Here is a 264,653-nt window from a genome sequence, read left to right as displayed (position 1 = left end):
GACTCGGGGACCGGAAACTGCACCAAACAACAGACACAACAGCACCAGGGAGAGGAACCAGCAGGGACTGGGGGATGTAGGGAGACGGGCACAATGGCACACATGCACAACTAAGCACAGCACAACTGCAGACAAACCATGTCCAAGAGTAACAACACCAACCAGGAGCACAAGTCACACAACCCGGCAATGTCACACCACTGAACAAGCACAGAATTAAAGACAACACCGCCTGAAAGGGAGAAGGGTGAGCTAAATCAGAGCTGAAGGGACATCTCACACACAATGCAGCACACACACATAGGAAGCAGAGCACCCCAACATCGAACACAATGTGGTACAAACACCAACTTGTGCACAACCAAACACAGGACACAAGTGCACCCGCCTGTGGCCAGTAAACGGCCATATGCATCTGGCAAAGCACGAAACAGGGACATGGTAATGTACAAGTACAAACACACAGACCTGATGGGGTAGCACTGCACGTATGGCAGGGATCTTGAGAGTCTGTGACACACACATTGGCATACAAATCAAGACACAACACAGTTGGAGACAAGTGAAAGTGCGGAAACTTTATCAACAAGTGTGAGTCAGTACGGCCAAGAGAAGTGCCACAACATGCAGACAAATGCAGCAGCATGTCTGAATGAGGAACGTGGGAGAGCACCCATGCCCATCCTCAGGGAGTCCCTCACCAACACAAGTCAGTGCCAACCTGCGTTGGTTGTCCGCGCCTGGAACATGAGTCCTGGCCAATGCAGCCATGTCCACTGTCGTCTTGGGACATGTGACCATATCCCCAACATGCAACCATGTGTCGGGACATGTGCAATGGCTCACATCCAGTTGTGGCTGCAGGTACCTTGTCACTCGTCCATGAACGCGAGTGCAGCTGCATAGGCTAACATCTCAAATGAGTGATCGTCGTCCACCACATCTCACATGTCGTCGACATAATCCATCAGCTGACCCGGACAGATGTGCTGACTCCAACCACTGGACCCAATGTGCACCAAAGCCCAATCGGGTAGTGGCTCAATCTGCTCATTGCACACGACGACTCGTGCAATCTCCCGAGTCCAGTTTCCAGCCTGCATGCCAAACATCCATGCATGCCATAAGCCGTCATCCTGGTGACACTGCTGGTTGTGGGCCAACAGGGGGCGCACACACACCTCGAAATCCAGGTCAGCTACCATTACGTTGGAGAGGCAGACATCCATGGACCATCGAATATGCACGAACGACAATGCAACACAGGCTGCACGCAGGTGACGTGCGCAAGGCGGAAGCTCAGCTGGTAACTGATCTGCAGCACTGCCAATTGCAGTGCCCCCAGTACATGCAGCAGATGTGCACGGTACAGCTCCACGTGACTTGAAGCGGCACTGGCTTGCCCTGAGACAGTCCTGTGGATGAAATGGCACAGCTCAGTGCAATGAGCAGTGTCTGTGTGCAACGGGGGGAGGATGTGGTCCGTCGGCTGCGCTGCCGCCTCTGGTGTAGGAAACCAGGGTTCGAGCCTCGAGGTCGCGTCCACATCCTGTGATTCTGGGCAAATTACTTAATCTCCCCGTGCCTGAATGTGTAATGTAAATACGGTGCTATGTAAAGCGCTCCAATACCTTCGGGTCGAGTTCGCGCTATATAAATATGCAACAAAATAAATAAATAAATAAATAATAATAAAAAAAAAACGGGTGCAGGCCTTGGGTGCATTGGGAGTACATGTGAAGGACATTTCACGCACGCCAACTACGACCAAGGACTACTGTGTGTGGGATGTGTACACATTGGTCTCACGTCGGGCAGTGCGTAGTGTGGGATTGCAAGCAAATGCTATCGTATCTGTTAGGGGGTGCTGGGCACATGCAAGTTCCAGCTCGGAGCTGCAAATGTGCTACCGCCTGATAGTACAGACAAAGGACCTTTCATCCCTACAGTAACTTCACCAGGTGCATGCACACAGGAGACGTACAGAGGCCGGTCGTGGGTGTGGTGGGACGTTTGCGACCCTGGGAATCATGGATGATATGCCCAGCACGATGCACATGAGCAGACTCACTGTGTCACGCTGCCACACAGCTGCTCCTCCCCGCCACGGGCACCCACACTTGTGTGCGCTGCACGGTTGCATCACATGCACTCCTACGGGACACCATTCTAATGCCTGTCTGCGCATGTCATGCACCATGCCAACAACACTGCGACGCTGGCCTTCGAAGGTGTGCGCCCACTCGGGTGTAGGCCAATGGTCCGGAGAGGGCGGACACAAGTGTTCAGCCCATGGCTGGCTGGGATCGCGCTGCGAATGAGGCCAGGCAACACACTCATGCATCCGCAAGACTGATACACATAACACCTGGCATGCATGTGCCAAGACCCCGAGTGTTCTTGCGCTCCTACATGTCCTCGTACCTGCGGGCCCATCCTCCTGGTACATGCCACATTGAAACATTGTGTACTGTGGCCCTGGTGGTGAGAACACCCCAAAGCAAAGACACACTTACAGCACTTCCTGCACTGGGCCAGGTCCGGACCATGCCCTGCCCCCCCTGCCGAACCAGCACACGCAGCCTGTGCATGCAGGGGGAAAGGTACGAGGCTACATGTCCAGGGTCACTGCCAATGCTGAGGTGACATGGCAACATCCTCAGAGGACAGACTATGATGATTCAGGGCCCGTGCCCATCATGCTGACACAATGAACACATGGATACACTTGCTCAGATGGTGTGAGTGGCTACGGACACGTGCGCACAGCCACATTTATTATCAGGCACACTTACCAAGTGACACCTGTGTTGGATGTGTGTGGGATGTGTGCACACCAGCCGGCAAGGGCTGCCTGGTGCAGTCAGAAATCAACAACAGTGTACATCGTAAAGGACACAACCATTCATCCATAAAGGCCCATGATTTGTGCTGCACAGAGTTAGTAGACCCGGATGCACAGCTTCCTGCATGGGCCTGCTGCCACGGGCCGCTGACTTGCGGTGCACTGGGGCATGGTCACGGGTGCAGAGCATGTTCACGGGATGACAAGGGGCCTTGTTGCGGAGTGTCTCGATGGACAGTGGAAGGTGTACCCCCAGGGCAGGAAGCAGAGGGCAGGCCCACGCTGATACAGTCACTATGGTGGAGATGAATGGAACAGACACATGTCGGACACCAAGTCCGGTCCAGCCAGAAAAAGATGCAGAAAACCACCAGGCCATGGGTTCTGATGCCACCAAGGTCCAACCAGATGGTTCCCATGACTCATTGAGCACAGAGTTAGTGGCACCAGTGCTGTAAGGGGATGCCGCCTGCGATGAGGCATGTCCAATGGTGTGGATTCCTCCACATCTTACCCAAGACACAGTTCCACATGTGTGACCTACTGGACCGCAGTGTAGGCCTGAGGCAGCGGTTAGCACGGGCCATTCAGCGAGTGTCGGCAGCATAGGTTGGATGGCCTCACCGGCCTGCGTAGTTCAGGTTCAGTGGCACCACGGGACGTGGACTTGCGATGAACAGGGTTGATGGCACCAGGTCAGTTGTTGGTAATGTTCGGCCACCTCTGTGACTGTGAGCCGGCTTTCGTCTGGACTGAGCCGCATCTTCCTCTTACTCCTCTCCGTGCGACCACTGGTGTGCACTCTGCCATTCATGATTGGCGACTAGGTGCTGGATGTGGGACCTACTGGTCCACAGGGTAGTCCTGGTCCCTCATCCACGTGTCGCCGGCTGGCGTTGAACAGGGTTAGTGGAACCACATGTCGCCGGCTGGGGTTGAACAGGGTTAGTGGCACCACATGTCGCCGGCTGGCATTGAACTGGGTTAGTGGCACCACGTGTCGCAAGATGCCCATATGGAACTATGCCTCAATGATCGGGGGGTCTGGTGCTGTGGCCGCTGCCCCAGCTTTGGGGTCACTGCCATTCAGGACTCAGGACACTGTTTCACATATGGGACCTACCGGGCCGAAGAGGACGCCGGTGTAGTATGTGAATGAGGAAGGAGTAATGTGGCCCAGCGTTGGGGGGCCAGTGATGGTCTACGGAGGCTACAGAGGTCCCAGAACTGGTGATTGGAGCTTGCACCGGCACGTGGTGGGCCCTCCTTGACACACGCCGGCGTCGGCAGGTGATCAGTGTGGCCTGGCTGTGCAGGGGCATGCCTGATGGGTTCAGGGTCCAGTGGGCCGGCATATGGCAGGCGCACACGATCGCAGGGAACTCCACTTACGAGGACGGCGTCGGACTCGTGGTGTGGTGAGAGGAGCTGCCCTGGCAGAGACGTTGTGCTTTCTGGAAGAGGACCACGCCCAGGGCTACGTGCTTTTTATTCACACCCCTACGCTGGCCTGGCGCACGCCGGGCCATCCCACTCTGCTCACGCTTACGGGGGGACGTAACAGGCAACATTTCCAGGAACTCCCCCACTGGCCGTTGTGACATGGTTGCGTCCACTGTCCACTATACTCCATACACCAGAGGTGTGTGTCGCCATGGATATGGGTGTGTTCTGCATACTGAGGTCTGTCCAGCACATCTCCGCCACTCTTGGCATTGTGTACTTTCCCAATCATGGTTCTCCTGCCTCCTTCACACATGCCTGGTTGCCACCTCTCCCTAAATTCGGCTAGTGCAGGGGTACTCACAAACTTTCTCTCAGGGGCCAAATTTACAGTGTGGTTTGTGGCCAAGGGCCGCACTGGTGGGGGCGGGGTCAGTGGCGGAGGGGGCGGGGCTAGCGCAAAAAAACTGTGTCCATGAGGTTGAACACAGGCCCCTGCAGTGGACGCCTGCGTCCACTGAGCCACCAAACCTGGCATACGCACATCTCTCTCTCTCTCTCTCTCTCTCTCTCTCTCTCTCTCTCTCTCTCTCTCTCTCTCTCTTTCTCTCTGTCTCTGTCTGTCTCTCCCTCTCCCTGCCTGTCTCCCTCTCTCCCTCCGTCGCCCTCTCCCTCACTCCGTCTCCCTCCTTCCGTCTCCCTCTCCCTCCCTGCTCCCTCCGTCTCCCTCTCCCTCCCCGTCTCCCTCCCTCTCCCTCCCTCTGTCTCCCTCCCTCTGTCTCCCTCTCCCTCCCTCCGTCCCCCTCTCTCCCTCCATCCCTCTCCATCTCTCCCTCCCTATGTCTCCCTCTGTCTCCCTCCCTTTCTCCCACCCTCCCTGTCTCCCCGCCTCCCTCCCTCTCCCTCCATCTCCCTTTCTCCCTCAATCCGTCTCCCCCCTCCCTCCATCTCTCTTCCTCCCTCCAACTCTCCCTCCCTCCCTCTTCCTCCCTCCCTCCCTCTTCCTCCCTCCCTCCGTCTCCCTCCCTTTGTCTCCCGTCTCCCTCCCTCTCCCACCCTCCGTCTCCCCATCTCCCTCCCACCCTCCGTCTCCCCATCTCCCTCCCTCTCCCTCCCTCTCCCTCCCTTCCTCCGTCTCCCTCCCCCTCCCTCCCCCTCCCTCTCTTCCTCCCTCCGTCTCCTTCTCCCTGTCTCCCTCTCCCTCCCTCCCTCCGTCCCCCTCTCTCCCTCCATCCCTCTCCCTCTCTCCCTCCCTATGTCTCCCTCTGTCTCCCTCCCTTTCTCCCAACCTCCCTGTCTCCCCGCCTCCCTCCCTCTCCCTCCATCCATCCATCTCCCTGTCTCCCTCAATCCGTCTCCCCCTCCCTCCATCTTACTTCCTCCGTCTCCCTCCCTCCCTCCGTCTTCCTCCCTCCATCTCCCCCTCCATCTCCCTCCCTCCCTCTGTCTCCCCTCTCCCTCCGTCTCCCTCCCTCCATCTCTCTCTCCGTCTCCCTCCCTCCGTCTCCCTCCCTCTGTCTCCCTCCCTCCCTCTCCCCCTCCCTCTGTCTCCCTCCCTCTCCCTCCCCCTCTCCCTCTCTCCGTCTGTCTCTCTCTCTCCATCTGCCTCTCTCCGTGCCTGTTCCTGTCTCTGCCTCTACCTGCCTCTGACTCTGCCTGCCTCCTGCCTTTATCTGTCAGTCTGTCCCTGTCTATCTATATCTCTCTCTGTCTCTGGGCCTCGGGCTGTGTCTACACGTCCCCGACACCAGCCCACAAACAGCCCCCCCACTCCCCCCTCTGTAATGTAAAAGCCAGCTCTCAGACCCTGCTGCCCTCCGTCACCACACCTGGCTCTCACTCCCTGCTGCCCCGTCAGCCTCTGCCATTTCACCCGGCTCTCACTCCTCGCTGGCTCACTCCCTGCTGCCCCCCCCCTCACCTCACTGGGCACTCTCACCCTGCTGTCCTCTGTCACCTCACCCTGCATGTGTGGCAGCCCGGGCTGGGACAGCTTCCCGGGCTCACCAGAGAACTTCACGGGTCTTTAAAAGACCATTTACTTGCTAATGAGGCTTTGTTGTATTTCACCTCTTCTTAGCGCCCCTGCAACATCAAAGCCTCGTTAACAAGCAAAAGGTCTTTTAAAGACCTGTGAAGTGCTCGGGTGCAGGGAAGCTCTCTCATCCCGGGCAGCCAAACACGACGGGGGCCTGTCTCCACTCTTATCCTGGAATCTCCTGGCCCCCATAGAGCAGTCTCTCTCGGAGTCCGGCGGAGTTTGCTGACACACTTTGGAAAAAAATAAAAAACCAAGGTACGATGTCTGCATGGTCCGCGGGCCGCCAAGGAAGGCCTGCAGGGCCGCTGGCGGCCCGCGGGCCGTACTCTGGATACCCCTGGGCTAGTGTGTGGCTGAGGTGCCATGCTATTGATGGCTCATGTTCACGACTTGCCCTGGTTACCATTGAGAGTTGGTCTGTCGTGTCTGGTGGGTGGGCATGTTGTTCGGCATGTTGTTTTTGATTTTGTGACGTGTGCACTGCCTGAGTTGCATGGTTGTGGAGTTGAGGTGAGTGGGGTGTTCATTTGGAACTTGACAAGGGGCTGTGCATTTTCCTTGGTGCCATCCTGGGAACGCTGGTTGCTGATGGACTGTTGGAAGATGGAGGAATCATGCACACTGGCTGGGTATTTGGAGGCGAGATTGGTGGGGGTTCCACTGTGTTCGGTTGTTGCCTGCACATTGATGTGAGACGTGTGCTTTCTGTTGCGGTGATTTTGTGCTGTGTCGGCAGGGGGCACAGGTATGACATGTGTGCTGTGGATTGCCCCCAACACGTGCCTGCATCCAGCTATGGCGTATGGTCCTTGCTTGGTGTCCAGCGGATCCTGCGCATTGTGTTGGACGTATAGGGACTGGGGTACCAGGCTGATGGTGATGTCCAGGACAGGTGTGAGGGACTTGGATGTGGCTGGCTGTGTGACTCCTCTGGTGGGTGTTGGTTGGGGGGATACCAGGGGCCAACAGGTGCAGCACAGCCAGCAGCTTTGTGTGGGGTGGGATGTTGATTGTCCGCTGTGTTAGTGCCGTCGGCCTGTTGGGCGTTGCTGGTCAGGATGCGTACGATGGTTGTCCTTTTGAGCCTGTAGTGGGCAATGACATTGTCAGGTGTTGGGTCTGTGTGACTGGTGGGTTTCCTGGGGGTCCGCTGTCTTTGTCTGTGGTGGTCCATGGGAAGGGTGCTTCGGGTGGGGGTTGGGGTCCTGGGGTGGTGGCGGTGGGTGTTGTGAGCCTCTTGGGTGTCCGGGCCGCATGACCAGTGGTCCATGGAATCTGTTGCCCTTCCGATGTGGCTGTGGGCTGTGCTCCCTTTTGTGGTGCAGGATGTATTCCGACTTTGCACCAGGTCAGAGCAGGTGTTATTTTCCTGCTGCTAACGCGTCTTATCGCCTGTTTTGTGTTCTTCTCGCAGTTCTGGTTGGTCGTTGTGAATGTTGTGGAGTGGTGATGTCGCGGCTTTTGGCACGGGATCTCCTACTCTGCTAGCTTCTATGCCTGTCTAACGGATATCATGAATTGGATGAGCCTAAGTTTCTTGAAGATCAACACAGAAAAAACTGAAGTGATAGAGTTTGGCAATGGTCATTGTGGAACAATTCCTGGTGACCGTCAGAGGCGGGTGAATGTTCTCGCCTCGTCAGGAAGGTCAGGAATCTTGGAGTCATCTTCGATGACAAGCTCAATCTGTCTGCACAGGTCAATAGTCTAACATCTGCCAGTTTATTTCTGTTAAAGACCCTTCGTAAGATCTTTCCTTTTATCCCTCCCAAACTACAGACGACGGTAATGGTTTCCCTCTTTTTGTCCAAATTGGACTACTGTAACGCGCTGTTCTTGGGTATCGATAATACCCAGACAAAAAAACTGCAATTGTTACAGAATGCTGCAGCACGATTACTTTTGGACCTGCCCAAGGGCTATTCTACGTCACATGGCATAAGGGCATTACACTGGCTCCCTATACAGCAGCGAATACAATTTAAAGTGCTTTGCCTGGTGCACAAGGTACGTTATGGAGGGGGCCCAAATGACAGCCAAGAGATGTTTAGGCTTTACACCCCCTCACGAAACTTCCAATCTGCCAGTCTTGGTCTGATCTGTACCCCCAAGTTTCGAAAAGCCGGGGGGGGGGGGGGAGTCCTTGTCCAGTTGTGCAGCAAAACTATGGTACAAACTGCCAGTGGCTTTGAGACTACAATCCAGTCTATTACGTTTCAGGAAAGCCCTGAAAACTCGGCTGTTTACACCTGAGTAGACCCAGCTTCAAGCTCTTTGCTTACACACACCAGCGCCAAGACGCCTCGGCATTCGAGCGCTTAATAAGCATCATATCATCATCATCATCATCATCAACTCTGCATCTCATTAGCGAAAGTTGCCGGGGTCATCTGTGGCGATGTTTTTTGCGGCTGCTATCGCGGGTAAACCGGTGCTGTGGGCTGTTAACACCAGCTTGTGACTGGAGCGATGAATTTATCGCCACTTTGGCTGCGATAATGTGCCATTAACTCGGCGATAGATCCTTGTGAATATCCCCCAAGTGTTTGGTTTGATGTAATAGGCTATTGTCTAGAAGAATCTGCACCTCGTACAGGGTTCACATGACAACTGTTTCTTTTGCCTCTTACTTCACTACTGGCACTGTTGCCAGGGTGTGGGCTGGGGCAGGAATGGTTTAAAAACCTATTAATGTCAAAACTTCCACATGTTGAAGAACTGTACTTTTTTGAATCTTGAAGAGACTTTATCAATTATATTTGTTGTATGGTTTAGATGGAAAACATTTTTGGGCTGGGCTCGTGCAGGGTTCTAGGAGCCAAGACCTTTGACTCAGCTGTGGCTCGGCTCTCCTTGTTAGCGTGTTGGATCGCCCACCTCTATCGAACAGTAGGCAGCCACTGACACAAACTTAAAGCCCAGTTGCTACTGGACTTTGGGGCAGAGTAAACTGGACTAATGTCCGTCTACCGCAGGGGCATTGACGAGGCACTAGGTCACCTCTTTACACCAATCCGAGGGTCTCCTGGAAGCACCTTTATGAGATTTTCTGCTTAAGTGGGAGGTTGGTTTGTTTGGCGCGAAGAAACTGTGCATCCTTAAAGGCCTGAGCAGCTGTTTTTGAGGCTCGAACCAGATGTGAGACCGGCGGGAGGCTCCAGCGTCTTGTGATTCTGGGCAAATCACGTAATCTCACTGTGCCTAAATATAAATAAATGAATGTGTCCCTCTGTAATGCAACTGGTGCTCATGTAAAGAGGCTCTGATACCTTCGGGTCGAGTTTGCGCTATATAAAAATACAAAAAACACAACTTTCTCCCCAATCTCTGTCTTCGATTGAGAGAGGTAGACACATCAGTACTGAGGCTGTACCGTACCCCTCTGTCTGGCTGCTCCTGCCATTAATATAGAACATTTTACATAGTAATAAAGAACTGACGGTCATTCAAATTATTAAGTGTTTTCTAATGTGTCATATGGTTTCTGAGCCCCTAACTCCACGACGTCACATCCTGCAGTAAGTTCTGACTGCCCGGCCAGCTTCCCTGAAACAATCAAATGCGAAAAGAGAGAGAGTACGTCATCTTTCTGTATGAAAGAAACATTATGGGTTCCATAGAATACTTATGGTAAACAAGAGTAACTCTGATATTTACTGCCCTGCGCCCCGCCCCCCAAAAAGCCTGACACAATACAACATACAAAATGGGAACTTTAAGAATGGAAGGCAGCGAAGAATGTCTGTTGTCCCTCATGGGCCTCCGTCTGTCCACAGAAACAGAACAGATTCCTGTCGCGTGAAAAAAGTAATAAGGAAGGATTTCTGAGAAAACGTGCAAGCAAACTCATTGTGCTGTGCCAGAATGAACCTTCCAGTAAGTACAGTGCAAATAAATGATCAGATGGGACTGTGCATGCTTATCTCTCACTTACTGCCCCCTCCAGGTAGGAGGCACAGCCTGCTTGCAGTGGCAGCAGGTCGAAACCGGTCCTGGGTTGCTTGTGTTCCCGTTTAGGAAAGGCCTGGCTTGGCAGTACCGGGCTGGAGTGTTCGGACTGGAGCAGGGTTCAAGACTAATTTGCATATAGCTGGGTCCAAACTGAGGTGGCCTGGTGTGCAAAATAACAATGGAGTGGGATGCAGCCCTGTGTAATTACCAGTGGCTGAGATTAATTCAAGTATTCCATCCATAATTTTTTGTATATTTCAGAGTCCGGATTCTTGCTTGAGAATACTTGCAAGGTTTGGATTTAGGGACTAAGGGCCAGATGTATCAAGCTAAATTGTGATCGCAAACCCAGAAAATCACAGAATTTCAGCGTTTGCGATTGCAAAAACGCAGTGTGCAATGTAGGAAAGAATAATCCCATTCGCAAAATAAGAAATTGCTACAATAGAGTCCATTTAATTTGCAATTTCTTATTTTGCAAATATGAATTTACCAAGTCCCTAATTGCGACTCGCTATTTGCAAAATCGCAAATATGGATTTGCAAAGAAATGTATGAAAAATCGCAAATAGCGATTTCATTCAAAATTGCTATTTGCGACTCGCAAATTACCACCAACTCAAAGCAGGTGGTAACCAGGTGCACAGCATTTAAACAGGCCCAGAATGCCTCACTATCTTTCACAATGGCAGCCCTGTATGTCATAACGAGGAGGACGCGGATACAAGCAGCATCACATAGAAGGAGGAGGCGACAGGAACGCATATGCAGAGGGCGCATTACCCTGTTCCAGCAGACAGAAGAAGAAATACATGATAAGTACAGGCTTGACTCAGCTACTATCCTAGACCTGATACATGACCTGCATCCAATCCTGGAGCATCAGACCCACAGGACGTACGCCATTCCAACACATGTGCAGGTCCTGTGTTCACTGCACCTACTTGCATCAGGGAGTTACCAGGGGGTGATAGCTGTAGCCAGAGGGGTCTCCCAAATTTGCCTGTCACGCTTTTTAAATTCTTTCCTGGATGCCATGCTTCAAAGAATGCACCATTACATCCTGTTTCCTACTACGCAACAGGAACTGCAGAAGACTAAAATGGATTTCTACCAGATGGCACAATTCCCACATGCCATTGGGTGCATTGATGGGACACATGTCGCAATCTGTCCCCCCTCAGCTACTGAGTATGTGTATCGAAACAGGAAATCATTTCATTCCATCAACGCCCAGGTCCTTTGCAATGCCTCACACATCATTACTGATATCGTTGCCAAATTTCCAGGAAGTACGCATGACTCTTACATCTTCAGGCATAGTGGAATCTATACATGTCTCACTGGGGGAGAATTTGGAGAAGGATACCTGCTAGGTAAATGCATGTCACACACTCTGTTGGACACCTTGAATGTGTTGAAAGTGGCCTGTGATTAATGTTTTTTTTCCTTTCTCATGTAGGTGACAGTGCATATGCAATGCGTTCATTTATACTCACCCCATATATCAAACTAACTACCCTAAATGAGAGGAGATACAATGCTGCCCATAAGTTGACGCACAACGTGGTGGATAGGTCATTTGGACTGCGGAAGAGTAGATTCCACTGCCTTCACAAAAGTGGAGGTGCACGGCAGTACCGCCCAGAGATATGCTGTAAAATCATTGCTACCTGTGCCATGCTACACAAACTGGCTACAAAAAAGGGAATCCCAGTGGACCTCACAGATTCTGACTCAGAGGATGAGGAAGACCCACGGCCACCTCGAAGAGCAGCAGATGGTGTAGGTACTGCAGATTGGAGACACAGACGCGATGAGTTCACATGCAACTATTTCTAAGTGAGTAATGAGACAAAGCTAACAATGACTTTTGCATAACTGTGTTTTATTGACCTTGACATCAGGCAATATGTGTGCACGCAGCCTCACAATCCTGACCACTGTGTGCCTCGAGTTGCACCTCATGGCATATTCACACTCCATGCACATTCACAACCCTTTTACTGTTCTCTCATGGGTTTCCTCGCCCATTTGCAAGTCTCTGTCACATCATCAACTATTTTGTGCGCCCACGCGCAACACTGCTACGGTCAGTGTTCACACTGCCCTCTCTTGATGAGGGTTCTGCTGTTGTCCCTTGCCTTGTACTCCGCCGTCTGGGCTCGGTGACAGGTGGAGTGATGCTGCTGCGGCTAGAGACCTCCTCACTGTCCCCAGCACCCAGTGCTCCGGTTGCAGCTATGTTTAATGTCTGGAGCTGGTCGACAGCACTCGTGACCTGCACCAACCCCCTTGAAACATCTTGGCTGCAGTGGGCCATTTCCACTTCCATGGCAAAGGTGCGTCTGCTTAGGACAGCTGTAGCATTGAAGAGGCGGTTGACCGCCTTTGTGTACCCATCCATGCGGCTGAATAGGCGTTGCTTTTCACGTCGCCTTGAGCCATGTTCCCTCTGCATGGTGTTGCATAGCTGTTGTAGTGCTACAGTCATGTCCTTCATGCTCTCTGTATTTGCCCTCTGACCCTCTGCAACTGTGGTGTTCAGATCACAAATGCCCTCCTTGAGATCCTCCATGTTCTGATTCAGGGACACCAGCTGCCGTTGCATTAATTTCATGCTTCTTAATTGCAGCCGCTGCACCTTGCCCATGGTGCCCTCAAGACCCTAAAAGACAGTGGATTCCTCCCCCTGCTCAGCAACACGTTGTGGCCTTGCCCTGCGTCTGAGGCTACTGGTGTTACTACGCTGCACAGGAGACTGCTGTATTGGACGCTGTGCTGGCTCTTCGGGCATGGGCTGTGGATGTTCCTGGGTCTCTTCCACTCCTCCCTCCATCTCCTGTAGTGGTGCCACGGTGTACCTGCTTGGTCTTGGTGCAGGTGTTGTTTCTGTGCCTGTGTGAGACTGTTCCTCCCCTGCAAGTTGTTCATGCTCAGGTGCCTCATCTATCTGGCCAGCTTATGCCTGTGGTGCAGGTTCGCCTGTGAATGCAAGAGTACCATTTTCTGTGTGTCCTTAGTTCAATTTATTTTAATTAAATGTACATGATTTGGTATTCAATCTAAATGTGCTTAGCTTGCTTATTGACTGGTGTGAGTACCCTGCGGATATGTTTCCCTGTGTCACTGCTTTGCTATATAATGTTTGAGACTGCATCTCCCATGATGCATTGCTGGTTGTTAACAAAATGTGGACTGGAGTGGCTCTCTAACTGGCTCATTGGGTTATGTGGGGTTGTGGAGTTGGGAGGGTGATGGCTCAGGACAAATTTTGCATGCATCTTACCTTGCCTGGTGTTGTCTGTGGCTGAGCTGTCCACATCTCCTATGCCAATTATGCTCTCAGGCTGGTGGGTGGACTCCACCATGTCCTCCAGGGGTGTTGTCTCTGGCTCTGTGGATGGTCCTCCACCTGATTTTTGCATCCTGCAGCCTTTTTGCAACATTCTCATTCGCCCTGGAGCGCAAGACGTACCAGCGCTTCATTAGATCATCAATGGAGCACTGTGTGACTCCAGTTGCATTCACTTTGGCTTGTATGTCCAGCCAGATCTTCCTCTTCTCAGATTCTGGGACATGCAGAGACATTTTACTGAAGAGTTGCTCATGGCTCTTCACCATTTCCTCTGTGAGGACCTCCAACTCCTTTACACTAAACTTGTGTTTTCTTTTCTTTGCTGTAGGCTCCTTTCCCTTCTCCTGTGTGTCCATTCTGTCAGTTTGTGCCTGTCTAAGCACTCCTGTTCAGCTCCTGAAGGTGTGCTCCTGCTCTCAGCCTCTCCCACAGCCTCAGGCACTCTGAAACAGCATGGGTGGAGTTATTTCTTGCTTGTGATGTCATCAGACTGCACCTGAATAGCAAATTTGCATATTTGTGATTTTTTTAATTTGCGAACTCGCAAATACCGAATCTGTAATTATGATTCGGTATTTGGATTTGCGAAATGTAAGGAATCGCAAAATAATAGCAATTTCTTTCTTACAATGAGATTTGAGGTTCTCAACTAGCAATTCAGTAAAAATCGCTATTTGGGATTCGCAAATTTGGATTTGCATATATCTGGCTCATAGTTCAGCACCTCTGCTTCACTGGTGCTGGAACAATATAATGCTAATATCAATGTTAGATAACTGAAGTTATAAGGATTGTGAAAAATCCTAGCTTCACACAAAGTGTGGTAAATGTATTCAGCAGGAGAGTGGTAAGGGTGTACTATGTAGCTAGTGGTGTATTTTGGAGCACAGTGTGCAAATGTATTAGCAAAGCATCAAGCACTCAAGCACTGTCATTTACAGACAATCAATCATGGGTTTGTTAAGTGCGACTACTCACCCGTAAGGGTCTCAAGGCGCTGGGATGGAGGGGAGGTGCAGGATCCTGTCCATCAAGGAGGAGGTCTATAGAAGATTTGATTCCGGTGTAGAGTGTGTTGCCGTAGTCAAGTCTGCTGGTGACGGGGGCGTGAGTGATTGTCTTTCTGTGTTCGAGGGGTATCCATTTGACGGTCTTGTGTAGGGTGTGGAAGCAGGAGGATGCGACGGAGTTAATCTGGAGGTCCATTTTGAGTTTGGAGTCCAGAATGATTCCGAGGTTGCGTACGTGGTCTGTGGGGGTGGGCGGGCCTCCGAGGGCGGGGGTACACCAGGTGTCGTTCCAGGCGTCGAGGTGTGGGCCCATGATGAGTACTTCTGTTTTGTCAGTGTTGAGTTGTAGAGAGCTTCTCTTCATCCATTTGGTGACTGCTTCCATGCCTTCTTGAAAGTTGTGTTTGGCTGCGTTGGGTTCGTTGGATAGGGAGAGGATGAGTTGGGTGTTGTCTGCGGATGAAACAATGTTGAGTTCGTGGGTTCTGACGATGGGGGTGAGTGGAGTCATGTAGACGTTGAACAGCGTGGGGCTGAGGGAGGATCCTTGGGGGACTCCACAGGTGGTCGGTGTTGGGTCTGAGAGGAAGGGAGGGAGTCTGACCCGCTGTGTTCTATCGGAGAGGAATGAGTGGATCCAGTCGAGGGCCTTGTCCCGGATCCCTGTGTCGTGAAGTATGTGTGTTAGGGTGCGGTGAGAGACTGTGTCGAAGGCCGCTGACAGGTCGAGGAGGATGAGGGCTACTGTCTCTCCTCTGTCTAGGAGGGAGTGGATGTCGTCTGTTGCGGCGAGGAGGGCAGTTTCTGTGCTGTGTTTTTTTCTGAAGCCGGATTGGGAGGAGTCGAGGATATTGTGCTCTTCGAAGAAGGTGGCGAATTAGCTGTTGATGGCTTTCTCAATGACTTGCTGTGAACAGGAGCAGGGAGATGGGTTTGTAGTTCTTGAGGTCGGTGGGGTCCCCTGAGGGTTTCTTCAAAAGGGGGTTAATCTTGGCGTGCTTCCAGTCATAGGGGAAGGAGCCGTTCGCGAGGGAGCGGTTGATGGTGTGGCAAAGCATGGGTGCGATGGTGTCGGCGGCTCTGTTGAAGATGTGGTGGGGGCAGGGGTCCACGGCGGCCCGGAGTGGATTGACTTAATTGTCTTCAGTGTGTCTTCGGTGGTGTGGGCTGTGCAGCTGTCAATCGTTGGCTTCAGGGTGTCAGGGGTGGTTGGTGAGGGTTCTGTGTGTTGGCTGTCCTCATCAAAATTGTCATAAATGTTCTTGATTTTGTGGTGGAAGAAGGTGCTGAGTTTGTCGCAGAGGTCTTGTGAGTGAGGGATGTCTGTAGACTCTTTGATGAGTTGGGCGAACTCCTTGATGATGCTGAAGAGTGCTTTGCTGTTGTGCGCGTGCGTGGAGATTCTGTCTTTGATCTCTTTCTTTCTCGTATTTTTGATGAGTTGGTGTGGGCGTTGGTGGCGGCTCTGAAGTTGTTGTGGGCTTCTGTAGATTTGGAGTTCCTCCAGGCCATTTCAAGGCGGCGGCATGTGTGTCTGGACTCTCAGAGTTTGGTGGTAAACCAGCTGGCTTTCCTGGCATCTGTGTTGTTGTTCTTCTTGAGGGGGGCTATGTTGTTGGCACTGTCGGAGATCCATCTGTGCAGGGTTCGGGCTGCGGTGTTGGGGTCGTCGTTGTCTGCGTTGGTTGGGGTGGAGTTACCGAGTGAGGAGGTGAGCTGGTCATCGGTGATTTTGGTCCAATTTCTTCGTGGGAGCAGGTGCTGGATTCTGTGGATGGTGGGTGTTCTGAAGGTGAAGTGGATACAGCGATGGTCTGTCCACGGGAGTTCAGTGGTGTGGCTGAAAGTGATGTGTGAAGATGGGGTTGAGGGTGTGTCCTGTTGAGTGCATGGGTTCAGTCACGATCTGGCAGAGTCCTATGTTGTGGAGGTTGTCCAGGAGGGATGTGGTGTTGGGGTCGTGTTGGTTGTCAAGTTGGAAGTTGAGGTCTCCCAGCAAGGTGTAGTTGGTGGACTCGATGGCCTGCGGGTTGATGTTGTCGTGATGGAGTTTGTGAATGGTCTGCAGGGTCCGGGGGGGTTGGTAGATGAGGGTTCCCCGGAGGGTGGTGGTAGGACAGACAGCACATTTTCCATTTAAATGGGCACCACATTTGCACAGACATACAGTTTTACTGATAAAACTAAAAATGATATAGCACAAAAATGATAATGTGTGGAAATCAAGCTTAAGGGAAAATTTATCATTGGCACAACACCAAATAATTTGTTTTGAACCTATTAAAATCTTTGTTTCCATCATACTTCAGAATTTAAAAAGTACTTCATTTTTGCTTTTCTAATGTCTGCTATATATTGTGTACAGTTCAATTACAGGTCTTTACATTTTGTTGTGTTACAAAAAAAGGCATCCAACGTCTCCTTTTACATTCATGTAGCCCACCAAGATTGTCACACAGTTCACTTTAAAAACTCCTCTCACTTTGCAAGCAGAGAAAGAAAAGTAAACATCAACCCCATGTTAAAAGAATAGGCAGCAATTTGTCAAAAGACGTATCCTGACATTTTACCTCTGTCTTTGAAGGACAAGAAATGTGGCAAGATAAATACAAAATCTAAAAGCATCTATTTTATAGCTCTTTCTCAACCCACCAGAAATTGGCTGGTGACCCACCAGTGGATCATGACCCACAGTTTGGAAAATATTGGCATAGAGGTTAGATTGGGAAAGCACAAAAGCCAAAACGAATGCCGCCAACATACAGGTGTATGAATATGGCAGAAATGTTTTCAGTAAGACATGCAAAGATATATAGGTAACTAATACCCCCTGTCTATTTTTGATTTTTCCCTTGTGCAAGGAAGGCAACGGTAAGTACTCTCTGCCGACCAATCCTCAAATGTTACTAAAGAAATGACTCCATGTTGGTAGAAAATACACACACCGCTCCTGCTACACCAATAAAATCTAATATGGTTAGGCAGCTCACACACAAAAAAGAGACAAAACAGCTCATACTGAGGAAACCACCAACACATGCTGCAGGCGAGGACTGACTCCTAAGATTCATAATGCCACATTGCGTGGGTGAGGGGTCAGCCTCCTGGTCTTTGTATGACCAATAACCAGAAGTACAGTTACATTTGTGGTTTGAAGTATTTAAAGATGAGGGCTAAAAAATAACAGCTTTAGGGGATTTTGAATATTTTTGTACCAGCCGGGACAGTGGTGCCAGTTGAAAACCGGTCAGGTGGGAACCCTAGCTGTGCGTGGCTGGCAAGCGGGAAAATAGAATGACTACTATTGTAGAGATTGTGGTAATATAATAGTTTGGCTATTTTAATTGCAATGGGTAATGCTAGGTATGTGCTTAACTATGCTGCTTCTGATTCATGTGACAAAGTTGAAGCTTCCCGACAACGCTGTGTTCAAATCACATGAACACTGGGACACCTATTATTTCACCCATTCTATCTGTCCCAGACCAAATCTGCCCAGCATTAAGGATCAGGATACTTTCAAACTCATCGAAGTGGGTAAGGTAGTAAAGGCAATTAAAAGAAGCGCCTTAAGAAAAATACCATGCCTCGATGGAGTACCAGCAGACATTTTTAAATCTAACCCAGACTTGTGGGCACCACTTTTAACCATATTTTTTTTAATTTAATTTTTTTGAAAAGTTTTATAAAGCGCGAACAAGACCCATACGGGTATCAGAGCGCTGTACAGAAATGGCAAAAACAAGGGTAACAAACTCAATGGGACAGTAAGTGAGGTTACAAGAGAGTGGGAAACAGAGACAGTTAAGAGTTGGGGGTATCAAAGGTGTCCTAGAGCATGAGAACAGTTTAACATACCAGCATACAATAAAGCGCACCCGTGTGTTACAATAAGAATCAGAATATTAACAAAACAAGAGCATGAGAGCAAGTTGATGCTGTTAAAGTTTGTTCAAGAGTAGCCGTTTGACAAGTTTCTTGAAAGATATTGTGGAAGGATTGGATCTGATCTCTCGAGGCAGGGAGTTCCAGATTCTTGGAGCAAGACCGGAGAAAGTACGATTGTAAGATCTTTTCTTTTTGAATCTTGGTGGTTTCAAGAGTAGGGTGGACGTACTTCTAAGGTTCCGGCCAGAGCCTGAAAGTTCAAGCTTATTTGCCAGGTAGATCAGAGTGTTGTAATGTATGGCTTTATGGGTCAGGCAAGCTATCTTGAATCGGATTCTGGCTTCAATAGATAGCCAATTTAGTTGCAAAAGGTCAGGGGAGATGTGGTCATGCTTTCTGGAGCCCGTGATGAGTCTAGCCAATGCGTTCAGGGTAGCTCTGAGTGGGGCCAAGCTAGCTCTGGGAAGTCCAGCAAGGGTCACCAGACCATATTCCAACCCAGAGATAGCTAAGGATTGAACCGCCGGCCTGATGTCTTCTGGGGGGGGAGGAAAGGAAAGGTTTGATTTTCTTAAGGGTTTTAAGTTGAAAGTTGGCTCCCCTAATAGCTGCACTGATGTGCGCTTGCATGTTTAAGTGTTTATACAAGGTGATGCCTAGACATTTGGCAGGATCTACAACATTAGGGGTGCAGTTCAGAGCAGTGAGTTGTTTAAGCCAATCCAGGTTAGGAGCCGAGTGATGTGGGGGGGGGGGGGGGGGGTCAAAAGAAATTCGGTTTTGAGAGTATTTAACAGCAGATGGTTCTGACCTAACCATTGTTGGACTTGTGGAAGTGCAGCATTTAACGTTTTATGTCCTCTTGAGAGGAGATCTTCAGGTACAGTTCTGTGTCATCCGCATACATGTGATACTGAATGTTAGCAAGGTTCAGAATGACGTAAAGTGGTTCCATAAAAGGCTTGAAGAGAATGGGCGTTCCTTGAGGCACTCCTATCGTGACAGGGCTACTGGAAGCAAGGGACTGGTTAATTTTGATCCTTTGTGTGTGGGTATGCAGGAAAGAGGCGAACCAATTTAGAACCATGCCCAAGACACCCATCCATTGTTGAAGAAGATGAATCAGGTTCTCATGTTTGACAGTATCAAAGGCTGAAGACAGGTCCATAAGGATCAGGAGGCAAGGGACATTTTGGTCAAGGGATCTCAAGGCGTCATCTACAATGTGGGTTCGTGCCGTTTCAGTACTGTGGCCTGTTCTGAAACCTGACTGATGGGGGTCAAGAAGTTGATATTTCTCAATGTGGTTGCATTGCTGCGAGTGGACGCATTTTTCGAGCAGCTTAGCTAGTGTCATATTGCAGGTGATAGGTTTGAAGTTTTTAGTATCTGACAGGTCCACGTTGGGTTTCTTAGGGATGGGAGTAACTTGCCCAACCTTGAGGCAGTTAGGTATCTTTCCCTGTAAGAGTGATTCATGAATGATCCTGGACCAAAGAGAGAGAATGGCTGAATTGAGCTCTTTAAAAAGCTTGACAGGCAAAGGATCACTAAAATGGTTGCAGGGTTTAAGGGACACCATGTTGTGTAGAAGCTCCTTGACATCAGGGAAGAGAAAGGAATTCCAAGAGGAGTTATTCTTGAGAGAACATCCTAAGGGCAAGGACATTGTTGAGGATTCTACCAGCTCAACTGGAAATGCGGATAGGTTTGGAGGCCTCAGAGCTGGAGTGACAGGACGTAGCTCCAGCTCGATTTTCCTTGTTTTTTCAGAGAAGTGAACAGTGAAATCATCACCGCTAGGAAGCAAGGAAACCGGAGAAGTGATAGGGTTGGAAAAATGGCTAGCTTGTTCCTTGATGATTTCAAAGAGTTTCTTAGGTCTATTTTTAGCTCCATCCAGCTGAGTCCTGAAGTGGTCTATTTTAGCCATGCGGATGTGTTTGTTGTAAGTACTTCTCACTTTCCTAAGTTGAGTGAGACTAGTGGTGGAGGGCGTGTTTCTCCAGAGCCTCTCTGAGAGTCTAAGATTGCGCCGCTCTTCATTTAGGGCACCATTAAACCAGGGTTTGGATTGTTTGATGGGAATCCTTTTGAGATGCTTCGGTGCAAATTTATCAAGAATGTTAGACACCTTGTTAATGTAGTGATCGGAGAGATCATCCAGGTTGGTCATGTTGTGAGGGCGCTGTAATCTATTTTTGGTGATTGAGGTTAGAGAATTGATGTTGAGGTCTCTCATATTGCGCATCAGTTGTTTAGCTTTGAGGGGTTGTCCCTGTCTAGCCAAGTCCTTTTCCAAGATGAGGAAGGGAATTTGATGATGATCCGACCAGTCACTGGGTAAGATGTCACCTAATTGTATACTATTGTCTTTAGCAATTGTCAGGTCGAGAGAAGCGCCCTTATTGTGTGTAGGGCCTTTGCAGAGCTGTGAGAGGTTAAGGTCAGAGAGGAAAGACTTAAAGGAGTAGACTATAGGATCATTTGCATCTTTCCAGTGAGGGTTAAAGTCTCAGAGGAAGATGTGGCAGAGTTGATTCGTGCTTGAGCTAATGACCTCCATGATTTGCTCTATGAAGACCAGATTGTCACCCGGTGGATGAAATTAAATGGAAATTTATAGAGCGCAAACATTCACCCAAGGGTATCATGGTGCTTGCTCAGCACAAGACATACTGGACCAATACAAAGCAGCCTCAAAGATTGAAAAGCCACATCTTTAATGCCTTCCTGAATGGCAACAGGTGAGTTTCTTCCTTAAGCCACACCAGAAGAGAATTCCAAAGTTTGGTCGTGCCTACCAGAAAGCTACTGCCACCCCAAGCGCACTTTTTAAACCTTGGAACTACCAGGTTGTGAGAGCGTGCTGAGCGAAGCTGGCGGGCAGGAACATAAGGCAACAGATTCTGTTTGAAGAATGCTGGCCCTTTATCATGTGTGGCTTTGAACGCAATGCAGAGAACCTTAAACTCAATCTGACTTTCCAGTGGCAACCAGGGAAGCAATTTAAGTGCTGTGGAGGCCGATTTATGTTTCTGGATATTCAACAATAAGCGCGCTGCAGCATTTTGCACTATCTGCAACTTATTGAGGCATTTTATGCAAAGGTTCATGAAGAGACCATTACAGTAATCGGCTCTAGATAATACAAGTGCCGAAACCACTAATTTCCTCAACTCAACTGGGATGAATGGAAGAATCTTTCTCAGTATTTTTAAGGTGTAGAAGGAGGCAGATGTCATCTGATTGACGTGGCCCCTGAAGGAGAGCATCGAGTCAAACGTGACCCCCAAGTATTTGACCTTATTTTTTGGATTGGGAAGCGACCTTAATTCTGTGGGCCACAGAACAGGGGTCCAAAAGTTGGTGTGGTTGTCAAAAAGTAAGACTTCAGTCTTACTAGCGTTCAACTTCAAACAATTCGAAGACATCCATTCCCCCACCTGACGGAGACAGGTTTGGAACTGTGCCATTGTATCGTCTGGAGAACCTGACACTGAGACCACAATCTGAGTGTCATCTGCATACGAGATAGCATAGAAACCCAAAGATCTTATTAGCCTAGCCAGTGGCGCCACATAGATATTAAAAAGGGTAGGACTCAATGACGAGCCAATGTGTCAATACTTTCTGCAGCTACTCCAATGCACTAAAGAAGAGTATTCTGAAGAATTGGAAAGTGCTTAAAATCGAAGGGAATGTTTTGCCTCCTCCTCTATTTGCTTTCAAGAGGAGTTCTAACATAAAAGATCAAATAGTGCATACATGCCCCAGAGTAATAAAAAACCTTGCCAAAACCACGTTATGGGGCTTACCTCCGGTCATTGGCCATTTTCCCTGCGGGACATGCTCAGCATGCCCTCAAACTTTACATACAACAGAGATAGATATTGGTACATCTAAACCTTGGGTCTTGAGCAAACATACCAATTGTAACAGCGAAAGGGTGATCTATCTGATAAAATGCCCCTGTGACAAAAACTATGTGGGCATGACATCTCGTAAAATAAATTTGAGGATCTCAGAACACAAGAGCACCATACGGTGTAAGAAAAGTGCGACTAAACTCACTAATCACTTCATAACAGCAGGCCACAAAGAAAATGACTTACAGTGGGTAATTTTAGAGCAACCTTACATTCCCCCACACATAACAGATATCCAACGGTTTCTGCTACGCAGAGAACAAAGATGGGTACACCGGTTACATTCTGACACAGTGGGGCTGAATGATGATATTCCTTGGCTGTTGCTATAAGAAAATGATGTTACAACCCCTGTTTCGATTGTTTCTCGAATAGAAAGAACTTTGCACCACCGACCTTATTGCACTTTACATTCATTATTTCTATCATTGGAATAGCGCATACAAGGTCGTATTTTGTTCCAATATAGATATGTTTAATTATTCTTTATCTAAACACGAAGGCTCTCATTGATGAGTTGGCTACTGGCCATATACCGAACATGTGCACAGTAACCAGGTGGGTTTACATCAGTATCTATCTGCCTTCTTGTGTATATTACACTTTACAACGAAACAGGTACAGTCCGAGAATATTTTAACACTCGTAGCTATTCCATTCTCTACTTTATTCAGATAATTGCTAGCATAGTGACAGGGGACGTCTAATTTTCTAGTCTTTCCTCTCTCCTCGAGAGATCGTTGTCACTTTCTGTGCAAGCAATTAGAGCTGTATACGGGTGCTGGTTAGTGGCTGGTTGCTACACATGCGCATGAGAACGTTGCGCTCCTGCAAGTGTGTCGTTCCCTTTACACATGCGCATTGAACTCCAAAACGGGACAGGCATTGACCTAGCCCCCTCCAATTATCTACACACCTGCAACCACTCGGACTTTTGCTGAGTATAAAAAGAGCGTCGACACCTCCGGTCTTTACTCAAAGACCGCCCCGGGGTACCGACGGAGAGGTAGGTGTCACATTGTTTGTCGTGCTTTTTCTTGTCTCTCCCATTTTTCTCCAAGCGGGCTTTACAAGTAGGAAGGGGATGTCTCCTTCACTGCCACTATCTTCACGCATAGTTTTCCTGATGTTTGGGAATTGACTTTGACTTTAACCAATGGGTACCTATAAATGAGATACTCCCATTCTGACAGGGAGTCTACCTTTTTACACGCTGACTTTTTCCTCTTTTCTTACATTCACTAACAGTTAGCGTTTGGTTTTTAAACTAAGTAAAATCGTATCTTCAGCCTATTACTGAGCTAAGCCAATGCTCAGACCATGACCATTTTGCCGTTCGTTTGTTCACAGTACATTGGCGAGTTCTCCTTTGTTTTTAGCTATGCTTAATGAGGAGGCAGTATTCAGGCATGACAACCAGCGACCTGTATTTTCTCTTTCATCTTTTAATCAGAGCGGGGCCCCTTTCCCTGAGTCAGGACCAGGTTGAGGTGAGGGCAACACCCAATTTATATGGGTAAGTGCATTTTTGATTTATTAATTAAATGCTTAATAGCATCACCATATGCTTTTTTGTGTCATTGATGAGTAATGACCTATTGCTGAGTTCTTCTGTACATCAGGTTGTTTGTATCTCTCAAACCAATTCTTTTGTCCCTAGGTACCCGGTTTTGATATCGCTTGAATTGACCGGTGCGGTAGGATTATTTTATTCACAAAAACGTTTTTTCAATTTCTTTGTCACATTTTTTCATTAAACCACAGCAGTATCAAAGGTCCTGAAGAAAGCCCCGATACTTTTTTGATCAGAAATGGGCAGAAACATGTCGACCACATTGCTATGGACATTAGCATAATGACAACTTATTTGTGCTAGATTGCCATATTGCTTTTTAAATATGACAGGGCTACTCTACCGAATAAAGAACATTTGAGTGCTTCTAGCCATTTTTATTCACACTCTTATTATTTAGTACTGCTGACCTTAGGATCCCCTTCACTAATCTAAGGGTACAACGTCGTCTTTTGACGAAATCTCTCTGAGATCTGACAATAACCCTCTTTGGTTCCATTTTCTCTGTACGCTACCAGATCGCTATTCCAAGGTCTGGTTCGTCATATTGAGATATTGAGACCAAATGATGAAAAATTCACCACCTTAAGTGATTGATGGGTCCTGTCTTAGAAGGGTACTCTCCTAAAGAGACGTCGGATTAGAGATAGGGATACTTTCGCCTGACAGTTATTTTTGACTCAGCTTGAGACCCGGGTTGTTATAGTGTTTATTATATTGAGCCCTGTGGTACTCCACATGGCAGCGTGAAGTATGGCGACTTGAAATCAGCAAGAGCCACAAATTGCTCCCGACCAGACAGAAATGATTTTAGTAAAGCGAGCACTTTCCCTTTGATACCAACCCCCTCCAATACTTGCAAAAGCTTCTGATAGTTTGCCGTATCAAATGCTGCAGAGAGGTCAAGCAGCACAAGTGCTGCATTGCCTCCTGCATCAAAGGTCTGCCGAATCATTTCAGATGCTGAAATCAGCACCAGTTCAGTACTGTGTTGCTTCCTAAAGCCAAACTGGGAAGTATCTAGACAGGTATGCTTTTCCAGGTAATCAGAAATAACGATATTCATGGCTTTCTCCACCATTTTTGCAGGCAGGGGGAGTCTGGAAATTGGTCGGTAATTATTAGGATCTGCTCCATCCAGATTCACTTTTTTTAGAAGGGGAGAACAGATGCCAATTTCCAGTTCACCGGAAATATCCCAGAAAGAAACATTTGATTAAAAATAGGGGTCAGGTGAAAAGCAAAAACCTCTGGCAAAAGATGAAATGTTTTGGGGAGACAGGGATCTAGGGGGGAACCAGATTTGGTAGACAGCAAAAGATTAATGACCTCATCCATTGTTAACAAAGGAAAGGAAAGAAGTTCATAAGGGTCACTACTGTCGGCGGATATGAGGGAGGTTTCCCTTACCACGGAGGCAGCGCCAGGAGTCCCTAATGACAGTGACGTCCCTGCAGTACCACTTTGTAAGAACCAGCTGTAAACCGCATTTACCTTGTCTTGAAGAAACAACGCCAGGGAGTGACAGAAAGTGTGGTTTAATTGTGAGACGGTTACCTCAGGGCATTTGACTAGCTTTTTTACTGTAGAGAAAAGTTCCTTCGATGAGTCTTTAGCGTTTATTATGGCTATTGTGAAATAGGAGGCTTTCTCCTTGAGTACTAGCTAAGCTTGTTTATAAACCATCCTATTGCTAGTGTTGTCTGAAGATCTCCACTTCCTCTCCAAACAACAGCACTTTTGTCTCTGTAGTCTGAGTTATTCAGAAAACCAAGGTTCCGTGTGCCTTGACCTATGGCATATAGAGGACTTGACCGGAAGCACCTGATCTATAGAGCTCCTTAACTAATCCTCAAAAATGGCAGCTGCCACAGAGGGATTCTCTGCAAAAGCAGGAGGATTCTGGGACAGGGAGCTTTTAAGATCCTCAGTTGCAAGCCTATTCCAAGGTCGGACCCTTTTAAGCTGTTTATAATCCAATTTCCCTGCCTGAGGGTTTTGGATGAGTAGTGAAAACATTACTGCTTTATGGTCTGACCACACAAGCAGAAGTGAGGGGAGGCAATGCAAGGATTTATTGTTTGTAAACAAACCATCCAGTAAATGTCCCCCTGAGTGGGTGCTACCTGTTACCTGCTGAATGAGGCCTAAGCTGTTTGTGATGTCAAGAAAATTAACAGCATCTCTATCTAAGGGATCTTCAAAATGAAGATTGAAATCACCCAAAAGTGTAAAGTCTGATGACTGAGATATGATGTCCAAGGAGGTACCTATGGTGTTCATAAACTCGGCCCGTGGTCCAAGTGGCCGATAAAGTAAGATGCCATTAAGAGCGTGATGGTTATTTATTAGAATCTTGAACATTAGGGATTCCACGATAGGGCCATTATTTTGATGTGAGGAAGTGGGTTTCTGTTGCAGTAAAGCCCCCCCCCCCTTTTTGTTTTGTTGCCAGACTACTGATTCTCTTTGACTTGATGTGCTCTGTGGCCCTGCCAATCAGGACCCCAGTGCCTGTGTTCTTTCCCCAAAACAAAACCCAATTGGCAACTCTGGCCACAGGAAGGTCCCTGGTAAATGGGTACCCCATGTACCCAGGGCACTGTGACCAGAGAAGGCTCCTAAGGGCTGCAGCACCAATTGTGCCACCCTTAGGGGCCCTGTACCTTTTCACAAACACACTGCCTTGCAGGCTGCGAGTCTTAGTGCAGATCAAAAGTGAAGAGTTGACATGGCACACATCTCTGTGTGCCACGCCTACTAACCACTGCCCTGGCCTAGGTCAGTCACCCCTCTAGCTGGGTGCACTATGCCAGTGGTGAGGACACAGAGGCATGAGCCCTGTGCCCCTACAGTGTCTGAGTCCATTCTTGGATATTGTAAGTGCAGTGTACCATTAAAGAGTATATGGTGCTGGGAGGTTGTCATTAAGAACTCCACAGTACCATCATGGATACACTGAAGTCTGGGAAGTTTGGTATCCAACTTCTCAGCACATTGTACCCACACTGATGCCAGTGTGGGTTTCAATGTAAAACGCATGACAGAGGGCATTTTAGAAATGCCCCCTGAACTCGACCCACAACCAGTGTCCCGACTGAGTGGCTGCTTAGGCTGCCACCCCCAGACATGTTGCTGGACCCCTGGGTCGAGAGCCATCCACTCTCGAGGGCCTGCAACAATGCACATCAAGGGACGAGGTGCTAGGTCCCCTCTCCCAGGATGGGCAGGGGAAGCCTCAAAGGCCTGCCGTCTTTGTGAGCTTCTCCAGACCACTTCCTGTACTCAGCAACTGGTCCCCACTGGTTCTACCCCCCCCCCACTTTGGGCGGGAGAACCGGCGGGAAAAACAAGTGAGGAAGAGAGTGTAGTATCTTGGTTATTATGTTTTACATGTCATTCACTGATCCACCAGTGGAACACTCTTGAGATGATGTAACATAGAATGTTTGGGTATGAAGTACACAGTTGGAGAAGGGCTGATCGCCTTGCTGGCTGCTCCTGGTGGGGCTGAATACTACTGTATTATTCATCTTGTAACCATCTTGAATAAATCCTCTTGAAACATCACAATCAGCCTGGAGTGATCACTACATTTTATTGGCGACGAGTTGAACCTAAGAACCTGCTTCTGCTACCTCTGAGGACATTTGGAGTACCTACTCTCAAGTTGAGGCAACTCCTGTATCTACACTTGTGTTCAAACTGGAAATTAGAATATGCTGCTGCAAAGGAGATAGATGGCCACTAGATGGTAGTATTAGAATTGAATTGAAGATATCAACCCACAATATTGGGCAAACCAAAAATGCACTCGAGTCACTTTGAGTCATCAGGGAAAAAAAAAAAACATTGTATATGACGTGAAAACATCGTCGCTCAGACAAACCTTTAGAACAGTGTTCAGAGAGTTCCTGGAAAGTTCGTCACAACCACACTATCACTCATTGGTAGACAAAGCATGAGAAATCCATGTGCCGGTGTGGAATAGTCTTGAAATTCCCTCGTAGCTGTACGCGACGCTTCATAATCCGCACACGCGTTTGTGTTGCAAATGCGCAAAACGTTTTGAAAAACTAGGCTCCTACTAACTAAAGATGGAGGCACGCACGGTGACGCCGCGCCGGATGGCTCCCGGCATCACCGTGCAGTGAAGTATACTGGCAGCAGTGTTGACTCGAAGAAGGCATCACGTCACAGAGTCTCCAAAGAGAGGAGGAGAAGACGAGGAGAAAACTTGCGTGAGGCCACATTCAAAAGGTATGGCACGCGCTGGTGAGAGCCTGTAGAAAAATGACGGTTATTTTTTAATATGTATGGCGCAGATAGCGTGATCATCAACTGTGCCCCATGTAGAGAATAAAAGTAGACTCACAACTTAGGAGCATAAGGATGACCGAGGGGTCCATGTGTGACAGGGTGAAAAGAGTCCCAAAAGGTGCTTTTTTAATAGCTGCTGGAGACACAGTAGATCGAAGTGGCAAAACAGCAACACCTCACTTCATGCCTCGCATGAAGGCACAGCACAGGAAGCGTAGAGTTAGTGGGGAGTAAACGCTCGAGTTTGAATGGGCAGCTCATGTAATAGCACTTCCCCAAACGAACAAGAACAACTGGCAGACTGCTGTGGGCGACCGATGGAAGGTCACTGGTGGGGTCAGGATGCCGGTTGGGGTACCTTGACTAGAGTTGCAGGAGGTTCTGTATTTTAAGTTGCTTGAAGTCCTTGTAGAGGTGACAGAAGCAGGTTCTTTAGAAGATCGTCGCCAAATTGTAGTGATCAAGTCCACACGAGATCATGTAGTTCAGAGAGAGTTTATTCAGGATAATTACAAGATCATAACTAGACCCCACCAGGAGCAGCCAGCATGCTGCTCAGCCCAGCGAACTGTGGCTATTTGACTCCCAACATTCTGTGAGGTGACATCACATGAAGATTCCACAGAGAGGGCAAGCATACCATGGGAGTCAAGATACAACACACTGTTATCTTTGCATTTACATATTTGTCTTTACTTAACGTTAATGGTGTTTAGATGGGGAGTCACCTTTATTTTTCCTCATCTCGCTTGTTTCTTTCTTTCTTTTCAGTTTTTTTTCTGAAGACTTCTTCTCGTGTCTCTTGTGGACTCTGGGCTTTTCTCTGCTTTTCTGGTGTGTTTTCTTTCTCTCCATTTGTCGCAGCCTGTAGCCCTGTGTTCTGTTTGTTTTCCATTTTCAGACTTCATTCATTTCTGTTCTTGCCAGTGGGTGTGCTTGGAGCTGTCTTTTGTGCTTTCTGTTATCCTTCTCTCTTATGTTGTTGTTCTTTTTCTTCCTCGCTGTTGTGTAGGAAGGGAGGATGGTTTATATGTTTGGTTTCCTTTCTTCTCTGTCTCTTGATTTATCTCGCTGCTGAGAGGTGTGCCCACCTCTGCCAACTCCACCCCTAAGGTCTTGAGGATGGGGGGACCCAGCCAACCAGGGACAGGCTCCTGCCCACCTCCCACTGGAGAGTGGCAGAATAGGGGGTGTACCCACCCCAGGGAAGGGACCCATTGGTCCCTGCCCTTTACCTACCTGTAACGCCACTAAATTTAGTATTTAGGGGCACCCTGAACTTTCCTTCCTCAGATCCAGCAACCAGAAGAAGAAGGACGAGAAGCCGTGCAGAGCTAATCAAGAGGACGACGCCCACTGACTTGGCCCCAGCCCTGGCCCCAGCCCTACAGGCCTGTCTCCCCTCAAACCTGCTCCTGCAAAACCCCGGTGTGTCCAGCAGACAGCAACCTCAAAAACCCCGGAGGACCTGCCTGCCTTCACTTTTCCACGCTGTTTCTCCCGTGAACACCGGACGTGTTTGAACTGCAGCTTTTGTTGCCAGCCAGGAACTGCGAATCCAGCCCACTCTGCACCCACCGAACCCGGCTCGAGTGGAAAAATACCACGAGGAGGTCCCCCCCGGCGATCCTGACCCGAGATCCGGCGACCCCTGACCTGGCCCCAGCCCTGGCCCCAGCCCTACAAGCCTGTCTCCCCTCGAACCTGCTCCTGCAAAACCCCGGCATGTCCAGCGGACAGCAACCTCAAAAACCCCAGGGGACCTGCCTGCCTTCACTTTCCAAGCTGTTTCTCCCGTGAACACCGGACGTGTTTGAACTGCAGCTTTTGGTGCCAGCCAGGAACTGCGAATCCAGCCCACTATGCACCCACCGAACCCGGCTCGAGTGGAAAAATACCACGAGGAGGTCCCCCCGGCGATCCTGACCCGAGATCCGGCGACCCCTGACCTGCCTCAAGCCTCCAGACTCAATCCAGAGGACCCCCCCCTACCGCAACCAGAGCGGGTACGAGAATCCGACGTCCCAAGGCACCCCTGCACCCGACACCCCACGGCCTTGTGTGCCCAACCTAGCAGTGCCTAACCAACCCTCAACATCCCAACTTACCTCTTGAAGTGGTGGTCACTTCTGGAAGATCCTCGTCCCCGAGCCTGCAGTGTTTCTTCGTCCCAGAGAATCGCCATTGAAATCAACAGGGCACCCGACCTCAAAACAGCACCCTGCACCCGCCCTAGTGCCGCTGAGGGTGCCCCTTTGCTGCTAACTTGGTCCCCAACTTGCACTGAGCTTAACCCTAGGAGCTTTGCTCCCACAACCCCGTGGCCTGCTTGCCAGCAGCCACCAACCGGAGCTCCCCATCCTCCATAGATTAACATTGGGCCTCAACACTCTGCACCCGGCCGCCCTAGTGCCACTGGGGGTGCAACAACAGTGCATCACTGACCCTGGGAGACCCCTGAGTCTAACCCCAGAACCCTAACTCCAAAGACCGATTACCTACCTGGAAACCGATAACCTCTTTTTCCTCATAGAATAACATTGACACTTTTTCTCCCAAAAAAGTGTCGACTTTTGAAAATTACAAATATTCCTTAAAAATCAGCCGAATAACCAAAACGCATTTTCAGGAAATGTCCCAGTGTTGAATCTAGGTATCCAGCACTGAGGAAGAAAAAGTATCGTTAACATACCTGCTAAGTGAATTTCCTCCCATAGGATAACATTGGTGATTCTATGTGAAAAAGTTTCTAAGTGTCAACTTTTGAAATGCAATAATATTCTTTAAAAATCGTACCTCTAACTAAAACGTACTTACTCACTCACTGTTTGCAGGAAATGTCCCAGGGCTGAATCCAGGATCCAGACCTGTGTTACTAAATGTAATTTGAAAAGTAATTAACTGCATTTTACTTAAAAATCCCATTCATTCGAATGTACTATACCTGCAATGTGTTGCAAACTGCTCACTAAGGGCCATATGTAGGAAGCCCAATACCGGTCGGTAACGGCCGATTTTCGGTAAATATCCCGTTACCGACTGGTATTCAGGCTTTTGGTATGTAGGGGGCACATTTCAGGATTCGGTAAATACCGAATCCTGAAATGATATGTAGGGGGAGTGTGTAGTTGTTGTGGGGATTCGTTATTTACCACCAACTAAAAGTTGGTGGTAAATGACGATTAGCTGGAAAAAAGCATTTCTTTGCACTTTGAAGTGTGCAATGTGGCAGACATACATGCCCTTAGGGCATGTATGTGTGCCACATGTGCACACATGCAGGAATCAGGGGTGCAACAGGGTGTCACTGTGACACCCTGCCACCCTTGATTGTGCTCCCCCCATTACCGAATCAATATTTACCGATTCGGTAATGGTAACTGGCTTCCCATTGATTCCTATGGGCCTCCTGGCCCATAGGAATCAATGGGAAGCCAGTTACCATTACCGAATCGGTAAATACCGATTCTAAATTACCGACCCATTCCGAATCGGTAAATATTACCGATGGATTACCTACATATCATTTACCACTTCATAAATACCGAGTCGGTAAAATTTGGTATTTATGAAGTGGTAAATGTTAGGTTACCTACATATGGCCCTTAAACTGTAACCAAAATCAGTACAAGTCATACTGCAATTTTGAACTGTGTTCATACAAGTAATTTACTACTGTACAGTATTTATATGCTTACCTATACCAGGCTTACTTGGTTCTAGAAATAAAACAACAGTATATTTGTTATACAAAACAATGGGCCTAGAGTTCAGTTCTTGAGTGTGTGAATTCATTTGCTGACTGAGTGTGTACATCAAATGCTTAACACTGTCCTCTGATACTGCCTTACTGCTCGACCAAGCAACCACTTTAGAGAGTAAGGTTCTATCTAACTTCAACCTCTGCCACACCTCTGGAGACCCTTGGACTCTATACACACTGTACCTCACTTTGGTGCAGTATATATAGAGCCAGTTTCTTACATTTGAGGGTTGAAAGATCCTTTCCACATGTTCCTATATATAACAGCTAGCCCCCTGCCATCCATTTGACGTGCAGGTTGGAGGTGATCACTTCATGATGAGAGGTGGTTATGTAGAGTAGATTTTCTTTGTTCACCGATCTGTGCTTAAGACTAGGTTCCCTGTCAGGGTCCGAGATGATGGAGGGGATGTTGAGAGTAGGCTAAGAGGAGGAGACAGTCCTCGAGTCAGTGTAAGTCAAGAGAATAGGAGGGAGAGAATGTCCTCCTCAGATAGCTGAGGGCAGGAGTCTATGGGGCCTTAGAGTGATGGTTAGGTAAAGGCCTAGAGCTCCACCTAAGAGCGGAGTGGACAGAGGAAAGGTCATTAGGAGCATAGATCATATACTGAGTGTTGTATTTCTCTCTCCTCTGGGCGGTGAGAGTACTCCAGAGCTTCTCCATCTTCAGGGAGAAGTGTAGTAATCTCTGCACGATCTCTTTAACAGCCAAGAGATCCTGCTTGAGGTCAGCAATCTTCTCACCCAGGCACCCAGGCAGGGCCTGTTGATGTTCTTTTCCGCAGAACCAGAATGAGATGCTTGGACTGACCCAGCAGCGAGAGGGGTAAAAGAGGGTTGAGTAGGACCCTTACTCAACAGGGGGAGATAAAGTCATGCTTGAGACTGGAAACGGAGCCCGGAGTGGGAATGGAGGCAGGCAGAATGGATATAGGCAGGGCAGTAGGTGTAGCATGTAAGGCGTGAGAGGGTGAGTGCAGGTTGCAGGTCAGCAGACTGGAGACAACAACTGGATCCCGATCCTTAGAAAAGGAAGAACCTGAGTCTAAAAGTAGAGGACCATTGCTATTCAGGTTCTTAATGTTGGAGTGGTGCCCACCAACCTGGTTGTAGGAGTGTGCAATGGGTGGTTAAGGGGATGCAAGATAAGAGGGAGGGCATAGAAAAGGAGGGGCCATGCTGGGGTCAGCAGCTGCGGGGGCGTTACTCAGTCGGATAAACCAAAACTCACAAGAGGCAAAGTAGGGTTGTCCAGGATAAGGGAGTGGTTAGTAAAAACATTCTCTGTGTTGGTGAATGGGTCACTGCGGTGAGTGGTTACAGATTGGGACAGAGTATAGGGGGAGGAAGAGGCATCTGTCACCGCGGGAGCAGATATAGTGAGTAGACAGCTCTGATGGAGGATGGTCGGGTTAGAGTTAGTTAGAGTGTTCTTAATCCTTGTAAAGACATAATCAAAGTGCTTGAGGTTCAGGTCCGAGGCTTGAATAAGGACGCTCCCATTATTGTATAATGAGACGGTCAGCTCAGCCTTAAGGGAAGGTAGCGTGATTAAACGGAACCCGTGAGGAGTTTTCTTCAGCTGTTTGGAGCGAAGTTCAGAAATTAGGGACTTTCTCCACTGCGCTCTTCTGTTTGTGTAAAAGATGAGGTCTGTCACTACACTACCTTTACTGGAATATACGTGTCCGAAATACGTTTTTCAGGCCATCGCTTGAGGAGATTGTGTTTGAAGGTCTTCTTCACATTTTTCGACAAGTTGGGGGGGTAGATAATCTTATAGGAGTTCAATCCTGTTTGAGCTAATAAGTCAGGGGAGTGATAAGTGTGTTGGGCCAAGATGAGTGTAGCGAGCAAAAGGAGAGTTTAAGGAAGTAGACAAGTTCAGAGTAGAGCTATAAGAGAGAGGGGGGACAGGTAGTCCAATATAGGGGGGGGGGCCCTTGTAAGTAGAACAGGAGAGGTGTCCGCTCACAGGTGCGCACTTAAAGCGCAACAGAGGGGGTGTGACAGTAGGCGGAGGAGAGGTATATTGGGTTAGAGGAGCACAATAAGAGATAGGGGAAGAAAGGTAAGAGAGGTAGTTCCCATATAGGCACGTTAGGGAGTAGCAGAGGACCAGTAGTCAGATGAGGGGCAATCCTTTCAAGGGAGCAGTGGACATGTACCTAGTGCTTCAGTGAGGCAGCCAAAGAGTTCCTTCAGATACTTGGCACAGAGGTGAGTGAATTGGAGAGGACCATAGAGATGTCTGTGGGCTTCCTGCTCTTATTTAGCAGTCAAAATGTGAGTATTGGTGCATTGATCAGAACGGAGCGGCGAGCCCAGACACAAAACCCAACTGTGCCTGCGAAGGCGAGAGCTGAGGAGGACGGATCCCTGGATTAAAAGTTAAATAGAAGTGAAGCAAGGCTCAAGGGTTCATCGACATTTTCATGGTCATTTTCCTGGCCATTTTAAGTAGGCCCAAAAGTACAGAAATCAAGGGCCGAGGTAACCCACCTCGGTCGTTTAGGTAGAACAAGGTTCATGGGATCCACATGGCCATTTTGAGTAGGGCCAAAATTGATATTGTTCACAGATAAAAATGCGGCCATTTTCCGTCGGAGTCAGAGACATAGACCAGTAAAGCATGATTAAGGATACCTCAAACGAGGCCATTTTGAATAGGGCCCCGAAGTACAAAGTTCAGGGTTGGAGTCCTGGAGGCCATTTTAGGTAGTGGGCAGAGAGAAGGCAAAAACACGAAATGGTGGGCATATTGGGAGCTGCGGTAGAATAAACAAGTGAAGCCCCCTTCAGAGGCTCAATGCAACAGCCACAGCAGTCTTCGAGAAATAGACACAACTCGGCGTGAGCTGCCATTGCTGTAGATTAGGGCAATGTAGTCAAATGTACCTGGTCCCGGGCCGATGTATGGGCAGGGGTGTCGCTCCTCCGTACCTGTAAGACAGGCAGCTATTGAGGTGAAATGTGGAGAACGTCGCTCCTCTGCAGCCGGAGTGGAGGCATCAGGGCCACATCTCTACGAGAACAGCACACAGAGCAAGCCATCAGCCATGCGATCTCAGCCGCAGCTCGAACGAAGGTCGCAGCCCCTTGTCCTCACACTCACTACACGAGGCTGTTGCACATGCAGAAGCCGTCGAAGGCAGCGAAAAGGTTTGCACCGGGGCCACCGACGCTCGAACCAGGAGGGAGAACCCGGGCCCACTCGGGGATAAATCAGATTTGTCGTTTCACTTATACGTGTTAGAGTTAATGAAGATCTTTCTGGATTTGCAAGACATCTTCTCAGTGATGGGATCTAGAATGGTGAGGATCCAACATACCACAGACATATTGTAAGGAATCAAATGGGCACCCATTCTTGGCAGGTCAGCTGGCTAGCAGTTGATCTGTTGGACTGAGCATCACTAATAGGCTATATTCCTTAGTTTCTCATACTGCGGGGATTGACAACACGAGGACAAACAGCTTGAGCTGTCATCATCACTCCGGACACATGTGAGAAATTCTCTTTGAATGTGGTTGTCCAGCTGAATGTTTGCACCCCTCACAGGACCACCTGATGCAACCTTCTTGATAGGCAGCGTGGCCAGTTTCCTGGAGGAGGTTTGGGTGGTGGGGGAGGAGGCATCCTGTTGTTGGACTTGAGGAGGTGATTTATATGATCCTTTGCTTCAGAATATCGGGGGCAGCTCAAAATGTTCAATCATCCTTGTGGCTCCTGCTTGACCTCGCCAAGTTCTTAGGACTTCTCCATTTGCTTCAGGGAAACGACATCCACCTGCCTAGAGGCGAGATCTCCTGTCCTTGGAAAGAGGGGGGCGGTGCACCCCATCCCAACAATCGATCAATCTGACTGCATGGACCCTGAGGAGCTAGTCTTTGCAATTTGCAATCTTTGGCCTCTCAGTAGTCAACCTGGACATCTTTGCAGATGCTAGGAAAGCCTCCACCAGAGCTCAGTATAAGAACAATTGCTTAAGAGTTTGCCATTGATGCTGGCACAGCATCAATAGCAAACTCTCAGAACAACAACCTGCTCACTTACTTGTGCCTAATGGTATGTCTTTTTCGTGCAGTCTGAATGAAAAAGTGGTACAGGTGGACACCTGCATTGCTTACATGCTGGCCTTTAGGAATTGTGAGAAGAAGCCAGAGATTGTTCTTTTCTATGAGCAATGGGACTATGAATTGACATCTTACAGCCCCATTGTACTATTTCAGCTGATCAGGCATTCCACGTACTCTTTATATCTATGAAGGATAAAGCAACCCTTTGAGCTGTCGGACGCATGCCACCGGAAGCTTCTTTTATGGAATTCTTCTTTCTAGGTAGCCATTAGATGAACCAGGTGCAGAAGTGAGCTGAAGGCCCTTTAAGCTTCAGAATCATTCACAGTATTCAACCGGATAAATTGGTCCTGAAGATCTAGCCACCTTGGTCCAAAGGTTCTGCTGGAATTCTATTTGAGTGAAATCATTCTTTTGACAGTACTTCCACTTCCACGTGACTCCTCAACTGACGGGACACTTCACATGATGAGCACTTGTATTTTTACCTTGGTAGAACTAGAGACCTCAATTATGTTGCTCAAATTTGGGTGACTTTTGGAGGCAATGATTCTGTTGAAGTGATTTCGGAGACCACCATTGCCAGACAGATCATAGAACGTTACACTCTGCATGGAGCCCATCCACCTTCCAGTAAACAGGCACACTCGACTAGGGCAAAGGCAAAATTGGTGGAATGCTTTGTACCTATTTGAAAAGCATGTCCGAAGGCTGTTGTGGGCCTCACATACTTGCATTCTCTGACATTGCACAATTGAGGCTTCTCCTGTGTCAGTGACAGATTTAGCCAGGAAGTTCTGAACAACTTTTGCCTGATCAAGGTTTTCTGATGCTACCTTGATTCCTACCATTCTCACTGTCAAAGGCTGTACAATCTATTCAAAAACTGAAAAAGGGTGTGAAGAATAAAAAATATTTTACCTTTATAGCACCTCTGTTACTCCTAGTCCAGACTATGGGCCTCATTTGCAAAACAATTATGCAGCCTGGCCCAGCAAGCCATTTTGCTGTGCCATGCTGTGTCATTTTAAAAGTACAAGAATGCAGCATATTAGCAACAATGCAACGCATCTGTGTGCTTTACCCTTACTGTTGCACAACTGACTGCCATGCGCCAGCGCATGCACCCTTGTGTCATGTTGCAAGGGGGCCTGCATTGCAGGGATGATTGATTTTGTGCAGGAAGGGACACCGTCCTGCCCAAAAATAATCATTGATGGCATTTTCCTTTTTCTATGCGTGCTACAGAATGGAGCACACATAGAAAGAGGAAAAAACAAGAAATAAAAGTATTTCTCCTCGTTGCACCACTCTCACACCTCCCCTAGGAAGGCGTTGCATTCCCAGCTTCACAAAACTTTGTAAAACTGGGAACGTGTCAGGTTCCATGGATGTTTTGTGGGAACAACCACAACAACACCCATTGAACGCTCTTTTCATGCAGAGTAATGCGTTGAAGGGGCCAATATTTACAATGCCACGCAGGGTGACTTTATATGGCCTTGCAAATATGGGCAGCCACACTGCACCGCTGGTTCATCAAAAAAAGTGACGCACTGGCTGTGCAATGGCCTTGTAAATGAGGCCCTATTTTTTTTTTTAATCAATACCCTTCTGCAGACCCTTTACCCATCAGAAAAAAAGACATCCTGATTGCCTCCTTTTTCAGTCTGGCATAAAAAGGAGTATTAGCTGAAATGAATAGATAATCATTAAGGCTGCCAGTTTTATATTTTTACTGATTAGTCTCACCAACACTACTCAGCACCAGCAGCAAATGCACTGTCTGTTGCAAGGCATATTGTCAGCTTGCAGTGGGCTTACTCGCTACCTACTAGTTACCAATGGTTGGCTCGATTGTCAATCTCATTTGCTTGCTTCTTATTCGTTAGCTTGGTGGGCTTTCATTCCTCTTCATGCATTTGTCCTGAAAGTGCATGCGTTTTCCAGCTTTCTTGCTTGTGTGCTTCGTCATTCCGCCACATCTGTGTTGCTCTTTCTCTGTCCATGTGCTTTTCCCCACCCCCTTCGTGATGTGCTTGCCTCAGTGCTTCTCCCCACCAAGTTGCTCTCTCACCAATGTTTTTCTAGTTAAGCTCTGTCCATTTTCTTCCCCTCATAGCTCCACACGCCTCTCTGTTTGCTTCTCTCCCCGCACCCTCATTTTGCTTCCCCCACCCATGCCTCCGTGTTGATCAAACCACCCCCATTTTGCTCCCCCCACTCTCTTGTCGCTCTCCCTCTACCCCCGTGATTCCAACTCCTCTCCTCGTTGCTTCTCCCCACCTGCATTCCTTCCCCCAAACACTCTTACTTTTTCTCTTTTTGTTTATCGTTCAAAACTCGAAAGGTAAACAAAAAGACAAAAAAAAATGCATTTTGTAGACAGGCATGCATGGTGCACGTGCCTACAAAATGTATCTTTCTAATTTTTATCCGTGCTGCACAGCATTCGGGATGCTGCACAGCCTGGCTGAAACCATTGACAGAGCAAATAGATCCCAAAGGCGAAACCTATTGGCTTTGCCAGTGCCTGCTTTTAATGATAAATACAGACATAATAGCATTTCTTTTCCTGTTTGCATTCATCTATAAATAGAGGTAAAATGGGAAAGTTGGTCTTGTTTTGAATTATTCAGTGTTGTCTGGCATGACTACCAGGCTTGTAGTTGGACAGATTGACAAGTAGGGGATTTACAGAAAAAGGTTTCCTAATCAAGTTTAAATAGCTACATATATGCACATTTGTAAGCTTTTCTACAATGCTAATATGGCCTGCTTATAGTGATAAAACCTGTTAAACATTCTAGAGGAAGGGGACATTTCTTGGTTAAATAAATGTGGAAATATACTTGTTTCAGCTTAATCTTTACGTTAAACAGCAACACTATAAATAAATACAGACAAAATGAGCACAAAAGAAATATGGATAAATACAGGTGGAAAAGATTTTTAAAAAAGTTCCATAAAACCAGGAGCCCTGGAATAATACATAAAATAACAATATATAGATATAGTTAAGGGGGCTTCAGCTTAGCCCTCTTCAGACATTGCTCTTGGTAGTTCAGTTTACACTGTGGTTCAGCATACACAGCATAGCATGCATAGACTAAGCACTAGGTCAGTCCCTTAAGCAACTGGCTTTCATGTCGGTTTTATCCACATCTGTGGTCACTCCACAAGCAGGTGTTTGGAGAGTCATGCTAAAGCTGGGATGGAATTTTGACTGTTTAAGTGTGAAAATGTATTGGGAAATGGTCAGCACCCGAGAAGCATACAATGTATAGGGAAAGGGTCAGCACCTGAGAGGCATAATAATATGTCATTTTATTAAACAAACACATGTAAATATATATGTTTAAGCAGTATATCTTTCTACATGTTCTTTTTTAGATAGGGTGACATTTCTGCTGATGCTTTTGTCTCAAATAACCTCCAACATTGAAACAGTTGTTCTGCTTTACAGTCAGGAACGCATTTCTTTTACTTGTCCAAATCCTACTCCTACTTACTATTCACACATATGTACTTCTACCTACTCCTATTTATTTCCATTCTTATGTTTTCTCCTTCTTACTCTTACTCCTACACTTAAGGGTTTATTTCGTCCGTAAAACGTACCGACCGACACGGAATGGTAACGGAGCCCGACCGACACGGACCAGCGCCGTACGACCCACGCAGTACGATGCAACGTATGTGAATTACAACCCACTCGCACGGAACACGAGCCGAACGACAGAACCGTAGGAAAATCAGTGATTCTCCCGTAAAATGACCGGGAATCGTACCGACCGACACGCACCAGGAATTGACACGACCGAAACGTACCCACGATGCACGAGCCGCGCAGTACGATGCAAAACATGTGAATTGAGACCGACTCGCACGGAGCACGATCATGAAAACTGAGATGCACAGCAAATAGTGACTAGCAAATGACAGACCCCCCTGCGTGCAACGCGTACAACAACGTCGAAAACAGCAGAATGTCAGTGTGACAGACTCGGGTTACCCCACGCGAGCCACTGGCAGCATCCGACACGGTCAAACCAACGTCTCCCTCATGCACAACAAAAGCAAAGGAAAAGTCACAAAAAACCCAAAAAACAAATGACAAAGCCAATAAATAAAAAAAATTTAAAAAAGGAACAAAGACACACCCACAACTCCACCTATATAAGGACAAGAAATCCTACCATGATCCTTTGCAAATGACAGGCATAGGACAGCAGACACCACCACCACATTGCAGAGACACACCACAACTCAAACAACTCACAACAACTACACCATTTGCACCACTTAAAAACTAAATCACATATTCACTCACAAACTCACACCCACCACACTCACATACACACCCACCATCAATCCCCACAACCACCCAGCACCATGCCCCCCAAGAAGAATCCAAAGTTCACAGATAGTGAATTGGAAGTCATGATTGACGAAATACTCAGGGTAGAGCCACAGTTGTTTGGCACATTGGTCCAACAGACCCCCATGTCACAGAAAACCAAGATGTTGGAGAGGATTGTCGACAAGGTCAACGCACAAGCACCTTGTTTGCGCACAAAGGACGATATACAGAACATGTATTATGATATGCGCAGGAGGGTCAATAAGCTCATCGACAGGGAACACACCCTGAGCAGGTAGACTGGCGGTGGCCCTCCTGCCAAACCAACGCACTTCAGGTCCTGGGAGGAGAAGGTGCGGGCCATCCTACCACCGGAGAGCATACATGGATTAACAGGAATACCAGAGCCTGGTGAGTACACAACCAATTCACTCAAAATTGTGTGGCAACACACATATAGCACTGTCAAGGGGACTGTGAAACAAATTACCGCCAGTAAAGCCATAGCAACAGAAAGGCAAGTATCCTGCAATGTGTATATCAGTTACACAAACACAATACCTGCCATCCCACAGTAATATGGAACTATGTCCTAACGTGTACAAACCTAAAGACCAATACTGCAAGGCATGACCATAAATAACCAACAAACACTGTCATCCATTTTGCCACCACTGTCACACCACCTCACAGGAATGCTGAGTCAAAATGAAGGAAGGTTGGGCTGCTGGGAATATGCATGTAGCAGAAAGCATGATGGGAGTAACAGTCACAGCCACCAGTCCTCCACCCACATGTCCCTGCAAGCTCACACTGAACCATGCTCACCTCACAGGGAGTGCAAAAGTGCTGCCAAGATGGCTGACACTAGGCCCTACTGTGGGGAGCACAAGGCCCTGCTGTGCCTTGGCCTCTAACTGACAACAGGACACCAATGCCAGACATCCTGAATGTAAATTATGACTCCCTGCAATGGAAGCATGACACATGGGGGATTCGCTGGCATCTGTGGGTGAAGGAGGTCCTGCAATGACTCCAAATGCCATCAATGCCGCCTCAAAGCACACCTTCTCAACCAGAACAAAGTGCACCCTTGGGACCAGTCACTCCAAAAGTAAATGCGTTGCAAGATGGATGATACATGGTCATGTTGTATGAATTGTCTGCAAGTCACACCTATGCACTGGCTAACTCAAACACATCTACACTCACAGCCATTGGAACGGTAGGTATCCTCCCACTTTCTGGAGAGGCAATGTCCCTGTGATGTCCCCTGACCTGGCTGTGAAGGCGAGTCTTGTAGATGACAATTGGGGAGATGTAGACATAGTACATAGCAACAAGCAAACACAATGTCACCTATACATAATTAACAGTGGACACCTGACAGTGACTAGAATGGACACACACATAGCTGACACTGTAGCATGGTGTCATTCAAAAAATGTGCAGTTGTGAGCTGCATTTCAATCCCACATCGGTCTACGTTGTACGCATCATTCATACAACACATCATTCACTGTCATGGAGACCCCAAACACAATGACTAACCTTGACTGCATCTGAGGAGGCATGCAACTCACAGCAGCTGAACTGTAACACACACACCTCTGTAATGAGCTTTGAAAAGCAAGAGAGCTTCTGAGCCCAATCCCTCTCACATACAAAACTCAGCACCAACTTCATTAGCTATACTAACACCATGACTTCTATGAAAAGAGATGTGAACTAGGAACACAACACATTAGTATCTCACATTGGGTCTCAGGCATACCGTACTGCAACCATGTTGCACAGACACACCAATGTGACGCACAGGGGAAAGAAAAGAATCACACAACACATGCCCCAAGCTCGCCACATACCCCAAGTGTAATTGTACGTATGTCATTGTTAAAGCACAAATGTGGACAGGGATAAAACAGCAGTGTCAGGCATGTAATGGAACCTGAGTGTCAATGGGCATCTACAGACAATTGATCAATACATGAGCTGGTCATGCACACAGCTTGACGTGCACATCGAAATGCTCCAGGTTGCCATTGCAAAGTGCTTCAACAATTTCAACATCTGTCTGTCACAACTTCGGACAATGCAATGTACAGACTCGCATAATGATGTTCAGTGTCAAATGTCATGTGTGTGAAACATTGAGGTCTGTAGAAACATAACATACATTGTGTGTCTCCTCCAAACACAGGAGATGCTGGGGACACAGCAGGTTCCGAGGAACAGTCCCAGACTCTGGCGGACTCCGAGCTCCCCGATCACTCTCCGTCCTCGTCGGACAATGACCTTGACCGACCTGGCACCTCCGGCGTGAGCCATCGTGCAGCCCCAGCAGCAGTAACATCAGCACCCCCCTCAATCACTCTTGTCACATTGGACACCAGACAGAGTCCCCATGCCAACACGGACAGGCCCAGGCCCCAGACCAACAATGGAACAGGTACACAGGGCCCCCGGAAGCAAGGTACAACAGCACCGGCGCAAACACTCAAGGGGGCCCAGTGTCGGCTGGTCCGGCCACGGCAGGTCCTGCCCGTGTGGGTCGGGGCGGTGGGAGGGTGGGCAGGCAGAGGACACGGCCTGCCGAGGGGGCTGGACTACATGATGAGCCACACCTGGAACGCATCACAGATGCGTACCAGGAACGCACCGGAGGGTTTGGACAGGTCGTGGGGATCCTTAAGGAACTCAAAGAACAGCAGGTTGCCCATCATGCCCGCTTGTACTCCCACATGGCCCGGGTGGAGTCCAAGTGAGACAAATTGGATGAACTAACAGCGGTGCATAGGGACATACTGACATTCTTCCGCCAGATCAGCACCAACCTGACCACATCTCCCTCTGCGCCCACAACATCTGTTGCCACAATATCCGCAACAGCCACAGGGAGGGAGGAGGACTCTCGCGGAGAGTCCTCTGCACCGCAGCAGCCTGCACATGAGGGTCCCCCGAGAAAGAAGAGGGGTCGTCCGAAGAAGGGCAATTGAGACCCTGATGGCCATGCATATCCCCCAGGCACCCAACAGCTGCTCCTGTTAACGTCCTTTGTGTGCAAACCAGTTGACCTTGTCGACCTACATCCAAATCACTCACTTGACATGGAGGGTCAAAGTTGTGACAATGCACCAAATTACTGTGGATTTTACTCTGGACATTTCATCTACCAAGACTACCAACTCACCTGTGAACTTTGGATTACCATCACATTGTACAGCACTGCAAATTCCATTCACCATCCTTACACATGTTTGGAAATAAATTCACAATCACACAATACTTGCCTCTGTCGTGATTCCTACTTGCTTTGTGCCATGGCGATGATGAGCTGTTAAGCAACACTGTGCATGCAAACTAATACCGCAATGCGAACACCGTTATGAGAGTCATGTGAATGTGACACATATGAGGGAGACACACCACTAGGACAACACAACACATACTCACCAGGGCCCCTAACTCCTCATCAACACTGATGTCAACAGGAAATACAGTGGAATGCACATACACAGCACCCATCCTGGGTCATTGGCAAACAGCCCACAGGTACAGGATGCAAATTACTTTTGGATGTTTGGACACAAATGGAGCACATCACAAAGTGAAGGGCAGGTTTATTAAATATTCACATTGTGAGAATTCCACAACTGATGCACGTTAACCTCACGTGACAGTAATCAGAAAATTAAACATGTGGTAAATGAGAAAGTCCAGGGGTGTGTGGCCCATCATTGCTTGTGACAACGAGTACTTGCACTCTGGAACAAGGATCTGTGTCTTGGGGTTCAGACCACACCACACAGCTTCCAAAGTACCCTGTGAAGGACAGAGAGAAAACACAATCAAAAACACAGATTTACAGCAAACAACAACAATATACATGCCCAAAACAAAACACTAACTACCCAGACACATCTTAACAATCAGGTAAACAATGTTTGGGAGTACAGACTACCAGAAAGGACACATCACCGCAAACATCCTGACAAGTAGCATACAGCCACACTCAATCAGCACCAGTGCACCACCAACATAGGTCATGCCGACACAATACTTTGACAACACATACTTGTATACTGACATTCATGAGAAGAAGTTCTGGATCAGCTGGCTCCGAACATCACCATCCCCCACATCACTGGCATCATGCCCAAGGCCAGGATCCTCTACGGCTGGCGGAGGTTGGTCATCGTCATCCTGGATGAGAGGCAACCACTTCCGCACTGCCAGGTTGTGTAGCATGCAGTACACAATGATGATCCTGCACACCTTCGCAGGTGCATATGGAAGAGCCCTTCCTGTCTTGTCCAGACAGCAGAATCTGCTTTTCAGGAGCCCAAATGTCCGCTCAATCACTCTCCTGGTTTGGCCATGTGCCTCATTGTAGCGCATCTCCGCTGGTGTCACAGAGATCCTGAGGGGTGTCAGCAACCACGGCATGTTGGGGTATCCGGAGTCACCTACAGAGAGACAATTGCACATTAGTTCCTGTTCCGGTACATCTGCTCATGTGCCTGCGCTGGTACCAAAGCCACATGTGTCCCATCGATGGAGCCAATGACATGTGGCATCCTGCCCAGGGCATAGAAGTCTCCCTTGATGTCAGCTAGTTGTCGTGTTTTGGGGAAATGGATGTACTGGTCGAGGAAATGCAACATTGCCTCCAACACATCCCACAGCACACGGCTAAACATAGTCTGTGACATCCCGCCAGCAGTAGCAATAGTGTGCTGGAAAGTACCGGTGGCAAAAACGTGTAGGGCTGCCATCATCTTCTCCTTGGGGGTCCGCGCTGTAGGGTATGTCCGGCCAGGTTGCAGATGTGGGGCTGACTGCTCCTCCAATTCTTCAATCAGTGGCCTGGTGAAGCGGTACCGTCGCATACAGTCACGTTCAACCATGGTTTCCAGGTCCGGTAACAGTCTGTGGACATTTGGTCTCCTGCAGTACATAGGAGAGCAAAGACAGTTTGTCATTCCCCCAATCTATGTGCCAGTGTACATGACAAATAGCACATGATACCACATTACAGGACACAAGAACAAGATGTGTGTGCTGTTGGGTATGGACACACATATCAGATACATGCCCATCATCAGACATCTCAGCTCTACAGGACCACACAACAAGGTGCCTGTTGTGCTGTGAGCAATCAATGGGCTCCGTCACAGTACATCAGTACGAGTGTCACATACCAGACACACACCACAGTGACTAGTGAGGACAGATGTCTACCCCACATCACAGGTTTCATGATGTGGCGTCCCATATGCACAACACAATGCACACATGACACACACATGAAGTGCCCCCTGATTTCATGCCAGCTCACACATGGATGTCTGTGACACACAGACGCAACATCAACTCACATTGACAATAGACAGGGATGTTGTGAACGTTTGACATTGAGCAAATTAAATCTGAGTAATCTCTGCATGGAAATGCACACATACTGTGGATGAACATCACATATGTGGCACTTTGACACCCTGTGAGGCACCTACCATTCCACTGAAGAGTCAGGGTGTATGTCACATGACATACACAATGTACACCGGGAACTGTGTACATGCCTCATGCAATGAAATGTACTGTTGTCAAACACAATGGTTATGTGTCAAGCCAACTAGTGTATCTTTCCCCATAACAACCTGCCCTGCCTGGGAGTGGGTGCCACTAAGTGAAACATACAAAATCACATGTTTACCCACATACACACACAGGTAATGCAGCCTGACAAGCACTTTGGGTTACTGTGTCACACACTGTATTGTTGTTGTGCCCACGGGTCAATGGCAAGCTATGGTGTGTTGCACGCCTTAAACAGTTACTTCTATGGTGACTGACGTCGGTGACCAATGCGAAAGACGCGTTGGACACCTAGGGAAGGAGCTGCGCACGCACGCCTTGCATGCATGCCTTGCACAATGTCTTCAATGGGAACTGACGCGGGTGGACGGAGCCGCACGCACGCCTTGCACGCACACCTTGCACAATGTCTTCAATGGGAACTGACGTGGGTGGACGGAGCCGCAGGCATGACTTGCATGCACGCCTTGCACAATGTCTTCAATGGGGACTGACGCGGATGGACGGAGCCAAACGCACAACTTGCACGCGCGCCTTGCACGAGTGGCTCTGTGCAGCAGCACACCTGTGCTTAGAGCATGGACGCCACAGCCTCATCCCGAGCCTCCCTGCTCGTGTGCAGGAGTGGCTCTGTGCAGCAGTACACCTGTGCTTAGAGCATGGACATCACAGACAGAATACAGATTGCATCCCAGGGATCCCAGAACGACCTTCACTGCTGCTCTGCAGATGTGATCCTTGCTCCGCTAACTTCATGCATTTAACACCATGAGTATCACATGTTTTTGATGTAGAAAGATCCACCCTATCTTCTGCCATCTTCTGTTACTGATTACTGAACGTCTTACTTCAGGTACTTTTTCTTTGTACATTTTTTACTTGATCCAAGTCCTGTTTGAGGAATACCACACTCTTTCCATTCACTTTGTCGCGGTCACAACTCAGCTGAGATTTGGAGTACAAAATGTCAGGATTAGGAAAGGTTGTGAAAGGAGTTCCATTTTGTGACCACATTCCTATTCCTAAAACAGAACAATGCTAGGACAAGGAGAGAATTAGAGGATCACTCCCCATACTCCCTCCTTACGAGACTCAATAACACAAAGAGCGCAGTGAGGAATTTCTATAGAAGGGCTGCTGTTTCCCTATCCGAAGCCTATAGTCATAGGTGACCTAAAATATATATATATGTGGTTGTCTCACCGACATAATGTGGCATGCTTCATCAATGGCCACCTCATCCCACCCTGGTATTATTGTACTACCAGGGCAGACTCAACCTCAATGTTACTTCTGTTGCTATTTCTATAGCGCATGGCTACCCAACAGGCCTGGTAATGACCTCCGCTCTGGTTAAAGAGTGTCTGTAAGACACTAAAATAGGTGGGTTTTCAATAGTTTTCTAAAGGAAATTTCAGATTTCTCCTGTCTAATGTGAAAAGGAAGCTCATTCCAGAGCTTGGGAGCTAGAAATGTAAAGGAGCTTCCGTCACTTCTTACTCTCTTGATCATGAGAACAAGTAGGAGATTCTGGCGCACGGAACATAAAGTTTGTTGAGGGTCATAGGGAGTTATAAGACCTTGGATGGGCTGTGGTCCCTTTAAACTGCGTTCCCTTCTGAATTAGTAGCTAATGAAGTGCTGGTAATGCAGGAGCAGCTGAAGTGCACTTAGGGATTTTAAAAAGCACACATGCTGCTGCATTCTGTGTAACCTGCAGATGGTTGGTAACGTGTTTGGGACTGCCTAAGTAGAGGGAGTTCCAGTAGTCTAAACGTGAGTTGATAAGACCCTGGACAACTATTCTGCGCCGATGGATTGGAAGCCAGCTCAAGAACTTTCTTAAGGCACGAAGAAGTCCGAAGCAACAGGCTGCAAAACCTTTTGGCCCTGACTTCCATAGATAGCCTTTTATCGATCCAGAATCCTAAGCTCTTTACTGATGGAGCAGGTGGTGGAAGCAATGCTAACTCATACCGCCAACTGAGTTAATTTCAGAAGGGAGGGTTGTTTCCTATGACCAACTCCTCTGTTTTATCACCAGGATAGTTTTTAAACTGTAATGATTTTCTGGATAAGACAGGGATCCAGTTGCTGTAAAAATACCTTAAGGTATACAGAAATGTATTCTTTATTTGGGGGTACCTTAGGTATGATTAAAATACTGTGATATACAGTTAGTGAATGCTTCTGGGTACAATGTCCACGGTATCCTTATGATATGCCAACATGTTTCTGCCCTATTCCAGCCATATACTGGACTTAGGCATTCTTCAAGGCTATAGAGGGATTACATTTTGCCCTACTCTGAACAAGATAATTATTTTGGACTAGTCTGACGCTGTGCTGAAGAGTAGTCCCCATATCTTTTAGTATTCTCAATGAGCATAGATGTATGACCAATATGTATAGTTTGGGCCGCATATATGTGTGTGGTTGGAATTACATTCCCCTTCTCTTGGAAAGCAGGACGCTATGGTAACCTCACTATCTGATAGGTACTCAAGCACCTAGTGCCTCGCTAACACTAAGTAGTACATTGCCCAAAGATATTAGCTTCACAGAGTAGGCTTTCATCTGCACAACCGGCAGCTCACCCGTATTGGGGGATGAGCACCCGGACTTCATTTCCCACAGGAACTAGCTTCACATAGAAGACTGTCAGTCATACAATTTAGCCACGCTCACTGATTGGGGTACAAGCACAATGTGAGATAACATTGTCAGTCATATGCTTTGACACATTGGCCAGACTACGCTCAGTCATGGCGACCAGCTAACACGTAACAGGAGAAGCGCTGTATGACACTTCACAAAGTTCGGCTGACAGGAAGGCGAATTAGGCGAAAAGCAGGCATATATCCTTGGAAGGACAGCTACAAATCTGGAGTACCATAGTGCAATAATAGGGCCGATGTGACATGAAAAATAACTATAGAACTCGTATGTAAGCCTTCTCTTTCTCAAATATAGCTATTAGCCACAATAGGAGTAATGTAATGTTACATGGTGATGACTATGGGCCTGATTTAGATCTTGGCAGAAGGGTATCCCGTCCCCTGAAAAATAAATCACATGGGATATAATGGGATTTATATTTCGGCGGATGGGATATCTGTCACCATTGTAATGGAGTAACCCATCCGACAAAATCTAAACCAGGCCCTTTGATCTTTATCATGTATATTAACATGACCTTCTAGATGAAGTGTGTGATATAGGAGACACCACGACTCTTCAGACCATGAAGTAAAGAATATCTCCATTAGGTTAAGGCATTGGAGTAATTTTATAGAAACGCATGTAATATTAAGCGGCAGAAAGGAAGCAGCGCCCGCTTGCGTTGTACATGGTGCTGTTCGCGATGATTGCACAGTGTGGACAAACACCCGGCGCTTAAAATCATGCGAACGGAATTAATCTAACGCGCTCCGCCGCTTGCGGAGCTCCATGTAGCGCAGTAGAGTTGTTGTTTTTTTTAACTCTGCTCATGCTTATGTAATATCCACATGTATTTTCAGTAACAAGATTGCATGTTGTGTGTTTGCAGTGCTACTCCCTCCTCATGTGTGCCGATATTTGAATGTTTGCATGAATAAGGCAGATTACTACAAATGAAGCACGACCACATGCACAACAATAATGCTATAGTTTCTATAATGTAGGTCAACATTGTAACAACAGGGAAGGTAGGGCAATCCTTTTCTGATGTAATGGTATTCACCCATACACAGTAAGGAATATGGATTCTTCTTCAGCCCTATATTCCTAAGACCAGTATATGGCTAGAATAGGGTAGAAACCTGCTGACTGTTTAGCACAGTATTTTGATCAGACCTAAGGTACCAGCCAATAAGAATAACAAACTTCCTATAGAAATTCCTTACTGCACTCTTTGTGTTACTGAATAAAACAAAACAATACAATGAGCGGTATTCCTTCCATGAAACAAAAAGATCTGCCATTTTGTCACCTTGGGGCTATAATATCAAAAGTTCTCTAGGAACGCAATCGGTGTGTGCCTCTGTGTTTTGTACCTTTTTGGCACTTTGTTATTAAAAAAGCAGCCACGACACCTGCGCAGTCCCTTTTATAATATAGATTGTGCCTGCGCGAGCTCAAGGAGCGTTCCCTCATCTGCATGGGAGCATGCTACCATGTAAATTTGAAAACACTTTGGGGTCGATTACAATGGTGGGCGGATCGCCAACGCCCGCATGGCGGTGGTGATCCACACGCCATAATCCACCGCTCCGCCACCCATTTCCCCGCGCCATATTACTATGGCGGTGGGGACCCCGGCGGACGGAAAGACTGTCTGCCGGTTTTCCGCCGGTCGACTCGTCGACAGGGCGGAAAAAGCCCATAACATGGAGGCGGTGTCAGGAAGACACCGTCGTCCATATTATGTAGTAGGCGGTCTTCCGCCTTTCCATGGCAAGTGGTCCTTGCTGTTGGGGGCCCGTAGCAGGCCCCCAGGGTGTTGCTGGGATGGGGGGTACCTATGGTACCCCCCTGCATTTGCATGAACAACGGTGCCTGTCACGCTGTGCATTCAAATGCACAACTTGCATTTCTAACCTTGCGGCGGGTGCTGCTGCCAGCACCGCCCGTCGCAATGTTAGAAATGCGGGATGCGCCAGCCTGTGTGGCGGGCGCATCCAAATTGCACATGCGGGACCGCCGCATGCATAGCGGGCGGTCCCGTTTCCCGGGGCTATGGCTGGCGGACAAAGTCCGCTTGCCATACTAATCAGCCCCATTGTCTTTGTGCTCGTGTCACATTATAGATGGGACTGTAGAGGCAAAGATGCCATCAGGAGGTAAACTTTTCCAAATAATTGTGTGTTTACCATGCCACATAATCCACCAAGAGCAGCAAAATGTGCATAACTCACAAAAATATGATTCTAGTTCAAACAGATGAAAAGTATCATCAACAGCTATATTTCAGTTGATTCCAGACACCTCTTGGACCTGTCTTTTTATGCCTACTGTTTTTGGTATATTTTTAACCAGCAGAGCTTCCCTTTTTTTCTCCGGATGCATATGGCATAATGTATGAACTACAAATTCCTCAACTAGATCAATTTGCAACTGGAATATCCACTAAAAGCTTTAGTCCCTCATTATTCCTGCTTTTCTGAGAGACAAATACAGAAAAAAATGAAAACATAGTGCACCTTACTGCGGACACCAGTTGTTTTAATACAAAAAAAATATGTGGTCTCTTGTCCATGTTACTTGGTGTTGAGTTGAAGGTGAGACCAGGTCAGCAGGCCAGGGGCAGGAGTGAGGAGGGCTGTCTTGTCGATGTAGATGATGATGGTGAGTGCCGTCTCCTTCGATGTTCCGGACTGCCTCTGCCAGCTTAGCACATGGGTGGCCCCAAGCCCACCCCCGTAGAGTTTAGATGAGTCCTAGCCTTTACCATACCCCCGGTGGCCATCGACACGCCTAGCTTATTCACAGGCCAGCTTGCCATCAAAGCTGGACAAGCAGATGGAGAACGCTTGCAGGGCGCATAGAGGGTAGCTATAGTCCATGGTGAAGACATCTTCTGCTACTCGTCCAAACTGCATGATGATGTAGTCAGCTACCGAGAAAGGACGACACAAGAGAGAGTAATTATGACAGAATCTGTAGGAATGAGAAACACTGATACAGGAGATTCATTATTACAGGATCTGGAGGAATAAGTAACACAGATACAGGGAAGAGTCTTGATTACAGATTCTGGAGGAATGAGAAACTTTGACTGAGGAGAAATTCATTATTGCAGAATCCGGAGGAATGAGAAACAGACACAAGGGAGAGTCGTCATTACAGAATCTGGAAGTATGAGAAACACTGACACCGAGAAGAGCCTTTATTACCGAATCTGGAGTAATGAGAAGCACTGACACTGGGTAGATTCATTATTACAGAATCTGGAGGAACAGACACAGGGAAAGCAGAATCTGGAAGAATGAGTAACACTGACACTGGGGAGAAAAATTATTATGGTATTTGGACAAAATATAGTGTAGTAAATATCAGGATACAGAAATTTGGGATAAAACTATATCACGATGCATGAATATAATTGTCAAGAATATAATATTTTTTCAGGTAATATCGTTATTAAGAATATCATTGTTATTAATATCATTTTCAATAATATAGTTGTAAACAATGTCGTTTTTTAATTATCTTAATGTGTTGTAGTTCATATATTAAATGTATGTGTTATTAATGATGGTATAATTGTTAATATTTTTTTTTGTGTGAATTTCCATGTGGCACTCTGGTCACTATTGTGAAATCCTATGGACCGAAAGTTGATGACTATACTCAGATCTGGCGCCATCTCCATACCCTGCAACACTTATTTAGACCCTGATCTAGATCACTCTGCTATGGCAGAGTGCCAGGGCAAGCAGTCAGCTCAGGTGCTTTGGGAGGGTATGGAAGACTAAGGGTGTGAGGCTGTAGCTCCGGGAGGCAGGGAATGTACTTATACTTCTTTGGTGCATGTCTCCTGGTCCAGGTTGGACTCTTGGTTGGTGACACAAGAGGTAAATGCTTGGACGGTGAATGTTAAACATATGCCAAAGACATTGTCGGACCAAGCACCAATATTATTGGTAGTTACAATCCCTTCTTGTACTTCTACACAATATCAGTAGAAGCTACAGGCTGCAGTCCTACTAGATTCAGTATTCCATGAGGGTGTATGCACCTGTGATCCTTGAATACTTTGAGAAAAATGTGGGCACCCTGGAGGGGGCAGACACTCTATGGAAGCGTTTAGAGTCACCATTCAGGGTGTGTGCAAAGGATTTCAGGCAGGACTCTTGAAGTCCATACAATCCCAGTTGCAGACCATAGAAAATACCCTGGTGAAATTAGAACGCGAATATGAAGCTCATCCACACACCACCTAACTAGCAGACATTAGGGAGCACGTCACTTATTGCAATGATACTTCGACGCAACAAATACAATATCTTTCCTGCTGTTGGGTCTTGAGGGCCAACGTTAAGGGAGGTTGCCCGGGCCACAGCCTGGCCACCAACTTAAAAGAACCCTGAGCGCATACACATGTTGTGGAGATCACAGCCACGGGTGGCAAGACTAGCCATGATACACCAGCTATCCTGTTGGCATTCGTCAGCTTTTATGCGGGCTTGTATGAAGCTCGTAACTCTGCGACAGAGTCAGAAATACAGGAATATTTTGATGGCGTGACTTGTGACTTTGGCATGGCTCTCACCTGGACAGAAGGAATTCTTAGCACAACCTATTACTGTTGAAGAGATAAGGTAGGCAATACGTACACTCCTTAGCGGGAAAGCCTCAGGCATAGATGGAATGCTGAGTCAACAGAGCTAATAGTACCCCATCTTCATAGAATGTACAATGAGACATATGACAGATACTACCTCCCGATCTTAGGGAAGCCCTCATCATAGTGCTGCCGAAGCCTGACAAACCACCTGAGAAATGTGAATCCTATCAGCCGTAATCCTTAATTAATACAGACGCCAAAATATTACCTTATATACAGACCACGATGCTTAGGCCACTGCTCACAAATGTTGTCATAATAGACCAGTCAGGCTTTACACTGTGCAAAATTTACGTACACTATTAGCGATACTACATACTACATCAACGGGACCCCTCTGTTCATGCAGTGGCGGCCCTCTTTGATGCCGCTAAGGCCTTCAATTGTATTCAGTGGACCTATATGTTTACGGTTCTCAATCGTGTGGGGATTCCACAGCCCATCTTGCAATGGAGTGCCGATTAATAGTAACCCAACTTACGCGCTACAAATATACAGGAGCACGCGTCAGGAGTGTCCTTTGTCACCGATATTGTTTGCGTTGGCATTGGAGCCCCTGACATGTGTGATTGCCCGTGACATGATGACGCAGTGTTGCAGTTTTGACAGCGCCCATTTGCCTTATCACTGTATGCAGATTATATGGTGCTCTACGTTCACGATCCGACTGCACACCTGGCACTGGTCACCCATGAATATGTCTGATATGAGTGCTTTTTAGGACTAAGAATCAAGTGGTCGAAATCAACTATTTTCCCCCTAACTCTGAATATCAAGCCGCACTCTTTGGACTTCCCTTTGGAGTGGTGTATGGATCCTATCAAATATCTGGGTATTTGGATACATAGGGATCTGGAAGTAGTTATTAGATGTAATTGTAGCAGAGCAGTTGCAAAGCTTGAGGACCTCGAGGTGTCCCAGTGGTCTCAAATGCCCCTGTCCCTAGTGGACAGGGTGGTGATCATGAAAATGATAATGCTGCCCAAGTTCCTCTACCTGTAATATTGTTGTATGTTTTTTAACAATATTAGTGTGAAATTATTTCCCCCCCCGATATTTCTGTGCTTACTATTATAAGTATAGGGACACAATATTTTTGTAATCGATATTTGTGATACAATATTTTTGTTTCATGATATTGTTGTTTTCGATATTGTGCCGGTGATTTATTATTACAGAATCTGGAGGACGGAGAAACATTGACAGAGGAGATAGTCATTATTATAGGACTTGGAGAAATGAGACACCAGAGAGAGAGAGATATTTTTTATAAGACCTGGAGGAATAACAGGCCCTAATACAGGAAATGGAGAGAATCATTATTGCAGACTTTGGAAGAATGAGAGATGCTAATAAATGAAAACAGAGAGTTTTAGGACCAGGAGAAAGTGGCATAAGATATATATAAGTATTATTAGAACATTGGAATGTTGGGAGCTCCATTGAAGACAATGGAGTGCCCCATGCTTTTACGGGTGGTAAAGGCCCTCAAAGCACCATTTCAATGTTGTTTTCAATGGTCTCTCGCAGCCTGAGGAAATGTAAACCCCTCGAACTCCGAGAGGCCTTTGTTTTATTTGTTGGAACATTCTGCCCTCTTATAGCCGGTATAGCCCGCTACGGCGGGCTATAAGGCCATAATACAGCACAGATAGAAGGTGGGGTCTTTATGAGCTAACATCAGCCAAGGGAGCAATGCTGTAGCTGGCACACAGAGTTACTACCAATTAACTTGGTTTGAAAGTAATTGATGAAGGAGGAAGAAAGTTGATGGGGACAACCCCGACATGACAGTGGCAACATACGAAGGGATAGAATTCTGAGTTGGAGGAGAGTGAACAATACAGGAAAAGAGGGCCTGTCATTATCCCTGGGCTAGAGCAGCACACCCACTTGATGGGGGTATTCTTTAAGGCAAAACGGCTGACAGAAGCGAAGATAGATAAGGGAGCTGTGAGTGGGTACAGTCAGTACTGTGGATTCAACCAGTAGGGGCAGTGGATCTATAATACCACAGGAGTGACATGTCATGGCAGTCGCCCCTTACTTCCCCTCTCTGAGGCTCTTCACCTGCAGTCATTGCAGTCCTAATGAACTGTGATGCATAAAGACTCATGGCATTGTGCCCCTTTCATTCTCTTGCCAATGCCCAGTCAGGTACTTCACTCACATCATTATGAATCATGATAATATATGAGCTGCGCCAATAAGTCATGACAATGGACATGACAAGATAAAGGATGAGTCATGACAATGGACATGACAAGATAAAGGATGAGTCATGACAATGGACATGACAAGATAAAGGATGAGTCATGACAATGGGCATGACAAGGTAAAGGATGAGTCATGACAATGGAAACATCATGATAAAGGACAAGTCAACATAATGGCTCCCACCCCTCCTAGGAGGCCCTTTGGTACCATTATCCATATCATGAAAAGTCATGATTATGTGTGATCAATGACAATGGTCCTCTTTTTTAGAAATAAGTATGATCTTCACATTAGGTCAAATCATGCAAATAGACATGTGGCGAGAATGGATGAGTCCTGATGATGGCTCTTGTTTCTCTGGAGAGTGACTATATTCTAGGTGTTAGTCATGAAAATGGATGAATCGTGGCAGAGACGCCTCCTCTCCCCTTCCCTCACATGAGGAGGTAAGGGGAGAACGGCCACCTTACCTCCTCATGTGGGAGGCCTTTCAGCCGACACGCCCTGTCATGGCAAGTCATGCCAATGAATCATTGTAATAATGGCCACCTCCCCTCTTTCTCTGAGGCTAAATGTATTCATTGTCATGAGAAAGAACATGAAATATCACCATGAAAAAGGATGAGTCATGATAAAGACCTTCTCCCCTTCCAATGTTGAGAAGCATTTCAGATTGACACTCACGGTTATCAGTGTGAATGATCTGGAAATTCTTCACTGATGCCTGAGTCACGCGTCCATGAAAGTTGAGCACATAGGACTGTGTCTCCTCATTCCAGGAGGGAACCTTGTTGTGGAGCTCGATGATGCTGTCCATGTTCCTGATCTGAAAGCGGGCCAACAGTGTATCGTGCTCCTGTGGAAAGAGTGCAGTAGAGTGTAATTGGCAAGCAAACACTCTCTCTCTCTCCCTCCCTCTCTCTCTCTCTCTCTCTCTCTCTCCCTCTCCCTCTCCCTCTCTCTCCCTCTCTCTCTCTCTCTCTCTCTCTGTCTCTCTCTCTCTCTCTCTCTCTCTCTCTCTCATGTGTGAAGATTCATATGGACACGAGATAACTAACCACTGCAGGTGCCAGCAGATTGCATGATATGACTGCTTACTGACATCTCACAATAACAATCGGGTATGGGAAGAGAGTAACGTAGTCCATCCCATCAGATCTCGTCATTCTTTCTCCTTCCAATCGTTGCCTCCTCAGGACCATAAACTATAGAATATCTCTCACAAGGGGCAACCCGGTGCAGTAAACAACTAAGTGGATTATGATCATAAGCAGTACAAGACAGGACGTGCAGAGCTGCTCAAAGCTGCCAGCTTACCGAAAACTAAAGACTGCACACACTTCTTCATCCATCACACAGCTAAGCACTGCATCCTATCACACGATAACCACACCTCGGCAGTCATCATGCACAACATGGAAACTCATGTCACATAAGATAAAAAACAAAGCCAACATCCTTACAACTACAATCCCCTACATGGTGTAGCATGCTGCTCATGTGGGCAAGCCCTTAAGCACCCTGCTTTGGTGTAGTGAGTACTATCTAAACATTTCAATACAGTGCAATACAGTAATTATAAGAGACACCCCAAAGTTGTGAGACAGGGTGAGTCAACACGTGTGAGAGAGACACAACAGATGGAGCACAGAAACAGCTATCATCTGTGTGGGAGAAATGGAACTCATGATTCTTGGATATGTTTATATTTGACCCTTCCCAAGATAGTTTATTTTCCCATGATTGTTGTCTGAAGTTTACAATCCAAAATGTGGCTAACTTTTCCCCTGTGATATAATTTCCTGTTCAAACTATAGGTAAGCAGGCACTGGTAAGTGAAGGATGTTTCACAATACATCTTGCTCCCTAATTTTTCATCTCGTTCATTGCTGCTGGCTATCATATGTGTCCCTGATTTCTTGCTCTGCCTTTTAGCTGGATTCCTGTCCATATTTCTAGTTCAGTATTATCTATGATGGGCTCTTCCCCAAACCTGGTTCAGGGTGTTTTGGGTGTCATGCAAATCTGCAACCATCTGCATGCACGTCTGCATTTGTTGATCGTCTCTGATCAAGAACTACCAACAACATCAAAGAGTCCTCCTAACTGTGACCCTCTTAAGGAGACACTTTAAGTGCACGGTGGCTACTGTGCAGAGTGGTCTGTTCCACAGGCAGTAACAAAAAATGTATCGGCCAGTCCTTGATTGGCACATATCTCAACGATGTTCTGTGACAAAACCATAGGGTACAGCATCCTTCATTCCAGGGCTTCATGCTTAAGGGGATGGCCTCCTGTCTTTATAACTAGTAGGGGAACTTGGTCCACTCATGCCTTCTGTCTAATGTAGGGAATTTATAGATGCATCACTGTAATAATAGAATTAAAAAAATATTGCCACTACTGTTTCTAAAACAAATTGAAGCTTTTGAACAAACGTTTCAAGAAAAGCTCCCCCCAGTGAGCATGAAGGAAACTTGGATAATTGCCTTGCTTTAATACAATAAAATACCAAGATATATATATTTTGTATTGACTTATTCATTAACAGTGATATTAAAATGCTGGGTATGGCGATTGCTGCTTGATCACCTAGTCATGACTTAGCTTTTACACTGGGATCAGGCCCCTTTCAAACTGAGAAGGCCTGCAGATTGCACCTAGCAACAGCTGCAAAAATTAGGAGGAGAATCCATAAGGAAATTGTCAAATGTTTAGTTTTTTGCGGAGGTAAAAATATTCCAGACTTATCCTAGTGAAAATTGGATGAGTGTTTCACGATATGACTGCCAGAGAAGTGAAGAAGCGGCCTCCACAATTGTTACACAATTTAAAAAATGCATCTGAGTAAACTCAGTACTTGGATGTGAGGCAGCATGCTCTCTTCCTACTTTGTTTGATGGCTCCTTTGAGATGATAAGCTGCCGAGCTCTGGTTGAGGCGCCAGACCTCAGTGAGTGGGACAGAGACCTGAGAAAACTGTGAGCAGGAGTTCCAGCGCCTATAGAATATCTTGGTACTCTCTACTGACAAAGTACGACAATCCTGAAACACGTCAAGAGATACACAGCATTGACTGCACCAACAATGGTGAAAGCTAAAGACATTTACTAAAAAGTGTTCCCATGCACTGCATTTACCATAATTCATCTGAGCAAAGTCAGTAATGAGATGTGAAGCAGTGGGCTTCCTTCCTCCTCAATTTTAAAAGTGGTTTGACCAGTGAATGGTCACGCTGCTGTGGAAACACTTGGTACAGAAATAGTATTTGACGCAATGCCTAAGAGGCGCAGATAACATTGCTCTGCAGAACCCACCCTGGAGGCCAGCAACTAGGGGGATGTGGGAGTCACTCGACACATACTTAGACTCTTACGAACCCCCTTGAATACAATCCAGCCCTCTCGGGGGGGGGCACGGAGCAAGCAAATCTGGAACTCTTTCAACAAAGGGCAGAGAGACGCCAAAGGGAGGTGGACCTTGCTGGTCTGCCACTTTTCGCAGCAGGCTAACCCCAGCTTGAGTCATCGCTACAGAGCCTTTCCCGTACTCTCCTTTCATTCCTTTCTTTACTGTCACTTTCTTTCTATCACCCTATACCTATTTTCCCTGCAAGTCATGTAGATGGGTTCAGCTGAACACATATCTCATGTTCCTATAATGACTGTAATACATACTAAGTTTGGCTGAATCCGCTAAAGAAATGCTAATGTATCTGTTAATTAAAACCAATTTAAAAAAAATTGAAATTAAAAAGAACCTGTGCCAGCTGATGCACCATCAGAAACTTAGGAAATGTATGTTAAGTTTAATCAATCTTATTAGATATTGGGTTCATAATTTGGGAGTAGGCACGCCCCTACCAATTTATTTACCATAATTTGGTCAGGCTAAAACACAGATCTTAAAGAACCTCTGTTCTACGGCTGGAGGTTAAGGCACACGCTGCAGGTAATTTCCCAGAGAAACCTGTGTTACATTCAAGCACTACCAACAATTTTAAGGTTAAGGAAACAACACAATAAAATTATTGAACCAATGTATAAAAACAGTGACACATTTAATAGGAAAAAGACACCAAAACAATTAAAATTGGCTAACGGAAACCAAACATTTGACTTTTTAAGACAAAAGGTGTCTATGAAATGTAAAGTGCCAATGTACAGATGACTGGGACCTAGGCATTCAGGCCGACTGTGAGGTATCGGAGGTCAGATACACCAAGTGGGTCACCCTGGTCAAATTTTTTGTTAGGACATACGGCTTGATTTAGAGTTTGGTGGAGTGGGTACTCTGCCGCCAGTGTGGTGGGGTACTTCTCCATGAATGTGGTGGATTACCTGGTCTGCCAAATTTATGGTCGGTCTGCACTATTTAGAGTCGGGTGAACCATCATATTTCCACCGATGGAGCCCCGAATGGCTCTGCCAGTGGAAACCTTACACTTTGACCCGATAGACTTGGGGCTATCTTTGTAAAAACATCAGACCGTCCGTCCTATTTAGAGTGAGCAGTTTGATGTACTTTTTTTTCTCTTCATGACCGCCAAGAAAAGCATGGTGGTCCAAAGAGAAAAAAAGAAAAATTACCCATACCCTGGGGAAAAACTCTCAAGGTAATTATTTTTTTGTTTTACAGAATTAAACTTCATCTTTGGGAATTTGTTTTTATTTTAAAAAAAAAAATGTTTGCTGAGTGACTGCTCATCAAATATGTATTGCCTTTAGAGGAGGCACCTGGGCAGCAGTTCCTCCTTAGGCACAGAGATCTCTGGCAGGAAGGCAGAGGTATGTAAACATGGCAGAGGTTAGGTCACGCCATCAATGCTGCGGAGAGTATGACCTGTGGTCCCCCGGTTGGTGAGGGCCACCCACCAAACTTGAAATCAGTACCGTAGTCTTTTGGAGATCGAACTCTTTCAGTGGAGCAAAGTCCAAGAGATTGAAGCTGATGAGGGTCTTTTGAAGTCAGACACGTTGTTGAGAGCAGCTGCTGAAGCCATTGGTGTTGTCGACAAAATCTCCAAGCAGGAGATTGCCACTGAGGTCACTGAGGCCACTGAGGTCACTTGACCGCTGGGATATATTTGTCACCTCACCCTAGTCCTAGGTTTTACCTAGAGGCTTAGACCCTAATTCAGATATTGGCAGGCTGTTGCCCCACTCTGGTAGAGCAGTGGAGAGATGGACTGGCCGCCATATTTAGAGATCTCCACCGGGCAGTTAGAGCTTTCTGTGTATCTTCTGCTTTTGTGGTACATGAGAAACTATGGTCCATCATGACTAGCTTCAGAGTTTACTGCACCATTATTGATTTTCTTAGAGATTAGTACGCTCTAGGTCGCGGTAGAGTCCGCCACTGCGTTAATGGCGATTGCACTCAACCATTTAATATAAAAAGAGGGGTACGACAATGCTGTGTGCTCGCCTCCTTCTTGTTCAATCTCTATCTTAACAGCATAGGTGACATCCAGGCAAGTAGGTGTGCCGACTTACCACAACTAGGCCATAGTCCAATTCCGGCACTTTTTTACGCCGATGACGCTGTGCTAATGGCTCGTACTCCTCTTGGTTTACAGTGTCTAGTCAACAAGTTTACCAATTTTATGCAGGACCACAGCCTAAAAATCAACATTGGTAAAACTTTTGCTATGAAAATTGGGCATTCAACCTCACAACCTCGTGACATTTTTATTGAGGGCACTAAAATTCAGTATACCACTACTTTTTCCTACTTGGGGATTGTATTTAGCCACTCTGGGAAGTGGCAACAGGCCATAAAATCAAGGCAACTTCAATTTGTTAAAACTACAAGGTCCCTGCTGCAATTTGCTAGATCTCATGGAATTAAACACCAGAGGGAATTGTTGACTATATTCAAGGCCAAATGCAGGCCCGCTGCCATGTATGGGTCTGAACTATGGGGCCATGGCAGATAGACAGCCTCCAACTGGAAGAAAATACATTCTCTACGGAACCTTCTTGCTGTTCTGAAAAGTAGTGCTACTTACGTATGCCATGCAGAACTGGGAGTCCCGTATATTTCAGACCTGATTAAGATACATCCAGTACTACTATGGCATAAAATGTGGTCATCGACACATACTACACTTAACTGAGCCATTATAACCGATTGCCTCCGATCGATGTCGGCCCTTAATATTCCCTGGCTTAAATATGTGCATAACTTTCTGTCTGATATCGGTCACTCTGAGTACTTTGAACATCCCGATAGCTTGGTTTCTGTCCAAAGAAAAGTACTCAAAATGAAATGCTTATCTCTTTTAGAGGAAACGAGACTAGCATCTGAAACTTTAAAACCTTCTGTACTGAGGAATCAGACGACATTGACTAGCTTTAACATGCAATTTTATTTAGCTAATGTGTTTAATTCTCACCATAGGTTTGTGCTGACTCGGTTTTGTCTGAATATCTTTCATCATTCAATCAGCTTCCCCACTATTAACAACTGGTCATCTGACATGGGCAAATGCACTTGTGACGATATCTCTTTGCAGTCCACAAGGCACACTGTTTTGTTCTGTAAACATTTTTCCGGGACGAGGAAGAAACATATTGTCCCTCTGTTATCACAGCTTGGCTTTGTTCAATGTCGTCCAGCTTTTTTGTACCTGTAAATGCTACCGAACATTTATACTTGTGCTGTAATGTCTCGATTTTTGCTGGCAGTTATTAATTGCAGGAAGCATTTGTAGTCTGCAACTTAACCTAAAACTGATATCGACTGTGTATTCGACTGTAGCTATGTATCGCTGCTTTTATCTTTTTAATCTATTCTATTTTTATATTGATTTTTAATTGTTTTTGATACAAACGTTGCTCTGTAGCTTTTATGAATTATTTGTGAATTCGAATAAAGCTTGTTTTGATTGATTGATTGATTGATATCTGTGAATTCAAACTCTGCAGAAGGCAGTGAAGCTTTTCTTTTCGGTGCACCCACACAGCAAAGTTTATTTTTGCAAAACAATTCCCAAAGTAGGAGTTTGTTTTTGTTTTTGAAAAACAAAAAAAGAAACGTCCCTAACATGCTGGAGGTTCTCCCAAGTGTATGGGTGTCATTTATTTGTTTCCCTGTTCAGGTCAGCCAGGCTTTCCCTGAATGTCCCAAATAGGAAAAAATATACTTTCGAACATCTGCCATGAACATGGCGGATGGACTGATGTGCTTTGATCGATGATGCATTGTCAGTCAGGCCATCTGTCAAAGATTTCCCCCAATGGAGCTAGCAGCAGTGGTAGAAACAGGGCGGTTTCTTAAGCTCTAAAATTAACTTTGTCGCCCAGCAGGCAAACAATACCAGGCTTGAATATCTAATTCACATGCTGTGCTTTAATTGAAACAGAGCAAGCCAACCCCGTCATATTGTGATTTTAGAGTGTGCAAGGATGTATTTCTCAACCGATACACCCATCTATAAGGTTTCTAGTAAGTTACTAAGTTCTAGTAGGTCACTATGCTGTGCACAGAAGAATGACAGGTGAACAGGCTGAGTACAACCAGTGCTGGCTCTCCTCTCCTTGGACTTAAAAAACATTTTGTTTTCTTGAATTTGCCACATTAGCAATGGTGTTTTTATGATTGTGGAAACCAACACCCAAATAATAGGCCTAGTACTTACCTCTGGATCAGGCCAAAACCCCACCAACAGCATTTTGAACAGTACTCGGAACAATTTCCATCCCAGAATTTGAGTCTGTGCATTCTAATGTGAAAGGCTTGTACCAGAAGGCAATTCACAACAAGCCCTTCTCCCTTTATTCCATTTTAGTCATACTAATGGGTTTTCAGAAACCAAAGCGCTGAAGACAGTACCCTGCTCAAGGCCACAGAACTGAACAATTAAGAGCGAGCTACCACTGTGGGAGTAGCTCTTTTTGGGCGCTAACGGAGCTGTCCCCTCCAGCCATCTGCCCATCTCAAAATGGCAGCCGCAGCTTCAGGTTATGGCTGGTATTATGGATGCATGTCATGCAATCCAGCCACAAGCTGGACACCCTGCCCTATCTATCAGCTCATTGGTGGTCACCCAGGTAGGTGACCCCTTCCCATCATTACCCCTTTGCAGCCGTAAGTGTCACTCATGTTTGTCAAGAGTAAGTGAGGTAGATGGTCAGCCATTGTTAGAACAGAGTTAGATTGCAGTGTTCTGCTGAGTCACTGTACTCACGCTCTGCGGCCGAATGCTCACGCGCTCTTGCTCCTTTGTCATTCCAGGGATAATCACTGTCATTTTCCGAGGGCCTTTGATTCCCAAAACATTTGTTTCCTAGAAGGAATGGGAGGAAGAAAGGATATAAGACAGAGAAAAGGTGAGAGAGGCGGTCAAACATGAGTGAGGAGAGAATTAAGGTGAAGGAAGAGGGAAGGAACAACTGTGAGTCTTGAGGAAAGGAAAGAGGCGGGCGGGGGGAAAAACAGAAAGGAAGATATAGGAAAGAGAGAAAGGTTGTTAGGGTGAAGTTATGAGTAATGTGTGAGCTGATTATGACTCTGGTTTGTAGACTGGTTCTTAAACTAGGGTCACACAGAGTGACCCAAAGGGAAAGAGGTATATACCCAGGACATGCACAGCTTCATGATGCATCAGCCTATGTGGGACCTCAGCGATAGGTCTGCTGTGTCAGGCCTCAGCGTGCAAGGCCTGTTAATCCTGAGCAGGAGCTCTGCTAATTAACGCTGCACCCTTGAAGAAGTGTACACTGAGCGATGGCTCTGCTGTGAAAAACTCCATGAATCAGTGCATATCGGTACAGCTGGCATTCTAAGTGTGGAACCAGCATGCGTGGTGTACAATAAAGGAAAGCTCTGCAGTGTAAGGAGTATAAAAGGTGTGCAGGTGGAAGGTTAACTCTGTTGGCTAAGGCTGAACCAGCAAGAAAAGCAAAACCTAAGTGATAACTCTGTTGGCTAAGGCTGAACCCACCACCAGAGCTATCGCCCTCAAAGTTCAGCTCTGGTGAGTGAGGCTTCAGTCTGCAGGCCCTGTGTAACTTGAATGTCAATCAATCAATCAACATTTGTAAAGCACAACTCTGTCACCCCTAGGGGTATCTGGGTGCTATGTCTTTGTCGAAGAGCCTGGTCTCGAGTCTCTTTCAGAAGTCTGCCAGGCGGCCGTACGGAGCTGGAACGGAAGACCGTTCCAGGTCTTGGCTGCGATGTAGGAGAAGGAGTGACCTCCGCTGCGGGTGTGGGGAGTGTGTGTGAGGGCGACAGAAGAGGAGCGTAGGTGTCTAGCAGGTTGGTGAAAGCTCTAGTGTAGGCTGAGGGCTGAAAGATTAATACATGTAATCCAGGGCAGTTGTGTGAGGTCAGAACCTGTAAGATCTGTAGAATCTACTGTAGCTCTACTGTAGCTTCCGGGTACATGGGTGGATGGCACAGATGCCTGAGATCAGACACTTTAAAACAGAGTATTGCATGGGAAAGCTCTACCGTCAGTCTGCAAGATGAAGGTGACCTCAAAGATAGCGCTAATGTAGAAGTTACAGAGTAAATCTGTACTAGCAGCAGGGCAGCTGTCTTATCTTCACTCAATGCTAAGAAGGCACATGTAACCTGGCAGGCTGGGTAAAGCCTTTAAGAACTGTCCCAAAATAAGGAAACCTTTGCTGTTGAAGGGCTGTAAGATCTGTGTAACTTGGGTGGGGGGTGGATGGGGGAGGGTTGGTAGGTTGAGTGGCTGCCAGTGTCCGACTGGGACAAAAAATCAGCCCGGAAACTAAAATAAAAGTGGCTCTCATTAGCGAACCAGAGAGCTAAAGAAGTGGCCTACATTTGCAAATGAGGCCAGTTTTGAACTTGTAAAGACACAGTTTATGGGTATTTTGCAAGATTCAAGAGACTGAATGCATTTGTGTTTACTGCAGACAATGTTAGTGTTAATATCAGAGAAATCAACACTGAATACCGGCCCACCTGACCATGAAACAGGCCCACAAACTGCTAAAAACACAGGCCCACACACCCATCCGTTAGACCAGCCCACCGGGCACTGCCTGATTGCCCTATAGGCAATGCAATTCGAAAAGCTTCTGGAGTGGATGGGCCTTGCTTTCACCCTTGCATATGTGTCTCCTGCAGCAGTGCATTTGTGCCACAGCTTCTACTATATTTAGGGGTTCGTAGAACCCGTCTACTGCCCTTGTAAGAGGTACCCTGGATTGCACCTCCGCATACATGTTGCTTTTATAGCATGTGAACACTGAAGCTTCTACTAGCTCTGCGGAAGGCAAAGCTGGTATACCGCTGTATATGTGCAATCTATAGCAGTGTGTAAGCACTGTTGTTTGCAGTACTTCAGGAGCGGGTGGACATGACATGCGCATGTGCAGATGTGCCCTTGATAGAAAACTGTGGGAGCGTAGTAGCTGCAACCACATATGGACGGGGCTTGCATTCCTACACAGAGTATCCTATAACTGTGTTAAGACTGTTGGGTCTATGCAACAAAATAAGACATGTCCTAGCTATACTCACATAGCAGATTGCTACCAGCTCCAGGCGAAGGGTTTCAGACTCCGGCACAAAGGGCTTGCATTCTGGGTTCACACCATTATCAAACACTGTGAACTTGGTTCCTAGGATGTTCGACCTGCAGGGGAGCCAGAGACAGAATAAAGAAGAGCTTCTTCCCTGGGGAGGTCATAAACACGTGTGCTGCTTTGTATAATGAGCTGACGGGCACCATGCACATGGATGAGAGGATGCACAGGAGTAAGCAAGACAGGCAAACTGTGAGAAAAGAGCCAGAGGGCAGTTTGGGCATCAAAAACAAGGTGATGGATGGAATTAAGCTCAGCCACTGGCAATCTCTCAGGGCCTTATCCTAATTCATCAATTTTCACCCACCATACCATCTCAGTTTGGGGCAGCTTGGCACGAGCAAGGCTATACAGATGCAGTCCTTGAGGGTAGAAAAGATGTAAGGGTGGGTATAATTGGCGAAGTACTACTACGCAGAATTCCACGAAGTTGAACAAAAACTCAGTGAATTCTGCAACTTCGTAGGGAGAGAACCAAGCAGATGCATTGAAAACAAAGAGCACATCTTGCTGAACGGTTTGGTGGTGGTCCCATCCTTTTAGGACCACCCCAAGCACAGTTATGGGCAAAAATACAATCCCAACAAAAGGCCCTGCAAAGCATTATGGGACGAGATTAGCAGTGGGCAGTAAATATTATAGTATCCAATATCAAAATAATTCTACAAAGAGCTGCAGTTCAACTAGTCGTTACTAGGTGTCCCTCACGAGTCAAATGCAAAACCATTGAAATTATTACATCAAGCTGCAGTTCCACTAGTCGTTACTTGGTGTCCCTCACGAGTCAAATGCAAAAGCATTGAAACCCTTTCATGAAGCTGCAGTTCCACTAGTCGTTACTAGGTGTCCCTCATGAGTCAAATGCAAAAGCATGACTTGAGGGACACATAGCAACTGCAGCTTGATGTAATAATTTCAATGCTTTTGCATTTGACTCGTGAGGGACACCTAGTAATGACTAGTTGAACTGCAGCTCTTTGTAGAATTATTTTGATATTGGATACTATAATAATATTCACTGCCCACTGCTAATCTTGTCCCATAATGCTTTGCAGGGCCTTTGGTTGGGATTGTATTTTTGCCCATAACTGTGCTTGGGGTGGTCCTAATAGGATGGGACCACCACTGAATCGTTCAGCATGATATGCTCTTTGTGTTCAAGGCATCTGCTTGGTCCTCCCCCTAGGCTGGGGGGACCCCAAAATCATCACCTCTCTCATTGACTGTTATTCATTTTCAAAGTTCACTTTTGTGAATTGGTTATATGCTTTTTAGCATGTAAAGTTGCTTTATCGAAGCATTTGTGGGTGCAGTTTAGTAGCTGACTTGGAACAGAGTTGTTAATGGATGTTAATGGAATGCGTAGTAAACAAATCTCCGTAAGCTCATTGCCCAGGGTTAGAAAAGAGCATTGGGGGATTCTCAAATCAATGAGTGAATATGTAGGTAATTTTATTTACATGCAATAAATCAAAACTACACAGAGTCTTATGTAGTCTTAAATGCTGCATCAGCAGTGGTGTGGCGAGTATTGGTGTATACAGTACATTGGTATGTTACTGATTCTTCTCCAGGATAGGGTCTTTCACAGAAGAAGACACCATCCTCCATCAGCCACACCCAGCAAGCAGAAGCCTGGTAGCCCTAGCAGAATGTAGCTGCTTTCTCAGTGTCCGATTGCTTTTCTATGCAATAAGCCTCTGGGGCTCTTTACAGTATACTCGCCGGACTTTCCCAATGAAGCTACTCGCGTCCCGGCTCAGGTCAGTTGGGTCCACGGAGATGAGATAGTTGGAAGTCTTGCTCTTTTTTCTCTTCCGTCCGGCCATCAGGAACAGCTGAAAAGTAATGGGAACACTCATGAATGTGGTCTTCTCTGTATGGGATCACAACTATCCTGGAAGTGTGGACTGAGAGCACCTACCCTCTTCCCGTCATCCCTCTCTAGGTGAAGGTAGTAGGTGGGGAAGATGCCCTTGTCTACGCCCTTCTTGTCACGGGTGATACGGCACTGCAGTGTTATACCCTCAGGCGCGGGGCGGAAGGCAAACTCTTCGAGGTCATCAATATTAAGCGGGGTCGCTGGAGTTGCTGGGATAGATGATTCTTCCTGAATTCAAGATGTGGATAAGAGAGAATGGCAGATTTATTTTGTGATTAAACATATGGAGCAAACACATTTCAAAATCAGCGGTCCAGAGAGGGATGAAGGGATTTATCATCATAAAATCAGACTGCAATGTGAGAAGCTTGCTAACATTTCAAGCTTTTTGGATTAGTCAAAAGTACAACCACAAGACAACAGGGGCCTAAGCCTCTGCACATGCTCATTGGTCACATCTCTTCTAGAGTACTGTGCGTGTTCATTAGGGAGACCATACCTTCGCAACAGAGGTCTATCACTGGTGGGACTCGCCTGGAGAATTGTATCCACCAGTGAGTGAGAACTCCTATGCAGTACTGTGCTACGTCTTATGCGGACCTCACCTGGAGTATTGACTGCATTCAATAATATTGGTAATAATTCACATGGACACGTTTGTCCTTTCCATACCCAGATATCTACTTCAGTAGTCCTTAAAAAGACCTCAATTTTGGTTCAGTGTCCAACCATTAGAGGCTACTGACCAGCAGTACTGTCTCTACTTGGCTTGCAGTTGTATGTTTTGCGATTTTGATCGCACCTGATAATTACTGGGTGCAATAAAGTTTGCATTCCCATTCATTTTAGCAGGTTAAACATGTCAGCAAAGGAGGAAAGTGCCTGGAAAATAGAGGCACGTGCAGATTTTAGTACAGAAAGCACCACATTTTGCATATAATAACCTGTTTCAAAGGGAAAAGTTGTAATAATGGGTGATCATTATTGGGCCAGATAAAATCATAACACTTTAGAGCACAGTGTTGGATTTCATCAGGTGTGATAATAATCACATCCCAAATGGGCAACTCATAATGAGGGCCCCACTTCCCTAATTACATCCTGCCAAAGGTGCAGCTTCACTATCCCACTTCCAATCTGCTAAAGAGAATAGTTGTGCAAGCATTGCAAAACAATTTTTGGGGAGTTTCAAATAATACAGCGTGTTTGTATAGGGACCCCTCCTTTAGCTAATTAACATTTTCTTTGGCTTCATCATGGATTATACACACCATATGGCGCCCTTCTAATACTACCTTAAGATCATAGCTTATGTTCCACTTTCGTAACTTTTAGTATCCAGTTGTTATTCCTATCTGCTTGAGTGCGTCTATAGTCTCCTGTTGTAATATACCTGACATGTGAAAACATTTTTTTGATTTAATAGGCTGTATTCAACCCTTTGGCCTGCTCTTAGGCTCTTGCTCAAAAGTAAAACGTTGAAATATTAGCAAAAATTCTGTTTGGTCAGCCCTTAGACTTTAGGGTTGAAACAGAATGCCACTAGCAAATGTAACAGAACAACAAAGCTCAGGGTCTTCCAGAAACTCAAGCTCTTTAATCAATTTATTCAAACAAACTTCCATTCTGTTGTTCCGCTCCAGCCATTCAGAATGCCCACAATCTGTAAGTTGCGTCACCTTGAGCACTTTTTACCACCCTTTTCTTAGGTTTCATCATTTTTTAAACTTTTTCGAACATTTGATAGCTTCATTTGGACATCTTGTATGTCAAATGTTCAGTCCCTTCCATTTTCTCAATGCACACTTCCATGTTTGCACATATCACTTATAGTCCATTTGTAGAGTAGCTCAGATGCAACTAGTTGTACTTTTACAGCTTGAATTGCAGTCACACCTTCTGCAGCACAATTTTCATATTCAAGCCACAATCACCTTCTTTATCTAACAAGCTTTTTATCCTCTGAGTTACAAGGGCCTCCTATGCTTCAGAATTTGAAATTGTAACTGGTGTATAAGATCTTTCTGATACACAAGCATATTTGGTAGTATTTTCTCTCATCTCTTTGCCCATTTATGACAGCCTCCAAATTCTAAACTTTTACATTATCAGCAGCTTCTTCTGCACACTGCATAGTTCATCTTACTTTCATAGGTACACTATTATTCACTGCTAAATTTCATTTTCTTTTACACAGTTTCCCTTTTAGGATGCTTGACTATATCTCCCTGAAACTCAGACTTGGTATTCATTTTGGAACATTGGGCCAGACCTCAATTCTCAAAGGGCCACATGTACAAACGTCAGGTTTTGCGCCTCGCAAGTTGCGATTATTAGAGATTCGCAATTTGCGGATCGCAAAACTCGATGTACAACAGTGTCTCAGACACTGTCTGTAATTCCCAAATGGGTCGCAAGGAACCTGCCTCATTAATATTCATGAGGCAAGTCGCAATTTGTGACCCATTTGGAATGGCCGGAACTCACAGGGATGGTGGCCTGCTGGGGTCAGCAGACCACCATGTCTGTGACTGCTCTGTAAATAAAGCAGTTTTAAAAAAATAAAGCAGCTAGTTTTTCTTAAAGGAAAACGGGATGCATTTAAACAAAAATACACTTTTCTTTTAATCTTTTTTACAGTTGGAAGTGGTCCATGGAACCACTACCTGCACAGAAAAAATGTTGGCGTCCGCGTCCCTTCTCATTTGCACATGGCTTACCACTAATTTGAAATTGGTGGCAATCTGCAAATGTTTTGCGACTGCATTCCCGGTTTCAAAACATTCATACATACCAGTGCGACTCTCTATTAGGAAGAGCCACCCTTTACACGCCCCTTCCTAATAGCGACTCGCAAACCCATCAAATAATCATAATTTATTTAATAGTGAACGTACGGAGGTGCGAGTCGAAATCCTTTATGTATATATATATATACACACACACACACACACATACATATTACCACAAGAATATGCTGTATCTTGACACTCTCCAACAACAATTCGAGCTCTCCGGCTCGGAATTTTCCCCCTACCTGCAGATCCGCCATGCTCTTGTTACAACCCGACAGAGGGGCATGGCCCCTCCTGAGTCTTCACCGCTAGAAGACAGATTGCTCGATGGATATCTTCCACAGAAGGCAATTTAATTAACGTATAAAAAACTGATTAACAATGCCCCGGATCCCCTTGAACGTCTACATGAGTGTTGGGAAAGAGATGGCTTTGAGATTGACGATGAAGAATGGCGAGAGGCGGTGGCCTCGCCCCAAGAGGTGGCGATTTACGCTCGGCTGTGACTGGTCCAACTTAAAATATTGCATAGACTGTACGTCACTGGGCCACAGCTGGTTCATATGGGGAGGGGGGAGGGGGAATTACAGATGACACTGTGGTCAGATGGGCACTTTCCTGCACATACTCTGGGAATGTGAGCAGATACAGGAGTATTGGCGGGGGCTACAGGAGGTCATGTGGGAAGTACTCCATACAGACATTCGCCCAGTGGTGAAAAGACGTCTCCTTAATGTTTGGGTACCCACTGATTTGACGGATGTGGAGAGGCTCTGGGCTACTCTGGGTGCAAAGGTGGCCAAACGTGATATAGCACAAATGTGGGGGGAAGGAATCCCACCGACTCTGGACTCCTGGAAAAAGAACTTAGATTGGTTATGTTCAGGGAGAAAACGGTCCATGTGGCACGGGGATGCCCTGAGCAGTGGTCCGCTGTATAGTGTAAGTGGAACACCTACCGGGGAGATATTTGTGCGGCCCATATGGTCCCCTCGGAGGATAAACCTTTGTCTCCTTAAAGCCCTCTCGGCACTTGATATGTGTACCAGCAACCAAAGATGTCTAAATGTAATCGCCATACCTTACCATGTAAGTGCACGCTGCTTTGCCGAATGTCAATGTTTATGTTTAATAAAAAGATATTAAAAAAAAAAGAATATGCTATATCTATTTAATAGCGATTCAAAATAGATTGCACTTATAGCAATAGCTAAACACAGCTTATAGATAAGTAATCATCATCTAGGGGACTTATGTGAGGTAAAAATACAATTTTGCCTTTGTATGTCCTACAACATAGCCTGATAAAGCAGTCCTTGTAATTGAGATAATTGAGATAAAGATCCCTTTGCCTGTCTGCTCTCCGCGTAAGGCACTCCTCTTTACTTGCTGGGTTTCATCTGGTGTCACACCAAACCTAGAGGAATGAATTGTTGGAATCTACCTGCGCCTCCAACACAGTCCCCAAACTGAGAAGAATACATTATTCACATTTACATATTGCATATTGCACAGTCATCCAACCAAGAAAAATGAAGTGTTTAAATCCACCTATGTCAGCAACACAGTTAACAACCTGAGAAGAATAAATTGCTGAACTTGCACCTGGTACTTCAACAAGAATTAATTCTTAGTATCTTCTTGCACCAGATACACAATCACCAAACCAAGAAGAAAGTATTGTTTGAATCCGCTTGGGTCTGGGACACTGTCACCATAACCTAGAAAAAAATCATTGTTTGAATCTAGTCACGCATGGTACACTGCCTCCAAACCAGGAAGAGTGGATTGTTTGTATCTAGTTATACCTGGTACACCGCCAAGAAACTGAGAAGACTGAATTATTGGCATCTACTTGCGCCTGGTCCACAAGAGAATGAAATCACAAAGGAATGAATGCTTTGAGTCTACGTGCGCATAGTACACTGTCACCAAACCAAGAAGAGTGAATTGTTAGGATCTACTGGCTATGACTCAGGGTTTATAGTGATCAGGAATGCCTGCAAGTAAGATGTTTATGTGTTTGCCTGTCCTGTTTAAGAAAGGGCCACATTTATTGTTGGGGTCTGGGGAAAGTGGGTGTAAAAGAAAATCCTCCAGTTTCTGGAGAAAATGCCCCCACACAACTCTAAATCAAGCCATATAGAAGCATGCAACTTGTTCTTTGCAAACCATTGACACTGCTCTTGAGTAGAGGTGTAAAACAACCCGCAGAGGAACTACACAATGAGATCAGCAGAGAGTAGAGCTCTGTCACTTACCTAAAGACCAGAAGATCTCAAAAACATGCTTAAAGTCTGATCTTCACCCTTCCCCACACCAAACACCCTGCTCACCACACAGTAATGCACTCCTCTACACCTGGCTATCCTGATTCAAAGGTCAAAATGCACTGAACATTAACACTGTGCCTCTAAATGTTTGAAGTGTTCCCACTGAGAATCGTCCTACTTGTCAGCTGGAAATCCCCTCCAGTACTGCATCCACTCCTTACATGATACTACAGTTACTTGTGGGTTGAGTCATTGGGTGGACCGTACCTGTGGTACAGAGTTCAATTGTTAAACATATGTCCTAGGGTACTACTGTATTGACTCAATAAGCAGACATTGCTTAGGGCACCCTACAGAATATATTATCCACTTAATAGGTTGACATCCCCTTCGGTACTGTATCATGTTAGGTATCTTCACCTCAGATACTATGTTGTTCTTTACGTATACATCACCTGGGGTACTGTGTCAACTATTTACGTAATTACCACCTGGGCTACTGTATCTACTGATTAAGTATGCATCACCTGGGACACTTTATCCAATATTTAGGTATGCATCAGGTCACTCATTTAGTACACATCACCTGCTCCACCACCAGCTGGGCCTGGCAAAAACTGATCCGGGTGCTGGGTTCGACAATTATGTATTCTCCTAGTTTGCCGCTTCCAAACCCTCGCTGGATCCCAATCACTGGGGAGGGAGTAGTACGGCGCACCCTTTCCCGAATTGATGTGACAAAAATAGGGGACCTGTACACTGAGAGTCAGGCTTTTTCAATTACGGATGAGAACAAATTTCCAAAAGTCTCCTTTATGGAATAAGTCGTTCTTACTCGGCTGCACACAGCGTTACGGGCCAAGGTTACGGGCTTTCCCATAGAACCAGACCCTTTCATCCCCTTATCCACGGTTATAGATAGCAGCACGGGGGTCCATCTGGTTTCGAAGTTGTATAGGGCCTGTTTGGACATAATTCCAGTTCATGACGCCAAGATATGGGCTGCTTGTGAGGCACCCCATATCTGATGAGCAGTGGGCCGCATGCTGTCTACAGACGAAAGAGGTGTCATTAAATAGCCTTCATAAGCTCCTACATTTTAAATTCCTACATAGAATTTACATCACACCAGATAAGTCACACACAATAGATCCAGACCGACCGCACTGCTGTCTTAAAAGTAAGGCCCCACATGCGGATATTGCGCATCTGGCCTGGACGTGTCCTACAATTAGCAAATTTTGGACGGACTTCTTTCATATACTGGGGGATATGCTGGGATTTGACATTTGACATAGACCCTGCTCCGGCCATAGCTTTGTTGGGTTAAGTGGCCAAAATCCCCAAGAAGGTCAGAAAATTCACGCCATTGGGGTTGTTGCTGGCGAACGGGAGATTGCGCTGAAATGGGGGCGGAGGACAGCACTGCAATGTAAAGACTGGCTGCATAGCATGGCGTTTTGCAACATCAATTATGATTTGTATGCTACAACACTGCCCAGTACTTCTCGGCCGCGAGATATTTGGGGTCCTTTTAAACGCTACTCGACTGCATCACACACACAACCTTCTCCCCAAGCTAACTCTGGTCTAGAGCCTGCTGGTATTGGATAACTGCGGCCGATCAGAAATGTAATTTTTTGCTCTTGATTCTACATATTCTTTTGTATGCTTCTTGTACTGCGCCTCTATGAAGGGGACGGACCCCATTGTGAGATATGATGTAGGCACTAGTTTGGCGAAACGCAATGCGAAACTTTTGTTGTAATGGGCATGCACAGTAAAGTGGGGATATATGCCATGTTCTGCTATACCAGTTGTATTATAACGTGAGATGTTGCAAATGTACTGTATTGGAGCTGAAATCGGTAGTGTTAATCCAAAAATGGGTAAATAAAGTTATATAAAAAAAAAAAGTACACATCACCTGGATGCTGCCTCCATTCATTAGGTATATGTCACCTGGGATAATGTATGCACTATTTAGTTTAAATATCACCTGGGATAATGTATGCACTATTTAGGTAACATCACCTCGGACACTGTATACACTCATTATCTATGCATCACCAGGTACATTGCATTCACTCATTACATATATATCACTTGGGAAACTGCATCTATTGATTAGAAATACATCACCAAGGATGCTGTATCGACTTATCAAATGCACCCCTTCTGGGACACTGCAGCCTTTCTTCAGAAACACTGTGTCCACTCATTACGTAGCTATCACCTAGAATAATGTCCACTACTTTGGACAAATCAACTGGATTCAATGTATCCACTCATTAAGTATACATGTCCTGGGATGTTGTAATCACTCATTAGGTATACATTATCTGAGAAACTTTAAGAGAATGCACATGCAGGGACATGGTCTTTTGTCCCTTGCTGACATCCATCCAAGCATTTTCTGTTTGTTTCTTGGGGCTTGCAAATAGACGACCTGCCTCACTAGCGTTCATTAGGTAGTATTCTGTGAAAGATACCAAATGGTCATTTTGAGCGACTCAGAATGAAGGCTTGGTCACAAAGCAGCCAGTGTGCATAAACACCCACTGCTTTTTTTTGGTACGTTGGGAGTCTAAGGCACAAATAAATAAAGACACGCCCCTTCCCTTCAAAGACCACAGTCCCCACATGTCTCCCGACGCACCCCAGGCGGTGAGGCCTGCTCCCTCACCTTGCTGGTGGAAGCCAGTGGTCCTGCGTCTATGACACGGCTCAAAATGTCGGAGTCTCCCTCCAGGTCATCCAAGGAGACCGCCTCTGCCTGCTGGCCCTCGCGGATGCACTCTTTCCTGTAGCTGGCGATGTTGAAAACAGAAGGCGCTGGAGGGAAAGGGATAAAGGGGCGACAAGGATGAGAGGGGTAGAGTCAGAGACGGGGCAGTAACATGGCTGAAGATGTCTACACGGCATGGAATTTGATGGCAGGACACGCGTCCCTCTTCCTTGGGCTGGGTGAATGCTTCATAATGTTGCACTCCATAATGTGGCCAACTGAGCCTGGATTCACTACTTTCCCTCACTCGTTTCTAGTCTTTGAGTCTAAGATATCTCTGAGGCACAAGCAACTGTCCCCTAAGAACCTGTGATCACCCGCAGAACTAACTATATTTTTTTTAAATTTATTTTTATTTTATTTTTCGACAAATGTAAACATTGACTTAACTGCAACAACAACAGTGCACTTAGACCCCCTTCAACCCAGAACTAACTATACGTAACTATTATAGGGCAGCCCTATAACCCTGGAAGCCTGGCCAGATGAGTGCAGAAGAAAAACAATGATTCCCTCAGGGAGGGATTTTAAACCTAAACCTCATAGGCAAAGAATTGTGATTTTAAAACACTAGATTGTGATTTTAAAGTTAATTTTATTCACTGTATACAGTTCCCTGATGTGTAAAAAAGACACTTTTCAGCACAATACAGGTGCTCCAACATACCGACGCAGTGAAGGTGCATAGTGAAAAGTGCGTTGGTGCTGTACATAGAATATATATATGCAACATACACCTACCAGTATGGAGTGAAAATTCACTGTTATTGGATTGCGAATAGGTCGGGGCACTAATGTGGAGGCTGGAAGGAATATGGAACATGTCTGTAAAGAATGTTTTATTGTCAAGAAATTATTAATTGGCCAGAAAAAAATAATTTGTTCACTTTGCCAGAAAAGGGCGCTTAATAATCCCAATTCAACATTTTTACAGAATTGGTGTGGCGATCTTGAAGCGGGCAAAGATGAAAGGTCAAAAATCCCCCGGTGAAAGCGGCAAAATCTGTATAAAGCACGCAAGTCCAAAATATATCCATTTGTAAAGCGCACGCATATCACCCCTTAAGGTCTCAAGGCGCTGGGGGGTGTCGGGGAGATGTGAGCTATTGAGCGTAAAGCATGCAAGGCTATCAAAATGAGCAAGTTTATAGAAAGGGAAGAGAGCCCCCAACGCCAGGTGGCTGCATGGTGATATTGCCCCCCCCAAAAAAGTTAATGAGTCCCTATACTGAAAAGAAACAGTGGGGAAAATCACTCATCGACTGATAATATACCATCCCAATACAATACCCCCCACTGCTAAAACGGCAGCAATCACAAAGGGCCCGTGGCTAAAGGACCATCCCAAATCAATGTACCCACAGCTAAAATACCAGCAGGAATAGAGCACCCAATCGCTCAAATGCCACCCAGAACCATATATGTACTGTCAAAATGTCAGCAATAACAAAGCACCCTTGGCTAAAATACGAGCCCAGAACAACACATCTTCTGGTAAAATGCCAGCAATAACCGAGCACCCACCACTAACATACAATATCAAAACAATAATCCCAGATCCAGGCCACGTTTTCAGGAAAACCATATAGGAAACATTTACATACTATGAATCTGAGTGAAACCCATTGACTTGTTATGTCGCTATACTGAAAATCTGGCATGGATCGGGCCTTTCTGGACCTAGGTTGTACATCAACGGCTTCTATAAGAGCCAGCTCACCTTTCTGGGCAGGTGTCTTGTTCCTTTTCCTGGTGGGGGCTGGAGGCACGGGCAGGTTGTGTAACACGTGCGAGCACTCCTCTTCCTCCTCAGAGCTCCGTCCAGAGTTCAGCATCTCTTGGGTCAAGTCCTGGACCATGTCCATCTCGGCAGCAGGGCTGCCATGGCCTGCAGGGACGGCAGCAAGAGCGGTCACTTCTCTCATGGGAACCCTACAATGGAGTCACACGTGACTGACTAATTGATAGGGTACAATTGTATAGCGCTTTCTACCAAACGCGTCTCTAGGCGGTGGACAAAACCGGATCTAGGCCTCCAACAACCATATACTTTTCTGAAAACGTATGGGGCCTCATTCTAGAAAGAAATCCTAAATCTGCACTCATTGTGAATATGAGGTACAGATGTATGACTTTTGGAAATTCCAGAGTGCTTTATGGCCTTGCCATGGGTACAATAAACATTCTACAATGCAATACAATATACATTTTTGATGACATATGCCTGGAAAGGAGTGGCAGTTGCAGGTTTCCAGATGTACACCTGAAAAAGTGCAAATCCACATGCTACATTTTTAAGTTGAGTCTAATAGACAGTGCAAGCTGTCTGGTTTCAAAAAACCTATTGAGGGCTTGCCAAGAACTTATAGGGCCAGGAACCTATCCACTAGGTTGGCTTTATATTAACGCACATATAATGCGTCTTTTTTGATGGCTTTCCTCGTCCATCTTGCATCTGTCCCTTAGCACCTTTACCATCTCTTTAATTTGCTAGCTTCTATCCTTCCACTAGTCGTTTATAGGGAATCTTTTTTTAGGTCTCGCCTACCAGACAGCACGAGGTGGTTGTTTGAGAAAAGACTTGTTGTCAGCTTACAGTGGGCTTAGTATTGCTTACCATTGGTTGGCTTTAGTGCCACTTTAATTTTCTTGCTTTTTATGTGTTAGCTTGTATGGGCTTTAATTCCTCATCTTGGGCCCGATTCACAAAGGTAAACTTAGACATTTGGTCTAAACTTAGACCAAACGTCTAAGTTTATGACTTTGGGAATTCACCAAGGGCAATTACAAGTACTATCTTTAAGTCCGAACTCGGGGTGGAGATCTGGCCTGAGTGAAGACATAAAGATAGTACTCGTAAAATGCCCTTTGTGAATTCCAAAAGTCGTAAACTTAGATATTTGATAAGTTTAGACCAAACGTCTAAGTTTACCTTTGTGAATCTGGCCCCCTTCGTATGACCCTCCCCTAGAACATGGCCTTATTACTTCTGCCCTTCCACTGTTTACTTTTCAGGCACTACTTCTTTCTTTTTGGTTAAGCGTTGTGCTCTGCTTCATGTGTTTCTTCTCTTCCTGTATGGCTTTGCCACCTTTTTAGGTGTGCACATCCATGGTGCGCACACCTAAGAAATGACGCAGCCAGACGTGTTATAGGCTTTTTTAGACGTGCTGCACAGCATAGCACAGCATCAGGGAAGATGTACAACATTGCTAAAAGCCATTGGCAAAGCCATTAAATCCAAAAGGCAAGATCTATTGGCACAGCCAATGCTTGTTTTCTTTTTGCTTAAGCAATCCGTGAGAGTACATAAGTTATCCAACTTATACTAGTAAGCCTTTCTCCTGTCGAATACCCGCTGTCCTCATGCTCCATAGAGGGGGGGGGAGGAGCATGCGACAAGGAGCTTGCATCCCGCTGATGCGATACGCAGTGGTTCTTAACCTGTAGCCCAGGGATCCACGAAGCCTAATCAAGGGGTCTGCAATTGCTTAGAAAATTAAATAGATTAATAAAGTAAACATAAATAATCAAAATGTAAAATTACAAATGTTAAAACGTTCTGTAAATGTGTAGGAATTTGAAATTGGAGGCTAACATGTAAGTTAGTATACTCAGATTGATTTGTGGGAGTGGTGCAAGTGCATCAAACAGAATGTAGCAAGGATGATGAGTTGCCTCAATTGAATTTAGAAAAGCTCAACATTTCCATAAAAATTTAGATTGTTTGTGACTTAAATAAAATATTTATTCATTTGTGTATTTGTTTGATGAATGCTTGTTTCTGTATTTTTTGTATATTTTTTGCAGTTCAAATCACTGAAAATGCTTAGGCCGGGGTCCCGACTTCCAGTAATGACACAGTATTTACCCAGCAATGGTTAGGGCCTAGGCCCTTCTGCATAGCAATCGCAACACAAACACTGGGTTACTGGATCTGGAACTGGCCCAGGAGACGTGCGCCCGGTCCCTTTTAGCTGGGTCACCTGACCGGTGACACCTGTGATGGATAGTGTAGAAACACTAGACCATGACCAGCAGGTCACTACATCCCTCCCAAACTTTATTGAAAATAGATAACAAGTCCAACTTGTGGGAGAGAGCAAAGCAAAATACAAAACATAACAAAAATACCACTAAGTCTCTTCAGGTTGATTGCCGGACAGGATGAGTGGACAGGTGCAGCTGGGAGCCCCCGGCATCACAGCACACCTACATAGTTCAGCCAGACTACTACGGGCATGAATGGCAGTGTGGATGAAGTGCGGAACTCTCAATCGCCTGTCCATGATGTTACAGTCCACCTCACACTGTTGATCCTGTTCCACCTGGTCTCACGGTGAGTCTATTTACAAATGTCACTACGATGTTGCATCCAGAACAGTGGTGGAGTCTGCTGTAGAGAAATATTTGAAAACGCCCTCGCTCCATGGATGGCCAACCTGCCAAGACAGAGGACGACACTGTGGGGGTTGAAAGGCTTCCTTGACAGCCGTGGTGCTTCCCGGTACCCGATGGTGGATAAGCTTCAGATGTCCCTCTCATGCCAGGACTCCTCTCTCACAGGATTTTCCTTGAGGACCTTTCTCACTGGGCTTCTACTGGACTGTGCGGTAAGTCTCCCAGGCCGCATGAAGTGGCTGCTGGGGAACCGCCTACAGGGCTACATACAAGTCACTCGTTCCGCCGCAAGGGTGGTTGTTTCAGGGTCTGTGTGCTCTTGCTATCAGGACTTAGGGGCACATACATCTAATAGTCTTGGGATAACCATACTCCGACTGCGACCTCAGTGCTTCCTGGTACCTGCTGTGGAGATGCTGCAGATGTCTCTCTCGTGTCGGGATTCCCCTGTCATTGGAATTCCCTGAGGCCCATGCCCCTGGATTGCCATGGGCCTGTGTGGATTCCTTGGAGCCTTTTTTCTACTTCCCAACGAGGTCACTGAGGAGGTCTGAACAGGACCACAACCAAGTCTCTCCTGCAAACCCAAAGGTGGATGGCACAAACGGTTGACCATGCTCTCTTCAGCAGACTTCAGGTTCACTAGATGTAACAGCAGGTCTCCGGGAGGTCAGCCTCCCACGATGCCAGGGATGCCTTGTCACTCTCCAGGTTGTTTTGTAGGCCTACGGCTCCACTCAGGTGGTGTGATGCTCCTTAGGTGACATATGATGCAAGTGGCAATGATGACTAGTTTCTACCACTGGACAACCCGTGCTGCAGGTGGTGACGTTTTGCTCAGTGTGATGACGCTTGTTGCTCTTATTCCTTCCTCCTGCACACCTTTGGTTGCCAGGTTCTTCCATGTGACAGGACTGTCACACACCTCTCTCTCGTCTTCTTTGCATTGTGGCATCGTGCCACTCTTTTCATCTTCCGCAACGTGGTGTCAGGCCACTTTCTTCTTCTCCACTTTCCTCCTCCTCTTCAAGACGTGGCCTTATGCCACCTAGTCACGCTCTTCATCCTTTTGACCAGGCCTCTCCATGTGATGTGCACTTCACATGGACCTCTCTGGTCACGTCCTACCCCTACGACTGACTCTTTTCTCTTCTGTCTCCTGACCAGGCCTCTCGCTGTGATCTTCTATTCACAGGGACTCCCTGGTTGCGTCCTGTCCTCCCTATAGGACCTCAATCTGGTCCTGTCTAAAGGACACAACTCTTCTCCTCATGGACCTCTCACAGGTCCTGTCCCTTACCGCAGTGATCTTCTTGGTGCTCCACTCCCTGGCTGGAGGGTCACCCTTCTTCCTTCGCCTCTTTGTCTTCACTCGAGGACACACTGCTTGCCCCTTGAGGCTGTGCTGTGGTGGCATCTGGTCCTGCCCAAGGGCGGGAGTGCTTGGCCAAGTCAGTCACTCCATGTGACATGCTTGGTGGGCCAATGGTGGCCATTCTGTGCTCGGGTGGCTGACTGGTGCAGCCTCTGTCGTGCAACAGTCTTTGTTCTCTGAAGGCACTCTCTCTCCAGTGCTCCTGCCCTGCTGTCAGATTTCCCAGTGAGGCTCTCTTCGCACCTCTGGCTTTTCAGTCCTCCTTCATGGTCACCTTCTTCTGGCGCTTTGCATGCCTATTCTCCTTTTGCAGTGGTGGCCATTGCCCCGCTGGGGGCATGCGGCCCCATCTCTTTCCTTGCGGTGGCGTCAGACAGCCACTGGGGGAGGCGCATGCAGCACGTGTTCTCCTTCTGCCTTTTGTGGGCTTGCTGCCTGGGGCTTTGCTGCTTGGCAGTTTCTTTGGCTGGGCAGCTTTGAGCTTCTTGGAGCTGTCTCACTGCAGGGGCTCGCAGTCTCTCCCCTCCTTGCAGTAACGTCTGGCAGCCAATAGAGTGTGTGGTGCTCTCAGCACCAGTTCTGGCTGTTCCTTGCAGCCTCTGTCTCAAAGTCTCACTACTGCGCTGCCACCAGTGGGGTAGTAGCAGTATCATGAATAGAAAAACACTGGTGGGCTGTCAGCTCATATCGTGTTTGTTTGGGTTTGTCCACTCCTCTCATTAAGTCTATATGCAGGTGCTGATGCACTTTGGGAGCGAAGGTGTGCCTCGCCGCCTGCCTCTTCAATGGCAACTATCAGCCATCTCCTATTGTCATCGGCCTGGGTGCGGCGCATGGACTTACCGCTAGGTGGCTTTGAAGATGCCACTCCTCACGGGCCAGGCAGTCTATCCTCAGACCTCAGCAGTTACCTGCCTGCTGCAGTCCTCTCGAGGCACTAGAGATGTCAATGCAGGAGATGGCCATGCAATACATGTGGCCATGCAATACATGTGGAGCAGAGCGGCTAACAATTCAACATTAGCCCTGGCCAGGGCCGCTACTATCTAGTTAAACGGGTAGGTGGTGCTGTCACTGCGAATACCAGGGCCATGGAAATCTTCTCATTAGGACGGGCCATATCTTTGTACTCTATTCTGTTTTATTCTGCAAGCGCGGCAACACAGAAGTCCACTAGTTGCCCCTGCAGCCACTCCTTGCCCACTGTGGTTGTAGCTGCGTGCCGTGGGGGGCTTGTGATGTAAACTGGGGTCTGGTTCTGTGTACCACATTAACCCCGGTTATGCCACCGCCTACAGGTTTGGCTGTGCTGCTGCCTTAACTGTGTGACCCTCTGTCGTCTTCCTTGATGCTGCGGGTGATTCAATAAAGGCACAGCAGCTTTCCTCATGCTGGTACAGGCTCATGGCGTCTCTTTGCCGGGGCAGCTGGCAGCATGCGGGGCAGCTTAAAAACGCCTGAGCAGGTACGGGGGCATAGCACCCTCATGGCGCTGCTTTACATCCACTTTACCATCAGTCTTCTCACACAGGCGGTACTGTTCTGGGTCTGCTGCCTAACGCACGCACACCTTCACTTACCACTTGGCTGTTCTCATGACACCTCGGTTGGGCGTAATGAGACTATTCCTCTCCTTAGCGGCTGGCAGTGCTCAGGTGCCTTGCATGGATGGCACATGGCCTTCGCTGTCTGCAGCCTCACCAGTGGCCCTGTCTCACCATGAGGGGCCACGCTGTAGCGAATCTCATTCTTTCACGGCAGTTGAGGTGTAAGGCGGCTGCAGAGGCATTATTGGTGTACGCCGTTGTAGAGATGCCTGACCTCTGCCTTGTCAAGGCGTCCCACATCCCTAGTTCCTCGGCCGTTGTCTGCCGGCAGTAAGTGGGGGTTGCCTTCGACTAGGGCTACTCTTCTCCCCACAACAAATTGCAAAACAGTCGCCAGCTTGCATGTGGGGAAGACCCACTTGTCGTCACTAGAATGGTTAGGGCCCTAGGCCTTCATGCAGCTGCAATCACGACTAGGGCACTGGATTACTTGATCTGTAACTGGCCCAGGGCATGTGCGCCTGGCCCCTTTTATTAGCTGGGTCACCTGACCGATGGCACCTGTGATGGATGGGTGTGGGGTAAGTGTAGAAGCCAGCCCTCAAGGAGTGGCTGGTGGAAACACATAGTGCAGAAACATTAAACCGTGACCAGACGGTCACTACGGACCCCAATTTCCAATAATTATTCAGTGGGGATCCCCGGATTACAGTTTTGATTAAGTGGGGGTTCACAGACGTCAAAGGGTTAAAAAAACTTTAAAAATTAGTTAACGCCTGACGAGGTTTCTCTCCATCATGAATCCGCCATACTTTTAATAGGGCCCAGTGATCAGACTTTAATAGGCTTTACTAAGAAGGCGCAAAGAGTCAAGTGTTCTCCACTGACAATCAAGGGGCATATTTACAAGCCCCTTGCAACACTGGAACATCACTTTTTTTTAAGCTCCGGTGGCACACAGTGCAGGCCTGTTGCTACAAGGCCTTGTAGATAAAGTGTAAGGCCACGCAGCGCAATTCACATAGCATGAATCTGGGGCAGCGTTAAAAACCTACGCCTCCCAAGAGCAGTTGTAATGAGTAGAAATGTTTATGCTTCTCCTTGTTTTTTCCTCTTTCCACGTGTGCTGCAGGATCACAGAATGAGGAAAATCCCTCTGATTGTTTTTGTGCAGGAAGATGTCCCTTCCTGCACAAAAACAATCATGCCAACAACACAGACACCCTTGCACCACGGTGCAAGGGTGCCTGCATTGGTGCCTCTTTGGAGTCATAAATTAATGTATTCGATGTGAAATCCAGGTGGGCCTCAACCTTGCGTGGACACAATGTGGCCAGTGGGTAACGTGTCCAGATGTCTGCCACATGGAGCGAGTGATCACTGTGTGTACTGTGTCCTGATTGGCTATATGTGCCTAACTTTATGTGGCATCTGACTTAATGGTGTTTTGGGAATGCGCGTACCCCTCCGGCCATGTGTGCCTTATTGGGGCCAATCTCCCTGGACCATTGCGGTGTCTCTGCATCTATCTGTGGAATTGATCTGGGATTTCCGTTCATGCATTTGTCTGCCAGTTATGTGCCTCCCCATCTGTGACCTGTCAGTCAGTGACCTAACGCCTGTGTCTCAGAGCCTGCCTAACTACGTATTTCTGAGTCGGGTTGACATGGAGTTCATAACAGGTGAATTTGTTAAGAAAGATGCGATTTCGTTTTTATATATGAATATATTGTTATTTATATTAACATTCACTTTCTCAATGTTAACATCCACTCCTCCAGTTGAATTTTCAGCTACACTATTTAAACTCTACTTCCTGACAGTTCCTTTATTGTTGGCCTGTTGTTTATTAAGCTCACTGTTCATAATTATCACTTTCCTGGTTACTGGCATTCTACCCAATTTAAGGACTGATTTTTTACAACAGGAAATCCCCAACTGTACGGATCCACACAAGAACACAATGAAAACCAGCAACAACGACGTGCACATCCTGGAGATCCACAAGGGAAGCCAGACGAACCAATTTGACAACCTCTCCTGCTCTGGGCACCGCCTCCCTCGAGCATGTCTCCATAAATGGTGCAGTGCTTGGATGGCAAAAGTCAATGTCCCTTTATCCATGTCATTCCCTGGGACAAACATGCAGCAGGATGCACCAATCTTGGCACACAACCTTTCCTCCATCACAGTCATTAAGTCTAACACATACCGATACAGCTTTACCATGAGGTGCATTGCTCTCAGTTCTTCCTTGGTTGAATTAAGGCCGAGCTCAGTGCTGTTCATCATTTTAAGCATTTCCCTCCTGGTTATTTGAAGCCAGCGACCATTAGCTTTTCTCTGCAAGGTAAAGAAGGATATAGACCCTTCCGCTGATACTTGTGTGTCTGTGAACAGTCTGAATTCTTCTGGAATGTCATTGTACTGAGCCCAGCCAAAATAGTCTGCAGTTCTTTTTTCACTGATGCAGCAGGGTTGTCTTCTTCCTTAGCGGGTGCTGGTACAAATCCGAAAGTTCTTCTCTGGGAATAACCAGGGTCAAGTATGTATGGTGATCAGAGTCCGCACCATCTGGGGACGAGCTGAGTGTAGGCAAAGTCGCCACATGGCCAGTAAATATCCATCAGCGAGGAGGTGCTTCACTGCATATCCAGAATGTGCATGATCATGCCACAGTTCGCTTTCGTGCCTAGTGGAAGCGTTCCTTTACCTCTGAAACTAAAGAAATACAGTGTAAGTTTCCATACAATTAGGGGTTGTCCCTTCCCTTCTAGCCAAGTGTATCCACCCACCTTGGGTATCCCAGGTTTCCTGACATCGGGTGGTCATGCTTTTCTTCAACTCTCCCCTATGTGACTCATTTCCTTTTGTATCGTCGTGCTGGATGGCCCTACACAGGAACTCCATGTCGGGTTTGACTTAATGTTCTAGAAGACTGCCCCAGGTATTCTAAGGGCCACCCTTGGACCACAAATGGAGGCAGTTGCCGATGTGTTTGTGTATTGAGTTGGGGGTTTCACTACCACCAAGAATTTCTTCTCTGGGAAGTCTTGGGCCCTTTCAGTACATAATCTCTAGCTCAGTTTGGATTTTGCTAATCTCAGTGAAAAGGTATAGAGGCGTTGGGCTGGTCTTGTATTGGGTCAGATACACTACTACTCAGTTGGGTTGGATTTTGGCCCTAATTTAGCATAGGAATAAGTGGAGAAGGCATTTTGCTTATTGCGGGGGCTACCTCTTGGTACAAGTAAAGTCTGTCTGTGCCTACTGCATGTAGTATCAGTGAACAGACGTAACACAGTCTTTCTGATATCTGGGGGCCCACGGCAGTCATGTGCTGATACCACATGTTGTGCAAGAGGATGCTGTGTAGTGCGTGTGGGATGCTAGTGTTTGGGTTGATGTAATTGGAAATGATATGGGAGCGATCCTTGCACAAGCGCTGTGACAGTTTTTGAACAGACTCCATTTGGCCAGGCAGTTCTTTAGCAGTGAATAGGCGTGGCAGCACCCAAAATAGACAGAGGGTACATAGAAGTGCAATAATACATAACTTGTTATTGAACATTGCATGTCTTGGCATGCATCTAGGGAAGGTGTCTGTGGTCCTCTGGTGATGAAGGTTTCTCTTTTAACAGTTTCAAAAAATTCACTGTGCATTCCGTAATCTTGATTCGCACACTTTAGATTCATGCTGGGTTGTTGATATAGCAGCTGAAAGGTGGTGCACTTGGAGGTTTGATTGTAGATCTGTTGGATAAGAGCTTGGTTCATTTTGTTAATTCAGATAACATTAAATGTTTGCTGTCATTAATGATTTTTTTCGGGATTCCTGTACTTCCCTTATGTAATTTTAGGGGGGTAACGGAAGGTGGCCACTGTCGTAGCATCTTTAAAAAAAAATGTCACAGTTAAAACTTGAAGGTGGCTTATGGGTAATCAGCTGGATTAATCTCTTTTATGAGTCGTTGCTTCCCCCCCCCGTTCTCCGTACCTAACTGGGTGATTGGATTAGTGTGAAATATTTAAGGACTGGTCTTGTGATCATATGGATGGATCGCATCAGTTTTTAGCTAGGGTTCTATGGGTGCCACCAGTTTCCATGAACATGTCTCTCCTGGTGTGTGTATGAGGGCTCCATCGGTGTGGGCTGCGTTTTTCAAGCTACACATCCGTGGGACTGTGCGAGGAGGGGCCTGCCACTATTAAGTGTTATTGGCGGTTGCAACGAGCCCCGAGATCAAATGTGTGTGTGTCTCCCAGTTCCCGGCATGAAGCGGGCAACGTGATCCTCCCTTGTGGCGCCAGAGATCTCGACTCTGCCCTTTCTCTAGAGACTTAATTTAGGCTACCTTTGGGCTTCTTTTGTTGGTTTTTGGGTGTTTCCCCAGTTCTCCTGTGATCTGCTACCTTATTTATCATGAGGCGAAGGGGGCGGAAAGTTGTTCCATGGCCCCATGTGTCCCTGATTAGGCTGTCTTATTGTGTCTGAGGTCTGGGCCTACTGCTCCCTCTGGGTGGTGCATGTGAGGGTTGGTGCACTGGTTAGTTGCTGGGCTTGATACAGGGATGAGTGCATTCAGCGTTCTACTCTCACCTGGACCTGTGATGGGCACTGGGGATTCTCCTCTCCCTCAGACCATGTCCTGTTACCTTTCAGCTCATTTGGACCAGCTGTTAATGAGCGGGCATGCTTCTGTAGATATTTTGAAGGGGTGTAGAACAGTAGCTAGACTTTAGAGATTTGGAAAACTTGAGAGGAAAAAAAAAGAAAACATCAGTGGCACCATAAGAGCATGGAGAGTCCGGGACCAAGGCAAAAAACTCTTGCCAAAGTCTGCCTAGTGATGATGATGAACCGGAACCGCCCCTGCAACTATGGGATGCCTGGCCACTCTAGCGAACCTCCAGACTGACTCTACGTCATGTGGGTACCTCACAACTTATTGGCTCTTGTGCGTGTGCTGTGGAGGTTGTGGGGTCTTCACTATCCAGGCATATGGGAATTCTGTCTCCCGTCACTGGAGTACAAATCTATTGAGTGAAGACCTCTGGTCCTTGGAGGCGCTGCCAGGACTACACGCCACAAAGAAAACATCAGTCCCGGGCCTGGTGCTCAAGAATGGGGACCTTTTGATTTGGTAACTGGAACCCATCCTCATTGACTTGGACACGGGAACCTGGGTGCCTGTTTTTTAGGTACTTGATGTGGGAGCCGCCCGTCCCCTCATCAGACTGCCCTCCTCCTGAGGTGTAGCCAACCAACCCCACCCTGAGGTATCAGAATCAGAGTGGGACCTTGACTCCTGCAGGCGCCCTTGATGGCGAACTTTAATGAGGATACCCAGTCGACAGAGCACATACAGCAGCCCCAAATCCCCAGATGCAAGCAAAAGCCTGTATTCCCAATGTTGTCTCCTTGGTCTATCTTTTGGTTTAGTAAAAACTTTTGGATATGTGGGTAAAGGGGTTGTATTTATTCTAGAAGTTTACCTTACTGGACATTTGTATACTGTGTTTACGTGAAGGTATTACCTCCCCAGACATTTACCCCTCCCTGCCGAGGGGATGGCCCAGGTACCTGTTGAGCTGAGTTCCCTGTTTGTGGTTGCTGCTGTCATGTGTTTGCCCAACTACCTGATCTCTGCTGCGGAAGTACAGCGCTGACTGAGCTCCCTTTGGCTGATTGTAAGGTGCATTCTGGGTTCCCTGTGTTTGGCTTTGTGGATGAATATTCGTAGGGTTTTGTGGTAACTGGCCCTGGCCCGTCGATCTCTGTTCATGGTATGCTTTTAACCGGCATCTATCTGACAGGTGGCCCATTCTGTGACAATAGTAACATTCCCTAGGATCTGGTGGCTGCCATCCTCCCTGACCTCTGCCGCTATAGCTAGGTTGAAACTTTCTGGGGTTTTGCGGTCGAGCTCCCTTTAAGACTGATACCATCTGAACGCGATTAGCCAACGCGGCCCCCTCAAAAGTGGTCTTCTTCAATTTGTGTTTGACCAATTTAGCAGTGTCTCTCTGGGCTTGCTCCAGTTTTTCTTTATCCTTTTTTTATTGCTTCTTTTTCTGGTAATGTGCTTGTATCTCCCGCCAGGGTTTGGTGTCTAATCCAACCACGCTGCCCAGTCTGATTTGCATCTCAGTGGGCAGCCCCTTTTTGAGTATAGTGTAAAAGAATACAACTTGTGGCCCCGTATCAATCCATGGGCTGTCCTGTCTCCTGTCCCCATCGTTTCCTCATTCTATTTAGAAAATCAGTTTTACTCTCTACTGGCTTTATAGTCTTTGCCATTAACCCTCCTACATCTGGGCGTTCAGGGAACAATTCCGTCAGGGCTGTCCAGGTCCGGTGCCTATATGAATCGAATGCAGTCCTGACATGCTCGGTGTCTGTCAGCGTAATTGCTGGGATGCGAGCTGGGGCGAACACCGCGTTAGTCTGCTCTCCGATAAGACTACTTAGCATACTTTTGATATCACCCATCGCCAGGGGCGGTGGGTGAGATTTTGAAGTGGTGGGGCGCAAACGAATTAGCATACAGCACCGTAGCGAGCGTGCGCAGCGAGCGAGCCCGAACCCCAAAAGGGGGGTTTGGGGGGATAACCCCCCCCCATGAAAATTTTGAAAAAAAAGAAGAAAAATCGTGCATTTTCAAGCAAATTTGAGAAAGCAGGAAGGTTAATAAAGCAATTGTGAAAGTGCAGTTATTACATTAATAGATGGCATAACATAGGTAGCTGCTTATTCAGTATTACCACAGAGCTTCATACATTCTGTCCTATTATGCTCAGGTGCTGAATTCAGACTATAAGACTCATGGAAATCTCAGCTCTAAGAGTAGAAGAAGTTGCACAGCAGTGTAATGGTTGCCAGGCTCGTTCCGCAGGAGCGTCAGGAACTTGAAGAAAAGTCCACAGTCTTCCCCTACGGCCTTCCGACTCTATTAGACTCTAGAGTAACAAATGGCACGCAAGGGGAAAACAGGGAAACAAAACAAGGAAAGGCGGGGGAAGAAAAACAGTCTTACAACATACTGAATATAAAAGAGGCAGCGCAATGCGCTGTTACCGTGATTCTGGTTGAGCTGAGCTTTGTACACACACTTCACATAGGTCCACGCAAGTACCCCAAATATAAATGGTATAAAGGTTTTCGCAATTTGCCAAGGGGAAAGGTTTGATAGGCAACACAAGCAACGAATCGTTCACCCTGCGGGAGACAGGTCCGGCCAGTGAACAAAGGTGAGCAAATCTGTGTAGTCTCCAAATAGAACAAACACTACAAACAGAGATAACAATGCATTTCTTACCTCAATCAGAATTTTTTGTATTCAACAAACAAGTAGCAGCATTCACAATCAAAAGCAAGGGCCCCCAAGCTCATAATATGTATGCATTTTAATGTATTGGAGGTAAAGTTGTCTGGAATCAAGATCGAAAAAAGGAAAAGGGCAAGGGGAGATCATCCATGGAATTCACAGGAGTCACCAAAGCTCTAACGCTTGGGCTAGCACCGACCCATGCTGGCACTCAAGAGAGAGGTGGAGCCGGCATGGGAGTGTAAAGGCTCAATGTTCTTGCCAGATGTGACGAATATGAATGAAAAACCAATAAAGCATGTTAAAAAAAATGAAGCACGAAGAGTTATCCAGTTTGTCTCCTCTCCCCTGCCCCCACTTCTCTCTAACCCTCCCTCTTTCCCTTCCCGTCTGTCTTCCTTTCTCTCTTTATTTCTCTCGAACTCTTTCATTCCTTACCTCATTCCTTTCACTTCATAGCACTCAATCTCGCTTTGCATCTCATTCTTAGTGTTTCACTCTCACGTTTCTTTTCTCCATCTATGCCCGTCGTCAGCCCTCTAGCGTGTGACTAATTATACAAAAGGCAACCGCATTCCGATACCAATCTCTGCCCTCTATCTGTACTCATCCCTTCTAGTTCTGCTTTTTTCACTACACCTTGCTTTCCCATACATCTCTGCCTTTTCATGCGCTCTCCCTCCAGTTGTTAGCCAGTTTACTACCTTCCTTCTTAAACTTCCACTTACAATCACTCTCTCCCTACTCATCCCTCAATTGCTATTTCCAGACCTCGTTCCCGAGTAGCTTATTCTTCTTTGCCACTCCGTTCGGGTCCGCGCGTGTTTGCGCGCACAGTCGCTCACGCAGGTTTCTCGACATCTGCGTCGATCTGGGCAAGTGTGTGGTTCCTCAGCTCTGTTAATAATCGTGTCTCTAGTGTAGTGGTTTCTCTCGTAATATGCATGGCCGCTGCGCGCCACTGAATGGCTGCAATTAATGAGGGTGTAGACGTTTCTTTTTATTGTTGAAGCGGCTGTTAATTCCCATTTTAAGGTTAACCTCGACAATCGCCTTGCATAGGTGTATGCTCACTTGCTTTTATTGATAATGTTGTTTCCCTTCCCTGATCACCCAGGGCTTCAGATTACTACTGTTTTAAGAGCCAATGCCCCAATTAAAGTTCATCCGATTTTTTAAGAGCCAGGTGCACATGTTGAGAGTTCTCCCAACTTCGTTACCCCCTTATTTCATAGATACATCTGTTTCTTTTATTTGACCTTCGCAAGTGCACATTAAAACAAATCTATAAAACTTGCATAGACCTTAGAGGCGCTGACCTCTGACTGCAGAGCTATCCCTCATGTTGCATAGACCTTGCCGGCTCGGACCTCTGACAGCAGAGCTATCCCTCAGGTTAGACAGACCTTGCTTACCCAGACATCTGACAGCAGAGCTGTCTCTCAAGTTACATTGCTATGACAGTCACGAACAGCAGACTTATCCCGTGAGTTATAGGCAGAGCCACTGGAATTATGCAGCAGGGTTGGACCAAATTATGCAACAGCATTTACTAAACTATGCAGCAAGAAAAGGCAAATTATGTGATGTAATTTGGCACAATTTCGGACAGTATTTGCTCATTCTTGTGTTATTTTTAGTTGTGTTATCAGTATCTGGGCAAAGGTCTGGGCTCGTTACTCCCAGCCTGGCACCAACAGACAGATGCCAGCCAACCTCTGCAAGGGTCTCGCGCCCCTCCAATGCGGCACGTGCTGCTTCTTTCTAGTAACTTTACATCTGTTTGAGTTAAAAATGTTTATTGTTAAAAACTGCAGATTATGCTGCAGATATTGGGTTATGTGGCAACTGTGTCAGATCCATAATTATGCGGACAACGTTGCAGCATAATTGCAGTGCCCTGTATGGGGTTCCCGAGCCTCGAGCATCACAGCTCCCCTGTGGCTGTGCAGCTCCGACAGCATCAGATGTGTGGCCGCCTCCCTGCAGGTCACTGCGCGCTGTTTCCACAATAGCCCGATGCATTGTGGGGGCTGTAGTCTTATTTCGCTTCCGTTGGACTAAACTACTCTCAACCGATGATTTGTGGGTGAAATGTTGAGGACTGGGAGCAGTGTCCATGTGACCAGGGGTGAAGGGGTCACCCCACAGTAGCGCCTAGGGGCCTATCCTGCACAGCGCTTCTTACACATGGCAGCAAGGAAGCCAGCCGCCACCAGGTGTGTGAGACTGACCCCAAAATAGCCCCTCATCCTGGAAGGAGAGACTGTAGGTCAGGTGTCTCCCCCCCCCCCCCCCCATATGCCCTGGGCCTTATAAGGTCGGACCTCCCAGGGCCCCTCTGCGCCCACGGAGACCAGTTGGCAATCTATAAATCTATCAGCACTTGAGGGGGAGGGGGGGGGGGGGGGGGGCGGCAGAGGGCACCCCCTGGGCAGGGGGCAGAGTACCCCGCTTTAGCAGCTGCGTGAGGCAAGGACGGGGAAGTGAGGACTGTGAGAGGAGACACCTGTGATTGGACAGTGGGGCTCTGTGTACGTCACCCGTCCCCCGAAGGGCTCTGTGGCGTCATCAAGCGCCTCTCCTAGGGATCACCCTGGAAACCCCGCGGCCCCTGAGGCAAGTCCCGGATACTAATGCTGTGTCTGACGCTTGAATAGGACAGGACAGGGGCATGGAAGAACGCCTGAATAGGACAGTACAGCAATGCCCGAACACGACCCTGAACCGTCTGGGACCCAAAGCGGGAGGAGAAGGCAGGGAAACTTAGAAACTTAGAAAGCAGCACTTACCTCAGTCTTCGGGTCAATGTCAATCATCCCCACGAGGTCCACACCACGAGGCGACTCTCAGGCGAGTGAACCGTTACCTAACCGTAACCAGGCTGAACCGGGACACTGCAGCGCCGCCCGCCGCAAATGGCCAATCACTGCATGACTACATTAAGTCAGAGACAGTGATTGGCCATTGTGCAGGGCGGCTGAGCCACCCACGCTCGGCATCCAATATGGATTGCCCCTGCTGTGCTGCGTGGTGACCGGCCAATCCTGGCGCTGCATGCAGCGCCAGGATTGGCTTGGAGGGCACACTAACTGCTCGCCCTGTCGCCCTTTTCCTGCTAGGGGCTGCCGCCAGCATAACCTGCACCCCCCCCCTACTAGCTAATGGGGCCCTGGGGACTCATGCGCATGCTCGGGGAAGTTGCTGCCCGAAGCATACATGCGGATGATGCGGGAAAACAACTACCGCCCCCCCTGCGCAGTCCGCACTCCCGATTCAGTCGGGTGCTGCCCGGCGGCGCCGGATAAATATCGTGCTGCTAAGCACGTAAAAACCAGGGCTGGTAAAAACATTTATTTTAATTGTTTTAGTTTTACGGCAGCCGCGGCAAGCAGGGCTGGTGGGGCTACGCCCCTACGCCCCAATGGACGCACCGCAGCTGCCCATCGCTAGGTTTATTTCTGCAGTGTTCCTCTCAAAGCATGACATCAATTTGCCTGCTCCATCCAGCAATGGTGGTAACTTTATCATTAACCTCTCTTTATCTATCTGAACCCATGACACATAGGTGGTCTTTGATGTGCCCTTCTGTAGTAATAGGTGTATTCTTACTTCGGGTAGCTCTACTGGCTACTCCCTAACATGGCTTTCCCATCTTTTTAGGCATTCCTGCATGTACAGGAATTTCCACTTGGGATCCCCTCCCCCATGTCGAATGAAATCTTCCACTTGTTCAAAGGATCCCTCCTCTGGCTAAGGTCTATCATACTGGTCTTTTCCCTCGGTCCAGTGGGCTAGCAGGTAGCAGAATGGCTGCACAACGATCTTGCCTTCCTCTCTGGCCACTATCTCCTATGGGGTCAGTCTATACTTCCCGTGCATTTGGGTGCAGCAGCGTACGTCCTCATCACTGCTCCCCTCCAGAGCTTGCGAATGTGCCATCTTGTTTTTCCAGCGTCTTAGTTGGGTCACCATTAGGCTGCCATGGTCTCTTAATTCCTGGTCAGCCCCTCTCTGAAGAATTGGTGAGGCTCGGATCCCTACCAGAAGCCTCTCATCTAATTCTACCACCGATTCTTCCTCGATCAGTGCTCTTTACCTACCCCCGCTTTCCTTCTGTGGGGGGCACGCTGCTCTGTTTTCTTAATGGGTTTTTTGAGTGCAAGCTCTTTCTCTCTCTCCTTAGTTCGCGCCTTTCTTACTCATCTCATCTAGGTTGCCTCCTTCGCTCTGAGCGATGTGCTGTTCTATTTGGTCAAGCTTTGCAGTCAAATTCGTTCTCTGTTTCCTCAGCGACCTGAGCAAATCCTGTAGCCTCACCCTCATCATCGGGTTGCGGTTGACTGGGGATACCTTCCACACCCCCACTAGATATACCTCCACAAATCTTGCTGTCACTCATGTATGTTCGCCTGAAAGAGTGGGAGTTTGCTGCTGGGGTTCCATGTGTCGAATGCCACAGATGAGGGTCAAGTTCCAGGGAGCCTTTCCACCAGACTTGGGTTGCGCTGAACATGTCTGGGCATGCTGGTCTGTTTGTTTCTCATACTTGGGCCTAACTGTTTGTCATTCAGTAGGGGGGGGGGGGGGCACTGGATCCTACCTCTGGTGAATTGGAATATTCTAGTGTGGGGGAACTGGCATGAGCACTTCCATACCTGCATACAGTGGGGGAGGTGCTGATGCTTTGCTTGTGATATAGGATTATTGATATGGGCCTCCTTGAAGAGGGCCCATAGTTCTAATAATGCCTCTCTCCTGTCTTTCTTTTGACCAGTGTATTTGATTTGTATGAGTGTTCTCATATATTCAATTGTGTTAATGCTAAAGGTTCCCTCCATTGGTCAGGGAAATGTGTGTGCCTTCGTGTGGGCGTGCCATTCTTGGCAACACTTATTATGTTTTTTAGCCTGTGTGGAGAACCTGCTTTACATGTGCTTTAATGGTGACTCCACAATCAGTCTGGTAGTTTTGGTGGACAAAGTAAAAGTTAGCTTCGTTTTTGCGGAATCTTTGGTTTTGATCTAATTGTGGGGAAAAATGTACAGGGTGTACTTCTTGTAATTACATTACTACGAGCTCAGCACTATCTACAGATGCATCAACAATTCAATATTAACATTTCATCAACACAACTAACAATGCATGTGAAGGGTTGCAACATAGATGAAAAGTGCAGTTGTCAATAAAATAGTATCTGAACGATATTAACTTTTGGTGTCAAATACAGTGTGTGAGAAACAGCAGCACCCTCACATGAAACATTGAGTCATCGACAAAAAATACAATACTTAGGACAAAATACAGTTGCAATAATTAACAGCACCTTAACATCACATACAAGTCTCTTAGCCGGCTCCTAGAGCATGCCCTCCTGTGACCAGGGGAGGCTCCGTGCGGTACACGGAACTAAGTGAGCCAGATAGTCTACCAATAATGACTCTGGAACAAAGGTAATAACAATAGTTCATGGAAAAAAAGAACATTTCAAGAACCACAGGCTCATCTTGTCCATACACAAGTTACACCTAGCTTCCCAGGTCCAAATCTTTTTCCCTAAATGTCCGAATGGCACCCTGTATCACACCCCGGAGCCAGGAGTACCATCTGTATCACGCCCAGCAACCGCTCACTCCTTTCAGATACCAAGGGTGTTAAGAAACTGGTAGCACTGAGAAACCCTTTTATAATAAAAAATAAGATTGAGGGACCAACTTCGGCCAATCAGGATAGCTTTATCACAAGTATCCTGGGATCCATAAAGGGCAATACAATAAATATTCACCTTTCCTGGCATGCTGACTATCAAAAAAAGGTGACTTTACGGGATCGCTTCCGAGGCTGTCTTATGACTATTCAGCTAGGACATATAAAATAGGTAATATGCCACATTTCTGTCAGTGGCAGGGTGCTCAGGTTATCTTTTTACGCTTCTCCCTAGTTTGCCATGCGCTAAATGCTTTATTGAGGTTCTGATGTAGTTTCTTACCCTCTGTGACAGCTGTTTCAGGACGGACCTACGCCCGCTGATTAAGCAGAACTTCCAATCAATTGCAGTGTCTGCTCACCCTCCTTGATACGCAAAATGTGAATCTGTCCGGGTGGGTCTCCTTCCTTTGGCTGCATTTGGGTTCGAAGTACGAGTCGGCTCCCGGCTGGCGTGCTAAAATGTTGCTTGAACATGAAATACCTTGAACAAAACAAGAGGCTTTTGGCAAATCAGGAACAGTTGGTTTAATAAAATAGTGCAGGCAGGGGAACAGTTACAGGCATAGGGTCTGAGGACAGTCTCAACTTTCAGTCGATCTGAAGTGGGTTTATATACAATTCATTGAATTTCATAAACATTCCGGCGATCCTTTCTTCGTAAGGAAAGTGAACCGCTATGTTTGTAGTCATAAATTAATATATTTGAAGAAGAATCAAGGTGGGCCTCGACCTTGCGTGGACTCAATGCGGCCAGTAGGTAACGTGACCAGATGTCTAGCATGGGGAGCGCCTGATCACTGTGTGTACTGTGTGTGGTGTGTCCAGTTTGTCTATATGTTCCTAACTTTATGTGACATCTGACTATATGGTGTTTTTGGAGTGCGTGTACCCTTCTGGTCATGTGTGCTTTATTGGGGCCAATCTTCCTGGACCACTGTGGTGTTGCTGTACTTATCTGTGGGATTGGCCTGGGATTTCCTATTCATGCACTTGTCTGTGGCTACTTGCCACCCCACCTGTGGCCTGTCAACAAGTGACTTAAGGCCTGGGTCTCTGTGCCTGCCTAACTACGTATTTCTGAGTCTGCGTTGATGTGGAGATCATAAATGGTGAATTCATTAATAAAGATGCGATTTCATTTTTATACATGAATATATTGTTATTCATATTGACATTGACTTTCTCAATATTAACAGTGATCCTGTGAATTGTATCGATTGAGGCCCCTCACTGCAGGAGCTTGTGCTCTCACTAAACGGATCTTCTGCAACTCAATAGCAGGTGCTTTTGCATTACATTACAGGATGTAGTGGATGTAAGTTCATAAGCGTTTGAGGTGGCAAAAGTAGTCCAAGGAGCAGAAGGTAAACAATGCCCTGATGAGCACTGTTTACTTTCTACTGCTCTAGCTGGGATCCAGTTCTATAAAATAAATAAATTCAGAAGATTAATGTGCACTCTTTATGAACAATGTGAAATAAAAACACATTGGTAAACAATGTATTGTTTTTCATTAATCTGAATACATGAAAGGTTATCTAAACAAAACATTCACCTTCGTAGGGTGACAGCGCCTTACACGTGATCTTAAATCAATGTTCTAATATCAAAAAGGAATACTGTGGGGCAATAACATAGAGCAATTACATCATGAGCATATCTGGTAGAAATCATTTTGGTTTCTATTTTCTGTTTATACTTTATGACACTATATTGTACTCTTAGAATGAAAGGAAAAGCTAAATGTTTCCCTGGCATATGATGCCAGCATCCTAATTAAAATGCAGGCTGTATCTAAAATAGACCTTTGTTTGTGTTATAAACTGTTGTGTTATTTATATATGGGGTTTTCAAAATTCTGGTCAAATGTCATGTGACATAATTTCCTATGATGGCAAAGAATGTGTGCTGCCACATCTGCTACCACTGGCATTTTCGAGAATTGATGTCCGTGGTTTTGAGCTGTCAGGAAACCAATCCATGCGTTCACTTTAGATTAATTCTGGCAGATTATGTTAATAGGAGTTAGGTGAAATCATTAGCCAGGGCCTGATTCACAAAAGTAATCTGAGAAAAAATCTTAACTTTACGACTTTTGTTATTCACAGAAGGCATTTAGGAGTACTAAAGTTAGGATTTTGTCTCAGTCAATCTTAAATTTTGGTCTTAAGTTAAACTTAAGACAAACTTAAATTTAACTGAGACAAAATCCTAACTTTATGACTAGGATTTTGTCTCAGTTAAACTTAAGTTTGTCTTAAATTTAATTTAAGACCAAAACTTAAGTTTAACTGAGACAAAATCCTAACTTTACCACTCCTAAATGCCGTCTGTGAATACCGAAAGTCGTAAAGTTAGGGTTTTGTCTCAGATTACATTTGTGAATCGGGCCCTAAGTGTTTATGCCAGACTTCTCCAACAAAGTAGCTTGTGAGCTACTGGTAACTCTTCACTTAATTTTCAGTAGCTCTCCTGGGTGCATCACAGCCTTTTAAATTGAAACTTTTTTCTTGATTAAATTAACTTACATTTGACAAAATTGTTTATTGCAAGACAAACGTGTATTTTCAGAACTCAAAAGCTGATGTTTGGACAAAAATGACTTAATTACCAAAATATACTTCAAATACTAAATCATTTGCAGACATATTACTAATATGTTTACTTATGTGCCAGGGGCACTGCAGCTGTGGCTGACATATATTACTTACATGTTGGTATTCCAAATTGACAAAGCCATTTTCACATTACTGCTGGCAACCCTTCTGACGCACTGAGGAAATCACTGCTGGTAATCATTGACATGGTGGCCACTGATGTGATCTTGTCTGATGTGGTCACTATTACATCACTAATAATATTAGTAGTTTGCGATGAATTTAGTTTAACATAAGTAACTCTTATCATTCAAAGGGTTGGAGACCACTGGTTTATGCAAATGAAAAGTGGGGCCATTAGATAGGCTACAGGGTGTTAGGTACTGTAAGATTACAAGGAATGGCTACACACAAGGATAGTTTTTGATACAAGGAACATATGAACACACATCACCACAAGCAAAAATCAGCAAACTAACTCGGATTATTAATATTTTTCAACCAATAGGAACTGGTCTAGTTCACTTCACTGGGGTTCATCAAAGTTTCTGCCTGCAACTCTGTTACAGAGCTAATATGGAGAACAGGGAATGTATGAAATGGTTGAATTGAAGAGCTTGACTGCATAATGAGTTTTCAGGATTTTCCTATGTATTTCAACAGAGTCATCTGATTAATACATCTGTTGTACTGGTACCTATTAGCCTTCCTATCCCTCTGCCTGTCAACCCACCTGCCCAGCTTTGTCCCTTGTCCTGCTCTGTGATTTTGAAGGCGGCCGCCTTAGGAAGCTTTTGGCTCTTCCGGGCTCCTACTGAAGTCTTTGCCCTGACATCCCCAAGGTCAGATCTCGCAGGAGCTGAGGAAACAAGAAGGGTGGGAAGAGGTTAAGAGCGGAGGAACAGGCTGAGAAGATGGGCCGGGTTCAACATCTCCCGGGTGCGAAAGTCACGTACAACACACGTGCCACCATGGCAACCGAAAGAGCAAACAAATTGAGAGAATGAGAGTCAGACAAAAAGGGCTAATCTAGGACACATAAAAATAATTAGGAATGTCATGGGGCACACATGCAACTCTTCTGGGTTACAAATGAGAGATTTTCTGGGACATGAATGAGGGATGTTCTTGGACATACATGACGGCTATTGTACCATACAATATCATAAATCACATTATGGAGCATGGTATAATTGCACCAGATGATTGAAAGAATCAGTGCACTCTTCCATGCACACTTAACCTCAAGAGGTCTCTAGGCCACAGTAGGGTGTTAGCAAAGTCAGACAAAAACTTATGGCAGAACCTCTTCACCTCAGGCTCTCCCCGTCGCTGACACAATTCAGGAAAGATCGCAAGACCTGGCTCTTTGAATGAACCACAGTGACCCCCCTCTCCTTCCCTCCCACAGCACCTTGAGACCCTCACGGGTGAGCAGCTGCGCTTAATAAGCACTGATTGATTGAACGTATCGTACATGGTGAGCCAGAATGAGTGCAAATTAAGCTGGCAGTGGCCCGGGTAGGATCACACTACGAGGGACTTCATGGGTCATAGATTGTAGGCCAGGTTAATGTACTCAGAGGCTTTCAAGCAGAAAGGAATTGTGAAACTGCAAGGTGAAAAGAATCACACTTTTTAACCTAATAGTGTGAAAAACCAGCTAAAGCCGCTTTTGTCTTTCATGAACAGCAGTCAAGACCTCCAGTTGTGTGGGCGTCCTGTCCTTTGGCCTCCCCTTCCTTGGTTAAACTTCAACAGTCCATGAGCAGTGTGCTGGAACTGAGAGAGCGCCCTTAGAGCCATGTCCAACCCTGGCCTGCTGTGTGCCCAGTTCGAGAGTGGCCTGGTATCGCTGAGAAGCATAGTGTCCTCGTGCAGGCTTGGCATACCTCAGAAGTGCACCCTATGGCTACATAAGTTTCTGTAGGGTTTCCTAGCCCATGCAATGGTTAAAACCTGCGATGGGCCCTTGTTGGAGATTGCCTTGTGCTGTTCTAGTACTAATAGTAGTAACTATACTGATTACCCACCCCCTCTGCTGTAAGTATCCTTAAACACCTTTAACCATTCATGACCAAAACCTTGCCCATTCCCTCAAGATGTGTTCCAGGAAACTAACCAGCCTAACGCTACTCTCTAATGCTATCACTACTCCTGGATGCTATCCCTGCTTCTAGGTGCTATACTAGCAGCAGCACACTACAGAAGTAGCACAAGAAGCCCCTGTGCCTAATGCAATGAACCCAAAAAACACATGCAGAATTATCACTCGTTCAGGAAAGCAGTCAAAACCTTTCTGAACAGTGTCCACCCTTTTGTTGTCAGAGTATTATTAGCATAGGTATTTCATTAGTGTCAACTCATGCTCTATACATAAATATTAGTAGTAATACTAATAATAAAAATTATGATAATAAAATTGCAATTTAGGTTGACTAAATATTGACATTATAAAGCTAAGAAGTTGACATGGCTATACTCACAGGTTGACACCCTATGGAAAACATAATGTAACTTAGATATGGGGCCAGGTGGTCAACATAGGCAAAAAAGTGGAGTCCACGGAAGGGGAAAGATGGTGTACAGAGATAGTGCTACACCTTAAAAATATGACTCACTCTCTGGAAAGATTAAGGTAGTATAAAAAGCAAATGGTGCCGACAAGTCTGTGGAGGCACACGCAGGCGGTTACACTCTCAGGAAAGGCTGAGGATGTATATAGGCCAAGGCAGATCACTGAGGGACTTCTGGAAATATAGAAAGGCTATGAAACAATTCAGAGAGGCTCAACAGTAATGTGCAAGCATTATGGTACATCCTAGGGAAGAACAGGAGGTACACAGAGACCATGAGTCCCCACGCAGAGATAAGGAGGCAGAATTCAGAGAAGAGGATGTACAACTATAAAGGTGTTTAATGTTCCAGTCTCGTTTGTTAAGGTGGGCCACCTCCATCCATCCACCGTGATAGTTTCAGAGTTACATAGGGTCCCTCTAACCTGTGCTTGGTTTGCTCATTCGCTCCTTCCTGGCTGCCGTTATTGCATCTTTTTTCTTGGCTGGCGGCCGGGGGTCCTCTAGGATGGATTCTTCTAACTCTCCGTCTGAGATCTCTGAGGCATGATACCAGGAGAAATGAAAACAGATAAGCAAAACTAGTTAAATCTGGTGTAGAATTGGCAGTGCAAACAAGGAAATTCAGGCAAGGTGCCAGAGCAAGCAAAGGGCATTTCACAAAGTGCTGTGGGCATGGCCATGGAGGTCTTACCGGGTATGAATACCTGAGGGTTCCTCAACCTTATGTGGCTAACCACATCCTTTGAAGCAAGGGCTTTGCAGAGTGGATCAACAATTTTTGAATGCTACTGGTTGCAGATATGTGGAGTATTCATCAGACCATGCACAAGAACCTGCTTTGTGATATGTTTTTTGTGGAAAGTCTGCAAAGGTACTCTGCCTTTCTGACAGCTGTTAATTTGTAGGGAATAGGATGCGGATAGCCTGATTGTCTGTGTTAGCTGAATAGTCTTGGGATGAGAACTTGTTAGTCTGAAGGATGTGATTGTACCTATGGTAATTAATATTATGTAAAGGTAGAAACAGAGTCAACTTCTTTCAGAGATGTATGCTTGGGTCCGTCCTTTCCGTTCTACAGCTAAAACCAGTGTGCCGGTGTGATGTTGTGCTCTTGTGGCATAAGGTTCTATTGTAGCATAAGGTTCTCTTGAGCATACGGCTCTATTGTAGCATGAGGTTCTCTTGAGCATAAGGCTCTATTGTAGCATAAGGTTCTCTTGAGCATAAGGCTCTATTGTAGCATAAGGTTCTCTTGAGCATAAGGCTCTATTGTAGCATGAGGTTCTCTTGAGCATAAGGCTCTCTTGTAGCATAAGGTTTGTGATGGTCTCCATTCAGGTGACTAGATTTAAAAAAAAAAAACAGGAACATTCTACAAAAAGAGAAGCATGACTACAGTTTTGCTCAGGGTCACAGAATGTCAGTCCTCACCTACATAGAAAACACAGACAATGAGGCACTAAGATTAATTACATGTAGTTGATACACTAATGGCCTGATAACGGGTGGCAATAATGATCGCATTCAATAAAAATCCAACACTGAGGTGTTCAGTATTCATTGGATGCAATAATGTTCACAAATTCCAGGTTTTGGGGAAACAATATTTGGCTTTTGGTGCTGACCACACATAGATATGCATGTTACTGTCAATACCGTACAGTTTTCACTATTTAAATTCCAGCAGGTTTGACCTACCGAAATCTAACAAAGGTAAGTTCCTTATTGCACCTGATAATTCATGGATGCCATAAATGCCACACAACTCAGAATTCAGACTTCCGCGTGGACAAGGGTTTGCACAGGGATCTGAAAATGCTGAAACACCCTCATAATCAGGATCACAGTATAAACATGTGCTACTTGAATTGCTTTCATACTGATAAGGATGGCTCACTAACCCTGCAATGAAACACAAGTAAGCTTCCCTCCCCCTTCTCTCTCCCCGCACCCCAGGGTTCAGTCAACCTCCTCTGGAAACTAGGACATGTGCTAAATTTACTAGAAGTTGCTGGTGATAAACCAGAATTGTCCCAGCAAATCCGGGGTGCCGGGTCAGTCTAACCTTATGGCACATCTCTACCCTGTCCTTCCCACAGCTAGAGCTGGAGGCTATGAGGGAAGGAGTGCGTGTTGGAGGAATGCCGCAGCATCAAGCAAGAGCTGAATGCTCCCGACATTCGTTGAAGCCAATGAAAGGTCTGTGATCGCTTTGAGGGTAGCAGATTACGTATCTAGAATTGACCTTCGGGAAGTGGTAAATTACAAAAGGACTACTTGCAAGAATGGGTGGCCCTCGTTCATCTTAGACCCAAAACCTGAAGGTCAGAATATAACTTTTGTGTTCATTACAAGCTCTGCCAGAAAACCATGTTCAGATGCTGTGCCCGGAATTACCAATACTGAGGTATTACTTTACCAGTAAAACTTTTTAAACATGGAATAAGGAATTACTTAGAAAACTGGTGTTTAACATTAATTTCCACATGTTTTCACATCATACCAGAAACCACTCCCTGGATTTGTTTCTCATTCTGTTAGTAATGAATGTAATGCCTGTTCAGCTGGTAACGTCTATAACCCGCTACATCCGTATTTACTTAAAAGCTCATAATAAACATCCTCTTGTCTGGGGTTAGACATGACACCCAGGCTTGACTCGGATTCTTTGTACTATTGGTTGCACTCTGTTCAGTTGTGTTCCATCGCTTTTTTGGGAATGAGTTGTCTCTAATTATCCTAATAGAACACTGGGCTCCTCAATCAATCTTCAAAATATTTCCTAATTTAATTATGCATGTTGTGACGGTGGGAATTTTTCAGTTCAGGCTCCAATATTGTGTACCAAGCTAGCACTTTACCTCTGTCCTATTCCATCAGTTATCTTTAAGCAACGCTTTGTATCGACCTAGCCTAATTCCCTCAATGTGACTATTTTTTCATTCTAGTGTCATGAAGCCTAAAGGTACACACATGCTTAATCAAAAGTAATTTAACATACCATACCATAACTATATAGTTTAGATTCCTTGTCAAAATGCCCTTTCTGCCTTAGTCCAGGTTCTATAAGCCCATGAGATGGTTCATCTGTCCCTTTAGAACTCCAGGCTGGTTTCCCTATTGACATGCTGAATCGGATCCCTTCTTTGCCTAATTTGCCCGACTTCTCTTTGGGTTCTATCGAGGTTACATGGCAGACTCTCGTCAACATGCAGGCAGGGAAGGACTCTTCTATGTGCCCTGCCCCACCTGCTACTACAGACCACTAACAGCCATTTTGGGCTTCTTGGATGCAGAGCCCACCTTGCTAGCCACAAGGTACACTGCATGCGGCTGTAACCGTGGTAGGTGGTCTGTGAGATCCTTGTGAAATATTGTTGTCTTCATTACCAGCTGGCACTGGAATACAATGGAGAAGACTGCCAAATGAGTTACTTATGCAGACAAGTCTTTGCAGGTGTTCCTATCATGAGAAAGAAGATTCTCTGTTTGTAGGGCCAACAAGCCATACCCTGCCATACCTGCAAGTTTCCGTTGCTGCCGCCTGTCTCCCCTGCCGCCGCTGCCGTCCTCGCATCTCGGCGCGGCCGCAGAGAGGGGAGAACTACACGCACCATCATCCTCAGCGGCAGGAAGCCGCACACGCCTCTTCCGCGCCCGGAGGCGCATTTCAACAGAGGAGAGCCCCGGTGGAGCGGGGGCTCTGTTTGTAGGGCTAACACGCTGTAGGCTGCCATACCCTGCCATACCTGCAAGTTTCCTTTGCTGCCGCCTGTCTCCCCTGCCGCCGCTGCCGTCCTCGCATCTCGGCGCGGCCGCAGAGAGGGGAGAACTACACGCACCATCATCATCAGCAGCAGGAAGCCGCACACGCCTTTTCCGCGCCCGGAGGCGCATTTCAACAGAGGAGAGCCCCGGTGGAGCGGGGGCTCTGTTTGTAGGGCTAACACGCTGTAGGCTGCCATACCTGCAAGTTTCCTTTGCAGCCGCCTGTCTCCCCTGCTGCCGCTGCCGTCCTCGCATCTCGGCGCGGCCGCAGAGAGGGGAGAACTACACGCACCATCATCCTCAGCGGCAGGAAGCCGCACACGCCTCTTCCGCGCCCGGAGGCGCATTTCAACTGAGGAGAGCCCCCGCGGCGCGGGATCGCGCGCGGGTGGCGCCGGGCTAAGCCCGGGCAAAGGGCAGGCCGTCTGTGGCCGTCCAAGGCCGATTGAGGCTGGGCTGGGCCACCCCCCTTGGCAGACCGGGTGAGGTGTAAGGTCAGTGGCAAGACAGGTCTACCTCTGTGAGTACATTCCATCTTATGGTAGGAAAGTCACCTATTGCTGTATAGAATACCCGACCAAACATTTAACATGGGGAAAAGAATACCAGTTGTGGCCAGGTCAAATTGTAAGCAGAAAATGCCTGCAACAACTTCTACTACTCCATTGCTGAGTTCGACTGCCATAGATAAAATGCTCCAGAAGACTATTGGTATTGTCGCCTCGGCTATCAAGAACACCGAAAGGCGTCTTTCGCTTCCATCGAGCTTGCCCCCACTTATGCATCAAGAAAACTCATTGGACTCCTTGCTTGCTACATCTTACGCGGGGCTCCCGGGCACAGACTCTAACGAGAACTGTATAATTGTGGACACAGTATCCCCTAAACATTGTTCTATGGCTAGTAGGCTTTCGTTAACTCCTACTATGCTAAGGTTAAGCGCGAATAGGAGCTTTGATTCTTCCTTACCCTTAGCTAATGAGCAGGCACACTCAGAGGGAATAGGACCATGCTCCGATATTGATGTGTCAACCACGGATAGGGATAAAAGCGTCAGTATACCAATGCAAACTAGGGGACAGACAGCAAAGAGGCAAAAAGCGAAGCGAAAACAGAAACACACAGAGCTTGCGTCAAATAAATGCAGAGACAAGGGTGGGCGCTATCAATTATGGAGGACCCCTGCCCCTGTAGAGCAAAATGATGGTAATGGGGAAGCCCACTCTAGTGAGAAGGACTTACAAATTATAGAAGCCAGCGTAGCACCGGGGAATGAGGGCTTCTGGGGGAGGATGGAGACCCTGATAACCACCCCTTTAGGGCCAATCAACCAACAAGTCCTTAATATAGAAAAGAGGTTGAGGGCATTAGATGATCATGTGTTAAAACTAGGCATAGGGCATAATTCAACAATTACACCACATTCGGGGACAACTAATATAGATAAACCCCAAAACATTGAAGCTAGTAAGAACAGTAAAGCCCATATTAATGCTTTTCTGCCAACACCTAAACCGAGCACAAGCAAAGATCCATCAAATGCGGAACCTCTACCCAAACAGGCATTTAATTCTAAAACAACGAAGGCAGTTAGCCCTGGAGGTGTAGATCAAACCACTGCTAGAAGCAATAGGGCACTAACGAGACAAGCCAATAATGATGCCCGAGACCCCCCGACAGCCAAGTCGGATCCAACTGCAGCAACTAATATGAGACAGACCCCGGCTCGTATTAGTTTACCCCCAGAGTGCGGGGCTTATGTATTGGTCCTAGTCAATGTGCCAAAATTGAGGAAGGACCAAGAGGAAAATCCCACAACACTTAAAAATAGAACTCTTCATTGGCTATCTGGAAATTGTAATTTCCCAATGGAAGGAGCAGGGGAGATTATTCATACCCAAAGAGTAGGGTGGGTGGGTCCACTGAGAAAAAAGTTTGAAGGGGATTGCATAATTATACATTTTAGGTCCCCACAATGGGTGCAATCTACACTTGCAAAAGCCCCATTGCCTTCACCTTGGGAATTTAATACTACCTTGCTCCCCCTCGGATATTTTATAGGCATTTAATAGATTTTAATCTTAATCCTGGGACTAACCCCCAAGTACATCAATTGGACACGAATTATAACATTAGGAATAACCACAGATTGCCTCATCAGGATCAAAACCTTAACCTTAGGAATGGTCCCCCATTAGGTCATTGGACCATACCCCCAGCATATCCAATGCCACATTTACCTCTTCCCATTCCCCCCCCCAGTTCATCCCAAGGGAGAGACTTTATGGGAGGACCGATCAAAATTGTAACACGTCTCAGAATGAGTTGAGGTATATGTATAATATTCCAACCTATAATCAGTATGAACATGCTTTTTCCAACTTAGAATGTCAGGATTGACTGGGGAAAAGAGAATGTGAAGAGGCATCTAATGTCACCGGGGAACATTTACAATCTAAACAAATTAATATAACTCAGACAATGGTAGCGCACGATGCCATCGTCTTACCCCCAGTCACACATGAGGATACAACTACCTTATTAACCCAATTTAAGCAGAGTGTTAGGAACAAGTTCTCTGGTCCTTCTAGTCATTCTAATCTGTCAATCCTTAGCTGGAATGTTGCTGGCCTAGAACCAAGATTGTCAGACCCCCAATGGGTCCAGCTATTGGATGGTAAAGATATCATTATGTTTCAAGAGACATGGGCTGTTGGAAATTTACATATAGAGGGCTACCATTGTTTCAGTGTGACTACACGAAAGCCTTCTTTTGGTCGTGCAATGGGAGGACTATTTATAGGTATTAGGACATTGGTGGGTGGTACCATCAAAGACCTATCAGGAGGGAATCCGAACATTCAGGTCCTTGAGTTGAAACGAAAGTCCAGGATTTACATAATTAATTTTTATAATAATGATTTTTACTCTATACCCAATAAGAACTGGATGTATGACGTTACAACGCATGCTGTTACAACGCATGCTGTTACAACAAAATTTTTACAACGCGAGTGCATTGACAACGCAGGACATTACAACGCAAGTCTTTACATCGACTTGCACTAGATGGCGTGCTAACATTAAAAAAGTGTAATTTACTATTCCAACTCCAGTCCACGTAACAGTAGGGAAGGTGTTGGGATAGTAAACTACACTATTTTTAATGTTAGCACGCCATCTAGTGCAAGTCGATGTAAAGACTTGCGTTGTAATGTCCTGCGTTGTCAATGCACTCACAGTGTAACAGTTTCGTTGTAATGGTAGTGCGTTGTAAAAGTTGCGTTGTAAAGGTTGTTCCCCATAAGAACTACATAGCACTCTCTAAGACTTTACAAAAATTGGAAGCAAATTTAGAATCAGAGGAGGAGATAGGGATTCTAATTGGGGGGGATTTTAACGCGAAACTTACAAAGAAACGTTGGTCTGAGGAAAATAATTATTTAGATCAAGCTGAACGAAGGGGTTTTGAATTAGCAAATATACTAAGTGAGCATATCCTCAGTAATGCTATGGAAACAGGTCAAACCCCAAGCATGGATTGTGTCCCTACGTTCAGAGGGAGGGACTGTCGTTCAACAATTGATTTTATTTTTATGTCCCCTTACTTAGTAGATCGTGTAATAGAATCCAAAGTGATAGAGACATCATTTGGTGATCATAATCCCCTCACAATTACTTTGCATCTAGGCTCCAGTTCTGCATATGTGAACTTAAATGGCGCAAGAGACATCACACCCTCTGGTGACGGCCTGCGTCTAAAATGGAGTGGAATTGATAGTGGGGCCATGTTAGAAAGTGTGAGAAATGAACACTCTGAATTAATTAATTCCTGTTTATCTTTAGATGGGAATAGCCACAGAATAATCATAGATTTTTCAAACTGTGTTTAGTAATAAAAAATCTCTTGTCAATTCCACTGTCAAAGAAAGGGAAAGAGCCAAGGTGGTTTGATTCCGCCTGTTCAATGGCAAACAGGGAACTCCGTAGGGCACTAACCACTAAGCCAAGGTGTATAGCAGAGGTACAGGCGGCTAGGAAGTATTATATATTAAAAACAACTGAAAGAAAGGCTGCATTACTGACGGAACAGTGGGAATCGCTGGTTGAAAGTGCTAATCTGAAGAGCAGCGGCCCCTTCTGGTCAGCCGTCAGGAAAATGCGAGACATGGGCAAACATCTATCCCCAATTAGCTGTAATATAACCTGCAGTAACTGGGAGGCCCATTTCTCCAAAATATATGCCGCCCCTTCCGAGGAAGTAATTATCTCTGCCCCTGGACAGTTGTGTGGCCTACAGATTGACCTCCATGAGGTAGTTGCAGCCATCAGAGAGAGCCTTGGCAACAAGGCCCCAGGCCCGGATGGACTCCCCATAGATGTTATTAAGCACAGTCCGGACCTATGGGCACCAATCCTCCTCAATGTTTTTAATAGTCTCCCAACAGTGTCCATGCCTAAAACCTGGGCTACTAGTACCATAGTCCCAATTTTTAAAAAGGATGACAGGTCAGATCCAGTTAACTATCGTCCGATCTCGCTCCTGGATAACACCTTAAAAATTCTTGGGCGAGTTATTTATAACAGGATGATAGAGTGGACTGAAGACATAGATCTATTGGACTCGTGCCAGATGGGATTCAGGAGCGGGGTGGGCACGGTGGAGCAATGTTTGAACTTAAAGCTGATAATTGATAAGTATAACGTTGCTCGATCGTCCCCTATTTATCTCGCATTTATGGACCTCTCATCCGCCTTTGACCTAGTTAATAGATCTAAACTATGGGCTATGCTTCTTAACTATGGTCTGGATGAGGCCCTTGTAAATTTCCTGGCTTACCTTCACACTGACCTTAAGGCACAAGTTAGGATTGGGACAGGTGGTGAAGTATCTGGAGCCATAAAAATAGGCAGGGGGGTCAGACAGGGGTGCGTTTTAGCACCCCTGCTATTTATCATTTACATTAATGGCCTTGCCAAAGCTTTGAAACAAGTGACCAGAGACGTCCCAATTATCCAGGGGCATTCATTGCCAGTTTTGTTATACGCAGACGATGCGGTCCTTATGGGCCGCACCCCAAATGCCCTCCGTTTGCTTGTTGAAACTTTTGTTCAACACATGGAGGCATTAGATCTGCGTGTAAATTAAAAAAAATCTTTTATTATGTCATGTGGGCCTGGGAAACGGAAGCTCAATACTATATATGTAGGTTCAGATAAATTAGAATCTGTAACCTCTTTTCCATATCTAGGGTTGGTTTTCGCTGCGAACGGCTCATGGAGTGGTCATTCTGCCCACGTCATGGGCAAGTTCTCGAAAGCCACCAATTCCATATTGAGTCTTTCACGCCCAAAGAAAATCGGCGCCACCAGAGCTATTTTAAATTTTTTTAGACTACAGTGCATCCCTGTAGCCACATATGGGGCTGAGGTCTGGGGATTGGGGAAAAGTCCTGGAATTCAGCGTGAAGAAAACCGTTTTTGTAGGAAAATATTGGGCGCCCCTATCTCCGCTTCTGAATTTATTTGTCATAAAGAATTAAGCCTCCCCTATGTTTGTGACTTTATTAGAACTAGACCAGCTCTATTCTGGATTAGGATCTGGAGGAATAACTCAGCAACCCTAACACAAAATATCATAAAAGACTGCCTCAAAAGTGACCACGGCTTGTTAATACCTTGGCTTACGGAAGTTTTAAAGACATTGCGCGCCATGGATAAAGGCGATCTTTTCTCCGACCCATCCAGAATCGAGCCTAAAGATAAGGTTGAGGTCAAACAAGCACTATATGCACTTTTTAACTCAGAAAGAATGGGCAGGGAATTTCTTAAACCCACTGTTGCCACATACATGGGGAATGATCTGTGTAGGCAACCACTTCCACCCTACCTCACCCTCCCCATGTCTAATTGGGAAAGATCCTTGCTTTTTCGCCTAAGGGCAGGGTCCGTAAAATTTTTGTTGGCCTTCCCTTTGGGTTATCACCATACAACACAATATAACCCATGCCCGTGCGATGGCATTAGTACACAGAATGATATGCACTTCCTATTCTTCTGTAAATTTTATCTAAAATACATTATTTGGTTTTTAACCCCTTATTTTAGAAAACAAAGACCCCTTTCTTTGGGGGAGTCTTGTTCAATGTTATTTTCCCTGGATACAGATGAATTAATTTTTCGCACTAGCACTTTTTTGAGACTGATAGTACGCGTACGTAAAATGATGGAAAACCACTGAAAATTGTCTTATGAGAGTTGTACTCTGATCGACTATGAAAATGAATTGCTCTTATTGTCGTATTTTTATGTATTGTATTTTGATTTATTGTGTAAATGAATTGTTTTTATTGTTGTACTTTCATGGATTTTATGAAATCCGAATAAAGGTCTTTTGAACTTGAACTTGAGAAAGTAGATTAAAACAACAAAAGAGAATGTATATGTGAAGAGTACACACATATATATGAAAGTTTCCTTCAAATGATCATTGTTCTTAAGAGGAGGACAGTGACAGTGGAGACATCTATGGATCCATCTGTTTTGCCAACTTTCAGAGTTAACCCCACACGACATGGCGGTGGGTCAGGTTCCCCATCTAAACTTTCCATCATTGTTTGGTGGCATTAGCACAGAGAAAGAGTCCTATGGAAAGAGTGACGGACTGTCGCAAAAAGATGAATACATTTCCCTAACATGCTGAGAAACACTCGTCAGTTTATCTAGCCGTGCCGGTGCATACCTTCTAAGAGTGCTGTATGGCTGCATAGAGTCCCTTGGATCCAAGGACTTCAAAAGCCAGCCCCAGCTTTCAGGATGGCTTTGAAATGATTGGTCGCTGTCTGTGACATCACGCCTTGCCAGAAACCTGAAGAATGCCCTCCAGGCTTAAAGGTACCCTCGTCTATTGTTTGCTTTCGATTGTTGAATCTAACCAACAATAAACCACACAGCACAGCAAACCCAGGATTAAATCACTGTTGCATTATTTTCGTCTGGACTGTATAAAGCCGGGTTGGCGAGACAAGTATCAAGTGGAAGAAAATTCAGAGAGCAGACAGTGAAGGCTCCTCTCTTTATCATTGCTCTGCGAGGCATAGTTCCATAAGTGTGTACCACAATTCCATACACCTAATCAGCAGCAAGATTATTCAGGACATTTTGTTTTTTTCTGTTGTGTAACCATATTTTATTTATTAACATCCGATTTACACCTCTGCTGTGCCTAGTTGAAATTTTGTGCAAAAGAGTCAAGAGATGCCAACAAACTTAATTTTTCACTAAAAACATAGTTTCATGTAATTTCCTGGAAATGCTCGAGCCAGTCTCCTGCCGGTGTCTTCCATGACTTTTCCAAAACGAACCATGACACACCAACAAACCACATTTTATAAAACCAAAAAGTGTTTTTTTGTGTGCAATTTTTGCAAACATTCACGAAAAAATTAAGAGGAAAAATGATGAGATTTAGCAAACTCCTGTGCTGTAAATAAATTATTAGATCCCATGTGCGGGTGGTCACATCTTCTACAGATGTTTGGGAGAACACGCCTTTCACGTGGCGGTTATCAGGTCTTTTCAGAAGAATTGACTATTGGCCTTCATTCAATGTATCTGATCTTTAACTCCTAACTCTACACATATAAATCATATTGAACATGAACTCTGAAAAATATTTACGGGAAGATATGTACTTATAATCTGGAATAATTCCAGATTAATTAATGATTGAATTTGATTTATGAGACATAAAATATGTGTAATAGTTTAGGTTTTGATGAAGTGACAACAGATGTTGTAAGGCTGCAAAGCACATACTGGTGAATTTCTTGTTAAATATAAGATTTGGAATCAAAATAAATGGTCCATGACCTTTAAGAAAATATTTCGTGAAGATAGACGACATAAGGAGAATCAAGATATAGCCATAGTCCTTAAACCACAACAGTACCACCCTCTACAGTGAATGGCTCCCCAAAAGGCATGTAGTCCATCCCCCGCTGCAGTGCTATGTGACATTCTTTGTGGCCTGTCGGATGCTCTGGTGCTTGCCCAGTACCCGCCCTTTACCTGTGAAGATGTCATGTCCCTTCTTGCTGTCTCCCTTGGAGTCGGGCTTTTCATTCTGGTGCACTCCATCGACCCAGGTGTCAAGGACAAGGTCAGTTACCTTCTGGGTCCCCTCTGCCAGAGCCGAGTTGCTGATGCCTTTAGGAGCCGAAAAACAATCTGAGAAAAGTGATTTGGGGGTGAGAGAGGAGAGACATATAATCCAAGCTTATTTTTCCCCTTCATTTCTCATAATACCCCAAAAGACAACCCCTTCTACAAACACTCTCAGTTGCATCCGAGCACACTCTCCTGTGAGACATGTTGGTTTGGTCAGCATTATTTTGGAATAAAGTTTTCCTATTTTCATTATAAATTTGACCACAGATCAACTCTTCTTGTGTGCCAATAACATATGTCCTAAAGATAGGACGGCTGAAATCCCTTCTAGCAGGAAGTAAAAACAAGCATTGGCATAGCCAATAGGTCTCGCCTTTGGGACCTTATAAGTGTTTAGCCATGCAACATTTGCATAACTAAATACTTATAATGCGATCAAACATCAAAGTGGCCGTGCAGCCGCGAAAGTGAAAGTAATCGCGGAAAAGTGCGGCGCGCGCGCCCGCGCACATGCACTGTAGCTCTAGGCTGGCCTGGTAGCACTTTTTGGAGCCCTCTCAAAAAGTCTTGCTCCGCTGGGTCAGGCGAGACCTAACCATAGTTTGTGGTATAGTGGACAGGGCCGGACTGGCCATAGCGGGCGTCGGGCGTTTCCCCGGAAGGCTGGAAGGGTGGAATTGCCGGCGCTGCTTTGGGTTCAAAGTCCGGCCCTGATAGTGGAGCTGAGAGGCAGCGTTTCTGTGTTTGCTATCCAGCTGTGATGCATTATTACAAGCTTTGCAAAGCTATCCTCGTCCTGGGAGAATGAGAGGAAGGTTGCTCTGTTGTTGGCCCTGCTCTACATTCTGTGGGGGGAAGGGGGAGGAGCTGGTGTAAAGGGGCCTTACACGGCTGCTGGCTATGCTGTACCTGTCCTGCATTTATAACGAAGGTCCTGTTGTGTGTGTGTGGGGGGGAGGGTGCGAGGGTGTCCAAGACTCTGTGTGAGTGTTGATTGGGCACCACATTCAGCACCACTATCCTTCTAAGCGACTACCCTGCAGCAAGAAGGAACGATGACCTATGCCTGTCATCTTAGAAGGACTTGAATTCCTCTCTGAGTCTGATGCTGTGTGCTGAGCCTGCAGAGCCGCAGTGGAGGAACCACAAGTGCAAATCCGCCGCTACCGTGCCTTCTTCAGCTTTAGGGACCCCGGGGGGGAAGAAAGACACGTAGCTAGGAGATCTTTGAACTATGAGGGCTGATAGGATAAAGCAGCACCTGGGCCAACCTTGGATGGCTGTTTTTGGAGGTTAGAAATTTTATAAAAGACAGGAGTCTCATATTATGCAGTCTCTATTCCTGTATTTATTGAATGGCATTTTTACGGTTCAATGACATAATATCGAAAACACAAATACCGTGCTACATCAATATCGTGTCAAAAATAATTTTCACAAAATATTGTTTTCCTATGCATATAAAGGTAAGTACAATAACATTGAATAAATATTATCGTTTTACACCAATATTCGAACAAATACATACAAAAATATCGTTTTTTAAATATATATGTAGTTACAAATATTAAATATTAAATATTTTAACATGTAACATTAATATAATGCAAATTATATATGTTTAAATAATATTTATTTTAAATATATACTAATTTAAACAAACACATACATACATGTATGTGTGTATGTTTATAAACATATATATAAAATGTTAAACTATTATTAAAAAGATTAATTTTAATTTATATTATGATTTTCAAATTGTATTTCTTAATTTACTAATATAACAAGTATATATTAATATGTGTATTAAATATAATAATTATTTAAAAAGTAATTGTTAACTAATTATGACTTAAATAAATTCCCGCCCTATCCCCCTAAAGATATATGTATTAACTAATTTACATAATTATACAAACATACATGTTTTAATTGAAATTAATATTGAATTATTAATCAACTTAATTAACTTATAATACGGTTCAGTGGTATTGTTTAATAGGGCTAGCGGCGCCACTCAGAAGAGTAACACTAATATTCAATCGAGTAATATCTTAATCTTGGTGCTGAAAGGTAGGGAGAACCACCCGTCTCCCCAAATCAGTGATCCAGGTCACTTGGATACAACATTACAAAATCCCCAGCAAACGATTGAAGTATGGTACAGATATATTAGTGCAAAATGTGAGCACAAATTTGACATCAGTATATGGATTCTTGTTCTCCTTTCTTTTTATTGTTCAGCTCTTCAAAACAGCCGACACGTGTTTCGTCGCTAACATGGGAAATCGTCCCGCGACTTCATCAAGGCTTTCTTCTTTGTTACTTTATCCGTTGTCTGTGGTGATAATTTCGACCCACAGAGGGGTTCTTTTATCTTAGAGGTCCGCCGATGTAAGTTATACATCATCCAACAGTTCTGGCTAGAGCGTTTCCGATTGCGGAATACCTTATTCCGCACTCAGAAAAGAACTGATACAAACGTCCGCTGATCGGACGGAGATTAAGAATTACATATATTTAAGGTTTTGACGTCTAGCCAGAACTGTTGGATGACGTATAACTTACATCGGCGGACCTCTAAGATAAAAGAACCCCTCTGTGGGTCGGAATTATCACCACAGACAACGGATACCCTAAGTAGATGGGTCAAAAGGGTGATAGCGATTGAGGGGAGTGGATGCGGGCTTTTAGGACTCAGTCTGTGGGGGATTGGAGGAGGGTTGTGGCATTAAAGGATGTTTCGGCAGGAGGATGTAGAACATGGTCCATATGGAGGTTCATCCAAGCAAAGAGAATGTTAATTGATTACTTCTGGGATTTCTGTTACTTTTTGTGCTGTTTTGATTCTTTCATTGACTATGAACTTCAATCATCAAGAAAAGAAGATCTGGGATATTGACTGCACCTATTTATAAGGTGTTGATTTAATTCTTATATGTTGTTACTCCCTTCCCAGAGGAGCAGGACCGCGGGAAATGTCTTATACTTTAAGGTGCTATTCAATAAACAGCAGGAAAAGAAACTGAAAAATATTCACCTCTTTAGTCTTCAATAAAATTAGGACTTTCCTTCACCAACTAGCTCGCAGAATTTGCAATTGCAGCGCAGGAATGTAGGCCTTCAGTGCCCACATTTTGTGTGTGAGGGATTCTATTAAACCTACGAAGCCAAAGAAAGTCACACCCGTCCAACCCATGTTGACCTGCTCTCGGGGACATCCACTGTTTGGGGAAATACCTGGTGAGGATGGAGGCTTCATTGCCAAGACTTATTCCCTGCAAATAGGAACATATCAATTGTAAGCTACCAGGTACTAAAATGACCTTCTCACTCATCAGGAAACCAGGAGAGTGCGCATTCCTCACCCACTGTAACAGAGCAGGGAGCAGGTATCTTTGTAGTTACCATCATGCCGGAAGCGCTGCTTTAAGTAACATCATGCTGAACTCACTGCTTTCAGCAGTAAAGTGTTATGTGCGAGTTGGATTTTGAGATGCTACAATAGGCATAATAGAATGGCAACTGATTTAAAAAAAGAAGACTTTTATTGGATATAAGGAAAGCATACATTACAGAAGTAGAAAATATACTCATAAAGTACAACCATAGTCCAGCTACATATTGTGGATGCACAATGCTAATCTCAATGTTTGTTTGGGCGCGACAACCGCCATATCGCTAAATAAGCCCCATAGTCACAAATCTATCACTCGGAGGTGGGTGTAATATCAGGCTATAATGAACCCAGAAGTCACCTGTAGAAATAGGTTGTAAAGATTCCGGGAATGTGTCCAAAATACTTTGGACACTAGCCTCCTGTTCATACCCTTGAAGGAGGCTAATTTGCCTATTTCCACCAACCACTGTTGTAGAGTGCTAAAGGCTTAGCTAGAGATATAACAGGCGGCCCGCCTTCTCCCAGGGATGCAGATGCCATCATCTCTGCCCCCCTGGCAGATTAACGCCTGCCACATATAGATATCTCAGCTTGCCTAGACGATATCTCTATGCCTTCAGAGGAGCCACTGCCACAGCGGCTCCTTTGATGGCCCTAAAAGTTTGCTGAGCAGTCTCCATGATTCATGCGGCCACTCCAAAAACTTTTTTGTTTTTGAAAAACAAACTTCCAATGTGAGAGTTTGCTTCTGAAAAACAAATTACCCTGATGTGGAAAATGATCAACTGCTATTGCTTTAACGTTAATGTCCCCCTTCATGTATATATCACCATCTGCACTGATATAATTTATAATCAGATATGGATGTCATTTGTATATTTACACAAAGTGTTAATAAGCCTTATTAAGCATGCTAAGTTTCATGACTCCAGTAGGTCTAGAAGTAATAAAATTGGAAGTAGAACATTTCCTGCATCCTGTACTAAAGTGTAGCCGCAGTTTCAATATTTGGCAACCAGAAGCATGATTTTAGGAAATTAATACATTCAACAGTGTGTTCATGCATTTGTATCTTAGTTTCAAAGACATGGCACATTTTTCTCTTTGCGAAGTCTGTGCCACCTTGATGCAAAAAGTCTCTGTCAAATGTGTATGTTCCATAGACTTGCATTGAGTGAAAAGTGTATAAAAACTGTCCAAAATGTCATGCATTTTAGCATTACACCTTTGTGGGTGTGACCGCTGGTCGGCTCACATGACAATTGTCTCTTGATTATTTCCTTGGTTCTTGCCCTTAAATGCTTGTTACACTTTTGGGCATCTGGATGTGTTGTGCTTTATTACCAGACATGGGTCCTTTTACTGTTTTTAGGTCGAGTCTAGGCAGCGCGCATGCGCTATCTGGAAGACCTGCTGTAAACAGAATTGGGAGTGTAATCCCACCTGCTGGTTGCCATTGGTTAAGTCATCAGTTGCTCTGAGTTCCTGGCTCCTAATTGATTCCTGCAGCCCATACGTCAGTTCCGTTGAAGGCTGCGCAGCACCGGCCAAGTACAGTTTCCATCATGCTGATTTACTTAAGCATTGGTAAGAAAATTGTTCATATTAAAAACGTCTCAAACTGGTTCCTTCAGTAGTTTTCTGAAGACACCCAATCACGCATTTATTAACATACCATTCACACATCAGCAGTCACGAGCAGCACACAACACTGCCCTCACAACTCCTCTTTATGCAAATAATAAAGTTCCAATATGAGCTTTACACTTAATAAGTAAGGCTGTTGTTGAAGACATGGGGCTTACACAAAGGGCTTGAAATAGTACTCCACGTAGAGGCACATCTAATAATCCTCTAGACTCTCATTAAATTTTTTGGGCTGTGGGGAGATTCAGATTAGGCACAACTTCTCTAGGCCATCTGTCCATATGTTACCTCACATCACAAATGCAGAAACATGATTTAGGAAGTGTTTTTATAGAAAGCATTGGCAAAGCCAATAGGTTTTGTCTATGCAAAATCTATTGGCTTGTCAATTTCTTAATACTTTGTACAGCAGTTAAGCTTCTGTACAACATGTAAAAAAGAAAAAGCATTTGCAATTCAATAGGTCATGCATTACTGAAAGTTTGAGCTATTGGATTAGCAAATAAAAATGCAAGGCTAATAGCTCAAACTTTCAATAATGCGAGACCTATTGCATTGCAAATGCTTATTTCAGTTTGGGACCACTAGGCTTTTTCAGGCAGTGCCGAACAGAAAAAAGGACATCAAAATAGAGCACACAGCCTGAAGCAATCACACCGACCGCCCAAATCTCAACAATGTAAAGTTTCCACAGGTGGATCCAGTAGAGACACTGCCAGCGGAAGCACGAGAGTCCTCGTCATCGGTTTGGTAGACAGGGTACTCCGACACGCTTTAAGCAGAGTATCCTTTCTGCCAAACATTAACTGACTATATCACACTCAATAAAGGGGAAAGAGGGAGGACTCCTACGTCAACCTCCACTACTGATCACAAAACACAACAAAGAAGTAGGAGTATGAAAAATCACGCGATAGGTTTAAGTGGCAAACATCGTTTGTTTGAAAAACTGCCCTCACCCACAATTTTGTGGCATGCTTCATCATAGGGCTTGCTAACACAAACATTAAAAAGACACCTTCATGTTTTAGGCCCCAGCTGAACCATAAGTGTTTAGGGAGCTTATATTAGCAGAGTAAATGTAGCAGGGCCGCAGTGACTTTTTGGCTGTGGGGGAACATTTTATGGCAATGCTGTCCGGAGTTATTATTTGTTTCTTTGCTGTAATATTATTATTATTAACAGCATTTATTGAGCAAATGTCTACCCGAATCGGCTGTATGCACCACCTATTCCCGCTAAGTTCCCTGCCTTCTCCATGACTTTCCTTTCCATTCAAATGATCCTTTTCTGAGCAGAAGGCTGAATGCATAAGGAAAATGTTAGTGGCTCTATCATCAGATTTTGCTAGGGCTCATTACTACACTACTGAAAATGGTATAACAAAGTAATCATATTAAACATACAGGGTTCTGAACACCTTGTTCATTTGTCATCTGGGTGGATGTGTCAGCATGTAGCACCAGGAACACTTACACCCACGTATTGGTCCCTCACTGAAACGAGCTCCTCCGATGATCCTAAACATGCATGTGATGGAGGGGGATACGAGGATGGATGGGTGTTTAGAGTATAGGCACACCTGACAGAAGCCCTGCATCTCAAAGAGAAGTGTCACCTGACAGAAGCGTTGTGTCTCAAAGGACTGCGCTACGTTAAATACCTAAGTGACACCAAAAAGACTACATGGGGTGGAGTCGCCTGGCAGCACACAAGATGGCAGCGTAAAAGCTTGTCTGCGGTTCGAAGCTCCATGAGGACAGAGATACAGCAGCCCCCTGGGTAAAATGGCAGGCTGAAGTTGAAGCGGAATGTCTTGGGGCCCTGGAACAGATGGCAAAGCTGGCTGGGCAGACCACGGGGGCACTCAGGGGTGTGGTATTGGCAGCCTGTTCCTGGCTTGGGCAGGGCAAGATGGCGTCAGCTACATCTGCATAGCGTGAAAGACTGAGCAGCCTCATGCCTGGGGCAGGGGTTGACTCCGGCGGCTCTGCGACTGGAGATTGACAGAGCCCACATGGGGAGAGTGGCAGCAAACGGAGGCCGAGGAGCTGGGTCCCTGGAGATATGAACGGCCTGGGGACTGCATGAAAGCCTGACTGCGGAGGTCCCTGGAGAATCCTGACACGAGAGATGGATCCTGACCAGACCACACTGGCCTCAGGAAACCTGAGGGCGACAGCACGGTGGGACCCCAGCCAGTGACAGAGGTGGTGGCCTGAAGAGGGCCCAGGGAGTTGGCGGGGCCGCTGGCCAATGAGAGAGACCAGGAGAGGGAGACTTCCAAATGGTATCGGACTGGGCCTCTGATTCGCATGTGCCAGAGGTGTGCAGAGGGTACTCATGCCTGTGGGGTGGAGGGGACGACTGCCCAGGTTGGGCCGTGCCTCTGACCTGGGCCAGGGCAGGTCAGGGCAGCAAGCCCGCCACAGCCTGGAAGGGGGTCCAGAACTGGATGGGAGTGCCTTGTGTGGCACTTTGTACGGCAGCCTGGCCAAAGTGGACAGCGGCCAGTGAGGAGGCTGGTGTCCCTGGCAACCCCAGGCAATCAGATGAGGGACACATCACAAAAGCTGCAACACCCAAGCAGAGATGGTGCGATCCAAAGCAGAGAAGCTGGGAGCAGCCACTAGACCTATTCGGTAAACTGATAACACCCAGAGGAAGGGCTCCACAGGCGCGACTCATGACCTGGAAATACATACGGTGACAATACTGGCAGCCATAAGAGACCCAAAGCAGCCCTGAAACAGAAAATTGACATGGTGGCCCTGGCCCCTAGCCTACCGCGGGCCCGCAACAAGACGTTGATGGACAAAGTAGGGTGGCAGACAGAAAACACGCTGACTTGACTAAAACCCGCAGATAATGATAACAAGAACTTGATGAGGGCCATCCAAAAAACTAATGAGCCCCTGCAAGACAAGGTGGAGTACACATAGGGCGACTCTTGGTGCAACAATGTATGGATGGTGGGGGTGCCGGTGAACACTGAGGGCCCAAGTGCAGAACGTTTCCTAGAGGATTGGTCCCTATAGTAGGTACTCTGAGGCAAGAGCACGAAGATGTTTAAAGTAGAAAGGTCACACAGGGTACCGGGCAGGCCGCTGGTGCAGGGGGTACCCCCTGCTACACATAGTGGCTTGACTGCTCAACTTCTGGGACCATGACCATATCCTCCAGATCGCCCACACCCACGGTCCTGGCGAATAGAGGAGGCCTCAGCAAACATCTATCCTGACTACACCACAGCGGTGCGGAGACAACCAGCGATCTTCATGCATCCGGTAACTGAATTTGAAGTATGCCCTGGTCTTCCCGGTGAAATTGCGGGTCAGCAACAAAGGGGACACACAATTCTTCCAGACTGCAGCGGCCATGTGGGACTGGTTGGAATCATGCGGTTACCCTCCCCCAGATTCCTGAGAGCAATTCCAGGATCCAGAATGAAGATGAGAGAGTCCTCGAAGTAAGAACCCGCAGACACTCAGCTGCTGCTCTGACTAGAGTCCAGACAGAGACTAAGGGCCCGATTCACAGAACAAACTTAAGACAAAATCCTAAACTTAGTACCATTTTGGTATTCACAGAATGCACTTACTACTTCTGGTATTCACAGAATGAACTTACTACTTTTGTGATTCACAGAATAAACTTACTACTTTTGCTATTCACAGAATGGATTTACGACTACTAACTTTACGTCCGCACTCGGGCCGGAAATTCCGGCCCGGAGGCGGAGCTTCCGGCCCGGAGGCGGAGCTTCTGGCCCAGAGGTGGAGATTTTGGCCATGGCTAAATCTCCGCCACAGGCCGGAATCCCCGCCTCCGGGCCGGAAGCTCCGCCTCTGGGCTGGAAGTCCCGCCTCCGGGCCGGAATTTCCGGCCCGAGTGCGGACGTAAAGTTAGTAGTCGTAAATCCATTCTGTGTATAGCAAAAGTAGTAAGTTTATTCTGTGAATCGCAAAAGTAGTAAGTTCATTCTGTGAATACCAAAATGGTACTAAGTTTAGGATTTTGTCTTAAGTTTGTTCTGTGAATCGGGCCCTAAGAGAGCAAAGTGGTTGAATTAATTCAAGAGCAACATTCCTGGGATTTGGGGATAATGAGCGGCCCTGGACAGAGGCTTGGATGAAGGAGACTACAGATCTGAGGACTCCATGGCAAACTCGAGTAGACGGTGGTGGTCACCCTGATGACAATCAAATGAAGAGCAATTGGAGCAGCCTGGGTATGCAAAGACACAGCAGTCCAACCCAGGAGGGGGGCGGCTACGATGGGGATATGCCATGATTGAGCATATACGGACCCTCAGGAGGGCCACACCTACTCCTCACTGCCTAATCACAAGCGACAACATGATGTTATTGTCAATGTACTTGGGGCAACAGACACTTCAAGTCTTGGGGAGGTGGCTAGTTTTATATCAATGGCATGAGGAAGTTAGAAGGAGGGTGTGGGGTAGTAGGGGTTTCTCACGAGGCACACAGAGTCCACACACAACACCGAGTCCACCAGACAGAGGAAAACACACATGACACCAGCCACACCACACACGCACACCCCGCTGACCCCCCCATTAAGATCCTAACCTGGAATATTACTGGCCTACGGAGTAAGCTGAAGATGGGAGCAATGTGGAACTACCTAGCGAGGCAAAATCTCAACATAATTCTCCTGCAAGAAACACACCTAGGAGGAAACATATGCAGGGTGCTGAACCATGGCACATAACGCTTACTGGTACACTTCGGATTCTCTGCAAGCTCTAGCGGGTGGGCATACTTGTACAACGATCCCACCCCCTCCACACATGAGTCAACACACATGGCTGCCAGGCAGCGGTGAGAGGACGGTGTACTGGGGTAAGCCTGACTCCAGCATCCTGGTATCTCCCCCTGGGAATACAGCCTGATGGACTGCCCAAAATGGGCATGTGGATGACAGCGGTGCCAGACGCCCTACTCCTCGTAGGCTGCAACCTCAATTTAACCTACTAGGGAGCTCTTGACAGACTGATGACAACAAGGGACAGACCCAAGACTGACTCACTATTGGCTTCCTTTCTTGACACCATGGGGTTAGCAGACCTATGGCGATGAGGAGCACTCGAGGACATAACAATTAACATAGGAGCATCAACATGACTCTCTCATCGCCTTTGTTGGTTCTGTTTTGTTTGCATGTATCTATATTACGCTTGGTGTATAAATTGTAAAGCCCTCTGTCTGCTTTTTAATCTGTTATGGAGGTCACAGTCATAGTTTTGTGGCCCAACTGATATGGTCTCGAGACTCCCTTTGCTCCACATGACTTTATCCTCTGCTCGGTTGCTTCTGCTTTGATTGCTTGTATCTGTATTCCGCTTGATGTATAAATTGTAAAGCGCTCTGATACCCCCCGGTGGTCATGTTCGCGCTATAGAAAACTTTTAAAATAAATAAATAAAAATAGAATGCATTCCATGTCCAGACTGGACTACTTTCCTGATGCCAAAGCAACAGGTAGGAAGGTTCAGGAACACTGGTATTCCCCCCACATCCCCAGCCATCTCAGACCACTCCCCTCTGGTTACACACCTTGCCACAAGCACTCAGGGACAAGGGAGTAATGGAAGTTAGACTCCTGGGACTTGACGGCATGGAATTCTAGAAAAATGGTATCCGAAACAACAGAACTTTAGTTTGCAGAGAACACAGGTTCGGTGGACTCTGAAGCTGCGGAGGCACATAAGATAGTCCGCAGGGGACAACTCATTGTGCATATCTCGGGTAAGCTGAAGGAGCGTGCCAAAGAGGCTAGAGATCTAGAAACAAAATAAGCAACATGGGAGGCTGACAACGTGGCTTACCCCACCTCTAGCCTGGCAGATAAGATAAAAGTGGTGAAGAATGACTTGGGGACCCTGGTGCACCAGGAGGCCAGTTCACTATAAAGGGCAAAACAGGGCAAACTCAATGATGTTAACAATAAAGAAGGCAAACTTTTGGCGTGGCTATCCAAAAAGGAGGGAGGCCAGTGATGGATCCCCACCATCTCTCTGGGAGAGGATGGGGTGGCCGAAACCCCGGGCACCATTGCGCAAGCCTTTACAATCACCTTACGGAGCTCTACGGGACTATAGGGGTGACCCCTGCACATAGCCTGGAAGACTGTCATGGAGATACCAACACCAACACTATTCAGAGAAGTGAGCCACTCTATGGACACTGAGCTGACGAAACAGGAGATCGCTGATGCCATTAGCCAGATGAAAAGTATGAAATCCCTGGGCTTTAAGGAAAATGAGCTGCATTTTTTTTTTAAACTGCGTTATTAAAAAAGCAGTCACAGACATGGTGGTCAGCTAATCCCAGCAGGCCACCATCCTTGTGAGTGCCAGCCATTCCCAATGGGTCGCAAATTGCCATCTGCCTCAGGAATAATAATGAGGCAGGTCCCGTGCGACCAATTTGAGAATTGCAAACAGTGTCTCAGACTGTTGTAAATTCCATTTTGCGAATCGCAGAAAATCACAATTTGCAATTCAAAAAATGAAGTCATCAATCTGGCCCATGGTTCGTTACTGAGCAGCTAGGGTATTGTATTATATTGTAGCATTCATATAGCGCTTACTACCCCATGTGAGGCGCTGAAGCGCTTGCCTACATGAGTACCACACTACACCATGTAGAGTGTTTGGTTGGAAGGATGAGTTTTTGTGGGTAAGTGTTTCAATGTCATTCCTGGTGACCACCGAGGTGAAGTTATCGTGTTATGGCACGCAGAGCAGCAGTGTGTTGGATGATGGTGTGTAAGATACAGATGCACATTATTATGGTTTTCAGCAAGTATGTGGGTTCAAACAGCTCTGCAGGTCCCTTTATGGTATTTCATATGAAATAGTGAGCTTTTCTGGTTACTGCACTGGATTGTCCAATATGGTTTTGTGTACGGTTTTGGTCTTGAGCTGGTATGGTTGGAGATAGAGATAAGTGGATAGATCTGCTGGGATGACATTTGTATTATAATCCCATATCTGAGAATCTCTGTGAGATGTAAAGAAGTAGTCAGATTTTATAGAAAATGAGGACCTGCAGTAAACAGTTAAATTTAAAGTCCTCCAAATTGTCGAGTGATGTGTGACAGATCTCTCCAGTTATTCCATGCCTGGTTCATTTGGTAATGTTTGGCTGTACGGTGCTAGTGATGGACAGCCCTCATAGCAGCTAGGTCTTATGTGAATTTAATAGGAATAAGTTACAGTTGTCTGGTGACCATTGCGTATTATGGTTTTAGTATTATTGTGGGCCATTACTCTTATATATGGAAGTACAGAACTACATAATGCCACTTTAAACCACAGGTCTGCCATTTTTTGCTTACCTGCATAATGAAAGGAGTTTGCTGGTTGAGTTGTCTGCAATTCGTGGCTTGTAAGCTGAGGATTGTGCTGTTTTCTGGGCTCTGTTGCTGGGATGCAGGTGGTGCAGTTATCTAGGAAAAAGCCAAAATTCTAACTGTTTTCAAAGGGCATATGGTCTTGGGTGCATGTAATGCTGGCTGGTAGTGAGTTCTAAATCTTGGCGTCTTGTGCTGAGAAAGCAATGACTCCTAAGGATTTCTTATTGTTAGGTGGTGTGATGATAAGTGCCGCAAGCATGAAGCCATTGTTCTATTTGTTTTGTGTTGTTTGAATTTAAGTTGTAGGTATACTGCTCCTTTTCCTTGGGGGTCTGCGAACAATGCAGAGTACATTAAACATTGCCCTTCTAATTAACGAGTGGAGCAATTGCAAGACTAGAGTCATGTGTTATCTTGGTTGAAGGTGGAGAAGTCTTGCTGCAGAATTTTGAAGGAGTTGCATTTGCATATATTGGATGCACGTGCACTAAGACATAGGCTATTGGCATCATCAAGCTTTACTGAATATTATGTCGAAAGCATGGCTTGCAGTTTATGTTGGTGTGCAAGTTATGTGAATATGCGACGTAGTGCTTTAATTGTGTAGAAGGCACTCTTCATGATGTTGTTAGCATGTGTTATCAAGGAAAGTTCTGAATCTATTTTTATTCCTAGGTTTCTAACTTCTCTTTATGCTGTCAGAGAGGCTTCAAGTTCCTTAGGCCATATGGTGGTGGGCTCATAGTTTTGCCTTTGTACGCTGGTCATAATCTCTGTCTGAGCTTTAAATGAGTATTCATCATCATCCTGGAAGATTTATCCGAGACGCTTGAATCTGAAACTCTCTGTTGCATTTAATCAGACATAAAAGCATAGCCAATTTACCTGATAACTGTTTCCTCGATAAGAATACATCATCCGGCCAATCACTTAAACAGAGTAAGACAAAATTCCTTTCCCAGAGATGCAAGTATGTTAGTTCAGGATCAATAAACTCATTCCTGTCAAAATTCTACATACTAAGGGATGTTCCCGATCGCAATCCCATTGCTAGGCACATGTCCGCCTAAAAATGTGGATTGAAAGTTGTTGACTGTAGGATATGCCATACCGCCTTCTGACAGAAAGTTGAGAATGTGAACTATATCTGCCCCTACGGCATCCAGATTCTGATCCATACACCAATGGGACCATCTACACTACACTGAACAATATCATTTGGTTGTAGAATCTGCACACACCTTCCTGATGAGAGAAGAAGAGCTGTCCAAAAGTGGGTGTGATTTGCCATTAATGTCCTACCGAATATGAGGACTCTGGGGAAGTAGGATTGGAAAATTAGAAGGAAGTTCCAGAAGAATGGGAAACCATGCTGGTGACCTCCATAATGGTGTCACTAGGACCACTAACGCCTTCTGCGTCCTCACCTGAGCCATCAGTCTTGTTATAATTGAAGACAGTGGAAATGCATATCTTGTGATCTGGCTACAACTTGGGGAAATACATCTGTGGCATCCACTGAAGAATTGCAGAAGTTGAGCATCCAGTCATGATTCAAAGCGATCCACTTGGCAAGGAACCCAGTTTGACAACAGTCTGTCAAACACCTAGGAGTCCAACTTCTAGGCACTGAAATAGTAGGAGGCTTTTGGCTGGTTACATGTGAACGTGTGCCCACACATGTGTGGTCACATGTCTGGGCTGAGTGAGTAGGTCTACTGTCCAACTCAGCCTAGTGTCTGCACACAGGTAACATGTCACAGAAGGGACCCTTCAGGGATTGGTGCTGACCTGCGCAAGCCCCATGAATGGGCATTAATAGTGTGATAATGTGCATTTATGATTATTTATGATTATGTACATCCCTGGTACATCTGTAGTGCTTCACTGAAGTATATAGACTTCTTTACTGTCTTATACACTAGGGGTAAATGTGCACCAAACTACCGTTGCGCCGTAGTTAGGCCTAGAGACCACAATATCAAGGTAAACCAGGCTCCCAAATCCAGACCTGACATTCCATTTTCACATATTTGCACTGTTTGTCGCATTTCGAAATGTATTATTTTTCTTTGACTCCTCTCCTAATTTGAGTTGACCCTTTGAAACATTCTGGTGGGCCAAGTTAATTACTTTGCAGTCCAGCTGAAGGATCAAAGGCCTCCCACACAATAAGGCCACTTGTCAGTAATTAGGCCAGCTCCTGGGAAAGGAAAGAATGGGAATGGAATTTGCATATGCTAATTGTTTTTCAAACTGCTCCTGGCCCGGGGAGGGTCACCCCACACAGAAACAAATAAGGCTGGCCAGACCTCTGAAGGCAGTCACAGGTCTGCTGCCCCGTGGAGTTTTTGAGGGAAAGGCCCAGGTAGCTGTGGAAGTTAAGGGTGGGTAAAATGCTTTCATAGAAGGTGTTTCTTTCAACGGACCACTTGAAGGTGTCATATTGGACATTTTCAAAATGCTGCGCAGTAAGGGTTAGGAATTGGACAGAGGTGCCTAGCTTCTAGAACTTTCCAGCCCCACATTTTTTAGAACAGCCTGGGCCTGTGAGAACAAGTGCCAAAGGAATGCACTGCTGGAAGAGGGAAGACTCCTGACTCCTGCATAGATAGACTCCAGGGCTTTTGGGCTTCAGCTGGAATCCAGGGACTAGGATTTGTTTCTACAGGCTAGCTCCTGGAGGAGAGTAGAGGGATGGACCTGCTGGGGAGGGCCTAGAGTGTTCCCCTGGATCTTCTATGGACTGGTTGTGCAGGAGTGCGATCTACAGAATGAGTGATGGCCTGACATTTGCAAACTCAGGTATTCTGCAAGTCTGCAAGTGGTCAAACAAGGGCACTCTGCCTTGGAGGCCATTGGATGCTGACATTGAAGACCCTGGTCCCAGGAGCTGTACCAGGCGCCCAGAGAAGAGTCAGGTCCCATGAAGAGGAGGAGAGAAGTAAACACCAGGCTCACCATGAATTGCAAAGCCAGCAAGCAAGATGAACCTACTCTCGGTGGCTGGAGTGCACCACCAGGAACAAACACAAATTTCACAGTGCAGAGAATCATTACAGGTATTAATGAATGTTATTGGAAGATAGTATGATCCTTAGTGGTTTTAAATGTACTCCTTTATATTGTGTCTAGTGTATGTGTATGGTCTTAGGGTTCAGAGGTCACTAGGGGTGTGAACTGTTAGGAGGGTGTCACTTTAGGAATTTCCATCGGTCATTATATATATATATATTTTTTGTTTACAATCGCCCTAGAGCTTGGGAGGTCACTCAGCAGGGTTCCTGCCATCTGGCGATCATTGCTCCGTTCCTCACGCTGTGCAACAGATCTGCTTCTGTGCCCGACGCGTTTCGATGCGGTAGCATCTTAATCATAGGCATGACAGAACAATGGTTGTAGGAAGTGCTCTTTTTATTTTAGTTTTGAAATTAGTCACATGCCACCAGTGGGCTGTCACTATTTTTCTTTTGTGCATGATGGGACATGTAGTCCATTGCGAGCCTACAAAGGTAACAGATTGACGAACTTTGAACTGGTGCAGTACCCTACTAAGGGAATAACTACGCTCGCAATGGACTACATGTCCCATCATGCACAAAAGAAAAATAGTGACAGCCCACTGGAGGCATGTGACTAATTTCAAAACTAAAATAAAAATAGCACTTCCTACAACCATTGTTCTGTCATGCCTATGATTAAGATGCTATCGCATCGAAGCGCTTCAGGCACAGAAGCAGATTTGTTGCACAGCGAGGGGAATGGAGCAATGATTGCAAGATGGCAGAAACCCTGCTGCGTGACCTCCCAAGCTCTAGGGCGATTGTACACAATATATATATATATATATATATATATATATATATATATATATATATATATATATATATATATATATATATATATATATATATATATATATATATATATATATATATATATATATATATATATTCACTTAAATTATATTAAATTATAGTTAGAAATTAGCATTTAAAAAACCTCAGAAATTCACTGAAAAAACCACAGGTTTCATGGACGTCATAGTTAGTTGAACATTTCACTCGTAAAAAATCATTGAAATTCCCCCGATATAGTTAGTTCAGATAACTATAACTCGCGCGACCGCAATCCACTGCTGATGACGTCACATATTACATCACTCATGACATGGTCAGTGACATCGCTCATGACATCATCCTTGTGAAAGAGTGGCGGTCGCGCGAGTTATAGTTATCTGAACTAACTATAACGGGGGAATTTCAATGGTTTTTTACGAGTGAAATGTCCAGCTAACTATAACATGTGTGAAACCTATGGTTTTTTAAGTGAATTTGCAAGGTTTTTTAAACGCTAATTCCTAACTATAACGTGTGTGAAACCTATGGTTTTTTAAGTGAATTTGTAAGGTTTTTTAAATGCTAATTTATGTACGTATTATTATATTTTTTATATATTTATTTTACAATAAACTACCTATGTATATAGTTATAGATTGACTGTATCCTGTAATATGGAATGGCTCAGCTCTGTTTTTTTTGAATTTGGATAAAGTTGAACAGCATAGTTAATATCTTCTATAAACTTATAAACAGTTTTAAATGGTTTTTTTTTTTAAAGTTATTTTCACGGTGCGCGCACAGTGCGCGCACGGTGCTAGCACGGTGCGCGCACCCCGCGATTTTTAAAAAAAAAAAAAAGTTTTTTTCAGACCTCGGGGTCCATCCGGGAACCCCTGACAAAGGCTAGGGGGTCAGGAACTCTCTACCCTGCCCCCCTTTTCACGTTCTCCACCTTTGTTTTTCACTGCCACACACAAAATGGCGTCCGACACTTCCTGATTTCGACCGATTCGAATGTTGACTGACATCTAACCACCAATCAGAATTACGCTCGCGCACGGCACCGTGCGTGCACGGTGCGCGCCTATAGATATTTATGTACTTTTAACTGCAATTTTCTCAGAAACTACTGAACAGATTGACACCATATATGCAAAAGGCACATCCCTGACCTGAGGACTACCTCTTTGCCAAATTTCAAGTAATTCTGTTCAGCCGTTCGGGCTGTACCTTCGACTAAAGGTCCTATGGGAAAATGCATGGGGAAAACGTGTTTTGGGACCCCCCTTTTTTCTCAGCCCCCGCTTGACGAATCACCCCGAGACTTTCAGGGTAGGAGCTGAGCGGAGCGCCCCATTAGTTTTGAAAATTTTGCGAGGATTCGTCAACCGGCGCCAAAGTTATTCAAAATCGAATTTTCAGATTTCCTATGGGAGCTCGGTCCTAACTATAACTATCTACTGGCAACCGCCAGTAGATAATATATATATATATATATATATATATATATATATATATATATATATATATATATATATATATCAACGCTTCCCAACTAAGTCTTTGTCTTACAACAAAGTTCAGCACTCACGGGAAGGTTCCGTATCAGTTTATCTTTACTCAACAGATAAACAAAACAGCAGACAGACGCGTTTCGGAAATTCCTTCTTCAGTGTCGAATTACAGACGCCGCGCGCGGACATTTAAAAACCAAATTAATTGACATCACTTCCGCCGTAACAAAACAGATGACGGGCGTGCATGCCTTAGTGAAATGCTATTTTACGGCGGCCATCTTACAACGGTATGTACAACATGCGAACTATTTACATTGTAACACAGTATTATTCATCAATGTCCAGACAGCGTATTTTCACCGATAACATCCAGCTCCTCATAGCAGCAAGTATAAAAAACACTGTATCGCATTCTGCTCTCATCACCTTCTATAAGGGTATAAGCGCCAATTTACACATGTTGGTTAAATTGCATAACAGCCCTACAGATTGTAGTATCGAAACCCCATCAAATTCTGCCGTGTATCGGCAATTGGTTGTCCAGAATCCCGCCAACTATTGGCACCATTATTGGTTGCTATCTTCTCATTAATATTAGATATTAAGGGATTAATTACTGTTAATATGCAAAAGATGAGGATACTCTCACATTTGGCCGTGTATCGGCATTCCATTACCCTCAATAACGACATGTATTTGACTTAATGCTTCATTGCTATACTAATGTGGATACGTGCGATAAGGAAACTTAACGCTGTCGGAAAAGCAAGTCAAAATTCCCGCAAAACAGGAGAAGTGTAAAAGTTGGAAATTGTGGCATATAGCCACGTGACATGGGGATGTATATTAGATGTATCCTGATTTACCTTCCAAGATGTACAGCTAATTCCTCTCCACTGTTAAGACCATAAGGCGCTTTAGTATGTAAATCTATTATATAACGGGACTCCAGTCGCCGTAGTCTTTGTACTCTATCTCCGCCCCTAGGATTTATAGGTACATGGTCCAGCCCAAAATATTGTAGCAGCTCCCTGTTACTCTGATGTTTAAGGGCAAAGTGTCTAGCCACTGGATAGTTGCCATCTTTGTTCATTATGGCGCGCTGATGTTCAAGGATGCGCATTTTAACATTATGGTTGGTGCTTCCAATATATCTCAGCCCGCACGGGCATGACAGACAGTAGACCACATGTGTGGTAGAACATGTGATAAATGTATCTATCCTTTTGGGTTTTTTCACTCCCTCGATGTTGTAGCTCAGAATTTTTTTACTGTTGGTACAGGCCCTACATTTTCCGCATGGGAAAAATCCTTTCATATCTTTGAGTGTACCTCTTGTCTGTGTGATAGATGACAAATGACTCTGGACCAATTTATCTTTCAGTGATCGAGATTTACGAAATGTTATTAGTGGCACCTCTGGAATATCTTTGCCTATCACAGAATCCGTCTGGAGAATATGCCAATTTCTTTGCATCATTCTCCTGAGGACATTAGCATCATCCGAAAAGGTTGTAATCATGCGGAATTTACTAGCCTCATTGCTTTTTTTCTTTTTCTCAACTGCATTGGCATATTTTTTAGTTAAAAGTTCTTTTCTAGGGATTCTTTCCACTTTGTGGAGTGCAGATGTCAGCACTTCCTGATTGTAGCCCCTTGCTTGAAATCTTGTAATACATTTCGCAGCAACAGTTTTGAAATCCGCCTCTCTAGAGCAGTTGCGCTTGAGATGGAGAAGCTCTCCGTAAGGTATACTGTTAATGAGTTTGGGAGGATGGTTACTGTAAGATGGAATTGCCGGCAGTTGATTTCCGATATAATTCAGTCTCAAGACTTCCATCTCTCACGTAGACCTTGAGATCTAAATAATTGACTGTGGTGGAACTGATTTCATGTGTGAACCTAAGATTAAGATCATTACTGTTAAGTTCACATATGAAGTCCTCCGCCTGTTCGACCGATCCTCTCCAAACTAGGAGAAGGTCGTCAATGTAGCGGTGCCAGACAACTACATGTTCCGCCCATTGTTTTCTCTCATTGCTAAGGGCCACCTGCTCCTCCCACCAGCCTACGAAAAGATTTGCATAGCTGGGGGCGAAGCAGGTGCCCATAGCTGTCCCCAAGATCTGTCTGTATAGCTGGCCCTGAAATAAAAAAAATGTATTAAATAAACAAAATTGAATAAATTCAATCAGCATGTTGTTGTGAATTTCAGGGATCTCTTGTTGAGGAAATATTTCATTGCCTCTAAATCCTGACTGTGGTCAATGCAGGTATACAGACTAGTAATATCTAGGGCAATTAATAAAAAAGTGGGTTCCCATTGAATATCAGTCAATTGAATGATGATGTCTTTAGTGTCTTTAACATAAGATGCAAGTTGTGTAACCAGTTGATAAAGAAAACCATCTTTGTAAGTGGACATGTTTTCTGTGAGACCTCCTTTAGAGGAGACTATCGGCCTCCCTGGTGGATCAACTTTGTCCTTATGAATTTTCTTTTTGGTAGTTGGTAAAACGTTGGTGTCACTGGGTCACTGTTACGCAGGAAGAGAAATTCATTAGTGTCCAACATCCCTTTGTCACGCCATTTAGAAATGAGGTTATGGTACAGAGTGAGACTTTCATGGTATTGTTCCTTGTTCGTTTTTTCATAGTATCTGATGTCATTTAACTGACGATAGGTTTCACGACAATATTGTTCTCTGGTAAGTAGTACTATGTTTCCTCCTTTATCTGAAGGTTTACAGATTATTTGGTCATCCATTGCTAAATCTCTAAGGATCATTTCTTGTTCATCAGTCAGATTTGTCTGTTTAGGCTTGTATGATATGGCCTTAGTTCTAAATTTCAGGAGGTCCTGTAGTACAGCGTCAGAAAAAGAATCAATCGCATCGTATGGCGTTTGCGGATTGAAGAGTGAAGGAGGCTTGAAGGTGGTAACTGGTGTTTCCTGTTCGATGCCCACCCGGCATGCTCTCAGAACTAAATCTCTGCTCTGACTGCTCCTCCCCTCTTCTTCTCCTCGCAACTCTTCAAGCATCTCAAGCATGCTCAGATCCTGAGCCGTTAAGATATCAGTCTCTTTTTTGATGGAATTTTTGTTTGAGTCTCCTTGCTTCAGTTATCGATGGTTTGAGTTTGAAAAATTTATGTAGTTTGATTTTACGTATAAATTTAAACAGATCTATTCTCGTCTGTGTGTATTCCATACGATCATTGTAACAAAATGACAGTCCCAATTTAAGGGCAGATTCTTCCGCTTCTGTCAATACTCGTGGTGTGAGGTTGATGATGGTAAGGTCGTCCACATCTTCTACCATCTTTTGCCCCTGTTGCTGCGTTTTGATCGAGATCCCCTTCCTCTGCCTCGTCCGCCACCAGCCACCTCTCCTTGTCCGTCTTCGTTTTCGGGTGGCTTGCTCTTCCCACCTCTGAGCCAGGTTTGACGGATGAGATTGAACTACAGATGAAAAGGAGTTTTTGTTTGATCACTATGCGGGGCAGTCGTTTCCTCTCCTGATAACTCACTCTCCGTGATTTCTGATTCGGAGGTTTCAATTCTTTCCGTGGGTACAGGAGGTTTCTTTTTGTAGAATTCTTTACGGGGTTCATCGAATTTCTTAGCGAAAGTCAGAATCCTTCCCTGAGCATAATCTCGTTCATCACGCTCAAATTTATCCTGCTTGCGTTGCCGTATCGTTAGTTCATATTTGTGTAACCGTTTCCTCATTTCTTCTTTTAGTTCTTCTTGTTTGAATTTATCGGCGTCACTGGCTATTTCTTTTTCCAAACTTGCAATCTCCGCCAATACTTTCTCTCTGTCGCTCCATGCAAATTTAACCAGAATGGCCAGCATACCTTTGCAGGATGCTGCTGTGTATTCAGCCCATTCTTCTAAAAGATGTGGATCCGGGTTCTCATAGGCGGGCACAGTGTAGATACGTAGGCCCCTTGGCACCCTATCCACATCCATGTAATTTTGGAGGGAGGTGGCTTCCCACCACTTTCTCATCTCCCTTTCATAGAGCCTTTCAAGTTTGGGAAACAGTATGCGTAGAGTTTTGCGGGTATTTGGCTCATTTAATACATCCTCAGAGCCCGCCGTTGTCTTTGTTGTAGTTTTTTTAAAAATGTCACGCGCTGCCTCGCGGCGGTCTGTTTCATCAAACATTGTTTGTAATCTGCTAAGGGAAGACCGTCCGTTCTTCCCACGATATGTCCTCCCACATGCCTTACACCAGACTCGTAATGCAGTTGATAGAAGAATTGAAAAAGTTAAGTCGCACGGCTTACCCGGTCCCGCTGAAATCACTCGGAAAGCCGGTCCGTGCTTGATGTCCAATTCTCACTTATGCATGCATATGCGACTGCAGTGTCCTGGAGTGGTGCCCTGGATATAGATTCAGCTACCAAGTTACACCAGATGAGCCAAGGCACTCGCAGGCGGGTGCTGTTACGCGGCGGTGTCCCGCGTTTTGAATATCAACGCTTCCCAACTAAGTCCTTGTCTTACAACAAAGTTCAGCACTCACGGGGAGGTTCCGTATCAGTTTATCTAATATTAATGAGAAGATAGCACTTGGTAGCTGAATATATATATATATATATATATATATATATATATATATATATATATATATATATATATATATATATATATATATATATATATATATAAAGTAATTTTAGTAGTGAGGAATGTATGGTTAATACTTTTTTTCATTTTATAAGATAAACCACTGATTGGACAGTGACTTACTGGGCTGTACTATTAAAATAGCCAAATTATCGAATCCAACATATCGTTATACAAAAATAGCTACATTTTTAAAATATCTGAACTAAGAAAATAGATAAAGGATAATATAGACCATGGGTACTCGCAAACATTTTCACAGGGGCCATAATGTTTGTTTGCTGGTGTGACCGAGGGCCCCACAGATACCAGCAGGGGGTAAGGTGTGGAGGGAGGGAAAAGGTGGTGTAGGGGAAGTGAAGCATGTATATCTACTGGCTGAATTGTATTGCACAATGTGGAAACAGAAAACTGGGTAACAATACTGACTTTCCTGCTTGACTAAATTGTGTTATCCTGGACAGTTGTTTTATTTTTATTTTCCTCATTTTCCTTCATTTTCACATATATGAGGACCCTTAAAATACATGATTTCAGAATGTGCACTCTGCAAAAACTTCTTCTGTGATTCATTTAATATACTATAATGTTGTTCTTGTATTATTGCAACTGACTTGCCTTTTAGTTCACTACTGGTATTGTTGCCAGGCTGGTAGGAAAGCATGAATGTTTCTAAATTCATGTTTGAAAACTATTGTTTTGTTAAAAAAAACTACTTTTCAATGCACTGATACAATCTGATTTACTAAGGTGAAAGGTTCTGCATGTTAATGAAATGCACTTTTTGAATCTTGGAGATACTTTATCATATTTTTACATGCTTGCTGTAAGATGTCTTTGTAAACTAAAGTTTTCCTAAAGTTAAGCAGTTCGGGACTTTTTAGTTAATTCCTATCTTTAACTGCAATTAACATTTAAGTAAACTCTTGCTTGTTTATGTAGCATATTTTAATGTTAGTGCTCTGTCGGGTAAACAGCAGCCCAATGCTGCTGTTGAACAGAGGGCCGCACATAAAGGTCAGGAGACCTGCATGCGGCCCCCAGGCCGTACTTTGAGTATCACTGATATAGGCTTTTAAACTTAACTTAAAAAATAATCAAATATTGAAAACCAATATACAGTCTTGATAAACAATATTTTAAAAAACATTTTACTTAACTTAATTAAAATTAGTTTTCAACTTCACAAATATTTACATTTTTTATCAAATATATTATGAAATTGAAATGAATGAATACTCTTATTACTCTATAAAACGTATATTTGCATGGAAATAAACATATTTAAATACACACAAATATATTATATTAAAAAATGTAAAATATTTTTTAAAACACCTATATATAAAACAAATACTTACAAATGTGTTTAAATATTTAAAATATAAATGTATTTAAAATATACAAAAATGATGATGAAAAACAAACTATATATTTTTTCAATACATTTACATATTTGGTGGGGAAACATCATTAACTGTGGAATATAGACTGAATTAGAAAAAATATACATATAGGTTTTTCTATCTCAATGATTATCCCTCCTCAGACACCCCTGAACCCCTCAACAATACCCACCTCTGAGCATTAAAAACCCCTTACTACCTCTATCCATCTCTGAGCCTACTACCACTACACATGCCTTTGCTTTAAAATCTAGTTATTAAAGTGGTGCAACATCCATTACTGCGCCCTATAAGCTAATTGTACCCCGGTGCAAGAACCACAGCAGCACCCTAAAATCTAATTAGTAACCTGGTGCATCTGTACTCCCTAAAAATGTGCTTAGTAACCCAGTGCAACATTCATCCCTGTGCCCTAAATACAAATTAGTAATCCAGTGCAATAGCCGTCCCTGCACCATAAAAACTCAGTAGTATTCTTATGGAATACCCACACCTGCACCCTAAAAACTAATCACTAACTTTGTACAATACCCATCCTTCCACCCAAAAGATGTATCAGTACCCTGGTGCAACATCCACTCCTGTGCTCTAAACAGTAAATAGTAATCTGGTGCCACAGCCAAACCACACCTCCTGTAAGGCCTATAAAACAAAACAATATAAAATGTGTGTACATTTTAACCCCTTCGCTGCGGCGGAAATTCCGCCGCAGCGCTGGGAGGTGCGGGGGGGGGGCAGCGCGGTGGCCCGGTGCTCATGACGGAGCCACGCCGTCATGAGCCACGGTTGGGCTGTGCTCATGACGGAGTGGTTCCGTCATGACTCCGCCCACAGCGCTAATCGCCCGCACAGGCGGGGAATTAGCGCCGCGTGGGCGGCGCGGCCGCCAACGGCCGCAGCATGACGGAACCACTCCGTCATGAGCACACGGCAACCATGGCTCATGACGGCGTGGTTCCGTCATGAGCACGGAAGGAGTTAAAACTATAAATTTAGTACAACTCCTAAACAACCACTATAAAACCCAACAAACAAAACAATATATAAAAGTATAAAAATAAACAAATTAAGGGGTCCATTAGGGTGGAGGGCAGATGTCCTACGCCGGGCGAGCGGTAGCAACCGCCAGACCGGCGGTGGACGTCCGCCCGCCATCGAAGCCCTGAACACCGCCGGTCCGATTCGCATTGCAGTCGTGACCGCAGCGGTGTGATTTCCCGCCCGCCACTTTTGCGGCAGTTGCAGTCCGCCCGCTTGCCTGGCGTGCGGAGCTGGACCGCTATAATTGTGGAGGATCAGGGCCAAAAACCACCGATTATGATGCCGGCGGTAGCCAGCTTTCCGCCGCGGTGGAACCGGCATGGAAAGGCATGCGGAGAATGTCCCCGGGGCTCCATTGCGGACCCCCAATGTGTTGGGGAGGTGGGTGCACTGGGGGGGTACCCATGGTACCCCCCTACATGTACCTGTACCAGGTGGCAGGCACTGTGCAGTGCCTGCAACACAGTGCAGGGACATGCAGGACATGCTTGTTTGGACATCGCAGCAGTGCTGCTGGCAGCACCGCCCGCAACAATGTTAACCGCACCTATCCGACCGCCGCGGTCGGATTTCCACTGCAGAGCATATTAATTGAACCGGCGGTTTTCCCGCGGTCCTGGCGGGCGGTGTTTTCCCGCTACCATGGCGGTTGGATGGTTTTCCGCCTGTCATCCTAATGGACCTCCCCTAGTATCCAAAATAAAAATTTAATTTAAATTAACACAATTTAATACACTACCCACTCAAAATCAAACAATAGCAATTAACCCAAATAAATAAAAAAGTATCTAAATAAAAAAATCATTACATATTTTTTTTTAAATCTAAATAATTTAAGTAAAATTCAAATAATACCCACCAAAAAACCCTCTAAAATCCAACAACAAACACAATAAGTAACACAAATAACATAGGAAACGTTATTATAACAAAAAACTAAATTACAAATACCTAAACAAAATTTCAAAAATGTAATTAACTAAAAAGATGAATAGACTGCCCATTAATACACTGCCCACCCAGACCCCTATAAGACCCAAACCCGAACTGTAATGACATAATTATATTTTACAATTTCAAAAATATTAAATTCACTAAAATATTGTTAACATTTTAAAAATACTATTTAATGAATGATCGATTCAAACCTCCAAATAACTATTAACTCAAAAAAGAATACTAATTATAAAAAATAATTAAACTACAAACTTTTTAAAATTTGCAAATATGAAAAAAAATAACATTTATTACACTACCTACCCAAAAATCCTATACACCTAAAATCTTGAATAATAAAGTACGTAAGTACATTTAAATGTAAAAGATATCAGAAAATAATTCAAAAATGTTTTTTTAAAACACAAATATTTAAAAGTATTACTAAGTAAACAATGTTAAATAGTTTTAAAATAATAATAAAAAATTAATGCACTTAAAACACTACTGACCATGATCCTCTACAATACCTAACTCACCCTAATAGAAAATATGTTGTTTAAAATCACATAAAATAATTCACATAAGAAACACAAACCAACTTAAACTACAATTTTATACATATATATAAAAATACAAACATACAGCATGATTTAGATCTCAGCAGATGGGTTACCCCATCACAACAGTGATCGATATCCCATCCTCCGAAATATAATTACCATTATATCCTGTTGGATTTATATTTCAGCACACAATATATCCATCACTGTTGTTTTGGAATAACAGTGTACTTGGTTCCCACTTGGATGTAAGGTTGTGGACTTAGTACTTGAGAAGGACTCATGTCCTTTAGAACTACTAACACACTTTTTAACTATAGCAATTAAAAAATTACACTATAATCTTAGTGTCATGCATGGAAAACTAGGTCAGGTCAAACTTCTAACTACTAGTTGTCTGGTTAATAGTCACACTCTTCATTCTGCAATTGCACTCTAAACTTAAAAAACAAAGGGCAGGACTCTTTCTTCGTAGTTCTCAAGACAACCTGTTTCTTAGCTGCAAGCAACAAGTCAGCTTTTATTATTGTTTCCTGACTAGAAGATTTCCTTGAATGCAAACAACAGTGCCTGTCCAAACGGAAATGCTTCATGACTTAAAATGTTGCAATTAAGTATATTAATGTTATCGCTCCTTTCGTTAATGCTAATCACAAAAGGGATATCCGCGTGTCAATTGGTTGCACCACAGAGGTCATTGGAATGTACATTTTTACTAGGGACACTGTTTTTTTTATACTGCAAACAAAGTAGAGGGGCAGTATCTTCTGCCATTAAATATCTACCTAATTTCTTATTTCTAGGCAAAAGCCACTAGCATCAGAAATAATACAATATATTCCCACCAGCTGCTTATGAGGTGGCTCGAGTTTCATAATTCTAGGATGAAACCATCCATAATATTAATTGTCCAATGAAATTCCTTCAATAAATATATCTGTTGTTGAATTAATACCCTAGCATCCAAATAGGTGCCACTGATTTGTCTACTGGATGAAAAAAAAGATGAATATTCTAAACATATCTAAGCCACCAACAGATGTATGCATACCGTTTCTGATTCTGTTAAATGTTATTGGACCAACCCCTTCATGATAAGTGCACACTCTTGATAAATATACTATCATGCCGTCAGGAGAGCATTCGTTTAGCTGAGCACATTTCACTACCGAGTGAGTTAAAGTATTTGCAGGGGAATGTTTTTTGAGATTTTTCACAAAACTTTGATACGGGGCATTTCCTTCTAATCTGATTGGTGTACATAGGGTAGCTTTTCTGGTTTAGGCTAAACCATCAGTTTGATTCAATTTGTTCTGGCAGTCATGGCATCTTTTGATGCTTTGAGGTAGCCCTATGTAAATGGAAACAGGTGTTGAAGTGATATGTTTTAATGTTATGGTGTGACAAACAGTATGCTGAATTCTCAGTTCAAATAAGAGATAACTTTGTGACAGTCAGACTTTACAAGTTCACAGCACACATGTGACATGCAGTGGTTTGGCAGCATCATGCTAACATGTGCATGAGAAAATAGTCCCATCAAATGCAAAAGTACAATTGTCTTGCTTTGTCAGGTGTAAAATTGGATTCAAATTTAGAAAGTATGTTCCCAGATTGCTGCAATTTGCATATATTTTTGGGAATGTGGTAGTGCGTCAGACTAGTGAAAGGGCCCTGAAGAGATTGCGGGCCCTCTCATAACTTGGGAAATACCTTTGCATTAGGCTGGGAGCATGGTGCTCATGTCCCATTTATCCTGAGGACGATCTCAGAGGAAGCCCTCGAAAAACCATGAAAGACCCTCAGCAGAAACTAGGATCTTCTTAATATTGGGTTTATATATAGTAGGAGCCTGGGTCGGTCTTCCTATCCTGAACCACAATGCCAGCAGGGATCTGGGCTTCTCTAATCCTGGAGGTTATCCTCAGCAGGAGCCTGTGCCCCACTGTACTATAGGGAATTCTCTCAGCAGACATGTGAAATTGTCTCCTGTGAGAAGCACTCATAGTAGGACACTAGGACTCTCTACCCCTGAAATATGTCAAGGTCTTTGACTAAAATGTTCTCTTAATAGGAAGCCTACATTAAAACATGCCACCAGAAGGAACCTCAATATTGTGTATCCTATGAGCATTCTCAGTATGCTTCTAGGCATCTCTAGATATGGGGACCATCTGTTAACAGGAACCTGGGTGCCTCCATCGCTTAAGAGCACCCCCCTCCCCCCGCAAGAGCCTAGAAAAATGCTTACCCGTTGGAAAAATCTTCAGCACAAGTTTGGGGCTCCTCCTATTGAGGGTACGAAGTCAGCAGAAGCCTGAGCTACCATTGTGAGCACACTCTACAGGGTTCAGAGCCTCTTCTTACTCTTGCAGATACAGTCGGTATGAATGTAAGATACAAATAGAACACTAGAACCTCTTTCAGGTGATGCCCTCATTAAAGACCTTGGCCTTCTATCAGATGAGGTACTTATTAAGAGCCTAGGTCTCCCCTCCGGAGATGTCCTCACTAGGATCCTATTGCCTCTCATGGGAAGAGCCCTCAGTATTAGTCCTCTCTCATTTGATGTCAACAGTAGACGCCTGCACCCTTTCTTAGGTGATGCTTTTGTCAGGAGCCTAGGCCATTTCTCTGAGATGCATTTTGAAGAGGTCTGGCTTGCTCTTACCCTCAGGAATGCTGGGAGTGCCACTCTGGTCTAAAAGCAGACATTGGTCCTCAGGTTTGCGACAACGACGAGGTTTCACTTTGGAGTCAGGGTTCGCCTGTACCATGAGTGGTTCCTGTCTTTTCCGTCTCTGCTTCTTTTCAAAGAGGGTTCGCTAGTGGGGGAAAGAGATAGTAAGTTTCAAATCAAATTGTGTTTGCTTTTAACTTCTAGACAGGTACACTAATTATAAATATAACAGGTCTTTTATAATTCATTGCACACTTTGTACCATGTTACAACTCGTATGTCATACCTAATAGTTCCAATGTGCAGTGACAGCCCTGGTAGATTCTATGGGCCTGATTACAAGTCTGGCGGTTGCAAGACTGCCAGATTTGTGCTGGCGGTGGTCTGTCTGCCGCATTATGACTTCAAAAGTCGTTGTGGCGGTGGACAAACGGCTGCGCCACAGAACAGTCGGAGGTGCCACAATGTAGTATGATCAGTGGGACCGGCGCCGTCCCGCTGAGCATATTACAAGTTCCTGCACTGCCAGTCATTTCATGGCTGAAGCCCGCCATGAAAAGGCTGGCTGTACAGGAACAAAGGGGACCTACATGCCCCCCCCCCCCCATGGGGATACATTCAGGGGGGCACACCATTTCTGTACTCTCTCAATGTTCAAGCACAGCATGGAGGTCACAGTCGATGTCACAGTCGATGCTGTGCTGGAACTTTTTTGCCGTTCCCATTGCGGTGTCTGTTTTTCAGGCCCTGCCATGGTAAAGGCGAAGGACCATCCGCCGTACACGAGTTCAACTAACAATACCGCGGGTGGTCCTTGATTGGGTGGAGAACTAGCGCAATGGCGTCAAACTCATAATCAGCCCTTTGATTGCTTGCAAGTATGTATTGAACAATTGGCAGGTTAGTACATGAATCTGTATGGACACACATGATGCTTTGCCATGTTTAAATATATGTGAGACCCTTAAGACACATGCATTGCTGAATTTGGGAGATAATTGGATTGTTACAGAGACACAAAATATTGTGCCATCTTTGATAAATACCTAAACACTTATAGACAAGTACTGTGCAGGGCCACTTTCTAAAGATGTCTGGGTCTCTACTGACATATACAGTGCAATGAGATATGTGACGTATGCCTAAACCCTTAAAAACACATAGTGACCGATTTACAAAGGTAAACTGAGACGAAACTCTAACTTCACGACTTTCGGTATTCACAAAGGGCATTTACGAGTAGTAAAGTTAGACTTTTGTCTGAGTTTAACTTAAGTTTTGGTCACTGCCACCACGAGAAATAAAACACCATCCTGACATTGTGTACTGTAGCAAACCTTCTCTCCCTTTGAACTGAGGGCAGACCTGCACATTCTAGAGACTTTCAGCAGGCGAAAGAAACATTATCCCTCCTGGTTTTTGAATGACTCCGAGGATTTTGAAAACGTTGTCAAATTGCCTTATTCAACTACCCACATCTAGCTGTGAGATTTATTGAAGTCAGCTCTTCATCTTATATAGTTTTCATGCATTTATTGTTTCTAGACAACCAAATTATCTGAAAAGTAAGGTCTGTGTGCTTAATAATAAATCCAGTTGTGTTTGAATACTGAACTTACAATTCTAGTGTTTGCCCGTTCAGTCCCCACAACTGTTCTTTCAGGTTCCTGACACTTTATATGCCGCTCGGTCCTAAGCCATTCACTACTAGAGGAACGAGTCCATTGTTAAATGTAAAGGCATCGTGGGCCAGGGGCCTTTAAGGTGCATGTTCAGTAACTCTGGACAATAGGGACTAGGCCTGGTCTCATCTATACACTAAGGGGCTCATTACGATGTTTGGCGGAAAGCCTCTGCCTGATACCTCTCGGATTCAGGACCGACCTCCTTGCAGTCGGCGGTTCCTACCGCCGGATTACGATGCAACTGAACACTGTTCGGTCAGATTCCCATTTATAACACAAGTTCCTATGGACAAATGGGGTGTGTATGTAAAACCCTGCACCATGTCGCAGGCACCCCATGGTGCCTGCCACACAGTGCAGGGTTTTACAGGGGGGTATTTTAGGTACCCCTTGGGCCACCAATCGTAGGCCGTGAGGGCTAGGGGGCCCTGCCAGGGGCCCCCAAAGTCACTTTCCGACAGCCTTTCTGTCTCTGAAAGGCTGGCAGGGAAAGGCTGTTGTAAGCCGACATCGTAATCCCGACGGCGGAAACACTGTCCATAGGGGGTTACTGTGCGGTTCCGATCAACAGGAATACTCTGCGAGTCGGTCGGAACTGAGTCGGAATGATTGGCCGGTTTACGTTCCGACTGCGAACATCGTAATCGGGCAGTCGGATTGTAAACCAACCGAGTTGGTCAGAAGGGTCTGACGTGGTCGGGAACTTTCCGACTGTCGGGCAGAGGCTTTCAGCCCAACATCATAATGAGCCCCTAAATTGTGAAATTCAGGATATCTACAACATTTAAACAAGCAGCAAAGGTGCATTTTGGTAAAGATTGTTTCCATAATTATTAGCCATCTCGTCATTTTTGGCCTTGCATTTTAATAACTTATTTTACATTGCATTTCATTGCACTTACAGTTTTTTGCTATTTTTTTGCGTCACTGTCAAGGGCAGTGTTGAATTGTGCTAATTCAAGGCTTGTCAATATACCTTAAAAGGAGTTGGCATTTTCTTCGACCCGCAGAATAAACTCAGTCTGTGCAGCAAGTGTCTAACCTGCTGAGCTATTTTACCAGGAAAGCACATTTTTGATCCACCTTTTCTGTGAAAAAGACTGTGGAAACTCGATGCCAAGCTGTTGGGTTCTGGATAACCTTTTATATCTGGCTGCCCCTTAGTTGCACGAACTGCGACAATGTTGACACCTCATTAAAAGGTTAAAGAGCAGTATCACGGCTAGAATTGGAAACTTATGCTTTAACTTATGCTATGTTATTGAGCACAAATAAGACCTACTGGCTGTTTAGAAAACATAAAATCGTGCACACCCAGCAACCATATAGAAGGGAGTTAGGCTACAAAATGAAAGAATTTCTGCTACTGAATTAAAAGGACTGTGCAGAGCACAAGGAAAATGGCTGCTGACACCGAAGAATGTGTCAAAGTCGACACCAGAAGGGCAGCACGCCCACAAGCTAGCCAGCCGTGATAGACTCAACAATGCAAGACATCCAGAGGGAGGCATTGCACCTCCCTCTGCCCCTGCTGTTACGGCTGCTAGTACCATGCAGTCATCACAAGACTGGTCGAGGAGTTCCAGGTCAGAGGTCAGACGTGGAGACACCCAACAGAGCCACTGCCACTCTCATTTTGGAGGACGGGTTACTCTGTGACTAATGTGACAGATATCCTTTCTGCATCTATACATGTGCCATAAAATATGATGCACTTGTAATGAGGTGGGTGGGATAGCCATCAAGTTTATGCCAGAGGAACCCTCATGCCAAACTCTACATCAGATCCTTAGTTGGTTCTTGCCAAGGTGGAAATCACCAGGCCATGATGCACACTGCGAGGGCAGGCCCGGGAGAGGCCGGATCCTGCCTGTCGTGGATGATTACAGAGCTACCTGGATCCTTACAGAGCAATGAGTGTTCTGGACAGTGCTTAATTTGTGTTCAGCACTGGCACATAATTGTCAGTACCGGCACTTACGACAGCTGCCACATGGCACTGTATATCTAATTTAGAGATGAGGACAATAATAGTTGTTTATGCGTTCAATATACAATAAAAATGACTAATACCTGCTGCCCAAGTCATTCTTATAGCACTAAATGATATGGAATACAATGACTTAGTACACTTTTAGGAGGGGGGTGGTTAGTAGTTATGTTGGTACTGTCATTGGCAGCGCAGGCAAGGGCAATGCATGGTTCAGGCTGCAATTGCCTGCTGACGAGGGCTCTGACACATATTTTTTACAAATTAAGCACTGGTTCTGGAAGATATCTGATCGTTTCTAGACACCAAGAGCAGTGCTGCGTCTGTGTAATATCTGGAACCTTTAAGGCATGGAGTGGGGGGGGCAGGCAGGGCGTAACTTGGTCAGTAAGATTGGGGGTGTGAGGCTCAGATTTTCCAACAATCACGGTGGCATATAATGTTAAAATACATTGTACGACCAGCAGGGCGCACGAGAGGGGCTTAATGGGCAGTGTAAAGGGAGAGAAATGTGGATTGGTTGGAGAACTAAGGGGCCGATTAGGATGGTGGGCGGACTTTCGCCCGCCCACCACCCTAGCGGTGCTGGGACCGGCCGCCAGTGGTGCGGCGTTCCCGCACTGGCGATTAGGATGCCACCGCCACCATGGCGGTGGCATCCTCTATTCCCAGCATTGTGGCGGACGGTGCTCACAGCACTGCCCGCCACAATGCTGGGAATGCACGTTGTGCATTGTCATGCACAAGGTCACAGGCACCCCGCGGTGCCTGCCACCTTGTCCGTGACAATGTAGAGGGGTACCATAGGTACCCCCCATGTGCACCCCCCACACTCTCAATACCATGGGGGCCCGCAACGGGTCCCCGAAAGCAAAACCTGCCTGGCTTTCCATGGCGGGGTCTCCGCCATGGAAAGCCCTGCACCGCTGCCCATTCTAATATGGATGGCGGTGTCTAGCAGACACCGCCAACATATCCAGCCCCTTTTCCACCTGGTCGACTGGTCGATCGGCGGAAAACCGGCAGACGGTCTTTCCGTCCACCGGGGTCCCCCCGCCATACTAATATGGCAGGGGGGGAAATGGGTGGCGGGCGGGGTCTGACGTAGAGCGGATCACCACCGCCATGCGGGCGGTGGCGATCCGTCCTACATCATAATAGACCCCTAAGTGAGGAAAAATACAGCATTTCGAAAAATACATATTTTTGAGGACCTTAAAAACAGCGGGAGAGTGTGTGTGCGTTTTTGTCTCTGTGTATGTAATAATAATCCTGGTGAAATCCGACAGCCAACTCTCTCTCTCTCTCTCTCTCTCTCTCTTTGCAAGGCTGTGATACATCCAGCTTCTTCGCATATATTCAATGACACCATTTGGAAAATGCCGCCTGAGGCCATTTCAAGTCTCTCACCTTAACCCTCACAATTGCAGCATCCCAGCAGTGAATGCCATTTCTCATTAGGGTGACCAGAATTTTAAAGCCCCAAAACAGGTCATTTCACAAAAATAGATGAAGGACTATGATTTTTTTTAATCCAAGCGCATAGAATGTCAGCACTCTGCAGCACAGGATTACAGAAGAGGCAGTGAGAAAATAAAAAAGAATAATTTTTAAAGCCAGTATCATGCCTGCTAATTAAATAGCTTTCTTTAAACAGCTTTTAACTATTCCTGCTTTGGAATACACAAAAAGGCACCTCCCACCGTTTTATGTCGACCATTTCTAACAAGCATTGGAAATGCAATAGGTCTAGCATTTGCTTACGTTAGAGCTATTAGCGTTGTAAATGGCGTTGTAAATGACTAGGGAGATATTCTCAAGAACGTGCGATAATCATCGCCAAAATAGGTTAGCGCAATGTTTCATATCGCCGCCTATCGTGGGAAAATAACTCTGTGTTAACTTCCTATTCAGAACATGGCAGTAACATGCGACAGATTCCCGATTACGCGTCAAATGTCCGCAATAAAATCACTGGGATGGCGATAAAAATCTATACCTGAACGTGAAAAAAGCTGCGATGGGTCCAACAGCGATAAAAATACAGCGATAAGCAGTGCCACGCCTGCAAGTCCCACCAGTTAAGCGGGGAAAAAATCAATATAAAAACTGCAGCAAAAACACAAACAAAACACATACAACTGCGAAACACCATGGAGGTAGCCGGAGCAAGCACAGAGGACAACCAGAACCCCACAAGCCCCATGGAAGACCAGCCTGGGACCATCACTGGGGAGACGGTGGCAGGAGTTGGGGGACCAGACACTACGCAACAGGACCTGAGCTAACAGCAACTGGGTGAGTAACGACCAGGGACTGTGGGGACGGGGGCAGATGGGCACAATGGCACACATGCACAATTAAGTATAGCACATCTGCGGACAAACCATGCCCAAGAGTCACACCTCCGACCAAGAGCCCAATTTACCCAAGTCTGCAACATCTCAGCACTGTATAAGCACAGAAGTGAAAGGCACACTGCCTGAAAGGGATAAGGGCCCGCAAAATCAAAGCTAAAGGGGCAACGCCCCCCACAATGCAGCACACACACAAAAGAATCCGAGCACCTCAACATTGTCAACAATGTGGTACAAACTGCAACACTTTCACAACAGAACAGAGGACACAACTGCTGCCGCTTGTGTGCAGAAAATGGCCATTCGCATTTGGCATAGCAGGAAACTGTGAGATGACAATGTACAAGCACAACCTCACATCCCTGATGGTGTAAAAATGTCAACTAACTGTCCCGCATCAAATAGGCATCTCCTCACAAACAGTCACAATGTACATTGCCATGCAGTCTGTTAGTAAACTTGTACAATGCGTGAACATACATGTGAACACAATGTCAATATGCATCTCCCTTTCACATTGCAGAGGGACAATCAACACCTCCTGCAGGGCAGACCCAAAAACACAGCACTGATGATGAAGAGGACCTCCCCAACATCGACACCGATGCCCTTCAACAGCTCATGGACAGCTCTGGCACCCCACCCCAGGGGCAGGGGAGCCCAGCTGCATCCAGGAGCCCCCCCCCCCTGTACAGACCACACAGCAGGAAGCACCCACCACCATGGCTGTCTACCAGGACCCCCACAACCAACACATGGCATTCCAACGCCATGTGTTACGGTTCCAGGAGACAATGGCTGATCAGGGGCGGGTGGGGTTTGACCTCATGGCAGCCAAACTAAATGCCATAAGTGGGTGTCCAAGTCCCATCAGGGACCACTTACAGCCCCTAATGGACACCCACTGTCCGCTCCATGCTCTCCAACAATCCATGGCTGACACCGCTGGAGTCATGACTATGAGCCAAGAACAACTGTCTAGTCAGAGTGGCTCCAGCGATGTCAGCCGGGAGTTGGGACACATAAGGAGAATGATGAAGAGCTTGGAGTGGATGCAGGCAGAAACAATGTTTGCCACGCCTGCACACCAGCGAGATGTAGCTGGGATCTTCCATGCCCTACAGATCCTCTTCATGGCATTGCCACCACAAGGCCTGGCGCAGATGAATGCTGCTGCTACCACTCCATCCACATCTCCTCTCCCTGAAGTGTCAGTGCCACACAGTGCGGGAGACATTCTACCTCCGGCTCCTTATGTGTCACTGCTACACAGTGATGTAGACAGAACACCACCACCAACATGTGCGGCACCTGACACATCAGAGGACAATGATGATGACAAATCCAGCTTTGTGCTCAGAATGAAGTGGTAGCATTCATCTCCGCCATATGGCTGGTTTCAGCTTGCTTCCGCACTCTGCATCATGCCCTGGAATAACACCTTCCACTGTCCCCTGATACACTTAGCGACACTCACCTTGGAACTCGACATTGACTGCCATACTTTTCTGGTTACCAATGACACAGCAATCACACTGCGGACTGAAGTCTTCCACTTCCGCTGAACTTGTCAATCCCTAAAGGACTCTGGCTGGCCCTCCATGGGGCAACAATGTGAAGTGGGGTTTGCATGGCCCTGTACTGCTCCAGCTTCAACACAACCACTGAACTTGAATAAAATATTGTAATTCACACAGTAACAGGGTTGGACGGGGGCAGCAAGATTGGAGATTGGGTCTGACCGGGCAAAGCCAGGGTCACCGCTCGTCCATCGGCTGCCGCCGAGCCTTGCACAGACGGTTCACCTGACGGGCTGGGAGCCGCGGGGGCATGTGGCTGACCACTCAGTACACTGGGTGCTTACAGAGCAAGACTGCCCGAGGAGGGCTGGGGCAGCCCGTACCAGTGTGGGCGGAGGAGTCCAATGGCGGGGTGTGAATAGAAGGCATCTATTGGTCTTTTGCGAGCACAGGTCTGTCAGTAATTAAAAAAAAAATACAACTTAGAGCATCGCGCTTTGCAGCCGGAATGACAAAAAGAAAGCGCTCACCCACTAATTAAAGAACACAGTATCCCACCGCAAGTAAAGGATCGAGTCTGGGTGGGCGGGCCAAAAGGAGACATGGCAGTAACAAGGAGGGACTAAAAAGCCTCCTTCACAATAGAAAGCCAGCATTTAGCCTGAACTATAACTTAAACCAATGAGAAGGAGCGGAGCTTCAAGTCCCCTTCTGAAAGCGTATTGATCACAATAAGCCTCACAGAGCGAATAGCGCATGCGCGCTCCAGCGCTTGGTCTCTGAGACCTAAAAACCACAACATAAGCTAAATTTCCTGAAAACTGCCTGGACAGTTGGTGGGAAACCGGGACTGTCTCGGCAAATCTAGAATGCCTGGTCACCAAATTTCTCATCCTAGGGAGGTGCAGGCGGCAGCCTGTTGCCTGCTGAGTGTGTGGGCTGAATGAAACCCAGCCATGCATATCTTATCATGGAGTCTAACTTTCCACTTTCTTGCTTGACCCTTCCAACCCTGCCACTTCCCCCATGCCACTGCCCACCTTGATACTGTCCACAATTATACTGTTCACCACTCTGACACTGTCCACTCAGAATCAGCTGACCCAGACACGGACAGCCATGAAACTGCAGACTCCCTCACTTGTTGCCCCGACAGTACACACGCTGACATTGCGGGGGACGAGGACGGGAGTTCTTCCGATTTTCCAACAATCACGCTGGAGTATCTTGTGAATGTACATGACATGATAAGCAGGTCAAGAGGGACTTAAGGGGCAGTGCGTTAGGAGTACTTCAAATACAACCTTTTTTTGAACAAACTAACATTTTGAGACGTGTGTGTGTGCGCGTGTCTTTGTCTGTATGTGACATCCGAAGGACACCATACTTAAAGCACTTGTACCCGACTATTTACTAAAGGATACATTTTTATTGGCGTGTAAACCCTCCCCCCCTGCACCCGAAGCTACGCCACTGAGTATGACTATAGAAGATCATTCTAGACATTCACACAGAGCAGTAACAGGCCTGAGGGACACCAGACTACTGTAGACATACACACAGAGCAGTACCAGGCCTGAGGGACACCAGAGTATTGTAGACATACACACAGAGCACTAACAGCCTGAGGGACACCAGAGTACTGTAGACATACACACTGTGCACTACCATGCCTGAAGGACACCAGCGTATTGTAGACATAAACACAAAGCAGTAACAGGCCTGAGGGAGTATTGTAGACATACACACAGAGTAGTAACAGGCCTGAGAGACACCAGAGTATTGTAGACATACACACAGAGTAGTAACAGGCCTGAGGGACATCAGAGTACTGTAGACATACACACAGAGCAGTAACAGGCCTGAGGGACACCCGAGTACTGTAGACATACACACAGAGCAGTACCAGGCCTGAAGGACACCAACATATTGTAGACATACACACAGAGCAGTAACAGGCCTGAGGGACACCAACGTATTGTAGACATACACACAGAGCAGTAACAGGCCTGAGGGACATCAGACTACTGTAGACGTACACACAGAGCAGTACCAGGCCTGAGGGACACCAGAGTATTGTAGACATACACACAGAGCACTAACAGCCTGAGGGACACCAGAGTACTGTAGACATACACACTGTGCACTACCATGCCTGAAGGACACCAGCGTATTGTAGACATAAACACAAAGCAGTAACAGGCCTGAGGGAGTATTGTAGACATACACGCAGAGTAGTAACAGGCCTGAGAGACACCAGAGTATTGTAGACATACACACAGAGTAGTAACAGGCCTGAGGGACATCAGAGTACTGTAGACATACACACGGTGCAGTACCAGGCCTGAAGGACACCAACGTATTGTAGACATACACACAGAGCAGTAACAGGCCAGAGGGACACCAGACTACTGTAGACATACACACAGAGCAGTACCAGGCCTGAGGGACACCAGAGTATTGTAGACATACACACAGAGCACTAATAGCCTGAGGGACACCAGAGTACTGTAGACATACACACCGTGCAGTACCAGGCCTGAAGGATACCCGTGTATTGTAGACATACACACAGAGCAGTAACAGGCCTGAGGGACACCAGAGTATTGTAGACATACGCACAGAAGAGTAACAGGCCTGAGGGACACCAGAGTACTGTAGACATACACATGGTGCAGTACCAGGCCTGAGGGACACCAGAGTACTGTAGACATACACACGGTGCAGTACCAGGCCTGAGGGACGCCAGAGTACTGTAGAAATACATACAGTGCAGTACCAGGCCCGGGGAAACACCAGTGCATTGTAGATATACACACAGTGCTGTACCAGGCCAGAGGGACACCAGAGTACTGTAGAAATACACACAGTGCAGTACCAGGCCCGAGGAACACCTGTGCATTGTAGATATACACACAGTGCTGTACCAAGCCAGAGGGACACCAGAGTATTGTAGACATACACACAGTGTAGTACCAGGCCAGAGGGACATCAGAGTATTGTAGATATACACAACTAGATACCTGAATGTCCAGCCGCTGTTGCCGCAAGCTAAGATGCTCATCGTCGGTCATGCTGAAGTAGTCCAGAGTGGAGTAAGATTGGTCACAAAGGAAAAAGAGAGAAAAAAATTGGTTTGTAACAATGATTATCTGTGTAAAAAACACCTATCGACAGTGAACGCATCTGTAAGGCACCTGGTGGGAGGATCAATGCAAGCCATTTACAAGCTCTAGGTGTCAATTTGTCGATCGTTTATGCTTCTAGAGCCAGGGCAGCGCCATCTTGTTGGTGTAGCTTCTGGTAGCAGTGGATTGTTTTACTGCTGCGCCTGCTGGTGGAGTCACCAGCAGACACTGCATCCCTTTCCCTTAGTCCACGTCACAGACCCAGGAGCAAAGGGCACGGGCCGGAGCGTTATGCAGTCGCAAAAACCCAAGGCAGATCATGTACAGGAGCAGACAGGATGGTACAGGAGCAGAGGATAGCATGAGCAGAGAGGATGGCACAGGAGCAGAAGGCCAGCTTTAGGAACACAGCGCGGAAAGCACGATCAGGTCAAACAGCTGCAGGTGTGCACCACTGGAACAGGAGCGGAATTTAGTGGCTGAAGAGGATGGCATTGAAAGGAACAAAAGCCAAGAGGAAGAAGCAGGGTCACTTTTTGTGACGTTCCGTGACACAGGAGCCTTCTCCATATTTACGAGACAGCACTAAGCCACTTTTTTGGGCTCAATGCTGCCTTGTAAATATCGTTCCCTTTACCGCTGTTTTCTGTGTTAAAGCGGGGCGTGCAATAGGTGCTGCTGGAGGTGTTCCCAGCAACATCCAAGGCTTTTTGACACTGCCAGAGAAACCGTAAGTCTGAGGCAGCGCCTAAAACTTACTCCTTCCTAGCGGAGGTGTAAGGGAAGCACAATGAGGAGAAATATCTTCATTTCTCCTCGTTTTTCCTTTTTCTATGTGTGCTATCTAAGACTGAGCCTGACCTAGCACTGAAGCTAAGCCCATCTTTAGCCTTAATATCGATGCTCCCTGAACACGAAACACTGGTCCTAAGCCCTAAACGTACACATAGCCTCAACCCTAACCCACTTTATAACCTGCTATTTGCTTTTAATTTCAAATTCACATTTTGTTAAAAAGTTTTAAACTTTTGTCTTTCAAACTGTTGTTTTTTTCTAACTTTCATTTTCAAACTTTCGTTTTTTCAATTTTTTTATTTTCAAAATTTCAGCTAATAAAATAATGGCATTCAAATAAAAGGCAAAGAGAACACGTGTAGGTAGGGATCAGCTGCAGAAGCTGAGGGCGGGCAAGGCAGCAGCAGAGATCCTACCATTTCGATAGAGAAGCGACAGCGTCACCTAGGGGCCATCAAGGAAATGGTGGGATAAATAAAGTGTATAATCACAGGAAGTGAATGGAAATAAAGGAGAGGTAAATGAGGGGAGGGAGGAGTGTTGCAATGGGGTAAGCTCGGGGTGTGATAGATCGGTGCGCAGCGGAAATAATCATAGGGCAAGGAAAAGGGACACAGACATTAGGGTGCTAGAGCCGGGGACGAGAATATTATAGTGTTGGGCCAGGTGATTCAAACAGTGTTGAGGAGAATTGATACCGGGGTCAGAGAGAGGCCACCCAGGAGGGCAGGAAGATGGCCAAGGGGACCCCGGAAGGTGCGCAATAACCCAGGTAACCTTGCAAGAAGGCGTAGCACCAGAAATAATTGGGCGGCTTTAAGCACGGACGAGTGGGCGCACCGGAAGGTCAGATAATGGCCGTACTAGAGTGTCGGGTGTAGGCTGCGCGGGGGTAGGCCGAGGGGGGGGGGGGGAGGGGTGACTGGGAATGAAGGAACGAGAGGCTCGGGCAGGATTTAGATGTCAATGGTTAAACTGCAAGAGGATTGAAGTACAGAGATGGATATGATGTAGAGATGTATATGAGACCCCAAACATCAGTGATGCGTCACAAAGAAACGGTTCTTACCACACAAAAGATGTCAGAGAGCTGCCACAGAAGTGTTCGTCAGACCTATAGGAAGAAAGGAAGGCATACATGGTTATCACTTTAAACATAAGGTCACTGGTCTGGCCTATCTCCAAATTACAGACTTTTCATTTCAATAACCGCATGCCTCTTCCAATCCTCACCAGCAATGGCATAGCCAGGTCCAATGCCCTGCCAAGCACTGTTGTCCTGGTAGGTGATAACAGAAGCAAGAATTAAAGTGAAGTGGACCTTTCACCACCCTGAGCTCCGGTGTCACTGCACCTGCTGCACATATGTTAGCTACGCCCCTCCCCCGAAACGCCTTCCATCCCAGCCCCCAGGATCCCCAGACTTGAAGGCTCACCAAACTATTCCATTACTGCCACAGGACCTCCGGCGCCATGCTCCCTGCCTCCTATAGCAGCCTCATCCAGTTCCGAAGAGGTGGTGTTAGAAATTGCATTTGAGAAACCAGCTGCCCTTCCTAGCATCTGGCTGTAGATAGCGTTAGCTGTCGGCTGCCAATGCTTATGAGATCCGTGCAGGGCCACAGAATATTGCGGACGATTAAAGTGCAATTGACTCAGTTGTGTAGTTGATGTGATTTGTAGTTCCTGAATAGTAATTTCCTATGTCAAAATGTCATAGACATTGAATAATTGTGCTGTCAGGTGTCTACTAGGGGTATTACAAACAAACATTTATTTTTAGGATGAACCTACCTGACAGCTCAGCCGGCTGGTTGCTAAAGACTTTTCAGGAACATTCTGAAAGCTGACCGAAGAATGCAATCCGCCCATTGCTTACCCTTGGTTTTTTGGTTTGTAACCAACATTTGTTTGCTTTCTATTTGCTAGCTTTATTTGTTCTAAGCTACCCAGCATGTCTTTGCCCCACCGGTGGAGCATAGCTTGTTTACTGTATTCTTCCATGAGTGTTTGCTTCTGTAAACAGGCCTTTAAATTTTGTTCTCATCTTGTCACATTCACTGAGCTTTTAAAGACAGAAGCTCCGTCTTCCAGGGGAGCTTGGCGTTTACTTTTCTTTCTCTGACTTCAAAGTGAGAAGATTTATCTGACAATCTGAGGGGTGTGAAAGGAAACGCTTTTTTCTAGCACACAACAAAATTTAAATCTCTGTAAATGAACCGTGAACATATTTCAGAATATATCAGAATTAAGAAAGCACAAATGAAGCACATTTTTGTAATTCTGAAGTGGGCTGGCAACACATTTTAATGCTATCAAAACAAATCAGTACAGTAGGTGAGGACATTTCTACACATTGGGCCCGATTCACAGAACTAACTTAAGACAAAATCCTAAACTTACTACCATTTTCGTATTCACAGAATGCACTTACTCATTTTGGTATTCACAGAAGACACTTACTCACTTCGGTATTCACAGAAGTTAGGAGTCCTAACTTTAGGCCTCCTAAATGCCTTCTGTGAATACCGAAAGTCTTAAAATTAGGATTTTTCTCAGTTTAGGAGTCCTAAAGTTAGGACTCCTAACTTTACTACTACTAAACTGAGAAAAATCCTAATTTTAAGGCTTTCGGTATTCACAGAAGGCATTTAGGAGTCCTAAAGTTAGGAGTCCTAACTTTACTACTACTAAATTGAGAAAAATCCTTATTTTAAGACTTTCGGTATTCACAGAAGGCATTTAGGAGTCCTAAAGTTAGGAGTCCTAACTATACTACTACTAAACTGAGAAAAATCCTAATTTTAAGGCTTTTGGTATTCACAGAAGGCATTTAGGAGTCCTAAAGTTAGGAGTCCTAACTGTACTACTACTAAACTGAGAAAAATCCTAATTTTAAGGCTTTCGGTATTCACAGAAGGCATTTAGGAGTCCTAAAGTTAGGACTCCTAACTTCTGTGAATACCGAAATGAGTAAGTGCCTTCTGTGAATACTAAAATGAGTAAGTGCCTTCTGTGAATACCAAAATGGTAGTAGTTTAGGATTTTGTCTTAAGTTGGTTCTGTGAATCGGGCCCATAATCATTTGTGCACTGTATAGTTTTATCAGTAAAACTCTATGTCTGTGCAAATGTAATAGTTATTTCAATTGAAAATGTGTTTTCTTTAATGGCAGTGCACTAACACACCATACATACTACACTCTATGACACTCCTCAGCACTCTACTCTACTCCATTCTATGCCACTCTACGACAGTCTACACCACTCCACTCTGTGCCACTCCACAACAGTCTATGCCACTCCACTCTATGACACTGTACTCCACTCTGTTCTGCTCTACTTCACGCTACACAACTTCACTCTACGACACTGCACCCTACTCCACTCTACGCTCCTGCACTCTACACTCTACGTCACACTACTCTACTCCATTCTATGACACGCTACTCTACTCCATTCTACAACACTCCACATCACTTCACTCTTTGACACTCTACTCCACTCAGCCTTCTCGACCCCACTCCACTCTACGACATTCTATTACACTTAACTCCACTCTATCACTCTTTACACCTTTCTACTCTACAACATTCTATTACACTCTAATCTACAACACTCTATGGCACTTCACACTAGGGGCCATTCTACTCCTCCCTCCTACACTCCTCTGTATGGCATTCCACTGTATGACACTCCACTCTATGACACTCCACTCTATGACACTCCACTCTAGGGCACTCTAGGGCACTGCACTTCCCTCTACAACACTCCACTCAACAAACCTTTATGACACTCCACTGTATGCCACTCTACTCCATTCCACTCTATGCCACTCTACAACCCTCCACTCTATGACACTCTAGATCACTCCACTCTACGCCACTTTACACCAGTCCACATAATTCTAAGACACCCCGATCTATGACACTCTAGTCTACTCTATTTTACGACACTCTATGCAGTCCACTGTACTACATTCCACACCACTTTACTCCACTCTATGACACTCCAGCCCTCTGACAGTTTAGGCAAGTAAGGATATTTTTTGTAAAGTTGCTTTTCTTTAATGTTTATTAAAAATCTGACTCCATCTTTGAATTGGACTTTTAATAAATGTAAAAAATAGTTGCTTAATCATTTTTCTAGCTGGTCCAATTCCCTCAATACAGTATTACTATTTTAATCTGTACTGTGGTTTTCCACACCAGACACCTAGACCTCCCACAGTGAAAAAAGCCTTTTGGGCCTTGTCACTGTAGGGACATGGTAACATGACTTTTCTACATGTCGCACTTTCAAATACTATCTACCCTAGCTTGTCGGCTGTAAGGCATACATAGGAGTGACTTATTACTGCAGGTTCTACTGTAGCAGTCAGGCTACACAGGATAGGCCTGAAGTCATGTTTGCCCTGCTACTAAAATGTAGTAAAACAAGTGAATAGCTATGTAATGATTATTCTCGATGACTTCAGGAGTCAATACACCCAAAAGCACTATATCCCTGACTACGAATTTTGTGTTCTTTATTTCATTGAATACATTGAAAAAAGGTAATAAAAATACATTTTAATAGGTCCCGGGTGAAATTTCTACACCATATACTATGGACTTGTGGGTAAGTTATAATTGCCAAATAGGAATAAGCCAATTCTAGTTAACAGGGGTAACGTCTACAGAGTTCTAAAGCTAGCAAAAGATTAAAAAAACGACAGTAACCATGCAGAAAAAGACGGATTTTTACATTCTCTGGTCATTATAGGCTTCCTGACGCGGGTTAAGGGAAAATGTTAGAGGTCAGGCCTTAATTGATTGAGAGAAGTTGTCCATGCACAAGCATCCATCAGTCACAGGGGCCTGGATATCAACTAGTAGCAGTGCGTTTGGGTATGGAGACCAACGCTCCTCGTACTTACCATAGGCATGCAAACAATCAACGTTATAGCTCAGGAGAGCTTTTAGGGTCTCATGTGTATACATTTCAATAATACGAGGTAGTTCTGGTGTAATAGGGGGTCCTCTAAAAAGCACAACAACAAGGTGGGAAGTGCAGGGCTACTCCAAGGCCTTAGTGGGAGCTTAGCCAGATGAGAAAGGCCCAGATTGTTAACATTATGCAGACCCGCACAATAGACTCTACCAGCGGTGGCTTGTGCACAAGAAATGCCCTCAGAATGAGAAGTCAGTGAGCCTGTTATTCACAGAGTGACACTGGGTAGAATAATAGTCAAGTGATAGAAGTACTGACCCCCTGCAGCCTTTCCCAGATGACCATATGGTTTAGTCTGGGTACCAGACACCATCATGTCCATGATAGCAGAGATGCCAACAATAAAAAAAGATGCCTTCAATAGACCTAAATGTTATTTAATTCAAGGAACATCGCCCTAACTTGTTTCTGATACCAATGAATTAATTATATTCATTATTTCTTATGATTTATTTTGTCTTTGACTTACACACGAGACACTCATGATCCCAATCAGTGTTTCCTTGTGATGTGTTTATTGTAAATATATGTGAAACCCCAAGTGTAGTGATTAAACAGTCATGATAAAAAAATATCCATTCACATGTCTGTTTTTACAAACCAGTGTACTAGTTGGACAACACATAACATTGGCTTTAATATGTACAACACAATCTAATCACTAGCATCCCCAATTAGAGCAGGAGATCGGGAGTATTTGTCCTACTTTTACTGCTGAGTGTATTTTCCTCTATCAGTTTCATCTTTTACATCAGTTTGATAACATTGTATATAATGTCCCTCATATCCACGTATCAGTGCATTACGACATCCTATAAGGACAACAGCGCAGAGAACTTCCATAGGACTGAAATATGTTTTTCAGTAACCTGGGCTATGTTTCTTGTGTCTAATAATTTATTTCTATGAGGGATGTGAGGTACTGGACTATGGTATTTCATCTATAATTCAACATGGGTTTAATTTCGAACACAAAGGAAAGACGGGTTATGGGACAAATATAACTGCACCTATCATCCAGTGGGGTTACAGTTAGTCCTTCTCTTAGGGTGCCAGGAATCTGAGGCTCAATACCCCTAAGCCTCCTAGGATACGATATCCTACAAATCTTAACAGTACAATATGATCCAGCACTCCAAATAATGTCCATCAAATATAATAGTAAATGAAAAAAGTTTCAAATCCATTCAGCAGGCATGGTTTCAGTTTTCTTTATTCAAATTCTTCTTAACACAACCGTAGCCAACGTGTTCTGTCCCTAAGGACTTCTTCAGGGCATTTGTAATATGGTGAGACTTTCTTCATAGCTCCCTCTCAGAACACCCCCTTATGCAGCCTTATATACTTCCAATGATATCTAATCTTAATGACCGTAATCCTTATTAGTCCCGGATCCAATTTGTATCATTCAGCCCTGTAGGGCTCCGAGTGTAAGTCTATCACAATTTGTTAACAGCGTGAGATGCTCCCGTCGTATAGTCCATTCGAATTAGATATCATTGGAAGTATATAAGGCCGCATAAGAGGGTGTTCTGAGAGGGAGCGACTCTTTTCATATGCTCATCTGATGACTATAAAGAAAGGCTCACCATATTACAAATGCCCTGAAGAAGTCCGTAGGGACGAAACGCGTTGGCTACGGTCGTTTATTTTTTTTGACAATAGATTTTATTAAGATTTTACATCCAACGGGGTGTGCCCCCAACAAATAATGGTCATAATTTGCACAAATCAACACATTACAAATCAGTGATAAGGGTATCCTCCGAGGATCAATAAAACACACACACCAACACCCCCCGCCTTCCACCTCCCCCACCCCCTGCACCGCACATCCCGCTGAAAACATTATATAGGCATATAAACAGATAGGCATATCGCTGTATCGGTCAATCCCCGGGCCAGACCAGGAGGACACTAAATGTCCGTCTATGTGTTCCTGAGTTGTGGACTTGGGAAAGATAGAAAGATCAATGCCACGGTATTTGGCCCATGCAGACCAGACCTTCTCGTGCTTTTGCGGACACCCCGAGCCTGGAATACCACCACCTCGGCAGACATACATTTATCTAATGCAGATTTCCAGGCCGCCACCCCGGGAGGAGAAGAGGACTTCCACTGTTGGGCTATGTCGCGCTTGGCCAATGTGAGACCTAAAAAGAGCAGGTGTCTTTTGTACAGGTTCCCTCCTATATCGTCAGTACTGTGGAGAAGAGTCAGTCGGGGATCTGCCCGGAGGGCCCAACCCAGTACCCGCCCCAGGCATGACAACACACTCGACCAAAAATGACCCGGCACTGTGCAACCCCAAACCGTATGTATAAAGGAGCCCTCCTCTGACCGGCATCTGAGGCAAGTGGGAGAGGAAATAGCCCCCATCTTCCAAAGGCGGAGACGGGTGTAATACACTCGATGAAGGTATTTAAACTGGATCAGCCGGTATCTCGAGGACACCGCAGAACCCCTAGGGCTAGCCAGAGCCTCAGTCCAATCATCGTCAGAGAGGGTCGGCACATCTGCCTCCCAAGCTGCTCTTAGGTTCGTCTTGGCATGTGTGGTCAGTGTCTGATAAAGGTGGCGGATTTTGTGTCCCCCCAGATCCCCCATCAATAACCTACCCTCTAGGGGGTGGAAATCCGGCAACAATGTAAGGTGCTTAATCAGGGGAGATAAGGCGTGGCGGAGCTGGAGGTATTTATGGAACTGGGACTTGTTGAGATCGAACTCCTCCTGCAGCCTTTGAAAGGTTTTAAGTGTGGGCCCACGCATCACATCGCCCAGTGTCGAGATCCCTATGGTATCCCAGCGACGGAAACCGGGTAAGCCCGAGACCGGTAAGAGGGGTGTCTCGCGCGTAAGCATGCCCCACCAACCCATGGACCTCAAAACACGTCTCCATATCTGACTCGCCGTGCGGCTGGCCGGAGGAAGGGCCTCTAGAGCAGAGTTGCTGTATAGGAGACCTAGTAGTGGGTACACCTCCAGGAAGAGACGTTCCACCGCGTAAGCCGGGTCATCTTGCGGACTATACCACCAGTCGTTGATGACTAGCAGCTGGGACGGCCAGTAGTAGGACGGCACGTTTGCTGCTGCAATACCCCCACAATAAGTGGATTGGACACTGGTCGCTAAAGCCACCCAGACCGCTCCGCCGCCCCATAGGAAACTGTTGAGGAGAGCGTTCACCTGGCGAAACCAGGACGGCGGGATAAAGTGAGGGTAATTCTGAAGTCTGTATAACAAGCGCGGCAAGGACACCATTTTAAAAATTGCAGAGCGGCCATATAGAGACAGAGGAAGATTGGACCATATTGTTGTCTCCTCCCGGACCTTAGGGAGCAAGGGGGCAATAATAAGCGACCACGTCAAGGCGGGACCCCAAGGTATTTAAAGCCGTCCCGTGCCACGACTAGCTGTGAGGCCCAGTCTTGACTGCCCTGATCCCCACAAATCGGGAATAGCGTCGACTTAGACGGGTTAGCGTGTAGCCCAGTCGTTTCGCCAAAGACACGCAAAATTTGTGGCTACGGTCGTTTTAAGAAGAATTTGAATAAAGAAAATTCAAACCATACCTGCTGAATGGATTTGAAACTTTTTTCACTTACTATTATATTTGATGGACATTATTTAGAGTGCTGGGTCATATTGTACTGTTATGGTTTTAATGTCGATCATCAGAGTCCTGGTATTCCATTGCTATTTCTTTACACAATACAACAATTACATGCAGGTTCCCGTCTACATTCATTAGGTTGCTCTGGCTTGCATTGCTTGCCCGTGCCTGAGATCAGCACAGGTCTCTTCTTCCTATTGCCAGTCCCTAACAATCAATGGGCCTGGGAGAGCACTTTATTACCTCTGATGTTGAAGGTTACACTGCTGCTTGCCTTAAGTACCATTTGTTAATTTCCCATGTGCTTGCTTCAGTGAGGCTAAACAGTCACAACCCTATAAATGCGGACCTGGAAGCCAGTACTCTCAATCAAGTTCCAAGGACAATTTATTGAATTCTGCAAAGTAATCCCACACACAATCATCCTAGGCTAGTCCTGTGCACATGCTTGTGGTTTTCAACCCCTAGGAGGGGAAAGCCTCAAATTGTTGGCCAAGCTTCCACACAATTTAAGGCTCTGATGTAGGGTACACTAGAATTGGACTCACTGAGTAAGTCCTTTCTGTTTATAGTGCCTAGTTCACAAGCAATGTCTTGCATAATTTATGGAACATTAGTGGTACAAATCAACACCTAGGAGCCAGCTATGAGATTTAATTGGCCTCCTCCTTTTCATATTTGCTCTTTGCCTCTCAGAAAAAGCCACAGGATTCCCCTATATCTTTGAACTCCAGTACAGGTTAAGGAGGAAAGGCCTTCTCCAATTGATTAAAGATCACTGGAAGTATAAGCAACAACTGAAGAACGATACTGTGAGAAAGTGCCCCTGTTGGCGACACTGTACACTCGGACACTGCTAAACAGGCCCCAGTGCATATGGTCTGGCCCCTAAATTATGTAAAAATTGGCTAACTCCTCATTAGCAATTTTAACTTTCCTATAAGGCCATACTAATGGTGCCCAAAATACACCCATAAGCAAAAGACACACAATTGATGGACGGAATGCAGAACAAATCAAAACATTCACCCCCAGTCAAGAGATCTGGGTTAAATCCATCATTCTTTTGCTCACCATACCACCCCAGTTTAGACCTGGCCATATGGAAATCAGTCTTGACCCTGTGCCTCATGGGAACAGTCCAGCCCGAACTGCCAAGCCAGGTCCTCCTTGGACCGGAAACAAGCATCCTAGGACCGGTTTCGGGGTTTCACCCCTCTTCAGCCAGGATAGCTTGAATCCAGGGGCACAATGACCCCAAGAATGATGGAATATTAAGTATTAATTCTGCTATCTTTATATTAGGACCAGCTAGAAATATGATTAAACCACTACTTTTAATATTTATTAAAATCCCAACTCAATGGGGAAGTCACAGTTTCAATAGATTTTAATGAAATTTAACTTTTAGAATGTTACCTTTTCCCTCCCTGAAGCTCATGGAGGCTAATTTGCATTAGCCCTCTCGCAGTGGTCCAGTGAGTGCTTAGCCCTGATTAGGCGTGAAAACTGCTCCCAGAGCAGAGACAATGGCTTGACTGTTGGGAGGTGCTTTCTCTTCCCCTAGCATTTCTTCATTTACTTCAAAGTAGCCTTCCCTGTCACAGGCAAATATTAGGTGATGCCTGGAAAAGCCATTACCTTTGTCCTCCTTGTCAGGCAGGTGCCAAATGCAGTAAGGGGAGAAGTGCACCAGAACTGGTTTGAACTGACAAAGGAGGGTACTGATCATTTCCCAGGCCACACCTCAGGGTGGGCACACAGGTCCTGCACAAGGAACGAAGAGTTTGTCATCTTGGATTTTAGGAGGGAGGGTTATGTGGGATTGTTTGAAATAGGTGGCCAGATACAGGGGGCCAAGTTAGGCCCACTGTACAAAGTACCTTTAAAACGGGTTCCGGAGCATTGTAAGAACCTGTATAGTGGATGAGTCAAGCAGAGGTGATGCCGATGGGCTGCGGGGCAGTGATGCGAGGTCCTGCATGCCTCAAGCAGTGGCAGTTATGAGAAGCTGTGGGACTGCGATGCAAGATCCTGCATTTAGATGCGTTGTGCAGCAGCGCTTCTGAAGAGCTGCGTGCGATGCATCGCGCTGCTTGGATTATGCTTGGATCACAGCTGTGTTGGCAGAGCTCCTTCTGGTCCACTTCCAAGGGTCTAGGTGGGGGGCACCACTTGGGGGACAAAACTCACCACAGGCAGCGCCCAGGTGCTGCATCCAAGGTGGTTGGAGCATGTTTTGTCCCTGAGGCTCTTATCAGGAGGCCAGCCAGCTAACCCTTGGAGTCACTATGTTGTTCTTCGGATCAAGAGGCAGGTCCAGTCTTTCTCACATAGGCAGCAGGGAAACAGAGTAGGAGTCATGCTTGAAGAAGTGCAGCACAGCAGTCCTTCCTCTGAGTCTTAAACAGATCCAGATGAGTATTAAAGAGTTGGATCTGAGGATCCAATATTTAAACTTGATGCCAGCTTTGAAGCAGGAGATGTTTCTAGAGGTTTCCACCCCCAGACTTGTTTGGAATTTCCTGCCTCCCTGCCTTGGCCCCAGCTTGTCTGGAGGCACAACAGACTGGTATGAAACCCCTTTGTGAGTGTGTTGGGGAAAGGTTTTGTGATGTGTGCATGGTGGATAACAGCTCATACCCTATCAGGTCAGAGTTGGCCCGTCCTTCCAACACATATTCCCCTTTTCTCCCACTGTCTGAGAGCAATACACCCAGACGAACTGCCAGCTACACCTATTCATGCGATCCATGATATAGGCACCAAAATGGTTAGGACAAACAAATGACAACTTTCTAAAAGTGGCATTTTCAGAATTGACTTAATATCCAACTTTACCATGAAAGAGAGTTTTAATTTACAATTCTCAGGAGACCAAACTCAACTTTCATACCTGCTCCCAATAGAAAGTTATCACTTATTAAATGTAATAAGGTAAGCTAATGTTGGGAGAAGTAGGCTTCACAGTAGTCAAAACTAATTTAGGAGTTTTTGACTACAAGGACTTGTAAAACCTAGAAGTACATGTGAAACTTCTTAAATACATTGCACCCTGCCCTATGGGCTGTTTAGGGTCTACCCTAGGGGAGGTGACATATGTGTGTTAAAAAGGGAGGGTTAGGCCTGGCAAAAGGTTTATCTGCCGTGTTGAAATTGCTGTTTAAAACTGCACACACAGGCTGCAGTAGCAGGTCTGAGACATGTTTAAAGAGCCACTTATGTGGGTGGCAAAATGGGTGCCGCTGGCCCACTAGTAGTATTTAATGTACAGACCATGGGTACATGTGGTTCCACTTTACTAGGAACTTACAAATAGATTAAACATGCAAATTGTGTGGATGCCAATTTCACCATGTTTAAAAGAGCGAGCACTTTAGCACTATTTAGCAGTGGTAAAGTGCATAGAGTCCTAGGGCCAACAAAAATGCATTCAGCAAAAATAGGAGGAGTAAGGCAAAACGTTTAGGGGAAGACCAGACTAAGGTTTACAGGTCTAACACCAACCTATACACATCTTACGACAACCATCCCCTACTATTCTGAATACCTCCAGCATTTATTTGTCCACGTCTTCCAACCCTCATTAATAATAGACTCAATACCATAAGCTAGTTCCATTACTGGAGCTAGACTCTACCTTTTTAAGTCGCAAGGCCAGGAGATTCTATCCATTCCAAATATAGATACACCAGACAGTGCCAATCACAGAACAATCTGCCTCAACTGATCCCACAATATGGACCAGCATGATCTAGCCATTAGTTTTCACCAATCTCAGGCCCAGGGTGACCTGCCTATGTCTACTGCAGCACTGCCAGCCTCTACTGACATCATGCCGAAGAACATCAGCTTCAATTGGCTTCAGGCCCATCACCAGAATATACTAATTGCCAGAACCAGGTAAAGAGCCTCTTCCCATTCCAGGCCTATCTGCTATACTCATTCAAGCCCTAAGACCATCATTATCTTCCCACACCAGCCACACGACCACCAACTAGTTTCCATCACCAGTCCGTTTTATCCCAGGATCACAAGCATCTGCTTATCTCAAAGTTATTATCTTCTACTCATCAACGAATCCCTAACCTCTATCTACTGCATACTCTACCTCTACCCTACTCTGGCCTCTACCTGGGATATCTCCATGGCCGTTTGCCTCTCTCCCTTCCCTGGGCCTTGGTAAACTATGCTCTACCCATAACAGGGTTTTGAATGTTTTAATCACTTTACTTCCCAATTACCACTTGATATATATATATATATGTTATCTACTGGTGGTCGCCAGTAGGTAGTTATAGTTAGGACCAGGTTTCATTGGGAAGAGCATTTTTTGTTTTGCTAATAACTTTGGTGCCATTTTGCAAATCTTCACAAACTTTTCAAAACTAGTTTGCTACTCTCTTTAGCTGCTGTCCGGAAAGTTTCAGGCGGATCTGTCAGGGGCTTAGAAAAGAGGGAGGGGTCCCAAAACACGTTTTCCCCATGCAATTTTCAATAGGGATTTTAGACACAACTAAAGCCTAACCGCTGAACAGAATTACACCAAATTTGGCAAAAAGCTAGATCTTGATCCAGAAAGAGTGATTTTAGTATTTTGTGCAAATATGTTCAGTAGTTCTGAAGTCATTAAAGAATAAAGATTTATCGACATCTAGAGTAATGGATCCACGAGCCAACAACAATGCAGTGATTGGCTAGCCGCAACCTGAGAGGAAAGTTGTGGCTGAAATTTTGTGTGTCAGGATTCAGTTTACAGAAAGGAAATATAAAACTTAAAACTGGTAGAAGGGGTCAGGGTAGAGCTACCCATGGGGCTCATGAAGTGGTCTGTGAGGGATCCCTCGTGGGCAAGATATTGCCCAAAATGTTTTTTTTGAGGTGCTAGAGGATCTGCAGATACTCGTGGTGCTCAGCGTGGCCCCACATGTGAATCCTCAATGGATCCACGGACCCACACCCCAATCGAAACAAAATACACCCTCTCACACCTCCATACAGTCACTCACACACCCTCTCACACACCCATACAGTCACTGATACATCCACTTAGTGAACCAGAGAACCACTCACACACCCACTCACAGACCTACACAGGCACTCATACACCTACTCACACACCTTTTCAGTAAAACCACTGACTCACTCACATACATGCAACTACTCACACACCACTCATACATTCACCCATCACACATTCACCTACTTCCTCACACACCCACTCACACACCCATACAGTCATTCGAACCCCCTCTAACACACCCATATGGTCACTGATACATCCACGCATTATCCCAGATGATCACTCACACACCCACTCACAAACCCACACAGGCACTCACACATTCACTCACCCACCCACGTATGCTGCATGCAGGTGTTGGCCGAAGGCTGTGCGTGGTTGGCTGCATGCGGACAGTGGGTGGCAGCAGTTGGATTAATGTATGGTGATTAACTATGCGAGTCTTGTAGCCAACATTCATTTCGCTTGGCCTTTGGCCGTGCGTAGTATGGGGTAGGCCGCAAGGCCTGGTCGCAGGCCAGGCCCTGCGGCTAACTCCTGTTGTGCACATCAACGGTTGGATTAACGTATGAGCTGCGTGTGACATGCATATCCGAAACATTATGAACGTCAATTGATCCAGGTACCCACAAGAAATGGAATTATTCCATCAGATAAAGGCCGTATGACAAGAGTAATAATTTTGTTTTATACAAACACATACAGGCACTCAGCCCCAATGTTCTGGGTCATTCCACTCCCGCGATCATAAACATGCAGTTATTTAGCTTAGTCATGTCACACGCAGCTTAAATGTGTTTGTACTTCAACACGACTAACAGTGTTAATAATTATCTATTCAGTGACAATATGGAGAGACACTGTTTTAATTGAAGGCACCAGTTTCGTTTTGTTTTCAATAAAGCATTATAGTTTGAATATGTTAAATAAACTACCACTCCCAGAATGCCTCATGATGGGCAGGTCGGGATAGCTGGTATATAAATGTAGAAATCAAAGATGGACTTGTGTAAAAACCGTGATCAGGAACCGTTGAGTTCAAAACGCGTTGGTTGAGACAAGGTCATTAAACTTATGAATTTACATCCAGGAAGAGTGCGGCTACTTTCTTTTTGCTTTTGAAAATACTTGTGAGGCTGTCCTACCTCACGGCCAGCGGCCAGCACCAGCTTTTCTAGCGCTCCCCCCGCAAGGGCGTTTTGTTGAACTTCATATATATATATATATATATATATATATATATATATATATCACGCTTATTCCTCCGTAGCTTTTCCCCGCTGACGGTTCTCCTGGAGAGAAAGGCACGGACCCAACTTGTAGTGCAAATAGTCTTTATTTCTCTGTCGCCATTACGCGTTTCGGCTCGCCTGAGCCTTGATCACATATATATATATATATATAAATTTATCAGCAGAGAAAACGTTGTGCGCCCAATGTCTGCGTTTAGAAAATGTTCTTTATTTACTGATAATGCCACAGATCCAATGCGTTTTTGCTCCAATCTGCGAGCCTTGATCACAGGTAAACATTACCCATAAACCAATTGATTTAAAGTTGTCATGTGCTTAAGCAAAACAAAAATAAAAGACATACTATTACATCCCACAAAGTCTCGCCTCCTTGATTTGTATCACCTACAATCATGTATAAATATGGTTTACCATTCATGGCAATTTTGGGCACCCAATCATGACAAATTACTTTCAATTAGACATCACTATGTAAATATAAAATGAAAGTGCTTATATGCATAAAAAATGGAATATACCATATGAATCCAGATTTAAAGTGCTCATATGTGTCTAGAAATGGGAACTTAAATGATATCACAAAACACCTCCTCCAAAGAGCAGACAGAGGACACAAACGGGGTTTTCATGGTTGTTTATTCACGAGAACTGGACGGCATGACCGGTTTCTGCTGTGCGCCTTCTTCAAATGCCAAAGTTCATTGCTCAAAATAGGCTCCTCCTTACTAAATATATATATAATTTTTACAATTTGTCATCAATAAGGACCATTCTTAATCACTTCACAAGCCTGCATTATAACAAATTGATCTTATGTAGGCAATACCATAAAGATCACGGATTTCAAATGTTCAATGCTTATGACAAAAATATATATAACGAGTGGAGATAGGAAGCAGAGATGAAAAGAACGGACATTCTACCATATAATGTTGTCCGGTATTCCACCTCAAATTATAAAATGGTTGTTTTATTTCAGGAAGATCCATTAGTTACAAATTTCTCATACCCAAAGTAGTCCTCTGATATCAGAAAACAAAGATTTAAAGTGCTTATGTATAAAAGGATTGAAAACTAACAAAACAACCTTGCATATTTCACAACATTGTTCCTCTAAATACCATATATCATGCACTCTAAGCATTAGAAAACATACTATATCAATTATACACGTCTTAAAGCTCAGTGCAATCCGATCCAGTTGGATTGTACTCCGCGGCTAATCACCCGTGAAGGTATGCAGGTGCTGAGAGAACTGCTACCAGGACTCATTCAAATAACCAGGACTTGGGCCCTTTTCTGAATTCCAGCAGGGAGGATGAGGTCCATAGGTGAAGTGGGAGGTCGTTCCAAGACTTTGAGGCGAGGTGGGAACTGAGCGTCCTCCACTGTTGCTACGGCAGAAGCAGGGTGTGGGTGAGGAAGAGGATGGCAGAGTGCAGGTGTCTGAACGGGAGATGGAAATTCAGTCGGTGGTTGATGTACCCTGGTCCTAGGGTATGGAGGGCTTTGAAGGTGTGGATCAGCATCTTGAACTAGCATCTCTTCTGACTGGAGAACAAATGGAGCTTCTTGAGATGGGGGTGATATGGGTCCGCCTGGGGAAGCTGCTGAGTCCTGTATCATCTGAGTCTAGCTGCTGAGTCCTGATTTGTCTGCAGTCTCTTGAGGAGTTGTGCGGTGATACCTGCATAGAATGTGTTGCCGTAGTCAAGTCGGCTGGTGACCAGGGCTTGAGTGATGTTGCATCTAGTTTCAATGAGGAGCCAATTGAAAATGTTGCACAGCTTGTGGAGGGTGAGAAAGCAGGTAGTTGATACTGCGTTGATCTGTTTTTTCATATCAGCTTACTGTCCAGGATGATGCCAAGGTTGCGGGCGTAGTTGGTCGGAGTTGGTGAGAGTTCTAGGTCGAAGGGCCATCATGCGTCTTTCTATGAAAGGTGTTTCTGAAGATCAGCACCTCCATCTTGTCTGTGTTGAGTTGTAGACAGTTGGTTCACATCCAGTCGGTGACGTTTGTCATGTACTTGTGGAAGTGTTTCAGCGGGTTTTCTCATAGTGAGGGGATTCGCTGGGTATCGTCGGTGTAGGATATGATTTTTAGTCCATGCGATCTTATGACACTTTAAGGGAGTCATGTAGGTATTGAATAGGGTGGGGCTTAGGAAGGAACCTTGAGGGACGTTGCGGATGTTGTTCCTAGGTTTCGAGGTGAAGGGCGGGAAGCAGATTCTCTGGGCTCTACCTGTGAGGAAGGAGGTGATCCACTTGAGGTCGTTTCCTCTGATGGCGATGTGGTGCAGCCTTTCGATCAGGGTGTGGTGTGATACTCTATTGAACACTGCTGAGAGGTCAAGGAGGATCAGGGCTGCCATTTTTCCTTGGTCAAGGATGGATTTGATGTCTTCAGTGGCTGCCAATAAGGCGGTTTCAGTGCTGTGATTGATGCGGAATCCAGATTGGGAAGTGTCCAGAAGATCGTGGTTCTCCAGCTATTCCGTGAGTTGGCGGTTGACTGCCTTCTCAAGGACTTTAGCGGAGAAGGGGTGCAGAGAGAAGGGGTGGTAGTTCTTGAGTTTGTTGGGGTTGGCGGATGGTTTCTTCAGTAAGAGCTTGACTTCTGTGTGCTTCCATTCTTCAGGCAATGTGGCCTTAGTGATCGACGTGTTGAGGATGGTGATGAGCTCACTGCTGATTGTCTTGCTCCTGAGATTGAAGATGTGGTGGGGGCATGGGTCCGTGGATGCTCCTGAGTGGATGGAGATCATGATGGTAGTGGTGTCCTGCATGGTGAACTGTTCCCAGGTAGTGTGCAGGTGGTCTTGTTCTTCGTTTGTGAGGTCAAGATGGTTGGGGAAGTCTGTGGGTTGGGGTTCGAAACTTCTGTTTTTATATATAATATTCAGGGATAGTAACAAGGGTTTTTAAATATTGTACGGCAGCAGCAGCTCACTAATATTTCTGCAAATAATCTCAGTGACACCCTCCCATTTCTCATATGTGAGGTAGTGTTCTGATCTAAAATAAACATTTTTATGGATGTTGCATGAAACATAAACACAAAATTTCTCTTCAAAATGTCTGTAATAGACTCTCACATATTACCCACATTAAAAATAAATGAAAGGAAAACAGTATTTAAAAGAAATCTGTTTAATAACTATTCAAGGTCAATTATGGCAAGAGGCCCTCTGCAGAACAGAGCTGGCCCTATCAGGGGGGCCCTAAAAGGCTGGGGCCCTAGGCTAGAGCCCACTTTGCTCATGCCTTAAAACGTCTCTGTTTATTCACAGTGGGAAGGTACGTTCAGTCTGGGACTTTTCAGGGCTTTTGGTCAACCACTGCTGGGAGTTTTTCAAATTCAGCAACCAGAGAAGAGAACTAGAGAGGCACTTTCACGTAATTTAATAAACAAACTCAGTATTCTGCCAATTGCATTATAACCTGACAGCAATCACTTATACAATCAGTACATCTGGCTAACTTTGAAAAACTTTTCTGTTATGTGTAGAGGATACACATGCCTCTACATCAGGTGCAATAAAATTTACTTCTCAGCAAGGCTGTTAAACATTTAATGAGATGTACATAATGGGGGGCGTGGCTAGCGAGTCACAATGGCGGACGCAACTCTGTAGAGCTCCGCTACCTTTTCCCCGACTTATCCTGTAGTCGGCGATCCTGCGGTGCTGTCCTCGCCACTACTACCGGCGGCAAGGTGCTGTGAGGCGGCGGGGGTGCCGGTGGAGTCCCGGAGAGCCGCGGTGCCGGAAAACGGGCTGCGGAGCATCGGGGACACCCGAGCCGGAGGACGGCGAGTGGCGGTGGGCCGCGAGGGCCGCGAGGCTCTCCCACGGAGCATTGGCCGGAGATAGCCGCGGAGCGGCGGCAATCGTTGAGTGAGGGTGAGCGGCTTGTGGGGGCGATCTCCCCCCGGCTACGGAGGCTGCGGCGTGGCAGTGGTGGAGGAAGCTGCTGGCGCACTGACACTCCGGAGCTGGAGGCGCCGGGAGGCGTCCTGCGACGAACTGCTGCCGATGGGAGCGCCCCGGTGTCGGGGGGCGTGAGGACCAGGCCCTGGAGGTGGTACACCTGGGCACCGTGACCGGTGGAGGGATCGTCAATCGAAGCCCGCTGGGGGCTGCAAAACTTCCCACACTTGCGGACTGCCGGAAACCGGACACATCGGCTTGGCGCTGGGGGCAGAAGGGAGATGCGAGACCCGAGTGGCGGCGGCCATATTGAGACCTACCCATTGAGACCGCGCACCGCACGGCGCCACAGCCTGGGAAGCTTCAGAGGAGCCTGCATCGTGGCGGGAGAGGCGGTGGACGGTCCCCTTCGCCACGCGAGAAGGTACGGGTGAGGGTGGCCCCCTGCGGGTGCCCGGCGCTGCCAGCTACGTGCGGTGAGGATAGTGGGGCTGAGAGGGGAGCACGTCGCCACTGCGCTTCAGACTGACGGAGAGAGTCGGCGGGGAGCACTGGGGAGCGGCCGCTGTTGTCCCGGGGTGCCGCCGTGGGCGCTGGGCCTGCGAAAGGAACTGTTGGTTGTGCTGCGGCGAGAGGCTGGGGGCCCGGCGCCTGCGGTGAAGTGAAGTCGGCGGAGGGCGAGGGTACACTTGGAGATCCGCCCTGCGGGGGGGCGCCAGTGCCCCTGCCTGAGGAGACCCTGCCTGGCCGCTGCTGGCCGCCCTGGGAGGTAATTGCCCTCTGCGCATTGAGGCGCGCTGCCTCGCCTGGCTCCCACTGGGTGCGATACCGCGACTGCAGGCCAGGGGGACTGGACCGTGGTCCCTGAACGAGGAAGCGGTGCCGGGGGGCACGTGAGGGGGCGGGCCGCCCACTGGCACCCGTTGCGGACTCCACTGACGACCTCTGCCTGCGGCTGGACGAGTGTGGCAAATCCTGTGCCGATAGCGCTGGTGGGCCTTCCCTGGGGGCGCTGGCCAGACGGGTGCCGGCTGCGGTCTGGCGGCGGCTGTCCTGGAGCGGTTGGTGAGAGGACGTCGCGGGTGCAACTAGTCTTCGGGCGATTGGTGGCGTATGCCCACGGCGCAGCAACTTGTGATGGGCCGCATGCGCGCCAGGCTGCAGCAGGGCCCACAACAGGCACCGACTCCTGATCGTGCCCGCCCTCACGAGGGGATGGAGGAGGGTCCGTCATCGACCGTGGCGCTGGTGGCCAAGATGGACTCTGTGCTGGCCGCAGTGGAGAGAATAGGGACAACCTTGGAGCACACTAGGACGTCACTGGAGAACCGCATTGATAAGGTCACCTCGGACTTCACGCTCCTTCATGCAGACCACCGCAGGCTGGCGGACACGGTTGCCGCCCAGGGACAGACGTTGACGGAGCTGCAGCCGGTCGCTCGCAGTCATGCTGCTGCCCTACAAGACATGTTGGATCGTATTCACGCCTTAGAAGACAGGGCGGAGGATGCTGAAGGGCGCTCCCGCCGCAATAATGTCTGCGCCGTGGGCTTGCCGGAGGGAGAAGAAGGGCGAAACCCGTAACAATATGTGGAGGACAGGCTGCGAGCAGTCATGCCGCCTGGGAAGCTGTCGACTCACTTCGCGGTGGAAAGAGCTCATCGTGTGCCTGCCCAAAAGCCACCACCGGGCGCCCGGCCGCGCCCATTCCTGTTCAAGCTGCTGAACTATAGAGACAGGTACGCCATCCTCAGAGAGATCCGTAACATGAATGGTCTTTCGTGAGCGGCAGTCAAGTGATGCTTTTCCCGGACTACACCGCGCTGGTGCAGCGCCGCAGAAATAATTACATGGCAGTGAAACGCCAGCTTCGCGAGCTGGCGCTGCCGTACTCGCTGCTGTTCCCTGCTAAGCTGCGTGTGGTTGATAAAGGAAAGACTCACTACTTTGACTCCCCAGCGGAGGTCTGGAACTGGCTAGAGGAGAAGGGACTATGGACTGGGCAGAGGCCGGCAGACCCGGGTGACGGAGCCCGCCCCAGTAGAGGAGACAGGCGTCGTAAACGACGTAGAACAGCAAGCGAGATGCCGGCGCGGTCAGTAGCTCCAACGCCGGAGAAAATGCGACAGGAGCGTCGGAATGTGCTGCAGGCGCTCACGACACTGGCCAGTCCGAGTCAGATGGACTCATCGGACCAGGAGGTGCGACCCGAGGTGCTAGTGAGTGGGTCAACGTCTCCGACGACATCCCTCTTTGAAGCCTTCGGTGGGCCGGTGGTTACCCCACAGACTGCGGATGGTATCCTGGACTGAGAGATGGCCTGAGGACTATCGCTTGTGCAAGTATCTTGAAGTTGCCTGATGTCCATGGGGAGGTGGAGGGAGAGCCTGGGCCCTGGAACTAGTCTAGTGGTCCTCCCGACCTGGGAGGGGGATCTGTTGTGGTCACAGCTGCTCGTTCAGGATGGGTCTTCCCAAAGGGAAACAGTAGATGGGGGTGGCTCCCGGGGGACGCTTGCCTGCGCCTCACTAGTCGCACCACTCACCACTGGGTAACACTCCTTAGAGGCACACCACACTTGGATGGCACACGGGGACAACGGCGGCGAGCATTCATCCACATGCCACTACCCCCAGGTCACACCCTGACCTAGTTTTCACCCGCGTAGGGTTACGTAAGTTTGGACGGACACACTTGTGCGATTCGCCCCAGCCGTTAAACACTTGTTATTGTTATGTTCATATTGTTACCTCAGATCACAGCTCCCTTCCTTCACTGCAGCGCAAACTGGCTGCCACTAACCCCGAGCCCAGTCCCCCCCGACACAACACAGCTGCGCCATGACACGTGTTAACATTATTACGTGGAACATACGGGGTATGCACACTCCCGCGCGGAGGTACTCCGTTTTCGCCTACTTACAGCGACACTCAGCCGGCATCGCACTATTACAGGAGACGCACATGACGCAGCCCGAGTTAGAGAAGTTGCGATGGCGCTGGATAGGCCAGGTGTATGGCACGGTGTACTCGGCACAGGCCAGGGGCACCCTCGTGTGGGTCAGAGCGGGCGTCCCGTTTGTTAGCGAAGACGTGTCTGTGGACACTGAGGGTAGGTACACATTGGTAAGGGGAACGCTGAACGGCCAAGCTGTATTACTGGCTTCGATCTATGTCCCGAACGTTGACCAAATACCCTTCCTCGCGCGTCTGTCGCTGGCAGTAGCGCCGTACGCCGGAATCCCCTGGCTGCTTGGAGGGGACTTTAAATCTGTCTTAGATGTGCATCTGGATAGGTCGTTCCCTCCGCTCCACGTGGCGGCCGCTGCCTCCACGGCCCGTGCGTTGGTCGACTGGCTTTCACAGTGGGGGGTACTGGATATTTGGCGTACTCGGTGCCCCACGGATCGAATCTATTCCTATTATTCCTCTAAGCATGATCTACATGTGCGGTTGGATAGGATGGTGGGATTCCCGGCGCTGCTGCCACTGGTGGACAGCGCAGAGTATTTGGGGCGCACACACTCTGATCATAACCCCCTGAGGCTCCGACTTAGCTGGGAAGCGGGTCGTCCTCCCATACCCACGTGGCGACTCCAACCGACGGCGCTGGAAGATCCGGACTTCTGCTCTTCAGTGGAAAACGCGCTCCTCTCCTATTACGAGCTCAATGAGGGCACAGCGAGCGACGCGCGGGTGGAATGGGATGCGCTTAAAGTAGTGATTCGCGGTCATTGTTTAGGGACCACATGGAATATGCGGAAGCAGATAGCGGGGTCGCTCACCCGTCTCGAATCCCGGCTGGTGCAACATGAGCGGGAGGGAGAGGGGGGCGGTGCACGAGCACAACAGTTGGCAGACCTGCGCGCCGATCATGCTGAGCTCCTAGAATGCCTTAGGTGTCTGAATTATGCAGCACACACGGCCCGCACGCACGCATCGGCTGACAGGGCAGGTCGGCTGCTTGCCTGGCTCTTGAAGCAGGAGACTACCCGAGCCCCAGTCGCGGCGATACGTACGCCAGGGGGGGAGCTTATGTGCACCCACCGGGACATTCATAGGGTCATGACAGACCATTATGCACAACTGTACCGTGCGCGGGGACACTGCTCGGGGGAGGATCTCGAGCGGTTTATTGGACAGGCGCAACTGCCTACGGTCACTGCAGAGCAGATGGAGGCCCTCAACTGTCCTCTTACATTGGAAGAGATAGGAGACGCCATCTCCTCAATGGCATCTGGGAAAACTCCGGGCTCCAACGGGTTGCCTACGGAGTTTTATAAAGCCTACCGTGAGCATCTGGTGCCGCACCTCCTCAAGGTATATAGGGCGGCGGTTGAGGCAGGCGCACTACCTCCCTCGATGAGTGAGGCCTGCTTGGTGTCTCTACCCAAGCCGGACCGGGACCCTACGGACCTGGGCTCTTACCGCCCGCTGGCGCTCCTTAACACTGACTGTAAGATCCTAGCTAAGGTGCTAGCGGAGCGTTTGGCGCCAGTGGTTGCACACTTAGTCCACACAGACCAGAATGGTTTGTTCCAAAGCGCAGTACGTCCTTGAACCTGAGGAGATTTTTCAGGGTGGCGGCAGACAGTACACGGGAGTGGCCCAGGGCCTAATACTAGATCTGGAAAAGGCATTTGATTGCCTGGAATGGCGGTATCTTTCGGCACTTCTGCTGAGATTTGACCTTGGCTTGGAGTTTCTACAACTGGTGGGACTCCTCTACAAAGACCCTAAGGTGCGGGTGCGACTGGGGCCGTATATATCCGACGCCATACCGATCTGCAGGGGAATCCGACAGGGATGCCCACTGTCGCCGCTCCTGGTCGCTCTGGCGATGGAGCCCCTGGCAGCGGCTATACGAGAGCGGACGGAGGCTGGCATACCATTAGGGGACGCTGTACATCAGGTGTCACTTTATGCAGACGATTTGTTGGTGTATGTACGGGACGTCGACGACATTCCATCTTAGCTGGCCCACGTCCTACGTGATTTTACTGCCCTTTCGGGGCTCCGGGTGAACGCCAGCAAATCTTACCTTTACGCGTTCGGCGAGGGGCGGCAGGACCCTGGTTATTTCTTAAATGGCACCAGAGTGCAGTGGAGGGGTGACACCTTCAGATACTTAGGACTCCGCATTTACCGTCAGCCGGCAGACCTACTAGATGGTAATCTGGGCAGGGCCTTCACGGCCATTAAATCCCAAGTACGCTTCTGGAACACGCTTCCGCTCACGGTCACGGGCAGAGTGGCGCTGTCCAAAATGGTAGTCCTCCCGCGGCTCCTGTACTATTTCGCTAACCTACCTTTTTACATCCCAGCGGCCTTCTTCGCCAAGCTGTCGCAACTCCTTAGGGACTTCCTCTGGGGGAATAGCCGACACAGGATGTCCCTCAAGAAACTATACCTCCCTACGGACCAGGGAGGGTTGGCTGCACCCTGTTTCGAGCATTATTACCTAGCGGCCCAATTGCAGTGGATAGTGCGCTGGTTCGCGGATAGGGGTCGTGAGGACACTGCATCCATGGGCCCACCATACACACTTGAGCAGTTGTTGGTGCTCTTCCACCCGGCCTCCAGAAGTGCAATCCCAGCCCCGCTCCTCCTTGCGGTGGCATACCGATGTTTCCGCAGAAGCCTATTCCTTACTCGGCACGTGCTCCCGTACGCGCCAGCGCTGCCATTGGAAGGCACCCCCAGTGGAGTGGGACCGCTTACCGCCCTTGCGCTCACACAGTGGCGAGAGGCAGACATTCAGACCCTAGGAGATCTGTACCGAGACGGAGAGCTCCTTTCGTGCGACTTGCTGGTGGAGGAAGGGGGACTACCTCCCGGACAGTTCCTGACCTATCACTCCTTAGTTAGGACTTTGGTACTTTGGTTGCTCGGTGGGGGGACATGGCCATGGAGCCCGGCCAGCACCTTACTATACAGTACTTGCACGTTTTGGGAAGGGGCTGCTGTATGATTAGGTGGTTTGCGGCATCGTTGAGGACGCACACGGCGATTACCCTAGAGCCGCTTAGGCACAAATGGGACGCGGACCTGGGGAGGCAGTTGACAGCTAAAGATTGGGAACGCATACTGAAAGGCCCGGTGCGCATCCCTAGAAACATGCACCTCAGACAGGTACAATTATAGGGCATATCTTACTCCCGCGGTTCTTAACAGTTACTACCGTCACGCAGACGCACGGTGTCCTAGATGCGCTGAACCGGGGGCCGACCTCATACATATGCTGTGGGGCTGCTGCAAACTGCACTCCTACTGGCGTGCAGTTCACGACGACTCCCTGCATACTATTACGGGAAGGGATATATCCTTCGACTGGGTGGTCTACCTACTGCATCACTTTCACAGGACGCGCACAACTAAGGTGACGTCTCGGTTTCTGGATTTAGGGCTCGCGGTTGCAAAGCGCCTCACAACCAGGCGGTGGAAGGCACAGGACCCGCCCCATCCGCGGGCGTGGGGGCGCTCACTCGCTGCATGGGCCGGAGCGGAGGGAACTGCTATTAGACGGGAGGAGACACTAGGGTTGAGGAAGACGCCCATAGCCGCGCAGTGGGATGAGCTGCTTCAGGCGCTCAGGCATGCTGAGGAGGGGGATGGGAGGGATGAGCAGGTGGGGGCGGAGTCGACGTCACGTCGGGCAGCAGGAGATCCGTCGGAGTGACCTCGTAGGGTTCCTCACACACAACTCGCACCCACATTGAGCGAGAGGGGAAAACGCACCCGAACACGCGATTATGTGCCGCAGTTTCCTCACTACATGCAATCGGGGGAGAGGGGGACTACACGGGGGCAGGGACAGCGATAGACACAATGGAGCTGGTCTACTTTTGAGGTGGTTGAGGTGGTTGAGGTTCTCTATGTTTGTTTCCTTATTGTTTTTGGACAGTAGCTGCGGATTCGGCTGCGGGATATCCTGACGAGCCCACGCGGGGGAATGCAGGACTGCACATATCAATGTTTGAGATTTATGCCTCATTAGGGGTTCAATGCAGCTGGGCGGAGTTCATCAAGCTGCGACCTAATTATGTATCTTTTATGTGCGCTACGCACTGCTGTTATACTCAGGGAGCTCGTATGCTAATGTACCGAATTTCTGTACTGGTGTTTGGAAAAAAAACAAAATTAATAAAAACAGATGTAAAAAAAAAAAAAAAATGAGATGTACATAATGTTGTTGAGCCCTTGCCTCAGTATATAGTGCTGGCCCAGTTCATCTAAATAGAGAGTGGTAGACCAAGATCACGCAATGATGTGGCAGAGTTAATTTTAGAGACATATGTTGCAATAATTATTTTTCTTGTTAGCTTTCATCAGAGGGAGGGAAAAAGCATGAGAAAGTATACAAAAAATATAATTTTAACTTCCCTGCTTCCAGCATAAGTTTTTGCATTCATGCTATTAGGAACTTAGGGCCTCATTATGATGTCGGACGGACCACCACCGACAGGCCTTCGTTGGCAGGCCACCGACATCCAGGGGATTGGCCCGACAATGCAGGCGATCGTAGCAACAATGTTGAGGGAAAGACCGCCGCCTCTGATATGATCAAAGATCCCGTCGGGAAGGCAGTCCGATTCCTAACCCTACTATGGAGGCGGTGCCTGCACTTTCTGACTGCCTTTTCATGATGGTCCCACTGCCATGAATAGGCAGATGGAAAGGGATTTTGTGGGCCACAGGCAGAGCCCCGTCCTCTGTGGGCCACAGCTTAGTGGCCTAGGGAGCACTTGTAGTGCCCCCGCACAAATCCATGCACAGTGTGCCAGGCCCCATCGCCCTCCCCTGCCCCCCTGCACCCGGGACTTTGTTCTCCAAATTGCCAGGGACGCTTACGTTCCCAGTCCAAGCATGTACATGGAGGGCTGTCTAAATAAAGAGAGTTGCCGTAGTCTAGGCAAGATAGTATAAGGCCTTGGGACAAAATACTGCGTGTTTCCATAGAAAGCAACTTGAGCGTCTTTCTTAGAGTTCTTAGGAGGCCGGAGCATGTACTCGCAACTTTCTTTGCATGTGAGGCCATGGACAGATGTTTGTCCTATATGACCCCAAGGCTCTTCACTTCTAGTTTAGGAGAGGGGCACTCTCCCAAACACGTGAGTCAATGAAGTTTATTCCATAATGATGTTGTTTCCAATTACCATGACCTCCGTTTTGTTACCATTCAACTTATGACAGCTGTTCGCCATCCCAGCATCACTCAAAAGAGCATGTACAGAATGGAGAGGGGTGCAAGCTTCCTTCACTAAGAACAAGTACATCATGGGCGGTGGTGCAAACTTCACTCTCAAAGAATAGGTTCCGGACAGGTAGCAGTGTGAGCATCACTCAAAAGAACATGTACAGAATGGAGAGGAGAGCAAGCTTCTTTCACTATGAACAAATACATCATGGTCCATGGTGCAAGTTTCACTTTTAAAGAATAGGTACAGGACAGGTATTAGTGCAAATATCGTCCAAAGAACATGTACAGGATGCAGAGGAGTGCAAGCTTCCCTCTCTAAGAACAATTACATCATGGTCTGCAATACAAGCTTTACTCTTAAAGAATAGATACAGGATAGGTAGCAGTGCAAGCTTCTTCTACAAAAGTCCAGCACATATATCAGTTCAATATATAGTTTGTATCGCAAAGCCACTAAGACCAAGTTGATTAGGGTCGGTAGTACAAACTTCAAAGACTAGGTACATCATGAATGGGGCTCTCGATTTAATTTAATTTATTGTGTTGACATTTCTGTCTGTATTTATCCATATTTATTTTTTAGCTGTACATACCCATATTTATTGCAATTGTTGTGAAAAAATGAAGATGAAATTAATATAGTTACACATTTATTTAATTGAGAAATATGCCCTCATGCTTGAATGCCTGTCAGGTTTCAATGCTATGAACACCTGCAGAAGATGAATCAATGCACATTTCAGCATCAGCCTTGTGCATATCTACTGCTGTGGAAGCCTCTTTACTAAAATTAATTTCCTTCTTAACCCCCTTACCTATCAATCCACACAGCTATTGGCCTAAAAGTCATGGCAGACAGTATTTAGAATCACTCAAAATGCAACCCTATTTCCGTTGTTATCCACATTTAAAAAGAAATGCAGACAAGGAAATATTTTCTTTTTCTGTAAAAATGGCAAAAGGGGAGCCTTAATCATGAACAGAGGTGAAAGCTTCATCCACGAAGAGCAGATGAATTAGAGGCAGCAGCACATGCTTTACCTATATCTATCAGGTACAGCATTGGTAGCAGTGTAAGCTTCCTTCATAAGAACATGTACATTGAGGCAGCAGAACAAGCTTCACCAATAAAAGAACAGGTACAGCACAGGTCACAGTACAAGGGACCTCCATAACAAACAAGTACATCGTGAGCAGCAGTGCAAGCATCACTAATAATGAACAGGTACATCAGAAGCAGCCGTGCAAGTTTCATTCACAAACAATACGCACATCATGAGCAGCTGTGCAAGCTTTACTGGTAAAATACAGGTATAGCGGACGCAGCACGGTAGGCTTCACCTAAAACAAACAGGTAAAGCACAGGTAGCAGTGTATCTAAGCTTCTTTCACTGAGAACAAGTACATCATGGCAGCAGTGCAAGCTTCAACCTAAACAAACAAGTGCACCACAGGTAGCAGTGTAAGCTAAGCTTCCTTCACCAAAAACAAGTGCATAATGGCAGCAGTGCAAGCTTTAATTAAAACAAACAAGTAAAGCACAGGTAGCAGTGTAGCTAAGCTTTCTTTAGTGAGAACAAGTGCATCACAGCAGCAGTGCAAGCTTCACCTAAAACAAACAGGTAAAGCACAAGTAGTAGTGTAGCTAAGCTTCCTTCACTAACAACAAGTGGATCAGGGAAACAGTACAAGCTTCACCTAAAACAAACGGGTAAAGCACAGGTAGCAGTGTGTCTAAGCTTCTTTCACTGAAAACAAGTACATCATGGCAGCAGTGCACATTTCAACCTAAACAAACAAGTGCACCACAGGTAGCAGTGTAAGATGAGCTTCCTTCACCAAGACCAAGTGCACAATAGCAGCAGTACAAGCTTACCTAAAACTAACAGATATAGCACAGGTAGCAGTGTAAGCTAAGCTTCCTTCACCAAAAACAAGTGCATCATGGCAGCAGTGCAAGCTTCACCTAAAAGAAATAAGTAAAGCACAAATAGCAGTGTAGCTACGCTTCCTTCAGCGAGAATAAGTACATCATGGTAGCAGTGCAAGCTTCACTTAAAACAAACAAGTAAAGCACAAGTAGCAGCGTAGCTAAGCTTCTTTCAGCAAGAATAAGTGCATCACAGCAGCAGTGCAAGCTTCACCTAAAATAAACAAGTAAAGCACTGTTAGCAGTGTAACTAAGCTTCCTTCACCAAGAACAAGTGCATCACAGCAGCAGTGCAAGCTTCACCTAAAACAAACAGGTACACCACATGTAGCAGTGTAAACTAAGCTTCCTTCACGAAGAACAAGTACACAACTGCAGCAGTGCAACCTTCACCTAAAACAAACAGGTAAAGCATAAGTAGCAGTGGAGCTAAGTTTCCTTCACTAACAACAAGTGGATCAGGGAAACAGTACAAGCTTCACCTAAAACAAACAGGTTAAGTACAGGTAGCGGTGTAGCTAAGCATCCTTCACGGAGAGCAAGTACATCATGGCAACAGTGCAAGCTTCACCTAAAACAAACCGGTAAAGCACATATAGCAGTGTAGCTAAGCTTCCATCACCTAGAACAAGTGCATCACTGCAACAGTGCAAGCTTCACATAAAACAAACAAAGCAACTGTAGCAGTGCAAGCTAAGCTTGCTTCACAAAGAACAAGTGCATCATGGCAGCAGTGCAAGCTTCACCTAACACAAACAAGTAAAGCACAGGTAGAAGTGTAGCTAAGCTTCCTTCTGCGAGAATAAGTACACCGTGGCAGCAGTACAAGCTTCACCTAACACAAACAAGTAAAGCACAGGTAGCTCTGTAGCTAAGCTTTCTTCATTGAGAACAAATGCATACCAGCAGCAGTGCAAGCTTCACCTAACAAGTAAAACAAGTAAAGCACTGTTAGCAATGTAGCTAAGCTTCCTTTACCAAGAACATGTGCATCACAGCAGCAGTGCAAGCTTCACCTAAAACAAACAGGTACACTACATGTAGCAGTGTAAACTAAGCTTCCTTCACGAATAACAAGTACACAACAGCAGCAGTACAAGCTTCACCTAAAACAAACAGGTAAAGCACAGGTAGGAGTGTAGCTAAGCATCCTTCACTAACAACAAGTGGATCAGGGAAACAGTACAAGCTTCACCTAAAACAAACAGGTTAAGTACAGGTAGAGGTGTAGCTAAGCTTCCTTCACGGAGAGCAAGTACATCATGGCAACAGTGCACGCTTCACCTAAAACAAACAGGTAAAGCACAGATAGCAGTGTAGCTAAGCTTCCATCACCTAGAACAAGTGCATCACTGCAACAGTGCAAGCTTCACATAAAACAAACAAAGCAACTGTAGCAGTGTAAGCTAAGCTTCCTTTACCAAGAACAAGTGCATCCTGGCAGCAGTGCAAGCTTCACCTAACACAAACAAGTAAGTAAAGCACAGGTAGCAGTGTAGCTAAGCTTCCTTCAGCGAGAATAAGTACATCATGGCAGCAGTGCAAGCTTCACTTAACACAAAGAAGTAAAGCACAGGTAGCAGTGTAGCTAAGCTTCCTTCACTGAAAATAAGTGCATTACGGCAGCAGCGCAAGTTTCACCTAAAATAAACAGGTACACCACAGGTAGCAGTGCAAGCTAAGACTTCTTCACCAAGAGCAAGTACATCATGGCAGCAGTACAAGATTCGCCAAAAGCAAACAGGTAAAGGTAAAGCATAGATAGTAGTGTAGCTAATCTTCCTTCACTAACAACAAGTGGATCAGGGAAACAGGACAAGCTTCACCTAAAACAAACAGGTTATGTATAGGTAGCAGTGTAGCTAAGCTTCCTTCACTGAGAGCAAGTACATCATGGCAACGGTGCAAGCTTCACCTAAAACAAACAGGTAAAGCACAGATAGTAGTGTAGCTAAGCTTCCATCACCTAGAACAAGTGCATCACTGCAACAGTGCAAGCATCACATAAAACAAACAAAGCAAATGTAGCAGTGTAAGCTAAGCTTCCTTCGCAAAGAACAAGTGCATCATGGCAGCAGTGCAAGCTTCACCTAAGACAAACAAGTAAAGCACAGGTAGCAGTGCAAGCTAAGACTTCTTCACCAAGAGCAAGTACATCATGGCAGCAGTACAAGATTCGCCAAAAGCAAACAGGTAAAGGTAAAGCATAGATAGTAGTGTAGCTAATCTTCCTTCACTAACAACAAGTGGATCAGGGAAACAGGACAAGCTTCACCTAAAACAAACAGGTTACGTATAGGTAGCAGTGTAGCTAAGCTTCCTTCACGGAGAGCAAGTACATCATGGCAACGGTGCAAGCTTCACCTAAAACAAACAAGTAAAGCACAGGTAGCAGTGTAACTAAGCTTCCTTCCGCGAGAATAAGTACATCATGGCAGCAGTGCAAGCTTCACCTAAAATAAACAAGGAAAGCACAGGTAGCAGTGTAGCTAAGCTACCTTCAGCGAGAATAAGTGCATCATGGCAGCAGTACAAACTTCACCAAAAACAAACAAGTAAAGCACAGGTAGCAGTGTAGCTAAGCTTCCTTCAGCGAGAATAAGTACATCATGGCAGCAGTGCAAGCTTCACCTAAAACAAACAAATAAAGCCCAGAGATAGTGCAGGCAGCATCAAGCGTCCTTCACAAAAAACAATTACACAATGAGCAGCAGTGCAAGCTTTACTAAAAAAGAACAGGCACAGAAGCAACAGCAGTGACAGTGTCACCCATAAAGGTCAGGAATGGCAGCCTAGCAATACAAGCGACCTTCACAGACAAAAAGTACATCACACAGGAGTAGCAGTACATATTTCACTAATAGATAACAGCAGAAGCACCAGTGAAGCATCATTCACAAAAAGACAACACTGGGCAGCAGTGCAAGGTTCAGTAACGTTGATGCACCAGTGAAAACTTCATTCACAAAAAGTACATTTATTTATTTGGAGTTTTATATAGCGCAAACAAGACCCTTTCGGGTGACAGAGCACTTTACAGATAGTGTACATAAAAACATGGGTATAGGACAAGAAGAAATATGGAGACACTAAATAAAAATAAAATACATGAATATATATATATATATATATATACAGATATTCGCAACATTCTATTCCCAATAACTTTGGCGCCGATTGACAAATCTTCGCAAAATGTTCAAAGCTAATGGGGTGCTCCGGTCCGCTCCTATCTTGAAAGTTTCAGGATGATTCGGCAAGCGGGGGCTGAGAAAAAAGGAGAGTCCCAAAACCTGTTTTCCCCATGCAATTTTCCATAGGAACCTTTAGTCGCAGCTACAGCCCGAACTGCTGAACGGATTTACACCAAATATGGCAAAAAGGTAGCCCTTGGTTCAGAGTCGTGCCTTTTAGTTAAATGGTGTAAATCCGTTCAGTAGTTTTTAAAATATTAATGGAAAAAGAAATATATATATCTGGGCGGAGCCTAACCACACATCTCATTGTGAGATCTGATTGGCTGTCAGCACTTCATCCAAGAAGTGTTGGCAGCCATCTTGGGACCAATATACATGATAGCACCTCATTAAAAAGCATTGCAGTTAATAGAGGGTTTTAAGACTTTAGTTACATTATAAATCATTTGTTTATGGTACCATACTAATTTTAGGAATTGTGGTGTGTTCTAAGGTGATTTTACCATGCGAAAAAGCCTTCTGCTGGGATATCATGAATCATGTTTGAGAGAAAACTATTTTCTCATGCTTTTCCCACAGAGGATTGAAAGGTGATCTATAAGCTAAACTGAGAGCATATTTTTTGTAAATTCACATTATCTTTCTCAGTCATGTGAGAATGAGGTCTGACATTCTCAGTAAAACATGTACATCCAACAAGGGCAGAGACTGTCAGTTGATTCCTTTGTGTTCTACTGCAGCTTCCCAGAGTGTTCTAAAGAACAACTAGAGCGCTAACAGTCCTACTTATGACAAACGTATTGCACACCTGAAGCCATCTTGATTGGAATAAAGCGGTAACTCTTAAAACATTTAATTTAAAAAGGAACAACATGAGGGGGTTCATTTTGCCATAGAAAGTATGATTAGTGCTGCAGAAATAAAAATTAGGGCACATTTTGAGTGACTTCTCAGATCCTCTTTCTATTTCATTAAAAAATGCTGACATGCAGACTGAAACATGCACTTTTAATACCAGCAGCAGACTTCCCTGGTGAGCAGTAGCTTTACTACAATGATCTAATGAGCAACTAGAGTGCTAACATTCTGAATTTATGGCAAATGTGTGACACATCTGAATGCCTTCTTGATGGAATCAAAGTAAAAAACTGAAAGTATTTCCTACTGAGGAGACTATTGTAAATGAGGAAGTTAGGGAACTTCATAACAAATAAGTCTCCCAAGATGGCCACCAGAGACAAAAGAGCCCAAATGTAGCACAAATATCACCCAGATGTAGCCCAAGTGTAGCCCAATGACAGAATGTCCCAGAGTGTTCTAAAGAACAACTAGAGCGCTAACAGTCTTACATGTGACAAAAGTATTCACACCTGAAGCCATCTTGATTGGAATAAAGTGGCAACACTTAAAACATTTAATTTGCAAAGGAACAAAATGAGGGGGTTCATTTTGCCATAGAAATTATGATTAGTGCTGCAGAAAGAAAAATTAGGGCACATTTTGACTTCTCAAATCCTCTTCTATTTCATTAAAACAATTCTGACATGCAGACTGAAACATGCACTTTGAATACCAGCAGCAGACTTCCCTGGTGAGCAGTAGCTTTACTACAGTAATCTAATGACCAACTAGAGTGCTAACATTCAGAATTTATGGCAAATGTGTGACACATCTGAATGATGCCTTTTTGATGGAACCAAAGTAAAAAACTGAAAGTATTTCCTACTGAGGAGACTGCAGTAAATGAGGAAATTAGGAAACTTCATAACAAATAAGTCTCCCAAGATGGCCACCAGAGACAAAAGAGACCCAATGTAGCGCAAATATCACCCAGATGTAGCCCACATGTAGCCCAATGACAGAAGTGTGCAAAACACTTTTTGTTTTTTGTGTTTTTGCAGTTTTATATAGTGCAGACTTCTCAGGTATTAGAGTGCTTTACATGAGCATTGGTTACATCACACAAGAACAAATTCATTTTGGTTGTAGACATGGGGAGATTACGTGATTTGTCCAGAATTACAGAATGTCGAGCTGAAGCACAAACTCCAACCTTGTTCCCCAGTTGCAAAATCTGCAGCTCTGGAAGTAACACCACATCCTCTCCCCTAAGTGCAACATTTAATCAAGTGGTCAACTGGATAAAAAAACATAAAGATAACAAATAATTTAAAAGTGCTTTGTCTCTATTTGAAAACTCAGAAAATATGTCCTCATTTTAGTTTTTTAGAGCACTAACCATAATTTTGATGCAAATAAGACCCTCTCATATATGTAATTTCTAAAGGAAATGTTCTAGGTATTACAGTTTTGATTACATCAAGATGGCGTCAGGCGTTCCACACTTTTGTAATAAATATAGAATGTTAGCAATCTAGTTGTTCATTAGGATACTGTTGAGAGGCAGAGGCAAGGGGCATGGACTCTGAAAATTGAAGGCAGGTAGGAAGGTGCAGAGGCAACAATTTGACCATACTGGGCAGGCAGGAAGGGCAGTGGCAGCACAACAGACTATGGAGGGCAGTGGAAAGGGGGGGCAGGGCCAACAAACCAACAATACAGGACTGACAAGAGAGGCTGTAGTAATATATTAGACCATTGTGTGCAGAAGGAAGAGGCAGTGGTAGTACAACCATACATGCCAACAGACCCGATTCAGCCTGGAAACTTCCATTTTTAAGCCCAAATGGGCTTTATTTGATCTGTCTCCTGTCTACAATCTCCTCTTTTTCAATGTAAGTCAAAAGGGAAAATCAATACCCCAGTTGTTTTTCAAAATCTCCCTCTTACCAAGTTCAGAATGTTAGCAAGTATGGGACATTGGATCATGGAAGGCAGGAGGGATTGGGGTAGGGACATGGATTCAGATAACAGAGGACAGGAGGGACATGGAGAGGTGCACCAAACTGACCTTACAGGGCAGGCATCAGGGTTTGCAGCAGCACAATACACCACACAGGGCATGTGGGACGGGAGTGCAGCACAACAATCCATAGAAAGCAATAGGGAGGGGACAGGACCATGCACATGGACAAAAGAGAACAGAGGGGAAGAGGCAATGGTAGCTAGCTGACCATAATGGACAGACAGGAGAGAAAGCTGCAGCATAACAGACCATAAAGGGCAGGAGGGATGGATCAGGGCATTACAAAGGAACAGAAAAGCCAGGAGGGAGGGAATATGGGTCTGCACATGGAAATAGAGGGCTGGGGGCAAGGAGCAGGGCAGGAGCAGCAAGATGACCATGGAGGTCAGGCAGGATGGGCACTAGAAGCAAGACACACCATGGAGAGCAACAGTGAGACTGTGATGGCATACACACAGACCATGGAGGGAAGGTGGGAGGGGGTCAGGGGCAGCTAGCTGACCACACAGGGAAGGTGGAAGGGGCCATAGCAGCCCAATGGCTATGATGGGCAAGAAGGAGGGTGCAGGGGCATGCACAAAGGACCATGGATGATAGAAGGGAGGGTCAGGACCTGGGCACAGACAAGAGAGTTCAGGGGAAGGGGCCTCACAGCAGACCATGCAGGCAGGCAGGAGGAGCAGTTACAGCACAACAGACCAGGGAGTGCAGAAGGGTGTGGCAGTAAAATGGACCATGGAGGACAGGAGGAAGGGGATAGGGGCATGGAATGTGGACAGGCAGGGTGGAGGTGGCAGGGACAGGTTACAGTCATCTGACAATGCAAGGCAGGTGGGAGGGGAGTGACAGCTCAACAGAACACTCAGAGTAGATAGGAGTGGCAGGTCCATGGAACATGGTGGGCAAAAAGGATGGAGCAGGGGCATGCACAAAGACATCGGAGGGCAGGGGGAAGGAGAATAGGGGCAGCAAGCTAAGCACAGAGGCTAAGCAGGAGGTCAATGATGGGGCATAGAATTGGGCAATGGAGGGCAGGAGGAGTGGACTGGTACATCCTGCTAAATGGAGGGCAGTGGCAGCACATCAGACCATGCATGGTAGGAGGGAGGAGGCTAGTCCATGGATTCAGACAACAGAGGATAGGGAGGAGGTGGATAGGGCAGCAATCTAACTGTTCAGAGAAGGCGGGAAGGCCAGTGGCAGAAAAACGGCCACACAGGGCTGTAATAAGGGAGCAGGGACATGGACTTGGACAATGGATGGCTAGGAGGAGGGAAGGCAGGAGCAGCAAGTTTGGGTGGGGGCAGCACAATGCCAGGCCCTGCTTCCAACCCCCCACCATCTATTGTGATGTGCATCATACTTAACGTTAAAAAAAAAACTAGAAATTTGCTGAAAAAAACAAAGATTACAGGGATGGTATAGTTAGACTCAGATTTCACTCATACACAACCAGTGAAATTCAGCAATTATAGTTACCTTAGCTAACTATAACGTACGCCCCCGCAATGTACTGCTAATGACCTCAGACATTACATCATTCATGACATGGTCAGTTACATCACTCATGACATCACTCATGACATCTCAAATGAGCTGTGAATGGAATAGAACTATAATCGCTAGAACTTTATTTAGGGATAGTGTGTGTATATTAACACCCCTTTTTTCCTTTTCTTTCATGTAAGAACCATTATAATATGCAACGTGCCCAGATTAATATGGCCGATAGCCTTTCACTTTAAAGTAATGTGTAGTCCATTGTTTATGTTGATGTTTGCAATTCTAAGTATGTTTATTATGAATAAGTCATGTTGACGAACATACAGGTATGGCGGTCACGGGGCAAGATATGCTGAAATTACATTGTGTGCATATTAACACTTGTTTTCTATTCTTTATTGTATCAATTCCTGAATTTTCACATCGTGACCAGGCCAATATGGCCGCCAGCTTTTTGGATTAAAGTAATATGTAGTCCTTTGTTAATGTTGGCAACTGGAGGCATTTGTACATTTAAATAAGGATGCTACAATGACGTCTTGTATCGTTATCAAGGTTCGGACGAGCCGAAACGCGTGGATCACGTCCTTTTCAGATTAAATACTTCCAAACTACAACCTGAGTGCTGATTTCTTCCTTGTAAGAGTGAGAGGAGATTAAATACATATATATAAAATTCACTGAAAAAAAACACAAGTTTCAGGGACATTATAGTTAGAAATTAGCATTTAAAAAACCTCAGAAATTCGCTGAAAAAACCACAGGTTTCATGGACGTCATATTTGGTTGAACATTTTACTCGTACAACACAAGAGAAATTCAGCCGTTATAGTTAGTTGTGCTAACTATAACTCGCACCCCCGCAATGCACTGCTGATGACGTCACATATTACATGTCATCACTCATGACATGGTCAGTGACATCACTGATGACATCACTGATGACACCTCAAATGATATCACTGATGACATCATCTACGTGATCATCTGATGCACCTCCTCACACCCTAAAATACAGACTACCGTTCTCGAAACCATAGACACACCAATACTAGTACAGCTACAATATTCTGTGCACTATGCATGCAGACCTCTAATCAGCTATATATCATTGATACAGTCTTTTAAATACTCAGTTAGTACCTATGCAATCTAGGAATCCTTCTGTCTGTCCCATGCACTTGTCCATTCACCCATCCAGCACTATGTACGTATCCTATCACTCTGCCAATACCTAAGGACTTATAAATTTAGCATGCACTCTCTTTGGAGCACTGAAATTACTCCAGTTATTAGTCATATACTTAAGTAATGGCCTAGCCACTAACCCAAGTACAGGTACAATGTTTTGTACACTGTGCATGCAGATTTCTAACAAGGAGGAAGATAAATGGAGGAAGATATAGGAATAAAGAAAAAATTCCACATGCATTTATAACCTAATGTGAGCTGGTGTAACGATTTAATATTCGGACCAGTAAAAACTTTTTGAGACAAATCAGGTTGAACTACGAAAATCTCGTCTTTGTAATATTCTAAAAATATATAAAAAACGTTATATTAACCTGGTAAAAACAACTAGGACTAATACTTGCCCTTTACCGTTAGGTTGTAACCGCATGATTGGGTACGAAGACGAACAATTGGGCTTTTATTATATGGCGACTACTAATGTTTTTATTGAGGTAAGGACCAGGTCATTTCATTAGAATTTATTGTATGTTAGAAATATCAAGATGTAGGGAGGGAAACGCTGATATATCTACAATTACCTTTTCAGATCCAATTGACCAAATGATAAGGACAAATCCATAAAATTAACAGAATTGTGGACCTTATGACATGATATAAGGTAATCCTTTATTTCTATTTGTTGATTAGGATTTGAGGTTTGATATATAATAAAATATGAGCTATTCATTACCTGTAGCCCATTTGATAGAACATAATAGACACCAGTGAAGGATGTATGGAGATATAATTGCACTAGGGGAGAATAAAACGAATACATATGTTGTCATTAGATATGATGAAATAATCAAATAAAATAAAATCTATCTTTAGCTATATGGAGGCAATGTATTATACATATATAACTGAAAGCAGACCATAATAGAGATTGGCTAAGTTTGATAGCTGATGTTCTTCGCCATAAATGTAAACTGACATACTGTATTTATTAACAGGAGTGATTCACAACGGCAACCAACCAGTGCCTCTACAACAAGAGAGACGTATTTGGGTCTTGATAAATATGGATTATTAGATAAAACCATCGAAACGCGTCGGCGCTGTATCTAACACAATCTGTGGGAATAGCTTTTCTTTTAGATACATAACGAATAGATTGTACTTAAGAAGAGCTTCTGAAATTTAAAAAAACGGATGTGTTATCCAATGACAAAATAAACTGTCTGTTTTTGTCTCTCTGTTAATTGTATGTTTAAGTATAGAAGCTAGGCATAGGTGTCACTGTTGTGGTCTTTTCCAAAAACATAATCCTGTATTATTACTTTGTATTAATTCTTTAATGAAATAGGTCTCCACCAAGTGTATGTGATATATTCATGTAGTCGATATATGTATTTGTGGTAGGATTACAGATGATTTATGTCTACAATTTTTTTTTTTAATTGTTGTTTTAATAAAATATTCTTTTATTCATTTTAAAACTATTATGGTTTAATTTAATATTGTACATGTTCTAACACATGGGTTTTAGTTTGTGTCTGGAATACAATAATTCAGTCCTTAAACTCAATATTACACCAAGTGAATTCTCTTTCTACCTGATCTCTAACAAGCTACATACTATTAATACGCTCTTCTAAATTCCCAGTTAATACCTATGTAGTGTTGGAATCCTTCTGTCTGTGCCATGTATTTCTCCAATCACCCATCCAGCACTATCTACGTATGCTAGCACTTCGCCAATACCTAAGCACTTATAAATTCAACATGTACTCTCTTTGCAGCACTGAAATTATTCTAGTTACTAGTCATGTACCTAAGGAATGGCCTAGCCAGTAAAACTAGTACAGCTACAATATTCTGTGCCCTATGCATGCAGACCTCTAATCAGCTACATAGCTTTGATACAGTCTTTTAAATACTCAGTTAGTACCTATGCAGTCTAGGAATCCTTCTGTCTATCCCATGTACTTCTCCATTCAACCATCCAGCACTATCTACGTATCCTATCACTCTGCCAATACATGAGCACTAATAAATGTAGCATGCACTCTCTTTGCAGCACTGACATTACTCCAGTTATTAGTCATATGCTTAAGGAATGGCCTAGCCACTAACACAAGTGCAGGTACAATATTTTGTACACTATGCATGCAGACCTCTAACCAGCTACATACTATTGATACACTCTTCTAAATACCCAGTTAGTACCTATGCAGTCTAGGGATCCATCTGTCTGTCCCATGCACTTCTCCATTCACCCATCCAGCACTATCCACATAATCTATCACTCCACCAATATCTAAGCACTTATAAATTCAGCACGCACTTTCTTTGCAACACTGAAATTACTCCAGTTATTAGTCGTATACTTAAGGAATGGCGTAGTCAAAAACACAAGCGCAGGTACAATATTTTGTACACTATGCATACACACCTCTAACCAGCTACAAACTATTGATACGCTCTTCTAAATACCCAGTTAGTACGTATGCAGTGTAGGAATCCTCCTGTCTGTCCCATGCATGTCTCCAATCACCCATCCAGCACTATCTACTTATCCTATTAGTCCACCAATACATAAGCACTTATAAATTCACTATACACTCTGTTTGTAGTACTGTAATTACTCTAGTTACTAGTCATGAACTTATGGAATGGCCTAGCTACTAACACAAGTACATCTTTAATATTTTGTGCACTATCCAAGCAGACCTCTAACTAGCTACATACTATTGATACACTCTTCTAAATACCCAGTTAGGACTCATGCAGTGTACGAATCGTCCAGTACTTCTTTTTATCACTTATCTACCACTGTCTACTTATCCTATCACTGCCCCAGTACGTAAGCACTTATAAATTAGGTGTTCACTCTGTTTGCAGCACTGTCATCATTCCAGTTACTAGTGGTATTCTTATAAAATGACCTAGGCCCCAACACAAGTACACATAAAATATTCTGTGCATAATCCCTACAAATCTCTAAGCAGATACATACACTCCATTAAATACTGAAGTAGTACCCATACCTCCTGTCAGTCTCATGCAATTCTTCAATCACCCATCCATCACTATGTTCTTATTGTATCAGTCTGCAAATACCTAAGCACTTATGGGGCAGATTTACAAGCACCCTGCACCACCAGTACGTCACTTTTTGTAACGTAGTGATGGCGCCAGGCACTCCTTCATATTTACAAGGAGAGGAAAAGCCACCCTGCATGTTTTTTCCTCTCCTTGTAAATACGACCCCTTCATACACAGAACTTTGCATTGAAGGGGCGTCCCATAGGTGTTGCTGTGGGTGTTCCCACGCAACACCCGTAGAACAAGACACATCTCCAGATTTATGAGAAATTGTAAATCTGGAGATGTGTGTGAATGCTGCGCCATCCTAGAGTTGGTGTAGCAAGGCGCAACGAGGAGAATTGTTTTCATTTCTCCTCAATTTTTCCTCTTTCAATGCATGCTGCATTCCGCAGCATACATTGAAAGAGGAAAATGCCTTTACTGATTGTTTTTGTGCAGGAAGGTGTCCCTTCCTGCACAAAAACCATCTCCACATGACACAGACATCCTTGCACCATGGTGCAAGGGTGCCTGTGTCACCGCATGGCTGCAGTTTGTGCAGCAGTGCAGAGGGAAGCACATAGTTGCAACATATTCATGTACATATGTCACATCCCTGTGCTTCAGAAGTGCCACAGTGCAGTGCAGCTAAAGAGCTTGCAGTGTCACGCTGCAGTACTTCCTCATAAATCTTCACCTATAAATTCACCATACACTACTAATGCATTCTTTCAAACAATCATGCTGTATACATATATTTAACCAAACTTTCACACATTATCTTGCAATTATAATTCTTTCTTTAACCAGATAAGGTAGTTCTGATAAGAATTTTTTTTTCTTCTTTTTTCTTTTTTTTCTTTTTTTTTTAATTTTTGGGAAAAAGTTTGTATTTTTTTTGGTGTTTTTTCAAAAAATGAACAAAAAAAAGAACAAATAAAACAGGAAACATTTGGAATTACTTATCATTCCAAAAACAACTCATTTGAGATGTCATCAGTGATGCCAGCAGTGATGTCACTGAACATGTCATGAATGATGTAATATGTGACATCATCAGCAGTACATTGCGGGCGCGCGAGTTATAGTTAGCAGAACTAACTATAACAGAGGAATTTCTATGGTTTTGTATGAGTGAAATGTCCAGCTAACTATAACACACCTGAAACCTATGGTTTTTTCTGCGAATATATATATATAGGGCCGGACTGGCAATTCCGGGCACCGGGCAATCCACCGGTAGGCTGGATGGGGTGGGGGCCGGTTTTCTGATGGGGGGGCCGGTTTTGTGGCTGGGGCCGATTTTCGGTCCGTGGCGACGTGATGTGACTTACGTGCGTCAGAGTGAGAGTCACAGTAGTCTTGTCTGTCTCTGACAGACTGAGACTACTACGCTGACATGTCTCTTGTCCGCGTGAGTGCAACCAGGGAAAAAGCACAACTGTCGTCTGTCTCAGTCTGCATTGATTGATTGACTCGGGCGTGCAGTGAGGCAGAGCGGATACTGGTTTAATACATTAAGGAGGAGGAGTTGCCTGTGCGCAGCGCAGCACGCAGAGAGATGCACTGGCTCCTCCTCCGCCGCGTGCCCGCGTCTGCCTTACGGTGGGGCAGATGGTTGACTGACCAAGCAGCATGCGCATTTGCCCTCGCGCAATCCCACTGAGACCCTGAGAGGCACTGTGCCCAGGTGATGCCTGATCGTGCGGCCAGTCCGGCCATCATTTAATCATTTCTAGCAGTAGGTGAGTTTTTTCGTCCACTCTCCCTGGTCGGCAATGAGGTGGGCAGTGGTGGCACTGTGCGTCGTGCGCAGTATTAATTTGATTGTTGTGTTCATCTGGTTGTGTGTTGCTTGTGACTTGAGAAGGGCGGAGGCACTGCAGAGCGTGAGTTGCGCGCTCACCAGACCGTCGCGGCTCGCGGGCCATGGCTGCAGGCAATAAATACAATTAAAAAAAAATAATGAATCCATGATGATTGTCACCGACAGTGACAAACAATCATCATGGATTCATCATTATTAAAATTTTTGATTTGATGCGCATGGTGGTAAGCGGGCGGCTGGGGCGGGGTAATGCATGCTGGCTTCTTCTATCTCTAATCGCGGCCTACTGTGATTGCTAGGCCTCTCGGGGGCTGCATGCATGGGGCGGGCCGGCGGCCAACGAAAGTTAAGTAATTTTTGCACACCGCCTGTGTAGTTTACGCTCTTAAGAAGTTTCATATTTTCGGCACTCTATTAGAAATTGGTTTTCATTCTTTAAAATAGAATATTCGATAACCATCCCTCCCCTCCCCCCGGGCAATTGTGCCAGACAAGTCGGCTTCCCGTAGCATACAATTACTTACCTGAGTTATGCGACAATCGCCTCGATTGCTAACAGAGAATTATGTTAGCTCGTTTTTTTATTATTACTGGGTAAAATGAGTGTCTCCAATCAGGACCACACGCCTGCCTTTTGGTACTTCCAGTCCTGCTTTCACGAGCTAAACTTATACATTTTAAATGATCTTTTGACAAAGAAAACAACTGCCTGGAAGATATAGTTGGCTAGCATTAAACCGCCTTTTTTTTTTTTGGGAGTACGAGGATTATTGTCTCACTGGAGCAACGAACACAAATTCCTTTGTGAATGCACAAAGCGCATCAGAAAGGAATAACAATTGACGTGGATGTATCGAACTTTGTTATATTAGACTAACAGCTCCTTCATTGTGTCAAACTGAATTTCTTTTTGCTGGGGAATTTGCCGTGGAGTTTGAAGACAGCAGTACCCTCTTCTGCATAACTTTGTTTTACAGTCACAAAGTTTTAGCCTCCTGAATGCTAAGGCCTTTTTTGGATGTAAAGGTAGCTCGTGTTTATATCTTCATAACTTTTTATCCATGTAAGGTATCCATCGCCAGATTTGTGAATTTCTCCCCAACATCCTGGGGATTCTAAAGGCACCCTCTGATTGTGGATTCTCTTGCAGGGGAGAAAGAAAATAGCCAAATTATAACTCCATTTAGTTTTTTGGGTCTAGGAATGGGAAAATGTGCTGCACAAGAAAGCTTATTGGGTCATATTATCAAGAACTTTTATCGAGCAAGCATCCTGAACAGACTTTTCTTTCATTTGCTGGGGGTACTTCTTTTTTGGCCAGGGACGATGAACAGTAGGAGCCCGGTGGATTAAGTACAGCGGTACATTGTCATGCACAGCATCTAGGATGGTTAATTTGTCTGTCACAAATTAATTGCTGCACAACTTTCTCCCCCTAGTGCCTACCTGCGACGAGGGAGTGTTAAGGCTGCCAATCGTTCCTGGCACTGAGCTCTGTCCCACTTCCTTTATCAGAAACAGATTTCATAGCAGTACACACACGCTCTTCCATCAAGCAAATCTCCTTCTCTAGTACTCCAGTAGCATTTGTTAAGTAGAAGACTATGGTTCCTGCTATCGGATTCTCCCTTGAAGTGGTAGATTTTCTCTTCCCCATTTTGAAGTGATTACATAGGAAGCCAAAAAAGGTGCAACACAGTTGAAGTGCAGAGATTGTCAAAGGACCTTACCGCATACCAGACTCGGCAACGAAAGATTACGGGGGTGCCCAGCCCAACCTCCTTCAAGCTCTGATGGGTCCGGACACATCTCGTGCACGTTCCGCGGTGCAGGGATGGGTTCAAGGCTTTAAGTGTGATGTCCGGGCTCCTACCCCACAATGCACAGGTACGGGTTGTTGTGCAGTAGTTTGCTTCCAGGCAGGCGCGCATCGCCCATAGAGCTGAAAGGGCTTCCCTCCCCCTTCTCTCGTGTGTGTCAGCCCGGGCTGCTGCAGCTCGAGCTGCTGTGGGTTCAGCTGTGCTGTGTCTGGAGTCTTATCTCCGGCACGCCTGAGATTTTTACAGGTCTTTAAAGACCATATGCATATTTACATACCTTGGTAAACTGTTTAACAAGGTTTAGTTTTTTTCTGGTTCTAGTACCCCCTGGGCCCCACTCTGTAATCTATCTGATGGTATCTAAACAAAAAACGGAGCAAACATTATTTGTGGCATGGGCGGCCCCCCAGCCTCTCCCTCACAAACTGGAAGCTCTGGTGCAGTCGTTATCGTCTCATCTGTTTGTCTCTGTGTGATTGCATCCATCTGGATCTTTGTGTCTAGCTACATTGTGTGCTAAAGTGGCACCATGACTGTGTCTGCCTCTGTGTCAGTATCTAAATGCTTGTCTGACAGTTTCCATATCTAATTAAATGTCTGATTGCCTCTTGTCTGCCTTTCTGCGTGTGTGGTTATTTTTGTGTATCTGTCGGGTGCTGCCGTCTCTGATTCTTTAAGGACATTTGAGTGGTATGATAGTATAGATAATGAATATTTGATTGATAGTATTAGCCGATACTCATGTTCTATACAGCAATGGCCTAGTAGTGGTTGCTCACTGCTCTTGCTTGCTACACACCATATGGGGCAGGGAGCTGGTCTCACTTTTACTTCTCTCTGATTCACTACTCGTGTCTATTTTTGGTACTCCCTGTAAGAATGTCTATGGGTACACATATGACTGGGTGGGGTAACCTGGTGCTCTTCAAGGTCATCATCTACTATTTACTGTGCTTTGAAAGTTGATACAATTAAATATGTAATGAAAAATGTGCTGTAAAATGCTCCATTTTGTTTGTCTTTTTCCAAAATTTTCTTGGGGGAAGAACCCCCCCAATCCCCTCCCTACTAGTGGTCAGGCGCGCTCGCTGTGCTCGCGCACAACGCGCCGGACGGGGGCTGGTCTGGAAAAATTTGCCAGGGCTGCTTTCAGTTCCCAGTCCGGCCCTGTATATATATATATATATATATATATATATATATTTATATATATACATACACACACACACACACGCACTAATGGCAAACAGAAGATAGGAACACACAGTGTAACATAAATCCAGGCCTAAACATATTCTGGCGTGAGAAGAGGCAACAAACAGATTCGGCGGAGGTAATAGATCAAGGGGAGAAGGAGAAGGGTTCTCAGTGTGAGAAGAATTTGTTGGGTAGTAAAAATGTTACTTCTTTCCTGGAGATTGAAGTGGATGTGTTGCATCTAATCTCTGTAGAGAGAGAGTTCCAGATTTTGGGGGGAATTCTGGGGAAGGATCCGTTGTAGGTTTTCTTTTACTTACATTTTGATAGCTTAAGAAGTAAGGAGCTATTGCTTCTGGAAGATCTGTTTCCACCAGATAGAGTCAGTTTCTGTGTATTGTGGTAGAATGCTTTGTGGGTCATACAGGCAATTTTGAAATGGATTCTGGCTTTGAAGGGTAGCCATTTCAGTGATTGATGGTCGGGGTGATATGATCCCTCTTTTTTGATCCAGTGATGAGCCTAGGTGGTGGATTCAATCCGGCCTTAGAAGTTCAAGGTAGGTTTTTGGGCAGCAGTGCGAGGTTCACTATTAAATAACAGGTAAAGCAGAAGCACCAGCGCAAGCTTCATTCACAAAAAATAACATCATGGGAAGCAGTGCAAGCTTCATTAATAAATAACAGGTACAGCAGAAGCACATGTGCAGGCTTCACCTATAAAGGAAATGGTTACGAAGAACAAGTACACCATGAGCAGCAGTGCCAGTTTCACTAATAAAGAACAGACAAGTACAGCAGAAGGTCCAATGGAAGCTTCATTCTCAAAAAAGTACATCATGAGCAGCAGTGCAAGCTTCACTCATAAATAACAGGTAAAGCAGTAGCACCAGTGCAAGTTTCATTCACAAAAAAGTACATCATTGGCAGCAGTGGAAGCTTCTTTCACAAAGAAAAAGTACATCATGGGCAGTAGCGCAAGCGTCACTAATAAATAACAGGCCCTGAAGAAGTAGCAGTGCTAGCTTCAGTCACATAAAAGTACATCATGGGGAGCAGTGCAAGCTTCCTTAATAAATAACAGGTAAAGCAGAAGCACCAGTACAAGCTTCGTTCACAAAAAAAGTGCACCATGGGCAGCAGTGCAAGCTTCACTCATAAATAACAGGACCTGCAGAAGCAGCAGCGCAAGCTTCCCCTACAAAGGAAACAGATGCAGCGGGGGTGGCAGTGTAAGCTTCCTTCACAAAGAACAAGTAAATCAATGAGCAGCAGTGCAAGCTTCACTAATAAATGACTGGTCCTGCAGAAGCCGCAGTGCAAACTTCCTTCACAACGAGCAGCAGTAGAAGCGCCCCAATAAAGAATGGGTGGAGAAAGGGAGGCATTGCAAGGTTCACTCACAATGACAAAGTACAGCATGAACAGCAGTGCAAGGGTCCCACACATGGAAGTACATCAGGGGTCGTAATCAGGCTTCACTCAGGCAGGAGAAGCCCAGCACGGGTTGCAGGTTTAGCTTTCTTCACAAGGAACAAGTGCATCCCACGTAGCAATCTTGACTCAAACACAGGATACACAGAATATCTGCATGGTGTGAACAGGGTAACGATGCCTGGAAGGGTCAGTCCCCACTCCCCATGCGCATTACATCCTTGACCGACCTCCCACCCGACAGTGGCTGGGAGGTGAGTAACCAGGACACGTTTCTTTCTTAACCAAACATTGAGGGCGTCTAGGCCCTCGAGTGCCATTGAGTGATACTCACCTCTCCATCCTCCAGATGTTGCAGACTCCCTCGCCTCCCTGCGCCATGGACCCTGTAGGGAGAAAAGAGGGTGGCGCCCGGTTAGTTACGCCTGGCAGCTGGCGGAGTTTAGCGCACGCTATTACTAATGACTGCACAATGCAGGCACAATGCAGGCCCTGGGGAACATCCCGCAGACTGAAGGGCTCATCGCAGCACGTGGTCGCTTGTTCACAATATGCAAAAGCAAACAAAGAAATATTTATATAAATAATTTTATCATCACCTTGGTCTCTCAGTCGCGAGCCATGTTCCACCCCGGCCGGAGTGCCCTCCAGGAGCCCTGTCACCCGTCCCCCGCGTGGGAAGATGGCTTTGTGTGGCCGGTCCGGCCTAATCGGATTTATTGGCCGGATTAGGAAGGGAAGTGTGACAGCAAGGAGAGGCTGCCCGAGACATGAGTCCACCCCGGGTGGGGTTAACCTGCCGGTTAATGCAAAGCCACATGCTGCTCGGCCTGCTCATAAGCAGCCTCAGCAATGGCGGCAAGCGAATTGGGGCACCGGGGCAGTTATGAGCTGCATTTGTTTTTTTTTTTAGCGTTTTATATAGCGCGAACTAGACTGGAAGATATCAGGTATCAGAGCGCTTTACATGAGCACCAGTTTCTTTACTGATGGACACATTCATTTTGTTCGGCAGGGGGAGATTTAAGGGCACGCGCATCAAGCTTTTTACCAGCATCATTGCCACTATTTTGCTTGTCATTTTATAATACTTACTATTCATATTGTATGCACTATAAAAGGATTTTGATTTTAAATAAATCTAAGAAATATATTCATGGTTTCCTATTGTTCCTGAGTGTGCCTTTCCATGACAGAAGAAGGTTTAGTTTACATGAACTAATATCTCACAGGATTGACCTTTACCTAGAAAGCATCTCACTCAAGTAAAGCTCAGTGGGTTGCGGGGTGGTTGATGGAGATTCTTGTTCTACTTACACAATTGTCATTGAGGATGTGTGGAAGAAAAGATGTATAGGTAGGATTGGATATAAATTGAATGAGTCTAATAATTAATCCGGAACGTTACAGTGGTGAAAACAGTGAGATGATTTGATACAGAACTCAAGTTGTAAAGCAGGCTGGTTGTAAACTGTCCGTTGCTAAGAAAGGTCAATAAGATTTAGTATGATACAACCAGGGCAATTGGCATACTGTGCTTGATTCTAATAGTTAGGAAAAAGGGCTTCTCATTGAAGATGATAAGAGGATGTGGCCTTATTGCTGGAGCAGTCGACCTCTAAGCTGGGGAACCAGGTTCGAGTCTCAGCGACGACGCTCAACATCCTGTGATTCTGGGCAAATCACCTAATCTCCCCGTGCCTAACAAAAAAATGAAAGTGTCCATCTCTAACGAAACTGGTGCTCATGTAAAGCGCTCTGATACCTGACATCTTCAGGTCAAGTTTGCGCTATATAAAACTCTAAAAAATAAAAAAAAACACAGGAAGGACAATATTAGGGAAGTTTCCAAATGTGCCTAATGGAACATTTGGGAAACCTTTAGATCTAAATGTTGTCAAGGATAATACTTGTGCAAAAATTGATAAAGTGAGGAATGGCCCAATGTTAATGAGGGAAGAAGTGACTAAGGAATTAGAGAAACTCATTAATGCAAACACCATAGAGCCATGAATAGTATGAGTGGATCAACTCCGATGTTATAGTGAGCCGCAGCAAAGAAAAGAGAAGATTATGCATTCATATATAACATCTTAGCAACAATAATATTGTAGATAGATACCCTCTACCTAAAACATTGGAAATGTTAGCTTTGGTGAAAGGGGCTAAATGATTTTCCACTATGGCGCTTTCGGCTGCTTACCTTTCATATTTCCTTGTTTCCAGATAGGAAGAAGTCCACTGCATTCAATACACCCAACGGGTGTTTCCAATTGAAATGCATACCGTTTGGGTTGGCATCCGCAATCGATGTGTTTCAGAGGTTGATGTGGCAGCTCTTTGGTAAAATGGTTGGTGTAAATTCGTTCCAGGATGATACCCTGGTGTATGAGGGCAAAAGGAAGGAACAAGAGGAAAAGCCTGGAAAAGGTGTTGCGCATACTGGAAAGAACGGATCTAAATGCGGAGTATTCAACATGTACATTTGCTGGGAAAAGTGTAAATTATTTGATCCCTATCATTTGTCAAGAGGGTGTTATACCAAAACTGTCCCTTGTGGAAGCTATTGAGATCACCCCAGCTCTTTCACACAAGAATGAAGTGTGGTCCTTTTAAAGTCTTGCTGAATTTTATTCAAAGTTTGTACTGCAACTTCCTTCAAAAACATTTTATACAACGGTCAAAAAAACAGGGTCACATCTGTTAGTATTCCCGGTGTCAGAATGATTTTGAAACTACCAAATTGGCTATAATCCAGGTACCAGCACAGAAGGGTTTGGTTCTTCTGATAATCGCATTCTTTTAACTGATGACTGCTGCAATGGATTGAGAAAGAAGGCATTGGGAGAACCATCACCTATGCATCTTAATCTTTATCACCCATGGAAGACAAATACTGTGTTATTGTATGGGAAACACTTGCATGTGTTTGGGAAATGGAACATTTTATTTTATTTCTAAGATGTAAACCCTTCATTGTTCAGTAGGATCTTACACCACTGTTGAAATTGATGACAACCGAAGGAATGGTAAATTCTTCGCCAGTGCAGCAAGATTAGATATGAGATTACAGAATTACATGAAAAGGATTGTTTATGTACCAGGTAAAGAGAATGTGATAGCAATTTATTTAATCAAGATTGACAATTGATATGGGAGAATGTATGGATGAAGAGTGGGAGGAGTATCACATTGCTTTGGTTCATGATAGTGGTCTTCATTTTGTTAAAAAATGGAAAGAGGGGCCGAGAATATGAAAAGGACAAGGTACTACAGGATATGTTAAGTCATATAAAGGAAAGTTGGCCCAAGAAAGAACATTTGAGTAGTAAACTGCAACCATACTGGGAAGCTAGGAGCGAAATAGTCATTTCTAGTAATATAATTGTGAGAAAATTATGCCACAAGAAACATTGAGAGTGTCATTTTGAAACAGTGCCATTAAGAACATTTGCGGTACAAAAGGGGGTGGTGATGGACAGAGCATCAGAACCAATCAAACACTCACACCCAGTCAACAGATCTGGGTTTGATCCATCACCGTTCTTTAGCCCACTCTGCCTCCCCAGTTCAGACATGGCCATATGCAAATCAGTCTGACCCTGTGCCTCATGGGAACAGTCCAGCCCGAACTGCCAAACCATGCTTTCCCTGGACCGGAAACAAGCTTCCTAGGACCGGTTTCTGGCATTTCAGCCGTCTTCAGCCAGGCTTGCTTGAATCCAGTGGCAAAGTGAGCAAGGGACTCACGTCTGAGCATACCCTGTCAACTTATGGCGAACAAAGCGGTACAAAAGGGGGTGGTGATGGACGGAGCATCAGATCCAATCAAACACTCACACCCAGTCAACAGATCTGGGTTTGATCCATCACCGTTCTTTAGCCCACTCTGCCACCCCAGTTCAGACATGGCCATATGCAAATCAGTCAGACCCTGTGCCTCATGGGAACAGTCCAGCCCGAACTGCCAAACCGTGCCTTCCCTGGACCAGAAACAAGCTTCCTAGGACCAGTTTCTGGCATTTCAGCCATCTTCAGCCAGGCTTGCTTGAATCCAGTGGCAAAGTGAGCAAGGGACTCACGTCTGAGCATACCCTGCCAACTTATGGCGAACAAAGCGGTACAAAAGGGGGTGGTGATGGACGGAGCATCAGAACCAATCAAACACTCACACCCAGTCAACAGATCTGGGTTTGATCCATCACCGTTCTTTAGCCCACTCTGCCACCCCAGTTCAGACATGGCCATATGCAAATCAGTCAGACCCTGTGCCTCATGGGAACAGTCCAGCCCAAACTGCCAAACCGTGCCTTCCCTGGACCAGAAACAAGCTTCCTAGGACCAGTTTCTGGCATTTCAGCCGTCTTCAGCCAGGCTTGCTTGAATCCAGTGGCAAAGTGAGCAAGGGACTCACGTCTGAGCATACCCTGCCAACTTATGGCGAACAAAGCGGTACAAAAGGAGGTGGTGATGGACGGAGCATCAGAACCAATCAAACACTCACACCCAGTCAACAGATCTGGGTTTGATCCATCACGACACTTAAAGTAAGCATGGAGTAAATAAGATGTTCTGGTCAGGGATGTTTTAAGGATTTTGTGGGTCCTGGGCCAAATGCATTTTGGGGGCCGTGTTCGGAATAGCTTTGATTTTATGAACCAGTTTCAGCTTTTTGGTCAAATTCTAAATGTGTGTACATCTGATATTCACGGATATTGATGTATGCTTTCAGTATTGTAACACAGCAGCAGCTCAGTAATATTGCTGGAAATGATCTCTGTGACACCCTCCCATTTCTCATATGTGAGGTCCTGGATTGATCTAAAAGAAAGTTTTTATATGGATGCTGCATGAAACAAAAACACATTGTGTGTGCAAAATGTCTGCAACAGACACACATTAAAGATAAATGATTAAAAAACGCCATTTACAACAATCTGCTTAAAACTCATTTAAGGTCATCAGGGCAAGACTCTCCGCAGAACATAGCTGGTTCTGGCAGGGGCCCCCCTGAAAGGCTGGGGCCCTGGGCTAGGGCCCACTTTGCCCATGCCTTAAAATGTCTCTGGTTCTGGTGGCCTGGGATGGCTATTGGTGTTGAGATAGTTACTGTTCATAACGTGTTTGGGATGCTAAATCCTTGAAAACATTCAAACCACTCATGTGTGGCCACGTAATTCTGATTAATTATTGGTAAAATTTAGGCATAGATATAATGATACCAATGGGTCAAAAGCATGGTTTAGCGATCATTGGTACATTTGTGGTGGACTATTATCAAAGCGGGTAAACTGATACTGATTTTTTTCTTAGATTTCTGCACAAAGTGTTTGTTAACGAGGATTTGCCTGTTGCCCCGTTAAGTGAAAATTAAGTTACATTTACGCCACATAAGGTAAAAGCGTATTTGGAAATAATGGGAGTCAGACACAGCGCCACCCTAGTGGTAAAGGCATGACTGAGCATTTCTACTGTGTTATCACAGGTGCTATACAATGAGCTGAAAAAACAGATTGAATAGAGAGGTTCACATTTTAGAGACTATATGGATGTACAGAACGAGTGTTAACAAAGCCATAGGATTCCTTTGAACTGATGAGAGGGAGATGTTGCAGAATTAGTAATCCTGGTGGTTATCTGTGGCTGGAATAAACCTATCCCTGTAATGGAGGTGAGAAATAACTTGGGGAAAAGCCATGAGAAGTACAGGCAATAGTATTAGTAATATTTCACGAGTATTCCCCCATGGTGCTTTCAAGTGAGATACAATGACAACGCAATATAGTGGGTCTCCTTGCCTTTTATATTTATTTTTGTTTTTATTTTTCGAACCGCGCGATTTCTAAATATGTTTTTAGCCATGTGTTTAGCGCGATGGTTTTTAAATAATGGCTTATGGTGATAATTATGTTTGTAACATCATGAAGGCCTTTCTTTTATGTTCAGTGTTAATGCACTTTGTATCTTACAGTTACCGATAGCAATATCCATCAATGTACACAGTTTACATGATATGTGAAGTGTTCATTCACTGATTTTAAGAACATGCAAACTTTTATCCTCATGATGATGTTTTCTATGTCCATGATTTTAACAATGTATATAAACTGAAACCAAACCAAAATGGCACACATTAGACTGAGGAAGGCTGCCTTCACAGCTGAAAAGCGTCTCTATGTTGGGTCGGAGGAGGCTTATCTAATAAAAAGGCCCTACCCAAATAGCCCTCGAGGTTTTCTTGTATATAGACATCTACAAGTTCATACGCAAACTAAAATTGAAAACATTTCATCATCAGCGCAGCGCCAGAGGTGGATTGGAGGAAGCTGAGGGGGCAACTCAAACCTCTGGGATGCAAGGTTTGCTGGGATCAGATTATGAACTACTAAATGATCTGCGAAGTTTGGAAAGAGGAGATACAATGGTAACGGGTATCCCCAATCAGTCCCAGGGGGCATTAGGGACAATGAACACTCAGGTATCTCAAATCCAAGGGACAGATGTTAAACCACGGACCCCGTTTAAACAAAAATCTAAATTTGTTCCTATTATGGCAAGAGACTCCATAGATGTTTTTAATGAACAGATTGTGGCACAAATTAAGAGACTTAATATCGCTATATGAGATATTGGCAACTCATCAAGAAATTGAAAGAAAACCATCAGATTATTATACGCAACTCGGACAAAGGAGGCAATCTGGTGTTATGGCCTCTAAAGGAATATTTGGAAGAGGCATACAGTCAACTCAATAACACAGAGTGCTATAGAAGGGTCTCACCTGCTAAATTCAAGGACATACAGGAGGCATTGTTTTCTCAACTTGTAGCTTGGAGGAGCATGGGGTTGCTCAGTTGGGATAAATTTAAATATCTTAAGAAGGAGCATGCCATTATTCCTGTGATCTATTTCATATCCAAACTGCCAAAAGATATGAACAAACCACCAGGATGCCCCATTATTGCTGCTTGTGATGGCTTGTTAGAGAACCTGTCTAGATACATTGATTTTTTCCTGCAAGAATTTGTAAGAAATTTGAAGTCATATGTGCAGGATACAAGTGACTTCCTGAGAAAGGTGCAGAATATAACTTGGAAGTCTACTTACCTAATGATAGCACTTGATGTGTCCTCATTATATACCTGTATTAGGAATAATGATGGTATGAGGGCGGTTGAATATTTCTTGATGAATAGACCGATTGATCTCTTTCAGCATAACAACATGCTCCTAAAAATGTTATTATTCTGCCTGGAAAATAATCTGTTTCTGTTTAATGGAAAGATGTATCAACAGATCCAGGGAGTTGCTATGGGGGCCAGCTTCTCTCCCAGCTACGCCTGTTTATTTATGGGGTGGTGGGAGGAGCTGGTCCTCATGCAGCAACATGAGCAGATTTTTCATAGGAGAGTTGTTACTTGGCTCCGCTATATTGATGATTTGTTTATAGTGTGGGATGGTGATTTTGAAAGTGCTACAACCTTTATTGAGGTATTAAATGACAATTCGCTCAATCTTAAATTCACATTTGATATAAGTAAGGAAATGGTCACATTTCTGGACATACAAATCCAGATATTGAATAATAAGCTATCTACTACCCTCCACAGGAAACCTACGGCGGGCAATACATTGCTCCATGCCTCTAGTGCTCATCCTCCGCACCTTATCAAGAGCACCCCCTATGGGGAGATGCTCCGTATCAGACGTATATGTAGTGAGGAAGATTAATGTAACAGAAAACAGAAGGAAAGCCGAATTAGGTTTCTGAATAGGGGATATAGCTCAGATGTGATTGAATCTGCAATTGTTAAGTCTAAATCCTTGGCCAGACATGACTTGCTAAAGTACAAAAATACACTTGCTGGCCATAAAGGTGAAGAAGAACCCATCAGGTTGATTCTAGGATTCTCTCGCCAAGAAAAACAAATAAGGGCTATAGTGAGAAAAAATTGGCCCATTATGAAGGATGACCCAGTAATTGGGGGATTATTACCAAATAATCCTTCAGTCACCTTCAGGAAAACAAACAGTATGGGCATGGCACTAGTAAAAAGCAACCTAGAGACAAAGGGAACGGGTTCTTGGCTTACGGCAAGGAAGGGGTTCTTTAAATGCTCTTCATGCAAGGCATGCCAATATGGAATTAACACTAAGACCTATACAACAGCATTTGGGTCTAAAACATGTGAAATCGGACATTTTCTTACATGTAAGTCTGATTTTGCAGTTTACGTGCTAACCTGCAGTTGCAATTTGAAATATGTTGGTAGCATGAAGCTGCCTGTGCACAAAAGAATCCTGCAACACATCCGGGCTATCTGCAACAATGATGATAATTATCCTGTTGCAAGGCATTTTAAGACTAACCACAACAGTGACCCGAAATATCTGAAATACTATGTCATAGACACTGTTATCCCTCAAAGGAGAGGAGGAGATAGGGAATCCAAGTTGAGAAGGTTGGAAACAACCTATATTCTGCAATTTGATTCTAGACATCCAAGGGGTCTAAATAACAGAGAAGACTTATACACATTCCTTTAACATTTTGTCATTTAATAAGTAACATCATTGGGGACTCAAGCATATTACATAGGACAAATGATTTTTCATCTATTGGCAGTCTTCCTTTAGAGATGTGCGTCAACAATCTCCACTAGACAAGAATTTTTAAAGGCAAATTTTAGGATGGAATTTATTTATTTATGATGTTTGAGGATTGATTTTAGAAATCAGTAATGGAAAGCATATTATATGCCTCCACATATTTGGAATGGTTTCTAGTTGGATCTACCTATTATATTTAAAGATATTTATTATTGTCCTAAAAACTGTTTGCACTTTAGAATACTCTTGCGTTTTGCACAACCCTCCAACTCACATAGCAGATACATGAAGTAATATGTGAGTCTGATTGGTCACCTTGGTGTCACCTGAAACTGTGTAGTGTTTACATAATTTTTTTTGTTTTTAAGTTTTATTATAATTGGCACTTTATTATATTTTGGTAAGCACTTTGATGGTTTTAAAGTAAGGACACAGTGAAATATAGAATTTATCTATGCATTTATGCTGCTATTAGTACCTGTTTACTTTAAAAAGTGGAAAGTCAAAAGAAACATAAGAAAACAGTTTCTTTTTTATAATCCTGGGGTATATATATAAAAAATTGTGATCTGAATTTGTATATTCATGCAATTATTTATGATCCTCTTTTTATCACTTCCTCGACATATTGTAGTGTTTCTACTGTGTCTATGAACCAAGCCATTGCACTTGCACTTTAAATAATGTGGTTTGTAGCTAATGAGATGTCATGTGATCAATGGCGGGATCGCCCATAACGCGTAATGGCGGAATTGGCTAAATAAACAGGAATAGCACAAGAATTACTGGGTACACGTTTGTTCATTTCTTCAAAAAAGGAAAAGTGAGGGCGAGTTATTGCACATATATATATATTGTTTGTGCAACAATTTCTTCATGTTCAACAAAAAAACGTATAGGCAATCTAGAGGTGCGGCGATGGGAGCCTGCTTCTCTCCCAGCTACGCGTGTTTACACGTGGGGTGGTGGGAGGAGCAGGCTCTCAGAGGCACTTTTAAGGATACAGTAGACACACATGTTAAGAGTTGGTTTCGCTACATAGACGATATTTTTATTATTTGGAAGGGGAGTGTTCAAAGTGCAGAATTATTTATATCTAATATCAATGTTAATGAAATGAACTTACATTTTACATCATGTATCAGTAAAGATAGCGTTGATTTTTTGGACACTACTGTCTATGTTGAAAATAACAAACTTCATACAACTCTACACAGGAAGTCCACATCAGGTAATTCCACATTGCATGCCACCAGTGCACACCCTTACCATCTGATAGCAAGTATCCCATTTGGGGAACTATTGAGACTAAAAAGAATTTGCAGCACAGAAGAGCAGTTCAACAAATGCAAATTAGAGTCCCTTGATAGGTTCAGACAGAGAGGATATAGTGAGGATACACTTCAAAAAGCCACGCTCAAAGCTAGTCTTAGATCCAGAGACTCCCTTTTGAACAGAGATCTTGCCAGTAAAGAAAATAATCAAGGAGATGAGGCAAACCCAGAAGTACCCAGGTTGATTACTACCTTTAGTCAACAGCAAAGACAAAGGCCATTCTCAGTAAGAACTGGCCTATTTTACTTACCGACGGAGTATTGGCACCTAGTTTACCCAAAATACCAACTCTAACTTTTAGGAAGGCCAAATCTATGAGGACGGAACTAGTAAAAAATAGTCCTGAAATTGCAACCAAGACTACTTGGTTGAAGCCTCTGTCAGGCTTCTACAAATGCTCAACATGCAGAGCCTGTAAATTTGGTATGAATACCACTGATTACATGGTGCCTTTTAGTCCCTACAAAAGAGAGATTAGAGGTCATTTTACATGCCGCACTGACTTTGCTATTTATGTCCTTACTTGCACTTGCAATTTAAAATACATAGGCAGCACGAAGTTACCAGTGCATATGCGTATTCTGCAGCACCTCCGAGCAATAGTGAACAATGATACAAATTATCCTGTAGCACGCCATTTTAAGGCAGTGCACAATAATGATCTCAATTGTCTAAATTACTATGTGGTAGCTGCGGTCTCGGCACCATCAAGAGGTGGTGACAGGGAATTAATGCTGAGAAAACTGGAAACGCATATAATAATGGAATTTGACAGTAAAGTCCAAAATGGACTAAACACAACGGAAGATTTGCATTATTATCTGTAAAACATGTAAGATTTCCTTAGGCGACAGTTTTTCCATCACGATTTGGCACTTTACAAGTTATTATTATAACTATATTTAATTCCTAGAACTGTACAGATAGTATCGAATTAGGTTCATGACTCTATGGGGTATTTTTACACTCTTAAACCCCAGCCTTCCTAGTACCACTACCATCTTATGGTCACATACATGATGTTTTTAATATAAATAAGAAAATTATCCCATAAAAATGTAACTTAGCCAGCACAAATATAGGTTTTTTTAGTAGTATTTTTAGATATGGATTTTACTATTTTGGTATTGATTAAGCACTAGATCAGCACTTTAGATTAGCAAGTAGGGCTTTTTTTGCGGTATTTGCACACTTCATATAATTGCTATTTATTCTAGATATAGATATATGACCAATGGAAGCTAAACACATGAACAATTAAGAATAAGATAATTTTAAGTCAGTTTAGTGTGCGACATTTGTGAGGTTTCTAATGATTTACTACAGTACTAACCATTTATGATCATACTGCTGATATGAATTCTTGTGCATTAGAGCAAAGTATTTTTAACATTGTATTAAGCAGTTATGTTTTATTGTGTGTAGAATCCTATGTTTTGCCAATAGCAGGAACTAGACAAAACACACACAGATGGGTTTTATTTATTTAAATAATAATACTAGATCTAGCCCTCAGCACAACAAGCTAGACTAAGCTTTAAATTCATTTTTGTTTCCATTGGTCTAAATATGTTATTTAACAATTTATTCAATTTTAGAATTGGTGAGATTTTTAAATATTATATTTATTGCTATTTATTTAATCTAAATTTTAGCATTATTTTGCACATGTGAAGAAATACTTACATAGTGTGTTTTCTATGTTCTTTGGGATCACGTGACACAAGTAGGTGGTATTTAATAAGCAATGGTTCACGCATTTCCTTATGTGATCAAGGCTGCTGTGTCAGTCGAAACGCGTAATGACATATTGAGTGATAAATAAATATCTTGTCATTTCCAACTAAGAGGAGTTCGTGCTGGTTCTTTGCATCGCCCGTGGGAAGTTGGAAGACAGCGATTCAGCTATATATATATATAAAGCACAGCATCAGATGCACCCACATTTCTGTGGTTCAGTGAGTAAGTGTGAAGGAAATCTGGAAAGAGCAGATAAGGGAGAGAGTTTTTTGGCCCTGTGGAATTTAGTGAAGTGGAGAGTACTGCTGTGCAGTTGAAAGGTGGAAAGGTTTGGAATTTGACCAGGATTGCCACCCTGAAAGGAAACTGTGGCAAGCAATGAGGAAATGTGATGTCAAGGAGGAGGATTATCACCCAAGTGTAGGTGAGTTATTCATTCTGACCATGATTCCAGTTCAGTTGATGGAGATGTGGGAATCATGGTTAGTTATGATGGAATAGGTAAAGTGGATAAGGATGAGCATAAGAAGGAAGAGTGTTCTTTTGATGGAGCCTTCAATTTATAAATATTCCTTACGATAGGAGGAGTTAATTGGACCTGTGGATGGGGATTCCATGTAGAAGAATCCTCGGATATCAAGAAAAGATAGAAAAGACCTCCTGATGGATGTTTACATTTCAGTCGATTAGTTTCATTTACTTCCTTGAAATGTAAGAAATTTAATGCAATTATCTGCATAATTGTGCATTTTGAAACCTTATATTTAGTTTCTTCTATTCCATTATGCAATATGTTTTTCTCTTCTTTTAATCAATATTATGAGGCAGAGAATTTGTAGTGTTGATGCTTACCAGTCTTTCGGTGCTTACCCATACGATCATAGCCTGCCCTTTTCTGTTCCAGAACTAGAATCACGTTGATTCTGCATAGATTGGAACTTTCAGTCAGTTGGTAGGTGGAGAGCATGGGAGATGAATGACCAGGTCGGATGGAATTAAGCTTGAATGTAAGAAGCAATATTTCCAGGTTCCATAATTATATGCTACATTAGCCACTAAAACTATGCACACAACATGCATGAAAGATATAGCTTTTTTGACCGGTGGTGGAGAAATGAAACTTTTTAAGTGCATTTGCAGAGGGTATTTAATTTCCCCATCATTTGATTCCCCCCATTATGAATTCTCTGCCATGGAGATCTCCGTACAGCAGAAATTGAATCCCGATTGGAAATTATCGGGTATTCCAAAGAATCTGCATGGAAATATGCACCGGACATGGCTTTCCAAGCTAATTCCAAATGGAATTTGTGAAATCCACAAAGCAGCAAAACTACATTCAGAAGTGTAGTGTTACTGCTTTCTTTGTGACTAGGTCCCTCTCTTGCCCAACATATAATTCTAAAAGTATCCCTCCATTGTAGTTAATAATAGTCAATGTATGCTAAATAGAGTGACATTTTTGTGAACGATGCTTTGGCCATGATATTTTTGACAGGCAATATTTTCATTATCGGTATTCTGAGACACTACCGAAATTCATTATATGTAAATTCATCTAATACAGTTCATTGTGGAAATCCTGACTGGGATTTACTTATTTGGAGAGCCAAGGAGCTCAGATGTAATATATGAAATACATGAGGCAGTTGACCCTTTATTATATATAGGGAGAGTTGGGCAAAGCATGTTCATCTACGAAACTTGAACTCAGGTAATATTTAGTAGTTGGTGCTAGGGATGTTTAAAAGCAATGGCAAGTTTCTTGTTCACAGCACTGACACCAACCATGCCATGTGGAAGCTGTTTACTGCTGTGATGCACAGCTGCATGCAACCCAAACCATTGCACACTGTTGTGACATCACATCAGCAGAAAGTGGCTTCCAAGGATGTTGACCGTGCTTACAGAAAAATAATTGTGTCCAGCCTTCTTCAGTTGTTCAACTCTTTCTGCAACCTGACCTTTGACCCTGTTTTTGACCTATGCACTCAGTCACAGACAGTTGTCACTGACACAGAAGCAGCAAAAGCTATAGTTTACATTCCTCCCTTTATTTGATCTACAGCAGTAAATATATCAGACACAACATGACATTGTAGATGGTAGGTGGCAATAAGATTGCTCCAAGTGGCAGGATCAACAACTTAAGCTTTGTGCTTCCTACAGTCTCAGATTGCCCAGGTATCCTTCTATCATGGATGGGAGTCACACCTAGAGCGCCACCTAAAGGAGGTACAGAGGTGGGCCAGTGCACCAAAGCTCCTTTGTATATCTGTTATTGCTAGTGTGGTACTGTTGAGTCCACACGAAGGGTGGTAGAAAAGGTTATTTTATTTAGTATAAGGGAGGTTGGGACCAACATGTCCAGTCAGGGCGGCAGAACGAGTAACTGACTACAAAAGAAACTACCCTTGGTTCTTAAACAATGCAGTACATTCTAAATATACAAACATGTGAACTCCTCATGCCCCCACCTATGAAAGCATAAACACAACACACCTTCCTCCTATAATAAACACAGTATAACGTAATTATAAAATATGAAACAAAGAAAGAACAGAATACTTTGAAATATTGTACCATAGAAAATCTACAGTGTTATGACACATAATCCTGCAAATACACAGGGGGGCTTTGTTTCCCTACTAGACCTGCTGAAATTGTGTCATGAAGGACATAAAAGAAAGTGAAGGAATCTCACTGGTGGCCTGGTATTGATGTTGATGTGGAGAGAGTGGTCAGAGAATGTGACCTGTGTGAGGGTGCGAATAAGTCACATGTGAGAATGAAACCTTTCTCGTTCCGGTTCCTTGCCCCGATATGGCTTGGGAGACCATTGGGGTGGACAAAATGAGTCCCGTGAGTGAGGCAGAAAACAAACTTTACAACGCGGTCAAAACACCGCAATACACTTACATCACTGTTTTTACAACACAAGTCGTTACAACTACTTACACTGGACGGCGCTCTAGACTAAGGAATAGTGTGATTTACTATTCCACCACCTTCCCTACTGTTACGTAGGCTGGAGTTGGAATAGTAACTCACAGTATTCCTAAGTCCAGCGCTCTCCAGCGTACCGACTTGCGTTGTAAAAGCAGCGATGTAATGTACCGCGATCTAAATGATGACATTGTAATATCTTACATCTGAGTGAGGCAGATGGTGGTAATAGGTATGTGCTTTGTTGGGGGAACAACCTTTACAACGCAACTTTTACAACACACTGCCATTACAACGAAACTGTTACAACGCAAGTGGATTTACAACGCATGCCATTACAACGCAAGTCTTTACATCAACTTGCGCTAGATGGCGTGCTAACATTACAAATAGTGTAGTTTACTATCCCAACACCTTCCCTACTGTTAAGTGGACTGGAGTTGGAATAGAGTTGGAATAGTAAATTACACTTTTCTAATGTTAGCACGCCATCTAGCGCAAGTCGATGTAAAGACTTGCGTTGTAATGGCATGCGTTGTAAATCCACTTGCGTTGTAACAGTTTTGTTGTAACAGCACGCGTTGTAACAGCACGCGTTGTAACGTCACACATCCGCTTTGTTGTGTCTATGTCCTTGCTGCTATATGAGATGTACCATTTGCAAAGTTTTGGGACTTTTCTCACGAGTTTGTAAAAAAAAAAATAAGATCTGTAAAATGCCTTGTTGATTAATACGCTTGCGAGGATGAGTGTTCTGATTCTGTTATTTGTATCATTGAAGAACCTAGTATAGTGGGAAAAACTATTAGGAAGAAACCAGTTTGCAAAATTGTTATCGGAGGAGTTTCAGTTTCACTCATGGCTGATTCTGGCTCACCATATACAATTATTAATCAGAACACTTGGAGTGATTTTTTAGAAAAAAAATTGGGTAATGCTTTAGAAGTTCCTGACGTTCACCCCGTAAGTTACACAGGTGAACCTATTCACCTAATTGGATAAAAAAAATTATCCTTTGAGTTCAAAGGTAGATGTGCTGAGTGCAAAATTTATGTTTCAAAATCTGGACCTTGTGTTCTAGGATGGTGGGACCAGGGTGAGTTGGGAATCCTATTGGATCCCAACAGCGCTGATCCAGTATTAAGTATTGTAGAAACTAATAAAAAACAGTACAATATGATTACTTCAAAGTTTCCTAAAGTATTTTCAGGGAAAGTAGGAGAATTAAAAGGGTTTTCTCACAAATTTATCCTAAAAAAAATTCCCGTCCATGCATCCATAAAGTTAGGAACATTCCTATGGGTGTTAAAGAAGAGGTTATTAAGGAATTAAATAAACTTGTTCAAAATGGTTTAATTGAACAAATTGAATCTTTTGACTGGGTCGCCCCCTTAGTGGTCGCACGCAAGGCCAACGGCCGCATCTGCCTCTGTGTGGACTTGAGAGAACTTAACAAGAACATTTTTATAGATATTTTTCCACTTCCGAGGATTTGTGAGTTACTCTCTGCCACCAGAAACAAACAATTGTTTTCCACCATCGACTTAACTTCTGTATACCATCAAGTCCCACTTCATGTGGAGAGTAGATACCTTACGGCCTTTATCACTCCTATTGGTCTTTTTCAATTCAAACGAGTACCTTTTGGCTTAGCGTCAGCCGCTGCCATGTTTCAGCGACTAATGCATAGGATTTTCAGTGACACGAAAAACATTGTGTTTTTTCAAGATGACATACTCGTCATGGGCTCGGATAGAATTGAACATGACAATAATCTTGTTAAAGTTCTTGAAGTTTTAGAACTTAAAGGACTAACTACTGAAGAATCTATATGTAATTACCTCCAAAGTGATTTTTCCGAAATTGGAACTTGATGACGCTATCATGAATGCTCCAATACCACAGAATAAGGACGAAGTCAGATCCTTTTTGGGATTAGCAGAATTTTATTCAAAGTTTGTACACAACTTCTCAGGAAAGATGTATAGTATTAGACAACTCTTAAAGAAGGGTTGTACATTTTTTTGGTCTCATGAATGTCAAACCAGCTTTGAATGTATAAAAAAAGATATATGTTCAGCCCCCGCACTCAAAGGTTTTTCTCCCGACCTCAAAAGCATCATCACCACAGATGCTAGTGGTAAAGGTTTAGGCGCGGTATTATCACAGATTCAAGAAAGTGGCAATGAATGTGTTGTTGCATTTGCTTCCAGAGCTCTTACGAGTACTAAGGAAATATACTCAGTCATTGAACGAGAAGCTTTGGGTTGCGTATGGGCTCTTAAAAATTTCAGACAGTACATTTGGAGTACTTGTGTGACGGTTAGGACAGATCATAAACCCTTAACCAAGGTACTTACATCGAAAGTTCTTAGCAATGTTTCACCTAGGATTTCACGTATGTCTATCCAATTACTTGACTATGTTTATAATGTAATTTATGTTCCTGGTGTTAAAAATAGAATCACTGACTTTCTCAGCAGATGTCCACTTCGCAATATCAAGGATGAAAATAATGAATGGGATGATTGGATGGTTGCTTCTGTTTTTGGAAACGAACTGCAAAGCATATCTCATGACGAGTGGACACAAAGTTTAGCCAAAGACTCAAGCTTGCTTTCTGTAGTTGAGCATGTCCAAAAAGGTTGGCCAGCAAAGGCACTGTTACAAGATAGTCTCCTTGCTTTTTGGGAAGTTAGGAATGATCTTTCAGTTGAAGAGGACTTGTTACTTAGGAATGGAAGACGTATTCCTCCCTTAGAGTTTCGAAGTAAAATCATTAACCTTTGTCACAAAGGTCACTTAGGAATTGTAAAATGCAAAGCTAGGATAAAACAATCGTATTGGTGGCCCAGCCTTGATAAGGATATTGAAAGAGAAGTAAGACAGTGTGCTCAATGTTCTAATTCAGACAAGAGTTTAACTACTCACAAAGCTCCTTTACACCCCATTATGGTCCCTCACATGTCATGGGAAAGGATTGGCATCAATGTGTTTGGCCCTGTCAGGTATGCCCACAACATTACAAAATACATAATTGTCACTGTTGACCATTTTTCAAAGTGGCCTGAATATAAAATAGTTGACAAACCTGACACTGAATCAATACTTTTATTTCTTGCTGATGTATTCAGCCGTGAAGGTCTTCCAAAAGACATTATTTCTGATAATGGCGGACAATTTGTTAGCGAGCCATTTAAGAAATTCATCAAAGAAGCTGGCATTAACCATAGAACCACTTCTTTGTACCACCCAGAAGGGAACGGTTGCGTGGAACGCTTTTATAGAGTGATCAAAGGTGTCATCAAACTATCTTTCAGCAACCGTTTAGATTGGGAAGACGAACTGAGAAAGACTGTCAATGCATACAGAGTAACTAGTTGTGAATCTTCGGGGTATGCCCCGTTTGAACTGATGAGAGGTAGACTGCCCCGTACCAAAGATATTATGGGTTGGTTAAAATGTACTGGATCGGTAGTTTGGTCTGCTAGTAAAGTGAGGAAATCTTTAGAAGATAATCAACAGAAACAGAAGGAAACCTTTGACCATACGCACAATATAAAAAAAGAACATCTTTGCGTTGGTGATGTCGTTAAAGTGAAAAAAGGCAGACTAACACGCAAAGGAGAAAGTAAATTTTCAGCTCCTTTAAAGGTTATTAAAGTAATGTGTAATTCTGCGTTATTGAGTGATGGGAAGGTGTGGCATGCTAGCAGAATTGCTAAATTCAGAGATGAACTTGATTATAACCTTTCCCAAGACAATAAGACTAAAAATCAACCAATTAAATATGACTGGATTCAATATTATCCCTCTGAATCTGATTCCACTCCATTTGTTGCAGAAGAAAGAAGATCTACTTCCATTCCCAACACAAATATTTGCGACTCTGAATTTTCTCCTTTTGTTACTGAAGGAGAAGATGGTGAAGATTCCTACACCAATCAGTGTGATGTGCCTAATACTAGTAATTTGTATAATGCTCCCAGTGTAGACACCAATCTCTCGGATTTTATTCAGGATAATTCTGTAGTAAATAACACTAGCGCTACGTCCAAAGAGTGTATCATTCCTGAAAATAATTCCGAAGCGACTAGAGCTGGTCAAGTTTGTGTCAAACCACTTTATTTAAAGGATTACATCACACATGTTTGTTCATCTTGATTTCGTTTTGTAACACTTCAAAAGATATTTACAAATTGTTATTCTACTTTATTGTTATATTTTTGTATTACATTTCTTCTGTGAGAAAGGGGAAGTGTTGTGACTATGTTCTTGCTGCTATATGACCTTATTGGGTTCCAACTTTTACATTCTGTAACTATGGAATCCAGTGAGATCAGATGAAAGCAGTTCAAGGCTGGAAGAGGAGTGTCCAGACTGTCCTCCTCCATACTGCTGGGTTCTTGCAATAAATCTACTTCAACAAACCGCAATTTGGATTGAGGCAGATGGTGGTAATAGGTATGTGCTTTGTTGGGGGAACAACCTTTACAACGCAACTTTTACAACGCACTGCCATTACAACGAAACTGTTACAACGCAAGTGGATTTACAACGCATGCCATTACAACGCAAGTCTTTACATCGACTTGCGCTAGATGGCGTGCTAACATTACAAATAGTGTAGTTTACTATCCCAACACCTTCCCTACTGTTAAGTGGACTGGAGTTGGAATAGTAAATTACACTTTTCTAATGTTAGCACGCCATCTAGCGCAAGTCGATGTAAAGACTTGCGTTGTAATGGCATGCGTTGTAAATCCACTTGCGTTGTAACAGTTTTGTTGTAACATGCTTGTGGCTATGGATTACTTTTCTAAGTGGCAGAGATTGAATTTGTTTTCAGTACCAATCCTGATTTTGCAGTGGCGTTTTTGGATGGTGTATTCCAAAGAGAGGGCCTTCCTAAGAGTCATAACCGACAATGGAGTGCAATTCATGAGTGAAGTTTTGAAGAAGTTCATGAAGCGTAATGGAGTTGAGCACAATTTTTCTTCTCTCTATCATCCCAGCAGCAACCGCGAAGTGGAAAGATTTAACCAAGTTATATAGGGCTCATTTCGGATTGCTAGGAGTAAAAACTTGGATTGAAAGGTATGCATCAGAAAACCGGTGTTATCAGTGTGAGTCCTTTTACCATTATGTGAGGTAGAGTGCCTTTTATGAAGGAAATCCAAAGTTGGTTGGTGGAGTCTAGGCTACAACAGTGGTTTCCTGGGGAAGTTAAAAATAATATTGTGGAGGTTCAAGTCAAATATAAAGTGTAGCAGGGTTCAATGTAGGGATCTTAAGAGTGCCAGGTCAAGGAGGGGAATTTAGTGCGAGTTAAGTTACCTTTCAAAGTTTGTAAGGGGCAAAGCAAATTCTCCCCCCGCCTGTTTAAGCATAAACACAACAGGTACTCAACGAGCAGTTGTAGCAAGCTCTTTTCACTTTCAGAGCAGGAATTAGATACAGGAACACAGGAACAAGCGATGGTACATTGAGATGTTTATTTCTGGAGTAAACGACCCACGACAAGTCACATACGAATCCAGTCTTCATCTGAACATCTCCCAGAGATTCTAGATCCCCAGAAGCATTCTACATTTTGCTTACATGGCTACATTCCATAAAGTTACACTAAGCCATAAAGAACTATACAATATAATCAACTTACTACAGCAGTTTAATCAACAAAGGGTAACAGTTCCTCAGCCCTACTGGCTGATACAAAAACTCTCCCAATTTCCCTATACGCCAGCCCGTCCAAAGGTTTTTAGTATTGCTACCTTTAGACAGCCATATTGAATATAATGGAGTCATTGATACCTATCTATAGATTTGTGGCATATGGAGCTGTCGAGTTTAGATGTGAGAGTACAGTACATGAAATTCAAGCCTTAGATAGACCTGTCATGTAGCAACTTATTTTCTAAGTGATTTAAATCTCGAATATTACTATTAACCAAATTGTTTAATGCTTTTCATTTTTCAACCTCAGAAGGCTGATTTGATCTTGCCTGGATTATATGCCATGATCAGTGGGTAACTAAACGTCAGCGGCAGCGTGTAATGCACTGCAACATATTTCCCTTTCGGGTGCAGGTGCGGAACAGACCTGATATTGTGGTCCTCCCTACCTGTTGAGAGCAGCAGATGTTTGTTGTGGATCCCTGGATGGAGACCAGTGGCTGAGGTCTGGAGAGAGGTTATGGTGATGTCCAACCCTCTTCTCACAGCTCTGTCTGATGGTGAGTATATGCTTTCTCCGGCTTTGAGGGGACCACAGACGTGAATGATGCTCTGGCCTTTGAAAGTATGATGCCAAATTCAAGCTGGGCGTGATCATGCTGCATAACCACAAAAGGTGTCCATTTTATCTTTGAAGGCCGAACAGAAAAATCAGATCCTCCGGCTTGAGTTGTGCTGCTTGCGATGTTCTGCGGGGAGCTCTCTGAGAATCCAGGCTACTTGCAATTGTTCTCAAGGAGGCAATGGCTACCCCGGTGCTCCTTGAAGTATGGCCTTTGAGGCTTGAGATGATCTGTGAGGAGGTGGCAACTGCCTGGGAACCCTGCCTAGCACTTGTCCTGTATGGAGCAAGCTCTTGATGTTGTAGGACAGGGCAAGAACAGCTACCTTGGAACCTTGCCTGACTCTTCGCCTGTAGGGGGAACAAGGGACGGCTTCACCACGCGTGCTGCCGGCAGCACTGACACTCTCATTTCCTCTCAAAACCTCAAGAGCATCATTGGATTCCACATGGACAATAGTCTCTCTGGTTACAAGCCTGGCATGAAATGACCTCTATGATGTCAGCACAAAGGAATTCTCTCTTCTTAATGGAACAGTCTGTGGAGACCAATGACGGGCTGTACACTTGGTGTTTGGGATTCTGTCCATATACTGTCAGTATTTAACACACTCTGGCCAGGGCACCAGGGTTATCCATTGCTTTGGTCTCACATGCCTGGCTTCTGGGGTCTATTGTCACTCATCACATGCTGTGGGCACTAGAGTTGGTTTCTTAGACTATTCTTGGGGAAGATTCCTGTACATAGACCCTGGGAAAGCCTATAGATGCCATGATGCTGTTAGCATTCTTTAAGAGTTCTATGTTTGCAAGGAGTGCTAACTGCCGGTCCAATACTGCGCAGGCGTTACCCCTTTTACACAATAGTCACAAATTACACTTGATAATCGATACATAGCCTATCCTTCCAAGATAACATTCTCAACACATACACGCTGTGGAATACCAAGCCGAACTATTTTTGCCCATATGCTGTAAATTCCTAAAATTGGCTGTGGCTTATTATGCTGGGTAACTTTATATGGCAACTGAAAAAGGACAAACTCTTTAGCGTCCTTTCATGTTTTAGCGCGTAAGTGGCGCGTTACTGCCACTAGAGGGCAATGTGTTGCAGTACTGTGTGAAGGACAGGGAGCGAAATTACGGAAGTGACGAGTTTTTTGCTCTTTTGTTTCCACTGCCGTTCCTTCCTCCAGAAGAGTGCTTCCGTAGCTTTGAATCACAGGCTAGGGTTGCTGCCTGGCCCTGTCTTTTACCTGCGTGACTGATATGTTTGACTGATATTTTTATTTCCCAGCTGGTCAAACTTTTAAAATCATCTTAGGCTCTATTTTTCCCCAGATCAGTATATACTTAAAAATGTAATTATAAGATAAAAGTACTTTAAAAAGTAAATATAGACAGAAAGGCCATGTTAAGAATGAAATCAGCCAATTCTGTTTACTCCTTCAGTGTGGGTGTCGGCCAGTACCCACACTACTTCCCAAGTGCGTCGGTAAGACACGCGCGAGCGCTCGGGAGGATTTAAATGGACCCTCAGGTGCTTGCATCAGAGTGAGCGCTGTGTTTTTTCATTTTCAGCTCAGGCTAAACAGCACATCCTAATGCATCCCAATGTTGTAATGCAACTGGTGCTCATGTAAAGCGCTCTGATGCCTTCGGGTCAAGTTTGCGCTATATAAAACTGCAACAAAAACAAGCATTGGCATAGCCAATAGGTCTCGCTTTTGGGACCTTCTAAATATTTAGTTATGCAGCAGAATATCCTTGGTGCAACAACATCAACTGTTGCATGGCTAAACACTTATAAGGTCCCAAAAGCGAGACCTATTGGCTATGCCAATGCTTGTTTTAAAAGAAGTTGATTGTAATGAGCACCGATGAGCAAGCAATACGAGCCTGTGTATATCCATTCAAATTACCTACTAATTAGCGTCTGGGGAGGGATCTCTTTGCAATTGTGAAATATTATTTGATCCACCCTGGCCCTTTACACTTTGCTTGTATTCTAAAAATCTGCCATGGATCCAACCACCCTGGGCCTATGATGGCCAGGACAAAAGTCTAGTAATGTGATTCAAGTGCAAAGAAAGTTCTCCTCATTGTTAGCCATACCCAGGGCTTTAAGACAATTTGGCCACTGCCATCTTGCTTTAGTAGCCGAAACTTTTCATGTCAATAGAGTTGAGGGAACTGTTGTAGGCAGAAGTGATGCCGCAAGGAACACTCGGGTGAATTGTGCATGCTACTTCTCTGTCACCACCATGAAAGTATGTCCCTGGTGTCATCAGAGAAGACACGTGCGGGGCGCGTTTGCAGCCTCCCATTGCAACAAAACACCTACATCCATCCTCACATCTAGTCATTCTCTGTTCATCCACGTACCACTCACCCATCCAAAAATCCAACCATTTACCAACCATGGTTGTGTGTTTGCGTGAGCCCATCTCTGTGTTGTCTGACGGTATGAGTTATGTGTGTGTGTTTACGCTTTTAGTTATATTTTCTGTGTGCGCGTGGGAGTCTGTATATGCAATATCTGTTCACGCATCCAAGCACATCACACTACATCATAAGCCATTGCAACATAATAGAACAAATTAGTTAGACAGCTAACATAATCTATGCCTGTTGGCTTTGACAATGCTTGTGCTTTATAACGTTATTCGCTTCACTGCGCCAGGGAGACATAATCACATTCACACGTAGTTAAAGTGCCTGCTCATCATTCAGTGTAACTCCTCAGGGAAACAAACGTGGGAAAGCAGAAAATATTGCACAGGAAGGAGGCCGAGCAAACAAGTGTTAACAAATATTTAGCAAGAAGGTGTCCCCGATTTCAGAGGGAGCCTGACCCCATTTGGGAGGAAGGAGCCAGCCTTTATCTGAGACAAGCAGGCAGGAATGGGCTCGGTGGGGGGTAACAGCCCACCTACCAGGCTCGGCTGGGCTTTATTTGTACGCAAAAGATGTCAAGGAAGAATGCCGCCGCAACATGAAAGAGTTGGCAAAAGCCCATCTGCTGTGTTGAAACGGCGGAACACAAATCTGTGTGCAGAGAGCACGATGGGACTTCGAGGTTAGCACAATTTCGTGGTGGGCTAAAAATATATTTACAAGACAGCATAGCACGCACTGACAAACTCGAGAGTTTTTACTTTTTTCATAGTGAATAGACCATTTAAGCTGATCCGGTTTTCTTTCGTTCATTTTGGGCTTTTCTTTAAATGACATTTTCTTTTATTTGTTTACTTTGAGGGAGTGCCTCGAGCGGCAGTAATGCACTACCCTTAGAAGAAGGGCGAGGCGACCAGCACCAACAGGGTGATGGAGGGGACAGGGGAATGCATGGAGGAGCTGCGGGGTTCAGTCCTCTGAGGCGGATGTAGAAAGCACTCTTGAGATTGCTCTAAGGTCGGTTCTAAGGTACTTTAAGGAAGGACTGACCGCACCTTAGGTGTAGGGGATGTAATTTAACAATCTTGCAGCATAGGCGGCGAAGGCTTGTGTCCCTGAGTGCTTGCTTTACGTCGGGATTTTGGAATTAAAGTCTCACTCATTGTTGCACAATGGTCTGGTTCAGTCACAAGAAAGGCTTTGTAGTTTTTATCTGAGCTCACTCAAAAGGCTTTGAAGTGAATACATGCTAGGAGAGGGAACACGTGAAAATGTTTCAAGGCAGGAGTTAAATATTCAAATGTGCCTTGGTTGGTGGATAGACGGCTTGCTGGGTGCAGAGCAGACGTTGGTGGTGTTACCGTGGTGTGGGTCAGGCCGGTTAGGAGGGCAGTGAGACTTTCAGAGGGCCTATGCCGTAGAGTTGGTGCTGTGTAGTGGAAGGAGGGCTTGCTTTGTGCAGTGGACTGATCTCAATTATCAAATGTTATTCACAGTTCAATTTTGAAGTCTCTACACAGAGATATGTAACTCTGTGCATGTCTCTTACAAGTGCCTCTTCGAAAAACAGTGAGTTTTTACGAGTGTGAGAAAAACCTTGAGTGTTTGTGCTCCTAATATACACGCTCCTTCACCAGGCCTCAAGTCCTAAACAAGCAGTTCAGAAGAGTAAACAAGCAGGAAGTGGGATAAGGGAGGGGGTAGGGCACGTTGCGCCCTCTAAGGGGAGAGAGGCACGCAGGCTGGCAAATAGTGCACTTTTGCAGCTGCTTTGATGTTCTCAGTGGCCCCGCGGCTCACTGAGAACATCAAAGCGGCCGCAAAATGATCACGCAGGCTGCCAAATGGTGCGCGCGCCTGGCGCACATGCACTGTATTTGGAGGCCTGAAAAGCACTAGTTTGCACTTCCAAATCCCCCGTTTACTAAAGCTCTTGCCAGAGCAGCGCTAAAGCGCTGGCTCGGCCGAGACCTAAAAAATGACCTCTGTCACTATCTGTATTAAAAAGCCTCTTCAATGAGAAAGGTTTGCATCACAATGTAATCAACACTTAGCAAAGACCATCTAGTCTGTCTAACAATATCACTAACACATCGTTCTCTGTCCATCCCCCACCGTAGCTCCTCCCCTACACATTTTTCTCCTTATCGTTCTCAGTTGCCTCTACCCCATGTGTCCATTTTCCCTGTAAACAATAGATAACCCATTGACTCCATGCCCCCAAGCAGACCCACCTGTACCACAGCAAAACCAATCCTGATTTTATAATTATCCAGTGTAAAAACTGTCACCCAGAAAAATCCGACCCAGGAATTTTTCTGTTCCTGCCTCCACGGCAGGCAAATTCGGTATCCACAATGCCCTTCTCAACATCTGACCACTCTTCAGTCCTGTTCCATCCTCAACTGAAATGTGTGCCCCACCCATTCTTGTCTTCACTGGCCCCCAAGCTGAAAGGGGACAAACAACCCACTGGATATCTCCACAGTACCACTCGTCCACCTGCCCCTGTCTGGTCTGTCTTTGCCTTTTTAATGAACACTTCAAAATTTGCGAACATACGTGACAAGAATTTTCAATTCTATTAAGGACATGGAGGCGAGGATTATGCTTCTCAATTTTCTTTACTGAATATTCTCAGCAGCGAATCATGTAAAGTAAAAAAAAAAAATACACTACAATACCCATAAACACCACTGGGTATAACGTGACAACCATAGAGTAGACCCCTACATAAGGAATACAAGAGAATACCACATCCTCTTTCTTTGTGTGAAAAATAAACAGTTAAGTCCAAGAACAATCAAAACACATGGTGACATCCGGAAACAGCTGAAAGGCAGAACCAAGCATGGAAGGAAATCCAGCGGCCAACGGGCAGGAACGAGACTTGAAGGCAGCTTCAATGGAACAGCTCCCCTTGAAGAGATTTGAAACAACTCCATAAGCGAGGAAGATCAGCAACTTATTTGTGATCAGAACCTGAAATGGAAAGACAAGCTGTAATACCACAGTCCCAGTAAGAGGGACACATAATAAAAAAGGGTGAGGGAAAAAAACAGCATGAGCACACAATGCAATATAAACAGCATAAAAGCAGAAATACAATACAGAATCATGGGTGGGATAATCCTCGCCTCCGTGTCCTTAATAGAATTGAAAATTCTTGTCACGTATGTTCGCAAATCTTGAATTCTATGTCAGGACCGGAGGCTCCAATTATGCTTGTTCAAAGCTGCGCCACCACAACAAATGCAATATTTACAATTGGTTTATAATAAAAAGTTTTAAATGTAGAGTCAGATGACCAATCAGCTGCATTCTTAATGTCTAATAAACTGACACCTACAGAAAAGGCTTTGGATGCCATAGCACCATGAGCAGAATGAGCACCAAATCTTGAAACATCAATACCAGCTTCACCCATGAGCCAACGCACCCATCTTGCTAGGGTAGCTGGGGTCACTGGGCGAAAAGGTATCTGTAAGGCGATCAACAATTGACCCCCATATCTTGGCGAAAACCTGCAGTACTTACCTCATAATCCCGGATACATTGTTCCACACATAGTTTAGGATTATCAGGAAACATAGGATAGGTGACAGAGGAGGTGTTACATTTAGTGCGTCCGGTGATCATGAAAGTAACACCCTCTGGAGAAAATCTACGACCCGCGAGGTCAAGAGCGCGGATATCAGACACTCGCTTGCAGGACACTAGACAAAGCAGCATAGTTATCTTAGCAGAAAGTTGTTTACGAGACAGAAACTGATTATCCGGCCAGGTGTCCAAGAAACGTAAGACAGTGGAAACATCTCAAAGCTCCGAATACTTAGAAGAAGGTGGTTTCAACAACCGAATACACCTGAGCAGTTTACCCAATTTACGGGTGTTCACCAATCGGTTTGCCATCAATCGGTACGTGACCCGCAGAAATGGCTGACCGGAAATTATTGACAGTGCGATAGGCAAGGCCTGAAGCAGAAAGGGATGCAAGAAAATTCACTACCATGGAGACATCCGCCGTAGAGGGATCCACCTCCCGTTGAGAGCACCAATCACACCATCGTTTCCAGGCTGTGGCATAACGCTTGTGTGTGTTGGGCGACCAAGCTTCACTGATAAATCGGGCAGTGTCTCGCGAAAGGCCTGGGACTTTCCAGCGATCCCCGAATTTCGCCAAGCGACCAGCAAGAGTTGGCCGGATGTTATCAGAGGGTGAGGGGACTTGAGAGGGTCTAGCAACAGATTCCACCGTAGGGGAAGAAGAAGAGGAACCGCACATAACATTTCCAGAAGTATTGGGAACCACGCCTGAGCCCGCCAAAGAGGAGTGACCAGAATCAACTCCGACTGATAACATTTGGCTCGGGCCAAGACCCTGGGAATCATCACAAACGGAGGAAACGCATAACAGAGAGCCGGAGGCCACACCTGAAGAAAAGCATCCGTTGCAAGAGCCTCCAGGGTCGGGACGCCAGCTGAAGAATACTGGAAGTTGCGTGTGGAGTCGGGAGGCAAAAAGATCGATCTGGCAAGGACCCCATGTGTGGATCAACAACCAGAACACTCGAGGGTGAAGCCTCCAATCGCTGAAATCCCGAAGATGTCGGGAATTCCAATTGGCAACTTGGTTGCTGCACCCGGGAAGATATTCTGCCACCACAAACAGTTTGTTTTGAAGGTAAAAGTGCCAAAAATCCTTGGCAATCTCCGCCAGAAGTCGGGACCGTGTCCCGCCCAACTTGTTCACATAACGAACCGCTGACACGTTGTCCATGCGGAGAAGAATGCAACAATTCATCTGACGTGGCGAAAGGCAGTGAATTGCAAAGGAACCCGCCAGAAGTTCCAGGCAATTTATGTGGAGATTCAATTCCTCCGGAGACCACCAGTCGCCCGTGGACACCGGACCACAAGAGGCTCCCCAACCCCACCGACTGGCATCGGATTCGATCACAACCTCTGGAGTGGTGCCGAAGAGGGCTCGACCGTTCCATGAATCCATGTGCTCTAGCCACCACAACATCTCCCACCGCGCCTCCTTCGAGAGAGGAATCTGGTCGGAATACCAGAGGCCTTTCTGGAGATGGCGGATCTTGAGCCTTTGAGCGCCCGATAATGAAGGGGACCCGGGAGGATCGCTTGGATAGAGGAAGCTAACAAGCCGACGATCCGGGCTACAGATCTCAAGGACACAATCTGCTTGTGCAAAATCAACCTCAACTCTCTCTTGATCGATCTGATCTTCCGATTGGGCAAGAGGAGGTGACAAGTAAGGGAGTCTACAAGAAAACCCAGGAACTCGACAGACTGAGACGGAATCAACACCGATTTCTGAGGGTTGACCAAGAAGCCCAGATTCTGCAACAGATCTACCGTCCAAGCAAGATGTTCCATGACTAGACGAGAACTCTGACCCATGATGAGAATATCGTCCAAATAAATGATGTGGCGGACCCCTCGGGCTCAAAGAAGTTCGACTACAAGCCTCAGAATTTTCGTGAAGCACCAAGGTGCTGACGAGAGGCCGAAAGGAAGGACTTTGTACTCGTACCAAATTCCCTGCCATTGGAATTGAAGAAAACAACGATGAGGTCTGTAAATGGGCACTGACAGATAGGCATCTTTTAGATCCAATCAGACCATCCAGTCCCCTTCCTGAAGAAGATCGCGGAGAAGATGGATTCCCTCCATCTTGAAGTGACGATATACAACACATCCATTGAACTCCTTGAGATTTAAAACAAGCCTGGATCCCACCCCCTTCTTCTGAACAAGGAAAACTTTGCTGACAAAACCCTGAGGATGGCGAGCCGTCCGCCCTATGGCCCCTTTCTGAAGAAGAGACTCGATTTCGCTGGAAATGAACACCTGATCTTGAAGGGAAAAAAGCATTGGGCGAGGAGGGAAAGACTGAGAGGGGGAATGAAAAAACTCTATTTTGTAACCCTGTACCGAACCCAGGATCCACGCATCCTGCGAGATCTTTTGCCAATTGTGGAGAAAAAATTGGAATCTGCCCCCCAATTGAACTTCGGAAAAAGAAAGCAGGCTCACCTGAGGTTGAGGCATCACGTTGACCTCCCTGGTTACCTCCATAACCTCTGAAAAATAACCACACCAAACAGTGTTGCTTCGTCTTGTGACAGACAAATGGCACGCAACAATGGTATTACCCTTTTTATAGGTCTGTGTGCACTCTGTGTCACACTTCTCTCCCTTTCCCATCCTTCAAAATGCCCCTCCCTAATGCCCACCCTGACAATGTCCCCGCTATGGACACTGGTGACAACTCCATCTCAGTCAACCCCAAAATAAAGTTAACAACGTCATTAATATGTTCTCTTGCCTCTTCCCCTCCCACCCCACCCTCTATAGTGCCCCTGAACTTAAAAACTCCTGTTAAGCCTGCATATAAGCTCTCCTAGTTGATGATGCCAGCCAGCCTTCCACCAGAGTCAGCATTCTCTGCCGCCTGCGCACCAAAGCTCCACTGGCATGGGTGTCCTCTCCCTGTCTGCTTCTGGCACTAGCCAAAGGAATCTCCTCCACTGCGAATGAGACAGTATCCTCAGTGTCATTACTGACACCCAGGCCATGTCTTGTACGAAATATGAAATTAAAAGTCAAGCATCATAGCACAAAACCCTCAACAGTTGCAATACTTTAAGATCCTTCACTGACTGTTTACAACAGTAACAACTGCCTTGTTGTCTGTGTGAAAGTGATGGAGAGCGATAGTGCTCTAAAATTGTAAGGGTGCATCTTAATCATGGATAGTCCGTACCTGCATATATTCCTGTGTTGTATTAACATTTGGTTATTAGAATACGTGTTATAATAATGATGTGTTGTTGAATTGATAGAAGTTGTTTCGTGCCATGCAAGAGAAATGAAATGGCATCTATGTTTGGAAAGAGTAACCTTTAGCATATTGCATTTGTCTAATACAAAAGTTCATAAGTAATGTAGTGCATTTTGATTTAAACGTGTACCATGTTGAAGTTTGCACGTGGAGATGACTAATTGTGCTTAACATGTAATAATTGTAGATGCTTGCAAAAGAAAGCAACGCTAACTTGAGTATATAATGTAATGTGTAAAGGCCTATATGGAATGTTCAGTTTGTGCAATTGAAGGCTTATTCGTTTATTCTTATGTAAGCCGGATTGTGTAGGCCTGAAAATGTAATTTCCCAGGTAAGCCCTCACATTTGGAGATAGTCAGCAAATTTTATGTGCATGCAAGGTTGTTCTGTTCTCACGTTTCCCGTTGCAGGTGGAAGAAACTGCCTTTGTTAGTTAGAACTAACGCTCTTTGTTTTAGGAGTAAGGCATGGAGGAGAAACGATACATAGTAGAAAGAATAATTGGGAGCCGGTGTTCTTTCTCGCTGAGGAGGCCTGGGAATCAAGGTCATCAGACAGAACTTGGAAGGAGTGAGGAAGATGGTGGAAAATTACCTAGGAGAGGTGTCCGTTAGAATGAGGTGATCTGTGGGCGCGTTTTACATCTTTGCGTTTTGTATTAAGGACAGTGTCGCGGGGCTTGAGTTAGGAGAAAGAGATGAGATCATCGATCTGGAAAGAGCTTTTAGAACAAACTCTGCAGCTTTGGCTACTTGACCAATATGGTGTGAACGTACTTCTTAGGAAGTCTTCACGAGCTGACACCTTTAATTGATCTTGCCTGGGAAATGCTAAGTAGGGATGTCAATTTAGAGATAGAGTAGGGATAGTCTAAGGCTTTTCACTTTTCAGCCACAGATGAAGTCTGACTTAGATATCGGAGCAGTTCTTGCCTGTGTTCTGATCTTGGAACTTTTCATTCTCTTCATGATTCATCTGATCAAGCTAAGCCATAGATATGGCTTTGTATTAGTTCCCATGTATTTTTACAACCTCGTCTTGAGGTGCTTGTATATTCAGTTGTTTTTGGCTTTGCAATAAACCCCCCTAAACTGGAATTCTGGGTCTGTAATCTTTTAGGCCAAAGCCATAGGAAATGTTGGATTGTCTCAATGAGCTATTTTTCCCCTTTACACTTCTCAGCAGGTAACAACGATTCGTCAACCTAGGGTTCCTGGTTAAATTCAGATAGTGGAGCCCGGCCTTATCAAAAGGAAACTTTCTTGTTCCTAAAGTACCTTCCCCACAATGCCACTGTGACCACCAGGGGAAAAAATTTAAGGAAAGTTATTTGCTTACCTCCGTAAGTTCACCCTTCCACACATCACATTCCTTGCCACTATGGGTCGGAACTGCCCCCTCCTGCGGCATCAGAAAATATTTGCATGGACCACTCGTTCTTTTCCCCGTTGCATTCAACAGTGCACCATTAAAATGTTCTGAAAACACTTTCCTAGCATGCAGGTGTGCCTTAACTCTTGCTGTCATTCGATCCCTGTGGTGAGGTATTTGCCTGCTCACCAAAGCCAGTCCCAACCTCCAACAGAAAGTCCGCCTGGCTGTCACGACTCAGCAAGCAAAATTCCAGAGCCCCACGAGAACTTGTATCTATTTCACTGTGGGTGGGCGTGGCTTGGCGCACGACAAGATGGCCGCACATTAGTGCAGCTCTGCCGGCCGCCGCAACTATCCTGCTGATATTTTGCCTCCCCTGAGCCATCCACCATTGTCGTTGTGCCGGCAGGGAGAATAGCTGCCGGGGGCTCGCTGACGGTGTGTCGGCCGGCGCGGAACTACTCTGTGGGACCTGTAAGGCGGGCGCTGCTTGGGAGGCCGCGGCTGTCATGGCGGCCACCTCGCTGTGAGCGGGCGCCGGTCCCTGCTGAGGCCGCATTGTCTCCTGTCCCCGTTTGTCCCCTCCCCCCCCTCGGGGCACCTGCTGATATCCTGCGAGGTTGCGGGGAGCTGGATTGATCTGGTGGTCCGCTGCGGGAGGAGTGTGCTTCGTGGCCTCGAGGGTGCTGGGAGCTGGAGCTGCGGGGCGCTCGGCCCCTGAGATCACGTGAGGACCCAGCGCCATTGTGAAAGGTAGGCCGCGGTGCAAGTGCGGTCGGCGGCAGCGCCTAATCGGACGTGCTCTGGTGCTGCCTGGCAGCTGTCTGCTCCTCGGTCCCCGAGATCCAGAATACAGTGTGGGGAGCTCGGTGACTGTTGCCCCCACGGGGACCTGTTGGCTGCATGGTGGCTGAGGGACGCTCTGCTGTGGCCTGCAGGGCCCTTTGCTGTGCTCATACCACCCCCGTGATTGTGCATGCTGTGGCCGGGGGGGCCTCCCACTGCTGGAGCACACGTTTGGAGACATTGGGGCGGATCTGTTGCCCTGCCCTGCCTGGTTGGTGACGGGCTTGTGGCCATAGAGAGTTGATCTGTTCTTCCGGCTTGGTGGTGCCCAGTCCGGCGCAACACGTCTCGGATCTCATCTCCTCGTAGGCACTGACTCCATCGTTGGACGGTGGTTGGCACACAATAGACAGTGCAGCACGTTGGATGGTGACTTGCCTTTGACTCGGTGGGAGAGTCCTCTGTCCTTGTTTCTACTGCTGGGTGGCTGGGGCTCCTGTGCTCCCGTGTGTTGCTGCCGCCATGGGCAAGCCGGAGAGGAACCAGCCCAGGCTCACCTTCGAGCTTCGAAAGGGCAGCAAATCCTCCCACACCGCTGCCTCTGACTCGGAGCTGGATGCTTCAACGTCGGTCCCCACAGCCCTGGAAAAATCATTGGCAGCCATCCACACCAGCTTGCAGGCTATTGATGGGAAGATAGCGGCGCTTAATGATCGCATGGACCACTTTTCATCCAAGCTGGATAAAGACGCGGCGAGAATTGGTGAGGCTGAGCAGCAGATCTCGGACGCGGAGGACGGCTTGCGGCAGGTGACTGCTAAGACCGTGGGTATGGAAAAGTTGTTAGCTGATATACAGGCCAAGAACGAGGACATTGAAGCGCGCTCACGGCGCAATAATGTGCGCATTTTGGGTCTGCCGGAATCTACCAACGTTGGGCATCTGGAGGAGTATGTAGAATCCATGCTGCGGGATATCTGTGGATCAGACAGCCTTTCTAGTATGTTCGCAATTGAGCGAGCTCACAGGTCCTTGGTGGCACGTCCACCTCCTGGTGCCCCCCCGAGGCCTATAATAGCTAGGTTGCTTAATTTCAGAGACCGCGACACCATACTGCGCATCACTCGTCAAAAAGGAACAGTGAACTACCAAGGAACTGTTTTATCGTTCTATCCCGATTTTACGACATCGGTGCAGGCGGCACGTAAGGAGTTTCAGGGGGTCAAGAGGCTCCTCATGAAAGAACAGATCCCATATGCCATGCTCTATCCAGCTCACCTGCGCATAGGTCCGGAAGCCAATGCAAAAATATTCACTAATTCCAAATTGGCCTGGGACTATGCTAAAACCTTACGACGCAAGCCTCCGGCTACAGCCTCTACTTCAGATGTCGATGACTGAGTGGTGCGAGATAGACATACAATGGTTGCCTGGGTATGTTGTTGTGGGCTGCATCTCTGTTACAACCTCTGTAGCGCAATGTGATGCTTGCAGCTTTGTGGATGGGTGCCTTTCTGGGATAGAGATTGGGTTGGCGTGGCATGGGTTCAGGCTCTAGAGTATCTTAATTCTTCTGCATATCGGTTTTGGGGAATTGTGTTTTTTGCTGTCCAAGGTGGTTGTGATATACCGACTGCTTGTGTGCGCCTGGGGGTTTGGGGGAGGGGTGGTCTCTTCTTTTATGTTGGGGTAATCATGGTCCCCGCAGATTGATATTGTGGGTCTCACCCACAGTTGCGGTGTCGGCTCGTAGATATTTCCTTGGCTGATTGTATGGGTGGATGGTGGGAGGGGGAGAGCTGTGTCCTTAACTAAGGCGGCCCGCTCCCGTCTTCATCAGGGAGTGAGTCTCAGCCACTACTTTTTCCCCCAATGGGTGTACCCCAAAAGTTCTGTCGGGCTATGTTGTTTTTGTCGGGGGTGGTTCTATTAATGGGTATTGTCTTTGGCGAATTGGGGTTGCTAAAGTGGGTGGCGGGTGGGTGTTGGATTGTGTTTCGTAAGTTTAAAGGTACATTGATCAGATTGTGCTGTCCAGCGAGAGTACGCACTGCTTGGTATGACTATAAATTGTCGTCTGCTGCCATTGCGCTGGTGTTAATGATGGATAAAGCTCAAGGGCCAGTTGTATAACTGCATGACATGGAATGTGCGCTGGCTCAATTCTCCAAAGAAAATCCGCCAAGTGTTATCGTACTAAGACAGGCATACAATACACATTGCATTGCTGCAGGAGACACACCTACACAATCGCTCTGAACCTGGGGTGGCACGGAGGTGGGCGGGTTTTAGGCTGGCATCCTCTTATTCCACCTATGCTAGAGGGGTGCTTATCCTTATCCGTAAGGGGATACCATTTTTGCCTATACACACTAGTGTGGATACTGAAGGCTGCTGGGCTTTGGTGCAAGGCAAGTTGGGTATGAATGTGGTTACAATTGCTAATATGTACGGTCCGGTAGTGGATGACCCCACGCCTTTTTTCAATATGCTTGCTGTCTTGCGCTCATGGCCTGATTCTGCTGTACTATGGGGAGGCGATTTGAACACCCACCTCAATCCCCAGGTGGATAAGTCCAATCCTTCTGGGGCACGCACCGTTAGGGTGGCACAGTGCGTGCGTGATGCAATGGAAGAGTTTGGTATTGTTGATGTTTGGCGGTTGCGTAATTCAGAGACTGTTGGGGGCACACACATCACCCCGGCTTTCAATAGTTGGTCTAGACTGGACTACTGGCTCTTGAGCGAGGAGGCTAATGGGTCGGTCACAGTGGTTCGTACTTTGCCACGCACATTATCAGATCATAACCCTGTTGTTTTGACTCTCAGTGTCCCAGCAAATCCCTGCCGCCCTTTTGCCTGGCGGTTCCAGGCCGAGGCTTTGCTCGATCCCACCTATAACGATGCCATTAGAACTGCGATTGTTCAGTACTTCGAGCTAAATACGGGTTCGGTGGAGAGTCAGTCTGTACTCTGGGAAGCCTTCAAGGTGACAATCCGGGGAGTATGCATAGGTACCACAGCACGGATCCTCATGGACATTAGAGGTCAGCTGTCCAGAGTTGAAAAGGTGTTAGGCGAACTGGAAGAGCGGTATCTTAGTGCCCCGTCTGCAGAACTGCTAGCACGTATTCAGGAGTCTCTGCAGGAATATAACTCTTTTGCTGAGGCGGAGGCTAAGTATGTTGCCAGGAGGCGCATGGCGCACACTTTTGGGGAGGGGGGTCGACCGGGAAAGGCTTTGGCCTTCAACCTAAAGTTCCGTACTGAGCATCCTCAGATTAACCGTATACTGGATTCCTCTGGATTGGAATATTTCACTCCACAAGAGGTAGGGGGTCAAATCCGACAATTCTATTCGGATATGTACAAAACCCGAGGTGGGATGGAAACCGATGCATTGAATGACTATTTATCCGACGTGGCCTGCGCCTGGCTCTCGGTCACCCATAGAGAGTATCTGAGTCTCCCCATAGACGAGACGGATGTGTGTGATGCTATTTTATCTCTCCCTAATAACAAGGCCCCGGTACCGGATGGCCTAACGGCGGAATTTTATAAACCTAAGCTGACATCCTGGTGCCCCATCTTCTGGAAATGTACGCGGAAGCTCATGATGCTGGCGTCCTTCCTCCTTCCCTCAGGCAGGCCTTGATTGTCACTCTACTCAAAAAAGATAAACCATCTACGTCCTGTGAATCGTATCGTCCCCTCTCATTAATAAACCTAGACGCGAAAATTTTGGCTAAGATATTGGCTACAAAATTCCAAGCGCTAATGCCTCTCTGGTGCTTCGCGATCAGTCCGGGTTCCACCTCCCATAACCTGAGAACTATTTTCTCTATGTTCCATGTCCTTAATCCGGAATTGTCAGCAGCAGCGGTCCTTCTGGACGCAGTCAAGGCGTTTGACTCCATAGAATGGCCATACATGTTTCACATACTGCATAGAATGGGGTTCCCTACGATCTTGACGAGGCGGATTCAGGTTTTATATACGGATGTGTCGGCGAGGGTGAGGGTGGGTGGATTCACGTCGGAGCCTTTCCGGATTGAAGGGGGCACTAGGCAGGGTTGCCCCCTGTCCCCGCTCCTCTTCGCTCTCATGCTGGAGCTACTGGCCTGCAAAATCAGACAGCGGCATAGAGAGACTGCCTTAAATTTTAATCATCGTCCGGTTGGGATCTCGATGTATGCGAACTACATGGTCCTCTTCATACGAGATCCACAGCAGCATCTGTCTCCGGTTATCCGGGAATATATCCGTTTTGGCTTGTTCTCGGAACTGAAGATAAACTGGGAGAAATCGGTAATTATACCCTTGACTTTAAATACGCCGCAGCCCCAGCTGGAATACCCTTTGGTCTGGTCCACAGTGCCAGTGAAGTATTTAGGTGTATGGATACACCGTGACCCTGAGATAGTGATTAAGGAGAATTACGGAAGGGCCTACAACAACTTAGTGCAACAAGTGGATAGGTGGTTACACCTCCCGTTGTCCTTGGCTGATTTCATAGCAGTGATTAAGATGATAATCCTTCCGAGGTTTTTATATCTATTTTGCAACATCCTGATCAAACTCACCACACATTTTTTTAAAACAGTACGATCCCACCTTTTGAGGCTGGTTTGGGGCAATAAACAACCCAGAATTAGCTGGCTTACATTAACCTTGCCATATGGGAAAGGAGGGTTTGCGGCTCCAGATTTCTATGTATATTATCTTTGCGCCCAAGCCCAATATGCGTACTACTGGTTTCGGACACATGATTTTATTCCACACATTGCGGTGGAGGATGGGGATGCTCACCCTGTTTCACTCGCAAGTATTATCACACACACTAATAGGCGCACGCCCAAATTCGAGATTAATACCATAGACACCACTATTGCAGCATGGCAGGCGATAGGTAGGCGCGCTCAGAAGCTTCCGCTCTATGCGCCGGCTCTGCCTCTGATGGGCCATGGCGCACTATCGGTGACCCAGGAGAGGGGGCCGTGAGAGCCCTTAGAGAGGTTGGTATTGAGCATATGCCTGATCTATTTCCGGGTGGGAGGTATTTGTCCGAGGCGGATACAGGCTATATCCAGAATCCTACCCTGCTGTTTCAATACTCCCTCTATCGGCTTAAACGAGCACTTGGGGATCACTACCCTGGCTTCCCGGCGGAGCCCCCCACGCTCCAGACGCTTCAGCTGCTGTTGGTCACTCCAACTAAGAAAAAGTTAATTACCAAGCTTTATAAGACAGTGCAGGGGGAGACGGTGAGTGGGCCTGACTTCAGTTTAGTGCGCTGGAATAATATATTGGATTCTCCGATTCCTCCACGGGACTGGGAACACATCTGTGCTCTCACGGGTCGCCTTTCCCCTAATGGTAATCTTCGTATTATACACCTTAAATTCATACATCAAACATATCACACTCCTGTTAAGTTATATAGATTGGGACTGCGGGAGTCAGATCACTGCAGGCGCTGTGGCATGTTGCAGGCTGATTTTCTTCACTTGGCATGGCGGTGTGAGTGTGTGTATAAATACTGGGAGGATGTCGTTGCTCGCATACATGCCATGACAGCACTTGTTCTGCAGTGTACGCCTCTGGTATGCTTGCTTGGCCATGCCCCCCAGCTGAAGGCCGCTCTGGGTAGGTTTGTTAGAGTGGCCCTCTTGATTGCCAAACGACGTATCCTGTTTACTTGGGACAGCAAACGGTCACCTAAAATTGATGAGTGGATTAAGGACTTTGTGTTTTGTCGCGAACAGTTGGAGTTGTATGCAGAGGAACTGCCTGTGTCGTCTAGGCCTAAAGACATCTGGTCGCCCTTGAGAGACTATCTATTACAGCAGGTACATGTAGATACTGTATAAATTGTTTGCTTTTGAATACTGGAATGTGTTCGGATTTCTCAGAGTTGGGGACATTGTCTTTATGGAGTGGGGCTCAAAAAGAAAAAAAAAGGAAATGCGTGTTATGTGATATCTGATCTCAAAAAATGTACCTGTATAAGTTTGTTTTTATTGTCTTTGGTTCACCGCTGCCTGCCGCAGTGGTATGTTTGTACGATGTTATGAAAATCTAATAAACAGATTTTTAAAAAAACAAAACTATTTCACTGTGACCTTCTTCCTCAACATTGTTTCCTCCAACAATTGTAACACTCACCTCTTCTTCTCAGTAGGCAATCTAGCATCCATTGCATCAGAGTCTATTTCAATACCCAGATACAACCTTTGTGGTCCCATGATTTTTTAGGGAGCGAGGGGCACTCTCGGATCCCCCACTAACTCCTGAAAATCCAACAGAAACCTTGCAAACACTGCTGGCTCCTGTGACCCCACAAGTTGGAAATCATCTAAATAATGTGTAATGGCCCAGTTTCCTGAGTATTACTCAACTGCCCATTGAAGAAAAGAACTGAACTTCTCAAACAAAGCTCTGGAGCTCGAACACCCCATTGGGAGTGCTTTACCCACAAAAAAGCCTCCACTAAACTGAATACCTAACAACTGATAATTATTCGGCTGGCCGGCAACACCCAAAAGAGGGACTTCAATTCCCTAATTCCCTAAGCCCCCGGATCCTTCACCAATTTAAATGCTTCATCAATGGAAGCATAAGATAGATACAGTTGTCAGCTCCTGTGCAATATCACCATTCACTGAGTTGCCCTCTAGCTATGACAGGTGTTGATTACGGTGATAGTCCCCTCCCTCTTTTTTGGAAACAACTCCTGTTGGAGAAATTATCACATTTCATAATGGACATTCAGCAGAAGGTCCCTCCATCTGCTCTGCACCTACCTCTTTCATCAGCTTGGGCCACACTACGTCTGGTAATGCTTGTGCTGACTGCAGTTTCTCCGTCCACCTCACCTCCCTGGCACCCTCATACCTGAACCTGAAAAAAGAAAAACCTTGCCATATCGTATCTGTTTCTTCTTTCTTATGGTATGTCTGCATTCAGCACCACAACCTCTCCATGTTAATTGGAGTACACGCCTTTTCATCCCGCAGCAGGAGCTCTAGCTGCTCCCCCTGCTGCCCCCTTTCCAGCAAATGCTGTGCCTTGTCCTGCATCCGATCTGCGAATATCCCGTAGGCACTGGAACGATTGTGTCTGAACCAGCAGTATTCCCTAATGCAACATCACTTGTTGTAGCTCCAGCACACACCTTGTCCTGTTGCCAACCCTTCCATTCGCTTGTCAACTGATACCACTCCTTCTTGGGTGGGACGCCCTTGACAGGGCCGATAAATCAGTGGCAAACCTCAGACTATGTAACTTGTGGGTGCTGGCCTGCTAGGTGCCATGTTATGCAGCCATAGGTCCCCATTTTCCTACTGTGTCTGCCGATAATTTTGCCCTGAACTCTTAATCGAACCAGACACACCCCAGTCCCCCGAAAATAATTAGCATCTTACTAATCACATCCATATCTTTAAAAAGCGCAATACAGCATTCTGAATATTTTTCACAGTACACACTGGCATAAATTAAAAAGGCTGCAGTCCATTTTTCAATAGCCACTGGTACTCGAGGGCAATGTGCTAGGTCATATTCTTCCTTCTTTCAACCATACTTCCCTGTGTAACAACTTAAACATATATTCACATTTCCATAGTCTTTCTTTCATCTTCAGCATCAAGTGAGCTCCTAGAGGTTTAGTAATAGACATGTAGGACAGCTTTTAGGGTGTCATCTCTTTACTTTCTAAATTCTTTTTGTCTCCCTTATGCGCCTGTCCCTTCCTGCTTCCTTCCTTAGTGCCCTTGTCTATGCCCTTATTTTTGTCCAAATTACAGTCTGTGTCCACACAGCCCTTAGTCCTGTGTTATCTGTTCATATTCCTTGGTCTACGGCACATTTACATTCCCACAGGTGTGCCTCTCTCTTCCCACTGTCTTCACCCCCTCCTACCCCAACAGCATGTACAGGTCTATGCGCGTTCACTGCTAAACTCTTACCTGGCAATAGTATCGGGCCCAGTAAGAAGCCGTCCGCCCAGCCATGGAACTGCTCTCCACTTCTGCCATTCTCCTCCATGGTACAGCAGTCACATGTAAAACACCAACTGCCTTCTCCTTCTTAGAACCGCCTTCTCCCCCCGCGTTCCCTCCGCCCGGTCTCCATATATTCAGCCCACCAGTGCCGTTCTTCTCATTCACCTCCCAATCAATCAATCAATCAATGAGTACTTAAAAAGCGCAGCTTATTACCCGTGAGAGTATCCAGGTGCATGTTTGCTGGACTTAGTCAAAAAGCCAGGTCTTGATTTCTTCCTGAAGCCCTTCAGCGAGGGTGATTTATTTGCTGAGGTTGATGGGGGTAGGGGGCATTACCGTGCCTGCACCACTTGCCCGAGGGGGGCAAGGCTCCTCATATTTAAAAGGATGACGCTTCCACTGATATTAAGGAAAGGCTTTATTGAGCTCAGTAAAAGTGATCAACCTCTAGCAAGCATCCACCTCAAAGCTCTTTACAGAACCCCCCCAAAGTTCTATCTGATGTCACATGGCGACCATCTACAAGTGACATAGCATTTAATACACATTACAACCGATCTCCTTTTTATTTTACAAAAAGTAAAAGAACATAATATGGAAATAACTTACATAGCTAAACCTCTGAACAATTAATAAATACATGAGCAGAAATGAAACAGCATCACTAAACCTACGGAAAAAACATAATTAATCATATTTCAAGCTTGACACTAATGCACACAACAACCACAGGATCGACAGGGAGTTCGGTTCAATCAATCAATCAATCAATGACATTTATATAGCGCACTACTCACCCGTAGGGTCTCAAGGCGCTTGGGGGGGGGGGGGTGCCGCTACTGCTCGAACAGCCAGGTCTTGAGCTTCTTCCTGAAGGAGAGATGGTCTTGGGTCACGCGCAGGTCAGTCGGGAGGGAGTTCCAGGTCTTGGCGGCCAGGTAGGAGAAGGACCTTCCTCCTGTAGTCGCTCTTCGGATGCGGGGGACGGCGGCGAGGGCGTGGCTGGCTGATCGGAGGTGGCGTTTGGGAGCGTAGAAGTTGATTCGGTTGTTGAGGTAGCTCGGGCCTTGATCGTGTAGGGCTTTGTGTGCGTGGGTGAGGAGACGGAAGGTAATTCTTTTGTTGACGGGGAGCCAGTGCAGGTTCCTCAGGTGTCCAGAGATGTGGCTGTTTCGTGGGATGTCGAGGATGAGTCTGGCTGAGGCGTTCTGGATCCGCTGGAGTCTCTTCTGGAGCTTGGCGGTGGTTCCGGCGTAGAGGGCGTTGCCGTAGTCCAGTCGGCTGGTGACGAGGGCCTGGGTGACTGTCTTCCTGGTCTCCGTGGGGATCCACCAGAAGATCTTCCGTAGCATGCGCAGGATGTTGAAGCATGACGAGGAGACGGCGTAGACTTGTCTGGTCATGGAGAGGGAGGAGTCCAGGATGAAGCCCAGGTCGCGTGCATGGTCCGTCGGTTTGGGTGCGGTGCCCAGGGCGGGGGGCCACCAGGAGTCGTCCCAGGCGGAGGGCGAGGGGCCCAAGATGAGGACCTCCGTCTTGTCTGAGTTCAGTTTCAGGCGGCTGGTCGTCATCCACTCGGCTACATCTTTCATCCCTTCGTGTAGGTTGGCTCTGGCGGCGGCGGGGTCGTTGGTCAGGGAGAGGATCAGCTGGGTGTCGTCAGCGTAGGAGATGATGTTGAGGTTGTGCTGGCGTGCGATGGCCGCGAGGGGGCTCATGTAGACGTTGAAGAGGGTGGGGCTCAGCGAGGATCCTTGAGGGACGCCGCAGATGACTTCGGTGGCCTCTGACTTGTACGGTGGTAGGCGGACTCTCTGTGTTCTTCCGTCGAGGAAGGAGACGATCCATTCCAGTGCCTTCTCCTGGATTCCGACATTGCTGAGGCGCTGCACTAGGGTGCGGTGGCAGACAGTGTTGAATGCCGCGGAGAGGTCTAGGAGGATGAGGGCCGCTGTTTCTCCGTTGTCCATCAGGGCCCGGATGTCGTCGGTGGCGGCGATGAGGGAGGTCTCGGTGCTGTGGTTGGCTCGGAAGCCAACAAAATCCTCCAGCTAGGTGCCTTCTGATTCGCAGAGGAACACCTCTGGTCGCACACTGATTAGGGATCAAACAACATCCTCTCCAAGATTGACAGTTATCCTGATTTGAAACCACACAACCCCCACTCTTAGGGTGATCATCCTCACTCCACATGCCATTCTTACATGCTATTCTGACAGTCCCCACTTCACAACTCAGGTTCAGCAGCATGGCACTTAGCCACTTCCTAGCATTCCACCATTTTCCTTCTAACAAAACTTTATTCCCCTTTATATCACTGACTTGTTTGGGACAGGACCACCTGGAAGAACCCTTCTTATGGCTTTTCCTAAGAGTTTTAGTCCACGCTCCCTTCCTAAAGACCCGTGCCTTTGTTACTCTTACATTGTGTTTACATCTTGGTAGTCATTACTCTCTTTTCCAATGACTTCGAATCCACTTTATCTTTCACAGTCCTTTCCATCCACACTGGGACTGCCGTAGTACATGCTACTCTTCCTTTCAATAGGAAAAATGGAGTCTCACCTGTGAATGAATGTGGTGTGGTTCTGTAACTCTACAACATATTTTTAATTTCTCTTTCCGACTCTAACGCTGCACACAATGCTAATTGTACACATTCATCCAAAACACGGTTGGATCTTTCTTCTAAACCCTTTTCCATGGGATGATACTCAGCAGTGCTATAATGTAGAGGCCTTCCATTTTAAGAGAATTGGTGAATTCTGCTGATGTAAACTGCAAGCCATTATCCGATACCAAAGTTCCAGGACAACGTTCTCTCCTGAAAATCTCCTCACATAATTGCCTGTGATCTCCCTCAAGAATGCCACCTCCAGCCATTTAAAAATATTGTCGATTAATACTAAGGCATATCAACAATCAAAAGACTACAAATATCAATGGACAACTTTTCACTTAGGAAAAGCAATAAGGACAATGGGAGTTTCAGTAACAATATAGGAATTATCGCTGCAAAAACACAGTACACGGTCCCTCACAAATCTAACAACATCACCATCCATTCCTGGCCACCAAAAATCAATGCGTTCCCTGTGTTAAATGGCAGAAATTCCTCCATAACCTTCATGCAAAAGTTCTAACAATCGGCAACACAACCCCTCAGGAACTACTAACCCGTCGCTCCTTCTGACAATTCCATTCAACACCGAAAGCTTTCCCCATACAGATAAGTATTCATTAAGATTCTCTTTGCTATCCTCACCTACACCACCGACACTTGGAATCTTTTCCACTACCAATGCGCTGGTCTTCCACCAATTTTAGTTTCCACTCGTCCTCACAAATAGCACCCTTGCATGTCTCGTTAACTTCTGCCACAACCCACTCCTCATCATCAGCTTTCTCGCCCCCATCAAATGGTAGCCTTGACAAACAATCTGCACTTATATTTTTGCTTCCAGGTACATAGCACATAGAGAATGTAAATTGATGCAGCCTATGCAACCACTTGGCTATACGGGGTGTAGCTCTCCCAGCATCCTTGATGGTGAACAGGTCTATTAACGGTTTGTGATTAGTCCGCAATTCAAACTTGTTTCCCAAAACATACGTCTGAAAATTTTGTGCCACCCACCAGCACGCTAAAGCTTCTTTTTCAATCATGGAAAAGGTAGGCTCGGCTCCTTTTACCGTATGGGATGCAAATGCTACAGCTCTTTCACTTTCCATACTTTCTAGTATTAAACCAGCACCAAAATTGTATGCATTAGCATCAGTGACAACTATGATTTTGTCATTGGGATCAAAAGGTTTTAACATCAGAGCCTCACTGATAGATTTCTTAATAACAGCAGATGCTTCCTGGCATTCATCAGTCCATACATACTGCACCCCTTTCTTCAACCAAGCTCGCAGCTCATGTGCCTGCTCCGCAAAATTTCTGATGAACTTAGCATAATATTTTGCTAATCCTAAAAAAATACCTCAATTGTTCCTTGTCTTGTGGGGCAGGCGCCTTTACTATAGCCTTTTGGTTTAATCTCTTCACACGATAGAGTATGTCCAAGATACTCAACTTCATTCGCCTCAAATTTACATTTTTCCAAAGCAATTGTCAGACATACTTGCTCCAACCTCAACAATACCTCCATCAACTTGGCATAATGCTCTCCCTTGTCCTTTCCCCACACAAAAATATTGTCTTGGAAGCACAATATTTATTTTATTTATTTATTTATTTTTCACATTTATAAAGCGCACTGTTACCCAAAGGTGTCCTGGCGCTGATTGACAGTGAGTGTATGAAACAAGTGATTAGTGTGAGAAGAGCCACGTCTTTAAGGCCCTCCTGAAGGACAAGAGGTCCGGCAGTTGTCTAAGGTGCAGTGGCAGGGAATTCCATGCCTTAGCTGCACCTAGGGAGAAACTCCTCCCACCCCAGCGAGCTTTCCTGACTCTGGGGATGACTACCAGACCCTGCTCTGCTGACCTCAGCAGTCTTTTAGGTCTGTGCCATTGAAAGAGTTGAGAAATGCAGTGGGGTCCCAGGCCATGCTGGGCCTTGAATGCTATGCAAAGAGATTTGAAGATAATTCTCTTGCGAACTGGTAGCCAGTGTAGTTTTACCAGATCCTGTGACACTGAGGCAAATTTAGGTGTGCCTGTGATCAGTCGGGCTGCCGCATTCTGCAAAGTTTGGAGTTTGTTGAGAAGCCCCTGTTGGGCATTCAACAATAAGCTGTTGCAGTAGTCTAGTCGTGACATCACTAGACCTATGACCACCGTCTTCTTGTATTCGTCAGCAAGAAAAGGCAAAACTTTCCGAATAGTTTTTAGGACGAAGTGAGTAGCTGAGGAGAGTGCATTGATTTGAGGTCTGAAGGACAGCAAATCGTCCATCAGAACGCCCAGATTTTTAACCTTCCAGACCGGGGCTGGGGGGGTGCCCATTTCCTCCGGCCACCAGCACGGGGACCAGAAGTTATCTCTGGACCCAAAAAGCAACACTTCGGTTTTAGCTGAATTAAGTTTAAGGCAGTTTTGCGTCATCCAATTACTGACTTCCCGCATACAGCCTCTGAACCTTTCCGCGGTGCTGTCTGTTTCCCCCGGTAGTACTGAAACTACTATCTGAGTGTCATCCGCGTATGATGTTAACTTGAAGCCAAAAGATCTGATGACCGGTGCCAGGGTGGAGACGTATACATTAAAAAGGGTAGGGCTCAAGGAGGACCCCTGAGGGACTCCGCAGGGAAGCACGAAAGGGGTAGATTCATAGTCCCCCAGCGCCACCTTTTGAGTCCTGCTGGACAAAAAGGCACATTTGACAACCCACTCAGTACACTCTGCGTAACCCTATGGAACACAGAAGATGCCGATGCCAAACCGAAGGGCACGAGTACGAATTGATACGCACCCTTTGGTGTAATAAATGATGTCAGGTGCATGGACTAAGCATGCAGACATATCTGGTGATATGCATTGGACAGGTCTTGCATAAAGTAACATTTTGCCCTTCTTACAATCATTAACATTACACTGATAAGGGGAAGAGGATGACGATCCACCCATACGCAACTGTTCAAATCCCTTAAGTCAATACACATTCGGAGCTTGCTGTTGGCTTTCTTTGAAAGTACAATAGGGCTAAGCCACTCTGAAGCCTCAGTGGGCTCAATGCAACGTCCTTACATAACCGGTGCCATTCAGTTTTGAGTTGTCCTTGCAAAGTCAATGGAACATTGTGGACCTTGTGAACCTTTGGAACTGCATTCTGTTTAAGAACAATACTGTGTTCAAATGTTTTTAAACGCCCAAGTTCCTCACAGAACAAACTTGGAAACTGCATACACCACTTCTCTGCTCACCTCTGTGCCGTTTATAACACCTGGTCAGGGTGATTGGGTTCCAATATAATACCAAAATACTTCTGTTCTCTCCAGCCCAATAAAGTCTTGCATCCCTCAACCACATACACCCTACAACTGGTACTCTTTTCCTTGTACTTTTAAATCAGTACAAAAACACCTCAACTTGGGTAACTTGAACCCACAATACCCCTCCGGTTCTACATCTGCAGGAATCAAAGCAGGAACCTCAACCCTTTTAACAATGTTTTGTCAACCAACATGTATGGTGAATATGAATCAGCCCACATGTGTACTTTCACACCATTCATTTCTACTTTACATTTCGGTGGTTGATATGGTCTCACCTTCGAATCACCACCCTCTTTATCCACATTGCAAACTACCAACACCTCCACCTTCTCATCTGTGTCAGAAATTGAGCACAGATCTCTAGACCCACCCACACTGGATTTCTCCACAATTTTCCCATCTTTGTTTATCCTAGAAAAATGACCAAATCTCTGGCACTTTAAACCTGGCCCAGAAGGTAGGGCAAACATTTAACTCCACTAAAAGTCTAATGCTACCACATCTATAACACTGCTTAACGTTAGACCCTTTGTGTCCATTATTTGTCTCACCCCCCTGTACAAAAGTGCTCTTGTAGTTCTTACCTGAGTTGCGTAAAGCATTACCTGCCTTACTAGCTGCATTCTCGTTTTCGTTCTTGTGTTGATCTTGGTTCAATTCTTTGACATAACGAGACGTGTTCTCAATTCTATGAGCTATAACTACAGATTTCTCTAGGGAGGAATCTTCAAAACCTAATAGCTTTTCTTGGATTTTGGCATTACAAGTCCTATTTATCATCTGATCCCTTATTCTTTCCTCATGTAAGTCTTTAAATTTGCCCGAAACCTCTAGCGTTCTCAGCACTGACACATATTGCTTTATAGACTTCCCTTGTAACTGTGCCTGTGAAAAGACCTTTTGTCTTTTTACTACTATGCTAGTTTTTCACCCAAAATTCTACTCACGAGCCATCATTGCCAAAGCATACACATCCTCTTCTACCTCCTCATCCTCCTCATTCTCCTCTTCTTGTACTTCCTATAGTACAGGCAATGTTTTCAAAATGCTTCTGCCCTCTATGTCTAAATTGTCTTTCCAAATAGCCAATTGCCACATAAGCATCACCTCCAATGGCCTCCAAGTATGTTTCAAAAGACTCCCTTGAATCCTCCCACCCTATGCAAGGTACCCCTGGATTTTGCAAAAATGGAGGTGGATGTACAGTGTTTTGCATTGCCATTATGAGACTGTGGGTACAACATCACTAAACAAAATAACAAAAGTAGCCACTGTTGTCTGTGCAGATATAAAGTAATAACAAAATAATAACAAGTACTCACCGTGGAGGTTCAAAACAATAAACCAAATTAAAGAAAGTGGTCACCATTGTCACTTCCTGCTGCACCTATAATATTAAATTTGCAGGTCTAGCTTCCAGGTTAGTACTAAGCACCAGAATGCACTAATATTTTTCCAAGGGATTCCACCAATCTAACCACTACATTGCCTGCACGCAGTGCTGGACAAATGGAGTGATTCCTCCACAATGTTCACCCAATTTGCGGCGTTTCTCAAACTCTTGGGCCAATATCTGATCAGAAACTTGCTCACACTAAGCTTGTATGACCTTACACACCCACAGCATTTTAGCTGATGATCGCCTCATGCATAACAGTAAATTTCTCCATGGTTAATTTTTGTAAATACTTTGATGTGCCTGTTGTGCGATTCACAGGTCCTCCAAGTCACACTCGCTCGAAATGTGTTTAAGCTTGAGAAAACGCCTCGCTACCTTATATGCACCCCCTCCTGTGCCGATAATCCCTACCAGATCTGATGTAGGTGAATGCACACACACGTGCACGCTTCACCGTTCCGCCTTCACACACTCTTTGCCTCCGACTGCTGCCTCAGGCCAAACAAGTCTATAGTCAGCGCGTTAGTAAAAAAACACAGCATCGCATAAATATTACACTTGCGCCCGTCACTAATACAAAAGGGAAAGTAAAACGAGACAATCGGTTCGTTTTACTTTCCCTGCATAAGTGCTTGGGGGCATATCTCAGACCCCAAGCACTGCTTGAGTTCGGGGAGGTATTGTTGGAAAGCTTGGGGATCGCCACAGGAGAGCAATCCCTAAGCAGTGTTCCACCCACTAGACAACAGGGATTTTGGCAGGGGCTTGTGCTACTCACCGCCCCCCCCCCCATAGTTTTAGTCTTTGGGGGCAGATATGGGCGATTATTCCAATCTGTCTCCCCCCGAAGCCGACTAGACACCTGGGATAAAATAATCAATAGAAAGGCCCAATGGAGAGTGGTAATATGTTTTTAAATAAAATAATAGGGTGATGTCTAGCTCATCCTGATATCCGGCCCAAACCTCAACCCTGAAGCCACAAAGAATTTATGCTTGCCTGCTGATTACAAAATCCACATCCCAATGGAGGGCAAGATGACATTTCGATTCTTTTGGGTCGTGTTTTTACGAATTGGCCATGAGAGTGAGGCTAAATCGCAATATTATCCCACTTTCCTTGCTGAATGGCTGCACTTTTTGGGCTTGGGTAGGCAGCCACCTGGAGAAACCTACCAGACCAAGATATTTCTGAAATCTATGCATCAAGGGGAGTCCAGGGTGGTAAGCGTCGTACACAATGCCCACAAATTTTACTGCCCAGTATTTCCCCACTTGCTGCGTTAAAAAATCTACCCTTCTTGTATGAGTGGGTCTGGCATTCGCAAGAGGAAAAGCCCCAAAACGTAATGTAGAGACATCAACATTTCCTGTTTAAAAATGGAGCTGATTTTGCAATGGGAGTAACTGTGTTAATTAGGCTGGGGATTGGCCCCCACCTTGGTAATCCTACAAAACCCAAACAATTTTTTGAACTAGATACTAGGAGGCGTCTAGGGTAGGGTGCCTAGTTTGGCTACCACGATGTTTTTTTACCCACAATTCTCTACAAACCTCAAACTTAGCTTAAAATGAGGTATATTAAACATATTTCTTTGATGTAAATAATATGTTGGATCCCACAAAATTGCTACCACCCAGCTTTCCTCCACTTGTCCTGATAAAAACCTTACTCCATGTATGCGAGCACATTGTGGTTCAAAAAAACATTGTGGGATCCAACCATAGCACATCACACTGGAATCCCTTAAATACCTAATTTTCTAAAATGTCTGTGGTTGTGGTAGCTCCATCAGTGGTGGCTGAGCACGGCCCCAAATACGGCAGCTACCCTTATCGCCGATCTCTCCACATTGTGCTTTAGGGAATTTGGTCTCTTGTTTCACCCACACAAGCGAGGTACTGTTGTTATCGGGAGACATGTGGTAACTCTGGGTGGTAGAACATTTGTAGAACCCAGAAATTTCCAAAGCGGAAATGGGAGGAAAATGTGTGCTTTAACCAAAGTTTGAGGTTTGCAAGGGCTTCTGGATAAAAATACCTAATTAGAACCACTGAAGTTACACCACCCTGGACACCCCTAGGCATCTAGTTTCCAGAAATGTCTGGGCATGGTAGGTTTCTTGGATTGCGGCTGAGGTAGTGCCAAAACTCTGCAGCTACCCATGTTGTAAAAAAAAAAAAAAAAATACACAGATTCTGCTGGGTAAAATATGATGCCTCCAGGTCGCCTTTTGAGGTATATTGTGCTGCAGGCGCTAGGCCCAGCCACAGAAGTGAGGTGCTATTTTTAAAGGAATGTGGAAACACAGAATAGTAGAACATTTGGTATTACCAAATGGATTTCTTTGCATTTGTGCCTTCCAATTGTAAGCCAGTGTGTAAGAAAGATGACATTGTGCAAAATTCCCTCTGAATCACATGCAAGTATGGGTACCCACAAATTCAGAGATATACAAACAACCACTGCTCCTAAACCTGGTATCTGGCCTACATTTCAGAAATATATAGGTTTCCTACATTTCCATGTTTCGCTCATTATATGTTCTCATATGCATTGCTTAATAATCTGTACATAATGAAAAACGTTTGTAAGGTGCAGCTCAAATGTTGGCTCTGGATACCTCTGGTTCTTGTAAAACCTAAAAACCCTATATATCTCTGTGACCAGAAGAGTCTTGCGGACGCATCAGTGTAGTGCTTTTGTAAAACAAATATTGTGACAAGAAGTTACAAGCTAAAACGTTGTCCCAAATAGCTGATTTTCATACCCATGATTGAAAGTATAACATTTCAAAACAAGCATTTGCAATGCAATAGGTCGCACATTTATGTGAGTTTAAGCTATTGGCATTGTAAATGACAATGCTTTTTATTTCAGTTTTAAAACGAAAACAAAAATAAAAGGCATTGTCTTCTAAAATGTCAATAGCTCAAACTTGCGTAAATGCGAGACCTATTGCATTGCAAATGCTTGTTTAGGCAAAAGTGTCTGCCTTTCATCACAACAGAACCAAGCAGCGAGCCTCGCGTAAGGTGCCTGGCTCCAGCCCCGCCTGTGCCCCTCATCGGAACTTTCTGTAGCTGGCACCGGCTCCAAGCGACTGACTCTGGGTCAGGAAGGAAGGGGAGTAATAGGGGTGTGGGATGGGGATTCAGTGGCAGAGGGAGGCAGAAGCGCACATGTGGGGGGCTGGCATGTGGTGCAGAAACCAAGGGGGGCCCTGGCGGCTGCCCCTCTGTAAGTTTTATCCTAGCCATGTATTAAGTTGTTTTCCCTTCTTTTCCACAGCGCAAAAAAACGAGGTGAAACTTAGCCTTCTTCATTCTCCCTTCACTCAGCCTGACAGCAAGAATGTAAGTTTCTGTACAGTAGCCGCTAAAGTGAAAGCGGACTGTTCTGCAAAATAATTAAATAAAGAAGCGCGGCCGCTAAAGTGAAAGCGGACTGTGCTGCATGCAAATTAATTAAGTAAAGAAGCACGGCCGGTAAAGTAAAAGCGGAACGCGCTGCAAATTAAAAAAAAAAAATTAAACAAAATTGTGCTCACAGCCAAGATAATGCAAAACCAAAGGGGATTAAGCAGACAGTGTAACATGACAAGTAAAAGGTCCAGTCCTTATGGGCGGTAAAAAATGGAGACAAGGCAGTACCAAGGAGTGACTAACAAGCCTATTTACGAATCAAAAGCCAGCATTTAAGAAGGACAATGACACAAAGCTAATGAAAAATATGGGCCGGAGAGTGGGTGGGGCTTTTAGTGCATACCCTAATACAGCATGCCTCGCAGAGCGAGCCATGCATGTGCGCTGCCGCTAGGCTCGACCTAAAAATGAGCTACCTCTTAGAAAAATGACAAAACTAAGTCTAAAACATTTTTTTTCCAATTCTGCTCTGTATGTTCCTGGAAGATGGTGATTTTAGCACACCTTTTATTGATGCCATGTTTAGGAAGAAAAGCAGACACTTTTTTGTGGAGCACTTTTTCCCATCCCCCCTCCAAAAACAAATTTAGCAATAATTTGGTTATTTTCGCAGCGCCCACCAGGGCACTCCATAAATCTTTGGGATCTTGAGAATCCTCAACATGTTGGGAAAAAAGGGAGCAAATTTGATATGGATACCTTTTTTGGAAACAGAAGATATGAAGGCCTAAGTGCAAACTACCCCAAATAGCCAAAAAGGGCTCAGCACTGGGGTGGAAAAGCATCAGCAGTTAAGGGTTAAAATGCTATTTAATTATGATGTCTGGGCCTTTTCAGAAACTTAAAACATGAATAAATGACCAGTATTTTTCTCTAGGAAAGGTAGCAACCCTACTCTCGCCATTATGGGCCAATTGTGGTAGTGTGGCACACTCATTCTGCTGTGCATATCAGGTCTTTGCTGTCATAGAAGAGGAACTGCTTAGTCCAGAATGTGGGCTACTCCAGAAGTACACCAGGGCAAGGAAAACTGTCTTCCCATCACACCAAGAAAGAGTAGAACAACAACACCGCTTCTCATCCTCAGCCTCAGTAAACCTGACCCAGGTTAACATACCTTGATCTTCTATTGAATATCAGTGGATTCCCTATTTTTCTTTCTGAATGTATAAGCAACTAATATTCTAGGATACAGGTATTACCAATGTCTACTAATGAGCTCTCAATAATCCCAAGTTCACACATGAGTGTGTAGCTCATCTAGGTCAGGTTTTTTTGTTTGCATTTATAGCTCCCTGACTGTGACAATTCTATGGTTTCAGTGTGCGCATGACAGAAACATTCTACTGCCAAATGTGTGACACTTTCTTGTGAGTAAATCAAAGGAATGGCCATCATTTAGGTGCCCTGTGAGGTTTGTTATGTCAGAGGTATCACAGGACAAAGAACATATACCAAATAGCAGTCTCGGCCTGTGCTTGCGGCTTCTCAAGCATCATTGCAATGCTAGCAGGCTGCGTTTTCTCTCTCTTGGTCAGTGAAGTCAAGGCAGCCCTCTCCCTCGGAGGAGTCCTGGCAAGTGAGGGCAGGCTGGTAGGCACTGGCTATATTAAAATGTGTGCCATGCTTGTTGCTGCCCGTCAGACCAGACTACAGCCCCCCATAAACCTACGTGACATGAGGGCAGGTGAGGGCTTGTACCATTACAGGTCTTGTGTGGGATGAAATTTCCAGGGGTCCGGGGGGCCAGCTGGAGAGAGGGGATCCAGTGGCTGCTCCCAGTGGTGGTGAAAACATCTTGCACCTTGCCCACTATCCACCAAGTCAACCTCACCACCACAGAGTACTGTGAGTGTAACATGTGGCTCCTGTTTGCGACACCCAGCAAGTGGTGTAACATTATCCCCCGCGGTGCAGGGGCCCTAAGCTCCAGAAGGCTTCCTCTGGCACTGTGCATGGATAGCCGGCCCCTGGCCTCCCTGAGAGCTCCTGACTGGGTCAGAGTTGGGAGGGCCTCCTTGTACTTTGCAGGGAGGCCCCCTAAGGTTCCTTACGCAACTGAGCCCAACAGTAAAAAACACAGACCTGCCACCGCCAGTGGGCCAATCTTTGTTAGCGGCAAGCAGTGGCAGCTCCTCTGCAATGGCGGAGGAGCGTCGCCCCACTGCCTGGCTCAGAGGCAGCAAATGTAAAAAAAAACAATGTTCCTGCATCGTTTTATTTTACATTTGCCGGCTCTTAGCCAACGGCGTTGGGAGAGGCAGGGCAGAGACATGGGAGGGGGAGGAAGAGTGCTAGTGCAGTCCACTTCCTAAGTGCTCATGTGTCTTTGGCCGGCCGACTAAGGTCGACCAGAACACACATTCGCTCTTAGGTTTTCTCCAGCCCTGCTGCATTGAGCAGAAGGGCTGGCAAAACCTCACAGACTCCCCTTTCTGAGCAGGGCATCTTTCCCACCTGCTCAAACCAATCCCTGTGCTGCTCTGCAGCGCAGGGATTGGACAGGGAGTCTGTCTCAGGGGCTGCTAGGACCCAGGAAGAAGAGGAGAGTCGGCGGGACGAGATGCAATGCTGGAGGCGGCTGGCGGCAAAAGGTAACTTTATATATTTTTATATGTATTCCCCCCGCACGTTGCCTCCCATACGACCCCACCCGCCCCACCACCTTTTGTTTATGGCACCCGCCACTGGTGGCATGTGCTCACTGGTGCCAGAAGACAACAGGTGCGGCATCCACATAAACTCAAGAGTCCAAATGGATCCTGCTGTTATTTATGTGTTTTTATTCCAATCTGACACATCACAGGATGACCACGTGGCCAAGGACAATTATCTTCAGGATGGGTGTTTGGGGAGTTACATCCTACTCTAATAAATATATTTTGGATAAACATTTGGGCACAAATGGTTTCAGTCAGGTATGGTGAGGTGTAACTCGGATTTCACCAGAAAATTTCACAGACAAGAACGCACACACACAACTCCCCCTCTCTTTTTTGAAAGTCTTCAAAAATGTTGGCTAATTTTACAAAATCTTGTGTTTTCTGTAACTTAGTAATACTACCAATTTGCATTCCTCTCCCTTTCCACTGTACCCTTAAATACCTCTAATGCGCCCTCCTTGTTGTTTAATGTATTTTAACATTAAATGGCAGTGTGATTGTTTGAAAATCTGAAGCTCACCCCATTCAATCTCACTGACCAAGCTACACTCCTGCACCTGGCCCAGAGAGACAGGGCCTGGCACAAAGCACAGATGCCACACATGATTACTCACTGTAGAGTGATCACTTTGTAGCCTGGACATCCATCAACAGCAGAGCATCCAGATGAAGCCCAAGGCACTCTGACTGCTTTTGTCATATTCATTTTAGAGCAGTGATGCGGATACCAGCACTAAAATGCATTACTCTAACCCCTGATGCATGATACGTGGGAGTGTTGAGTATTCTTGGATTTATAGTCTGGATTTTAAAATGGTAGCAACCAGACTATGAATACCAGAATGCAAAGGAAAAAAACCTGAACTGGGTGAGCTCCTCAAGCATTGATCTAGGAACCTTGTGAGCTCTACTACTCCTTGATATGTTTTGTTATTGTAAATATCTCATTTAGTCATTGTGTAAGCTATGTATGGACAATTGCCCGCGTCACGTTTAGTGCTCAGAGGGGAAATTGTGGTGAGGAGACATAGGAAGAACCACCTTTAGTAGCAAATAAACAGGCCTTGCTTTGCAAAGGATTAATTTGGTTTCCAAACAAAAACAGTCAATCTACAATATGAGTTGGGGGCAAAGACTTAGCGCTTAGAGACCAGTGGTGATAAGCGCTCTATAAGAACCATTTAACATTAACATTAACATTAACATTTGTGTGAAAATGGTTTGGAAGGGCTGGAGAAGGGTGGGGGGAAGTTTTAGGGTGAAGGAAAAGAGGAAATGGGAGGAAAATGCTCTTGCTACAGGACTCACGATAAGTGAGAAATACAAGTTTAATGGTGTGGGGAGGGACTCAGTGTTACCAGGGGGAATGCCATAAAGGTGGCTTTAAGTAAACAATAATGGGAAGAGTATCATTCATCAGGGGTTAGAGTGATGCATTAAACTTATATTTCTCACTTATCGTGAGACCTACAGCAAGAACATTTTCCTCCCATTGGTTCTTAACTCAAGCTGTAGGGTCTACTGCTCCTTCTCTAACTTTTCTTCCTATGTCCCCTCACCACAATTTCCCCTCTGAGCTCTGTAGAAGTTAATTCTCCTTCGGACCCTAACTTAATGCTCTATTCATCATCAGGTCCAACACTTCCTAAGTCTAACTACTTCCACTGTTTGGAAAACCCTAACCTTTTGGGATGTCTCACTTCAAAATCTGACCTTTCCAAAAGATCCATCAACTATCTCATATTATTGTCAACTTCAAGATATACCCTCAGTTCAACCACAACCTCAACATTCCTGATGTTAATTTGGTATGTAGGTTAGCCACAAGACTCAGGAATAATCTATACCCTTGCTGTGTTGGATTGAGGCCTTCCCTTTCTGGATCTGATCTTCGTGAACTCCTGAAGTGCAATTGCACCCGTCTCTACCTTTGCTCGAAACAGGCACCCTCCACCTTACCACTTATAGGCCAGAGACCAAATTACATTTTTTATTTGTATAAGGAAGCCATAACATTATCCTTACCCCACCTCTAGCTACTCTTTTCTTCCGAATGTTTGATTTCCCATTTCCATGCATGCTGTGTAACTGCCCATTAAGCACAGACTTGAGGTGGCGGATGCCATTATCTCTTTGTACCTTAACCTCCTTGTGTTAACTGAAACCTGGGTCAGTGATACCACAGAGAACCCTATGGACATTCTTTTTCTGCCTCATTATTCCATTGGGTGATGCGTCCTTAAACATCGCCTTGGAGGAGGAACTGCAGTTATCCACAAGACATAAATTAAATGCAGAATGATGCATACTGATTAGTATTGCGGATTCCAGTGCCTTCTCTCAGAAATCTCCATCATTGGCTCCCAAAATGTGACCAAATACCACCAACCACTCTTCCAGGCACTAACATTACCTTGTTGGAAGATTGTCTTGATTTCTTCATACATTACATCAGCTGCTGTTCAATGACTCTTTCTAGGTGATCTGAATCTCCACCAGCCTGCTCCAAGGATCTATCAGTAAATTTAGTGTCATCATTCCTGCAGGACAACAATCTTCTTGAATAATGCCCCAAACCCACTCAGTAAAGGCACTATTCTTAATCTCATCATCTCTAAGACTCTTTTTTGGTGATTAATGACTCGATTCCTGCAGACAGGTCTGATCACCTACTGAGTCCTTTCACATGATATATTACTCACTAAATTATGTAGCCCTTCATTATTGTGACCACATTGTGGGCAGAAATGGGGCATAAATACCTCAAGGATTTGCTAGGATATGGCATACAATGCTGTGAAGATTCCCCTAGTGGTCTTGACCTACCTAACGTCAGGCCATGCTGGAGTCCTAGGCAGTGAAAAATATACATATCAGGGAACGACTGTGGAATAACACAGGTATAGTGATAAGTGAAAACTCTCCCCAATGAGATCTTTGGTCCTCTCATAGGTTAGATAAAGGTGAGGACCTGTTCGAAATAGATACACCAGAATTTTTATAACGATTTACAGGCTGACTTTGGGTTACCTGTGTCTCAAAAATGGAGGCATGTACAAATAATACACTGCTGGACCTACCTCATTACCCAAATCGCAAATAGTGACGTATCGGATAAATGGGGTAAAGTGTGGAGAGTGGTATAGTATTTAAATAGCACACTCACTTCTATTCTGTATTCTATGCTCGTGATGCAAGACTTGTTCACAGAAGAAGACCGGGTACTGTTACTACACACCCACTATAGTGTGCTAAGGAAATCATGCCTCAAATTCATCTATTCCAAAGTGCTACACAACTGGCATACTAGCGACTTCACAAATCTCACAATCATCTGCTGGAGATATATGCACTCCCATCTTGTGATCTGCTTCATGAACTCTGGTCCTTTACCCTTCTCTGGAACTATCAGCCAGACAAGGAATGTAATCCGCACTGTCAGTTGCTCAGATTTGTTTCCTTAAAAATTGGCAGACGGCCTTGATCTCATGCTATGATAATTAGACCACAGAACAACTCCTGCCTGGCATGACATTAACAGAAAATAGGAGGATGTGAGACTAACTCTTTCCACTCTTTCTTTTACCATCTCAGGGATGATCCCTGCAGATGGCCTCCCAGTTCAGTGGCTGTACCCTATGACTGAATAGGTCAAAGACTTCCAGGTGGGGGACGCCTACCCTGTCAAGATTGATACACTCTGTGTCGTGTCAGGGTATGCTTGGTTCAGGTTTCCAGTCCTTGGTCTCTGTGATAGCTCAGGCAACAATTCCAGTTCAGAAATGGCCTAACCAGGGCCAGTCTGGGGATGCTGTCCTCTCAGAGCAGGTATCCCTAACTCACTGGTCCTCCCACTGTGGATGACCTCTATCTCCTACCCCTTACTCATCGTCTGGGCCACCGTACCCTCTGCTTACAGCCAGTGTCCCAGACAGTTGTGTTTTTGGGGCACCCTGGCAAGCACCCCTCCCTGCTCTTTTCTCGCTAGTGCAAGCTCATTGCCAAGGAGGCAGTAAATTTGCATATGTAGCAAGGACTCGTATAAAAGAGACTTGCTCGGATGCAATCCTCACATATAACTCGTAGCACTGTATTAATAAAGTATTTTGTAAATTAACAAGCACCTCATTACATATTTTTGCAAGATGAAGCTTACTAACGTGTTTTACTAACAAGTAACCCGAGTGAAACTTAAAATGGCTGCTAACGTGGGAAACTGTACTGCGCATGCGTCAACTGCATCTACGCAGAATGACGAGTCTTTGCTTGGAGGGAAATCTCTGCACCTGCGCAAATGCATCTAATATGGCCGCTTGAAAGCTCACATGCTAAGCATCTGCATCGCCGTAACTAAAACAAGCTATTTACTAAGTGCTAGTGCAAGGAGAGCTTTTATAAGTAAATGGAATTAGAGTAGAGATAGGTGGTATACAGTGAAATCATTCGAGGAGGAAGATAGTGTCAGAGAGGGGTGCGTCGCAGGCGTCGTATCTAGAAGAGGTCACCTATCCTGTCCTGAATTCTGTCCTGAAACCTATCCTGAAGTCTTTGTCACCTGATCTTTCCCAGGGGGCCCTTCCAACTCCTTGGCCAAGGGGTCGGTTTCCACACCATTCAAGGTAATTATAATTCTGTGTAGTATGTCATTGTACTGCTCTATCTATCCTCTTTTTCCAGAGTAGTGGCATTGTGAAACTTCGTTCTAATATAGGTGTTTGATTATTGAAATAATTGATTTTTCATCCTTGGAGAAACAGAGTTCGTACTGTATTCCTGTTTTGGCTCACATGGATTAACTAGATAAACATTTAAAACTTCTCCAGAGTCTGTGGTTATTTCAAATAGGGTAAGAAATATAAAATCTAAATGTTATTTCACCATCAACTAGTTCCAACTAATAGATCCATTGACCAGAGTAAAGAACTTTTTGATCAGTGAAAGATTAGTTACATTTTGTTAGGTAACTAATCTTATAAAGAGGCATTTATAAAATTGACCCACCAGCGGTAAATACTAGCCTATGTGAACATGTGGGTTTATGGGCCCAGGTGAGTATATGATGTTTGAGTATCTGTGGTTGGTAACCCGCTGGATACATTTTCTGGTAGCAGAGTTATGGCTATTATTGACTAGTTTGGTGATTATTGATTTCATGTTTTAACAAACCCGTTTGTATTTTTTTTAGGTTGTTTAGAAATTCTCGGGAAGTGAATAGCGGGTGGTAAATGGAAGCCACACTGCAGTAAGGTTACTCGTCTGTTGGAATAGCACTGAGAAGCTATGCAGGGCTGGCAGGTTTGAATTAGGGACTATTTTCGTATAAAAGTGAGAGTGATTGATAGCGAAAGCGTTCGCTGGTGAAACTTTGGTCTTGTATCACCTAGAAAGGGTAACACTGAAGGAGTAACAGGTTCGTCTGAACTTGAGTGAAGGGTTAGTGGATGGTTTTACTCGCAGTGTATGAAGGGTAAGCGGAAGGTCTTACTCATTGCAAAATAAATCAACTATTCTTTGGTTTTAGCGGAACAGACATAGTAAATGTTTTTACGTTGTTGTTAATGAAAATTTGATGCAAAGTTGTAAGAAAATAAGTTTTTCGTGTTACCTTGTGAAGGGAGGGTCAGTTGCCGGAGTTGCACTGACATCACAGAGGGCAGCGCTGGGATTGGTTGAAATTGCGGGTGTGTGACTGATGCGAATTTGTGAAGGAGGGTTCAGTAGTGAGGAGTGATACTGACATTACAAAAAGGCCGCGCTAGTATTGGGTAAACAAATTGTGTGAGCACGAACTTAATTGGATGAGAGAATAGAAGCCGCACAAGGATTGGTGTAAACCCGAGTGAGAAGAAAAATCTCATTGGTTGTCAAAAATAGAAGCCATAATAGTGTTGGATAGTGGAGTTTGTATGTGGAAATACGATCCGACATTAATAGGGAATCGCCCAGACAGTAGATATTTAAGATTTGCAAGAGACGAATATATAAAAAGATCATCACCTAAAATGTATGGAGAAAAGAGAAGAATTGTGGTTTATGCAGAAAATTAAAAATTATATCAAAAAAGTTAAACCCATTAAGACTAGAGAGGGAATTCTTATCCCACCACCGAAGACGTCTGCGTCATTCATGGTGATGGAGAGAGGCTATCATAACTGTGTGTGGTTAGAAAATTGGATAGAATACACTAAAAATGATGGAGTGTTAGCTTTTCCAGAAAATGGTACGTTCAATAGGAGAATCCTTCATAATTTAAGAATGCGAATGAATGAATTAGAACCCAGACCTAGATTAACACAGTATGAGGCATTAGAAGAATGGGATTCTCAGTCATTTGAGCGTGACAGATCCAGAAGTAGTAGGAGTTATAGAGGATTTTCCCTAAACAGATGCGTGATGCACGAGAAAACCAGATGAAACAATGGAGACAAGCAATGATTACAGAAGGACTGTATCCCGTATTTATGGCTGAGGAACAGTCGGGAGGCAAGTGTAAAGGGAAAACTAAGTATTTAACAATGGCAGGTTGTGGGGAATCAGAAGATGAGTTTATGGAAGACAACCTAAAGAAAAATCCTCCACCATATCAGGTGGGACCTAGTAGAACTTCTCCAAGGGCCCCCGCCATGGGAACACCTTTAGTTCCACAGGTGATACATGATCCAATGAATGGAAGGGTGCTCCGGGAAAAAGAAGCAATAAATAAAAATAGAGAAGAATTGATTCAGAAAATAACCCAATTGAATTCACATCCTGAAGCATTGACAATAGCAGTGACTATGGGCCCCGTTGTTCCATTGTATGGGAATAAGGCAAATTGTCCCAAACCACAAGTTATGACAACTCCAATAATCGAACTTAGAAAAGAAAATATTATAATTGATGATCAGGCCAGTGAATGCGATTCAGTAATTTCATTAATGGATTTGCCGATAAGAGGACAGATAAATGAAACCCCGAAAAGAGTTACACCTAGCTGTTCAAAAGAAATACAATTAGAAACATCTACAGGAACCAAAAGTGCCACAATAGTATCTCCGGAAGAATTAGAGAGGTCGGCACAGGGAATAGACAAACCGAACCACCAACCAAAGATTTTAGATATATACAAATTGAAAGTAGAATTGGAAGAAATGATAGCTGGAAACGTGGGACTAGACAGGTTAAATACTTACAGTGAAGAAGAATTACTGTTCATTTGTAGAAGCATCACTAGAAATGCAAAAATATTTCATGAAAAATTGACAGATCTTGTCTCCGAAATGGGAATTGAAATAGGGAGATCAAAGGTATTACAGAAACCATATAGAGCAGAATTTACTGATAAGGATTTGGAAAATATGGATGTGTCTGGAAGAAAATTGCAGATTAAGGAATTAATGACCATCTTACAAAATGGGGAGATCTAGACAAGTGGAAAGTTAGGTGGATGAAGAAAAAGGAGGAAGCACAGGCAGGTTGAACAACATCTGAATTCTTGTTGAAAGAAACAGGAAAAGTAGAGAGATTGTGCCCAATGAGGGAAGTTCCAGGAGGGAGTTATGTGCATGTTCCGTGGACTCGACAAGATATTTTGTCATTTTCTAATGATTTTCCAAAGTTAAGAGAAAAACCAGTTGAATGGTACAGGCAGGTTGAAAGGTTTGTGAAAGTTTCTAAATTTTTGTTGAAAGATTTGGATGGTCTGTTTGACATAGTGGTGCCTGCTGATTTATGGACGGAATGTAAAATCACAGTTGATTGGCCTAGCGATGAGTACCCAAGAGATGAAAAAACGTGAGCTCCTTCAGAAGAGGTAATGAAGAAATATCACCAGGTGATCACTTTCTTGAAAGGGAACATTCCACCAAAAGAAACAGATTGGGTAAAGATAGATAGAACAACCCAAGACATAAATGAGTCTCTACATGCTTATTATGAACGCCTATTACAGGTATTCAAGCAGTATAGCGGATTTAAGAACATTGGAGATAAAAGTATGGGTCATTTTGTGTATCGGTTTGTGGCTGGTTTAAGACCAGAAATTTCCCAAATGATTCAGCAGCATATGTTCTGCTGGCAGGGAAAATCTATAGATGAGATTCTAAAATATGCTAAGTATTGCGGAGACGATATTGAGAATAGACGTAAAAAGTTGGAAGAAAAGGTAATGTGAGCACAAGTGAAATTGGCAGAACATCAAGAACTTAAATTAAATAGTCAGAATGATGATCAAGGGAAAGGACAGGGTCAGAATGAAAATAATGGGGGAAAACCAAGAGGAAGAATGAGTAGAGAGGAAGCAAAGAAGACATTTCCTTGTCATGGGTGCGGAAAATTGGAACATTGGAAAAACAAGTGTAAAAATAATCAGAATAATAATGGCCCAAATCAAAATTTAAATCCACAGATGCAGAATGAGGTGATAATGAGTCAACCGCAGCAGGTTGTTAATCAGCTGAGTCAGGTGTCACCTGCCCCATGCCAAATTTTGTGAGCAGAGCAAAGTACAGTGCGGATACCGGATTTCCAGGAGAACAAGGTAAGAATAATTCTGTAACTTCACAGTTTCTTTTGCAGAACAGTTACCTTCACAGGGAAGACAATGACAGTGCCTGAGAGGGGAGGAAGAAGAGTGCGTACTTGGCGCATCCTTACCGGTAGATCAGTCAGGTCCATATATTGATGGGAAGGTAGAAGGAAAAGATATGACCTATTTGTTGGACACTGGTGCTACCCGTTCTACTGTGAGAATAGCAGACATCCCAAACCTACCCCTCTTGGGAGAAGCCATCCAAGTAGTAGGTGTTTCAAACAGACAGATTAGAACCTCAATCACAGAACCCATGGAGGTGCGCATTGGCAATTTCAGAGAAATGGATACATTTGTAGTGGGTGACTCTAGTCCAGTAAACTTGCTAGGAAGAGACTTGTGCAAAATAAATTGCATAAATGTTTGCACACCGGATGGTGTTGCGATTCAGACCCCTGATGAAGTGTATTCAATAATAACAAAAGATGATTTACCAGATGAATTAAAAACGACTGTGAATCCAGAGGTATGGGATTTCACTGGAAAAAAAAGTAGGGTTAATGACAAATGAAGACCCAGTAAAGGTGACTGTAAAAGAAGGTGCAGTCTACCCAAATACTAGGCAATACAAAATGAGCCCTGAAGTTAAAGCAGGTATTGCAGCAGAAATTGATCGAATGGTTAAGCAAGGCATTCTAAAAGAAATAATGAGCAGTCCTTGTAATTCACCTATAATTGGCATTAAGAAGCCTAGCGGAAAATACCGGATAGTGCAAGATTTACGAAAAAGTTATAAGATTGTTGTGCCTTGTTGCCCAATAGTGCCAAATCCAGCAGTGATTCTGTATCAAATACCATGGAATGCAGAATGGTTTACTGTAATTGATTTATGCCAAGCATTTTTCTCTATTTCTTTACACCCAGACAGCCAGTATCTCTTTTCTTTTAAGTTTGAGGACTGTATTTTAGTGTGGAATAGAGTTCCTCAAGGGTATACAGAAAGTCCTTCAATTTTCAATAAAATTTTGAAAACGTGTCTAGAAACTCTAGTGATGCTCAGAAATTCAGTTCTAGTCCAATATATTGACGACTTGCTAATTGCATCAAAGTTGCAAGATGATTGTGTTACTGATTCAATTGCCTTGTTAAATCATTTGGCTGACGGAGGACTCCAGAGAAATTACAATTTTGTCGAACAGGAGCCAAATATTTAGGGCACAGATAGATAGAGGAGTAAGAAACGTGACCCCTGAAAGAATAAAAATAATGAAACAAATGCAGTT

General features: G+C 45.3%; 1 protein-coding gene across 1 annotated transcript; it reads right to left on the bottom strand.

Annotated features, from left to right (window-relative positions):
- Nucleotides 1-51,396: 51,396 nt before the first annotated feature.
- LOC146809449 (tubby protein-like) lies at nt 51,397-201,736 on the bottom strand. The gene is made up of 16 exons (XM_085614342.1): nt 201,669-201,736; nt 201,404-201,455; nt 155,089-155,133; nt 153,120-153,171; nt 142,536-142,689; nt 113,390-113,548; nt 101,974-102,087; nt 99,706-99,831; nt 77,736-77,903; nt 75,914-76,062; nt 68,202-68,387; nt 68,003-68,115; nt 66,213-66,327; nt 63,901-63,999; nt 56,394-56,565; nt 51,397-51,758 (listed from the first exon to the last, which is right to left on the bottom strand). Exons 2-16 carry the CDS (start codon nt 201,448-201,450, stop codon nt 51,625-51,627), a joined length of 1,833 nt encoding a protein of 610 aa, XP_085470468.1. The 5' UTR covers nt 201,451-201,455; nt 201,669-201,736; the 3' UTR covers nt 51,397-51,624.
- Nucleotides 201,737-264,653: the final 62,917 nt, after the last annotated feature.

The sequence above is a fragment of the Triturus cristatus genome, chromosome 7 (assembly GCF_964204655.1).
Source record: "Triturus cristatus chromosome 7, aTriCri1.1, whole genome shotgun sequence".
Taxonomy (NCBI): Eukaryota; Metazoa; Chordata; class Amphibia; order Caudata; family Salamandridae; genus Triturus; species Triturus cristatus.
The sequence above is the reverse complement of the archived record's forward strand: the minus strand, read 5'-3'. Positions and strand labels throughout refer to the sequence as shown.

Coding starts and splice junctions, on each gene's coding strand:
- LOC146809449 (XM_085614342.1), bottom strand. CDS start 201,450: ATGGCGCAGGGAGGCGAGGGAGTCTGCAACATCTGGAGGATGGAGAG. Junction 153,172..155,088: donor TCTCTGACATCTTTTGTGTG/GTAAGAACCGTT, acceptor GGACTACTTCAG/CATGACCGACGATGAGCATC. Junction 66,328..68,002: donor AGCTTCATTGGGAAAGTCCG/GCGAGTATACTG, acceptor GCTCCCCTGCAG/GTCGAACATCCTAGGAACCA.